The sequence below is a fragment of the Macrotis lagotis genome, chromosome 1, assembly GCF_037893015.1.
Source record: "Macrotis lagotis isolate mMagLag1 chromosome 1, bilby.v1.9.chrom.fasta, whole genome shotgun sequence".
Lineage (NCBI taxonomy): Eukaryota > Metazoa > Chordata > Mammalia > Peramelemorphia > Peramelidae > Macrotis > Macrotis lagotis.
Window position 1 is genome coordinate 200,141,070 of NC_133658.1, and position 246,039 is coordinate 200,387,108.

At 36.0% G+C, this 246,039-nt stretch overlaps 1 long non-coding RNA gene across 1 annotated transcript; it reads right to left on the minus strand.

The window, feature by feature from the left end:
- Positions 1 to 52,178: 52,178 nt before the first annotated feature.
- LOC141504504 (uncharacterized) lies at positions 52,179 to 194,918 on the minus strand. Its single transcript, XR_012473390.1, has 4 exons — positions 194,749 to 194,918; positions 154,739 to 154,866; positions 122,889 to 122,996; positions 52,179 to 52,991 (listed from the first exon to the last, which is right to left on the minus strand). It is a non-coding gene; the product is annotated as an uncharacterized LOC141504504 (long non-coding RNA).
- Between the last annotated feature and the right edge of the window lie 51,121 nt (positions 194,919 to 246,039).

Below are 246,039 nucleotides of genomic sequence, written 5' to 3' on the forward strand. Positions count from 1 at the left end.
AGCAGCACTTTTCAGAAGCAGCCTGGAGCCAAAAAAAGAAGACATATATTCCAGGTCCCAATTAACTTCCCAATAGTTGCTATATAACTCAAAAGAAGTCATTGTCATTTTTTTTGTTGGGGGGGGGGGGGTTGGTTTTCTTTAGTAAATAAAACTAATGATAGCCTGGATTAATAAAAGGTTTTGAGGCTGGCCAGAGACCAAGCCCAAAAGGCTGGAAGTCATCTAACTTTCTCCACAGAATCAACTCTTCTTAAACTGGAAATATATGATGAAGTCTAACTAATGGGCAAGGACACAGTAAAAAGGTTAGTTGCTTTATAGAGACAATATGAAGCACAGAAAAGCGTAACAAATTGAAGTTGGAAGATCTGGGACCTGTGTTTACTTGAGTAAGTCATTCAGTTTACTTTTGAAAATCATAGAATCTCAAAAGTATAAGGGACCCAAGAATTCATCTAATCTAACCTATACCTGAAAAAGAAACCCCTCTATAACATCACCAACAAGATAACAAATGGAAGAAAATTACATTTCCAATAGAAATGGCACAACGTAATGGCATTTTTCAACAGCCCTCTTTTGATGCCTTCTATCCCTAGAAAAGATGCCATCATTCATAAATTTTAAAATGTGGTTCCAAATCCAAATCCTGTTCCCAATCAACAAGCATTTATTAAATGCCTACACTGTTCCATGCACTGGAAAGACAAAGACAATGAAACAATCTAGACTCTCCTAAAATTTTCATTTTATCCAGATAGCATATCTGCATACAAGTTTAAATGTTTATAATACATATAAATATTGAATTAAGTAAATATTAGTTCTAGAAGTTGAGAGAATCAGAAAAGGCTTGATTAAAAAAAAGTGGTGCTTGAGCTGATTCTTGAAATAAAAGATTCTGGGAGGCTGAGAAGAGGGAGGGAGTACTGTGTATTAGGTAGGTCAGCTTGACTGGACTGTTGAATTAAGGAAGAGGAATAGTTAATAAAGACACTGGAATGGAGGTAGGCTGGGACTGGACTTTGAAGTCTTCATAAAGGAGTTTATCTTTTCTACTAAAGGCAATAGGGAACCACTGGAGTTTATTGTGTAGAGGGATTGACTTTAAGGAAAAATCCAAATGGAGGAACTTTTTTTTATCCAGAAGTTTATTTCCCAAATTGACCTCTCTTTTAAAGTCTTTAATGTTCTTCTCACCCTAAAGTCTGGTTTCTTGTCCATCACTTCTGTATCATTTGATTCCCTTATACATCAGCAGAAGTGAGTAGTGCTTAGCAGATTTGACAACTGTTTTCTATCTTGTTCTAGGATACAAATACTAAAGAGATGCAAACTTCCACTATTAATAACAGTTGGACAAATTGCTACTTCAGTATCCTCAGCAGGAAATCACCAACCCCTGCTTCTCTCAAGTGATCCCATTTCAATCTTGGCTTTTCCAATAAATTTTTCCCTCTTCTATCTTCATTTTTCCACTTATTTTCGATCTTTCTCTCAATTGATTCATCCCCCTCCTTATCTACATATATGCCCATCTCTCCCGTTTCTGAAAAACACCTCACTTGATCCTTCCATCCCTGTTAAATATCATCCTATAATGTTTTTTAACCTTTCGTAGATAAATTTTTCAAAAAGACTATCTACTCATTTTCTTCTATTACTCTCTTCTTAACCCCTTACAATCTGGCTTCTGACTTTGTCATTCAACTGAAACTATTCTTTCTAATGTATTAAGGATTTCTTAGTTGTCAAATCCAATGGTTAGTCCTCAACCCTCATTCTATTGGACCTCTCTATAACTTTTGACTCTACTGATCAACCTCTCCTCCTTGATACTCTCTTCTCTCTGGGTTTTTGGACAGCATTCTCTACTGGTTTTCCCTCCTTAGAAATAGCCTTGCTTCAAGGCCTGCTGCATCAGACATTTTGCTTTGAAAGGCTCCAAGTGAACTGCAAGACTAGCTGAAAAAGCTATTGTGTTTCTGTGTCTCTTTTTTTTCCTCTCCTGTTAAAAATGCAAAAAAAAAAAAAAAAAGACTTTGCTGCTGAAGAGGGACCAGCACCTTGGAAAAGCTCTTCTTCCTACTTGGCCTGATTTCTTTGGGTTAGTGAGGTCAACTATACTCAGACAATAACTTCTTTATCTATCTCCTCTACCTAAGTATACATTTTTTTTCCCAAGTACACTATTCATTTTATATAACCACTTGGGTTTTATGAATAATCCTCTTTTCTTTGTTTTACATATTGTCGCTTTGAATAATATTTAGCATCTGAATGTTGCCATAAGGATTCATATATAAAGAAGCTCTTACTCCATCTTATACTTAATATGTATCGGAGCTCATTATCTTTCATACATTTTCCCTATTACTATAGAAGGCAAAACCATTCTCCCAGTCCCTCAGACTTATAATCTACATGTTATCTGAGGATTTTGATAAATAAATAATAAATAATTTCTGTTGTTTTACCTTTTATTTCCAATCTGTGGCCAGAGTCTATAGATTTTTACCTTTGCTACATCTTTAGAATAAATCCTTTGTCTCCTCTAACACCACCACCACACTAGTCCAGATCTTCGTCACCTCATGTCTGTATTATTACAATAGTCTGCTGGCGAGTTTGCCTATCTCAACTCTCTCTCCATTCCAAGCCATTCTCATTAAGCTACTAGAGTGATTTTCCTAAAGTGCAGATCTAATCATATTACCCCTTATTCAATAAGCATCAGTGGCTTTCTATTGCCTTCAGAAAGAAAATACAAAATATTCTATTTTCCCTTTCAAAGTCTTTCATAATCTAGTCACTTACTTTTCCAGTCTTCTTACACCTTACACCCAACATGTACTCCTGGATTCAGCAACATTGTTTTCCTGGCTGTTCCACAAATAAGACTCTCTATCTCTTGGCTCTTGGGTATGTCCTCTACCTGTCCCCATGCCTGGAATGCTGCTAATGCTGCTCTCCCTCCTCCAGTCTGAATGCTGACCTCCCTGGCTTCCTTTAAATCCCAATTAAAATCCCAATTTTACTAAAAGCCTTCCTCAACTTTTCTTAATTTCCTCTGTTAATTATTTCCTATTTGTCCTGCATATATATGGGTTGGTTCTTGTCCTTTGTTATCAAAGAAGACTAAAAGGACATCCCTAAATTTGAGACAAATTACAGTGTATCTAACTGTGGCTGATTAGACCAATATGAGATTGTAATGCTCTACCACAGGTTGGGCACAAATAGTCCATGTGAACAACTGGTGTTGGAAGCCAGGGTCTCTAAGTTGTTTGACACAGTTGCAGCAAGAAGACTCAAGGCAGTCACATTGCCTGATGGAACAACATTTCCTTCTTCAATACATATAGGGATTTCATGCATACCAATATTTATAGGTTTATTATTGATTACAATATTTACTCACCCTAATACTGGAATGACTATAAAGGAAGGATTTCAGAAAAATTCGTTGAATAAAACAGATTGCAAACTCTGTCCAAATTTAACAGGACTGCCTCTCCCTTAGACATACAAGAGGCTTCAACATTATGAAATCTCTGGAAAACCCAACACTGGGAATTTCAAGGAGATGTCAGAATATATACAGGGAAAACAGATACAAGATGGGTCAGATAGAATTCCAGGGAAATTAATAGTTTTGCCCCCCTTACCATACACAGGAATATATGAAAAAGATAGTGAGAAAATAAATAGTACAGGTGACTGATACATGAACTCCAGTAGCCTTAGTTTCATGGAAAATAATAAAAAAAGTCACAGAAACTGTGGCTTCTACCAACAAGGCCTGAAAGAAAAATTGGTTATTGTAAGAGTTAATAGATGGGTGGACAAGCATAAAGACCATCACTATAGATTGTTAAGGGAGTGTATCGAACAACATTACTTACACAAAAAATATAAAAAATTTCCATTAAAAGAATTGCTTAATTAATAACTTTAAATGAATTAACAATTATACAATGTAGTAATAAATAAAGTAACAAACAGGTTAAGGTCATCATGGTCTGAGTAGGGATAAGAAATCAATTAACTATATGATTATTACTTAAACTTGTAATCACATGATTAAAACTTGTAACCATATAAACTATATGATGATGATGAAAATTGTACACTTTTGTAACCAAGGAAATGATCTTAGCTTGCTTGCTTGAAACATACATGATTCTGAGACTATAAAAATAAATCCAAGCAACTGACAGTCAGTCAACCTGCTCCTGCCTTTACCCCCTTGTTGACTCAACTCATTTCACTGACTCTATCCCTTCTTTCAGGTTCCAAGGACCCCCACGGAGGCTGGACCCCCACAACCTGGGGTGGGTCCTGTAAACTTAAGTGTCATGTTTCCTTTGAACTGCTTCAATTATGTCTTCCTCATAGAGTACAGCACCCTCACTGATGAGGGCATGTCATACTGGGTAGTCCTGTGCCCATATCTCCTACATTCTACAATCAATTCTAAAGTTCTTTTTTGTTTGTTTGTTTGTTTGTTTGTTTTAGATTTTTCAAAGCAATGGGGTTATGTGGCTTGCCTGAGGCCACACGGCTAGGTAATTATGAAGTGTCTGAGGTCGGATTTGAACCCAGGTACTCCTGACTCCAAGGCCGGTGCTCTATACAATTCTAAAGTTCTTCAAAGAGACCTTCAGTATGTCCAGGTATCACTTCTTCTGACCCCCTGTGAGCACTTGTCCTATGTGAGTTCTTCATAAAATAATCTTTTTGTCAAGCGTACTTCTGACATTCCAACAACATGTCCAGCCCATCATAGTTGCACTCTCTGTAGTAATGTTAGAATGCTAGGCAGTTTAGCTCAAGAAAGGACCTCAGTGTCTGGTATCTTCTCCTGCCAAGTGATCTTCAGAATCTTCTTAAGGCAATTTAAATGGAAGTGATCCAGTTTCCTGACATGGCACTGGTAGACTGTCTGGGTTTCACAGGCATATAGCAATGAGGTCAACACAACAGCTCTGTAGACCTTCAGTTTGGCAGTCAGTCTAATATCTCTTCTCTCCCATACTTTCTTTCGAAGCCTCCCAAATACTGAGCTAATTCTGGCAATGTGAGTGTCAACCTCATTGTCAATGGGTACCTGCTTAGAAAAGACACTGCCAAGGTAAGTGAACTTGTCCACAGTATTCAGAATTTCTCCATTTGCTGTAATGAATGGTTTCACATATGGATAGTGCAGTACTGGTTGATGGAGCACCTATGTTTCTTGCTATTTAGTGTTAGACCAAAATTAGCACAAGCAGCAAAGAATCGATCCATACTTTGTTGCGTCTCAGCTTCAGAGGCTTCATTGAGGGCATAATCATCTGCAAACCAAGATCATTCACCAACACTCCCTCCACTTTGGTCTTGGCTTATAGCCCTTTTAGTTGAAGAATTTGCCATCAGTATGGTAGCTAACCTTGATGCTGTGTTCATCCTCATTGAAGGCATTTGATAACTTGGCTGAAAACATTATGCTAAAAAGTATAAGAGCAAGAACACATCCTTGTTTTACTCCAGTGTAGACTGGGAAATCTCAAGCGCATCCTCCACTATCCAGAACCTGGGCATGCATACCATCATGAAATTGATGTACAATACTGATGAACTCCTCCAGGCAAACAAATTTTGACATAATTTTCCATAAATCCTCATGATTGATGTTATCAAAATAATGTTTGCCCTTCATTCTCTCTTTTTTTCCCTTCATTCTCAAAGAAAACCTTGACATAAGGGAGGTGATGTAAAGACAAACACATGAATTGGAGATAAATACATACATGCATACACACACACACACAAATATATGTATACACAAACACACACACACAATGAAATATGTCCTTTGTTATTTAAGAGGACTATGACATCAGGGAAATGATGCTATAGCAAGCAAGTGAATTGGATTTAAGTGAGGGGGTGTGGTACTAAATCACCAACTTTACTTTTTCTACTAAAGTATCTGAGTTCAGTGACCAGATATGAATCAGGATGACTAGAGATAGCCATGGATGTGAAGCAATCAGGGTTAAGAGGTTTCCCCGAGATAACAGCTAGTAGTGTCAAATGTCTGAGACCACATTTGAACTCAGGTCCTCCTGACTACAGGGCTGGTGCTCTATCCACTGCACTAACATACATGTAGTCTACCTCATTAGATTATAAGCTCCTTGAGTACAGGAATTTTCTTTTGCCATTCTGTGTGTTCCTAGTGCTTAGAATAGCACATGGAACATACTAGATATCTAATAAATATTGATTAATTGATTGAAGATATTTTAATAGCAGCAATAGTAACCCTTGTGTCACAGATTGTTTTGAAATGAAAGCCCTGAATACCTTGTAAACGATTTTCTTACTTCTCTTGGTCCATAACTTGCATCTAAGGAATGCAGGAAATATCTTCTTGTAGGAAAGGAATCATTGAAAACTGATAGCAATGATAAAAGAGCATCCATAAAACATTTTAAGAATGATATAGACAAGTTGAAGCACATCTAAAAGAGGTTGAACAGATTATGAGAGTACTAGAGAACAGGTCATCTAGTTATCATTTGAAGAGAATGGAAAGGTTTACGCTGGAGAAGAGGAAACTGAGGCTAGTATTCTTTAAGTATTTGAAGAACTATTGTGTAGAAGAAGATTTAGATTTATTTTCTTGGTCCCAGAGGCACACCTATGAATAATGGGTTGAAATTTCAGAGAAGCAAATTTATAGTTCATGTAAAGAAAAATAATTTTAGCTTTCAAAAAGTGGAATGGGTTGTCTCAGGGGTATGACATTCATTCTCACTTAAAGCAAAGGCTAGCCTAACACTTATTCGGTATTCTTTAGAGGGAATTCCCATCCAAGAATCAGGTAGACTATTAAATCACCTGAGAGGTTCTTTCCAATCTTGATAGCTCATAATTTGTTGTAAGATACTATGGCTGAAGTAAAAATGAGCAAATATGGTCTCCCTTCTGGAGAGAAATGTCTCCAAATTAGCTGAATTGGCTTCAGACACACCCATTCTTAAAGACTTTCTAATTTGAGAGTACCTACTGAAGTACCTACCTCTACCATTTTAGCCTTCATGATTCCAATGTCCCTCCAATCAATCAGTGAAGAAGCAATTGCTAGGCAATATATTGCAGTTAAAAATTCACTTATAAAGATAAGCTCTGCCCTCAAAGGGTTTACTAGATTCCAATGGGAAAAAAGACATTTAAAAAAGGAGCTAAAAGTGGGGATGGGGAACTAGGGAAGGAGAAATAAAGGAACAAAGCCCATGGGCAGGACAGAGAAAACCCTATGGATAACCCGAAGAATCTGTAGAGAAAGTGCTTGTGTTGGCTGAGAACAAAATCTAGAACTGAGATCATTTAGAAAGGTTAACAAATCTGGCAAAGGAGAGAGATGAAAAAGGGGGTAGCCCACTCCCCACATTGTCTGTAATTAATATATCACATGAGACTCAAACAAAGGAGACAGTAAATAGTTGATTGACCAGCATAGAGGCAGTTTCCAGATAATTCATGTGAGTTGTGCTTGAGATGTATAGCCAGAAAAACTCTTTACATTAATCTACAAATCTGACTGGATTTCTGTTTTGTGCAACTTAGGTCCCTAGTTGAGCATTAAACAAATCTGGTTTCTAGGCAACAGATCTGGTTTCTCAGCTATGCAGGTTCAAACAATGTAATAACATTTTTCTACAGTTATCCTAGACTACCTCCTTAAATTGGAAGGTGTGAGGATCCAGCTAATCAAAGAAAGGCTTCTGTTTGGAAAGGGTGCTTCTATTATGGGAAAAAGTCCAGAGAGATAATACATTAAAAGTAAAGAGATTTGCATGGTAGACAAGAGACCTGTGGAGAGTCAGGGTACTCCCTAGATAGAAATGTACATGATAAGGAAATACAGAAGGGTTGTTAGAATATGTATTCTGAAAGGTCTCACTTCCCAAAGTTTCAGAGCAAAGTTTATATTTCTTCTTTTCCCTGTTACATTTGACCCATAACTGGGATTTTGTCACCACACTATGACAGGGTGCTGATATGACTGCTTTGTCAAGATAAATGTCTTTTGTGCTTTGCTGCTCTGCTTAATACCATTGTTTACAGACCAGGCTTTGTAAAGGCACAAATAGGAAGGACTGGCAAGTCAATTTGACAAATATTTTTAAGAACCTACTATTTGCCAGGCAATGTGCTAGGGCTTAGAAGTACAAAGCTGACTTGAAAAATAATCCTTGACCTCAAACAGTTTGCCTTCCTTTGGGAGGAAAATAACTCATACACAGATAAATATAAAAACCTAAAGCAAATAAATACGAAGAATGAAGGAAGAGGATAGAAGGGTGTTAACAGTCAGAATTGGAAAGCTTTAAGCAGGAGTGGGTACTTGAACTGTCTTGAATTGACCTAGAGAATCCAAGGGGAACTGGTGAAAAAAGAGAGCATTCTAAGCATGCCGGACAGCTTGAAAAAGGCCAAAAAAAAAAAAAAGGTTTGTTTCCTAAAAGCAACTGTGGTTGAATCAGTCTAGCTGAGAAGTAGAGTACATGAGAGGAAATAAAGTGAAATATCTGGAGAGAGGTCAGAGACAGGTTGAGAAGGGCTCTAAATGCAAAATGAAGGAATTTGTGTTTCATCCTAAGGGTAATAGGCTAGTTATTTCATAGGGATTCATCTAAAACTGACATAAAAACATCCCTGCCTATACCATTATATATTCTTTTCATAAAGTTAGTATGAAACTTAATCACTAATCCTCAGTGAAATGTAAATGGGTTGATAAGTACCCCATCCCAGATCTCTTTCAACAAGGAGTTAATGAGTTTTCCCAAAAAAAAGAGCTGTAGTTAAAGTATATATGAATAATTCATAGATTCACAGAAATCAGAGCTAGAAAGGACCAAGAGGCTAAGTTCACCTCCATAATTTTACACATAAAGAAACTGAGGAACAGAGAAGTTAAATAATTTAACCAGGATCACTTCTCTGATCTTGAAGCAAAGTTGTGGGATGGAATCAAGGTGAAAAGAAATGTTTTTTCACTAAAGAATAAATACTTGGCTCAGTAATAATACCTAGGAAAGTTGAAAGAATAATTTACATGTATTATTACCCAAACACAATGTCCCCAAAACATTTAACTCTTAGGGATGCTTTCCCCTAATGAACATCCGCAATGCTATAGAAATAACACAAACTGTCTCCTGGCAGTCAAGTCTCTGGTTCTGACTGTGGTCTTTAATTGTTGTTTGGCCTTTGTTCTAGAAGAGAAATTGGCATCAGGAAGTTGAAATCATAACATACAAGTGGTTTGGATTTAAGTGCAAAGTTGCCAGTCTCATTTTTGTCTCTGGAACCATCCAGTCAGGGGGCAGCTAGGTGGCACAGTGGATAGAGCACTGGCTCTGGAGTCAGAATGACCTGAGTTCAAATCTGATCTCAGACACTTAATAATTACCTAGCTGTGTGGCCTTGGGCTAGTCACTTAAGCCCATTGCCCTGCAAAAAAAAAAAGGAGAAAAGAGGGGGGACCCATCTGGTCCAGTGGCCAGATATGGATCAGGATGACTGGAGTTGGCCCTCATCATCTAGGTGGTCCAGTGGGTAGAGTAATGGACTTAGAGACAGGAAGATCTGAGTTCAAATCTAACCTTTAGATATTCATTAGCTGTGTAATCCTGGGCAGGTCACTTAACCATGTTTTAAAGAAAAGAGTGTGTATGGTTTAGGAATCAAACATTCAAACAGTAGATAAGTATTTAAGTACCTATGTGCAAGCTCTGGAGATACAAAGAAAGGTTAAAAAAATACTCCCTATTCTCAAGTTCACGGACTAAAGAGGATCCAACAAGATAATAGCTAATTTCAAATAAGATAGGATAAATTAAGAGATAATCATCAATTATTATTAATTAGCAATAATTGATCATTATATTTAATAAATCATAAAACATTAACAATTAGCATTAAGAGGGATCAGGAAAGGGCTCCCATAAAAAGGAGGGATATTAGCTTGAACTTGAAGGAAACCAGGGAAACCAAGAGGAGAAAATTCAAGGAATGGAGGACAGTCAGTGAAAATGCCTAGAAGTCTGGAGATGGGAGTATCTTGTGTAAGAAATAGCAAGTAGGGCAATGGGGATGAATAAGATTTAAGAACTCTGTACAGGTAAAATGACATTGAGACAAAATGATGCATGATATCTCCAGGGCAAGTTTATAGTTTATTCATAGTGATACATATGGTTCTTCATGTAATGGACCACCAACCACCACAGCAAAGTCAAGGACCCTAAATGAGGGCCAACAGGGTCTTTTAAACCAAGGTGTGTCTTCTGATAGGCCTAATAGTAATCATTTGGGCTTCCCCAGACAAACTAAGTCAGTCTCAATTGGTACATATTTTAATGGGGCAGTGAGTTGAGTTACCTCAGCTCCTTCCTAGTTGGAATTTGAGTAATCTTCAAGTGATAGAATTAGTCTGCTGCTGGGGAAAGTTGATTGACTTTCAGAATGCTAATTGTTTTATGAGCTTCAGCTGTCAATCTTGGCCAGACAATCAGAACTACCCTAATCAAGATACCCTAGTTATCGTTCGCCTTGGAGACCAAATCACCTCTAATTTTGACAAGGAGCCAGAAGGACAGGAAAGCCATTCCATAGGGATGGGCCTAAACTAATTCCTTATCTGTAAACACATTATTAGGAGATGACAAAGTAGAGAATAGGATGGATTTTTACAGAGTAATACTGGTTATTAAACATTATCACAGAATATTAATTTCCTTAGGACAAAATGAAGATCTGGACCAAAAAACCAAGCAAGCAAATAGTTTCAAGGTACTCTGGGCAAATATAAGCTTTTTTGTTGGGGATGGGAATGAAGATGATGAAGATGATGTAGCTGTAGTAGTAGTAGTAGCAGCAGCAATAGTAGAAGTAGTCGTAGTATAGTAGTAGCAGTAGTATTTCCCTGAAAATAATATCTAACCAAAAATAAAACCTACCATGATTTTTCAGGATGCTCATAATATAAGCCCTGCCCCTTATAAAAATAAGCCCCAGTTAACATTATCAGTCAGACAGATGCATTTATTGCATCCATTGCAACACACAACAGACATATTAAATTATAAAATAATAATATTGATATATAATTAAATATAAATCAATAATATTGACAATAATGCTTCAAATAAATGATGATACAAAGTATAAGTGTATATGTCAAAACAGATGAACTTGAAACTTATTGTCAAATGTATAATGGTAGTACGCCACAGCACACAAACAACATCTAGATGAAAAGAAAATCCTATCTCTAATCATTACAGGCAAGAAAGATAAGATTAGGGGCGGCTAGGATAAAGCACCGGCCCTGGAGTCAGTAGTACCTGGGTTCAAATCCGGTCTCAGATATTTAATAATTAATTACCTAGCTGTGTGGCCTTGGGCAAGCCACTTAATCCCATTTGCCTTGCAAAAACCTAAAAAAAAAAAAAAAGATAAGATTAAACATGTTTCAGGCATTTATGTTCTTCAAACCAAAAAAGTCTGGTACACAAAAGCAGTTACAAGAAAGTGAGTCGATTTAATGCTGCCACTTGTTTTTCGAGTTGGCCAAAGAGGTCTACTGTTTGGGATTTGTTCAGAACTGACCACACTAAAGACATGAAAAACTTCCTTGCAGAAGGAAGAATAGATCAAACAATGATTCCCACAGAAATGACTGCTGAACTCTAAACATTCCCTGAAAATAAGCCTTCATGCATCTTTTGGAGCAAAAATTAAAATAAAACCCAATCTTATTTTCAGGGAAATGTGGTGGTTCTGGTAGTAGTATCAGTAGTAGAAGTAGTAGTGATTAGTAGTAGTAGTAGTAGTAGTAGTAGTGGTAGTAGTAGTAGTAGTAGTAGTAATTGTGGTAGTAGTAGTAGTAGTAATCAAAGCAGTAGCAGTAGTGGTAGTAGGAAGAGGAGGAAGAGGAGGAGTAGCAGTAGGGAGTAGGAGTAGTAGTTAGTAGGAGTAGTAGTAGTAGTAGTAGTTGTGGTAGTAGTTGTAGTAGTAATGGTAGTAGTTGTGGTAGTAGTTGTGGTAGTAGTAGTAGTGGTAGTAATCAAAGTAGTAGCAGTAGTGGTAGTAGGAAGAGGAGGAGGAGGAGGAGTAGCAGTAAGGAGTAGGAGTAGTAGGGTTGTAGTAGTTAGTAGTAGTAGTGGTAGTAGTAGTGGTAGTAATCAAAGTAGTAGCAGTAGTGGTAGTAGGAAGAGGAGGAGGAGGAGGAGGAGGGTTGTAGTAGTTAGTAGTAGTAGTAGTAGTAGTGGTAAGTAGTAGGATGAGTAGTAGAGTAGTAATAGTAATGAATAACCCTGGAGAGGTTTGGAAAGGGAGAAATAGGTCTGGTTATGAAATGATTTGAATGCTAGAGAATTTTATATTTGACCCTAGAACTGAATAGTCCCTATATCATAGCATTAAGGGTTGACTGTGGATCTTGATCAATCTGGGGACCTAAGTCTTTTTAGAGACACAATTCTGTGAAGATTGTGGAAATTTTATGTAGGCCATTCACACAAAATTGAGGATGAATGATTAAGTTCAGTTAGTTCAATTTATTATAGCTAGGTCCAGTTCAAAGGGGGGATCAAATCCATAATAGCTTAAGCTAAATCATTCCCAGACACTGAAACTTAATCACTAATCCTCAGTGAAATGTAAATGGGTTGATTAGTACCCAGGTCCCAGAGTCTTTTTGGCTCTCTCAACGTGGAGCTTGTAGGCATCTTCTAAAGAAAGCTCCAGTTATAGTTCATAGATTCATAGAGGGACCAAGAAGCTGAGTTCAACTCTCTAATCTTACATTTTGAGAAAGCTAAGGAACAGAGAGGTTAAATGATTTAACTGGGATCACATAATTAGTAAGGCCTGAAGTGAGATGAGCTTACAGTCCAGTCTTCACCCCTACATTGTGTTGCTTCTAATATTTCTACCAAAGAAAATATTTTCAGGCTATTAAGAGAAGTTTGAAAGATTGCTTTGAATTGCTAATAACAAAAGAAATGCACATCAAAACCATTCTGATGTTTTATCTTATACTCAGTAAATTGGCAAAGATGGCACTCATCAATCTTGGAAGGGCTTTGGGAAGACAAGCAAAATAATATGACAGTACAAGAGCTGTAAATTTGTCCAACCTTTCTCAAAAGCAATTCATAATTATGGCTATAGATGTTTGAGTCACTTTTTTTTGGCATATTCCAAATTGCTTTTAGAATAGTCGGACAAATTTATAGCTCTACCTCTGTTAGGTATATCCAAAGTAAGTCAAAGAAGGAATGAAAGGTCTCATATGCACCAAAATATTTATGGAAGCAATTTCTCCAGTAGCAAAGAAGGAAATAAGGTAAATGTCTCTTGATTGGGGAATGACTGAACAAACTGAATTCATGAATGTAATGACACATAAAATGACATAAATGAATTCAGTGAAGCATGAGGTTTATTCTAACTGTTGTAGAATAAAGCAAATAGAATCAAGACAACAATATACACAGTGACTACAACAATATCAAAGAAAAAAACAACAAAAAGAAAACAAACAACACAGTGTAATCATAATATCAAGCTTAGCCCTAGAGAAGAACTAAGAAAAAGAGCCTTCTTACTTTCCTTTGGAGAAGAGAGGGCCATGAGTGGGGAATATTGCATATATGTCAGATGCAGATGATGTATTGATCAGTTTTTTCCTGAATTCTTTTCTTTTTGAATCTTTGTCACAAAAGAAAGCTTATAACAAAGGAAGGACAGAGGAAAGATAAGCTATATTATAAACTAAAATAATGTGAAAGCTGTACTTTTTTTTAAAGATTCACTTCCCTCTAACACTGTCAAATTGGTCTATCTCTTCCATTCAACACTAAATTTGGAAAGTCTCTTGAAATATATTCAACTGTGAACAATAGTCTCAGAATAAGATCTGAGCATAATGGTATCTGGATCAGATATGTAAAATGTATGGCCCACCACAAGACCCCTAAGTGAAGTCCAAACCAAATTAAAGTGTAATTATATAGTCCTTGATATGTACCAGACACTGTGCTAAGGGTTTTATAATTATTGTCTCATTTGATCCTCAAATCTTGAGAAGTAGGTGATACTATTACCCCCCCCCATTTTACAGATGAGGAAACTGAGACAGAGTTTAAGTTATTTACCTAGGTTATTTAGTAAGAGTCTGGGGCCAGATTTGAACTCAGATCTTCCTGACTCCAAGTCCAGTGTTCTATCCACTGTACCATAACAAGATAAACAAAAGTATAATAAAAGATAGATAACATTCCATCCTAAAACTAAGTTCTTAGGTGGTCCTGGTTTAATGGCCTCCATTTCTATTTGAGTTTGATATTATTGATCTGAGTGACAGCAGTGCCTTAACAAGGAATATTGCTGGCTTATCAGGATATAAGGAGACACCAATACCCAGACCCTCCTAGTCAATCATCTACCAGCTTTGGGTTTTATAGATGAAATCAGTTAATCCAGTGTTTTCAACATGGCAGAGACTGTGACCTTTTTTGGACACAGGTATATATGTCCTTTGACAGGCTTCAAGTGACTGAGAATATCACCAAAGGAGAAGCATCTGTCCCCTGGTCAGAGGGATTTCCTTCATTTGGCAAGTAGTGGTCTTTGGGGAATTTTTAAAAAAAAAAGCCAGAATTAAGGTTATTGGGAGAAATATCAACTATTTCATACAGATGACATGACTCTGATGGCAGAAAATGAAGAATTAAGAATTATCTTAATGAGGGTAAAAGAGGAGAGTGTAAAAAGCTGTTTTGAAGCTTAACATTAAAAAAAAAATATGATCTTGGCAACTGGTCCCATCACTTACTGGCAAATAAAAGAAAAGAATGGAAGCTGTTTCATATTTTATATTCTTGGATTCAAAAAATCACTGCAGATGGCAGCTGCAGCTGTGAAATTAAAAGATGCTTACTTCTTAGAAGGAAAGCAAATCTGGACAACATACTAAAAAGCAGAGACACCACCTTGCCAACAAAGGTCCTTATAGTCAAATAACAATGTGCGGCTGTGAGAGCTGAAACGTAAGGAAAACTGAGCACTACAGAATCCTCATTTTCAAGTTGTGGTGCTCAAGAACACTTTTGGAAGTTCTTTGGACAGGAAAGAAATCAAATCAGTCAATAATTTAAAAATTAATTCAGACAAATACTGACTTAAATACTTTGGCCACATAGTGAGAATATGGAACTCACTGGAAAAAATTCTGCTGTTGGAAAAGATCCAAGGTAAAATAAGAAGGGAATGACAGAGGATGAGATGATAGATAATGTCATGGAAGCAACTAAGTTTGGTACAGACTTCAGGAGATAATGGAGGATAGAAGGTCCATGAATTCATAAAGAGTCAGATACAATTGAATGAATGAACAACTACAAACTTCTGGGGCCTGGAGGAGAAGCACATTTCTAGTGAAGGCTATGAGACTGTCTTAGGCTGCTTGGTAGGACCACAGGAACAAATCAGTTGAAAGAGATCATGTCACCAAGAGAAACCACAAATAGAAAGCCAGGCAAGTAGATGCAAATTCAAGGATTGTAGAAGAAAATTCAGTTGGAAAAGTCATCAATGGCTATATAATCTATCAATATCTGAAAAGGAATCCTCACCACAACTTATCTGACAAATGGTCGTTCATCCTCTGCTTCAAGACATTCAATGAGGGGGAAAACTCATTGACTTCCCAAGACAGTCCAGTCCACTTTAGGATAATTTTAATTATTAGGAAGTTTATCCCAATGACTTCCTTCAAACCACAGCAAAATGCCCCCTTTTGCAAGAAGCATTTCCTGATCTGTCTTTTTTTTTTTAGGTTTTTGCAAGGCAATGGGGTTAAGTGGCTTGCCCAAGGCCACACAGCTAGGTAATTATTAAGTGTCTGAGACCGGATTTGAACCCAGGTACTCCTGACTCCAGGGCCGGTGCTATATTCACTGTGCCACCTAGCCGCCCCCTGATCTATCTTATTGTTAACACATCTCCAATTTTTTATTTTATATGTGTGTGTGTGTATACATATATGTGTGTGTGTGTGTGTATGGATTTTATGTGTGTGTGTGTGTGTGTGTGTGTGTGTGTGTGTATACATATGTGTGGATTGTTTCTGCCTGGTTGTTTTTATTTTGTCTCTCCCATTAGACTGCAAGCTGATTAAAAACAAAGACTGATTTTTGTCTTTATTTATATCCCCAATGCTTAGGACAGTCTCTAGTATATAGTAGGTGCTTAATAAATGTTAGTTGAGGGGCAGCTAGGTGGCACAGTGAATATAGCACCGACCATGGAGTCAGGAGTACCTGAATTCAAATCGGCCTCAGACACTTAATAATTACTCAGCTTCGTGGCCTTGGGTAAGCCACTGAACTCCATCTGCCTTGCAAAAGCCTAAAGAAAAAAATGTTAGTTAACTGACTGATGTTAAGGATAAATTTTCCCATCTCTCCTGCTTCCAAACCCTGGAACCAAGCAGAACAAATCCCCTTTCTCTTCCATGTGACCACCCTGAAAATACTTTAAAACATCTATTTGGCACTCCCACATATAAGGGCTTACAATCCCCATATCTAAGAGGGAAAGGAGGAAACTCCTGGAGGTAGTAGGCAAATAATCTGAACACTATTCTTACTCACCAAGAGTAACTCCAAGGGATTGGTGGCAGAATGGGGAATGTCCTTCTCTAATACTATTGGTCTTAAACACCCATCAGCTAGGACTACCAATTGATCAGATATCTTAATTCGATTTTAGAAAGAAGTGTTTATTCAGAAGAACAATTGGAATTAAACATCCCCCCAAAAGTCTATGACACAGACCTGTGTCACTGCCACAGTCACAGTCTATGCTTTATAGTCTGCCACCATAAATTCAGGAAGAAGTTGGTTCATGTTTAGAAATCACATGGCAAATTCATCACTCCTAGAAGTCCTATTGCTGGAGTCTTCAAAGTGTTCCCTTTAAGTATGTAGGGTATGGCACTTTGAAGAACTCCAAATTGTATATTCCTTACATTTGATTTCCAATGCAGACACTGCTTTTAGCTGAACCTAGACATTTTTAAGATGGATATGGGGGAAAACAGTCCTCTGGACATCCAAGGTTTACAATGACCTCCTCTGGAAAAATGAGGTGGAGGGGTAGAGAGCAAGACCGAAGTCCAGATCCAAAGTTCTGATCCTCTGACCTTTGTCCCCCTTCAATTCCTTTTTAAGTTTTGGTTAGATCATTCTTTACTCTGTATTTGCTCAAATTTCTTGCATTCTAAACTAGCTATTGTATTTAAATAGATCCTATAAGGGCTTTACCAAGTTTCCTCAATCAATCTAGTGAACTTCCTGTGCACTTTTTTCACATTTATTCAAAGTCTGTGATTGTTGAATTGAGCTTCATTATTCTCTGATTAAAGTACTGGAATGTAGTGTTTTATCATTTATTTTGAAAAAAGGTTGATGATTTAATTGATTACTTAACCTGTACCCATACACACCTAATTTTCATAAACCAGTCCTTTCTTTAATGGTTTTAGGAGAAACAGGGAAGAAAAAAAAGGAAGAAGTTTCATATCTCTTTGACACAGATATGAAACATATTTCAGTGTTCCCAGGAACTAAACCTGGGTGGGGATTAAGTCACTGATCATTTAAAATTCAGAAAGTCCCCAAATCATAACCTGTTCATAGGAGCTGAGTTCTAAGATCCTGAGCCATGGGTTATATCTAAATAAATGTGCTGAGTAGCACTGAAGGGATTTATGATGGTCCCTCCTCACAGAGCATGAAAGTAAATATGAGAATGGGAAAAACACAAGTCCACTTATAAGCACAAAGATCTATGGGTCAGGTTGTTTGCCATTCTGCTTCAAAACTGAAATTATAAGAGTCATTCTGCTCCTAATGCTCATAATACTGAGAAAAGAAGAGAGGGATTACACAATTCAACTCTTCCTCTCAGGTGAACTTAGAAACTAGATTTAAGAGAAAGACAGAAATAAGGACAGAGACAAAGAAAGAGAGATAAACCTAGAGGAATGGGACATATACCAGAATCATAGGATTATAAGATGTTAGAGCTAGAAGGGGCCTTTGTATGAACCTCTCCTTCTATAGATAATAGCTAGCATTTATATGGTAATTTAAAGCTTACAGAGAGCTTTACATTTGTTATACCATTTCATAGACTCATAGATCTAGAGCTAGAGGAAACTTCAGAAGCCTCTTATCCAACATAACTCCCTTATTTCACAGATGAAGAGCCTGAAGCCCCAGTAAATCATTATTTCTCCAAGGTTCCACAGGTAGTAAGTAGCATAGAGATGGGGGGGGGGGGGGGAATGAGAAAGAATAGGAGGATCCTCTGTATCATGATGTGTTTACAGTCCTGGTGCAAGAGGAACTGGGTCTGACTGATATGTATTTGTAGGGGTATCTGGGTGTTTAAGAGGACTGGCACCTTTGGTGTGAAGGCCAGTCCTTTCCAGGGCTGCTCATCTTTTGGTGTCCACATTCACCCACCTCTCTCTTATGGTTTCAAAAAGCTGTAGCGTAGTCAGTGGCCTCATCCCAGAAAATCATCTTGGTAGATGGGTTAAAACAGATTAAAATAGGCCTCAAACCCATCCATGAGTTAGGGAAATATTTACCCTGAGAATGTAAAAACTTCCCCCAACAGAATGGGTAAATGAGAACAATTTGGTGCTATGCTACAAAAGCAGTTGAAGCAAGGTCTTTGGGTTGCTTAGAGTTTTTGTCAGACCCTAAAGTTGCCAAGGTCTTGCATCCCAGGCCATCATCAGTCATCTTGACTTATGTCCCGACACTGGATTTCCATGCCTCGAGAAGGGAGAGGGTGGCTGATGACTTTGTGAAACTTTCTCACTTAAATCCAATTCACCCTTAAGTAAAGATATCATGTCTTTGGTCCTCTTCAAAAACTGAAAGACAAAGAGCAACATATATAAGAATACACACAATGTGTATTAATAGTAAATACAAATAAAATATGGCTATTTCACAATCTAAAGTCCAATTAATGGAACTAAACCTAAAACTCTGGGAAGTAATCAACTGCCATCTGGAGACTCAACCTAGTTAGCAGAGAGCACAGAAGTCATCTAAGTTTAACTTCTACCTGAGAAGAAATCCCCTGTACAGTATTATAAAAATAAAAAGAATAGCTAATATTTATTTAGTACCTACATTGTCTTAAGAGCTTCACAAATATATTTCATTCAATTCTCATAACAATCTTAGGAAGTAGGTGTTATTAATATCTCCATTTTACATACAAGAAAATTAAGGCAAACAGTGGTGAAGTGACTTGCCCACAGTCACAAAGCTACTGAATATCTGAGTCTGCATTTGAATTCAGGTCTTCCTGATTCCTGACCTAGCACATTATTCGCTGAACCACCTAGCTGCTATGTATGTTTAATAAACTTTACCAGAAAAACTAAAGCAGAATTTTATTTTTAAATAGCTCTGATTATTGAAAAGGTTTTTTCTTTGCAATTTTCTTGCATCACTCCCAGTTCTACCCTCTAGGGTCAAGCAAAACAAGTCTAATCCTTCTGTTTGATAAGACTTCAAATATAAGAAAATAACTACTATGACACAACCTAGAGGAAGATTCTGTAGTCTCTACTACAGAATAACTTCAACAATCTTCATTTGGTCTGATTGTACTCCTTATAAACATCCTTCTTAAAATGTGGCACCCAGAATTTAACATGATATTCAAGTTGCATTCTGAGCTCTTCAGCAAAGTATGCCCTAGGTCTAAGATTACATTGACTTTTTATGGTTGTCCCATCAACCACTGCCATATTATTCACCTTGTGGTCTATGAAAGCTTCCAGATGTTTGTTCTGCCATGTCTTGTTAGTCTTATACTGGAATTTAAAAAATCAACTTCTAGTGTAAGACTTTATATTTATACCTACTAAACTTGAACTCATTTGATTTGACCCAATGTTTTTATCAAACAAGTTCTTTTTAGACTCTAAGCTGTCTATGTTAAATATTCTTCCAAGCTTTCTGCTTTATGAAAATTGGATGAGCATTCCACCTATACTTTCATCCAAGACATTGAAAAAATGTTAAGTAACATAGGGCCAAGCACACTAGAGATTTCATTCTAAGCTCTCATCAAACTATCAGATTCTTTTGGGGGGTTAAATGTATTAAATTCAAATCTATGTATTAATCACCAATCATTTATTAAATAACCACAAAATGCCAGCCACTGTATTAAACAACGGGGATAGAGAAACAAAATCAAATAGAATCTGCCCTCAAAGAGTTTAGCATCTAATATGCATATGCACATATAAGAGTACACAAAAAATATACTTAGTAAATATAATATGAACATTTCACACTTCCAAATTCAATTACTATAAATGACCCTAGAACTCCAAGGGGAAAAAGCAATCAACTGCCTTCCAGAGACCTAGCCTATCTGGGGGAGTGGGAGTTGGGAAAGTCAACCCCAAAGCATGCTACTACAATAATTTCAGAATGGGGGAGGCATTAGCAGCAGTGGGAATCAAGTAGGAGGTAAGACTTGAACTAAGCTTTAAAGGGAGCTAGTGATCCTAAGATGCAGAGATAGGGAGTACATTCTAGGCAAGGGAGAACAACCAAGGATAAAGGTATGGAGACCAGAAATAGCATGTTATGTGTGAGAAACAGAAAAAAAAAATGTTTGATTGAACTGTATAATAAGACTGGAAATGAAGTTTGGAGTCAGGTTGTGAAAGGATTTAAATGCTCCACAGAGAAGTTCCTATTTGGTCCTAGAGGCAGGAGGGACAGATCTGAACTTCCTGAGCAGATGGAGTGAAGTAGTCAGAGCTGAGTGTTAGGACTATCACTCAGGCAAGTGTGTGGAGATGGAGAGGATCATCTAACTCATGTTTATCTAGCTTTCCTACAAATATATCAAAAGATTAGTAAGACTGGAAACATACTATACTTAGAGCATCAAAAGACCTTAAAAGAAATCTATCCTCATTTTACAGGTGGGAAATCTAAAGCCCAGAGAAAAGAGATGATTAGCATGATGTAGCTGAATAGGGAATATGACTCTAAAAGCATCATTCTTTTTATCAGACCACATTTCACCTCCGTGAGGGCAGGTATCAGATCTTAAATAAACTTTATTTTTTTTTGCCTTTAGTGCCCAACACAATCCTCTGTACTACTCCTTAAGCATTTAGCTAATGCTTCTTGAATAAATTAATGCATAAATCTTTCTAAGAAGAGTTTTTCACTCTAAGTCCCTCCTATATTAGGTTGTCAACTAGTAACAATCTTTACCTCCCCCAAGATACAAAATCCTGCCCCAAGCTCTTATATTTTCAGCAAACTAACACCAGAATGCTTACTATAACACAGTCCTTTCAATGTTCAGGGATTTGCCTTTGCCTCTTTCAAAGAGGAATTAGTAATCTAGACATTCTGAATATTTAGAACCAGGAGAGAAAGAAGAGAATCAAAGGGAATGAATAAGCAAAGTAATTGAAACAAAGCATGTTAATGTGTATAGCATTAGATGAAGACTGATGTTGGATAGATTTCTAGATTTGGTATCACAAGGACCTGGATAGAAATCTCTCCTCTTATACTGTGTGATCAGAGGCAAGTCATTTAACTTTGTTTCTGCTCTGTAAAATGGGGATAATGATATTTGCAGTATTTGCCTCATTGGACTTCTGTAAGACTCAAATGAAATTGTGTGTGTGTGTGTGTGTGTGTGTGTATGTGTGTGTACACAGTATTTGGCCCACTTTAAAGTATTTCACAGGTGTTTAAAACTTATTGTAGTTTTAAGCTATTATTTTTGTATGAATTTTTGTATTATTATACATATATGCATAATTTCATATACAGAGCCCCACATGGAACTGTGATAAATGGTGTGTGTGTGTGTGTGTGTGTGTGTGTGTGTATTTCCAAGTTTTGAGAAGCAAAGGAATATTGGAAGTATATGTAATGGTCTGAGTAACCAGAACTAGCTAGGTTTAGTAAAGGAGACTTTTTATGAAGAGACTACATACACTGTTATATAGGAGAAAGAAACAGCACTAGGAATTAGGAGATCTGGGTTCTAGCTTTGTCTCTTTTATTAATTAACTAACTGCATAAGCTTAGGTCAGTCCCTTCTACTTTCTGGGCTCTTATCTCTACCACCTAGGTAGTCACTTGATAAAAGTGCTGAAGCTGGAGTCAGGAAGACCTGAGTTCAAATTTGACCTCAACCACTTACTAACTCCTGAACAAGTTACATAACCTTTTTCTATTTCAATTTCCTCATTTCTAAAAGGAGGATATTAATAACACCTACCTCCCAGGTTGTTGTGAGGACCAAATATGATACCATTTGTGATGTGCTTTGCAAACTTGAAAGTGCTGCATAAATGCAAACTATATCTGTAAAATGATCTCTCAGGTCCCTTTAGGCACTAAAGCCTTATTTAAAAGATGACTTAACAGTATTAAGATGACAATAGCATTTTGTGCAAAAATTTTAGCATGTAAAAAAGTTTGAAAAATTGAGTCTATGAAATAGATTTTTTTAAAAAAGGTTGTTAAATTTCTAGGTGAGAAAGGCTCGTGGTATTCCAATTTTCTCCTACTGCTCCAAAATAGATAGTTATTTGAGATTTCTCTGCTGGATTTCAAAGCTCCAATTTCTAGGATATTGAAAATCAACTACCAAGATTTGCCAAAAAATGAGAAAAATGAGATATGCAGATATTCCCACCAGCTCTTCATTAATTTCAGTCCTAGATCGCAAGCACTACCAGCCAGTCATTTCTCCCCCTGAGAGAGAGATATACTACCTGATTCCCAATACAGCAATTGAACTGTTCTGTGGTGTTTGCCATTAACAGTTACCCTGGGTCTTCACAATAGTGAAGAAATTGGCAACTATCCAAACCAGTGACCCTGGATTCAAAAGAACTACTTCAACCCCCCCCCAAAAAAAAAAACAGAGAAAAGGTTTCATTAGCATTATGAGGTTGAATTTTTTTTGTTGATTTGTCCTAAGTCAATGAACATGGAAGAGTGGGATGTGTTACAGTGAAGAGAATACTAGATTTTAAGTTGGAGGATCTACTTTAAAATCCAAGACCTGCCATTTACTAGCTGTGTGATCGTAGGCAGATCATTTCCTCTCTCTTAGTCTCAGTTTTTTCATCAGTAAAATGAGAAAGATATATTGGGTAACTCATATGTCTACTCTGAATATATAAACTTATACAATTTCCTTTTTCTAGGCCTTAATTTTCTCACCTTAAAAAGGAAAGTATTAGATCATATGATCTATTTAATTCCTGTTTCAGCTGTGAGATTCTAAAGGTATTTTTTTAATGTTCTCTTTTTTAATGATTTTTTTCTTTAATATCACAGGCAACTTGGTTTAGGGGAGAAAGCATGTATCTGGAGTTGGAGGACTTGAGATTCAATTCTTTCTCTGGTGCATAAATAACCCTATGACCTTGGATAAGTCACTTAAATTCCCTAGACCTCAATTTTCTTATCTTGGAGTCAGGTCTCTACCAGAAAAAGGAATATGGGTTTCATCTTTTCTGGAATTAAAATTGTTCCAGAGATATTCTTGAGAGCAATAATGTAATCTTTCACATTTGTATAGTGCTTTACAAAATTCTGTCACATGGATTGTCTATTGAACTCAGGGACTAATATTTTTTCATCTTTGTGGTTCTGGTACCTTCCTAAGGAAGGAAAGCATCATTCCTGACTTCTTAGGTTAGGTAGACAGTAAAATAAAACCATACAGGTTGGCAGGAAAGCCATTCATGTATTTCCATTTCACATATGAAAAAACTGAGGCTTGGAGAAAGAAGTCAGGTCTTCTGACACATGATCCAGTGTCTTTGTATGATAATATACTACTCCTTAAAGCATCAAGAGGCAGTAGAAAGGGCTTTGACCCTGGGAAAATCAATGAATTTGGGGACCTCAGTTTCATCATCTACAAAATGAGAGGGGTAAACTAGATGAGCCCTGGGGTCCTGTCCAGCTCAATACCCATGTTCCTAACATACAATGAATGAATATATGGTACTGTGTCCTGTTCCTTTGTCAGTTTGTCACCTGTTTTTTAACCACTTTATTTTCTATTAGAGAAAAGGAGAGGATCTTTCAGACAGTAGTCAGACTGTTTACCCAAGAATGCAAACACACCTTTGCTCATGATTATGCCTAAGAATATCAACCTCTTCAAATTAAATCACCACCAACTGTGCAAGCAGCCTGCTGGTCCTAAAATAATAGATGTCTCCTTAAGGGCCGAGGATATCTAAACAGGGATTCAGACAGTAATTGATGGCATCTGTACAAAATCAGTCATCCAAAGTAATCATCAGTGAACAAACAATAAAGAAATATGCCAGCAAAAAGTCAGCACAGGCTTTGTCTACCTAACCTAAGAAGTCAGAAATGAAGCTTTCCTTCCTTAGGAAGGAACTAGAACTACAAAGATGAAAAAATATTAGTCTCTAAACTCAGAGAGCTTCTACTGTACTTTGGGAGATGGAGAAGGTGAGATAGGTCATGGCAATGGTCAATAGATTTTCATTTATATTTATATAGGACCTATGTTGTACTCCCTTCCTTCTGGACCCCCAGTTAGATCAGATATTTTATTGATTAGGGTCCTCTTTAAACCATAGTTTATGAGCTCACACCAATATGTTTTGTTTTGTTTTGTTTTTACCAGTCATAGAATAAACATAATTTAATCAAACAAGGAAGAATTCAAGTGTTCTATCATATACTAGACCCTATCCATCTGAAGACAAAAGCAAAACAGTACCTGCCTTCAAAGAACCTGCTTTCTATAAAGGAAAGTAACATATATGCTTAAAATATAATCATCATCATAATAGTAGCTAACATTTACATAGCCCTTTCCACATGGCTTATAAGGACCTAGGCATTGTGCAAAATGTTCCACAATTATTATCTAATTTGATTTTCAAAACAGACCTGGGAGGTAGATGTTACTATTATTATCCACATTTCAGAGATGAGGAAATTGAGGCAAATGGAACCTAAGTGACTTGTCCAGGGTCACACAGCTAGTAAGTATCTGAGGTCATATTTGAACTCTATTCATCATGCCTACAGACTTGGCACTCTATATACTGGAGCATCTACTTCTATCAATATATAGATATTTATGGATCACATATAAAGTAGTACAAAGGTAACCTCAAAGAGGAAAATATCAATCTCCAACTTTAGAGATCAAGAAAAATCTCATGCAGAAGGAGGTGCCATGAGTTGAGCACTAAAGAAAACCAGGGAAGTACAGATGAGAAGGGAATGTACAAGTCTCAGGAAGAGGGGACGGGGACAATCCTTACAGAGATAGGAGATGGAGTGGCATTGTGAGGAATAACTAGTAGGCCAGTACAGCTACCCCATGGAGTTGGGGAAAGGAGGTGCTAGAGAAGCAATGTGACAGAGAAGGGTATAGATAAGGGCTTTTTGTATAGGAGGTAGGAAGAACTGAGTTCAAATACTACCTCAGATACATACAATCTGTGTGACCCTGGAGAAGTTGTAGGGCAAGAGTGCCAGGCCTGGAGTCAGGAAGATTCTGAACTTAGACACTTACTGTGTCACCCTGAGCAAATCACTTAACTTGTTTTCTTTGCCTTAGTTTCCTCATCTGTAAAATGAGCTGGAGTAGGAAATGGCAAACCACTCTAGTATCTTTGCCAAGAAAACCCCAAATGGAGTCATGAAGAGTATGTAACTGAAAAATGATTGAACAAGACAAATGATCAGTTACTAAATCTGTAAATTGAAGGATTTAGACAGCATAGCCTTTAAAGTTTCAAATAATCTATGATTCTATGTTTCTTTGATCAATCTCTTTAAAAAAAAGCAGAATGGGTCTATAGTTGTAAGAAATTTAAAATAACAAATTAGTTTACATCTATACATAGAGTCCCCCTGATTCCAAGGCCGGTGCTCTATCCACTTAGCTACCTAGCTGCCCCCAAGAACTTTCCCTTTTAAGGAAAGGATAATGAATTGCAATTTTGACACTCAAACTTGATGTCTCCAAGATAGCCAGTTTGAAATGTTCAAATAGCAATTGGTGATATGGGGTTGGAAATCAGAAGGGAGAGTCTAAGCCTAGAAATATGACTCTTGGAGTCATTTGCATAGAGATGATAATGGAACCCATGGTAGCTGATGAGGTAGCAAAGAATGCAGAGAGAAAACAGAATAGAATTCAGAAAGAGCCATGAAAAACATCCATTGCTGGGTGCCATGACATATGTGGTGATCCAAAGACTAAGACTTTAAAAAAGACTTACTAGAATCTCTAAAAAAAGACTAAGCAAACAGGAGAAGAACAAGAACAAAAAAAGACATAGAATTGGATCAAAAATTGTAAACTCTAATAATAGTTGGATTTTTTTAAGGATGAGGGAGACCTGGCATACCTGTAAATAGCAGTGGAGAATCCAGTTGATAGGGAGAGACTAAAGAATAAGAGAAATGGATAAATCATAATGGGGGCAAGCTGGCATTGGTAAGAAGGGTCATCTTCATCACAGATTGAAAGAAAAGAGGAAATAATAGGGTCCCATGTCAAGGGGCTAGAAGACTGTTAAAATATAGAATTCTAGACATACAACCAGAAGGAATCTCAGAAGCCTTGTAATGCATCTTACTCATTTCACAGGTAAGAAAACTGAGGACCAAGGAGGCAGGAACATTTCAACCAGATTTCATCAGTGTGGATGCTCCCTATACCAACCTCCTCCCCTAGTAAAAAATATTTATGAGCTGTGATGACCATTTCCTAGTTTGCAAAGGATTTGCTAAAAATTACATTTATCAGTCATTAAGATTTGAACTCAAGTACTTTGACTCAAGGGTCATTTTTTTTCTTACTTGTACTATGCTGAGAGAATAGGGAGTGCTTTAGAAAATGTGAGAGAAGATTTGAAACAGCCATTATAGTGAGTGACATAATATATTAACTAGTTCATAATGGGCATTCTAATTCAATAAAAACACAAATAAAATAATTAATGAGCATTTCCTCAAAAGAAAAGAACCTTACTATCCCATAAATGCTTATACACTGTGTGAGAAGAGTACAACTATATAAAGATGTGTAAAGCAGTGATATAAAGGGAACATAAATAGTTGTACATGGGAGATACATTTTTAAGGAATACCTCTAACTATAACCCTTTCAGCTCTGAATCAATTTATATATATATATATATATATATATATATATATATATATATGTGTGTGTGTGTGTGTGTGTGTGTGTGTGCATGTGTGTATGTGTATATATTTATATGTATACGTTTATAAATTTGATAAGTTAGTTCCTACTAGATAAGTGAATTATATTTTTTTTTACAGTGCTCTCCTTGACTGCTTATAAAAATTCTATATTTTTATGTTACAAGGCAAGGTATTATAATGTAAATGAAGAGAACAAAATATGGGATCAAGTGACCTGGGTCTGAATGCTTTCTATGACCTTGAGCAAGTTACTTTCCCTCTGGTCTGGAGTCAGCAGGAACATTTCAATGAGATTTCATCAATGTGGTTGCTCCCTACATGAACACCAATTATAATTCTTTTCTGCCCTAGTAGATGATTTATGAACTGTTAGGACCATCCCCTGTAGTCTACCCTTCAGAAGATGAGCTTTCTAAAGTTTAAATAGTCTAGTCCTTGTACAAGAGATAGAAGGTCCATCACTAAACCTTTACTACAAATCTTTCCATATTAGTAGAATCTTCCAGGAGTTTACATTCTTTTGGTATTGCCTTCAACGACTGATAGATCATGAAGAAGCATGAGGATTTGGTGGGGTGGTTAATGAAAAAATAAAAATATAAATGGTAAAAACCTTGAATTGGGACTGAGAAGACCCATTGAGATGCAAGCTCAGCCACTAACTAGTTGGGTGACCATGGGAAGTTCCTTAATATCCCATTATGATCTACAAATAATAATACTTAGACTACCTAGCTCACAGAGTTGTTAGGAGGAAACTACTTTGTAAATACCATAGAGATGTAACCTCTTATAATTGGTATAACAATGTAACAGTTTGTTGTCAAATATGTTGGCAGAAAATTGCCCACTCAACACTCATAAAGTCAAAACTAAACATTAGTGACACTGATAAAAGGGTCAAAAGTATAGACAATGAAGAAAGACCAAAACACAGGATTTTTAAGTTGTAAAGGACTGAAAAATGTCCTGAATTGTTTTATTTTTGCCACATTGCCATGGCAGTTCAGCTACAGTTGAGTGACTAAAAGAAGTTCTCTTAAATTGCTTTGAAGAAAAAAATTCATTATATATTTCTTCTTGAGATACATGTAAGCGTGAATAATCTCTGAATCTGAACCATATGGACTATATTCAAAAATCTATTTAATATCACAAATATTTTCTGAAGATTTCATTACATAAGAGGTCATTTTAATAGTTCTGTTATTTAGTTAAATGGTACTTTGGCAAGATAATAAAAGCAAAATGTATTTGTGGAATGATTTCCCATTTAGTTTGTAAAATTTGGTCCAGATTGTATTCATTCAATTGACATTTATTAAGTGCCCACAGATTACTGGGACAGTTGGGCAAAGCATAAAAAGATCCCAATCCCTATTCTTTCCAATCTTATAATTTAGCCTAGAGAAGAATAAAAATGAAAATGAAAGAATTATATATGTACATAGGAAAGCATGGCAGCACCCCATCTATCTAGTGATCATTCTTCCAGCAATCTCTAACATATGAAATCTAGCAATAAATTCAGAAGCAAATTTTAAAAGGCCAACTTAAAAAATATCACAAAGGGCATGCACTTTATAAAACAATGGTACTACCTTCAGCAATAATCTCTTAACTTGGCATTATATGTAAAATCAGAGTTCAATAACTCTGTCAATACTTGGATTGGGAAGAGATTTTAGAATTCATTTAAGCCAATTCCTGCTCAAATCCTGAACTGACTCTACATTACTCTGAGAGCTATAGCACGAGAAAATATATTATGTTAAGGTGGCTTATTTAGCAAGAAGAATAAATATGATGCAGTAGAAAGGGTATATATAAGTTATGGAACTTAAGTTCAAATTCTGATTCAAATTCTATTGAATTGTATTACCATGAACCTAGAGTTCCTCTTCTACAAAATGAGAGAGTGGGTCTAAATGATGTCAAGTTCCTTTACATTCCAAGTCTACCTATTTTTCCAGCTCAGTTCTTCTTGGGCTCTAGTAGGGTTCGTAGATTAGGAGGTACATACTTAAGATAAGTGAGACCACTAGAAGCACTCATAAGTGATAAATGAGCCAAAAGATAGCAACTAGGAAACTATGCTAGTCTAGAGCCATTTTAATAAAAGAACAAACAGCCTTATAAATTTTAATGAAAACACTGCTTCACCTAATGGAATAATCACTGGATGTGGAAGCAAGGAATCTGAATTTGAGTCCTTACTCTGACAGTTGTTAGATCTGTGACTTTGGGTAAGACTCTTTCCCTCTCTAAGCTTTAGTTTTCCCATCTGTAAAATAAGGATGGCTGCAATTATATTACTTATATCATAGAGTTGCTAGAGCTGAAATACTTGGCATCCCTTAAAGCACTATAGAAACATGAGATATTCTTATGACACTCCCTTAGCACATCTCTTGATTACAAAACAGAATGAATGGTGTTCATTATAATGGCCTTGATTCTTTACTGAAATGGGTCAAGGGGTATGAGGTTAGTCCTATGGAGGCAGATGAACATCTAAATATGATATCTCAGCTATGAATAGTAGGTATGAAATTATTATTGATAAGTATTTAGGACAATTTAATTCAATGGGTATGTTTTCTTAAAGTATGAATAATGGGGAGATATTGGAATATGACAATCTTTTTATCTATGATTTTTCTATAAAACATCTATATATATTCTACAGAATATGAATGAATATTACATTCGCTTTTTTAAAAATTCTCTTATGTATTTCTTTCCTATCTCATGGTTTTCTTTCTGGCCCTTAATCTTAATATCTCATACTGAAAATGACTAATCTGTAAACATGTTGAACACAAATGTTTATGTATAATATTTACCTGACTGCTGCTGAGAGGATTGGGGATGAGAAGGGGGCGTGGAAGGAAATTATCTAACTTAAAAATATACCAATGGGGCAGCTAGGTGGTGCAATGGATAAAGCACCGGCCCTGGAGTCAGGAGTACCTGGGTTTAAATCCAGTCTCAGACACTTAATAATTACCTAGCTGTGTGGCTATGGGCAAGCCACTTAACCCCATTTGCCTTGCAAAAACCTAAAAAAAAATATACCAATGCATGTGGATGAATATTGAAAAACTTTCATAATATGTAATTGGAAAAATAAAATATAAATTAAAAAAAGAAAAATCTCCATATATATATATATATATATATATATATATATATATATATATATATATATATATTTACTTCTACTTTTAAAAGCATTCTACTATTCCCTTAGAAGCACTGAAAGGCTTTAATGAAAGTAAGGGTTATATTTTACAATCTGTTAAGCAATGATGAGAGTGCTTAATTTGTACTAAGGAGTTTTTTATTTTTTTAATCCTTGCTCTTCTCTCCTGAAAAAAAAAAAAGCTTATCATTTGAGCCTAAATTGTTTAAAGTTCCATTTCTATAAATATTTTCTTTCTCATGCCTACAGGAAGGTCACTACCTTTCTCTTCCATCCTGGCCTGTAGTAACACCTCGTCACAGCTCCTGACCCCATCTGTTCCAACTTATTTTGAATGTTCTTCACAGAAATGGAATTAATTACTTCCTTAACACCTCCCTGGTACTCTGTGAGAACTAGCTGCTCCTAATTACTCCATGGCCAGCTGCCCAGAGATTAGCACCCCTGAGTGTTCTCTACCCCAGAGCTCCAAACAGCCTTTCTCAACATGGCAACATGAAAAGTCCCCAGAGGTAAGAGAAGCAACTGTGCAGCATCTATTTGTTCTCTGTTTCAAAATCTGTTTTTAGAAGATCTTATAGACATAGAAAGTTAAAACAAGTTCCAAAATATTCATGACAGTTCTTTCTGTAGTGGCAAAGAATTAGAAATTTTGGGGAATGGCTAAACAAGTTATGGTACGTGAATACTATGGAATATTATTCTTCTGTAAGAAGCCATAAATGATTGACTTATAGAGAAGCATGGAATGAGTTACAGGATCTGATGCTGAGAGAAGGGAGTAGAACCAAGAAAACATTGTACACATTAACAACATTGTGAGATGATCAACCTTGCTGGATGCAGCTATTCTCACCAGTTCAGAGAGCTAGGACAACCCTAGGAGACTAATTATGATCAATGCTATCCCCATCCAGAGGAAGAAAAACAAAACAAAAAGCCCTACATAATATGAATAAATACTACATTCACTATTTAAAATTTTCTCTTATGTATTTCTTTCCTAATTCATTGTTTTCTTTCTTTTCCCTTAATTCTAGTATCTTATACTGAAAATGATTATCTGTAAACATATTAAACACAAATGTTTATGTACAATATTCACCTGATTGTTCATCACTGAGTGGATTGGGGGGAAGGGAAGGTGGAAGTAAATTAAAAATATGTCTATGCATGCAGATGAATGTTAAAAAAACTTTCATAACATGTAATTGGAAAAATAAAATAAAATATCAATCAAAAAAAGAAAAATCTCCATACAAGGGTCTATGATTACAAACATCCATTGATTTAAATAAGTACCCTATAAAGTAATAACAAGAATAACATTTCCATACTTTTGCCCCCCAAGTTACTTAAAAAAGATTCTTTATTAGATATATCATTTTAACATGTTGGTAAATTGTTAAAGTCAAAGTTATGAGCTCTGGAAGTTCCTTCCAAAATAGAAAATTTTAGTATAGATTCAAAAAAAGACCACATCTGCTCTCTACAATGAAGTCTGATTAATTTACTTTTCACCAGGTTGATTGGGGACATTATTATTATTATTATTATTGCTATTGAAATCATCATTGTCATTGTAACAATTGCCATATATATTGCCTATCAACCACTGCAGATCTGTAATCTACAGCAGTGAAAGAAGTATCTGTACCTCATTCCCCAATAGATAATTGATCAAAGGATATGAGTAGACAGTCTTCAAATGAAATTAAAGTTATATATAATCAGATGAAAAAATGCTCCAAATCATTATTGATTAGAGAAATGCAAATTAAACAGCTATGAGATATCATCTCACACCTATCAGATTGCTAAAATGAGAAAAAGGGAAAATGATCAATATTGGAAACATTGTGGAAGGACTGGGATAATGATGGTGATTGGAAATAGATCCAATCATTCTGGAGAACAATATGGAATTATGCCCAGAGAGCAATAAAAATCATCATTCCCTTTGACCCAGCAATTCCAATTCTAGGTCTAAAGAAATCCTAAAAAGTGGGGAAAGTCCCACATGTTTCAAAATATTCATAGCAGCTCTTTTTGTAATGACAAAGAATTGGAAATTGAGGGGATGCCCATCAGTTGGGGAATGGCTAAACAAGTTATGGTACATGAATACTATGGAATATTGTTCTATAAGAAACTATAAATGGTCAGATTCTAGAGAATCATGGAATAACTTACAGGATCTGATGCTGAATGAAAGGAGCAGAATCAAGAAAAACATTGTGAGATGACCAACCTTATTGGAAGCAACTCCTCTCAGAAATTCAGAGAGTTGGGACAACCATATTAGACTGGCTATGGACAATGTTATCCCCATCCAGAGGAAGAGAAACAAAACAAAACAAAACAAAAATACCCTCAGAATCTGATGAACATTTTATAAAAATTATCTCTGACATATCTCTTTTCCTTAATCCTAATTCCTCATACTGAAAATGACTAATCTGTACATGTTTATCAGAAATATGTATGTACAATGTTAACCTGACTTTTTGCTGCTGAGGGTGAGGTGGGTGGGAAGGGAGGATGGAAGAAAATTTTGTAACTTAAAGATATACATATGCAAATGGAAAAACAAAAAAGGAAGGAAGGAGAGAGAGAGAGAGAGAGAGAGAGAGAGAGAGAGAGAGAGAGAGAGAGAGAAAGAAAGAAAGAAAGAAAGAAAGAAAGAAAGAAAGAAAGAAAGAAAGAAAGAAAGAAAGAAAGAAAGAAAGAAAGAGAAAGAAAGAAAGAGAAAGAAAGAAAGAATCTATACCAATAAATCCAAGATTCTTGTCATTCTGGGGACAGCTAGGTGGATTAGACACCAGTCTTAAGAGTCAGGAGGATCTGATTTAAAAATCTGGTCTCAGATGCTTAATAATTACCTGGCTATGTGACTTTGAGCAAGTCACTTAATCCCATTGCCTTGCAAAAATTAAAATAAAAAATTCTTGATGTTCTGAAGAAGTGTAGGGTTACAATATCTTTTCAAGCACTGTAATCATCTAAACTTATACTTCAGTAGTTCTTTGACCTTTATAAAGTGTCTTCATTATATAATATGTAACTCAATTCTAGAATAATATAGACCTTGAAAATTATTTAGGTTCTGCCTGGTTGATTCATCATAGTGTCATTCAGTTAGCTATAAGGCTTTCTTTATTCTTTCCTCTCATTAGGAGACTACTGAACTCCTTGGCTTCCTTTAAGTTCCAATTCAAATCTCATTGTACTATAAGTCTTCTCCAATCTTTCTTAATTATTAGATCTGCCATTTATTTCCTGCTTATCCTTTATATATCTTGCTTTGTTCATATTTGTTTGCATATGTCCTATGTTAGATCATAAGCTCCTTGAGGGCAGGGACTCTCTTATGCCTCTTTTTGTATCCCCAACATTTAGAATAGCATTTAGAATAAATAGAATTTATTTAGAATAAATAGTAGAATTTATTTTTCAGTAAATCCAGTCATTTCTGATTCTTCATGACTCTCCATGGATTTTTTTTTGCAAAGATACTGGAGATTGCCATTTACTTCTCCAATGGAATAAGCAAAGAGTTTAAATGACTTGCCCAGGGTAAATCAGCCAGTGAGTGTCTGAGAGCAGATTTGAACTCAGGACTTCTTGATACCAGGTCAAGTGTTCTAGCTATTGAGTCATCTAGCTACTACTTAATAGGTACTTAATAAATAGATAGATAGATAGATAGATAGATAGATGAGTAAATAAATAAATAAATGGGTGGATGGATGGATAAATGAATGAATGAATGAATGAATGAATGGATGAATGAATAAATAAATACTTAATAGGTGCTTAATAAATGCTGATTGATCCTTGCTCTTAGCTAATAAGAATTAAATTCCTTTCTCCTCTTTCCCACACCTGGGTCTATCCCATATATGCTCATTATCCCCTGTGGAGTCTTTCTGAGGGTGAGGAATCAGTAGTGAATCCTGTGAATCCTTTAAATTTTTATCATGTCCTCAGAAGCTAGTGACTGGTCCTAAAGATAATTTTGAAGCTTTGCTAAAGCTCCAGAAGGCATGGAAGAATATTGACAGAAAGGAGCACCGGTTGGTAAAAATGTTGGCACTTACCACATCCAATAAGGTAGATTGTCATCTCCATTTTATCAGTTGAGAAACTTGAACACAGTGAGACACTTATCCAGGATCGTATGGCTAGCAGTTATTGGGAGTTAAGAATTGAACCCAGGTCTTCTGAATTCAAGAACAGTGTTATTTCTATCATACTACTTCATTTCCTAGATATTTTTCCATGATGAACATGACCCAGTCTCTGACCTCAAGTAATTTATGGCTTATCAAGGAAGCTTAGATAATTTTACAAAATTGCAGAACTATAGAACTGCTTTGGGGTGAAACCCAACTCTTTTACTTATTCCTGACCTCATCCTGTGGGGTTGTTCTCTTCTTCCTGCCATTGCCATGTGGCTATGTGTGATAAGTCTTTCATTTATTTCATACTCTGATTATATCAGCTATGACTTTAATACTGTCCTTTTCATGATCTAATAGGCTTGTTTGGAGTTACCTTTCAAGTTCAGAAAGGAAAAACCTTCTCTGCCTCTTTATGACACAAATGGAAAGAAAACTTGAAATAATATCAAAATGATTTTTAAAAAATACTAGTAAGTTAATTAACAGATTTAATGATATACCAATTAAATGAAAGTAACTTCAATCTGAGAGTAAACATGTTAAAGACTTTGGAAGACCTTCTAGGGATAAAAAAAAATCCCTGGGTGACAGAGATGTTAGAGGACCTTCCTAAGATGATAGAGAACCCATGGGTTAGAGTATTGGCAAGCATTTAGAGAAACTCAGCTTTTTCAAGGGTACAAGTGGTTTTGAGGATAGGAGCTTCTGCCCAAGTTTTGGGAAATCAAGAGAAGTGAAAAAAAAGTGGGATGCAAATGAGAAGCAATAGGATAAGTGCACTGATTGGAGAGTTGAGAGAAGAGAATACAAACATGTAGCAAGAGTATGCTAAATATCGGTCTCTTTGAGCTCAGGTCAAAATAAGCTATTTGTTTTTGGTTGTTATGGCAGCTGGAGAAAGTGTAGGCTGGTCAACAGCTCTTTTCCTCTATTTTCTCAGTGTTTAAATCCGGGGTTTAAATCTCAATCTTTTTATTTATCAAAATTCTCTCAAACCAACTGGGAGGAAAGGAGGGAAAAAGGAGACACTAGTAATGAGTTCTTTGATACTTTGTTTAAATAGGTTTTTCCCCTGGTTTTATGTTACTTGATACTGCTGTTACATTACATGACTATTAATAATAATCATATCTAAGCCTTTAAATTAGAAATTTGAGCTCAAGAGAGGAGAAACTAGTTCATGAAGAAAAAGAGTTCCCTGATTTACTCTAGGATAAGGGCCAAGACTGTTAGAAATTTCCAAGTATTTTGGTAATCTGGAAAGAGACACATGCTTCATTTGTTGCCATTTTATTGAATTGAGGCACCATCTTGATCAAAGTTCTGAAATCTTTCAAAGCTGTTTCCTTTTTCATTACTATAATCATTGTATAGATGTAGAAGGAAATGGCAAACCATTCCAGTATCTTTGCCAAGAAAACCCCAAATGGGGGGGGGGGGATCATAAAGTAATAAAGTATTATGCACAACTAAAACAATTGAACAACAAAAAACAATGAGGAATCTCTACTGTTGGGGAAAGAATAATGGCTTTGGAATTACAAGACAAAGTTTTCACAAACAGGAGTTGGTAAACTTTCACTTGGTGACCAACATCAAAGATAAAAATGTCAAAAAACAATATTTTAATAGTTTTTCTCAATTAAAAATCATTTGTCCTCTCTCTCTCTCTCTCTCTCTCTCTCTCTCTCTCTCTCTCTCTCTCTCTCTCCCTCTCCTATTGAAAAAAAAGAAAAACAAAAATGAAATTCTTGCAATAAATATGTATGAGAAAATCAAATTATTTCATTGATCAAAAAATATATATCATATTCTGTATCTTGACTCCAACCCCTTTCTGTCAGGAGGGGAGCAGATCTTCATCAGTCCATAGAATCATGGCTGGTCATTATGATAATCAGAGAACTTAAGTCTTTTAAAGTTATTTGTTTTTACAATATTGCTCTCATATAAATTGTTCTCTGGGTTCTATTGTCTTCACTTGGGCATCAGTTTGTACAAGTCTTCCAAGTCCTTCTGGAGCTGTCTTTCATAATTTCTTGTGGCATAATAGTATTGATAACAATTCATATACCTTAACTTCTTATGCCATTATGCAACTCAATTTTCAAATTTTTATCATCATAAAAAATGCTAAAAATATTTTTTGTGTGAATAGGTCCTTTTCCCCTTTCTGCTACTTTGTTGGAATATATACCTAGTAGTGATTCTTACTGTGACCCATGGTAATCACAGTTTAGTGATCTGAAGGAACATAATTCCAAGTTCCTTTCTGTATTTCCTGAACCAATTCACAGTTCCACCAAATGTTCTGTGACTAGGGATATCATTCCAGACTTAGATGGTGTCTTCTGAATTGATTAACACCTATAAGACTGATAATCTCAAGACCCAGAGTTGAAAATTTATCTCTCAATGGCTTTTCTCCATTTCTCTTCACCAGATCAGCCTCTCTTTCCCTCAGTTCTATTCCCCTCCTCAAATCTACTCCATCCCTATCAATATTTTTGGTAGTACTTTTAGGATTTGATAAAGATATCTTTTTTTTAGCCATAGTTACAAAATGTTAGTCCTTGAGTTAGAACACCAGATTATAGTGCAAAAAACACCAAATTTGCAATCAGACAATCTGGGTTTGAATCCCCTGACTGCTGTTTGTACCTTGGCCAAGACTCTGTTTAGTATTGTGGATATCAATTTCCCTTATCTGAAAATGAAGTTGGACTAGATAATTTCTGAGACTCCTTCTAGCTCTCAATATTATGATCTTTGACTTTGTGTTTGAAGTCTCTTTCACTCAGTTGCTGTGATTTTGAGCAAGGCACTTAATTACTCTGCTTTCCCGGTTTCCTCATTTTTCAAATGGGGATAATAACTTCCTTGCAGGGTTGTTATTGTAAGACTCAGATGAGATAATAAACTGAAGTGATTTGTATAATATAAATTGTTAGATAAATATGAACAAAGATTGATAATGGTGATGGTGATGGTGATGGTGATGATGAAGATGTTAGAATTGACAAGACATGACTGGTGATGGGGGGGAAGGAGTGGTTGGGATGGTAGGAGTGTTCTTTGTATTATAAATCTAGAACTACAAGGGACCTGAGAAACCATCAAGTTCAGCCCCTTTATTTTACAAATTAGAAAATTGAGGCCAACAGTAAGTAGTTAAGTGACTTGCTCCGGATAGAACAGCTAGTATGAATCTGCCTTAAGTTTCTTCCCTCTACAATCCATTCTCCACATAATTTCAAATTTATCTTCCTAAATCTGATCATCTCTCCCAGGAACTTAATAAACTTCAGTGGCTCCCTATCACTTCCAGGATTAAATATAAAAAATACTCTGTTGGGGTTCAAAGTTCTTCAGAATCTAACCCCTTCCTATATCTTTATTCTTCTTACATTTTAGCCCCCATTCTAACCCCCATTCACTTATCCAGTGACCTTGGCCTACTCACACTGTTCCTTAAACAAAACATTCTGGGTATTTTCACTGGCTCTTCCCATGCCTGAAATTCTCTTTCTCATCTCTGTCTCCTGACTTCTTTCAAGACTCAGCTAAAATCCCACCTTCTTTAAGAAGTCTTTCCTGATCCCCTTTTTCTACTTTCTCCTCTATGTATGATCATCTCTAACTTATCCTGAACAAATTTGTTTTGTACTTAGTTGTTTGTATGTGTCTCCCCCATTAGACTATTTATGAACTCCTTCAGATCAGGTACTATTTTTTGCCTTTCTTTATATCTTCATTATTTATCAGAGTGCCTAGTACATGGCAAGTAATTAAGAAATACTTTGTTGACTGACTGACTGAGGTGGGATTTGAACACAGTGTTATAATGCTCCAAGTCCAATGCATCATTCTTTGATGGATGAGAAGGATGAATCATGCTTGACTCTAAGGATTTCAAACCTAGGTCATTAAGAAACAGATGATGACATTAAAGCGGAAAGACAGAAGATAAAAATTGTTGTTTGGGGAAATGGAGTCTAAGCAGAAGCTGTCCTACTTTTATCTTAACTTCCTTACAAAATCAAAAGCTCTCTTTATAACTAATTAGGGATTTGCTGACAGAAAATTTTTAAAGGTACTTACAAAAGTTTAGAATAATTAGGCCCTTAGGAATGTAAAAATTAAAGATTTAGTGCTTCCTTTAACTTTTAAAAGCTGGCTACAAATGACCATGAGCAACAGGAAACTGAATATACATGATGAATTTAGTGTTATAATCAATAAAAGTTATCAAATTAATCTGATCTGGATTAATGAAATGAATAACAGTCTTATGTACAATAACCATAATTAAGCAATTCTCAGAAATTAGTGTTTCAATATATCTAGTCAGTGATATCAGGGCTGAAGGCTGAAGTATAGGACTAGGTGATGCAATGGATAGAGCACTGACCTTGGAGTTAGGAGGATGGGAGTTTGAATCCAGTCTCAGATACTTGCCACCTATTAGCTGTGTGACCTTGGGCAAGTCACTTATACCTGATTGCCTCATATGCAGGGTCATCTCCAATCATCTTAATTCATATCTGGCCACTGAACCTGGATGGCTCTGGAGGAGAAAGTGAGGTTGGTGACTTAGCACAGCTCTCTCACTCAAATCCAATTCACATGCTTGTCATAACACCTCCCTGATGTCATGGTCATCTTCAAGAATGAAGGACAAAGGGCAGCTAGGTAGTGCAGTGGATAGAGCACTGGCTCAGGAATCAGGAGGACCTGACTTCAAATCCCATCTCAGACACTTAATAATTGCCTGGCTGTGTGACCTTGGGCAAGTCACTTAACTCCATTGCCTTTCAAGCAAAAAAAAAAAGAATGAAGGACAAACATCAGTATAGGGTTGAGAGGACTGAATTCATCTGATACATTCCAAATGACAAACTTTCTATCCAAACAGAGTTTCGTATAATCTATCTCATCTATCTTGCCCATTATGGTATTTGATCAAAGCTCCATATGCTTCCCCCATATTCCTTTAGTCTTTCCTTACTTTGTTCATTACCTAAGAAGTCTGAATCACAGAACAACTTAATCAAGATCTCAAAGAATTAAACTACTTGCTAAAGTCAACATAGATTGTTGATGGAAAGGCCAGGAGTTAGAATACGTCTCCTAACCAGAGACTCTACTACCTCAAAATCTTCTCAAAGGCTCCTGAATTTCATATACTTCTGGATTTCTCTAATTCCCAAACTATGTATTTAATCTATCACCTATCTTCTAACAAGTTGGCTTGCTCTATGCTCTAGGACAACAGAGCATCTATAATATGTAACCTATCACTTTTCCTGCACTCCTTTTCCCATGTCTGAAAAAGCCTTTGAATTGCTTCTTAGTTAAAATTATATCTAGTTTTATATCTCATCTCTCCTTGCTCCAATGAAGGTACTTAAGGTTTCTTTTCAGGGTCAGAATAGAACAAAGCTCTTCTGTCCTTGTTTTCTTTGAGACTCAGATAGAAAAGGAGGCCAGAAGAATGGAATCCAATGAAAGAGAATTTACTATAGCTACCCTAGCAACCATGCTCTTATAATCACTTACCTGCACAAGATTTTGGTCTCTCTTTCCTGATGAATGAATCTTTGGCATTGAATTTGGGTTGTTCACTAACCTTCGGTGCTTGAACCTTTTAGAAACTCACCAGTATCTCTGCTGAAAGTGTTTTTTAAATTAATTTATTTATTTTCATCCATATGCACATGTATATTTTTAAGTTACAAAATTTCCTTCCACCCTCCCTTCCCATCCCTCTTCCCTCAGTGGCAAATAAATCAGGTTAGCATTTTACATCCTTATTTTGATAAATGTGTTTGCAAATTAGTAATTTTTGACATGAGGAATTAGGATTAAGGGAAAGAGATAATTTTTATAGTGGTTTTTTTGTTTTATTTTGTTTTTCTTTCTCTGGATGGGTATAATATAGTCCCTAGCCAGTCAAATACAGTTGTCCTAGCTCTCTGAATTGTTGAAAGGAACTGCTCCCATCAAGATTTTTCATTTCACAATGTTGTTAGTGATGTGTACATTGTTCTCTTGGTTCTACTCCCTTCACTAAGCATCAGACCCCATAAGTGATTCCATGCTTCTCTAGACTTTGACCAATTATGGGTTTTTTAATAGAATAATAGTATTCCATAATATTCATGTACCATAACTTATTTAGCCATTTCCCAATTAATGGGCATCTGCTCAATTTCCAATTCTTTGCCACTATGAATATTTTGGAACATGTAGGACTTTTCCCTTTTCATATAATTTCTTCTGGATATAGACCTAGAATTGGAATAGCTGGGTCAAAGGGTATGAACAGTTTTATTTCTCTTTGGACATAGTTCCATATTGCTCTCCAGAAAGGTTGGATCCATTAAAAACCCCACACCAACAATGCATTAATGTCCCAATTCTCCCACAACTTCTCCAACATTTATCATTTTCCCTTTTTTCTCATCTTGACCAATCTAATAGATATGGGATGATAATCCATTGTTGCTTTAATTTGCATTTCTCTAATCATAATGATTTGGAGCTTTTTTCCATATGACTATATATAGCTTTAATTTCTTCATTCAAAAACTGTCTTTTCATATCTTGTTCATATTTATCAATTAGGGAATGATTTGTGACTTATAAATTTGATGTGATTCTCTATATATTTTAAAAATGAGACCTCTATCAGAACTCCTAGTTGTGAAGATTGTTTTCCAGCTTTCTGCTCTCCTAATTTTGGCAGCATTGATTTTATTAGTGCAAAAAATTTTTAATCTAATGTTGTCAAAATCACTCATTTTGCATGTTCTGTAATTCTTGTTTGGTCACAAATTTATACCCTTTCCATAGAGCTGATAGATAGAGTATTTTCTGGTCTATTAATTTATCTATGGTATTGCTCTTTATGTCTAAATTCTGTACCCATTTTGACCTTATTTTGGTATAGGGTGTGAGATGTAGATCTATTCCTAGTTTTTTCCAAATTATTTTTCAGTTTTCCCACAATTTTTGTCAAAAAGTGAGTTTTTAATCCAGAAGTTGATGTCTTTGGGTTTCTCAAATTGTAGATTGCTATAGTCATTTACTAGAGTTTCTTTTGAAACTGTCCTAATCCACTGATCTATCACTCTATTTCTTAACCAGTATCAGGTAGTTTTGATGACTACTGCTTTATAGTATAGTTTTAGATCTGGTAGAGCTAGGCCACCTTCCTTTACATTTTTTTTTCATCAGTTCCCTTGCTATTCTTGCCATTCTGTTGTTTCAGACAATTTTTTGTTACTATTTTTTAGCACGGTAAAGTAGTTATTTGGTAGTTTGATTGGTATGGCACTGAATAAGTAATTTAATTTGGGAAAAATTGTCATTTTTATTATATTAGTTTGACCTAACGATGAGCATTTGACATTTTTCCAATTATTTAGGTCTGACTTTATTTGGGTGAGGAGTGCTTTATAATTGTGTTCATACAGTTTCTGGGTTAGTCTTGGGAGATAGATTTCCTATAGTTGTCTATAGCTATTTTAAATGGAATTTCTCTTTCTATTTCATATATATATATATATATATATATATATATATATATATATATATATATGTCATATATAGAAATGCTGATGATTTATGTGGGTTTATTTTATATACTGCTACTTTGCTGAATTTGTTAATTTTCAAGTTTTTTAGAGATTTTCTTGGGTTCTCTAGGTACACCATCATATCATCTGCAAAGAGTCAAAGGTTTGCTTCCTCATTGCCAATTCTGATTCCTTCAATTTCTTTTTCTTCTCTTAATGCTATTGCTAGCATTTCTAACTTCTAACATTCTGAGTAGTAATGGTGATAATGGGCATCCTTGTTTCACCCCTGATTTTATTGGAAATGATCCAAGTTTATTCCCATTACATATAATATTTGTTGATGGTTTTAAATAGATACTATTTAAAGGAAATTTTAAAAAGAAAACTCCATTTATTCCTAAACTTTCTAGTTTTTTAATAGGAATGGATGTTGTATTTTTATCAAAGGTTTTTTCAGCATCTATAGAGATAATCATATGATTTCTGTTGGTTTTGCTACTGATATGTTTAATTATGTTGAGTGTTGTCCTAAAGTTGAATCATCCTTGCCTACTTGGTATAAATTCTACCTGATTATGGTATATTATCCTAGTAATAACTTCCTGTAGTCTTGTTAAAATTTCAAAGATTTTTGCATCAATATTCATTAGGGAGATTGGTCTATAATTTTCTTTGTTTTGGTTCTTCCTGGTTTAGGCATCAGCACCATGTTGGTGTCATAAAAGGAATTGGCAGAACTCCTTCCTCTCCTATTTTTTAAATAGTTTATGTAGCATAGGAATTAATTGTTCCTTAAATATTTGGTACAATTCACTTGTAAATCCATCTGGACCTGGAGACTTTTTCTTATGGAGTTTATTGATGATTTCTTCAATTTCTTTTTCTGAAATGGAGTTATTAAATAATTTATTTCCTCTTCTGTTAATCTGAGCAGTTTGAATTTTGTAAATATTCATCTACTTCATTCAAGTTATCCAATTTACTGGCATACAGTTCAGCAAAGTAGCTCTGAATTATCTCTTTCCTAATTTCCTTCTCATTGTGATTAGTTCATCCTTTTCTCTTTTGATACTGTAATTTGGTTATAGTTCTTTTTTTAATCAGATTAACTAAAAGTTTGTCTATTTTATTGGCTTTTTCATAAAATCAATTCAGTTTTATTTATGAGATCAATGGTTTTCTTGCTTTCAAATTTATTAATCTCCCCCTTGATTTTCAGAATTTCTAATTTGGTATTTAATTTGGGATCTTTAATTTATTCTTTTGCTAGCTTTTTTAGTTGCATACTCAATTCATTAATCTCCTCTTCCTCTATTTTATTCATATAAGTATTTAGAGATATAGAGTTCCCCTCAAAAATGCCTTGAATGCATCCCATATTTAGTGTGATGTCTCATTATCATTTTCTTGGATATAATCATTGATTATTTCTATTATTTGCTGTTTGATCCACCCATTATTTAAGATAAAGTTATTTGATTTCCAATTAGTTCTTGGTTTATTTTTCCATAACCCTTTATTACATGTAATTTTTATTACATCATGATCTAAGAAGTGTGTATTTATTTTTGCCTTTCTGCATTTGATTATAAGGTTTTTCTGCTTTAGTACATGGTCAGTTTTGGTGTAGGTGCCATGTACTGCTGAGGAAAAGGTATATTCTTTTCCATCCCCAGTAAGTTATCTCCAGAGATCTATCATATCTAAATTTTCTAAGATTTCATTCCCCTTCTTGACTTCCTTCTTGTTTATTTTGTGGTTAGATTTATCTAATTCTGAGAGAGGGAGATTGAGGTCTCCCATTATTAAAGTTTTACTGTCTATGTCTCCTTGTAATTCACTTGACTTTTCCTCTAGGAATTTTGATGCTATACCACTAGGTGCAAACATTTTTAGTAATGATATAGCTTCATTACTAATGGTGCCTTTTAATAAGATGTAGTTTCCTTCCTTATCCCTTTTAATGAGATTGATTTTTTGCTTTTACTTTATCTGAGACTAGGATCACTAGCCCAGATTTTTTTTTTACCTCAGTTGAGGCATAATGTATTTTGCTCCAACCTTTTACCTTTACCCTGTGTGTATTTCTCTGCTTTATGTTTCTTGCAAACAATATATTGTAGGATTCTGGTTTTTAATCCATTCTATCTGCTTCTATTTTATGGGACAATTCATCCCATTCACATTTACAGTTAAGATTAATTATTCTGTATTTCCTTCCTTGCTATCTTTCTCCATTTATATTTATCCCTTTCCTTTTCTCTTATTCTTCCTCCCCAAAATTTTCCTACCTTTCCTCTTTGACTTTTCTTTTAAAATTTTAATTTTCAGTTTATTTTCACTTATTTCCAGGTTCTGATTTAGCAGTTGTTTGTTCCCAACCCAGTCCAGTCTTTTACCCCAGAGTTCTCAAGGTTCAGACTTTGTTTGAGGTTGGGGTCCTCCCTGCTGGCTTACTATGTAGTTCCTGGGACCTCTGCTATTGTTCAGCTATTGGGACCTGGATTGCATTGTAGCTAAAAACCTCCCACTAGCTTTCTGCTCTCCCACCTCCTGGACTTTACTTCCTCTTTTCCCTCAAAGAAATAGACCTTCACTGAAGATCCTCCACAGTGTCTACTGTTGAAAACTTCTTTGAATATTCTCTTTTTCTTGGTGGAATCTGTAGTGTGAATGTCAGAGTAGAGGCTTCATTTATCTTTGGTAGGGAAATGCTCCAGGAGCATGTTAGCTTCACGCTGCCATCTTCACTCAGCCCTGGAAGTCTCATGAAACTGTTTTAGTTGCAATTTGTTTCATCAAAGACTTGCCTTCTTGAAGATTTTAAGTATATTTTGAACATAAAATGATGGTTTTTTAAGTGAGTTGTGCAGCTGTTTGGATGAAAAGATTCAGGAAAAACAGTTTTACTTTGAGGACTCCTTTAATTTGCAGGGAAATTCTCCAAAAATGAAAGGTTAGTTTGACAAAGATCAAGTAGAAATGACCCTCCTTCCATTTTCTTGGCTATTAGTCTTGAGTTTTAGAAAAGCCAGGTAAATCTGAAATGAACTTCTTTGACATGCTAAAAGAAACAGAAACATTATGCCTTAAATTTCAAAGGCTATCTCAGAAGATTTAAGAATTGCTACTACTTAGTCTACAGACATTTGTTAGCACTCAAACCTTATTGACAAGGGGTCAAAAGATATGACCTTTATTTGTAATAATAGATGGAGGATGTACTTCTTTTTCTTGTGTCCTATACTTGATACTTGAACTGCTCTCTATATCTATATATATATGCATATGCACATACATATCCTATTCCAAAATTAGGTTGTGTTTTCTATTGTATCTTGAACATATGTTGTAGGACCAAACCTTGATCAACTGATAAGTTTTGAAAAAGTTCCTCCATCACTTTCTCTGTTCTTTACTCCAAGTTTCATACACTTTATAATTTGCAAACAAGTAAGTCAGCATATAAACTAGCAATTCTCACAAATTACTCTAATTAATGTCACTTTAATATAGCCACTGAGAGGTATCTTAGTTTAGGGATGAGAGGATTCAATCCCCTCAGAATCAGCAAGTCCTGGGTTTTAGGCCTATCCCTAATATGTAAAGATTATATAATCTCAGTCAACTCATTTTACCATTTTATTGCCCTAGAGCAATTCTCTGGAAGCATAAATTGTAAAATAGTTGCTTATAACTTTTATAAGCTGAAAAATTATCTATTCTAAATCTAAAAGGGATACTCCTTGTATCCACTGGTGGCACAAGAGCTAAAGTGATGGAACTGAAGTCAAGAAGTTTCCATGGTTGTTCAGTCATTTCAGTCCTGTCTGACTTGTTGTGATCCCATTTGGGGCCTTCTTGTCAAAGATACAAGAGCAGTTTACCATTTCCTTCTTTATGCACTTTTTTTTAACAATGAGAAACAGAGGCTTACTAAGGATCATACAGGTAGTAAGCATCTGAAGCTGTATTTGAACTAATGAAGAAAATTCTTCTTGATTTCAAACCCAGCATTCTATCCACTGTTCCACCTAGTTGATCCATGTCAAGAAGACCTGAGTTCAGATTTGATCTCATACACTTCCTAGCTATGTGCCCTTGGGTAAATCATTTAATCTATGGCTGCCTCAGCTTCATCATCTCTAAATAATAATAGCACCTATCTCCCAGAGTTTTTATAAGGCTAAAATGAGATAATATTTATAAAGTTCTTTGCAAGTCTTAAATCATGTATAAATGCTAGCTATTATTAGTAGAAGAATATAATTAAGAGGTTCATTTAATGAGAGGTCCCCTGATCCAGCCTCTTAGTACACATAGTTCACTTCTATACTTCATTATGCCTCTATATATGCACATCCTACTTTTCTATTTATTTTGTTTAGTTTATTTCTTTTTTTACAGCCTAATGATCCAGTTTTAGAGAGAGGGTCTTAGCAAACCTAGATATCTCAGGATCAAATCTGCAAACCCATGGAAGTGGGGTGGGTAGAATATGAATGGTGGTAAAGAAAGAAGGCATGCTAAAAGGGTCTCCAAGGCTGGGGAGAAGGCAAAGGCCTCAAGGAATGATACTTGATAGGGGTCAATCATAGTGTGAAATACAGAAAGGATTCTACAAATGACTCCTTTGGTCTGTCAGTTCTATGTCAGTAGCCCAGCATCAGTAATGATCCAGGGTAGTTTAGTGGAAATAGCCTTAGACAACAGAATGAGACAAAAGGATTAGTTTATAGTTGAGGCTCTGATGAGTTTATCATATATTTACTCCTTTCTCTAGATGGAGTCTGTTCCATTAGAATATAAATTCTTTGAGGACAGAGGATTTTTTTTTCTTTTTCTTTGTATCCCCCCAAATTAGCATAGTACCAAGCACATACTAAATACTTCATAAATACTTGTTGACTGCTTGATTATCAGCTCTATGATCATAGTCAAATCATTTAACTTCTGATACTTCAGTTTCCTTATCTATAAAATGGACACATTATTCTTTATCCTGTTTACCTTAAAGGGCTCTGACAGGTATAAACAATAACAATTAAAAGACTACAATTCTATAGTACTTTGGGGTTTACAAAGTATTTTTGTCACAATAACTCTGTGAAGTAGGCAGTAAGACATAATAGAAATGTAAGGTATCATTATTATAATTACAAGGAAGCCAAAGCATATTGGAGTGACACCTGGTGGGTGTAAATAGACTACAGTGTGTAACCAATAATAAATGGTGCATAAGAAGTGTTGCAAGAGACATTATCAAGAATATATAAGACCCCCACAAAAGAGGTGGTCCAGGTTTACCTTGAGAGTGAGGAATAACAAACAAAAAATCAACTCAAATGTTCCATGGTACCCAGGAAATATTAGAACCTCTAAAGGCCTCCATTCCATTCTGTAGATCTTCTATGAGGGATTTCTAAGTGAACATAAGTAAGAATCACTCAGATTTGGAAGCTGCAGAATGATTGTGAGATCATGGATCTCATACATAAATTTAGAATTGGAAGGAACATTAGAGAACATCTAGATCCATCCCACTCATTTTACACATTTGGTAACTGAAACCCACAGACATTAAGAGATTTGACCAACAACAGGGAGATCCCTCCCCTCAGTATAAGAAAGGACATCTACCCTCCAAGGAAAGAAAGCAGCTAAACCCTGAAGCCCAGTGACATCCAGTAAGACCCAGTGTTTCAACTCCAAAAGCTTAGAACAGTGCAGGACTATAGCCCAGTTCTCACATAAAAACACCAAGTCATGAAAAAAAAGCAGAAAAAAATTGAGCAAAAAACAAAACAAAACAAAAAAGAGTTAGACAATAAAAAGTTACTAAGGTAATAGGGAGGATCAAGGCATAAACTTAGAAGATAGCAATAGTATCAAAATGGTTACATGTAAAGACTTAAAGAAAAATGTATTTTGGTCTCAGGCATAAAATATTCCTATAAGAGCTTAAAAATATTTTGAAAATCAAATTAGAGAAATAAAAGAACAGTTGAGAAAAGAAATGAAAATAATGCAAGAGAATCATGAAAAAAGAATTAAAGGCAAAGGAAAGGATATACAAAAATTTACCAAGGAAAATAATTCCCTAAAAAATAGAACTGATCAAATGAAAAAGGAAGTACAAAAGCTCATGGAAGAAAATAATTCCTTAAAAATTAGAATTAAAGAAGAGAAACTGATGATTCTATGAGACATCAATTTACAATAAAACAAAATCAAAAAAGTAAAAAAGAACATAGAAGAATATAGGAGATTTCTCATTGGAAAAACAACTGACTTAGAAAATAGATCCAAGAGAGATTAAGAATTATAGGAAAGTCATGATTCAAAGAAATAGCTGGGTCAACATCTTTCAAGAAATTATCAAAGAAAACTGCCCTGATACAGTAGAGTCAGAGAACAAAATAGAAATTGAAAGAATCCACCAATCATCACCTGAAAGAGATCCCAAAAATGAAACTCAGGAATATCATAGTCAAATTCCAGAGCTCACAGATCTGGGAGAAAGTATTGCAAACAACCAAAAAAAGAAATAATTCAAGTATTGTGGAGCAACAGCCAGGATTACACAGGATTTGGCAACTTTCACATTAAGGAAGCAGAAGGCAAAGGAGTTAGAATTGCAGACAAACATCACCCAACCAGTAATATAATCTTTGGGAGGGAAATGGACATTCAACAAAATAGAGGACTTTCAAGCACTTCTAATTAAAATACCAGAGTTGAATAAAAAATTTGAACTTCAAATGCAAGCTCAAGAGAAACATAAAAATGTAAAAATAAAAAAGAGAGAAAAATATAAGAAATTCAATAAGGTTAAATGGTTTATATTTCTATGTGGTGAGAAAATATTTGTAACTTAGCAATTTTATTTCTATTCGAGCAATTAGAAGGAGTATATGTAGATAGAAGGAGTAGATGTAAGGTGACTTTGATGGGATGATACCCAAAAAAAGAAAATAAAGGAGTGAGAAAAAAAATGTACTGAAAGAAGAAGGAGGGAGATTGAATTGGGTAAATTGTCCCACATAAAAGAGGTATAAAAAGTCTATTATTATGCAAGGGAAGATTGGAGGTGGAGTGTGACTGGCAAAGTTTAAATCTTACTTTCATCAAAATTGACTCAAAGAGGAAATAATATATACACTCAACTGGATATAGAAAACTCTATTACCCTATAAGGAAGTAAAAAAGGATGGGATAATAGAAGGGGGAGAGGGAACTGATAAAAAAGAGAGTATATTGGGGAAGGCAGTGATCCAAAGTAAAACACTTAAGAGAAGGGAAGGGGGGGGGGGATTTAAGAGAGAGAGAGGGAAGAATAAACAAGTAAAAAAATAGCTTGGAGAAAATACATAGTTATCATAACTATAAATGTGAATGGGATAAATACCCATAAAATGGAAACAAAAGTAGAATGGATTAAAAACCAAAATCCTACAATAAGTTGTTGATAAGAAGCACATTTGAAGCAGAGAGAGATATATATACAAGTTAAAGGTAAGGGACTGGAACAGAACCTATTATGCTTCAGCTGAAGCAAAGAAAGCAGGGGTGGCAATCATAATCTCACACAAAGTAAAAGCAAAAATAGATCTAATTAAAAGAGGTAAGAAAAGAAATCATATCTTGCTGAAAGGTAACATAGCTAATGAAGTCATATCAATATTAAATATTTACATTAAATGGTATAGCATCTAAATTTTTTAAGAAGATGATTGAGGGAAATAGATAATAAAACTATACTAATGGGAACCTCAGCTTTCCCCTTTCAGAACTAGACAAATCTAACCAAAAAAATACAGAAGTTAAGAAGATGAATAAAATTCTGGTAAAATTAGATATGATAGATCTCTAGAGAAAATTTAATGAGAATAGAAAGTAACAATCCTTTTTTCTCAGCAGTACACAAAATAAATCATGAATGAGGACATTAAAAAAAAACCCTCACATCCAAATGCAGAAGAGAGACTTGGCTAAAATCATCTAGATGGGGTAAAGCAGTCAGGAATCTCTCAAAACATTAAATATAATTGCTAATTATAATAGTACTCATGTCATTATAATATTAATCATTGTAATAATGTAGTTAATATTATTTGTATCTATGGCACACCACACACACACATACACACAGAGTTTTTTCCCAATCTCATTGATAGAGAAAATGGATAAAAGGGCTAGAAAGGTAGCAAAATATCAAATAACTAGTTTCATAATGAAGGACTTGTTAAGAATGCTCCAGAAAATATTGTTATAGAGAAATGATTCTTTTTTTAATATCACTTAAATGATGAGGTTAGATTAATTAACAAGGTCCTTTTCAGCTCCAAAATTCTATAAATGACTAAGTTTCTGCTTTTATATGTGAATCACTGTATTATTACAGTCTAATAATATAATGAAGACCTGCTATTGCCTCTAAATAAGCTTCTATTCTTTCTCACCAAAATTTTCATTAACAAATATACACATATTCTAGGGAGAAGGAAACCACCAATCAATGACGCTGACTATGTGGCTCCCATGTACTATAAGCTTCCCATGGGTGAGAAAATGAAGAGCAATTTACACCCATTACCTTTGAGTAAAAACACAACTGATAATTTCTTTCAAGATAGAGAATTCTAAATCAATGTGTAATCAAGAATAAGGATTTAAAATCCTATTTGGAATAATGGAAAATATTTTTGATTCCATGACATAATATCTGAAATAAAACAGATTATCAATTAAATTCATCATTTAAATCATGAATTAAAAATATTTATTGTCTAAGAAAAATATTTTTAAGGGAGAGAAGACACTATAAGGGAGCAGAGAAGGAGGTAGAGTTCTTCAGCTGATTAAAGAGAAATGGAAAAGGGGTGAGATAATGTAGTTTCTAGAGTTTTCTGAAAGGAATAGGGATTAAAGGAAAAGATATCTGTAGATACAGTAAGCCAGGCAGCAAGATATTTAGAAAGTGAGCAAGGTCTTGAGTCTGTAGCTCCTCCTCAAGGTTATCGTGCTGATTCTGTGGTTTCTGGCAGCTACAGACAGACATCTCCAAATTCAGCTTACATTCATTCATAAAGGATCACTGGTATGTCATGCAGCTTTGAACCTCAGAAACCTTGTAAGTGGCTGGTTTCTGTGTAACTCTATTGTCCTACTTCCCTATGAAGAAAGGAAATTTTAACAATGGTATAGTCAAATACAGAGCCCATATCCATACAGCCCATATCCTTTATGAATCCTTGTGCTAAATAAAATGTTACTTATGCTTTTTTAAATGACTGAACAATTAGAATACACAGATCTAAATCCAAGTTTAAGGAAAAGAACTAAATTTGAAATATATGCAAAATTACAAAATACCCGTTTTTATGATTTGAGGCATTACTGTAACAACCTCTTATCTCCAAATATCCCTCCCCAAAGCCTTCCAGGGTGCCTGAAACTATGCAAGAATAATTTCTATGTTTTTACATTAGATAAGACATTTTAACCCAAGAGTCATAGGATTAGAGATCTAAAATGAATGGGATCTCAAAAGTCCATGCATCCTGTCCATCTCACACCCTATACCAAGATAAGATCAAAATGGGTACAGGATTTAGACATAAAAGACAATATTATAAGCAAGATCAAGAAGATCAAGGAATAGTTTACCTGTCAGCTTTATGGAAATGGAAGCAGTTTATGACCAAGGAAGAGATGGAGAACATCATTAAAAACAAATTAGATAATTTTGATTACATTAAATTAAAAAGCTTTTACACAAATAAAACCACTGCAACCAAGATCAAAAGAAATATAGTAAATTGGGAAAAAATTGCAACTAGCATTTCTGACAAAGGGGTCATTTCTAAAATATACAGACTAATGAGTCAAATTTACAAAAAAAAAAGCCATTCCCCAATTGACAAATGGTCAAAAGATATTCAGAAGCAATTTACAGGTGAGGAAATCAAAGTGATCCATAGTCATATGAAAAATTACTCTAAATCTTTACTGATTAGAGAAATGCAAATTAAAGCATCTCTGAGGTACTGCCTCACACTTCTCAGACTAGCCAATAGGACCAGAAAAGAGAATGATCAATGCTGGAAGGGATGTGGGAAATCTGGGACACTAATGCATTGTTGGTGGAGCTGTGAACTCATCCAGCCTTTCTGGAGAGCAATCTGGAATTATGCCCAAAGGGCAATAAAATGTGCATATCCTTTGATCCAACAACACCACTACTGGGTCCATACCCTGAAGAGATCATGAAAAAGGGTAAAAATGTCACTTGAACAAAAATATTCATAGCAGCCCTATTTGTGGGGCAAAGAATTAGAAATTGAATGAATGTCCATCAATTGGGGAATGGCTGAAAAACTGTGGTTTATGTATGTTATGGAGCACTATTGTTCTATTAGAAACCAGGAGGGATGGAAATTCAGAGAAGCCTGGAAGGATTTGCATGAACAGATGCTGAACGGGATGAGCAGAATCAGAAGAACGTTGTATGCCATAATAGCAACAGGGGGTGATGATCAACCTGGATGGACTTGCTCATTCCATTAGTGCAACAATCAGGACAATTTTAGGGATCTGTGATGGAGAATGCCATCTGCAACCAAAGAAAGAATTAAAGAATTAAATAATTAAACAAAGATCAATGACTATTACCTTTAATTTTAAAAAAAGTTATCTTATTATATAATTTTGCTATCTCTTATAATTTTTTCCTTAATAATACGATTTCTCTCTCAACATATTCAATCTTGATCAATGTATAACATGGAACAATTTAAAGACAATGTCAGACTGGGACTTCTGGCCAAGATGGTGGAGAGAAGCCAGGCACTATGAGATGAGAACCACCTGAATCTTACTCTTGTCAGATTAGACCTAAAGTTAGCATACACACACTCAGTCAAGTTGAGAAACTTATCTTACCTTTCAATTATTAAAAGGGGAAAGGGAGAGGGAGAGGAAAAGAAGAATGAAAAGAAGGAAGGAGGGGCAAAGGGAAAGGGATAAGAAAGGGTAGGCAGGGTTGGACACAAGGGGCAAACACACTGAAGGTGGTGATATTCAGAAACAAAATTCTGGGGAATATGGATAAAGTAAAACAAGGGTAAAAAATACACAGAGGGAAGATAGCATGGAGGGCAATAAAGAGTTAGTAATTATAGCTTTGAATATGAATGGGATGAACTCTCCCAAACAAGGCAAACAAATAGCAGACTGGATTAAAAACCAGAATCCTACAATATGCTGCTTATAAGAAACTCATTTGTAGCAGCGATACATACAGAGTAAAGGTAAAAGATTGGAGCAAAATATATTTAGTTTTAGCTGAAGTGAAAAAAGCAGGGGCTGCAATCATTATCTCAGACAAAGCAACTGAAAAAAATAGATCTCATTAAAAGAGATAAGGAAGGAAACTATATATGAAGAAATTTCAATGCTAAATATGAATGCACCAAGTGGCATAGCATCCAAATTCTTAGAGGAGAAGTTGAATGAGTTACTGGAAGCCATAGATAGCAAAACTACTGTTGGGAGACCTCAACTTCCCACTTTCAGATTTAGATAAATCTAACTATAAAATAAACAAGAAGGAAGTTAAGGAGGTAAATAGAATGTTTCTAACACACCTCTCAGATTGGCCAGTATGACCAGGAAGGATAATGATCATTGTTGGAAGGGATGTGGGAAATCTGGGACACTATTACACTGTTGGTGGAGCTGTGAACTCATCCAACCCTTCTGGGGAACTATTTGGAACTATGCCCAAAGGGCAACAAAGATGTGCATACCCTTTGATCCAGCAATACCACTACTGGGTCTATACCCTGAAGAGATGAGGAAAAAGGGTAAAAACATTACTTGTACAAAAATATTTATAGCAGCCCTGTTTGTGGTGGCAAAGAATTGGAAATCCAGTAAATGTCCTTCAATTGGGGAATGGCTTAGCAAACTGTGGTATATGTATGTCATAGAACACTATTGTTCTATTAGAAACCAGGAGGGATGGGATTTCAGGGAAACCTGGAGGGATTTGCAAGAACTGATGCTGAGTGATATGAGCAGAACCAGAAAAACACTGTACACCCTAACAGCAACATGGAAGTGATGTTCAACCTTGAAGGACTTGCTCATTCCATCAGTGCAACATTTGGGAACAATTTTGGGCTGTCTGCAAAGAAGAGTACCATCTGTATCCAGATAAGGAGCTGTGAAATTTGAACAAAGTACAAGGACTATTCCCTTTAATTTGGGGGAAAAAAACATATCTTATTGTCTGATCTTGTTACCTCTGAGAATTCTGTTCTCTTTAAGGATATGATTTCTCTCTCATCACACCCAATTTGGATCAAGGTACAACATGGAAACAAAGTAAAGACTGATGGAGTGCTATCTGGGGGGGGGGGGGATGGAAGCAAGATTGGGGGAAAATTGTAAAACTCAAATAATACCTTTAATAAAAATAAAAAAATTTAAAAAAATGCTTACATGAAGGAGAAGGAGGAATTCAATGAATTAAACATGCAACTAAAAAAATTAGAGAAAGAACAAATTTAAAAACCCCAATTAAATAATAAATTGGGAATTCTAACAATTGAAGGAGAAATTAATAAATCAGAAGCAAGAAAACTATTGAACTAATAAATAAAACCAAGAGTTGGTTTTATGAAAAAAACAATAAATTTGATAAACCTCTGGTTAATTTGATTTAAGAAAAAGGAAGTAGAAAACCAAATTATCAGTATCATAAATGAAAAAAGGTGAACTCACCACCAATGAGAGGGAAATTTAAGTAACAATGCAACTATTTTGCCCAGTTGTATGCTAATAAATATGATAATATAAGTGAAATGGATGATACATCCTCAAAGACCTTCTATGGATAATGCCATCCACATCCAGAGTTAAAAACTATGGAGTCCAATACAGAGCAAAGCAACCTATGTTCACTATGTTTTGTCTTTCTTTCTCATGTCTTTTTCTTTCCCCTTAGTTCTAATTTCTCTTTTGCCAAAAGACTAAGTAAATATGTTAAACATCTATTTGTACTACTTTTACCAGACTATTTGCCTGTCATGAGCAGGACAGGAGGAAACCAGGGTGTTAGAAAAATGTGGAACTCATAAATTTGCAAATGGATATATGTTGAAAAACTACCATTGCATGTAATTGAAAAAATAAAACAAAATTTCAATTAAAAGAATACACATTCTTTAAAACATACTTTAAATCAGAGAAGACAGAGGAAGCATTGGGTCAGGTATCAGGGGATAACAAAATGCCCCATTCATACACATGAAACAATGGATGAGCCAAAAGACAACTTCCAACTCATCCATTAGGTCCGTTCTGGAGGAATTATGGAAGGACATAGACAAAAATCAGAGGATTAGAAGCTATGGAAAGGTGGCAATCTATATTATTAGAGGAAATATTCATATTGATGAGATCAAAGGGGATAAGGGAAATAATATAGAGATGAATATCTTCAGATGTGCATGGTAATGGAGAGCTTGGATTACAATACACTTCAGAGTCCTGCCTTAGGGTAGGGGAGAGGGCCAAGGGACACATAAAAAGGGGAATGAAATAGCACTAGGAACAAATTTAACTGGCTTCACAATTTGAATAATAGCTGCCTAGGAGCTCCCCCCCAAAAGACCATAAATTCACATTGTAAGCTTAACCCCAAAGTTCTCTTTGACTTATTAATGACCCCACTTTCTAGGATTCCTCTAAGAAACTCTCAAACAAAACCTAATTATGACTCAGGTGCACAATTTCCCCAAATATAGGTAACAGGTTCCTCCCTAAAAAGTACTCATTATAAAATATAGGTTTTGGATGCAAGATAAATTAAAATTTTGTTTATCTTCTACCAAAGAAATTTTATAAGATACAAGAGGGCACAGGAATGCATGAACATTTCATACAGAAAATAAAATCTTGAAATAGGCCATTTATACTACAATTGGCTCATTGTACTTACCTCAAAGTTAAAGGGTCTACCAAAGACATATTTTACATTTATCCTAATCTATACTGTATAAGCAGCTCACAGCTTATCATAGAAGCTGGCGAGGTTCACTTCTCCTGGCTTCTCATTATATAGCTGGGTAATTTTAGCTGTCATCCTGTGCTCTGAAAAGGAAACAGTTAAGACAGCCAATATGGAACTTGATAGCCAAGAACCTTCAGACTTTGCTGGGTAAATTTATGTCTTTCCCTGCCATGTGTTTCTGTCAGTCAGATAGTTTTTAAACACTAAGCATCTATCATGTGCCAGCCACTCTAATAAGGACTGGAAATACTAAGAAAGACAAAAGACAGTACCTGCCTTCAAGAAACTCATAATCTAATAAAAGGGAAAACAGTACATGAAAGGAACTAAAGAGGGGAGAGGGTGTTGGGAAGGAAGGTATAAGTAAAGGACAGGACATCCAGAAGAATGAATCTGAGTGGGAAATGAAGAAATGGGTGACTTGGACACTCCCCTTAAAAGGAGAACCTGGGAGAAACTTTCTACTCTACCTTCTACCCTCTCCAAACAGAGGGAAACAAAGTCCTCATGTCAGGGGATACAGGCAAATTGTGAATTTTAGGATTGATGTGGTTTATGGAGGTTCAAATGGAGCTAAGACAACATTCATTGTATTCGGGTGATAGCCTTTCCTTCCCAAAGTGTGTGACCTTCAAGTCCAAGAGAATACTTCCTTTGGTACAAGATGACTGTCACACCTGCTTAAGCTTGACCAAAGTCAGAGTGAAAGTCAAGGGGAATTCCCTGGATCAATACTTCACAGAAAGTGAAGGTTCTTCTGACAAAAATTCATTCCCAATTCTGAATTGCCACTTATCTTCAAGACAGACCAATCAGACCAAGGGAGACCAATCAGAAGAATTACCTGAGTTCTTTCAGCAGAGTTAGGGTTTAGGGGATTTGTGCATGCAAACTTGGCTAGTTTTTCCTTTAAAAATATTGATACATTCCTGGAGACTTGATTATATGGGAAGACTAAATACATTCTAAATACAAAAGCAGCCATGAGGACATAGGGAGAAAGGAGGCTCTCAAAAGATTTGTCTGATGGATAACAATGGGTAAAACAGGCAAGAGAGCTTTACTCATTTGAATCAACTAAAAGTATTCTCAATTCCTTTCCTTGTTGAATATCCTGCTGTGGCTAACTAAATCTCCTTTTATTAACTGTTGAATGACTTACAAGTATCTCATTTTGTTCCAATTTTTTTTAATGTTTTGTTCCAATATGGAAACTAAACTACTTAGGAGTTGGTCTAAGTTATGCCTTCTTAACAAGGCTGGAGTCCCTTTCTAAAAGTTGATGATGTTGAAGTCTTTAAAAGGAAAATTCTTAATAAATCCTAAAGCTTGATATAAATGTTAAAATAATTGTTTTTGCAATTATTATAAATGCACAATAATTTTATTTAAAGTTAAAAATATTGAACAGCAATGGAATAAGTGTTAGAGTAATTATTATGGGATGCGAACTAGACCTATGATTTATCTCCTTTATGTAGGGAACTTCCAAGTGAGCAAACTCTCTGTACCAATGTGGATTAGTACAATCTCTAGAGAGCTGATTAGGTCACTGATTGCTCAGGGTTTGTTTCTAAGGGAGGACTCACATCAAGGTCTTTCTGGATTCTTGGACTCAAGAAACCAACTTAGGCTCTTCTTATTTACATAATCTTTTTAAACATGAGGTTCAAAATCATAGAACTATAGACTTCAGAATCTAGAATCAGAACTGGGAGGAACCTCATAGCCCATCTATTCCAACCCCATCACTTTATTCATCAGGAAACAGAGGCCCATAAAGGTGAACTGACTTGCCCAGGAGGAAGCATGCTAAACAAACAAGACATTTTGCTGCTCACAAGAACTTATTTCTTTAATCCTTTGGAAAGTGGATGTTTAGGGACAATTAGTTTTATGTAAGATAATTATCTCTCCAAATTTAGAGCCCAGGGGCCTATATAGACCACAGATACAATTTGTAAACAAGTAGGAATGTAGGTGGGTTATCAGTAGAGTGGGAATGAAAAGAATGTAGCTTTGAGAACAAATATTAAAGTACAGTCCCAAATTATTCTGAGGGTGATAACATTTTTATCATGCTTTAAGACTGACAAGAACTTTTCTTAAAACAAGCAGGAAGTAATAGCAATAGTAAACATACATGTACTAAATAATATGGCATCTAAAATTTAGAAGAATTTTTTTTTCGGTTTTGTTTTTTTTTTTTTTTAGGCTTTTTTTTGCAAGACAATTGGGGTTAAGTGGCTTGCCCAAGGCCACACAGCTAGATAATTATTAAGTGTCTGAAGTCAGGTTTGAACTCAAGTCATTCTGACTCCAGGACTAGCGCTCTATCCACTGCTCCCTTCTAGCCACCACTTAGAAGGAGAATTTGAATGAGTTACAAGAGGAAATCAAAACAAAACTATCCTAGTGGGGAACTTCACCATTCTCCTCTTAGAACTAGATAAATTTAATCAAAACATAAAAAAGAAGTTAAGTAGGTGAATAAAACTGGAAAAGTAAGATATGATAGATCTTTGGAAAAAATTGAATGGTAATAGAAAGGAATATACCCCTTACATCACATCTATACAAAAACTGACCATGAATTGGAACATAAAACTTGACAATCAAATGCAGAAAAGCAAAAATTATAAATGCATTCTTTTCAACTATTAAGGTAATGCAATAAAAATTATATTCAATAATGGATAACAGAAAGAAAGATTAAAATTTAATTGGAAATTAAATCAGTGGATCAAAGAAAAATTCATCGAAACAATTGATAATTTCATTAAAGAAAATGACAAGAAAATATGCCAAAATTTATGGGATGCAATCAAAGTGATACTTAAAGGAAAATTTATATCTCTAATTTCTAATATCAATAAAACAGGAGAAAACAGAAAAATGAAATGGGCATACAATGAAAAAACTAGAAAAAGGACATATTAAAAAGCTCCAATGGGGGCGGCTAGGTGGCGTAGTGGATAAAGCACTGGCCTTGGAGTCAGGAGTACCTGGGTTCAAATCTGGTCTCAGACATTTAATAATCACCTAGCTGTGTGGCCTTGGGCAAGTCACTTAACCCCATTTGCCTTGAAAAAAAACTAAAAAAAAAGCTCCAATTGCAAATTCTGAAATCAAAAGAAAAGATTAATAAAATTGAAAGTAAGAAAACCTTCAAGCTAATAACTAGAAACTGTCATAAAAAATAAAATAGACAAATTATTGGTTAATTTAATTTAAAAAAAGGAAGAAAGAAAATCAAATTACTAGTATCAAAAATAAAAGGAGTGAATTCACCATCAATGAAGAGGAAATTAAGACAATTGTTAAAAGCAATTTTGCTCAATTATATACCAATAAATTTGACAATCTAAATGAATAAATATCTACAAAAATATAAAGCACCCAGATTAACAGGAAAAGAAATAAAATACTTAAATAACTCAATCTTAGAAAAAAAGAAATTGAACAAATCATCAAAGAACATTCTAAGAAAAAATCCACGGGACTAGATGGATTCACAAGCAAATCCTACCAAATAATTAAAGAATAATTAATCCCAGTACTATACAATCTATTTGGGAAAATAGGGAAAAAAGCAAGCCTACCAAATTTTTTTACAACATAAATATGATGCTGTTACACAAATTTGGAAGACCCAAAACAGAGGAAAGAAAACTAAAAACAATTTCCCAAATGAATATTTAATGCAAAATTTTAAATAAATACTATCAAAGAGATTATAGTAATACATCAAAAGGATCATATGCCAGATGGGATTTATACCAGCAATATAGGGCTGATTCAATATTACAAAAACTATCAACATAATTGACCATGTCAATAACAAAACCAATAGAAAAAATATAATTGTCTAATAAGATGCCGAAAAAGCCTTTGACAAAATGTAGCACCCATTCCTATTAAAAACACTAGAGCACATAGATTTATTTTTTATTTTTAGTTTTTGCAAGGCAATGGGGTTAAGTGATTTGCCCAAGGCCACATAGCTAGGTGATTATTAAATGTCTGAGGCCGGATTTGAACTCAGCTACTCCTGACTCCAGGGCCGGTGCTCTATCCACTGTGCCACCTATCTGCCCCTAGAGCACATAGATTTAAATGGACCTTACCTTAAAATAATAAATAATACTTAAAACCATCAGCAAGTATTATGTATAGTGGGAATAGGCTAATAATCTTTCCAATCAGGATTGAAGCAAGGATACCCACCAATACGTCTCTTATTTAATATTGTTATAGAAATGTTAATTATCACAATAAGAGAAGAAAAAAGAAATGGAAAGAATGAGAATAGGCAATGAAGAAATACTATCAGTCTTTGCAGATTATGTGATATAATTTTCTATACTTAGAAAATCCTAGAAAATAAACTAAAAACTCTTCAAAATTATTAATCGCTTTAGCAAAGTTGTAGATACAAAGTCAATCTACATAAATTATCAACATTTCTACATATTACCAACAAAGTCCAGCAGCAAGTGATAGAAAGAGAATATTCATTTATAATAACGCTAGACAATATCAAATATTTAGGGGTCTACCTGCCAAAACAAATCCAGTAACTAAAAGAATACAACTACAAAAACACTTTTCTCCTCTACCTGATCTAAAACTATACTGTAGGGGCAGCTAGGTGGCACAGTGGATAGAGCACCGGCCCTGGAGTCAGGAGAACCTGAGTTCAAATTCGACCTCAGACACTTAATAATCACCTAGCTGTTTGGCCTTGGGCAAGTCATTTAATCCCATTGCCTTGCAAAAATCTAAAAAAAAAACAAACCATACTATAAAGCAGCAGTCATCAAAACTGCCTGATACTGGTTAAGAAATAGAATAATAGATCAGTAGATTAGGATAGATTCAAGAGGGAAAAAACCAACTTCCAGCCAAAATAGCGGGGAGAAAACAGGCACAGTTCTAAAGTCTCCTGACCTTTCCCCATCTATCAAATGAAATAAGCCTCTTAACAGAAAGCTGACCCACAAAACCCAGAAAGAAAAGCCAGGAGAAAGAACATCTACCTCAGGATTTGTCTCCCCCAGCAGCACTGGACAAATTCGGGCAGGTGAGTCTGGGCTCAAAGGGAGGATCAGCCCCGGATCAGCCAGATTAGCAGCTGAATTGGAGCAGGGAGTCTGAGGGCCCGAGAGCTGGACCTGCTGGATCAGCGGTGGGGCTAAATGGCAGGGGCTTGAGTCAACTAGGGAGCAGAGGCACTGGTGTTGGTGCTGTCCCCTGGGAGCTTGTGGACAGGGCTGGGGGGAGAGTTCCAGAGCAGGATTGCTGGGGACACCATCCCGGGGCTCCCCTAGTCTGAGGAACTTAGAATCCACACCTCCATTACAGCTCAGACCTCTTCCCAGAACAAACAACTGCAGACTACTTCTGCCTGAGGCCCAGGTGTGTGAGCAGAAGAACCAGCCCAGCTGACGAATGACCTCAGGCCAGGGTGAAGCCCACCACTGATTGAAGACAAAAGAATTCATTAGCTCCAACTCCTACCTTCAAGCAAAGGGAGAAGGCCTCAATCAAGGTCACAGACACTCCAGAGAAAGCAACCAACACCTCCTACTGGCCAGCCAGAGAAATTGTACTCAGTGAGTAAAACCTTTAGTGATCCCAAGCTCCTGTGAACCAGCCCCTCCCCAACTCAAGGTCTTAGTAAAATGAAGAAGGGTCAGCAGAAAAATTCTTGGAAGGGAAAGACCCTAACTCAGAAAGACCTAGAACCTCTGAGGAGAATAAGATCTGGTCTTCAGCACAGAAAGACTTCCTTGAAGAAATAAGGAAGGAGCTTAAAAATCAACTGGAAAATTTGGGAGAGACAATACCTTACAACAAGAAAACAAATGCTTAGAAAGTACAATTGGACAAATACAAAAGGAGAATAAATCTCTCAGATCCTCAATTGGACAAATATAAAATGAGAATAAATCTCTCACATCATCAACTAGACAAATACAAAATGAGAATAAATCTCTCACATCATCAATTGGACAAATACAAAATGAGAATAATTCTCTCAGATCCTTAATTGGGCAAATGCAAAAAGAAAATAATTCTCTCAAAACCTCAATTGGTCAAATGGAAAGCTATTTCAAAAGTAGAATTGACCAAATGGAAAAGGAGTTACAAAAGGTTAATGAAGAAAACTCTTCCCTGCAAAAAAAGAATGGAGTCTGCAGAAACTAATGACTCCATGAGACAGCAAGAGTCAGTTAAACAACATCAAAAAATAGAAGAAATAGAAGAAAATAAAAATACCTCATCAACAAAACCACTGACCTTGAGAATAGATCGAGGAGGGGCAACCTGAGAATTATAGGACTTCCTGAAAACACTGAAGAGAAAAAAAGCCTGGACTTAATATTACAGGATCTAGTGATGGAAAACTGCCCTGAAATCATGGAATCAGAGGGCAAAATAGTTATTGAAAGAATATATAGATCCCCTCCAGAAAAAGATCCTAAAATGAAAACACCAAGGAATGTTGTGGCCAAATTCCAGAACTATCAGATAAAAGAGAAAATCCTGCAAGCAGCCAGAAAGATACAATTTAAATATCAAGGAGCCAAAGTAAGGATCACACAGGACCTGGCTGCATAAACATTAAGGGATGAAGGGCCTGAAACATGATATTTTGAAGAGCAAGGGAGCTTGGAATGCAGCCAAGAATCTACTATCCCTGGGCAGCTAGGTGGCACAGTGGATAAAGCACCAGCCCTGGAGTCAGGAGGACCTGGGTTCAAATTCGGTCTCAGACACTTAATAATTACCTAGCTATGTGGCCTTGGGCAAGCCACTTAACCCCATTTGCCTTGCAAAAAAACCCTAAAAAAACAAATCTACTATCCTGCAAAGCTGAGCCTTCTCTTCCAGGGAAAAAGATGGACATTTAACAAAATGGAAGAATTCCAAAAATTCCTGATGAAAAGACCAGAGCTAAATAGAAAATTTGGACATCAAACAGGAAGTTCAAGAGACACATGAAAAAAAAAAGGAGGGGGGCTGTAAAAGGAAAAAAAAACTGCTATCCGGTAAGTTGAAACTGGCTATATCCCAGCATGGGGAAAAAGATTCTCATAAATCTTGAGAATTGTAACTCTAACAGAGAGAATATACCTACCCAGAAATGATGGACATTCATGATCTATCCATGAGACTGCTATCTAAAGGGATGTAATTGGCTTTAACCCCACTTGGGAGAAAGACTAATAACTCTCAAGAATTGTAACTCTTTTAGTAGAATATACTGAACTAGAAGTGACAGACACTCAGAATTTTCTATGACTCAGATAGAATGATCTAAAAAACACTACCTCCTTAAAAAAGGGGGACAGGAAAGAGATGGGAGGAGAAAGGGTATTGAATGGGGCAAATCTCATTACACTAAGAAGTACAAAAAAATCTATGGTAATAGAGGGGAAGAAGGGAGCAGATGAGAATCTTCTTCTCATCAGACTTGGCTTAAAGTCAGTCTACACATACTCAGTTAACTTATAAAACATCTAACCTTTCAAGTATTAAAAGAGAAAAAGGGGAGGGGGGTTGGAGAAAGGGAAGGGGAGTGGGGGGAAAAGGGGGAAATAACAAAAGGAAGGGAAGGGAAAAGGGCAAAAGGAATAGGGGAAGGAAAGGGGAGGGGGTGATATAGGAGGGCAAACACAATGAAGGGGGTGGTATTCAGAAACAAAATACTAGGGAATATAGATAAAGTGGGGTAAGGGGGAAAAATACAAACAGAGGGAAGATAGCACGGAGGGCAATAAAGAATTAGTAATCATAACTTTGAATGTGAATGGGATGAACTCTCCCTTTAAACATAAGCAATAAGCAAATAGCAGAGTGGATTAAAAACCAGAATCCTACAATATGCTGCTTACAAGAAACTCATTTGAAGCAGAGAGAGATAAATATAGAGTAAAGGTAAAAGGCTGGAGCAAAATATATTTTGCTTCAGCTGAAGAGAAAAAAACCAACCCTTCAGAATCTGATGAATACTTTAAAAAATTATCTCTTATGTATCTCTTTCCCTTAATCCTAATTCTTCATAATCCTAATTCCTCATACTGAAAATAACTAATCTGTTAACATATTTATCAAAATATATATGTATAATGCTAACCTGACTATTTGCTGCTGAAGGGAGGAGGGGGGGGAAGGGAGGGTGAAAGAGAATTTTGTAACTTAAAATATATATTTGTGCACATGGATGAAAATAAATATAAAAATCATTGCACAAATAAAATCAGAGTAAAAACAATCAGAAAAATATTAATTGCTCATGGGTAGGCTGAGTATAATATCAATCAAACTATCAAAAATATTGAATAGAACTTGGAAAAAATTCATCTGGAATAGCAAAAGCTCAAGGATTTCAAGAGAATCAATGAATAAACATGGGAAGGAAAGTGATCTAGCTGTACCAGATCTCAAAATGTATTATAAAGTGATAATTATCAAAAGAATCTGGTAGTGACTAAGAAATAGAGTGATAGATCAGTGGAATACAGTAGGTACAAATTATATTATAGGAAATGGCCTAAATAATCTAGTAGATGATAAACCCAAAGATCCAAGCTTTTGGAATGAAAACTCAATTGTTTGACAAAAACTGCTGGGGAAAACTGGAAAGGTATGACAGAAATTAAGGTATAGTTCAACATTTCATACCAATATACTAAAATAAGGTCAAAATGGCTACATTATTTACACTAACAGGTAAAACCATAAGCAAGTTAAGAGAGCATTATAGTTTATCTGTCAGATTTATGGATAAGGAAAGAATTTAAGATCAAAGAAAATATGGAGAACATTATAAATATAAAACAGATAATTTTGATTATATAAAATTAAAAAGTTTTTGCACAAGCAAAACCAATGCAATCAAAATTATAAGGAAAGCAGAAAACTGGGTAAAAATATTACAAGTATCTGTGATAATGACTTCATTTCTCAGATATATAGAGAACCAAGTCAAATTTATAAAAAATACAAGTCATACCCATAAAAGGGTATGAACAGGCCGTTTTTAGACAAAGAAATCAAAGCTATCTATAGTCATATAAAAATACTTTAAATCACTATTGATCAGAGAAATGCAAATTAAAACAATTCTGAGATAACATCTTACACTTGCTAATTTGACAGAAAGGAAAATGTAGGATGTTGGAAGGGATACAGAAAAACTGGGATGGGAATACACTATTGGTGGAGTTATGAACTGATCCAACCATTATGGAGAACAATTTGGAGTTAGGCCCATAGGACTATAAAACTATGTATAGCTTTTCAATCAGCAATACCACTGCTAAGTCTGTAGCCCAAAGACATAAAATAAAGGGGAGGGGGTGTGTGGCTAGGTGGCACAGTGGAAAGAGCACCAGCCCTGGAGTCAGGAGTACCTGAGTTCAAATCTGGTCTCAGACACTTAATAATTACCTAGCTGTGTGGCCTTGGGCAAACCACTTAACCCCATTGCCTTGCAAAAATCTAAAAAAAAAGGGGGGGAGACCTATTTGTACAAAAATATTTATAATATTTTTTATTATTAAATATTTATAATATTAAGAATTGGAACTTACAGATCACTGGTCTGGTCTCAGACACTTAATAATTGGCTAGCTATGTGACCTTGGGCAAGTTAACCCCATTGCCTTAAATAAATAAAAACTAAATAAAAAAGAATTGGAACTCAAAGGAATACCCATCAATTGAAGAATAGCTAAACAAACTGTGGTATATAATTGTAAGGAAATATAATTGTGCTATAAAAATTGACAAGTAGGATGATTTTTGGAAAAAATCTGGAAAGACTTAAATGAACTGATGCATTGAGAAGTGAAAAAAAACAGAATATTGTACAAAGTAACAGCAATATTGTTCAGTGAAGAACTGTGAATAACTTAGCTATTCTCAGCAATATAATGATCCGAGACAATCACAATGATGAAGTATAATATATACTTCCAGAGAAAGTGCTGATATTGATTGAGTACAGACTGAAGCATACTATTTTTTACTTCCTTTCATTTTTTCTTTTATTCAAGTTTTATTGTACAAAATGATTAACATGGAAATGTTTTACATAAATACATGCATATATATATATATATATATATATATATATATATATATATATATATATAGTAACTTATATCTGATTGCTTACCATTTCAGAGAGATAAGAGGGAGGATTTGAGGCCTGGAGAGAGATAGAATTTGTAGCACAAAACATTTAAATAAAAATGTTTTAAAATATTTTTAAAAAAACAAGTACATAGGGTAATTCAATATGGCAGATATAATATCTATTTTACTGAAAAGGAAATTGAATCCAGTTAAATAATGCACCTCAGGTCAGATTAGGCCTAGGGGAAGGAGGAGATTTTACAGTTCATTTCTAGACTCTAAGGCCAACATTCTCTCCAGTGTATCACACAGCTAGAATAATCTTGGTAGCTATGTGAATTCTCAAGAACTAATGAATGAACATATCATACAAGACAATTTGAGCTATAAATTACATTTTTTATTGATCAAATAGTTCTATTGATAGCTTCATACTCATGAAATCCTATGGGACATGACATAATAATATCAATGACTAAGAAAATAAATTCCTTTATTCATAATTTCTTACTGTATTCCATTACATTATATTCCATTACATTTTGAGGCATAGTTTTTCTCAAGCATTCCCTAATTAATGGGGAATAAAATGAAATATGCTTTACAATGAAAATACAGTGAAATACTAGGAACATTTAAGAGAGATTTCTGGATGAAAAAGTGTAACTAGCTTAATGAACAGTCTCTTTATCATTATTCTGTAATCCTTTCTCCAGAGATATTTCCCGCAAGATACAGGAGGAACAAGAGTTAAAGGTTTGTAGGTTGCACCATTAAAGTTTCTAATTTTATATTGATCTTGAAAGCGATTTTGTTTTTCTAATACAAATCTCCCATTCTTTTTTATAATTGTTTATAAACATGAATGTTTCTATATACAAAGGCAAATGGAGAGGTTTATATATGAATCTATGAATCTCTATTGAAAACAGCATTATTTTTTTATCAGACTTCAAGGTAGAAAGAGGGAAAAAAATCACTTGGAGAGATGTTACTGAAGAAGAAAGCTAATTGAGAACCAGCAGCTGTAGTATTTGGTAAGATTACTGGAGTACAATTCATGTTTTTCTTTCCTCACCTCTCCCCAAGAACAGGATAGTCTCCATTTATTTACAAATGGCATCATTCACTTTCTATTTCTTCTTGACTAACTAGATAAAAATTGGGTTGGGAGGGAAAGAGATTCAACTCCTGACAGCTGCAGCCATTATCACCTGTTTGTGAAATCTATTCTTCTAAATGCTTATTATTTCTGTTATATGCAGCTATTATAAAATATATGACCATTGGGCTTGTGTCCAAGTCTGTCAATGTGCAGTGTGAAACTTAACAAGGCTAAGTTTTTTCTCACTTCGAACTGAGGGAAGGCGAGACAATTTTAAATAATCTTCATAAACCATGCCTTAGAATTCAGAAATCTGAAAGGAGACCGAGAAATTTAATGAGGAAATAAGTCTGTAGTCAGACCAGGTAAGGGCTGTTGCATTTGTTCATTGTGTGTATAAAACACCTGACAAACCTGATTACAATTTTAGTTATGATCATATGACTTTTTGCCAGAAGGGATCTTCATGATAATCTAATCTCACTCCTTTTACAGAAGAGAAAATTGTTACCTAGAAAAGTAAACAAATACTAAACAACTACTAAGTAGCAAAGCTAGGATTTGAACCCAAATCCCCAAGTACAAATTCCATACTTATTCCTCTATATTAAGTTCCCTCTCTTTTCCAAATCCATTTCTTATAATATGAATTTTCCTCTTTCCAATAAATTGCTTTAAATTTTTAATGCCAATAACAACTTCATAGTAGCATTACTTATTAATCTCTTTCTTTCCAAATGTATTGATTTCCCCTAATGCTGTGGTTTTCTGGATGTTCTGGATATTCTGGATGATCCCTAACCTCAACCCGTTCCCTGTATCTAACTCCCCTTTCCTCCTCTAAAACTTAGAACAGTAATCAACACCATCATTCCTGGAGAGGACTTGTCAATCCATTGCTCCACAATACCACTAACCATCTCTGACTTCTCTGACCAAAACTTATATATGTACTCCTTGAGGTCAGGAGGTCTTCCTTTAGATAGATAGATAGATAGATAGATAGATAGATAGATAGATAGATAGATAGATAGATAGATTAGATAGATTAGATAGAGATAGACATAAATACAGAGCATAGCATAAAGTTCACACACAATAATGCTTTTACATGTATTCATTTATTTTCAGTCTTTAGGCAATTTATTCAGAGAACTATTTGCAAATGGGATGGTTTCTGCATATAGGCTGAATATAGCATCATAAGAAATCATTGGAACTATAGACATTAGTCTAGTTCTCCCATTTTACATATGGAATCAACAGTACCATGTAAGACTCATCAATTCTGAAAAACACTGACATTGGGTGATGTAGTTAACCCTGTCTAAAAGAATTCTTATTTGCTGAGCAAAATTTCAAGAGCAAGAGAAATTTTTTTTTTTACTGGCTAAGGTGAATATAAAGCAGTATGCCCTTTTTTGGATTAGTTATTTGAAATGTGGATTTATGCCCCTTTGGAAAGTATAGTCTTGATATCCTTAGGGAAAATCAGGAAGAGAAAATATGAGGTTTCTACTAAATTTTTTAAATGTCAAAAGATTGTGAGATAATCCCATGTATATCAATATTCAAAGTCAAATATTTTCTGTCAGTTAAACATTTACATATTATATTTGATTTATTTAAGATCTGCTTGTTGCTTTAGGGTCTCTAGGAGCAAGAATGAAATAGAATTTGGGAAATGTAAATCTAGTAGATAAAATCTCTTGAATAGAAAAACAGCTGAGAAAATGTCAGGGCTGGAAGTAGAAACAATATAATCCCATTCACACAAGGTAGGTGAGGATCACAAGATCATGTCTGGATACTGGATTTTGAATACTGTAACTTAGATACCTAATCGTGCTCATGCTGACAAAGAGGAAGTCCCGTTTATCCTCAGGGAAGCAGGTGCTCTGTATAGGTTAGCATAGACCTGGGCATCACTTTCTAGTCCTAAGAAACTAATTGGTACAGATGGAGAACCCCAATGATCTCTCTCTTCTGAACTCAATCAATCAATAACTCCATACCCCTTCTTACCTATTCCACTCATTTGACATAACTACTTCCTGGTACTATTTTTTTTTCCTTTTGTATATATAGTTCAAGAATTTAGTCAAGAAGAATTTATTTAGCATTTATTAGGTGTCTTTCAATGTGCTGTATACTGGGGTCATAATGAAATGCAAAAACTATGGTCCCTACACTATGAAGCTCAAATTCTGATAGGAGAGACTGCAGGGGTCCAGCCTCCGTGGGGTCCTTGGAACCTGACAGGAGGGATAGTGTCAGCGAAATGAGTTGAGTCAACAAGTGGGTAAAGGCAGAAGCAGGTTGACTGTCAGCTGCTTAGATTTATTTTTATAGTTTCAGAATCATATGAAACAAGCAAACTAAAATCATTTCCTTGGTTACAAAAGTGTACAATTTTCATCATTAATCATATAGTTCATATGGTTACAAGTTTGATCATGTAGTGGTTACAAGTGTGATTATCAATCATGTAGTTAATTTTCTTGTCCCTGCTCAGACCATGATGAACTTAACCTGCCTGTTGCCTAGTTTGTTGCTGCATAGAAAAGTTATTAATTAAACAGAACTTTCCTTAGAATAATCTTTGATATAATTTGTTTAATGGAATGCTTTTACGTTTTTGTGCCGCATATGTAATGTTTTTCGATATGCTCCCTTGACAACCTATAGTGAGGGTAGTTATGTTTGTCCACCCGTCTGTTGACTCCTTCAATAACCAATTTTCCTTTCAGCCCTTGTTGGTAGACGCTATGGTTTCTATGACTTTTTATTATTTCCCAATAAACTAAGGCTGTTAGAGTTCACATATTGGTTACCTATACTAACTATTCTCTCACCATCTTTTTCATATATTCCTGTGTATGGTAAAGGGGGGGGGGGGGGCAAAACTGTTAATTTCCCTAGAATTCTATCTGACCCATCTTGTATCTGGTTTCCCTGTATATATATTCTGACATCTCCCTGGAATTCCCAGTGCTGTATCTTCCAAAAATTTCATAATGTTGAAGCCTTTTGTATGTCTCAGGGAGAGTCAATCCTGTTAAATTTAGACAGAGTTCACAATCTGTTTTATTCAAGGAATTTCTCTGAAATCCTTCCTTTGTCATCATTCCACTATTAAGATAAGTAAGTTTTGCAATCAATAATAGACCTATAAATATGAGTATACATGGAATGCCTATATATATATATATATATATATATATATATATATACATATTGAAGAAGGAAATGTTGTTCCATCAGGCAGTGTGACTGCCTTGAGTCTTCTTGCCGCGACTGTGTCAAACAGCTTAGAGACCCTGGCTCCCAACAAGAGACAACATAAAAAGCTTGTACATAGAAGATATATACAGAACAAAAGGAAGATTATCTCAGAAGGAAAGATGAGGCTGAGGGAACTACAAAAAATCTCCAACAGAAGAAAAGAATTTTAGCTGAATCTTGAAAGAATCCAGGGGAAATCAGAAGGTGGGGTGAGAAGGGAGAGAATCTCAGGCATGGAGGCAAGTGAAAAAGTATGGAATTATTTTGTCCCAAAATTATAGAATCTCAAAATCTCAGAGTTGCCAAGGACCTTGGCAGTCACCCAGTTCAACTTTTACTTGAAAAATAACATGCAATCTATAACATTCCCACTTTGTCATCCATTCTTTTCTGGATGGGAGAACCTATTATCTACTCAGACATGGGTTTCATTATTTTGAAGTCTTTCCTTACATCAAGCCCATATTTGCTCTTTGTGTCATCCCCTCATTGTTTATTTTAAGTTTCCGTCACTAGACCCAAGTATAAAAAAAGTCTAACTTTTCACAAGATAGCCCCTCAAATGAGTAAACACTGGTATCATGTCCCCTCTGACCTAATCTCTTTTTCCTTTCCTAGAATCAATAAAAAATACCACTAGAGTATAAGATCTGAGGATTAGGGTTCATGTCACATCTTTAACTAGGTATGTCCAAAATTGAATTTATCAACATTCCTCCAAATGATAGTTCCACCATTTTCCCAGTTACCCATGTCAAACAAGTTATCTTTGGTTTCTCCCTCTCCATAGTCTTCTATATCTACCCCAGTCAAGAAATCCCTTAGGCTATTTCCTCATTATCTCTTAGATTCATCCCTTCCTCTACAAATTCACAGCTATATGCCACTACCTTAGTACCATTATTACTTCTTCCTTTGTTTGCTCCAAAACCTCCTCACTGGTTTTGTATTTCCAATCTCTCCTCCCTCAAATCCATCCTACACTGTTGCCAGGATGATTTTCCTAATACACAGACCAATTTATGTTACTTTCTTTCTCAAAAGTTTTCCATGGGTCCCTGTCAAATAAAAAATGTGACATTCCTTAACCTAACATTCAAAGTCTTACATTTCAATTCACACTTACATGGAATCAACCAGATGGCCCCTGAGGCCCCTTTTGACTCTTCAATTCTATGATATCTCTCCACCTCTTAGAAACTGACCCAGAGATGTCAAATATGGGAATGTCATCCAGAAACTCTATTGAAATTGCCTGAACCATATAAAAAATGTAATTGGTAAATAGTCACTGAAATAAATAAAAAATACGATGGAAAATAGATAATATCAATAGATGGTTTTCTAAGTCAATATGTAGTATGCAGGGACATTTATGTTTAGTTTATGGGTTCCTGTTCTACATGAGTTTGATATGACTGATCTAACCCATTCTTAAAATTCCAACCAATTCAAATGCTATCTCCATCAAAAGCCTTCTATTATATGACTCTGGGGTGGCTAGGTGGCGCAATGGATAGAGCACTGGCCCTGGAGTCAGGAGTACCTGAGTTCAAATCCGGCCGCAGACACTTAATAATTACCTAGCTGTGTGGCCTTGGGCAAACCACTTAACCCCGTTTGCCTTGCAAAAAGTTTTTTAAAAAAATTAATACATATGGAGGAATATTCCATTCCAACTATTTTGCCTCTAAATGCCGTAGTTTTTCCTGCAAAATTGCATATCCTTTTGTTCCCTCTCAATCTTCATTGTTCTCAATATGCTCGTTGTTTGGGCATCATAAGGTCATTTAGAGCAAGAAAAGATCAAAACTTGTTGATAAGTTGAAAAGTTAGTCTGGCATCTTCTGAAAAAGTAATGTTTTCTAAATTATTAAATTCTTCATTAGTCACTGTAAACTGCATTCTCTGTCATATTAGGTTGAAATTCTAGTGAATCAAGTGAATTATGTAATGATTTTGAGGGAAGCATCAGGATAAGCTTGTTCAATCTCCTTTTCTATTCCTTGGGCCTGTACAACTGTTTAGACCAGACTTTGGATTTTGAGTTTTCACTGTGTATAAATTCAAAGGTTCAATAAACTTTTTTTCCATGCTAATCCTGGCCACATTCTTTTAAAACAATATTTTCCAATAGGAATAGACAGCACAATACTTGAAATCCTATCATTGGTAATAGGTTTGTTATAATTCAGTCATTTATCTGACTGAGCTTCAGCTAGTCCAATGAAGTAATCCACTGAACAATATAATAAAAGCTTAGGAAAGATGTTCCTTCTCATCTCAAAACAGGAGATGTAAGTTATAACTTGTGCCTACTAGAATTGAACCCCATTCTATCTTGCATGCCCTTTAAGTCAGACAATTATTTTCATACTTCTTTATCTCAATATACTCATGGGCATCCACTTGCCTGAGCTTAAGGCAGTATGGTACACTGGGTAAAATATTGCATTTAGAGTTGAAAGATCAAAATTTAAATCTTGCCTCTGTCATTGGCTATTTGTTTAATCTAATAATTTTAAATTTTTGGAGAGTTATCTTCTTGATCTTTAAAATAAGGTAGTTGGTTTGAATAAACATTTAGTAAGTGACTGCTATGCTCCAGGCAGTAGGTTAGATGGCCTAGATGTCTCTTTTCAACTGTAAATCCTATGATAGTTTTCTCAGGCAACTTCCTACTTTCCCTCTGACTCATCAACATTCAATTGCCATATTTATTTGATCTTAAACAATATATGTATGTCTTTTGTTTTTACATATATACTTTAACCAAATATTCTTCCACTTCTTCATTTCCAAAAAGTCATCCCTTAATAAGAGCTAGCATTTATATAATGCTTTACAGTTTGCAAAGCACTTTATGAATGTTATCTCATTTTTTTCCTCACAACAATAATATTTGTTATTATTAACCTCATCTTACAGATAAGGAAACTGAAGAAGATAGAGAAAATGATTTGCTAGCTATGGGTTAGCATGGTGATAGCACAGTGAATAGAATTCCAGATCTGGAGCCAGGAATACTCATCATTATGAGTTCAAATCTGGTCTCAGACTCTTACTAGCTGTGTAACCCTGGGCAAGTCATTTTATCCTGTTTTCCTCAGTTTCCTTGTCTGTAAAATGAAGTGGCGAAGGAAATGGCAAAATACTTTATCTTTACCAAGAAAACTCCAAATGGGGTTACAAAGAGTTGAATATGACTGAAAAAACTCAACAACATAACTGAAATCTTATTTTGAATCCAACTCCATGTCCAGAGCTCCATCCACTGGACCATCTAGTTTCCTTTAGTTTTAAAGAGTCTAAAGAATTAGTTTAAAAAAAAATTGGCAAAACTAACCAACATATATCATACAAATCTGACTTATATGAATGTGTATGTATATTTATGTTCATATGTGTGTTTCCACCATAGATGTGGGGGGAAAAATATTTGTGTGTGATGGTTGATGACATCTAAGTGTATATGCATATGCAAACATATACCATATATGCACATATATGCATAAATATGTGTACGTGTGTGTGTGTGTGTGTGTGTGTGTGTGTACAGTTAATTTCTACCCCTACAAAGACGAGAGATACATTCTTTTATCTCTTCCTTGGGATCAAATTTTATTGAATTTCCAGAATTCACTTGAATTCTTGTTTTTGCCATGTATATTGCTGTAGTCACAATTTTCCTGATCCTGCTTATTTCATTTTGCATAATGTTATGTATGACTTTCTATGATTCTTTATGTTCATTATTCCTTATAACTCAATAATATGTACCAACACCTTGTATAGCCATTACTCTGACAATGAACATTGATATTGTCTCCAGTTCTTTGCAATCACAAGAAAAAATTGTAACATAGAACTCTGGTATTATCAGTCCTCTGTTCCAAAAATCTAAAGTGGGGTTTTTTTTTGGCCTTGAGTAAAGTTCAAATTCCTGCCATGTAAAGTCAGACAAGCTATCACCAAACTACCTTTATTTCATAAGAATTCTCCTTTACACACTATGTGGTCTAGCCAAACTAGATAGCTCTCAGTTCCCAAACACTCAGCATGTTCTGATACCTCCATGCCCTTTGTTCAGACAGTTCCCTGTAATAGCTGCTCTTTAGTCCATTCCTGACTATTTTCCAAAGAATTATAGTTATCATATATAGATAGCTTATCCTTCTACTTGTTTAAGAAGTTCCTTTAGAGCAGGGATGATGATGATGTGTAGCTAAACTTTGTATCTTCTGCAATGCCTATATGGAGCAGCTGAACAGAGTAAATGATTAATAAATATTTTGATTTTGAAATTAATGCAATAGTGGGGTTTTTTAATAATTATCATTTTCAATTCAGAAATAGTCACTAGAATGAATTATTAACTATTTTTTTATTATTTATTTAAGGCAATGGGGTTAAGTGACTTTCCCAAGGCCACACAGCTAGGCAATTATTTAGTGTCTGAAGTCATTTTTGAACTCAGGTCCTCCTGACTGCAGGGCTGGTGTTCTACCCACTGCGCTACCTAGCTGCTCCTGGAATGATAAATACATTTTTGCTATACTGAGAATCAATCCTTTTATATATTCCAACTTTAACTGCACATATCCTACTCTCTAAATGCAAAGAGCATATGGCAAGAAACTGGTAAGCAAAATTGTCATAATGGGGAATTCTCAGAGAAGGATTAGAATTGTGAGAAAACTGGAGAGCAAATGGTAACTAAGTTGAGATGTTTATCCTGGAGAAGAGGTTTAGGAGGTTAGGAGGGTCTATTAACTGTCTTTAAGTATCTGAAGACAAGCATCATGTAGAAAATGGATTCAATCGTTTGGATTTTTCAGACATGTCCAACTCTTTCTGACTCCATTTGAGGTTTTCTAGACAAAGATTTTGGAGTCATTTGCTATTTCCTTCTCCAGAGAAAATGGATTAGATTTGTTCTCTTTGGCCCATAAGGACTGAACTAAGAATAATAGATAGATATTGAGAATCAGATTTTGGCTCAATGTAAAGGAAATATTTACTAACAATTATAGCCATCCCAGAAGTGTATCGTTCATTTAACAATCATTTCTTAAATACAAACAATGACCTCCAGTAATTTACATGGGGCCTGGAGGAGTAAACAAGTTGTACATAAAAATTCAATACAAATTATATAAAGAGTAACCTCAAGGGGAGAGTACCAACACCCAGGAGAAACATGATAAGTTTAGAAACAAGTTCTTCAGTTGAACTTTGAAGGACTCATAGATTCTGTGAAGTAGAGGTGAGTTAAGACCCTTGTAGATGAGGCAGTTTCAAAAAGTAGCAGTTTCTTTATTCCTTAAAGTCTTTAGACAGGAACCTTGATGACTATTTATTAGAAGTGTAGAAAAGATTCCTGTTCAGGTTGGACTGTGGCCTCAGAGGTCTCTTTTACCTTTGAGATTCTGTTTACTATATTAACTAATAACTCTATATTTTTTCCAGTCACCTGTTTCTTTTTTTCCTATTATGCTTCATTTATAAATAGGTCTCCTGTTTTCCTATAAGATTGTTTAGAAATATAAAATATTGTTTTATACACTGGTTGTATTTTAAAATTCCCTTTATGAACAGCAGGGAACAACCCAGAAACTGTGAAATGAGATATCAAACAGAGATGAATAAGCTTCAAACCAAAGGAAAAAGGAGAAAAATATCAATTGGCTAAATTTCAAAATAAAATTTTACAATTGATTTTTCTTTAATCACTAATTCCAAATGTCTAGTTCATTTGAGAGCTTGGTGTGATAGATTTATTTTTCTTCTTAAAGAAAAATGAATTAGAATAATTCAGTACAGGGACAGTTAGAGGTTGCACAGTGGATAGAGGACCAGCCCTGGAGTCAGAAGGACCTGACTTCAAATCTGGTCTCAGACACCTGACATTTGTTAACTGTGTGACCCCAGATAAATCTCTTAACCACCTTGCTTTGCAAAAAAAAAAATAGTAAACTCAACATTTTTTGAGTTTCTATTATGTCCTTAAAATGACTCAATGATAAATTAGCTAAATGGACTTAAAGGTAGAACCATGTCTTTTCTTCTTTTATTCTTAGCAGTGTTAAAAGTGTATAGTAGATATTCTAGAAATACGTTATTCAAGTTATTTCATCTCAGCCTCAATGAAAGAGTGAATAAATTATTCAAATTTTTTTTCATCTATTAGCCTCAGTGTCTTATAGGAGATACATAATTCCAGATAAGGAACTAACGGTCCTGATTTTACATCTTGACTAAGAAATCTTTCTTCTATTCATGCCACTGATCTGAAGGGGAAAAAAATCATAGTATCTTTAATAGAACTTAGGATCATCCCCCAAACCTTGTCCATGACCACAATTTCCCAATATTCAGCTGACTCCAAAACCTCAGCAGAGTATAGAAAATAGCAAGGGCACTAGACTCAGATCAAAGGACTGAGATTCAAATTTTGCTCCAGATACTTACAATCAGTGGACTCAGAGTCAAATAGAAAGGCATTCCTGTGTACACATATTAACTTAGAAAAACCACAAGTTAGCATTATCTATGTTGCATTGTATTTTTATTTATTTTGTTAAACATTTTCCAATTACACAATTTAATCCTGTGACAGCAGACAAGTCACTTCACCTGCCTTCTCAGTTTCCTCACCTGTAAAATGGGGGTGATGATATTTATAGGCATGTTGGAGAGAGAAGTACATTGTACACTTTGAGGCTCCATCTGATTCTTCCCTCACCTTCCCATCTAATCCATTGGATTCTACTTCCATATATAATACATATTTCTTTCTTTTCATTTCTTCCCAACCCCTCCCCAACACATTTTTCCTAAGCCCTTGTTCAGACTTTCAGCTCTTTTCATTAAAACTATTGTAAATGTCCTCAAAGTTCGATATGGTAGAAAGAACACTGGTTCTCAACTCAGAGGACCTGTGTCTAACACAATGTCTATGTGACTTTGAGAAAGTCACTTAAATTTCTTTGGTCTCAGCTACTTCCTTTACAAAACAAAGGGTGAGTCAAGATGGTCTTGGGAGTTCCTTTAAACTCTAGATCTATGATTCTTTGAACTTAACTTTATGTATCCAATATCTTTTTTGTTTTCAGGGCATATTCATAACACTGTCCAAGTAAAATCTTTTAGTTTATCATTTCCCATGGTTCCTGGTTTTTTTGTTGTTTGTTTTTGTTTTTGTTTTTTTTTCATTCAATGATAGTCTAGATATTCAGGCTATATAAATGAAACACAACACAGATGCCATATCAGACACTCAAAATAACCTTCCATGCTCTCCAGTACCTGTAGGGAAAGGGAAGTTCAAGACAGTATGGAAATTTCCTTCACCCTTTGTTAAAAAGAAAAGTTTTAATGTATATTGGATCAAATGGAAGTTAGATGATATGTTGGGTAGCTAACTAATTTATGAAAATATGAAATGGGGGCAAATACCACTATTTTGGGGGTATTTGCTGGGAAGAACACAGCAGCAGCAGCAGAAAGTGAGGTTGAAAATCAGTGGAAAGTTATTAGCAACATTTATTCTTCTAGAAGTCTTCTGGAACTTATCTGAGATTTACATATCATAGGATATAGATAGAGACAAATGTCAGGGAAAGGATAGGGTAGAATAGAAAGGCAGACAGCCTTGAGGAATAACTATGGGGAGGAAAGAGGCCGTGAGAATCCTTCACATAACCATGCAGTAGGGTTGAGAGCACTCAACAGCATGTACCCTGATGGAGGAGGCTTAAGAATGCTGGGGAAGGGTTGGGGGGGGGCAGGGAGAGCAGGAATTTGAGGTCTCCTTTTTATAGTTTTTTTTCAGGGAACAGATGAACTTATCCATGCCATCTTAAGGTTAGTTCACTAACATATTCATGTTATCACAAAGTTGTCAGTAAAACTTTAAAGTTAATGTGTCCTCAGCATTTCAAAGTTATCAGCATCATTTGATGTTCTATTGGTCTTCTGGAATTTATCTGAGATTTACATATCATAGTTCCAAAAGTCTCTGACAGAAAAGTTTCAATGACTTCCCTTGATTCAGCACATATATTTGCAGAATGTGAACTTGGTTAATGTTTGATGAACTTTGTAAATTATGCTTTTTTAATCTTTGGCATAATCTGTACATGATTTCCAGGTTCTTCTTTGCATTCTTACTTCCTGCTATAGCTATTCTATATTGGCTTCTTATAAACTTACTATAAAGACTAAAAGGTGGTGGTGGGGCAGTAGTTAGGGGAACCAGAACAAAATATAGTTCTAATGCTCTTGCCCAAAGTCACTCTGTTGATAAAGATTAAGAATTTGAATTTGAAGTCAAATCTTCTAGATTTCCAACTACAACACTTATAGTCTCTATAACACAATATCTTTCTAGTATTATGTATATATACACATTCACATATACTTCACAACTATAGCAACTAGATGGTGCAATGGACAGGGGACTGGAGTTGGAATCAAGAAGACCTGTGTTTGAATCCTACCTTGAATATTTCTAGCTGTGTGACCCTGGGCAAATCACTTAATCTTTCTGAGCTTCAATTTCCTCATCTGTAAAATGGATATAGTAGTACCAATATCACAGGATTGTTGTGAGAATCAAACGAGATGACTCAGATCACAAACCTTAAAATACTTTATAAATACTTAGGCAGCTGGGTGATACAGTGGATAAAGATCCAAGTCTGGAAGAAACTAGACATAGACCAACAACTCATACTGTATACCAGGACAAGATTGAAATGGATACAAGATTTAGACAAAGGATGATACCAAATGCCATTTAGGAGAACAAGGAATAGTTTGCCTGTCAGAGCTACAGAGGAGGGAGGAGTTTATGACCAAAGAAGAGAAAGAGAACATTTAAAATACAAAACAAATAATTTTGATTAAATAAAAAAGGTTTTTGCACCAATACAACCAAGATTAGAAGGAACAAAGAAACTGGGAAATAATTTTTACAGTTAGCATTTTTGATAAAGGACTCATTTCTAAAATATATAGTGAGTCAAATTTGACTGAGTCAAATTTATAAGGCTACAAGTCATTCCTCGATTGATAAATGGTCAAAGGAAAACACTATAAAAGTTTTCAGGTAAAAAAATTAAAGCTATCTAGAGATATATATATAAATGCTTCAAATCATTTTTAATTGATATTTTATTTTATTTTTCCATTTACATGCTATAGTAGTTTTTCAGCATTCATCCACTTGCAAATTTACAAGTTACATATTTTTCTACTACCCTCTCTTCCCTCCTCTCTCTCTTTGGCAGTCAACAGTAGAGCACCGGCCCTGGAGTCAGGAGTACCTGAGTTCAAATCTGGCCTCAGACACTTAATAATTACCTAGCTGTGTGGCCTTGGGCAAGCCACTTAACCCCATTGCCTTGCAAAAGAAAAAAAAAAGTTGTACATATACAAAATATTTATTATTGATTAGAGAAATGCAATTTAAAACAACTCTGAGGTACCACTTCACACCTATAAGACTGACTGATATGACAAAAAAAGTAAAATGATCAATGTTGGAGTGGATATGGGAAAACTGGGACTCTAATAGATTACTGTGGAGTTGTAAACTAATCCAACCATTCAGGAGAGAAACTTGGAACTATGCCTAAAGACATATATAAAATCTTTGATCCAACTATACTACTATTAGGTCTATTCTTAAAGAGATCATAAAAAAGGGGGGGAAAGTATGTACAGAAGGTATGCACAAAAAACATTTATAGTAGCTCTTTTTGTAGTGGTAAAGAATTAGAAATTGAGAGGCTGTCCAACAACTAGAATATGAAATGAACAAATTGTGGTACATGATGGAATACTATTGTTCTATAAGAAACCATGAGCAGGTGGATTTCAGAACTGAGAGAAGTGAACAGAACCAGGAGAATATTGTGCACATTAACAGCAACATTGTGTAATATTCAACTATGATAGACTTAGTTCTCAATTCTAAAAGACTTATGAAGAAATCTGCGTTATCCACACAGAGAAAGAACTGTGGTCTGAATGCAAACCAAAGTATACTATTTTCACTTTTTTTAGATTCTTCTTTCACAATATGACTAATATATAAATATATTAACATGATTATACAGGTATATTCTATATCAAATTACTCACTGTTATAGGGAGCTGGGAGGAAAGGGTAGGATATAGAAAAATGTAGAATTCAAAATCTTACAGAAAATAAATGTTGAAAGTTATCTTTACATATAATTGAAAAAACTAAAATGTAAATTAAAAAAAAAAGAACCAAGCCTGGAGTCAGAAGACCTGAATTCAAATCCAATCTCAGACACTTGCTAGCTGTGTGAGCCTGTGTGACTTAACTCTTTTTGCCTCAGTTTCTTGTCTTGTAAAATGAGCTGGGGGAAAAAAATGGCAAACCACTCTAGTATCTTTGCCAAGAAAACCCCAAATGGGGTCACAAAGTGTCAAACACAATTGAAATATCAAACAACATGAACATTTTTATTATTATTGATATTATTATTATTACTAACTTTTAAGGTTTGTGAAGTGCTTTTAGATTCTGATAAGAATTTTGTGAGTTAGATACTTACAGAGGCTTGAGAGGGACCCACAGTCATTAAGTGAGAGAAGATTGGAACTCAGGAATTCCTGACTCCAAGTCCTGAAAAGCAAAAACTAAATATTCTGGAGCTTCACCAGATAAACATTTTAAAAGTGCTTTTTTTTTTTTAGGAAAAATAGAAACAGGTAAAAGGAAACTTCTTAGCATGTGCTCGATTTGCATATATTATTTCTGTCAATTAGTATATTACTTTAGGGTATTGAAACACAAAAATGACAGACTATATGGAGACAACAGTAGAGAGAGAAAGAGAAAGTGGGGGGACTGGAAAATCAGCTTTTCACATGAAGGTAACCAAAGAGAAAGGTGAGTAAAGGGGAGGAAACGATCTGAAGAGAGAAAGCAAGTCAAAAAACAGATTCTAAGGGAAAACTTCAGTGACTAATAGGAAGAAATTGTACTCAAAGGGAGGAACTCAGTCTATTAGTGTTGACACAGATACAAGATCAGCAATGCCCCTGGTCAGAGGAGGAGGATTGGGAAATCTTACTGATAGAACCTCTCCTCTCTCTATGAAAAGCAAGTGCTTGGCACATAATAATGTTGTGAGAGAATTTGATGTCACTTCCCTAAAGATTGAGAGTTCTTGAAGTGAAAAACTTTTGGTATCCCTGGAGTTGGAAAAAGTTCAGGATTTTTATTTCACAAGCCTGAAAAGTTCACAGATTAAAATCTTTTTTCTGGAGAGACAGTAAATAACTTGCAAGAGGTTGCAAGTGGCTTGAGGACAGGGTTATGACAAAGGTTTAGGCAGAGTGAAAGGAAAGCTGCCAGAAGATCAGGCTGGGCTGAGACTTCATAAGTCCTATATACTATGAAGGGAGTTTGGACCAGACATTTATAGTCTTGCCCACTTCTTGTGCAGCGAATAGTCAGGGGGAAAAGGGAGTAAGTGGGGATCTTACCCCTCTACATGATTGAGATCAGGTATCCATTCTGAAAGTCAGGAAGCTGAAGGGAGGGGTAAAAGGATGAACTGAGGTTGCTCTGACTTGGCAAATTTACATTTAACAATGGAGTTACATTGAACAAAAGGAGGGAATTTACATATGATTGGGTTCCCTCAGACAGGCACAAATAACTTTTTCTTAATATTAAAATCATACAGATATCTCTCCTTCTACAATAGGAGCATGATAAATGTTGATTCATTGATTATGGAAGAACCCAATAACAGGAGCATATTTGTAATTTGTGAGTTTCCTTCCAAGCTGTATCTGTTCAACATGGTTCTGGGTTTCAGAGTTAGGGCCAGAGCCAAATAAGCAAGGAGAAAAAAAATCTCTTGAAAGTTAACAGAGCCCTTTGTGAAATAGGGAATTTGTGAAATAGGGAAAATGTTAAGAGAAACATGTTCTATAATTAATAATACTGACCTCTCCCTCCCCACCATCCCATTGTGCAAGATATGAGGAGTTGAGGTCTTTTGGTAAACCTTTGGTAAAGTACTTTGCCCCTCCCTGGCAAGGACCAGGTAAAATTCCTGCCTTCTGGGAAAAATAAATCCCTATCAATAAAATGATCCCTGTTTTAGCCAGAAGGGATTAAGTCTTGGAGCAACCACTCTCCATTTGCATATTCCTAATTACCTATTACCTAATTACCTACCTAATGCTCTTTGACCTATTGCCTCATCAACAGAGTTTCCTACACCTAGGACTTGCTAAAAGCTCTTTAAAAAACTCAGTTTACTCCTCATTTGAGTTGCTTATCCTCCTTGGGCAGAACTACTCTGAGTAAAGATCATTTCCCAAATTCCTGCTCCCATTCCCTTCCTTACTGCTTATACCCCACCTGCTCTTCTGTCTGCTAGCTGGGAGAGTGATTCCCCCCAAATAATCTCTCACATTTTCTTCCCTCTTAACTGTCCTTGATGTTCTCTCCAGTCCAGTTTGTGACTGTTTCTTCTTGCCTAACTCCTCTTCTGCTTCTCTTTAGATTTTAATTTTTGGTAGCAATCAGTGAACTTTTGGTAATAACTTTTAAACCATTTGTGTAACCTGTGAATTAAAGTCTAAGTCTTTCTTACATGATTCAGAGAGTTGATTTATTTCACTCAAAACAATTCATTAAATCTCCTATCTTCCTTTGTACCTCTCATTGCTGATCTTTCTCTCTCTCTCTCTCTCTCTCTCTCTCTCTCTCTCTCTCTCTCTCTCTCTCTCTCTCTCTCCTCTTTTTCTCACCCTTCCCAAAGCCACCACTGCCCCCACCACAAGAGAAAAACCAGAAGAGGACACAAATACAGAAAAGGATCTCTATATTTAGAATATAAAAACTTTGGGTTTAACTCCTGAATCTTCTCTGGAATTCCCAGAGTTCTCATAATCTGTAAGAAAAATTAATAACAGGGGCAGCTAGGTGGCTAAGTGGATAGAGCACCAGCCCTGGAGTCAGAAGAACCTGAGTTCAAATCCAGTCTCAGGCACTTAATTACCTGATTGTGTGACCTTGGGCAAGTCACTTAACCCCATCGCCTTCTAAAAACATAAAAGAAAAATTAATAATAGTAAATCACACTTGCATGTGACTGCTATTACTTTTCTTCACAATACAATCATGCAAATATCAAATAACTACAAGTTCTTTTCTTCACTCAGTCAGCTACAAAGACAAAGGAAAATCTGTGTGGAAGTAAGCAAGGTCACTCTTCAATTCACTCCAGCTGTAGGTCTTAAAGCTGGGTGGTGTTTTAGATAAAGCATGAGCCCTGGAGTCAAGAGAAGCTGAGTCCAGTATGTACAAAGTGTGTGACCTTGGGCAAAGCATTCTGGACCCAGAGGACTCTGAAAGAGAAAGAGAGATTTGGTGACATAGCCTAGCATCCCCTCACTTAAATCTAATTCATGTGCATGTTATGGTGTTACCTCCCAGATATCATGACCTTCTTTGAGAACAAAGTGTTGCAGAGGAAAGATGAAAAGAATTGTGAATGTAGAAAGTGGGTGGAGATGTAAATTGACTACCGCCTACTCTTGAAATGTAAATTGGCTTCCATGGAAAAGATGTAGAGAATTATGATTGTAACAGAAACAAAATTTGTAATTTTAAAGGCTGCTAATCTTGTCAAATTGGATGGAGATTCCCCATTCTTGATGTAGATCAGACTTCCATTGATTCACTTTTAATATAAAATTTGTATCCTGATCTCCTTAGGCTTCACCTTCTAAGTAAGGAAAAAGTTCACCTTTTGCCCTCTGGATGAGAGGCAAGACATAAAAACCTGACTGGCCCAAGCCAACACTGCTTGGCTGTTCTTTTATCTCTCTCTTCTCTCTCTCTCTCTCTCTCTCTCTCTCTCTCTCTCTCTCTCTCTCTCTCTCTCCCTACCTAACCTTTCCTATGTGTTGTAATTTATTTTAATAAATTTTTGTTTTATTTCCACCCTTGCTTTCCCGAGACTGAGTAATAATTCTTCATAGGCAGAACTGAACTCAAGTAGCCAGCGGCTACAAAAGGACAAACAACAAACTAAAAGAGATTTTGATTTGAAATCAAAGCATCTGAGTGGGCAAATAACTTCAATTTTGGGGTCAAAGGTTCCTTCCCTGTAAAATAACCAAGATTTGAACTGGACACCCTCCAAGGAACAACTTTGTCATTGGTTGCTTTGGGGGGGGGGGTGTTGTTTGCTTGCTCTAAATCAATGATCAGATGATCCAAAAACCTAGAATAAGTAGCAAAGAGTGGTGAGAATAAATCTAAACTGATAACCTGGTTCTACATTGGAATTTATTCCCTGGGAGACCACCTTGACAAAAATAATGGAAAGTAAGGGGAGAGTAAAGATAAAATCTAGATTAAGGTCAGTTCTTTTTTTCCTATTGTGCTAAGAAGGGCAAGTCTTTCCAAAGACCTCATTTATAACTGCTTCCCCTCTAAGGAAGGCAGTCATCAAAGCACAAACTGTTGATGACATCCTAAGTAGGAAACCCAGGTTCCAGTGTATTCCCAGGGGCAACGAGGAAGGAGTCAATATTTTTCCCTGGCTTTTTTTTAAGTCATCAGAGAGACATTTTTCAGTTTGTGTTCTTTCAACTCCATATTTCTTTTTGATCTGTAGTAAAATCATGTCCCTAGTTTATGGCATATAAATCAATTTCAAGGCAGGTGACTGAGAGACCAGTTTGTCCTTCCAAAGGCAGAACTCCCATTATTCTCAATAAGTCTGGTCTGAGTAAATAATAATGGGGATGAAGTTATAAGCACTGGATGGCAAATTTAAATGGGATCAAGCAAAGCTGGTTGAAAATAAGGCTCTCTCTGTGTGAATCTATGTTTCCATTCATAAGTATTAGACATTATTTTTTCAAAGATTACTTGTTAATGTAAATTATTTCTTCAATTCTCAGTTATATTCTATATCAATTATAGTTAATTGGAGAGGCAAGGCATCTGAGAAACTAGTAAATACTTTGTAGTGAATTGACTGATTGATAAGAAACTTCCCTCACACACCTTTCATAGGTTGTTTTGGAGGTTTTTTGTTTGCTTGGTTTTTTATTTAATTTGATTACTACTTGATTAAGCAGTTGCTGGGGCCAATAAGGAGCTACCTTTCTTCTGAGTGGATTTAGCCCAGGCTGGAACAGCTGCATTGTGGATGTATCTTGCCCCTAGCAGCCCAAAGCTTCAGCCTTTCCTCTGGATGGATCTCAGATGGATCACATGTGACAGCTTGTGCAGTTGACTGAAGTTTTAGAGACTGATAAGACTCTGGAGTATACATGGCTTATGAAAAGAATTGAGCCTAGTGAGAAAGGATATTTGTTTGAGGCTGTATGCCTGTTCACTCTGATATTGCTTTTTAATGTACTAGGGGATAGAAAGTCCTGAAAAAACTAAATTTGGTTTTGTATTTCATTAAATGTCAACTTAAGGCACATTGCAGCATCTGTGAGATTCTGAAGTTCTTTTGCCAGGAGTCTAATAGCAAGAAGAATTTGAGAAGATGTTTTTTTCTCTGGAGGATTAGTTCTGCATACATAAGGTCATTGCAGGTAAGAAAAGAAATACTCCTTTTTTAATTAGAGCTTTATAATACTGATATCTATTTTGCTCAAAGACATTCTAGCTTGTAATATTGTGATGGCAAACTTGAGAACATTGACTTCTGGTTAACTCTCATAATAGTTCATGAAAGTCTTAATTAAGCAGCTGCTAAAAAGTAAATGAGTTATGATAATTTTTTTATAATTGATATCATTTTGGAATACTCAATGCTGAACATTTGGAAGGAGCTCTTAATGTATAATTAAGTGATAAACATTTCTCCCTTAGATTTCAGGCTGCTTACAGCAGATTTGAGACAATAGGGAAATTTGGAAAATAATGAGAGTGGCAACGAGCCAATAGAGTAAGAGGCGATCAATCACAGGCCATGGCTGGCTCCCTGAATGACTAGTTTAAGAAAATATTGATCAATTAAGACTCCATGGAAACTCAAATAAACTGAAAGTTAAGCTACCTGAAAGGCAGGTAGAAACTAAGCTTAAACCTGATAGAAAGGGAATAGAGGTAATTGAGGAGCAAGTTCAGAAAGTCTCCTCAAACCAACTATCCACCTTCCAGAAAGAAAATTTTAGGGCATTGTAACAGTGAACATTGTGTAGTATAGACAAAAGCATGGAAAACAACCAAGACTTAGTCTCTCCACTGAATGTTTTTCTTCCAAGTCCATTTATGTACTTTTACAAAGAGTGAGGGTGTAGGTCAATATATTTTATAGGTGATGGAATTAGAGATTTAGAGTCCAAAGGTGCCTGGAGATTATCTAAACCAACACTTTCATTTATACACTGAAGGTCTTATGACTTATCCAATATTAAGCAGCAGGAATCTGAACAAGCTTCCATAGTTCCAAATTCAACATGCCTTTTACTGTTCCTTGTTGCCTCTACCAAAAAGTTAATGTTATTTTGGGATATCTTCCTCTTTCAGGGTGAGAATCATCAACATCAGGTCATCAATAATGAACCTAGATATTATTAGCCTCTCAAAGTATTCCATACTAATTAGCTCTTTCCCCTAGTAAGATGATGTTTTCCTCAAAATCAATTTTAGGAAGAAAAAGGAATATAAAAGAGGGTGGAAAAAATTAATATGAGCCTTTCCTTCTTGGATAAGGACTTAGGCCTAATCCTAAAATGTTCTCCCTTCTCTTTATCTATAGAATCTCTGAATTTCTTTGATCATTTTTTAACTAAAAGCTAGCTACCTCCTCTGAACCCCCAACTACCAACCTTCCTGATAAGTGATAACACTATTACAAAGGCAGCAAGGAAGAGTATGCCAAGAAAAGGCTGGGTTCAAATTCTACCTCTAAGATGTGACCTAAGCAAGTCACTCAAACCTCTTTCTACCTTGGGCAACACTCCCTCTTGGAGTTCTCTATCAAGTCAGGACCAGATTATGGTCTCACAAAAACCCAGACTCTTCTCTTGTATTCATTGGTATTTATCTTTTTCCTATACTAAAATGAACTACTCAATTCTCTGATAAATACTGATACAGTACTCTGTACAAAATAGTTAATTAACAAATGTTTGTGTACAAAGTAGTTAATTAACAAATGTTTGTTATATTCTTTAATCTGTTAGGAAGCAAGTGGCAGAATAGATAAACCTCTATAAAGGAAAACATTAGTTCAAATCTGGTCTTTGATTTACTACTTAAGTGATCCCAATTTACTACTTAAGTGATCCAGGGAGATGGGGGGAAAGAAAGGAATAGACATTAACATAGCATCTAGAATATGCCAGATACTGCACTTAGTACTCTATAAATATTGTCCCATTTGATCCTCAGATGAGAAAATGAGGCAAATAGACTAAGTGACTTGCTCAGGGTAACACACTTCTAAGTGTTTTGAGTCCAGGTTCATCATTTTTCCTGTTATCATCATCATCACCATCATCTTTGTATAAGCCTGAGATGCAATTCAGTGAAGAATTCATTTCACAGACATAAGGGAAAAAGTGTGATAGTCGTGGAAGCCAGCCAGTTAAAAAGGAGGTCTCCTGGTAACAGAAGATTCCACTTCATCTCTTCTAAAAGAAAGCAAATCATTATCTCCAGTTCTCCACCATGCTGGCAAAGGTGCAATATTTGCTAAATTATGAGAAGAGAGGAGGAGGAATTGATTTCAAATTGCATGTGTATATATGCCCATTTTTTAACTGAAATCCATCTCACCAAAACTAATATGTGGTGTAACTCAAGACCTATTTTTTTTCCTTGATAAGGAATATTATGCACATAACACATGTATATTATAAAACATTCAACTACATTATATTGCTATAATCCAGTGTGACAGGCAATAATTTGTCATCTTTTCATTCTAGGCTCAAGCATCAACCAAAGGTATAATCTGCACAACAGACACAATGATCCAACATACAGCTTTGCTCTTGGGAATGCTTGGAATCAGTTTCTCTTGCTACCGTACTCATCAGCTGACCCTAGGGAAACTGGACCTAAAAACTTAAATTTTGTGGGAACATGCCTTCTAAGTGAAACTTTACACAGGGGAAATAATTTTTTTCCTATATTTTTTCACCTTTTATGTTATTATGGCAACAGGCAAGGCAATCACAGAACTTCCAGTCAGAAAAGGCCTTAGAGGTCACAGAGTCTGTTTCACCTAAACTGTGAGCCTCTTAACATTCATTTTCAGAGTTCAACCAGAAAAAAAAGGAACCCCTGAGAGATCTGTAAGCAGACGTGTTCTAGAAGAACAGTACTTCCCAAACAGAGGGATTCAGACTACTACTTCTACCTCCACTGCAAGGTCTTGAGATATTATGAAGAGCCTAGGCAATGTAGGCAAATATTTAGTAACTGACTCTGACAATATTCATGAGTAAGTTAGTTTATATTGTTAGTAGTCTATTATTAAATGTTTATTTACTATGCATAAGTATTATGCTTTACTTAAAGACTGAGACTTGGCAAGGATCAAGGCAAAGACCATAGGGCCTCAAGAGATGAGGATGATATAGAGTTGAAATGGTTCATCAAGATAAGAAAAGGAGAAGAGTAGCTAATAAAGATGATAACTTGGGAGAGAACCATTGTTCCATATGGATTGTCCATCATTCACAGCAGAATTCCTTTTACATGGCAAGTTGAATTGCTACATGTGCTTTATAGGTCAATTCAAATACCACTACTTTCTAGAAGACTTAGAATCACAAGTTCTGGATTCACATCCAAGCTCTGTTACTACCTTTATGCCTTTGGTTATGTCTCAATTTTGTCTGGTCTCAGTTTCTTCATCCATAAAAATAAGAAATTTAGACTAGAATGGTCACTAAATGATCTCTAAAGTTTTTTTTCCTACTCTAAGTCTTATTCTTGCCTGATCCCTCTGTCTCACTCCTAGGGCAGTATTGACTTTTTCCTTATATGTATTATTTCATATTATTTGTGCATGTGCCCTTAGTTTCTACCCTTGCTCTGTCTAAACATTTTATCTTCCCTCAACTGCTAGTATACAGTACAGTTTATTGAACAGATATTCAATAAACATTTGATTTAAGTGATCAGTTTACTGATGGACACACAATAATGCCTGCCCCCATCTTACTCAGAAATGTAAAGAAAAGACTTCAAAATCTCTAAAGAATATTTTTTCTTTTTAAGTGACTAGATCAGACAACTTCAGCATGGAGATCTGACAGAGATGTTTAGTTTTGGGAGGAATGGATGATAAAAGGGTTCATTTAGAATACTTCTTCCCATGCCTACTTTTTGTTTCTCCCTCTACTCTTTGCGATATTGTGTTGGGGGCATATCTGAAGGTTTATGATAGGGGAGGAAACAGTTTGCCCAGTGAGGTGGCTCATGAGTAAGTTATCCAAACTACTTTTTCTACTCTTGTGTTCCTTCCTTAATGCTTTCTCCACCCACCCAAACCCCATACTTGACAACTGCCTACTTTACTAATCAACTCTTCCTTTGCCAATAGGAGGAAATAATGATTGGGGTACATGTTAAGTGAATTCAAATAATATAGTAGGCAGATTCCCTACCTTGTATTTTCTCTCTTTGTATGCATTCACAGTAGTTGAGAGGGAAAAATATACCATGGATGAGAGTTGAAGCTATACTACACTTACTAGGAGTGATGGAATCCAAGGACAAGCCTAGTGATAGCTTCTAGAACTTAAATCCTCCTGGTACTTGGTGTCTCAGATAAAGCAACTGCTGAAATGGATTATGGGTGCAAAGAGATCTGTGGAAAAGGCAAGGTTTAAAGCAAGTTTTTTTTCTGCTGGATTCTGAAAGATATCCATGAGATGTCCAAAACAGCATTGAGCAATATAGGAAAACAGGAGTTACATTATGTTCCTTTGGTACAGTAGAATTAGCCTTTTTTCTAGATTCAGAAGAACTGAGTTCAAATCCTTATGTTTTAGTTTTCTTATTAAATGAAAGAATGAGGGCCTTGAGATAGTTTCTAGAGTAGTTCAAGCTCTAGATCTTTGATCTCATGGTGACAAGGAGAGAGATAACTAGTTTATCCCAGAGAAGATACAAAGACCAACTGGAGCACTCTTCTAGCAGCAATAAATACTCTGATGGTTTGCAACAAAAACTCCATATCCAACCTGGACCTCTACTATTTCTTCAGATTTCTCTGAAAGCTAAAACATTTCCCACATGAGAGCATTAGTTTTGAAGGATATTGTTAACCAATACCAAGCAGGGTAGAAAGAAAGAAGATTGCACAACTCAATCATGAATTGGTGATGAAACAAGTTTTCTAGTGATTGGTATTGAAACTTTTTCCATGGGGCAACTAGGTGGCACAGTAGATAGATTACTACCCCATAGAATCGGGAGAATCTGAGTTTAAATGTGACCTCAGACAAATAATAGCTTTGTGACCCTGGGTGAGTCATTTTATCCTGTCACCTTCAAAGGAAAAAAACAAATACTTTGTCCTGAGCAGCTATTTTATTACTTCGATCTTTGATTCTTAATTGGTCTGTTAGTACAATGGCAAATGAATATCTAATTTTAACTATAGAATTTAACTTCAAGCTGGATGGTCTCTTGAGCTAGAGGAGAGAATTATAATTGTATAAAAAAAATTCACACCAAACTTAGGTCCATGTAAATCTAGAGTTGAGCTGAATGTGAGTTACAAAAGATTTAAATTAATATTGAAGGTATCATAGATATAATCTTGTGCAACTCATTTAAGTACTTTGATTTCCTCCTCTAAAAAAATCAATGACCTCTAAGGCCTCTTTCAGCTTTAAATCTATAATACCATGATAAACATAATCAAACTAAGATATCCTTTTCAGAGACATCTCAGATTCATTTGTACTTCCCCTTGAATAGAATCTGAGCAAAAACATAGTTCCCCCAAGGACCACTATGTTGCTTATAGTGTTATAAATTTAACAATGTGGTAATTTCTAGTATCTGACAACATTTTTTTCAGTGCTCTCTGGTTAGTTTCATGGAAATGTTTAGATGTTACATCCTATAAAGATGTGCTAGAAAAAAAAAGAATACATGAAAATAAAGTCAGGTGTGCTTGTATAAGGTTCTGACAAGATTTTGCTTACGCTTTCTCCTCCCAAGATTTTTAATAGCAAGTGAATTAGGCTGTAGGCTTTTCCTACATCACAGCTTTAGTTGTTATCATATCCTCCTGCCTAAACTTGGTGACCACAATCTCTTTTGAAAGAAGGTTAAAATATTCATTCCCTTCTCCCAAGATACTCAGTTGAAAATATTTCAGGGGTAGGAATTGGAAAAATGTAAAAAAAACAAACAAAACCAAGAATCTAGGACTGTTCAGGCTGAGAGACGTCTAAAAGACCTGGAAGCCCAGGTCCCTTATTTTAGGGAAGAGGAAATTGAGGGAAATGACTTTTTTTAGGGTCACCAACTCTCTAGATTTACAACCTAAGACTCTTCTCTTAAGTGCATCTGAGAGTTCCTTCCATAGCATTGTACCTGAAATAGAAATCACTTTAAAAATAGGATCATAGACTCAATTGTTTTTTTTTTAATTTAGGTATTTTGCAAGTCAGTGGGGTTAAGTGGCTTGCCCAAGACCACACAGCTAGGTAACTATTAAGTGTCTGAGGTCAGATTTGAACTCAGATACTCCTGACTCCAGGGCCAGTGCTCTATCCATTGCACCACCTAGCCACACCTTATAGACTCAATTGTTTAAAACATTTCAGAGACTTCATGTTTGTCCAGGTTAGAAACTTTTCTCTACATCCTCAGAGGAACTGATGGCAAGTTAACAATTTGAAACCAGGATTATCATTGCATATAAATGAGACTTTTTAAGACAATAGATTGTAATAGAAATTCCTGCTTATAGATTTTTTTTTTCTTGGCTAATCTTGTGATTTCTTTGGTTTAGGGAATTGTTTGTGAAAACACAGCTTCTCCCAATGCAGATGGGCACCTACTCAGCAACTTTTAGCTCAAAGATTGCCTGAAATATGAGAAGTTAAGTAACTTGCTGAGTGACATTTTCAGTAGGTATCCGAAAGGACCTTAAACCCAGGACTCTTCTTCTCTGACTCTGTCTCTCAAGTAAATTATATATTTTCTAAAAGTCTTAGAAGAAAATTGTATGTTTTCTATTTTTCCTTCCTTTTCTTTTAGAAAAGCATAGCACTTAGTATTGGTCTTGTGAGTACAGAAGAATTGGGATCAAGTCTTACCTGTGGTACATATTGGCTGTGTGACCTGGACAAGTTACTTAACCTCCCAATGCTCTAGAATTGAGACTATAAGTTATGGCAGAGTTAGTGATTTATTTTGGCAGAGGGAATCTATACATTGAGCATTCATATAATGAAGAAATTCCAGGTCTGGACCTTAAGCCCTAATATTTTTTTAAAATTTTGAAAAGTATTTTTATGTCAACACTATTTATATCTAGCCGCTAAGGGGCATCTGAAACAGAAGAATTTGTGCTCACTGGGGCATTATTAATCAAAAACAGATTTAGGCTTACACCATGCTGAGGATTTTTTTTTCCCTTCAGAAGAATTAAACTGAAGGAAATTAGAAAAGGAACTCTTGGTTGGTCAGTTTCCAAGAAATTAACCGTCATCTTTCACTAGCCTGTCTATTAAAATACAAAATTATATAGTGGAGTGAAATTTTTAGGCATCTGCCTTCCCTTGTCATGGGGAAATGAGAAAACTTCAACCATGTCCGTCAATATTGAGCTGAGAAGGTGCTCCGGGTAATACTTAATTGTGTTAGTTCTCAGAAGGACAAAGAATCAGAGTCAGCCTCAAAGTAGACTGAAAAGTTAATTTGACCAGTATGGAGGTCTGCTTGGGTTTCTTGCCTTCCCTCAAACTCTTATTGACCCTAAGTAGTTATTTTGAAGTCAAGGTGGAACCAAAAGTGAGATTAAAAAGAAAATAACTTTCTGCTAGCTCTTTTTTTTAAATATGAACTGATTTGAACTTTTTTTGGCTTGACTCACAATCATACTGGAACAAGTTCAGTTGCCTTTGCACCCACACTTAAAAATAAGTGCAGGTTCTTTTCCCTAGAAAATTATATGAGTGCCATGGAATTCAAGAATTTCTTAAAACCCTACCCACCACTCACTAGCTGGATGCTACTTGCCAAGATGCCTGTGGTGCTATGGAGCAAATACAGGACATGCAATATAGAAATTTAGATTTGAGCTTTGATTTTTGTTACCGACTAGTGTGGACAAGTCTAATACTTCTTCCTAAAACTGTTTCTTCATCTGTAAGTAACGAATGCGTTCACAGGGTCCCAAGAGACTCAGGGCAGGGCTGTCCAAAATTCAACCCACAGGCAGCATTTGGCCCACGCAGTGAGATTTTATACTACCCATTTGTGGGTTTACTAATACTTTAATAAATGAAGCCAAGATACTCAGAGCTCTCACTAAGATGGCAAATAAAAATCGATAGTCTGTTGTTTCAATAAAAACTTTTAAAAGTAAAATTAGATCAGTCCTGTGCTAAGGTATGGAAAGCATTTTGGAACTATGAAGTGGGATAAAAAATTTGAGGCTGAGTAAATAATGATTCAATGAAACCAGGTGACACAGTGGATAGAGCACCAGACCTGAGAAAGGAAGATCCATTTTCAAGTGTTCTGGCCTCAGATACTTACTGGTATTGGTTATCAAAGAAGACCAAAATGATATCACTATGTTTGAGACAAATTACGGTGTGTCATCATATTGTGACTGAGACCAACATGAGCTCAGAATGCTCCACCACAGGTCAGGCACAAATCTGAACACCTGGGATGAGTAATCTATACTAACGTATGTCATATTTCCTTTGAGCTGCTTCAATTCTGCCTTCCTCATAGTGTGCAGCACCTTCTCTGATGAGGGCATGCCAGGCTAGGTGCTCCTGCGCCAGTATCTCCCATGCCATACAATCAACTTTAAAGTTCTTAAGAGAAACTTTCAGGGGCTCCTGGTATTGCTTCTTCTGATCTTGTGAGCACTTGCCCTGTGTGAGTTCTCCATAAAATAGTCTTTTGGGCAAATATATATCTGGCATTCTAACAACATGACTAGCCCATCACAGTGGCACTCTCTGTAGAAATGTTTGAATGCTTGGCACTCTTAAGTTCAAGAAAGGACCTCAGGGTCTGTTATCTTCTGCCAAGTGGTCATCAGATTCTTCCCAAGATTATTTAAATGAAGGGATTCAGTTTCCTGACATGGTGCTGGTAGACTATCCAGGTTTCAGGCATATAGCAATGAGGTCAGTACAATGGCTTTGTAGACCTTCAAATGTGGTAGTCAGTCTATTACCTTTTCTCTCCTACACTTTCTTTTGGAGCCTCCCAAATACTGAGTTAGCTCTGGCAATGTTTGTGTCAACCTCTTTGTCAATGTATATTTCCCAAGAAAGGATACTGTTAAGTTAAATTATCCACAGTTCTCAAAATTTCTCCATTTGTTGTAACCAATGTGGATGGTGTGGTGCTGGCTGATGGAGACCTGTGTTTTCTTGGTGTTAATTGTTAGGCCAAAATTAACACAAGCAGCTGAGACTTGATCCATACTTTGTTGCATCTCAGCTTCAAAGGCTGCATTGAGTGTACAATCATCTGCAAACAGAAGACCATGCACCAACATTCCCTCCACTTTGATCTTGGCTTGTAACCTTTTCAAATTGAAGAATTTACCATCAGTGGGTAGCTGACCTAGATGTTATATTCATCCTCAGTGAAGATATTTGATAACATGGCTCAAAATATCAAGCTAAAAGGCATGGAAGCAAGGACACTTGACTCATTCCATTGATGACCAGGAAATCCCCAGAGCATCATCCAATATCCAGAACCTGGATAAGCATGCAGTCATGAAACTGACATGCAATACTAATGAATTTCTCTGGGTAACTAAATTTTGACATAATTTTCCATAAGCCCTCACAATAGTATCAGAGGCCTTGGCCAGATCTACAAATGTTGTCTAACCACCTCTGTTCTTCTCCTGCATTTTTCCTTGAGCTGTCCAGTTGAAAATACCATATCAACTGTTCCTCTACACTTTCTGAAGCTACACTGGCTCTCAGGGAGGTGATCATTTTCCAGATAAAGGATCAGCCTATTGAAAAGGATCATAACAAAAATCTTACCAGCAATGACTAAAAGAGAAATATTCCTTTCCTGGGAGATACATATTGACAAAGAGGTTGACACAAACATTGCCAGACAATCTATTTCCTTTACCTTTTTAGAGATGGATGATGGAGGTATCCTTGAATTCTTGGAGGATAACCTCATCATGCCATTTAATCTGGAAAATTTCAATCAATTTTTGGATAAGCAATGGACTCTCTCAGCTGGAATAGAATCAGTACCATGTACTTTGTTACTTGAAAAGAGCCCAATGGCATTCAAAACCTCTTCAGTTGGAACTCCACCTTAGGAACAGATTGATTTCAAATTGAGGTAAATGCATCATCTGCATTGATTGGTGATATTAAAAATACTGTGGAAGTGTTCAGCCCATCTTTCTAGGATCATATCCATATCTTTAATCAATGTGGTTCCATCAGTTTTGAGGAGTTGAGATGCATCATAGACCTTTGGCCCATAAATAGCCTTCAGGGAATCATAAAAGTTACTTCAGATTGTTACTATTTGCATAAAATTGAATGTCATCTGCCTTCTTATTGAGCCAAGAGTTCTGCAACTCTAGATTTCACTTGTACTTTACTTTTGATGGAATTAAATGCTGTCTTCTTAGAAATGGATGAACTATCCTACTGATAAACCCTATGGAGTTCTCATTTTTCATTTAACAGCTTCTGTATTTCCCCATCATTTTCATCAAAACAGCCTTGATATTTGTGAATGTTCTGACCCAGATGAGCAAATGCAGTGCATTACACCAAATCTCTGAAAGGTGCCCATTCTTTTTCTGCTCCACTGTTGTCTACTGTATGTTGTTTCAGTTTTCCCTACAAATTAGCAACAAACTACTACTAGGGTAGGTTCAGAGAGACAGTCTAATCTTTTGACATTAATTCTTCTGGTAGCTATATTGCCTTGGAGCCACTGCTTAGAGAGGATGAGTCTGTGATCAGTCCAGTACTCTGCACCATACATTGCCTTCCTCACTGTTATATCCTTGCCTTCCTCACTGTTATATCCTATCTGTCTCTTCTCCTTACAATCATAGAGTCTGTTAGATGTCAATATTTACTGCAAGGTGTCTCCAGGAAGTTTTATTGAAGGTCATGAAATGTATATGTCTTCAGGAGTAAGTGTCCATTGCTGTTGCTGTTTCCACCTCCATTCCTCCCAAGGACTCCCTGCCATGTGTGGTAATATGAGCCTACCCTTACATTAAAGTCACCCAAAATTATAAGTTTGTCCTCTTTTGGTACATTGATGATAAGGGCCTCCGACTCTTCATAAAATTTTTCTTTTACTTCTTCAGTGTTAGTCATGTTGGAGACGTAGGCACTGATGATGGTAGCTAGCATTTTCCCTTGAAGTGGCAATCTCATTGTCATGAGCCTGTCATACATTCCTTTTGGTAAGTATACAAGCTTGTTGACTAGATTAGATCTTGTGTTGTCTGTGAGTGTGCACACATTCCATGCTCTGATGGTGAATAGAATCTTTTTTTTATTTAAATTTATTTTTATTAAAGATATTATTTTGAGTTTTACATTTTCCCCCAATCTTGCTTCCCTCCCCCCTCCCCCCCACTGGTGAATAGAATCTTTGAAGAAGTTTTTGTAGATTTTTTGTGTGTGTTTTGAATGTAAGAAGGGATCCCCTCAAGCCACAATTATAAGACCAGAGTTAGGTAAGCAGACAATTTTTAGGGAACATTTACCTAGCCCTGCTTCATAATCCTTACAAGCACAATCCTTAAAAAGGCTGCCAAATCCCACTGCTGCTTTTAGTGGGGAAATAACCATTTGGCCTGGGCCACCTATCTTCACCTGCTGTTTCATCACTTGCCTATCACCACAGGACTTAGAGATGGGAATGGTAAAGTGGTATGGGTGATGTCTTTTGATTCAGGTATAAATTGGATTTAAGTGAGGCAGAGTTGCATGAAATCATTGAATTCACTCTCTCTTCCAAAGTGGATGTTTAACCAAGCTCTTAAGTGCTCCACAGCACCTGCTTTAGATACCTTCATGGCCATTGGAATGAAGTGCTCTCATCTGATCATTCCATCAGTGGAAGACTTCACATGCTTGGGGTAGACACACAAGTCAACTCACTGAGTCTGAGACTCCCTTAGTTACCCTCAACCTCCTTGGCCAGCCTGTCAAAGAGGGTTTAGTGGGGTATGGTCACTATGCATGCTACAGCTTCTTAGAGCTGAGAGTTCAGTGGTTCAGATGGAAACCAAAGGTAGAAAGCATCCAGAAGGACTTGACAGTCTAGGAAAGTCTCTTAATCTTTGCCTCAGTTTATCATCTAAAAATGGGCACTGAAGAAAATAATGGTAAAACCTTCTAGTATCTTTGCCAAGAAAACCCCATGGACAAAATTTACTGGGTCACGTAAAAATCAGATAAAACCAAACTATTAAGCAATAAGAGAATGGCTCAAACCAGAGGAAGCCCCATGTAATTTAAGAGTACAAAAATTCCTAAGACCTGATTCCTAGTTCTACCATTTACTAGCTGTTTGATCTTGGGTAAATCATTGCTCTTTGTACACCTCAGTATTTTTACCTGCAAAATGATCTTTCCTGATCTAAGTTACATGATTTTAATTTTGTCTCTTTTGGGGAAGGCAGAAAGAAGGAGTAGATAGAGTGTTAGGCTAAGAGTTAGGAAGATTTGGGTTCAAATATTTTTTTCTGCTACTAGCTGTGAAGGTTGAGTGCATACACCTGGCCTACATGGGCCAATCAGAGTTGAGGCTCAACTCTGTTTCATCTGCCACCCCCAAAAGGCATTCCCTGAACTTCAAATAAGAATCAACTACTTTAAGTCTATTTATCTGTAAAATGATGATAGTATTACCTATGGTATCTCTATCATAGTGTTATTATGAAGTTCACATGGAGACAATTTATGTAAAGACCTTTGAAATTGTTAAAAGTGCTATAGAAATGGCACTTATTATTATTATTATTATTATTATTATTACTACTACCTCTTTCCAGTTTCCTAATGCATTATTTCTCTTGGCACTTTTTGGTTCAGCAGAATTGGCTTTCTGTTCTTTCCACTTGGCACTGTTTCCCCTCTTTTATACCTTTGCATTGGCAGTTTTCCACACCTGCAATGTACCTCCACTTTCTTTATACCTGATTCAAAATTCTCACTACTTCCCCCCTCCTCACAACTGCTAATGCCTCTCTAACAAACCATTTTAGATTGATTTTATACTTATTCTTCATATACTTATATAAGTAATCAAGGGTTCAAGCCTAGACATCAACATAAAGCTCTCCTTATTGATGGAGAAAAAATAATAATTAATATTTATATAGCACTTAGTACCTATAGGTACTCTACAACAATCCTAGGAAATGAGTGTTATTATCATCCTCATTTTATACAGGTGGAGAAACTGAAACAAATGAACTTAAGTGACTTGTCAAGATCTTAGAGTAGTTAGTATGTCTTTAAGATTTGATTTGAATTCAGGTCTTCCTGGCTTTTGATGCTCTGGGAAGAGCAAAATTATCAAGAATTTGACTGAAAAAAATTCTCTTTTTTCTGACTTTCAGCTTTGAAAGGACAGAAGATTCCAGAATCTCTTCAAAAAGAGATTCTGGGAAAAAAGGTGAAAAACTTTGGGAAGAAACAGTTCCTATTTCCTACTTGCTGCAGTAAAAGCTTCCTGATATGTCTGTTTGGGTAAGCACTTTCTTAGTTGAGCAGAGATATCTTACTACCTCACTCTCAGTAAGAGAACTCACTCACTCTGTGTATTGTGTAGTATATTCTAACATGTCTAATTTCCCTGATTTCCATGTACCATCAGCTAGGATAAGTGGGTTTATTTGTGATGGTGTTTGTGTAACAAGCATTTGGTGAAAAGGAAGAGAAGCCTTTAGATAAAGCTTGAGGTATTTCTTCCTTGATAAGGCAAAATGATGATAATAGTGACTTGAACCTAAGCATAATTTCCCTTAGAGTAATAATATTCAGCCAGGGAGATATAATTTTAGTACTATATACGCTCTATGCAGAATGCAGAGCAGGCCAGACTCCCAGTCTCAATCTCTTGCTCCCTTTCTGACAATAATCAAAGTCTCCCTTGGAGAGGAATGGATGAAATTGAAGATAAATCTATTCATCTTAGACAAAACCTTGTGGATGTACACATAATATAGGTAAAACACAGGCAATTTACATTCAGTTTGTGTTTAAATATACGCTTTCATCCAATAGAACAGAAGGAAGCTCCATGAGGACAGAGGCTGTTTCTTTTTTTTCTTTGCCTTCCCAGTGCCCGCATAATATTTCTGATACCTAGAAATAATTTAAAAGATTCTTGTTGGTTGATGGATTTTCACATGGATATAAGCTATTATTCCTATTCAGAACAATCTTTACTTCTTAGAAAGGTAATTTGCATAGAGTCAGCAGACCTGGACCTGATTCCCTTATACCAAGTCACTTTATCTCCATGATTCTAACTCTTTATTTGTCAAATGTGTAGATAATCTTGCTTATACTACCTAAGCTAGATGCTTCATTGGATAACATACTGGGTCTTGAGTCAAGAAGCCACGAGTTCAAATGTAGCCTTGCACACTTAGCCAGCTGGCTGACCTTGGGACAAGTCACTTAATTTGTTTGCTTCAGTTTCCTCAGCCATAAAATGGGCATAATATTAGCACCTATTCCCTAGGCTTGTGAAGATAAAATAACATATGCATAGTGTCTAGCATGTATTTAAGTACTAAATGTTACCAAATATTATATTCCAGAACTACTGTAAGGAAAATGCATTATGAAGTACTTTTGAAATATGAGTCTTTCTTAATATTGTCATTTGCTAGATTGTTGTATGCTAATGTAATCTGCTCTGCTAATTCAGAGTAGCTACCTGTTTATATGATGTAAAATGTATCCCATTAACTTTCCACTTTAAATCAAATGAAAATGAGGAACCCATTTTAGAACTTGCATTTGAATTAATGATTTTGACACTGAATTTTACTGACCTGAGAAATGATAAGTTGAAAATAAATCTCATCTTTAACAGCAAAACCTCATTAAGGCATTTTTCAAGAGAGCCTTGGTTTTCCATGTACTAAGCAGGAAACATAATAGATGACTAAGTGCTACAGCTGTGTAGTTACAGTATTTGGCTACAGTACTTCAAAGAAAACTGAAAGGAAGGGGAGTGGGGTGTGACCAAAAGAAACAGGAATCTGCGACTAGACCTAAGAGTCTATTTCTAACCTTTAAGATTGATGTCAGGATTCCTCAAGGTTTTGCCAACATAGTATGCTCTTTTCCTGATCTTATCAATTTAGAATGCCAACAAGTTTGGATTAGTCCTTAGAGGACTGACCATTAAATGCTAACAGGGTGGTGCTATGGAGGGAGAGTGTGACCTAGCGACTCAAAAAACTATCTACTAAGAGGTGTAGTGAATTGTAATCTATTTAGGAGAAGAGCTAGGCAAGTCATTTGTATTTTTCTGTCTTATTTAAAATGAGTATAATGGGTATTAACTAATTGAATTTTCACTAGAACAAGCTTAGATACAATAAATGAAATGCTTTGTAAACCACCATATAAATATATGATGTTTCTTTTGTCCTTTGTTTTAGAAGAAACCAAGATATTAGGGAGGCGATGCCTTGACATACTTATGAATTGGATTTGAGTGAGGGACTTATGCTAAGTCACCAGCCTCACTTTCTCCCCCAGAGTTATCTGGATTCAGTGGTCAGATATGGACCAGGACAACTGGAGATAGCCCTGGATACAAGGTAATCAGAATTAAGAGACTTGTCCAAGGTCACAGAGCTAGTCAGTATTGTGTCTAAGGCCAGATTTGAAATCAGGATCTCCTGAATCCAGGGCTGGCACTCTATCCACTGCACCACCTAACTGTCCTATAGAAATATAAATATAAGCTTTTGTTATAAGTATAGGTCTGTTAGATGTTATAGTGGAAGATCTGAATTGAAATCTCCCTTCAAACATTTATTTACCATAATTCTTTTACCCTTAACCTTTCTCAATTTTAACTTCCTCAACTCTAAAATGAGGATAATAATTTTGTTGTTGTTTTTGAGTTGTTTTTAACCTTGTCCAATTCCTTGTGAACTCATTTAGCTTTTTCTTGGCAAAGATATAGGAATGGTTTACCATTTCCTTTTCTAGCTCACTTAACAAATATAGGAATTAAGGCAAACAGTGCTAAGTGACCTACCCAGAGTCAAAGAACTAATTAGTCCTGATTGATCTGGATATCTTCCTTAAAACAGAAGTCCATCAGAGGAAGGAACCCCAGGGGCACAGAGTATTGTCTAGGGTGAGAAGTTCCAGGGTGAAGAGGTTTCTGTAGCTGTAACATAGTTGAAAAGAACCAGAGACTTAGAAATGGAATCTAGAGCAGAAATTTCAATCTTGTTCCACGAAGCATAGTTACTTGTAAGTAAAATTATCGAATATATTGGTGTTGCTTCTGGTTGCTTGGGTTTTTCTGCCAGTGAGAAATCACTTTCAGACCCGGAAATGCAGGTTTTGGAAAGAAGATAGAGATTTATTAAAAGAAGTTACAACACATTAAGAAAGTGATAGAAAAGTTATGAAGGGTTTGAAGAGTTTAAAGAGTAGACCTGGTGGGTTGCTGATTGAACTGGTCAGGCCAGCTGACCAGGGTTTCAACAAGAGTCTGGGAGCCCCTTCCTAGATCTCCTTAAATTCTCCCTCAAAGTCCATGGGAGGGGTGGTGACTTGGGAGTGACCTAAGTCCCAAATTGGAGATTTTGCCTTTTAGGGAGGGGTCTCTTTTGGGTGGTCTTGGACATGCTTCCAGTACCTGAGCTCCCAGGCCACCCAACGAGAAGACAATGCAATCCAAATCGGGTTGAAGGTCAGTCCTCCAATTAGATGATAAAGGAAGAAGGAAAATTCCCTTAAGGATGCAAACAAAAGATTTACAAAGTTTGTCTCCAACTGAACTCAACACTTCCCTAGCCCACATTTCTCTGCATCATTGGCATCTGTTAATACATCATTATAAATAATACTCAGTGGCACAATGGATAGAGTGCCAGACCTAGAGTCAGGAAGACCTGAGTTCAAATTCAACCACACAATAGCTATGTGACCCTGGGCAAGTCACTTAACCCTGTTTGCCTCAGTTTCCTTTTGAGTTGGAGAAGGAAATGGCAAACCATTCCAGTATCTTTGCCAAGAAAGGCCTAAATGGGGTCATGGAAAGTCAGACAGGATTGAACAACAAAAAAAATTCATTTAATTCCATTAAACACCTTTAATGGACTAGTTCCACAAAGTTCCAAAGATAAAAAACAAGTCAGGAAATTTGTATTCTGTCTTGGGAAAAGGACATCTGCAGTTAAGAACAGTAACAATTAGGATATGATGGGAGAAAAGAAGAGATCCAAAGTGCTTCAGGAAACCTTGAAGAGTAAGAGATCATTTTCATCTTGGACAAATCAAAGACAACTTTGTGAAGTGGGTAATATTGGACTTCGGTGTGGAGGTCCAGCCTCTGTGGGATTCTGACAGGAGGGATAGAGTCGGCCAAATGGGTTGAGTCAAGGCAGAAGCTGGTTGACTGTCAGCTGCTTGGATTCATTTTTATAGTCTCAGAATCATATATGTTTCAAGCAAGCTGAGATCATTTCCTTGGTTACAAAAGTGTACAATTTTCATCATCAGTCATATAGTTCATATGGTTACAAGTTTTAATCATGTGATTACAAGTTTAAGTAATAATCATATAGTTAATTGATTTCTTATCCCTACTCAGACCATGATGACCTTAACCCGTCTGTTACCTTATTTATTACTACATTGTATAATTGTTAATTCATTTAAAGGTATTAATTAAGCAATTCTTTTAATGGAAAGTTTTTTATATTTTTTGTGTAAGTAATGTTTTTTGGTACACTTCTTAACAATCTATAGTGAGGGTCTTTATGCTTGACTACCCATCTGTTAACTCTTACAATATCCAATTTTTCTTTCAGGCCTTGTTGGTAGAAACCACAGTTTCTGTGACTTTTTTATTCTTTCTCATGAAACTAAGGCTGCTGGAGTTCACATATCAGTCACCTGTACTAACTATTTTCTCACCATCTTTTTCATATATTCCTGTGTATGGTAAGGGGGGGAAAAACTATTAATTTCCCTGGAATTCTATCTGACCCATCTTGTATCTGTTTTCCCTGTATATATATTCTGACATCTCCTTGGAATTCCCAGTGTTGGGTTTTCCAGAGATTTCATAATGCTGTATGCCTCAGGGAGAGGCGATCCTGTTAAACTTGGACAGAGTTTACAATGTTTTATTCAAGGAATTTTTCTGAAATCCTTTCTTTATAGTCATTCCAGTATTAGGGTGAGTAAATATTGCAATCAATAATAAACCTATATGCATGCAATCCATATATATATATATATATATATATATATTTATTTATTGAAGAAGGAAATGTTGTTCCATCAGGAAGTGTGACTGCCTTGAGTCTTCTTGCTGCGACTGTGTCAAACAGCTTAGAGACCCTGGCTCCCAACACTTTGGATGAAGAGAAAAATTCTAGTAAATAGACATGGAGGAGGAATTCATTTCTAGGCTTGTAGATGGTAAACAATGCTTCAGGGTTAGAGAGGATGTGATATTCTTAAGGATCTAGTATTTCAATTTGCCTGAAATATAGGATACATGAAGAGGAATAAGGTGATATAAGTCTGTAAAGGTAGATTAGAGACTGTGGAAGCCCTTAAATGCCAGACTGAGGAATATATATTTTCATCTGGAAGGCTACTATCCATTTTAATAGAAAAACAATGAAATTCTATTTTCTAAATGCTAAGTATTATTGACATAGGACCCAATCATAGCTGGAACCAAAGGAAAGGAAAAAAAATGTTCTTCTGTGAAAAGGGCGGATAAGGGGGGGAATGCATTTTTCAAGGGGGCAAATTATAATTAAGTGCAGACAAACACATTCAGACAGATAACCAGACAGATAGATAGATGGATAGGACTTACTCTCTCAGAGCAAGGTCAGATACATCTTCCCTATAACATTCTTAAGGTTTCCCTGGGGGATTGGGGTATCTATTGATATCCACTTGAATCCCCATTCTGATATGTAGCATCAATTGTTATCTACCAATAATTAGCATCCCTATTTCATTTAACTAATTAACATTAATTATGTTTTACTAAGTGATCTTTATTTAGAAGATATAGCAAGAATAGAACTGCAAACATTTCCTTTAAGTATAGAAGCAAGATTGGCTAAACTCAAAATTTGGTAAGAATTCTGATTCATAAATATTCTGGATGGCATTCTGATCCTTTTGAAGCTGTCTCCCAAACTTCTTCACCCAAGAGCAAATCAGAATAAAGGCAAAAAGGCAAAGAATGGAGCCCAATATTTGTGGGCCACATAATTGTTTCTCTCACTTGAGAGCAATTTAGGCACGAAATAGCCAGAGCAAAGCCTGAGATTTTTGCTGGCTAGTGCCTTTTGAATGCATCCTACTTCTTCAGGCAATAGTCCATGTCTTCCACATATATGTTTAGCAGAGTAGAATTCCATGCTTTTCAAACTCAGGATCAAGGAACTTGTATAACATAATAGTATGCTGGTTTCTTTAAATCCGAACTAAAATCCCACCTTTGCCAGGAGTTCTTCCCCAATCCCTCTTAGTTCTAGTGCCTTCTATTAATTTTTCTTATTTATCCTATTTTTAGGCAGGATCCATTTTTGTCTCTTTATATCCCCAATGCTGAACTAGCTGCATCTCTATATAACCCCATTTGCCTTGCAAAAACCTAAAAAAAAAAAAAGACTATAATAATATTTTTTTAATTGTTGACATCATGATCTGATATCAGCATTATCTAGAGAGGGAGGAGTTGTTGGCCTTAGAGTCAGGAAGACTTGAGTTTTCAAGTCTTGTCTCTGACACATTCTGGATGTAGGGCTCTGGAAAGTCACAATTTTTCAGTGCCTCAGATGATTCTCTAAACATTCTAAATTACTGATGCTACAAATTAGCAATTATATGACACTTAAAGGTTTGCAAAGCACATTACATGTTATCTCATTTATATCCTTCCAACATCCATATGAAGTTTGTGTGAATATTATTATCTCCATTTTACAAATAAGGAAACTGAACATTTCTTTATGTTTACCACAATCTTAGGCATTGGGACATTTCAAGCCTGTATCTGAAATTATTATCTTAAAATATATGAACCTGGAAGAGAACATCTGGATATAGCTTCTTATCCATATGGGGGGGTCTTTTGAGTGGTGGTTTTAAATCAGTTAAAATGTGCTACTCCCAAACAAAACTGGGATTTCCTTTTGCACTCCCTGATGTCCCATTTGAAATGATAATTTTCCACAGAAAACATCTTTCTCACTATCATGAATTCCAGAAAGAACAGATTGCTATTTGAATTCTTTTCATTATTGTAACCTTCTTGCCAATTCCTATCCTTTTCCCTGTGATTCTACATAAAAAATAATGAAAAATTTGTTATATTTAAAATATTTTCAGGCCTGGGGTATAATGGAAAGAACAATAGGTTTGGGATTAGAGGACCTGGTCTATTAAAAGCATAGATTCAGAACTAGAGGGCAAGTCAATAAGCATTTATAATTTGACAGTTATGGTCAAGTGACTGATTAATCCTGTAAAAAAAAAAAACAGGGGGAAAAAAAGGTAGAAAGCAGCCTATGCTCTAAAGGAACACATTCTAATGGCGGGGGGGGGGGGGGGGGGGGGCATGCAAACAACTATGTACAAACAAAATCTATATAACATAAATTGGAGATGATCTCAAGGGAAGGCACTAAGATTAAGGAAGACTAGCAAAGATTCTCTCCTGGAAGCCAGGAGGCTAAACTGAGGAGGGAAAATGTTCCTTGCATAGGGGTTAGCCAGTGAAAATGCCTGGAATTGGGAAATGGAGTGTTATGTTTGAGGGAAGGCAAGGAGATTGGTGTCTCTGGAACCTAGACTATGTGGAGGGAAGTAAGGTGGAAAACAACTGGAGAGGCAGGAAAGAGGTTATCTAGACCTACTTCATTTGTAGATGAGATGATGATTAAATGAGATGACTTAAATGACCTACTCAAACTTGTTTGCACATATGTTTGGGAACTGAATCCATGTCCTCTGACAGCAACTTTGCTTTTTTTTTTCCATTATTGTAATATTGCCTCAAACTTAAATAATAACATTGCTGTTAACTGTGTGGCCTTGGACAAGTGACTTGAACTTATTGGGCATTAATATTTTTGTCTATAAGATAAAGGGGTTGGTTCACTCCTTTAGTAAGAGTTTATAGTTTAATTTATTTAATCTTTAAAAATATTATTAATAACAGTTTGATCCTAAGAGAAAGTCAATCTTGGTTTTTTGTTTGTTTGTTTTTTTAGGTTTTTGCAAGGCAAATGGGGTTAAGTGGCTTGCCCAAGGCCACAGAGCTAGGTAATTATTAAGTGTCTGAGATCGGATTTGAACCCAGGTACTCCTGACTCCAGGGTCGGTGCTATATTCACTTTGCCACCTAGCTACCCCTAAGAAAGTCAATCTTAAGAACCAAGTTCCAGTGGTTTAAGATCAATAAAAAATAGCTAATAGTTTAGAACTTACTTTATACAATAAAACTTTGAAAAAAGAAACCTCATATTTAATTGAGTATATTGAGAAGTTGTGCAGTATAGTGGATAGAAGACTTGTCCTGGAATTAGGAGGAACTAGGTTCAGGTCCATACATATTAGCTGAGGGATCACTGTGAAGTCATGATTCCTTAGTATTCCTTGGGCAATTCTATAAGACCATAGCATCAAATAAATTCTAATTGATTGATCTATCTACAATGGTGAAAGATTATTTCCATATTGGGAGTTCCCTACTAATAAAGTCACATTTCTGCATCATAAAATTAAAATGCTACTTTAGTCTTCGAAAAAACAATCAGCCTAATAGGAATTACCTTTTATCTCTTGTCTCTCTCTCTCTCAACAGTACACAAGTTAAACCACAGGGTTTTTAAAGTATAAGCATATAGCATTTAGGAACATGTTTTATGATTTGCCAAATCTATAAAAAAGCTACTTTATATGTTTAATATCTTGATCTCCCCATATTAGGATTGCTCCTATAAGAGCTTTCTTGTTCATCACCTTTAATGGAAATAATCCACTTTGGTTAGTAAAACTTCTCAGAGATGATGTTTTCAACCAATTATTTTATCCAACAAACCCATTCAAACAGTTTCCTGTTTGTGTAGATTTGGGGAACAGAATTTATATTAAGTAGCATCCCAGCTAAGCCCAGCACCCTAATATTTTTAGTAGTGCATGAGAAAGAAGGAACAATATTGAGCCTGATGTTACAATATGCTCCTGAACACTTAGCACACTTGTCTAATTTAACTAATTAAGGAAAATTAACATGATAATAAGATGAAAACTCTGGGTTTGAAGCCCCCTACCCCCACCCCTGGTTCTGTGCTTCAATCCCAACTCTATTGTTTTTTTAGCTATGGATTGTTGCCCAAATTAAAAACCTGTCTGGGTTACAATGTCCTCATCTAGAAAATGTTCCTAGCAAAAAAACCTATGGTCAGGCAGGGACAACTGAAACTTCATGACTATGACCCTTTAGTGTAGCAACATATCCCTTGCCTTATTCTAAATAGATATTGTCTGTGTTATTTCTGGATGTGTAAGCTCTGAAGTACAGGCCAGAGGAGAGAATAGACACTTGACCTTGAAAGTGAGAACTTTAAATTCTTTGGGATTATAGGACTTGGTCTATTAAAAGCATAGATTCAGAACTAGAGGTCAAGTCAATAAGCATTTATCATTTGATTACTATAGCCAAGCAACTGTGAGAAGCCCTGTAAATACAAAGAAAGGAAGGAAAAATCTCTGCTCCAAAGGACCTCAGTCTAAATTGGAAATAATCTTAGGGGAAGGCATAAGATTAAGGAATTCCAGGTTTTTATTCCCCTCTGTCAGGGCTGTCTTTCCAGATTTCAATGCCATATCTCTCTGGACCAGGTATCTTCATCATTCTCTTCCAATGCTCACCCTCTACCTCTTTTGTTTGCCATCTTCCCCCCATTAGAATATAAACTCCTTGAAGGCAGGAACTGTCTTGTTGCTTGGATCTGTAAACACAGGCCTTAGCATAGTATCTGAAGAACACATCAACCCCTCAGTTTCATTAGGTGCTAATCTGCACTGGTAGGGGAAGTATCTTCCCTTGAAAGTTCACTATAACATTGAAATCTCTGGTATAGAAGAAATATTGTCAAACTATAGGATTGGATTATAAAAGAGAAAATGTGCTTTCTCTGTCTCTGTAAAGTGAAGAGGTGGACTATGGGTGGTTTAGAATTGTATTACTGTCACATTTGGATGGTATATTGATTAGTTTTGCTTAACTGATTCATTATTCTCCCACAGAATTCTAATACCTTTCCCAATTTCACTGTTAATCCAAAAAAAGACACTCATTTGTAGACTAAAACAATTTATTGAAATGAAGCAGAAGTAAAAGATATAATTTTAAAAACCTGATATGGTTTGAGTCAGTCAAAAGCGAGAGAGAAAGTTAAAGCAGGCTCTTACTTAGAGCTTGGTCAAAACTCAAAGATTCCAAGATTTATCCCCTGCATCCTGAGCCATCACCAGTCATTTTTTGTCTTGCCATTAGACTTTGATGACTCAGGAAAAGAGTGAGGCTAATGATTTTGTGCAGCTCTGCCTCACAATGTTATTGGTCCTCTTCAAAAATGAAGGACAAACAATTGCATCAATAATAATCTCAGTTGGTTTTACAGATGAAAGTAAAAGACTTAAGATGCAGTTAAAACTACTCCAGTAGATATGATTGTCAGTTAATACAGACATAAATGGTTCTGTTCATGAAGTTCTGCTCTCCAATGGCTTGACCACTGCCAGAAATATTGCTGGTCTTAGGTTGTTTTCTCAAGTAAAGATCAAAGACTATCCAAAAGACGTGCCAGTAACTTTTTCTTTCTTGAGACTTCACATAAGAATGCTAATTCATGGGGCCATGGGAGTAAACTTCTAATGTACAAAGATATTAACATGGGAGGAAAGTCTCAAATTATTAATCTATTTTATATAAAATTGTATATATTCTCTAATAAACATGCATATATTTATATGTCAATTCATTTGCTTTCTCCAGTTTAAGAGGCACTTGAAGCTGCAAAATTCTGAAAAACAAGAATATCTTCATACAAAATCACAAGAAGGGTTAGAGGAATCACAAACCAAACTGAAATCAATCACAACAATGCTAGGTTAAGGGACCCTACAATACCACTCAGAGGTCCACTGAGCTGAGACACTTTCTCTAGGTCTCTAAAGATTACTTAGCAACCAATGTAGCATAAGGGATGCCCATTTGAGGTCTCTCATTCACCTATTTTCTTTTCTAGTCACATATTTATTTGGATATTTTTTTATGATATACCTTATGGAATTTTGTGTTTGGTAACATGCTAGATAGAGCCTATTTATGGTTCTATGTTAGTTGCTATTGACTTTTTTCTTTTCTTTTTTTTTTGCAAGGCAATAGGGATAAGTGACTTGCCCGAGGTCACTCAGGCAATTATTAAGTGTCTGAGGCAGGATTTGAACTTGAATCCTCCTGACTCCAAGGCCAGTGATCTATCCACTGTGCCACCTAGCTGCCCCTGCTATTGCCTTTTGAATGAACCATAGTTCTGAATCAGCAGACATTATCCTACTCCATGATCTATCCCCTGCTTTACAACTGTTAGAATTTTATAATTTTTTTGGTTAAAAAATATTTACAACTTTTGCCAGAAGACTATTGATATTAGAAAAGATATATTTTGATTTTAAGGAGATGCTTGGAGTCATTGAAAGCACTGTAGAGATTTCTATATGGAAACCTTACTCATTTCTTCCTATTAAGACCTAGGTCCATTCAGTGCCTGCTCAAGATAGATTTCTGTTGGGCCTGCTCTATGGACTATCCAGCCAACTATACAATCTGGACAATAATCATTCTTCATCCGCTTATTTCTTCCCCTTTGTGGTTTATTGTCAGACTCTTTTGATTGATTAATATCTAGCATTTATAGAACACTTTATTTATGAAACTTTTTATATATTTTCTATCATTTGATCCTCACAATAATCCCATAAGGATTTCCATTTTATAGACAAGAAAACTAAGTGGGATCTCAATATGGAGTCAACTCTTGTCAGTTTTCTAGAGGCCAGCGCTAAATTTTCAGTGTAAGCAGAAATCAGAAAATAATACAAATTAAAGCTTTATAAGTTGTTTTGTTGACTGTTTATACTTAAGAAAATGATGGAGAAAATGATGATATTGCATGTTAAATGTGTGTGGGGTGTGTGTGTGCATGTTTCCAGAAAGGGAGTTGTTCTACACTCACCGGCAGATTAGAGCAGAGGAAGGTTAAATGACTTGTTTGGGTCATATCCTCTATCTGTTGTACCACCTGATTGCCAGAATATGGTCTCTTTCTATGTTATTCTATTAACTTTAAAGGCAGGATGGTTCAGTGGAAAAAAACAAACTAAATAACAACCCACCAGAGGCGGCTAGGTGGTGCAGTGGATAGAGCATGGGCCCTGGAGTCAGGAGTACCTGAATTCAAATCCAGCCTGGGACACTTAATTACCTAGCTGTGCGGCCTTGGGCAAGCCACTTAACCCCATTGCCTTGCAAAAATCTAAAAGAAAAAAACCCACTGAATTTGGAATTAGAGGACCTACATTCAAACTTTGTTTTTTCTTAATTGTATGATCTCAGATAAGTTACTTATCTTTTCTGAGCCTTTTTTTCCTCATCTATAAAATGTTTGAACTGGATTAGATGGCCTTCAAAGTGTTTCCAGCTTTAAATCTAAGCTCCTATAATTTTTTTTAATCCTGACTTTGTCTCAATTGAAATAAGGTAAGGAGAATTTTCAGCTTTGCTAGTTATTACCTTGGTCCAGTTACTTTCTTATATGTCTTGATTTCTTTATCTATAAAATAAACTCCACTAGATGACCTTTAAAGATTCCAACTAAACTATGACACACCAATCAAAAGATCAGAAGGATCATCTCAGCCTTCTTGAAGGGTCAGTTTTAGCCAGTGGCAACAAGATAACAAGAAGTGAGAAGCACTTTAGGAAAGGGGCTTTGGGACTTAATTGTAGATTGTTTTGGACTCCTGCTCTTGGGTCACCTTCACAAAAGTATGCACATCAATAAGGTTTTGGTTGAGTCATCCAAGGAGTCAGGAATTCTGTACTGGCTGTATAATAGTGTAATCTTTGGGTTAGAGGCTCTCATATGACAGGAGGGACATCACATAGGATGGATTTCTGAGTTTTCTAGCTCATTTCTCTAACCTAGACGTCTATCTGCCACCATTTGGTGTGTTGTCAACAGCTTCTCATGAAATAAAAATGATATCCAAGGTCTGAAGAAAGAGAAGCATTTTATATAAAGGTCAAAGAAAATACATAAGGTTGTTACAGAACTCACAGAAAATAGATAAAGTAGAAAGAAAACTGACCTTCAAACCAAGAAGACCCAAGTTTGAATCCTACATATTGGCTGAATGACTCTTGTTACCCTTGTTTGTTTACAATTTTAGCCCATTGTCCAGAGCAGCTAGATGAGGCAATGGATAGAGCACTGGCCTTGAATTCATGAAGACAGGAGTTCAAATCTAGCCTCAGACACTTTTTACTTACTAACTGTGTGATCTGTGTTACTTAACCTTGATTGCCTCACATCCAGGGTCATCTCTAGTAGTCCTGACTCATATCTGGCCATTGGTCCCAAATGGCTCTGAAAGAGAAAATGAGGCTGGTGACTCAGCACCCCCCTCACTCAAAATCCAATCCATGTGCTTATCATGGCATCACCTCCCCTGATGTTATGTTCTTTGAGGATGAAGGACATCATCATTTGTCTATCTAGCAATCCCTCTCTATCTCCTACAATTCACAATTCCCTTCTGGTGCCACACATCATTCACATGCAATTATAGGGATCTTCTACAGGTTCTTAGCAGGCCAACTCCAAGGAGGGTGACTTTCCCCTCAGAGACCTATTCTGTAGCTGTAGATGGGGAGTCCATACAAGAAATCCCTTGTCTGGGCAAGAGATAAGTCAATTCACCAATTCAATAAGTATTTACTAAATTCTTGCTATCTTCCCATCATGGTACTGGGCACTAAAAATGTAGACAAAGAATGCATTATTTATTTATTTATTTTGCAAGGCAGATGGGGTTAAGTGACTTGCCCAAGGCCACACAGCTAGGTAATTATTAAGTGTCTGAGACCGGATTTGAACCCAGGTACTCCTGACTCCAAGGCCGGTGCTTTATCCACTATGCCACCTAGCCGCCCCTTTTTTAGGTTTTTTTTTTAGAATGCATAATTCTTCTGTTACATGTTATACATAAGTAATAAGCAAATCATTTGAACAAAAAGAGAGGACTAACAGCTCAGAGAATCAAAAAAAAAGATTTCTTATGCTGCTGCTAAGTGCTTTGGATCAGAAGAATATTGCAGGTAGGAGAGTTGAATGAGACTGAGGCACAGGAAAGGGAGATGGGCCTCTGAATTTAAAGAACAACTCATAGGATAGGTAGTGTGGAAGAGTCTATGAAGGAAAGCGATATGAAACATCCTGGAAAGGTGGATGTGAGCTGCCTTGTAAAGGATTTTAAATGGAAAAGCAGGAATTTGTATTTTATTTTAAAGGTAATAAGAGTCAAAGATGACTCTCCATAGGGGAAATGACCTGGTCAGATTTTTACTTTAGGAAGATTATTTCAGTATTGTATTGAAGAGGAGAGAGATTAAAAGTAGGAAGACTAACCAGGAATCTACTGCAGTAGTAGATGTAACAGGTGATGACCTAAGGTGGTAACTGTTTGAGTGGTATCAAAGAGAATGGATGTAAGAGATGTTGTGGGGTTAGAATCCATAAGATTTAGAAATGATTAGAAATGAAGTCTAATGAAGGGGGGGGGAAGTCAAGGATAATCCCTAGGCTGTATATCTAGATGTCTAGAAGGATAGGGAAATCCTTGGCAGATATAAACAAGATTAAAGAATAGTTTTATTTTGGGGGGGGGGGGGAAGATAAATTAGTTTTGTATATGTTGAGTTTAATTTATTTGTAGAGGTATCAATATGAAATAATTAAGTGACAATGGAGGTCAGGAGAGAGATGAGAACTGGTTATGTGATTTGGAAATAACTTCTATATAAATGATATTTGAATTCAGAGGAGCATTTGATGGTACCAAAAGAGACTATAGCAAGAAAAGAGAGAAAGTACCATGATGAAATCTTGAAAGACAGCCCATTTTAGTGGTTTGAAGATAAATGCCATCTCTCCATCAAAGGAATGGAAGAAAAGAGGAAACTCAAAGTAGCTGGCCTCCATTTCATCAGTAAAAAAGTAAGTAAAACTGTTGGTGGAGTTGGGAATTGATCCAACCGTTTTGTAGAGCAACTTGGAACAATTCCCAAAGAACTACAAAATAGGGTATACCCTTTAGTTCAACATTACCACTACTAGGTCTGCATCCTAAAAGAGATAATAAAAAAGGGAAAAGGACCTACATATATAAAAATATTAATAGCAGGGTTTTTTTTTTGGTAATGGCAAAGTATTGGAAACTGAGGGAATGCCCATCAATTGAGGAATGGCTGAACAAGTTGTGGCATATGAATGTAATAGAGTACCGTTGTTCTGGAAGAAATCATGAGCTGACATATTTCAGAAAAACATGGAAAGATTTACATGAATTGATGCTGAAAGGAAGTAACACTGCAACAACATTGTGTGATTATCAACTATTATAGACAGACTTGGCTCTTCTCATCAATAGAGTGACTAAAGACAATTTCAAAAAATTTATGAGGGAAAATGCCATCCACATCTAGAGAAAAATTGTGGAGTCTGATTGTAGCCCAAAGTGTACTATTTTCACCTTTTTATATTTTTTATTTTTCATGGTTTTCCTTCTTTGTGTTCTGATTTTTTTTCATAACTTATTACTAAAAAATGTTCAACATGACTGTACATGTATAACCTATATCAGATCACTTGCTAACTCGAGGAGGGAGGAAAGAGAGGGTAAGGAGAAAATGCAATACTCAAAATCTTAGCAAAATATGAATGTTGATGGGGTGGCTAGGTGGTGTAGTGGATAAAGCACCTGCCCTGGAGTCAGGAGTACCTGGGTTCAAATCCTATCTTAGACACTTGATAATTACCTAGCTGTGTGGCCTTGGGCAAGCCACTTAACCCCGTTTGCCTTGCAAAAACCTAAAAAAAAAAATGTTGAAAATTATATATAAATAGAAAAAAAGTAAAATTTCAAAAAGAAGCAAAGTTCTCTGGTGAAAGGCATGAAAGAATTGCCATTGGAAGGATTAACTGAAAGGAAAAACTAATGGAGTGGATTTCAAGCATTGTGACAGATTAGTGAGGGATATGACTGGAGAAATGAGGAATTTTCACAGAAGCTCAAATCATTCCAGCTATGTGGAAGGAAAGCTCTTCCACCTTCTAGAGCAGAAAGTGAACCAAGTCAGAAACACCAGTCAAGTGCCACCAAATAAATTAAAATGAACCACTGCAAGGAAAAGGATGGATGAAAAGTTTTGAGGGTTTTGAAGCCCCAAAATTGTATAGCAGGGAATCACTGTGGACTGCTGAGAAATCAAAGCATAGGCAAAACCAGCCTGCCATAAAGCAATAGGTCAGGAAGGATCAATGTGGGGCTGGCAGCATGTAAGTGCAATGAATCAAGGCAGTGACAGACTTTGCAAACAGCAACTAATGCTGTCAATCAAAGAACAATATTCAGACATGAGCAATCTGTTGCATTTTTGGTCTTTTCAATCACACCTGCATTTGAAGAGATTAATCACTGAGGCATCACCTCTGAACTTACAAGGGCAGACCTACAACAGGTGTGCATATCAAGTGCAATCATAATCTGTTAGGGCTAGAAAGAGTCTTTTACTTCCCAAATGAGAAAGCTAAGGCCCAGAGAAGAAAGATATTGGCCCATAGCTAATTAGGGAGCAAAACCAAAATTAGGTTCAAAAGTTTAAAGGCGGAAGAAACCTAGATATCATTTATCAATTCATTTCTACAGCTAAGAAACCTGAAACCCTGTGAGGATTTTGACTTGCCCAAGAGCATACAAATAGTATTAGAACTTATATTTGAATCTAGTCCTTCTGTTTTCAAATCCAGAACTATTTTCACAATCCTATGCTATCTCCATTAAATTATAAGATGATTTTAAACTATACCAGAACTTACCATTGCAAATAAGATTTGTCCCCAAGGAACTAGGTTCAAGTTTTTTCAAAAGGGGCTAGCTATCTTTTCTTGGTAGTATTAACCAAAATTTACTGAGCTGTTTCTGATTTGGTTATGACAAAACAGGTCAGAGACAGTGCAAATATATCATATAGCAGCTTATCAATTACTTTGGTTGAAAAGAATCTGTTTGCAAATCATGGGATTACTCCATTCCTTGATGTTGTGGAGCCAGATATTTTATATAGGATCATAAGTGGGCAGGTGACTCACAGAACAATAAGATTTGGGATTTAAGTGATCTTTCCAGGACAAGTCCATCATGCATAATAGTACAATTATATCACTTGTGACCATCCAAGTAGGAATAGCTGGGTTGATTGCATAATTTTGGGCTCACACAGTACAGTACAGGTTATACTGATACATTTCATTTAATACAGACAAACAAAATTTAGGGCAGGATCTATCATGATTGACAGATAACTTCTGTTCACTGATTTCCCAGGTCCAGAGCCTACCTGTGAAATATGAATATTAGCTTCATTATATATATCATACTAATAATATAAAATAAATATATACTAACAAAAATCATAATTTTTCACACTAGCGCTCTCTACCTTATTTGCCATTTTCCTCCCACAGATCCATCAAAATGTGTAGGAGAGGAAATATTGAATAGAAATATATTCTACAACTAATCTGTTCCCTCTGCACTGATTATGTACCTTACATTAACACTGGTCCACATTCCATTGTCCAAGCTTTGAGGTCAATGAATTTTAATCCTTTGATATCAAAGAGAACCACACTGATCAACCAAGTGATTAGTGGTAGGAATTGCACAATAATGTTTATTGTAGTGAGGGATATACTGTGCAAGGCATCCTCACTTACCTTTACCAGAATCATTCTACTCCATGGCCTGATTGACAGGAAACAAGACTAGTGGTGATGGTCTGACTGCTGCCAGGAGTCTCTTGGCCTTGAGCTGGTTTTCATCACAACCAGCATGTGATATCTGGCAATAGAAGGTGACAACCCAATATATCCTAACTTGACACAGTGTAGGCTGTGTTAAGGGGGAGAGTGATTCAGTTGTATCATATGATGTGGCCTGTTATACATACAACTCAACACCCCAACTGGACTATGGCTGAACAGAGTCCATCCTGGGAACAGGGTCTGTTCTCCCCTGTCTAGGGCAGGAAATGCTACTCCCCCAATCCAGGAACAGGCACAAGGGACATCATGGGACCAGGGTCACCATGTCAATTGGAGGAAGTTTGATGAACTTTTTAGTAAAAGATCTTGCCCCTCCCTGGAAAGGACTCCCTATCCCTAGGCACAAGATAAACCCTTATCAACAAAACAATGAATATCTGCCCTATCCTGAAAGGATTAAGTCTTTGAGCTACTATCTCTCATCTACAGGTCCTTAATTGCCTCCTCTTTGTTCTTTAAACTATAGCTTCCACCTAAATATCCCTTATAACCTTACCTCTGCTATCACACTCCCCACATATACCTAATTAGCTCATCTTTCAGCAACTCTCTCTCAGTTGAGTTGTTTGTCTTCCTTTGGGAGACTATTCTACTCTTGGAGAGCATGATCCCCCAGATAACCTCTCCTGCTTCTATACCCTACTTCACTGTTTATCTTCTGAAGGCAGTGTTTGTTATTGCTGCTGCTAATCTCTCTCATTCCCTAAACTTCTGCCAATCTCAACAATATGTAAATAAACTGTTTTGTCCCTAAATTCATCTGGGTCAGAGTCTGGCTTTTAAGTAAATTTTTTCACATTCTCTGCATGTTTTTTTAAGGTTTTTGCAAGGCAATGGGGTTAAGTGGCTTGCCCAAGGCCACACAGTTTGGTAATTATTAAGTGTCTGAGGTTGGATTTGAACTCCAGGCCTGTTGCTCTATCCACTTCACCACCTAGCTGCCCCATAATTCTTTCACATTCGCTCCCCTGAAGTCTTTAGTCAAACCCATTTTCCAGCAATAATGTGACTGTACAATGTAATGTAGAAGGAAGAATAATTAGACTTGGAGGGAGAGAATCTGAGTTTACATATAAGCTATTCTATCACCTGAACCTTTTGGTCAAAGTCTCTTCCCTCAGTAAGAGGAACAATGACTTTAAGGAGGATGATGTCTTGACTTGCAAGTGAGTTGAATTTAAGTGAGACAGCGGGAAAAGTCATCAGCCCCATTCTCTCCTGCAAAATCATAGGAGTGTAGAGTTAATACTTAGATTTAGAGACTGACAGTGGAGACCTTGGCCTTTTTCAGCTAGGTCTCAGGTTGTCTGAGGCAATACACATTGGCTAGTTAAAGACTCCCTAAGAATTAAGATTAAAAGATGTTCTACTTTGCCTTCACAAAAGGCAAGGGAAGCTAAGACCCTTAAGAGGTTCTGGCCAAAACAAAAACTTTTTACTCTCTCTGAGCCATCACTCAAGTAGTGAGTAAGTGAGGTTAGGGCTGGAGCTTATTGTGATTTGAATTTAAAAGTTAAGAAGCATCATTTGAATCCCAATGTGTTTTTATCAAATCTTGGTTTTTCCTAGCTAAATTTCAAGCAATGAAATTGAAAACTGCAAAAGAAAAAAGTTAATTGTCCCAATTTAAAAAAAAAAGAATAAATGAGAATGGAAGAGAACAATCTAGTCACCATTCCCAGAATATTTTGCAAAGTATAAGCGATCAAATTTATATTACTTCAGAAGGAATATGCACATATAAGGGTATGACTCCCCTTATGGACAGAGGACGAAGGAGGAGGATGAAGAAGGTACATGTAAGAGATATGGAAGTATACCAATAAGGTCTCCTTTCCTTGAAGAAAATATTAAGAGATATTATTTCAAATTGAAAACTTTTCAGAATCACCTGAATTTAAAAAAAAAAAAACTTTATCAGGGCTTAATCAGATTATAACACCCTATTTGGAAACTCTCTTGTTCATCCTTATTGAAGGTCAAATCATTTTCTAAAATGTAAGTTCTAGGAGGAACTCTGATCTCCAGACTAATTAATTCAATCAAGAGAAATTCTTTCCCCACCTTTAACCATATTGATTGGTTTTAAGGATGATTTTCTAGGGAGCATCAAGATTAAATTAATTATTGTTCCATTCCAACAAATCAAAATTCCCTAAGTTTTGAAATATTCTAGTTTATCTCTGTAGAATTTTGCCTTTGTATCATGATCACTATGAAAATGCAAGTAAAAATGGCTTAGATTGAGATTTTTTTTTAGGTTTTTTTCAAGGGAATCCAGTTAAGTGGCTTGCCCAAGGCCACACAGCTAGGTAATTATTAAGTGTCTGAGGCCAGATTTGAACTCAAGTACTCCTGACTCTAGGGCAGGTGCTCTGTCCACTGTGCCACCTAGCTGCCCCCTGAGATATTCTTAATCTGGGATTCAGTGAAATGCATTCTAAAAGTCTGTGTCAGTTTCTCTGGCTCTCTCCTATTCAGATGATCATAGACTCTCATTATTTATGAAGTAGCATCCAATTAGAAGAAGTTTTTAATTTGTGTTTCATTCAAATGCCCAATTAAAAACTGTATTTGAATATAATTAAAATAGGCTTCCTAGATATTGGTTAACAAATATGCTTGAATACAACATAATTAAAAGGAATGTAGACACAACTTTGACAATTCTGCTTATGGGGATTTTTTTGTTTGTTTCTGCTCTCCTGGGACTCTGCAATAGAACTCTTATGTTCAAACCTTCAGGTCTCTATTTCTCATTCCCTTTCCTCTCACTATCTCTGATTGTGTGGATCCCTGCTGCTTGGGCACAAAGCTAGCAGTTCCAGAATCAAGTTTCTTCCTTTCATCTCAGACAGAAATGTGAATGTGTTTTTTTTTTCTGTTAGTTTGGCACTCTCAATATGAGAAGTCACAGTGAAATGTTTTGAGAGGAAAAAGAGAGAAAAGAAAAAGGACAAAAAGAGAACACTCCTAATGAAATTCTTCTTTTGAGCTAAAATGTGTTTTAGCAATCACAGATGCCAGCTTTCATACAAGGGGTCTCCAAGGTTGCAGCCATGCTGAGGGCCTTCAGTACAAGGAAAGCTTTGAAGTAATGAAAGGGGACCAAGGCTTGCCAGAGAGAACTCAAAATACTGTCTGAGCCCCTGTGAAAAATACCAAAGCCTAAGACTGTACCCCAGATGTTGTTTCAGAGGGCCTTGGGAGGCACTTGACATGATTATCTTATTTTAGAGAGTTAAGAAGACCACAGAATGGGTTGCTAGAGAACCAGGAAAAGAAGGAACAAAACTGAGGAGACTAAGAACTGCAAAAATAGTCTAACAGAAAGAGCATTGGATTGAATTTAAGGAAATCACTCAATCAACAAGAATTTATTAAATGTCTTCTGTGTGCCGGGTCCTATGCTGACCACTGGGAATACAAAGACAATAATGAAATAGTTCCTGAGACAAAGAGTATTTTTCTATTCGTATATTTATTCATATAATATAATATACTGCATTATATATGTTGTGTTATATTATGCTATGTTAATATTTATATATTACATTATATTTTATCTGAGACAAGATGCTTGAATAAATTATTATTTATCTTATATTAATAATCAATTATTGAAGTAGGTGCAGGATTTTTTTTTGAAACCTATAGGTTTTTCAGTTAATTGCCCAAATCTCCTATATACTTTTTCAAAGCCCAGTGCTAACTAAAGAACCTTACAAAGAAAATCAACTAAGGTGAATTCTGACCCATTATGTTCCACTGGGGCAGATTCATTGTTTGTGGGGGGTAGACTATGAGATGGGGTGGGGTGGGGAGATTCTTCCTCTAGATTGTGCTGGCTAGGGGGTAGTCTAGTTTGAGATAAACCTATCTTTTTGTTCTGGAGCTACATAATCAAATTCAGATTCCTCCCACCATCCCTCTCACCTTCCCTGGGTCCTGTATTAGAATAAGCCCACTTCTCATTAGGATATTCACTTTTCTTATTAATTGTTAACCAATCAGAGTGGTTTACCACCTCTTTGGAACACCCACTCTTACTAGGGCAGATAGGCATCAAGAAATTATCATGATCGGTCTTTGACATTCAAGAGTGACACTGATCCCTTTTATTATGTACTAGTATAATTAATAAAATGATCAATTACTCAGACATTATGAGTCCTGAACATTTTTATGTATCAGTTCTATGGAAATTGAGGTACTTTTCTCAACTTTTACTTTCACTGATTAGCAAGAAAAGCTAAACCTTCCCTTTCCCTAGTGCTCTAGGGGTATCTCTTAAGGGATTAAAGGTGACTATCTAATGTTATCAGCTCAAGTCTGCATTCTGAAGTATCAATCATCAGTGACATCCACTTCAGTTTCATTTAATCAATTCCCATCAATGACCTTTTACAGTAGCAAGAAATATAAACATTTCCTACTAATACCTGGGGGCATCCTCTCCCATATAACACCTTAGTCCAGGGAAAATGTGAGCTCACACTGAAAGCAGTTTCTGTAAAGCATTTGCACAAGTTTAATTCTACATTTGTCAGAGCCAATGAGTAGAATTGTTCCTTTACTTTAATGTTTCAGGAGAGCATATTTCAGAAGTCAAATGATCAGAGGTGATCATTCAAGAATGTAACAACCTTAATAAAAAAAAAAGTCAATGTAGTTCATATTGCATAAACCTTTGTCAGAGGAGGAATAAAGACTTTTATATAAACAAGCATTACTCTAGTTTTTCTGAGATCGGTAGATTGCAAAGAGGACTGGAATCTAGTTTTGCCCAAAATTCAATTAAAATAGTTAAAAGAATCATAGTACACCTTAGATTTGGGAAAGATCTTATAGAAGAGTGATATTCATAGTACTTTTTCCTTTAAGGGATATTAAGCACTTTCCTTTCAATAAGTCTGCTAGGTAGGTTTTTCTTATCCATAATGTACAGAGAAAGAAACTGAATCCATGAAAGATTAAAAGCATGATTATGCAAACAATAAATATCTGAGGTAAGTTTCAAACCCAGATCTTCTCATTCCAAGTCAATCAACAAGTATTTATTTCCCTCTGAAATAATTCTACTTTTAGACCCCAGAAATTTAGCAGTGAGTGAATATTAGAGACTATCTAATTCAACCCCTTCATTTTATAAAGTGAGAAAGTGAGACTCAGAGAATAACTTACCCAAAGTCACATAGGGAATTATAGAAGAATCAGGATCAGAAACCAAGGATCTTGACTTTTGGTCCAGCCTTATTTCTCCTACATCACACTCAATTTCCTTCTACAGACCTAGGGATAAAAGTAGAAATGGAATTATAATAAGGAATATAACTCTAATCTCTATATTAATTTATATAAAGGCATGAAGAACTAGAATCATCTTTTCAACTCTGAGAGAATTTTTTTTAACAAAGTGCTTTTCTCATAAAAATCCTGTAGTCAAGTAATGCAAGGTTTCTTATCACCATTTCACAGATATGGAAGATGAGGTGCAGAGTGGTCAAATGATTTGTTGTAGTCCCATAAATCATAAGCATCAGAGCAAAAATTTGAACCTATATCTCCCAACTCAAAAACTAGTGCTTTCCCCCAGCACCATATATTATATAATTCTACATTATAAATAGAAATAAGTGTTCTTGATGCTTAATTCTTAAGAGAACTGCAATCAGACACATTCATCTCTGTCACCCTCAAATTAAAAATCAAGTTAGAAACTTGCTCTTTGCTGAGGAATGATTTTCAACAGCTAATGTTTCACTCTCAGATAGTCAGGGAGATAAATCTTGGTCCTTGATGTTTTTATACTTACAACATGCTGTTCAAAAATGAATCTAAGGGTTGTGAAGTATAGGGTTGATATTTAGGATGGCTATTGGCTTACAATTGGATCCCAAGACTCTGTCAAACCATAAGTACAGGACACAGTTACTTTGCTCCAGATTTGGAAAGTAGCTTCAATTTCTAATTCTCATCAACATGTCATAGCATCCTGGGTTGGTGACCTAAAGTTGACTTCATGCTAAGAAAAGTGAAGTCAAAAGTGAAAATACCAGGAACAGGACAAGTTTCAATATGAACATTTCAGTTGAGGAGAAGGATTAAGGCTGATTTGAAGTAAAGACAATTAACTAAAGGGGAAAGGGTGCTCAAAGATAAGAATATTTGATTTTTTAAAAATCTCAATATGAGCAAGGGCATATAAAGGAAGGGCAAATATCAGACATTCGATTCAATTCAACAAGTATTTGTAATAAGTGTTTGCTATATAGTAGGCATTGTGTTGGGCAGTGGGCATACAAAGACCAAATGAAATAATATCTACACTCAAGGAAATTATCTGCTATGGGGAATGTCATGGGGAAAAGATTGGAAATCACCTTTGTGATCATAATCCTCACTTCAATAACCTTGAGGAAAGAAAAAACCTAGGAATATAGATTACATATTGCTTCTAAATCTTCAGTAGCTGGTTATAATGGCTACATGATGTAAAGACTAGAGGATTGATCCAAGACTGGATTTGAAACACAGCTCTGAAACTTATTAACTGTATGACAATAGACAAGTCACTGAAAATCAAAGAAACTGTTAGAAGGATTAGCTTTAATGAGAAATAACTTTTTTCCTATAGAGGCAAGAATAATGGGTGATGATGCTAAGTAAATTGAAAAAGGGAAGCTGAGAAAGCTAAGATCAATCAGATGATCTTAATTGTCTCAATGAAGTAGAAGATTAAGTCATTGGTTTTAAATGTAAGACCTCTTATAGCCTCTCCTCAACTAAAGATTAGCACTTATTGAATCTTTTTAATTGAAATTTGTTGAATGCATTACCATTTTAGAGACATGGAAAGAACATAAACTTTGGATTCTGAGGATCAGATTTTAAATCCTGGCCTTGATGTTTATTTATAGCAATCAGTTAAGCTCCCTAGACCTCATCTAGAGTATTGAGTTCAGATCAGAGTGCCAGAGTTTAGGAAAATTATTCTAAATTGGAGAATAGACAGAAGGCAATTAGAATGGTCATGGGTCTTGAATCAATCCCTATTATTTAAGGATTGGTTGAAGGAACAAATGTTTCACTTGCAGAAAAGAAAACAAGTGTGGGGATAGTGGAATGATAGCTGTATTCAAGGGATATGGAAGAGATATTTTCTTGGTTGACCCCAGAAAGAGACCTAAGAGAAAATTGTAAAGAGGCAAATTTAAATTTTATGTCAGGGAAAACTTCTTTATAATTAGAGCTTTACAATGGAGAAATGGGTTAACCAAGCTGGGAGTAGCTTGTCACCAGAAGTCTTCAAAAAAAGATTGAATGTTCATATGCTTATTATGATAGAAAGTGGATTCTTATTCAAGTATAAGTTGTACTTGATGGTCTCTGAGGTTTCTTCAGATTCTGAGATTTATGTGGTTCTAAGTTTGACCTTGGGGCAGCTAGTAAATCTGGTGAAACTAGGTTCCTTTCCTGGAATGAGGAAGACTCATCTTCCAGAGTTCCAATCTGGTCTCAGACACTTAATTAGCTTGGTAAGGCTAGGTAAGGCATTTAATACTGTTTGTTCCCATTTCCTCATTTGTAAAATGAACTGGAGAAAGAAATGATAAACCACTCCAATACCTTTGTCAAGAAAGCCCCAAATGGGTTCACAAAGAGTTGGACATGACTGAAATGATGAGCAATACCATGTTTGACTTTAGACAAATCATGCTATTTTTCATTTCCCCATTTACAAAGTGTAGGTAACAATATTTATTCAAAGGAATATTTTTAGAATCAAATGAAATCATAAATATGAAAGAACAGGCAATATTAAAAGAGAAAACTGCCAGATGGAAGTCTACTTCCTTCTATTTCCTTTCTTTGAAGTCATATCCCAGATAAGCTTATTTCTGATATGACTCTACACTACTTCATCCATTAAAGTGCATTATCCTGTCATCTTTTTCACCAGAGGGCTTTGTCCTAAGAGTTGAGTGACTTTCATTACCACCATGCCTCCTACTGAATGTACCTTTAAAAATTTATCATTAGCTTAGGAATACTTTCTGTAAGTTGCTCCCAATGACAGAATTAATAGTTATATTTTTGTCCTCATCAAATATATGAGTGAAAGGAAGTGATAATGAAAATTGACATCAGATTTGGTCTAGTACAGTTTGAATTGTGACCACAAGGACTCTGATAATGTATAATGATTTTTTATTGCAAGGCAATAGGGTTAAGTAGCTTGCCCAAGGCCACACAGCTAGGTAATTATTAAGTGTCTGAGACCAGATTTGAACCCAGGTACTCCTAAGTCCAGGGCCGGTGCTTTATCCACTGTACCACCTAGCTGCCCCTATGTATAATGAGTTTAATAATTGAAGAAATAGGTAGCTTTGAGGAAAAAAAACTAGGAAACCTTAACAAAGCAGCAGATTTTATTAAGGTATAAAGTAATCAGAAGTCAACAATTCAACAATCACCATGAAATAGCAGAGCAAAGTCAAAATATAGTAAAACTTGAAATACATGCTAAATAGAGAGACTATCAAATTTAAATGACCTGGAAGATAGGGCACTAATAACCAAAGTACCATATTTCAAGAAACATTAAAAAAATTTCCCAGAAGTATAAAGGGCAGAGGACAAAGTACAAATTTTATACAAATTTACACAAAAATTACATAGATAACAGATTATTACCAGAGAGAAATCCAATACATTCAGAAATGTAAATAACAAGGTCCAGAGTTCCTAGATCAAAGAAAAATATTTTATTGGAGTAGGAAGAAACATATTTTACACAATGAAACACTGGTCAGACTCATATATACCATGTTAAAGAAATTCTGTAAAATTTGCCTAGATATTACCAAAGCATTTGGCAGTCTCATTCTTTTTCTGTGCATGAAATAAAGAAATGTACACTAAACTATGTTAAAGAAAACTATTAATACTATACTTGGGCAACAGTCTGCCACAAAGTAATTTAATTTAATATTAATGTATATCCAAGCCTTTTCTAGCTTGGAATGATATATGTTCAAAATAGAAATTAGATGGCATGCTAAATAGATGGAGCAATGGGTCTGAAGTCAAGAAGACCTGAACTCAAATTCCCTCTCAAATACTTATTAGCTGTGTAATCCTGGACAAGTTATTTAACTGTCTGCTTCAGTTTCCTCAATCAAAAATGGGAATAATAATAGGACTTACTTCTTAGGGTTATTATGAGGGTAATATGAGATAATATTTTATTGATATTTTATTTTTCCAATTACATGTTATGAAAGCGTTTCAACATTCATCCACATGCTTATTTATGTTACACAATTTTCTTCCACCCTCTTTTTCCACCCTTCTACCCTCAGCAGTGAATAGTCTAATGAATATTGTACATGTACATTTGTGTTTAACGTTTACATATTAGTCATTTTCTGTATAAGGAATTAGGACTAAAGAAAAAGGAAGAAAACCATGGGATAGTGAATATGGTGTTCATTCAGATTCTGTAGTTTGTTTTTTGTTTTCCTTTGTTTTTTCTTCATCTGGATATGAATGGCCTAGTCCATAACAGATCTCCCAGGGTTGACCCAGCTCTCTCAAATGTTGAGAGGAACTGTATCCATCAAAGTTGATCAATTTACAATGTTGTTGCCATGTGAACAGTGTTCTCATAGTTCTGCTCCCTTCACTCAGCATCAATTCCTGTAATTCTTTTCTTGATTCTCTATAGTACAACCATTCATCATTTCTTATAGAATAATAGTATTCTATAATATCCATATACCATAACTTGTTCAGTCATTCCCCAATTGTTAGGCATCCCTTCAATTTCCTATTCTTTGCCACTACAAAAGGAGATGCTAAACATGTGGCATTTTTCCCCTTTTTTAAAGAATTTTTTTCTAGGTATAGACCTAGAATTGGAATTGCTGGATCAAAGGGTATGATCAGTTTTATTTATATGCCCAAAGGGGCATAGTTCTATATTGCTCTCTAGAATGGTTGGATCAGTTCACAACTCCATCAGCAATTTATTAGTGTCCCAATCTTCCCACAACCTCTCCAACATTAATCGTTTTCTCTTTTTGTCATCTTAACCAATTTGATAGGTGTGAGGTGGTACCACATTATTGTTTTAATTTGCATTTCTCCAATCAGTAATGATTTGGAGAATTTTTTTTATATGATTATGTATAACTTTAATTTCTTTGTTTGAATAAGATAATATTTGTAAAGCTCTTACCACAGTGTCTGGCACATATTTGTTGTTTGCCCTTCATTTTCAAAGAGAATCAATGACATCATGGTGACATTTTTTGATGTGTGCATGAATTAGAATTAAAGTGAGGCAGAGTTGCTTTGTTATTTGAACTCAGTTCAGAATTCTATCCACTGGGCCAAAATGAGACACAGTTGCACAAAGTCACCAGTCTTGCTCTCTCTTCCTGAGTCATTGAAGTCTAGTGGCAGGACAATCAAAATGACTGGCAATGCCCCAGGATGCCGTGGGTGACCTTGGCGTCTTCAGTTCCACAGTTCCAGTTTCAGCTGTCTTCACTACCAATGGAACAAATCGTTCTCAACCACCCATTCCACTGGGATATGTCTTCATATGTTTGGGTTTAGCATGCCCTCAACTCACCAAGAGGTTTAAGGTCTATCAGTTACTCTCAATCGGGTTTGGACCATCTGTCTACATGATTTACCAGGGTGTGGTTGCTACACATGCAAGGACTTTTGGGAGCCACAGATGAGATTTGGGTGAATCAAGTAAATATCAAAAGTGAATGAGCAGTCCTTAAAAGGACTCAGCAAGTTCTCACTTTAGAGTTCTAGTCCTCCTGAACACCCCACCTACCTTATGGCAGCAAAGTGGCACAGTGGACATTGTGCCAGACCTGAAGTCAAAAAGACTCATCTCATTGAGTTCAAATCTGTTTTTCAGATGCTGACTAGCTATCTGAACATGGGCAAGTCCCTTAACCCTGTTTGCCTCAGTTTCCTCATCTGCAAAATGAGTTGGAGAAGGAAATGACAAACTCCTCTAGTATCTTTACCAAGAATGACCCCATCTAGGGTCAAAGAGTCATTCATGATTGAACAACTCAAAAACAAAGTAGATTATCTGGTACATAGGAGATTCTTAAGAGAGGCTTGCTTCCTTCCTATCTTATGTCCTCCAGCATAAGACTAATCCAAGAAGACAAGAAGACTTGAGGTAACATTTAAAGGAATGAAGAAAAGATACATTCTACTTTAATGAGGAAAAGTTATAATCTATCCCATTTCTATATCATTAGCCTTTTTTTCTTTCCTCTTCTGCTTCATGCCCCCCATAAATCAACAGATATCTTCTGAAAGGCCATAGTGAGAATATATAATTAAATTGAAGGCAGACAGAGTGCTTCCTTTTCCATGGGAGAGAATACACCCAATTTTTTTAGGCCCTAGGGTACTTTAGGAATTGGAAAGGCATCTTATCAAAATAAGATATAGGGATACATTTATTACCCTTAACCCTCTTCCCTGAGAATATTCCCTTTCTTTCCGTTCCCAACCTATGACCAACACCCTTGCCCGTTTTTCTAAGAATTTTTGGAAAAAGATTTTGAGAGCCAAAAATACTATTAATATTTCTGGAGAAATTTTTAAAAGTTTTAAAAATATGCTTCCATAGCTCTTAGGTGAATTTGGAACTATTTGAACAACTAAAATGTGACTTAATATAGAAGACAACCAGAATTCAGAATAATTTTAACATTGAGACAAATTTAACAAGAAAATTTAATAGAGAAAAATTTGAAGTCTTACAATCCTAAATAGCATGCAGTTCATCTGAAAAGATTTGAGGGTTTAGTGGACTTCAAACAATATATATCTTCAGGATCATTTATTAGACAAAAGCTATGGTGGTATTAGACTGAATTTGAAGAGACACAATATATAAGACTAAGGAGATTGATTACCCTGTTAAGCTTTAAGCCAGTAAGACCATATCTGTTCAATATGGGGAGCCTGGAACATAATCCATATTTATTTGTTGATTGATTGAGTATCACACATTAGGACAGAATATTGCTGAAGTAAAGAGAAGAAAAAATAGGGCAACCAAGATAGTAATGGGTCTGAAGAGTATGCCAAAAGAGGATCAGTTAAGGGAAGGGAAGAAGAAAGCTTGGGGGCAGAGCCAAGATGGCAGTGTGAAGGCAGCAGTTCCCAGGAACTTCTTCTCCCCCAAACTCCAAAAGCCAACAAATAATGACTCTGGTCAAAATTTAGAGGGGTAGAACACACAGAAAGACTGAGTGATACATTTTCCCAGTCCAAGATAACTTAGAAGTTCCATGGGAAAGGTGTATTTCACCAGGACCAGGGGTTGGAAAAAAAAGCCAAGTGCAGCGCAGCCCAGCCCAGCCCAGCCAAGAGATACTGGCAACAGCTTGAAGGGGCGGTTAGAGAACTCTGCTACACCAGAATGAGTGTAGAGTGAGGAACACTGGCCACAGAATCTGCAGCAAGAATCTGGAGAAAGCAGCCTGCACCCCCCAGAGATGGTAAGGGAAGTCTGCAGAGGTTTCTCTACTCTCCCTCAGGGTTGGACTGTGCTACTAGCCTACACTCAGATCCAGGTTGTAATTTGGGCTTCCATACTAAATAGACAAGCTGAATCCCTCCTTATAGCTCCAAGGCAGAGGGAAGTACTGGGGGGGCCATCTACATATCAAAGCACAGGCAAGAGAGCATAAGACCTTGGAGGAATAAAGGTCCCAGTGGGGTGTCCCAAAAAAATAAAACCCAAAGCCTCAGAAGTGCTGTCTTGGGCTGAGGAAATGAGTAAACAACAGAAAAAGAAGAATCTTTCCATATAGAATTACTTTAGTTCCATGGAAGATCAAAACACATACTCAGATGATGACAAAATCAAAGCTTCCATATCCAAAAACCTCCAAGAGAAATAGAAAATGGGCTCAGACTATGTATGAACTCAAAAAAGACTCTGAAAAGCAATTAAGGGAGATGGAAGAAAAATGGGGAGGAGAAATGAGAGCAATGCAGAAAAATCATGAAAACCAAATCAAGAGCTTGATGAAATATATACAAAAAAAATACTGAAGAAAATAATATGTTAAAAACCAGCTTAGGCCTAATGGAAAAACAAAAACAAAAAGCAAATGAGGAGAAGAATGCCTTAAAAATCAGAAATGGCTAGCTGGAAAAGGAGATAAAAATATCTCTGAAGAAAATAACTCCTTCAAATGCAGAATGGAACTAAAGGAAGCTGATGACTTTCAAGAAAGCAGGAAGAAATAAACTCTTCCAAAAAAAGCCAAAAATTAGAAGACAGTGTGAAATATCTCACTGGAAAAACAACAGACCTCGAAAACAGATCCAGAAGAAATAATTTAAAAATTATTGGCCTATCTGAAAGCCACGATCAGGAGAAGAGCCTAGACTTCATTTTTTAAGAAATAATACAGCAAAATTGCCCTGAGATCCTAGAAGCAGAGGGTAAAATAGACATCAAGAGAACTCACCAGTCACCTCCCGAAAGAGATCCCAAAAGAAAATCTTCCAGGAATATTATAGCCAAGTTCCAAAATTCTCAAATCAAAGAGAAAATTCTAAAAACTGCCAGAAACAAACAATTCAACTACCAAGATTCCATATTCAGGATTACACAGGATCTGGCAGCATCTACATTAAGGGCTTGTAGGGATTGGAATACAATATTCTGGAAGGCAAAAGATCTTGGTTTACAACCGAGGATCAACTACCCAGCAAAACTGAACATCTTCTTTCAGGGGAAAAGATGGACTTTCAACGAAACAGGGGACTTTCAGACTTTCCTGCTGAAACAACCAGAGCTCAACAGAAGTTTGATCTCTAAGTATAGGACTCTGGTGAACCATAGAGGGGGTGGAAGAGAAGGATTAACTATGAGGAACTTAATGATATTGAACTGTTTGTATTCCTGCATGGGAAGAAGATATTGATAACTCATATGAACTTTTTCATTTATAAGAGCTGTTAGAAGGAGCATATATAGACAGGGCATAGGAAGGAGCGGAATATAATGGCATAATATAGTAAAAATATGGAGTCAATGGGTGATAAAGGAAAGTACTGGGAGGAAGGGAAAGGAGATGAAGAAGAAGCTAAGAAATTTCACATATGAGTCAAGGAAAAACTTTTTCCAATGGAGTGGAAAGGGGGGAATGAGTGAGACTTCATTCTCATCAGATATGGCTCAGAGAGGAAATAACATACACACTTAATAGGGTGAGGAAATCTTTCTTACCCTAGAGAAAAAATGAGAAGAAAGGGATGGGATAAGGGGGAATGGGGGGGGGAAGAGGGGACAATAGGTGATAGAAGAGAGGAAAGATCGAGGGAGAGGTACTCAGATTCAACACACTTCTGGACAGGGCCAGGATGAAAGGAGAGAGAGAGAGAGAGAATAAATATAGAATAAATGAGAGTGGGGAGGAATAGAGTGGAGGTGTAGCTAGTAATAGCAACTGTGGGAAAAATATTGAAGCGATTTCTCTGGTGGACTTATGATAAAGAAAGCAAGTCACTCCAGAGACAGAATCATTGGAATCTGAACACAGACTGAAGTACATTTTCCCCCCTCTCTTTCTATTCTTGAGGTTTCTCATCTTCTTGGGGGTGGGTTATGTTTACTCTTATGTTAACTCTTATAGCACATTCAATTTACATCAATGTGTGGCATGGAAACAATGTAAAGACTATTCAGACAGCCTTCTGGGGGAGGGAGGGAAGGGAGGGTGGAGGAAAAATTGTAAAATTCAAAACTACAAAAAATGATAGGTTGATACTAATATTGTATATAATTGGAAAACAAATAAAATGTTAACAAATAAAAAAAAGAAGAAACCTCTTAGTGTAAATTTAATAGTTTCCTTCAAGAATTCAAGGAGTTCCTATACACAAGAGGGCTCAGATTTGTCCTTCTTGGATTTAGGCAAAAATTGCAAAGGTTGGGCTTGAAGTCAGAAAAAGCTTCCTTACAATTAGAGCAGTCTAAAAGTGTTTTTCCCCCTCCTGGAGAGGTATAGAATCCTTTTAAATAAACACTATATGATTTCTTGTCAAGTATGCTGTCCAGGGGTAGGTAGGTGACTTCCTAGAGTCAAAAAGGCTCATCTTCCTGAATTTAAATGTGTCCTATGTGACCCTGGGCAAATCACTTATCCCTGTTTGCTCAATTTCCTCATCTGTAAAATGAGCTGGAAAAGGCAATAGCAAACTGCTCCAGTCTCTTTGCCAAGAAACCAAAATGGGGTCATGAAGAGTCAGACGTGACTGAAAGAACTGAAGATCAATAGCATACTGTCCAAAGGACTCTTGTTCATGTTTTTTTATACTTGATCACTTCTGAGATCCATGGCGGACTCGACCTTTTCCAGCTTTAATAGTCTATGACTAAAATCTATTTCACTATTTGAATGTGAGCAGTAAAGATTGAGGCAGTGCTAAGTATTCCACTCTATTAGTGTAGTGGGAATTATTCTGGATTTCTAATGAGAAAACATTGTTTCAAATCCTGTCTTTGCTACCTGCTGTATTGCCTTGGCAAAGTAACTTCCCTACTCAAAATTGTCATCTAAAAAATAATCAAGTCATGCTATATGTTTTCTAATATACCTTCCAGCTTGAGGAGCAACTAGGTTGGGAAAGTCATGCCATTGTTATTTCAGGATGTTGAATTAGGGTTGAGGTAATAACTTTCCATGGTTGTATCCAGGTTAATCCCCAATAGTCCTGATTCATATCTGGCCACTGAACCCACATGGCTCCAAAGGAGAAAGGAAAATTGTTGACTTTGCACAGCACCCCATTAAATCCAACTCATTTGCATGGCTTGGCATCACCTCCTTCATGTCATGGTCTTTTTCAAAAATGGACTAACAACTTCTCCATAGTAGTCCTCCTACTGTAGTAGGGCAAGATTATCATTGACCCAGTGTCTCCTCCTCCTCCTCCTCCTGAGAGTCCCTTGGCCATAGCATCCCTTTCTAGGGAATCATTTTCCTTTTTAAGTGCTAAACTTTATTGATGGTTTGCTTTTACATTGAATACATTTTCGGATTACCTCCACTCCATGAAAGGTTAAAACAATTAAGTAAAAATAATAAGACAGTGACTTCTCCCTGGAAGGATCTGCATGAACTGATGCTGAACAAAATGAGCAGAACCAGAAGAACATTGTACACCATAACAGCAACATGGGGGTGATGATCAATCTTAATGGACTTGCTCAGTCCATCAGTGCAATAATCAGAGACAGTTTTGGGGTATCTGTGATTGAGAATGCCATCTATATCTAGAAAAAAGGATTGTGGAGTTTGAACAAAGACCAAAGACTATTACCTTTAATTTTTAAAAAAATTATCTATTATGTAATTTTGCTCTCTCTTATATTTTATTTTTTTCCCCTTGAGGATATGATTTCTCTCTCAACACATTAAATTTAGAGCAATGTATAGCATGCAAACAATGTAAAAACTAACAAGACTGCCTTCTGTGGGGGGTGGGGGAGGGAAGTGAGATTAGGGGAAAAATTGTGAAATTCAAAAATAAATAAATAAATTTTTAAAAGATAATAAAAAATAAATATCAATGCCAAAAACAGACAGTGACTTCTGAAAGTACATTCATCTGTAGTCTCCTCTCATGTCTATTTTTAGGACATGATTTTTTTAAGGTTTTTGCAAGGCAAATGGGGTTAAGTGGCTTGCCCAAGGCCACACAGCTAGGTAATTATTAAGTGTCTGAGGCTGGATTTGAACCCAGGTCCTCCTGACTCCAGGGCCGGTGCTTTATCCACTAGGCCACCTAGCCGCCCCCAAAATAAATAAAATCTTAAAGAAAAAAGAAAATGACATAAGCAAGCTGTATATTAAAAAGGGAAAAAAAAAAACAAGTGGACAGCCTAAATGTTAAAATATTGCTCCCTGAGATAATAAAAAAACTTGAGGAAGTCTTTCATTCATTTATTAATCAAAATCCTCCTCCACTCCCTCCTTTACATCCCTAGATACCATACTTTTCATACTCTATTGTCTTTTATGCTTTCAATGAACTATCTACCTTTGCCTCATAAAATTCCCTCTTTAGTTATGTCATTTTCTAAGTGAGGTCTTCCAGATATTCCCAGTTGCTAAAGCCTCGCCACTCCAGATTAACTTGTATTTACTGTGAATATATTTCTTTCTTTTTGTTTCTTTGTTTTTGTTTTTTCAAGGCAATGGGTTTAAGTGGCTTGCCCAAGGTTACCCAGCTGCCCCCTGTGAATATATTTCAATATTATATATCTGTGTTTGTGATGTCTCTATCTTTTGGCTGTTAGTTCCTTGGAGATAGGGACTATTTCAGTATTGTTTCTTTATTCCCCAAAAAGTTATTATTGCTCAGGCATTTTTCGGTCATTATGACCTCAGTTGAGATTTTCCTGACAAAGATTGCATAGTTCGCCATATCCTTTTCTAGCTCATTTTACAGATGAGCAAACTGAGGTAAACAAAGGTAAGTGACTTGACCAGGGTCACACAGCTATTTGAACTCAGGTCTTCCTGACTCCAGACCCTGGACTCTATTCATGGAGCATCTAACTACCCTTTATTGATTCATAGAAATCAATTAATTGGGTTGTGGGGAGTGATGACCAGAATTTAGGAAGCAACCCATTGTGTACTGTGCTAAGTAGTTCAAGAATATTACCTCTCTCCAATTGATAAATGGTCAAAGGATATGAACAGACAGTTTTCAAATGAAGAAATTAAAGCTATATATATATATATAATCATATGAAAAATGTTCCAAATCATTATTGATTAGAGAAATACAAATTAAAATAATGAGGTATCACCTCATACCTATCAGATTGGCCAAGATGAGAAAAAGGGAAGATGATCAATGTGGGAGGGGTTGTGGGAGGATTGGGACATTGATCCATTGTTGGTGGAATTGTGAACAGAATCATTTTGGAGAGCAATAAGGAACTATGCCCAAAGAGCAATAAGACTGTTCATACCCTTTGACCTAGAAATTTCATTTCTAGGTCTATATTCAGAAGAAATTATAAAAATTGGGGAAAGTCTGACATGTTCCAAAATATTTGTAGCAGCTCTTTTTGTAGTGCCAATGAGGGGATGCCTATCAATTGGGGAATAGCTAAACAAGTTATGGTACACAAATAGTATGGAATATTATTGTTCTAAAAGAAATTATAAATAGTTGGACTCTAGAGAAGCATGGAATGACTTACAGGATCTGATGCTGAGTGAAGGGAGCAGAACCAAAAGAGCAATGTACACATTAACAACAACATTATGAGATAATCAACCTTAGAGGAAGCAGCTCCTCCTAGCAGTTCAGAGAGCTAGGACAACTGTATTAGACAAGTTATGGACAATGTTATCCCCATCTAGAGGAAGAGAAACTAAACAAAACAAAAAAGAAAAACCAACCCTTCAGAATCTGATGAACACTTTATAAAAAGTTATCTCTTATATATATCTCTTTCTTTTAATCCTAATTCCTCATACCAAAAATGACCAATATGTAAACATGTTTATCCAAAATATGTACCTACAATGCCAAATTGTCTATTTGTCACTGAAAGGAGTGGGGTGGGAAGGAAGGGTGGAAGGAAATTTTGTAACTTAAAAATATGCACGTGCATATAGATGAAAATTAACTAATTAATTTAAAATGAAAAAATATATAAATTTTTCAATAGTTGCCTTTGATAGATAGACAGATAGATAAGATAAATAGAAAGAAACAGGGATGATATTAAAGCTATCTCACAGGATTGTTGTGAGGACCAAATGAGATATTTCATATAAAAAATATTGCAGATTATAAAGTGTTATAAAAACTCCACCTATCAGAGAAATAGGAAAGCTTTATTTTTAAGCTAGCATAAGTATCAAGGGTATCCAGAGTCCAAGTTAAAGATGGGTATGATATCATTTGCAACGATGAATCCATGGTGGCAGATTTCCAAGGGAAAGTCATTTACCACATTTTCTATATTAAGGTGCTTTTTGACAAGATCATCTATAATGAAATTATTCCACAGTAAAATTTTGCTCCACAGTGGAAAACCTTGCTTTGTTCTATAACATCTCTTACTTCTTCCTCAGTTCTTGATCTCTTGATTAGCTTTTGTGATCTTACTCATTATATTGCCTTATTTTGGCTTGTTAGCAGGTTTTCAAACTACAGTCTTTTTTATTTGTGCCTTAGAACTAAGCCCATGGGTATGTCTTTATTTGAAGTTATGGAATCTAAATTCTGTGATGGTACTTGGAAAGGACTGCTCTTGTCAAAATTTGGCCTGGTTGGCTGCAAAGCCTAACGCTGTCATGAAAGAATGAGAGAAAAAGGCTTTGCATAAAAGAACAGTGTATCAATTCTGGTTGGTTTTTTTTTAGATTTTTCAAGGCAAAGGGGTTAAGTGGCTTGCCCAAGGTCACACAGCTAGGTAATTATTAAGTGTCTTTGGTCGGATTTGATCCCAGGTACTCCTGACTCCAAGGCCAGCATTCTATCCACTGCCCCACGCCACGTAGCAGCCCCTTTGTTTTTGTTTTTAATGAGTGTGTGTGTGTGTGTGTGTGTGTGTGTGTGTGTGTGTGTGTGTGTGTGTGTGTGTGTGTTTGGGGCTTCAGGCTATGGAACCCTCAGACTAGATTCCACAGCCAGAACTCCAGGCTATGGAAATTTACTGAAGCAAGAGACATCCAGAGCCAGAGATGGAAAACAAAAATCTCTGTAGGAAGAGCAGAGGGGAAAAAGGGGGGTAAAAGGGGGAAAGGAGAGGACAAGTGTTTAGGCTAATCATAAAGCTCAGTTCTACTCCCCTCTTATCTGCCCAGAGATTCAGACTAAAGAAATCAAACCTGTAACTATTGAGCAGCTCTATGGTCTGCAGGAGCCAGGCCAGAGAACTGAGAAACAGTGGCAGCAGAACAGACCCTGGGAAAGGACCTCGGGTATGGGGAGGGCTCCATTAAGCTTTGGAGAAATAATTCAGCATTTAGCTGGGAATAGTTCTCTTCCCCCCAAAAGGCACTGGGGGCAGAGATCTAGATTGGATTACTTCTAATTATCTAGTATGGGAGGAACCTGATTTAAGGTACAGCTTCCCAAGGAAATCGCAATTACAGGTTTAAAAAAAAATTGAAATTAGGGGGGCTAGGTGGTGCAGTGGATACAGCTCCAGCCCAGGAGATCAGGAGTGCCTGAGTTCAAATTCCACCTTAGACACTTAATAATCACCTAGCTGTGTGGCCTTGGGCAAGCCACTTAACCCTATTGCCTTGCAAGAAAAAAAAAAAACAACCTAAAAAAATAGAAATTCCCGAATTTTTCTCAGGAAGAAGAAAACTTAAAAACCTTGACATAAGTAAATAAATCAATTGGGAAAACATTAACAGTAGAAATAAATGCAATCCCTTGATATAGTAAACTAATTCAAACATCTATAGATAAATATTGGGAAACTAATGCTAGATGAACAGAGGATCCTGTGGAATGTGAGGAAAGCACAGAAGCACAAATATATTGTTTCTGAGGAGTTTAAAAGAGAAATGAGAATAATGAGAACAGAATTTCTGACCTGTACATCAAAAATAATGGACAGAATAGAAAAATTTGATTGGCAAGTTTCATTAAAGATCCAGAAGAGAGAAAATAAATTGAGAATGAAAAATATCAAAAGAAAGTCAAAGTAATAATGTTAAAAAAGAAAATGAGCTCATTAACTAAGTAAAATATACTTATCTTGAAGACAGGGTGTATAAACACCTAAGGATCATAAATGTCTCTTAAGAACACTACACGACCAAAAAATCTGAATAACTTAATGCAAAAATAAATACAAGAAATGCCTAGGACTTCTGAACATAGAAATTGAAAGACATTCAAAAATAAAGGAGAAGAAATTAAAATAACATAACACTATTCTGCACCCACCAGAATATTCAGGAGAGAATGAAATAATGTATTCTGAGTGTCTATTATTTACCAGATAATTTTAACTGCTTTTGAAATTATTCAATTGTCTCTTACTTTGTGACCCTATTTAGGATTTTCTTGGCAAAAATCTTGGAGCTATTTTACAATTTCTTCTCCAGCTCATTTTATAGATGAAGAAGCTGAGGCAAACAGGGTTAGGTTAAATGACCTATCCAGGGTCTAAAGCACAGCTAATAAGTACTTGAGGTCAAATTTGAATTTAGATCCTCCTGATTACAGGGTGAGTTCTCTATCTACTACACTACCTAGCTGCCCTGAACTCTCACAACTTTAATTGTGAATGAATTAAACAATCCAATAAATGAAAAAGAGCGAGAGATTGCAAATAAATGTAAAAAAAAGCAGAAAATATTAATACATCTTGTAGGAGATAATAGAATAAAAATATCATTGGTTCAGGATACAAGCAAAATATATAGATTCAAATGGATAATTAATAATGAAATTCTAAATAATAAATGAGTCAAAGTGTAAATCACAGAAACAATAATTATGTGAAAGAAAATTACATTGACTAACATGTCAAAATTTCTGGGCTGCAGCTAAAGCAATCCTGAGGGGGGAAATTATATTCTTACAAATATATATGTTAACAAAATAGAAAAGGAGAAGATAAATGAACTGAAATCCATAAAAAAATTAGAAAAATCAACAGATAAATCTACAATGAATAAAGAAGAGGAAATATTAGAAATTAGAGAACAAATAGGTAAATTGGAAAAACTTATTGATTAATAAAATTAAAGATTAGTTTTATGAAAAGATTAATTAATTGATAAACCTTTAGGGATTCTAATTAAGAAGAAGAGGGAAGGGAATGGCTAGGTGGTGCAGTGGATAGAGCACCGGCCCTGGAGTCAGGAATACCTGAGTTCAAATCCAGCCTCAGACATTTAATAATTACCTAGCTGTGTGGCCTTGGGCAAGCCACTTAGCCCCATTTGCCTTGCAACCCCCCCCCCCCCAAAAAAGAGGGAATGATAAAATACAAAATTCTCTGTCTGGCATTTAAAGCTTTTTATAATCTGGTTCTATCCTACCTTTCCAGGCTCATTATACATTATTATCCTCATTTATTTGATGAATTTCTCCATACTTGGAAGGTCTTCCTTTATGCCCTATTTCTCTTGGAACTCATAGCATTCTTCAAAAAGTATCACAAAACCTACATTTTTTCAAATATCTATCTTGATATTCCACCCACTGGAAAGCTAGGTGTCGCCTGAAGTCAGGAAAACTCATCTAGCCTCAGAAATTTTCTAGCTATGTAACCCTTGGCAAATCACTTAATACTATTTGCCTCAGTTTCCTCATCTATATAATGAGCTGAAGAAGGAAATCACAAACCACTTCAGTATCTTTGGGAAGAAAACCCCAAAAGGGAGTCAGAAAGACTCAGGAGTGAATGAATAACAATAAATGTTTTCTACTTTATCACTACATATTTTTTTGCATATATCCTAAATCAACTCACCTATAAAGTGTTGTGTCATTCCAGCAGATTATAATCTTTATGGGCAAAGACGCTTTTGTGCATATTTCACTGATCAAACTTTTTATTTCTTATCCACTACCAAACAGTTTTAACACAGCTTTGTATTCAGGTTTGAGATTAGATTCAACTAGCCCTCCTTCCTTTCTATTTTTTCATTGATTCCCTTTGTATTCCTGACCTTTTAAAATTATTTTTCCCCTAGCCCTGTAGTCCTTTGAACATGTCTTTAACATGACACTGAGTAAGTAAATTAATTTAGGTAGTATTTTCATTTTTAATGATGTCAACCCAGAATACCCAGCAACATTAATATGTTGTTTCATCACATTAGTTAATATTTCTCCATTTATTTAGATCTGCCTTTATTTAAATACTTCTTGTGGGTGTGTTGGCAAGTAGATGCCCAAATATTTTATACTGGATTGGAAATTCTTTTTCTTTCTCTTCCTACTAGATTTTAGAAATGAAAGTGATTTGCATTGATTTATTATCAATCCTGCAACTTATCTGCAATTGTTAATTGTTTCAATTAGTTTTTTAGTTAACTTTCTTAGATTCTCTAAGTAAACTATAACATCTGTAAAAAGTTGCAGTATTATTTCCTCTTTGCCTATGCATATACCTTAGATTTTCTTTTCCTTACTTATTCTTTAGCTATCAAAGTACAATACTGAATAGTAATGGTGATGAGACTTTCTTCCTTTATCCCTGATCTTACAAAAAAGGCTTCTAGCTTATCCTCATTATAGATAATGTGATTTTTTCTTTTAGGTTTTTGCAAGGCAAATGGGGTTAAGTGGCTTGCCCAAGGTCACACAGCTAGGTAATTATTAAGTGTCTGAGACTGGATTTGAAGCCAGGTACTCCTGACTCCAGGGCCAGTGCTTTATCGACTGCGCTACCTAGCCACCCCAATAATGTGATTTTTTTTTTAAAGAAAGATATTATTTATCATTTTAAGGAAAAATTCCAAATTGGAAGTTAGTATGGCAGAAACTTGGATTGGATCAATATCTCACACTCTATACCAAGATAAGCTCAGAATGGGGACAAGATTTAGACATAAAAGACAATATTATAAGCAAACCAGGAGATCAAGGAATAGTTTCTCTGTCAGATCTATGGGAAGGGAAGCAGATGACCAAGGAAGAGATGGAGAACATCATTAAAAACAAATTAGGTCTTTTTGTGGGAGGGCAGAGCCAGGATGGCAACAAGAGAGGATCCTCTATTAAGCACTCTCTCATAAAACTTCAAAACTAAGGACTCTAACTAAACTTTTGAGAGACAGAACCCACAGAGGGACCCAGTGAGGCAGTTCTCCAACTCAAGGTAACCTGGAAAAGAGCAGAAAAGCTCTGCTCCTCAGGGTTGGAGGGGCGGCCTGCCAGAGGGGTGCCCCACCAGAGCCAAAGAACTTCAGCCTTCCGGAGGCAGCCCCAGGGCACTGGAAGCCGCAGCTCACAGCAGCAGGGCGTTTCCTGACCTATGCCCCAGGGAGCACCTGGCACAACTTGGGGGACAAGTGGGGGACCTCTGCCAGAGCGAGCACGTGGAGCCCAGCCCTCAGGACACACAACAAGCAGAGTGGTCACAAGGCAGCCCAGATCCAAGAACAGGAAGCAGAAGCCCTAAGCAGGAGCCCCCAGGGCATGAGCATGCTGAGCCTAGGGAGGGAGCAGAGAGTGCCTGCCCAGCTCTGTCCTCTATCCCTGGAACAGGACACTGGGCTTCTGACTGCATTTAGAACCTGATCGCAGTCTAGGCCCCCCCACAGAACAGCAGGACCCCCCCCACCTCAGCCCTGTGGCAGAGGGGGGCACGTATGGTCATTCACAGACCAGGAGGGAGGACAGAGCCTCACATACTGAGACCCTCGTGGGGGTGTCCCAAAAGCTTAGGAAGCACCCCCAAACCAGGCTCAGTCTGGGAAAATGAGCAAGCAGAGAAAAAAAGAGCAACACCATTGAGAAATATTTTGCCTGTGAGCCCAAGAAGGATCAAAACACTCAGTCTGAAGACGAGGAAGCACAAGCTCCTGCATCTAAAGACTCCAAGAAAAACAGAAATTGGGCTCAGGCTAAAAAAGCAAATGAGGGAGATAGAAGAAAAACTGGGAAAAGAAATGAGAGAGATGCAGGAAAAACATGAAAATAAAGTAAGAAGCTTAGTCAAGGAGATCCAAAAAAATGCTGAGGAAAATAGCATGCTAAAAACCAGCTTAGGTCAGATGGATAAAACAGTTCAAAAAGTTATTGAGGGGGCAGCTAGGTGGTGCAGTGGATAGAGCACTGGCCCTGGAGTCAGGAGTACCTGAGTTCAAATCCAGTCTCAGACATTTAGTAATTACCTAGCTGTGTGGCTTTGGGCAAGCCACTTAACCCCATTGCCTTGCAAAAAAAAAAATTATTGAGGAGAAGAATGCTTTAAAAAACAGAATAGACCAGATGGAAAAAGAGATAAGAAAACTCTCTGAGGAGAATGAATCCTTCAGACAAAGAATAGAATTCAGGGAGATTGATGAATTTACCAGAAATAAGGAATCAATACTCCAAAACCAAAAAAATTAAAAATTAGAAGAAAATGTGAAATATCTCATTGAAAAAACAACTGGGGCAGCTAGGTGGCGCAGTGGATAAAGCACTGGCCCTGGAGTCAGGAGTACCTGCGTCCAAATCCAGTCTCAGACACTTAATAATTACCTAGCCGTTGTGGCCTTGGACAAGCCACTTAACCCCATTGCCTTGAAAAAAAAATCTAAAAAAAACTGATATAGAAAAACAGATTTAGGAAAGATAATTTAAAAATTATTGGAATACCTGAAAGTCATGATCAGGAAAAGAGACTTGACATCATTTTCAAAGAATTACTACAGGAAAATTGCCCTGATAATCTAGAAGCAGAGGGCAAAATAGAAATGGAGAGAATCCACCAATCCCACCGAGAAAGAGATCCCAAAAACCAACCCCTAGGAATATTATAGCCAAGTTCCAGAACTCTCATGTCAAAGAGAAAATATTACAAGCAGCCAGAAAGACACAGTTCAAATATCATGGAGCTGCAGTCAGGATCACACAGGACTTAGCAGCAACTACATTGGAAGCTCGTAGGGCTTGGAATATAATATACCCGAAGGCAAAAGAGCTTAGAATGCAGCCAAGAATCAACTACCCAGCAAGGCTGAATGTCCTTTTCCAGGGAAAAAGATGGACTTTCAATGAACCAGGGGAATTTCAAATGTTCCTTTTGGAATGGCCAGAGCTGAACAGAAGGTTTGATCTTCAGATACAGGACTCAGGTGAAACATGGAGATTGGAGGAGAGGGGGTAAATATGAGGGACTTAATGAGGATGAACTGCATGTATAGAAAAATGATACTGATAATATTCATATGAACCTTCTCAGTTAATAGAGCAGGTAGAGGGAGCTTTTATAGTTGAAGCACAGGAGAAAGCTTAATTCGAAAATAAAATATGGTGTAAAAATGGAGTCAATAGAAAAAAAGGGAAATGTAATGGGAGAAAGAAAAAGGAGAGGAGGAATAGGCCAAGATATTTCATATAATAAGATTTTTCTTTATTACAATGAGCTATTGCAATGATATGGAAGGGGGAAGGCAAGGGGAAATGAGGGAACCTTTGCTCTCATCAGAGGTGGCTAGTTGAGGAAACAGCATATATATTCAATGGGGTATAGACATATGGAGTAAGAAGGAGAGAGGGAGGACAGGGGGAAGGGGTGGAGATGTAAATGAAGGAGAGGATGGACCATGGGGGGAGAGTGGTCAGATATAACTCATTTTCTTTTTTACTTCTAGCAAGGGACTGGGATTGGAAGGCCTGCCCAGGACCATAGGGCCAGGTGGATGCTGGACCTAAGGGGTGGTATGGGGCTTGGGGCCTCTTGGCCCCAGGACCAGGGATCTGTCTGCTGTGCCACTCAGCAACCCTACAGCAGAGTCAGAGTGAAAGGAGAGTGAAAATATAGTACATGGTAGTGGAGAAATAAGAAAGGAGGGAGTTGCGATCAACAATGGCAACAGTGGAAAAATACAGAAGTAACTTTTGTGATGGACTTATCATAAAGAATGTGATCCACCCGCAACAGTGTTCTTAGTGTTGGAACACAGACTGAAGCACATTTTTTATTATTATTATTTTTGGGGAAGGGGGTTCAGGGCAAATATGGCTGGGTGGCCTGCCTGGGGCTGCATAGCAGGGTGATCGTTGGGTGTCTGAGGCCGGATTTGAACCCAGGTGCTCCTGCCTCAAGAGCCAGTACTCTGTCTGGCACCTAGCCGCCCACCCCTACTATTATTACTATTTTATTTTATTTTGGGTCTTTTTTTTCCTTTTTTTTGTTTTTTGCAGGGCAGTGGGGTTGGGATGGTTTGCATGTCACACAGCTGGAGGATTGCTGGGGGCTGGATATGGGCTTAAGTGCTCCTGGCTCCAGGGCTGGTGCTCTGTCCAATGCGCCATCTGGCCGTACCTACAATTATTACTATTATTTTTTTTAATTTTAATTTTAATTTTTTTCTCTCCCCTTTACTTTATCACTCAAGCGAGTCTATATTTTTTCTGGGAAGGGGGTATTTTGTTTACTCTTAAACAAGAATATTTTATTAATGTATAAAAATATTATTTGTACAAAATGAGAATAAATAAATATTAAATAAAAATTAAAAAAACAAATTAGATAATTTTGATTACATTAAATTAAAAACTTTTGCACAAATAAAACCCACTGTAACCAAGATCAAAAGAAATGTAGTAAATTGGGAAACAATTTTTACAACTAGTATTTCTGACAAAGGACTCATTTCTAAAGTTTAGAGTACTGAGTCAAATTTATAAAAAAAAAGCCATTCCCCAATTGATAAATGGTCAAAGGATATGCAGAGGCAATTTACAGGTGAGGAAATTAAAGCGATTCATAGTCACATGAAAAATTACTCTAAAATCATTACTGAGTAGAAAAATGCAAATTAAAGCATCTCTGAGGTACCACCTTACACCTATCAGACTGTCCAATATGACCAGAAAAGGCAATGATTAATGCTGGAAGGGATGTGGGAAATCTAGGATACTAATGCATTGTTGGTGGAGCTGTGAATTCATCCAACCTTTCTAGGGAGCAATCTGGAATTATGCCCAAAGGGCAATAAAAATGTGCATACCCTTTGATCCAGAAATACCACTACTGGGTCTAGACCCTGAAGAGATCATGAAAAAGGGTAAAAACATCACTTATACGAAAATATTCATAGCAACCCTGTTTGTGGTGGCAAAGGATTGAAAATTGAGTGAATGTCCATCAATTGGGGAATGGCTGAACAAATTGTGGCATATGTATGTTATGGAACACTATTATTCTATTAGAAACCAGGAGGGATGGCCTTTCAGAGAAGCCTGGAAAGACTCGCATGAAATGATGCAGAACAAGATGAACAGAACAAGAACATTGTACACCCTAACATGGGGGGTAATGATCAACGTTAATTGCCAGGGGCCAAGAAGCCCCCATAAAAAGAGCAAATAAATTCCAGACATACCAGGAGCCAAGAAGCCCCCTGTCAGATAAGATAAAAGGAGCAAACAAAATTCCAGGCATACCAAGGGCCAAGATAAAGGAAGGTCACCCTCCATTATCAAGAACAAACTGACCACAGACTATCCCTTCTCTCAGGCCAAGGCATACCAACTCCACCCCTAAGCTAATCCCCTTGTTCCTTCTCTACAAAATATAAGCAGGTATTTTTCTCAAATAAACTCAGACCTTATCCACCATCCTTGGGTCTCACTCTCCTTATTCTCACCCATTCCTTTTCAGGCTGGGTCCTCCTCGACACCCCACTTTTCTGCCCCGCGGGTCGGGGCACGTGGCGCCCATCGTGCGGCTCGAGGCACGGACTCTTGCCAGGCAGACCCCATAAAGAAGAATCGTCGCGACCCCCTCTGATCGCGACCCCCTCTGATCGCTCCGGAGAGCCCCACGAACAGGTAAGTGACGTCTGCCTCATTCTTTTCTCATGGGTTCCAAGCTGTCTAAATAACAGGTCTTTATACGGGACCTTAAACTGGCACTTAAAGACAGGAGAGTTAAAGTAAAGAAAAAGGATCTTGTTAGATTCTTCCTTTTTATAGATGAAGTATGCCCGTGGTTTCTGGTAACAGGACCTGAGATCCACCCAGGCAAATGGCAGAAAGTAGAAAGAGATCTTAATCAGAAATTGAAAATAGAAGGACCCGATGCCGTCCCTGTTTCAGCCCTTTCTTACTGGGGTCTTATAAGAGACATAGTGGAAAGTGCAACCAGGGACCCCACAAAAAAACAGCTTCTTTCAGTTGCAGAGTCCTGCCTTCACCCTCTTTCGCGTACAGCCTCTATAAAGTCTTTGAAAGAAGAGGAAGCGAAGCCCCCTAAAACTCCAGCTAGATCTCCCTCAGCAGCTATTGAAATCCCCCCAAGCAAATCCCTCTATCCTCCTCTCCCTTCTGAGATAACACCAGCAGAGGAGCCCATAACCTGCCCAGTGTTTACAAGAAATAAGAATCTCCAGCCCAGTCCAGAGATGGACCCAGATTCAGAGCCTCTAGACCCAGGCGATGAGGCAGAACTTGAGGAAGAAGCTGCTAGATATAATAACCCAGACTGGCCCCTAGCCTCCGCTCCCCCTCCATACCTAACTGCCCCTGCCTTCCTGCCCCTGGGGCCTAATGCCCCCTTTAATCTCTCCGCACTAGAAGCCATCTCCTGTGGGGGATATCTTCTCCCCTCAGAGTGGCTCAGGGTCGTCCAGGCAGTACTTACACGAGGACAGTTCCTCACCTGGAAGGCTGATTTTTTTGATCATTGTCAAACCATTGCTTCAACTACCTATAAAACTTCTAAGGGAGCTTATGAAAAACCCTCAAGGACAGGGCATTGTAGAAAGAGCCCACCAAACGCTCAAAAACATGATTACTAAATTACAGAAAGGGTCAGAGACACTCTACCCCAAGATTTAACAATGCTAAAACTATTCTTAACCATGCCCTCTTTGTCCTCAATTTCCTCTCCCTTGATGCTAATGCCAAATCTGCAGCAGATCTCCTTTGGCATCCCACTACTGAACACAATTATGCACAGGCTATGTGGAGAGATCCCATCTCCAACAAATGGCAAGGACCTGACCCAGTCCTTATCTGGGGTAAAGGACATGCCTGTATTTATGATTCATCAGCTCAAAATGCTAGATGGCTACCCGAGCGTCTAGTAAAATCACATAATCCACCCAGGGAACCCCCTGAGGAATCCCCCTCTGTGCTCTCTTGTAGATAAAAGATCCAGCATGAAGGCACTCGTCCTGTGCCTGCTCCTTCCCCTGTCCTGCTCATACCAACTACTTAACTACACTTGGGTCAGTCGAAGATGCTCAAGGATTCTGCATCTGGAGTACCTCGAAAGTTGACTCCACGACACCCTGGCTTCCCCTGTACCCAGATCTTTGTCGATTATCCGAATGGAACAGTGGATGGGACGCAGTATGGGGGTCCGATGATCGCATGACAGGCTGTGGCTCTCAAGATAGAAAAGAGAGGCTTGGGACCCTCTCTTTTTATGTTTGCCCGGGATACCATCGCTCATCAGCCCCACAATGTGGTAGAACGGGGGACTTCTATTGTAAAAATGGGATTGTGAGATGACAGGAACTGGGTACTGGATCACCTCATTAATGCCTCTGTACAAGCTTTGACCCAGATACAGAATTCTTCATTGGAAGAATGCTGGATCTGCTATTCCTCTTCCCCTCCCTTCTATGAAGGTATTGCTCAATTCGGGAACATCACACACTCCAACAGAACAGATGATCTCAGATGGGGCACTGGGGAATCCCAAGGCCTCACTCTTGCAAAAATCTCTGGTCAGGGAAATTGTCTCCTTGGCCCACAAATGCTCCCCCCTCTTCAGCTAGACACAGTATGTAACCAAAGTACCCTTATTAACACTTCCTATAGATATGCTGTAGCCCCTCCTAATACCTATCTTGCCTGCTCCTCAGGACTAACCACCTTTGTGGACACCAAACAATTCCTTGAGAAAAAGGACTATTGTGTCCTTGTCTCCCTTTTTCCTCACCTAACTGTCCACTACCCGGAGGAATTCCTCCAATTTTGGGAACATGGAAGGGGTACCCTTATCAGAGACAAAAGAGAACCCCTGACAGCAGTTACACTCGCAGTCCTGATTGGACTTGGGTTTGTTGGCTCTGGTACAGGTATTGCTTCCTTAGTCTCCTCCAATGCACAGTACACCCAGCTTAGCTCCGCTATTGATAAGGATCTCTCAGAACTTCAAGCAGGGCTAGAACACCTAAAAGATTCTGTTCCCTCTCTAGCTGAAGTAGCATTACAAAATAGATGCGGTCTTGATTTGTTATTTTTACAACAGGGGGGCTCTGCGCGGCACTAAAGGAAGAATGCTGTTTTTTTAAGGATAAACTTGGCCTGGTAGAAGACAGTCTGCAAAGGGTTAAGGATAGCCTGGAAAAAAGAAAAAGGGAGAGAGAGAAAGGTGAGGGATGGTATAAAAATTGGTTTTCCACATCCCCCTGGCTCTCTACTCTGCTCCCAAGCCTTCTAGGCCCATTAATTGGCTTCCTAATTCTAATTTCTTTTGGACCATGGGCCTTCAGGAGACTGACCAACTTTATCAAATCCCAAATTGACTCAGCCCTTGGAAAACCAGTTTCGGTTTTATATCACCAATTGAAAAGCCAAGGGTCCTGTGAGGACCCCCAAATGGAACCCTTGAGGTTCGCTGCTCTTACACCTCGCCCACCTTGGTATGCGCGCCTCTGCTCAAGGAAAGGCACCCCCTAAGGGCTGCAGTGATACCCAATGACGGGATTTAGTGCAACTCCATGACTTGGGAACATCAGATCCTACAGGAGATAACAAGGACCTTGCTAAGGTCCCCTCCTGGTCACGGATACCAAGCATGAAAACCAAGTTGCACAGCCTAAGACAGGGATCCTGCCCATAAATTTAAAATAAAAAAGGGGGACATGCCAGGGGCCAAGAAGCCCCCATAAAAAGAGCAAATAAATTCCAGACATACCAGGAGCCAAGAAGCCCCCTGTCAGATAAGATAAAAGGAGCAAACAAAATTCCAGGCATACCAAGGGCCAAGATAAAGGAAGGTCACCCTCCATTATCAAGAACAAACTGACCACAGACTATCCCTTCTCTCAGGCCAAGGCATACCAACTCCACCCCTAAGCTAATCCCCTTGTTCCTTCTCTACAAAATATAAGCAGGTATTTTTCTCAAATAAACTCAGACCTTATCCACCATCCTTGGGTCTCACTCTCCTTATTCTCACCCATTCCTTTTCAGGCTGGGTCCTCCTCGACACCCCACTTTTCTGCCCCGTGGGTCGGGGCAGTTAATGGATTTGCTCATTTCATCAATACAATAATAAGGGACAATTTTAGAGTACCTGTGAAGGAAAATGCCATCTGTATCTAGAGAAAAAACGTAGAGTTTAAATAAAGACCAAAGTCTATTACCTTCAATTTTTTTTAATGTCTTGTGTACAACATAATTTTGCTATCTCTAATATTTTATTTTTTCCACAAGAATATGATTTCTCAACACATTCAATTTTGATCAATGTATAGCATGGAAACAATGTAAAGATTATCAAACTGCCTTTTGGTGGGGGAGGGGGGAAGGGGGAAATTGAAAAATTCAAAACCTTACAAAAAAATGATAGGTAGAAACTACTATTGTATATAATTGGCAAAGTAATAAAGTATTTTTTAAAAAAAGAAAAATTCCATTTCTTCCTATGCTTTTTATGGGTATTGCATTTTGTAATAAAACATTTTTCCATCATACTAAAATAATCATATGGTTATTTTTGTCATTAATATGCTCAATTATGATTCTAGTTTTCCTAAAATTGAACCATCTCTGTATTCCTGGTATAAATCTAGCCTGATTGTAATATAATGATCTTTGTGATATATTATTAGTCTCCTTAACTAATAATTGTTTTTAGGGTTTTTTTTTTTTTGCAAGGCAAACGGGGTTAAGTGGCTTGCCCAAGGCCACACAGCTAGGTGTGTCTGAAGTCAGATTTGAACCCAGGTACTCCTGACTCCAGGGCCGGTGCTTTATCCACTGTGCCACCTAGCTGCCCCTAATAATTTATTTTAAAGAATTCTTTAGGAAAACTCTTTTCTGCCCTCCATTTCTACTTGGATCTTTCTTAGTTTTTGTGTCTGAGTTCTGGTGATTATTTTTTTTTATCTTGTGTATATCTTGCTGGTACTGATTTATTTGTATATTGTCTCCTTCATTGGACTATGAGCTCTTTGACCATAGGGACTTTCTTTTCAACCAGCTGATAAACATTTTAACATTTACAGTGTGCCAAGCTCTGTGCTTCCCTAGGGGGATACAAAAAAGAAATAAGTAAATATATTCAAAAGACTGAAAAAAAAGAGAAGAAAAGATGAAATATATGAAGAACAATTCAGATTCTTCTTGGTTAAAGATTTAAGGCTATATTTGTGACATAGAAGGAATTTCAAAGGACTCCTCTACCTTTTTTTTTTTTAAACAGTTCATGTTGTACTGGAATTAATTGTTCTTTTAAAATGTTTAATAGAATTCACTTGTAAATCCATTTGATACTGGGTATTTACTATCAAAAAAAGTACTGTTATAAATATCTCATTTGACTTTTAAAGCAATTTTTTGCTTTTTACTTTAAACTATTTAGCTTTTTCTTGGAATTCTTGTTTCGTTTGTATACAATCTACATGGGGGGGGCTGTTTTGCTTTTAGATATTTTCAAGTCATTCTCCTTTGTATTTGTGTCTTGAACTTCTCTGTCACCACAATAGCTCTTAATTGTTGGTTCTTTTTCATTTGCTCATTCTTCCAATCTATTTCTTGATTTTGGACTTTAGGTTAGTGATGGATTCTGTACCATGCTAAGAGGTAACCTTTGGCCTGAGTTTCTATCCTTTTATATTTTACTTTCTTTTTTAGTTTTTAGTTTTATTTTGTTTTGTTTTGTTTTTTGCAATGCAAATGGGGTTAAGTGGCTTGCCCAAGGCCACACAGCTAGGTAATTATTAAGTGTCTGAGGTCACATTTGAACTCAGGTACTCCTGACTCCAAGGCCAGTGATCTATCCACTGCACCACCTAGCCACCCCACATGTTTAGTTTTAAGTTACAAAATTTCCTTCCATCCTCCCTTCCTACCCCCTCAGGGACGAGTCAGTCAGTATAGCATTGTACATACATATTTTTGATAAATATGTTTACAGATTAGTCATTTTCGATATGAGGAATTAGGATTAAGGAAGAGATACATAAGAGATAATTTTTATAAAGTATTCATCAGATTCTGAAGGTTGTTTTTGTTTTGTTTTGTTTTGCTTTTCTTCCTCTGGATGGGGATAACATAGTCCATGGCTGGTCTAATACAGTTGTCATAGCTCTCTGAACTGCTGAGAGGAACTGTTTACATCAAGTTTGTTCATCTCACAATGTTGATATTAATGTGGACATTGTTCTCTTAGTTCTGCTCCCTTCGCTCAGCATCAGAACTTGCAAGTCATTCCATGCTTTTCTTTAGTCCAACCATTTATGTTTTCTTATAGAACAATAGTATTCTATAGTATTTATGTACCTTAACTTGTTTAGCCATTCCCCAATTGATGGGCATCCCCTCAATTTCCAATTCTTTGCCACTACAAAAAGAGCTGCTATGAATATTTTGGAATATGGGACCTTTCCTTTAGTGTTTTTTTTTTTTAACATTTGACAATTTTGGACCCACAATTAAAGATTAAAAGCTAAAGGTTAGAATTGCTTCAATGCTTTGTTCTTGAGATGAAATTCACATAGCTACATTTCCAGAACTTCGTTTTTGCTCAGTACCCAGCTAGTGCCCTCACTGACTAGTTACTGCTCTTTTCCACCCTGACTCAGATCAGGGGAAGAGGCAATAGAGCTACCAGATGGTACCTACTCCTGCACCCAGAACTAGTTTAAAGATCTCCTGGTAGCTCTTTTTATCTACATGCTTCCTGCCCTAGTGGTCTGTCTCAGCTTTCTTTTCATCCCTGCCATTGCTGCTATTGCCAATGCTCCTGACCAGTTCCCAGATGCAATGTCCACAAACCTCTCTGTCCTTCTAAGTTGGCCTAAGCCAGAAAAATGTCTCATTGTGACTTTTTCTGTGGCTTTATTGATCAAAATTTAGTTTATTACATTTTATAGGCCATTGTAGATGTCTACTGGGCAAGGTAAGGTAAAAATTTTTCCTCTTATTGTGCCATCTTGATTCTACCCCCAGTTTTATTATAGATGACTTCCTATCAGCCCAAACTGGTTATTTAGTCATTCCTGGCATTTGAAATGTCATCTCCTACCTCCAAGCATTCCTAGAACATGATCAATCTTCACCTTTGCCTTTAGATCCCTTATCTGTCTTCAAGGTTCAGCTGACATATCACCTTCTCTATGAAGTCTTCTCTTACTCTTTAAAATTTTTTTGCTATACCAAACTGTTATATCTTACTATATGTAACTAATTGGTCAATAGGGAGATTCAAATGACAACCATTAGCACTATATTATTCTGAAGTCATTGAATCATAGATCTACAGCAAAAACAGACCTTACATGTTATTTAGTCTAATCTCATTTTATAGAAAAGAAGACTGAGACTTAGAGAAGTAAGTGATTTATCTAAGTTCACACATGTACTAAGGGACAAAACCAGAATTTTAACTCAGGTAAACTGATTCTAAATTCAAATCTTTCCACTGCACCAAAGAACCTACAACTGAGCTAATTAGCCAAAATTGAAGAAAAGGCAATATATGAATACTAGTTGCCATATGATCTCCTAATGAGGGCAAAAAGAAAAGTAGAGATTTAGAGCAAATCTCTACCATGGTGCAGTGTGGTTTAAGTCATGGCCAGCTAGATTAAGCAGTGGATAAAGCAAGAGATCTGGAATCAGGAAGACTCATCTCCCTAAGTTTAAATCTCCTGGCTCAGGCATTTACTAGCTATATGAACCTCAGCAAGTCACTTAACCCTGTTTACTTCAATTGTCTCATCTATAAAATAAATTGGAGAAGGAAATGGCAAGCCACTTCAGTATATTTGCCAAGAAAATCCTAAATGGGTTCACAAAGAGATGGACACAATTGAAAAACCACACAATCCACTGTGAGTGAAAGATATTGATGCTGGTTCATCAGGTTATGAAGGATTTCTAATTTGCATCATTATGTCTGATATATAGAAGTTTCAAAATATAATCATACCAAGAAGATAGTTTATCCAGAAATATCTCTAGCTTTTTAATTGTTTTTCTTTCATTGTACATTCCCAGACAGAATGGAGTATCAACAGAGTAAACTACTTGTCTTGGACTGAGTTATGTATCTTCTTGCAATTTCCTAACCTTTATGTCTTCAATAAAACAAGATTTTAAGTCATCTTCAAAGTCTTTGCTCAGTAATTAAAAAGGACAATTTCCTTAGCCAATTTATTTGATGAGAGGGCAGCCTAATCCTAAAAGAGCAAAAATAAATATTGAAAACAATTGAGGGTTGGTAATTTGCAGAGGCATCCTAGCAGGAATTAGAAAATAGTGCTTTGTCTTCCACAAACTATTTCCAAACAGAACAAATGTTGTCTTATCTGCTATTCCACCTCACTCTCAGAAGAGTAAACCAGAAAGACCTGTGATAATAGATTTCAAACTGAAAATAAATTTAGCATCTTATAATACCTGAGGTCACCCACACTTGCACCTGCATTCCCCAGAAAATCTGTCTAAAGTTCAAGGTTTGGGGAGGGGGCATGTCATCTACATTCACCCAAAACTAGCCAGTCACTCAAGAAACAATTCTTAAGTACTCTTTATGTACTAGATACTGTGCTTAATGTTGGAGATACAAAGAAAGGCAAAAAATTGTTTCCTACTCTCAAAGAGCTCACCCACTAAAAGGATCCTGAACATGAAAATAACTAGGTACAAAGAAGATAAATAGATACAGGATAGTTGGAGGAACTGCAGAGGTGAAGGCTCTTGGCTCTGCTTCTGATTTTCCTACCTTTATTTTCATGCCTTAGACTTTCCTCAGTATCTAAGATGTCCTCATCCTCTAATCATGTTGGCCCCTTTCTCCCACTAATGTGATCTTCCCAGGGTCTCCATTTTAGCGAAGGGTCCAGTCTGGCCAAACTTAGTCCACTTCTGGGTCTACTTTCAATGTTCCAGACTTCAACTACATGCTCTCTTGAGGATATATTCCCTCTTATTTATCCCTCCTACCTCCCACACTTTTCAGCTTCTTTTTATGCATCCATTTTTCATTAGAACATAAGCTTCTTAAGGATAGGGTCAACCTTTTTTTTTTTTTTGCTTTTATTTGTACTTACCACTGTGTCTGGTCCAAAAAATGAGCTTGGTGAATACTAGTGGCCTTGCCTTTGCAGTAGGTGGGATCGGAAACTTCTATCTCATCCAGAAGGGGAGATAGATGAATTTTGACGGAAACCAGGGATGTCTAGGAGACAAGGAGGGAGAGCATTCTAGCTTTATGTGATGATCAATGCAAAGGCATGAAGATGGAGAAATGGAGTATACTGTGTATGGAACAGTAATTTCCACCAACTTGTTTCTTCTTACTAATCAGTCAGAGGATATGAGTTAGTTCAAAGCCAAGAAATGAAGTAACATAGTTACGCTGTGTTGATATTTTTAAAATAGTAACAAGATATTTTTCCCCTTTATTTTTAAAATTTCTTTCCAAAGATAGTTTTCAGCATTCATCCTTTTGCAAGCTTTTTATTTAGACATTTTTCCTACTACTCTCCCTTCTCTTCTTCCCCATGGCAGTGAACAATCTGGCATAGATTATACATGTACAATTGTGTTTAACATATTTCCATATTAGGCACAATAAGATATTTTTGTCATAAATGAAATATAATCTCCTACAAATATGCACACTAGCTATGGGAAAAAGGGATCAAAAAGAAGCACCACATATACAGAACATATATATCTAATGTGTACATAAAGAGAGCAGATCATGTCATTAGTACTTCAAGGTTATCAGTGTTGATCCTGCAGTCATTTCTAGTCATTTCTAGGTATATATTTTCTTCAAGACTTGTTCTGATAATTTTCTGGTTGTGATTAGATGTCATTATGTATGATAGTATGATAGTCAGTATGATAGTAGAAATTCTCTCTACTATGAGTTTCAGGAAAGAGTTCTCATCCAAGATACTACCTTTTCCTCCATAAGAAAAAGAGAACATTCTACATCTTTTTTCAGTTGAGAGTTCATGTTTAAGTTTTATATCTTTTGGCTAAAAAAATGCAAAGCTTTTATATACCCAATCATCAAACTATGAAAAAAACTGTCAGATGTCTTTTCTCCAGAAAGAGAGAAAGAGATCTGTGAAATACCAGAATTTCAGCCTCCAAGGACCGTACTCTGGGAATATATCTGCTGGTTAAGCTAAGGTAAAGCCAGCAGGCATGTAAGTCAATCTTTGAACTTACTTGCTCCTGCTTCCTAGGATCAATGTCTTTTTTTACTAAATCTCAAACTGATTTAAGCTTATAAAGTACTTATAACTCTTGTTTTATTACTAGTTGCCAATATGCATTGCCTCAAATGATTTTAAAAACCACAAAAGATTGTTTGAATCTGGGACCCTATGATTTTGGATCTCTCATGTAAATGCAGATAGGGAGAGGAGAGAGAAAGGGAAAAAAAAGCAGGTATATCTCAATCATTTCTTCCAAAGTCTTGCCTTTATTATGTGTGTGTAACCAAAAGAGGCTTTCCAGGTATGATTCTACCTTAAAGAAATCATCTGATCTAAATTCTTCATTGTACAGGTTAAAAAACTGACAAGTCATGGCTGCATGGATAACAAATATCCATGCCGGTATTCAAACTCAGAGCCTTTAAATATAAATTCCCACATTCCACATTGCCACTTACAAATCACAAACTAAAAATATTTGATTTTATTTTTCCCCAAACAAATCATGATATGAAGTCACTATGATATACTGTAAAGAGCCCTGGAATAAGAAGATATGAGTTCAAGTCCTTGCTTCTGCACTTGCTAGCTCTTTCTGAGTCCATTTTTTCATATGTAAAATGGAAGTTGTATAATATATCTTAAAAGACTGACACGATACACTTCACAAGGCTATCATGAGAAACATGCTTGTTAGCTTTTAAAGCTCTGTAGAAATTCCTAAGCCTTCTACAATTTGGCTTCTCATTTTTTATTATTCCCCCCCTACATTCCAGGTAAACTAATCTAGTAGCTGATCCTTGAAGTCAACCTGTTTTCTTCTAGAAAATGCTTTTGGAAAATTCTAGAAAATTCTTCTATATAAATTCATTTTTGCCTTTCAAGGTCCTTCTGTTCTTTATGCTGCCTCTGCCCTCAAGTTTCTCTTGATCCTACAAGCAAGAAGTGATCTCTCCCTTCTCAATTTTTTTTTTTTACAGCATTTTGTCTGGATATTTTCTTTGCCCACAATTAAAACAATTGTCTTATATTTTATTCTCTCTCTGTTCTCCATAACAGAATGTAAATCTCTTGAAGGCAGATAGATATTGGGAAAAAATTTTTTTGTATCTTCAGTGTTTAACATTGTTGTTTTACCTTTGTTCTCTAAGAAAACGATGACATTAAGAAGGACATGCCATGACATAGACGTGAATTGGGTTTCAGTAAGGGGGTGCTTACTAAGTCACCAGCTTCACTTCTCTCTCTCTCTCTCTCTCTCTCTCTCTCTCTCTCTCTCTTTTAGGTTTTTTTCAAGGCAAATGGGATTAAGTGGCTTGCCCAAGGCCACACAGCTAGGTAATTATTAAGTGTCTGAGACTGGATTTGAACCCAAGTACTCCTGACTCCAGGGCCGATGCTTTATCCACTATGCCACCTAGCCGCCCCATCACTTTTCTTTTTTGGAATCCTCTAGATCCAGTGGCCAGATATGACTCAGGATGACTGGAGACAGTCCTGGGTATGAGGCATTTGGGGTTATAGGACTTGCCTAAGGTCACACATTTATTAAGTAGCAAGCATCTGGTCCTTTATCCATTGTACCACTGACAAATTGCTGACTTGATTTGCCCTTAGTAGAGCATGATTCAGAGGAAGAAGATCAAGATGATGAGGGGATTGGAAATCATTCCTTAATGAAGATGTAGAGGAAGACATGATAATGGTTTTCAAAAAAATTGAAAGATGGTCATGTGAAAGGGAATGCTTAGATGATTTATTGTATTTGGCAAATTAGCCCAAGGTTCAGAAAAGCTTCAAAACAATTAAGGATTAGAGAAAGTGTCACTGGTTGCCTTTAGGGATGGATAATCATTTATCATGAATATCGTAGAAGGAATTTTTGGTTAAGCATGGATTGTACTGATAACCTTTCAAGTCTATGATTCTGGGGACATTTCCCTTTTCTGAATGTAGACAGAGCTTCCATGAAGTTTACTAGCCTAACCCAGTGAAAAGAAAGCAAATATTCAATGTAGAATTGACCCATAGCATTTGACTTCAATATCACTAGGTCATAATTGACTTTGGTTTGACCCACATAGAATATTTACAGATAATGTCTAACCCAATTAGAAATGATCAAGGCAGCTAAGACTTTATAAATGCATTTACTTCTGTGGTGTGAATTGGATTTTTAGAATAGCAGGAGTCAATATTTTAGTTGAGGTTTTGCTGAAATCCACATTATTCATTCAGTCCTAAACTGATATCAATGACAACATTGATCTAATTGTCCTGACTACTTAACTTAAAACTCTCAGGTCTCATATTATGCAGCCCAAATCCCACATTTTACAGATTTTCTTTCTTTCACTGACTAAATTCAGTCATCAAATAGCATGTTTCTGGGTACCATCCCTTTCAAATTACAGCTGAAGATTCAGTTATTGAATTCAGAACATTTCCAGAATGGCTTCCCTCATTTAAAAAAGGAAAAAAAAAATTCCCCAAGCCACCACACAAAACAATTCAAAAAAAAAAAACCCAACAAAGTCACATTTCCCCTAATCTAATAATATTTATTTTTCCTTCCCCCACAAGCTCCAGATAAGATGAGTAGGCAGGCTGCTTTCCTTCCACTGGGTGGGAAGTTCAAACTCCAGTTATATATGAGTAAGAGGCCAATTTTTGTGCCACAGTCTTGGGGCAAATAACATGTTGATATGTGAAACCCAGGGTCAAAAACTTTCCAAAGATCAGGGAGAACAGGGAAAACAAAAAATTCTTCCAGTGGACCAGCAAAATATTTTCATAAAGAACAAAGCAAATAAACTGTCAAAGTGAAAAAAAGACTTGGATTTAGAATCAGAGGATCTGAAACTAACCAAGTCAAGTTACTCTTCTTTTTTGCTAATTTCCCCTTCAGTAAAGTGAGTGAGCTAAACTAATGATTTGTAAGGTCCCGTGTGCTTTCAGGGACTATGAATTCCCGGGGAGTAGGTAGCCTTATCACAATTAGGATAAGACTCAAATCTTGGGCACTAAGATCATTAGTGGTTTTCAATGGGAAGTAGATCAAACAAGGTCATAGTTAAGATGTATAGACTTAATTGTATGAAAACAGTCTATCTGCAGGGAAGGTTAATTTCTTCCCTAGATAGGTTGTTTTCTCTGATTAGCAGAAAACCCACTTTGGAAAAGTAGTTGAACCTTAAGATTGCAGTAAGGAAAAACAGGATGGATCAGACTGGATGTTACTTGAGGCAAGGAGAATTAACAGGAGACAGCTGCAGGAGATGTTTTTTTGTGCTTCTGATCAAAAAAATTTTTACACCCCAAAGGGAGTCAGTGTTTTAGTGATAAAAGGCATATGTTAGAAAAAAGTATCACAAGAGGAAATGGAGACCAGGAAGTATAAAAGGATCCTTCTTTTGACTGAGGAAATATTTAATTACATAGGTTGTTTTTTTTAATAGTGATCAATCAAAAAATGGAATTTACAGACACTCCCTCTATGAATTACATGCCCAGTGAATAATGAAGCTGCTCTATAATCTCAGAGTTATTCTATTGACCCACTTCCTAGCTAAAAGAAAGGCCCATGAATTTATGATCTCCTATTTTACAGTGGAGGAAGTTAGGGCTCATAAAAGTGAATCAAGTTAACCACAATTAGTATCAAGACCAGGATTCAAACTCAAAGGTTCTGACTTTAAATCTATTGCTATTTAAACTATTCAACATCACCTTTCTCGGGATACAACAGGTTACAATTGTGTGTTAGATATTGTCTTTGCCCTTAAAAGTTCATAATCTTGTTGGAGACAAGATGTAAAGGAAACAATTTGTGAACAAAACAAAATAATTTGTGTATCACAGGTAGCATGACACTATATAGGATAGAGGACTGTACTTGGAGCCAACAACCTGGGTTTGAGCTGTTAAGATCAAAATTACGGTAAACTGAGGCACAAAGTTCAGCACCCATTCAATTTTCTGGTAATGCTAGCAATTACCAATAAAAGATTCTCTCACCTCCTCAGTAAGCCACAAGACTTCTAATGAGGGGGACAGCTCTATTTTATAGACAAAAGAAAGGGCATTCAGAATATGACAGCAACATAGATGGGGCAACAGAATGATTGGTTACAAAGCTAGTAGTATCATAGTATGAGGAACAACATGACTCACTGGAATATGACTGTGAATGAGAGTCTAGCAATAAGTCCTTCCATCCTATCATTAAGAAGTGTTTATTGTTTTAAGTCCACTGCAAGGATGGTTTAGCAATAGAGGACCAGACTACCTTAGCTAACAGACCAGACTCCATGCTATCTTCCTGCATCCTTCAAGGATAACAGATTTCCTTGAAACAAGAGTAGAAAAATGATTAGCAAGAGAGCTGAAGTGTTATACATAACTCAGATGAGTAATTTACAAGAAAACTGAATTTCCAAACTCAACTCTGAGCCAAATAAGTATGACTTGGGCAGTTTCAAAAACATTGGCAAAATGAGTAGAACCATACACACACACACACACACACACACACACACACACATATGTTTCTATTGTACTATATTATGGAAATGTTTTATTCTATAAAATGTTGGCAGTAATATGAATGAAATCTATAACAAAGTAGAATCAATTTTATTTTTCCAATTTTCAGAATACTTCCTCAGACAGTTACTATCTGGGTGACTGGGCAAGTGCCCTGAATTCTCTCAGCCTCAGTTTCTCCCTCTATAAAATAAGGATAACAATACTTCCTACTTCACAGGATTGTTGTGAAAATCAAATAAGATATATAAAAAGTTCTTCATAAAACTTAAAGTGTTGGGTAAATATTTGTTTTTATTATCTTATTAATAAGACAAAGTAGCCCAAGAACCAATCTCAAAGTATGATCTGGGTTGAAGAAACTGATAATTAATGCATACTAGCTATGTGAGGGTGGAACTCATTTGATCTCTTTTTTCCTCAAGCAACTCTCCAACTATAATTTGTAAAAAGTGAAAGGAATTTTCTCACTAGAATCTTTCCCTGACAGTTGAAAACAAAAAGTATATACATTTAATATTTAAGAGAGATGATTCATAGAAGGTAAAGTCCTTCAAATCATCTTATTTGCAGATGGCTTTGTGCTGATCATCTCAAGTTCAAGACCAGTATTGGAAGAGATGCTGCCCCTCAAAAGAAATAGGAAATGGAAATACAACTTACAGTGTAGGAGGTGGCATCTGAAATGTGCCCCATTCTAGTTTATCCATTTCATTTTGGAATACTGATTGTCCAAGCATTTTTCATTACTAGCAATTAAATTTTTTTTTGCAATTGATTGTTCCTCTTCTACTTTCAAACTTATTTTGGGTCAGTAGTTAAACTTTTTTATGTAACTAGACAGTATTTTCTTTTTTTTCTTGTAAGAATTTCTATGACTGTCTTTTAAAAAAAATATATCATATTCGTTATATTGAATAAGTGAAACAGTCAGATAAAAGCTTTAGAAGATCATCTGGTAGCTGAGTGAAAAATTGAGGCAAGATGGTCAACCATCAGGCTAATGCAATAATTTAGAGCTATACCAGCTTGATGTTATCATCATAAGATAACAGGGACCATACAGGGGAGATGTTAGGAAGATAGGATTAAAAGAACTGGCAACATATTGAATATGATGGGTGAAAGTGAAGTTGATACACTAAGGTTTTGAACCTCATAGGCATGTTATACAGAATCCTACTTCAATACTTCAGAAACCCTTAATTTCATCTGCAGATTAATTAACAGATTGATGCTAATTGCTCCGCCTTCATCTTTGTATATGATCTTACAGATGGCACAGAGCTGAGTTAACCCACTGGATAAAAAAGATCGAATTAAGTTGTATGTAATAAGATGAAATATAATAGGGATAAATTAAGATTTTATACTTGGACACCAAAAATTGGTTTCACAAATACAAAATGTGGAAGTGTGAGTTAAATGGAAGTTTATCTGTGCCAATGATATGGTTTATTGTTGTTTTTTACTCCAGACCTATGATCTCATCTTTGTGGAGAGATTCCAGTGAGAAACTTCTACCAATGAAGATCAAGAAGCATTTCTGAATTTTAGTGTTAGTAAGAAAAGATGATGTGATCTTGGGCTTCTAAGCTCCTGGTTCCCACAATCTAGAAAGGAAATGGATGATTGGTTAGTGTACAGAGGCAATAAAGTTTAACAAACAACACTAATCAAGGACATAGGAGTACTGTTTGATGGAACTGTGGGTGAAAACATTCTACGGGGACCATGACAACAACCATAAAGTACACTGTCATTTGAGAGAGGAATTGGTCCTAGAGGATCAGAGAGAATTAGAAGCAAAAGATGGGGGGGGGGGGGGGGGAGAATGGTATAAATTGAACCTCCAGGAAATTTTTCCTAACAATTGAGCCATCCATAAGTGGTATGGGCTGCCTTAGCATTTGGCATATTCCATTTCATCAAAGGAGTTCAAATAATTACTTTTCAGTTATGCTGTGGTAGAGATTCTTTTTAATTTATGATTGGACTGTGTGACATCCAATTCTGAAATTCTGTGATTCACATATTTCTTTACCAGAAACTACCATCTTGTGACCAATCTGGTGGTGAAAACGTTTCTCTTAACTTTCTAGGCAGGTCTTTCAGACACCAGACAAAAGGATGCTTGTTAGTTTGGTGAAACTTGCCAGAGCTTGCCCATGACTGACTTCAAGAACCTAAGATCACTTCCATATTTTCTTTTTATGCTTTTCTTTTCTTTTTTTTTTAAACAAGGTGAATGGTGTTAAGTGGCTTGCCCAAGTCCACACAATTAGGTAATTATTAAGTGTCTGAGGCCAGATTTGAACTCAGGTACTCCTGAATCCAGGGTCAGTGCTTTATCCACTGTGCCACCTAACCGCCCCGAGCAAGTATTATTAAGAGATAATATAAGAACAGAAAATTGGTTCTTCATAGAAAACACTTCTCTGAATATAGCCAAGAGATTTTTGTGTCTTTCTGGATTATTTTCTTAGTATGCTAATTGATATATCTGAGCTTCCATCTAAGCACTTTAGAACTCCATCATTTAGATCTGCATCCTGATGGCAATCATGGATTGTTTTTTCTGGCTTGCTAATTTTAACTGGGGTTTTTATCATGTTCCTTCATCTCTAGAAATCAAAAGACTTTGGGGTGGCTAGGTGATACAGTGTATAGAGCACTGACCCTAGGGTCAAGAGTGCCTGAGTTCAAATCTGATCTCAGACACTTAATAATTACCAGCTGTGTGGCTCTGGGCAAGCCACTAAACCCCATTTATCCTGCAAAAAAAAAACCCTAAAAAAAAATCAAAAGCCCTTAATTTCTGTAGATGAAAAATACTTCACAATTTTCTCTTTAACTGTAAACATTGTGTATTTTGTCTTCACAAATCTGTATTTTGGGTTTCAGTGCAATAAGATAGTGTGATATTATGGGGAAAAACAAAACCCAAAACTTAACAGGATTCAGAATACCTGGCTTTAAATACTGGCTCTTCCACTAACTGTCTAACTTATGTAAATTATTTCCTCATTTTCCTTATCTGTAAAAAGATAGGGCCAGATCATATTAAAAGTTCTCAAAAGGTAAGTTTCAAGTTTTGGCTAGGTGTACCACGAATTGTCTGAAATTTGTAATTGCACTCCCAAAGGCAAGTCTCCAGACTCTTCAGTAACATGCCCTAATTCCTCACACTGAATAATCTTGTACTAGAGTCAAACAAGTTTGAGGAGTATTGGACCAGATCATCCCTAAGATTCCTTCCATTTCTAAATCCTGTAATCTCATGAAATTCTCCCATTTTAGGGAGCTATAATACTAATAGCTATCATTAATATAGTGATTACTATGTACTTTAAGAACTTTATAATTATTATCTCATTGTTCTTCACAACAACCCTTTTACTATCCCCATTTTGTGGATGAGGAACCTGAGGCAAACAGAAGTGAACTGATATGTACAGTTACACAGCTAGTAAGTGTCTGATATTGGATAGGAACTGTTCTTCCTGATGTCAGACCTAGCACTCTGTCCATTGTTTCACCTAGTTGCTATGGATATTATATAATGCATTATTGATCTAATACAGGACTTTGAACTGACTGGCATGTATTGTTAAACTTGCTCTCTTATATACTGAGTCACATTAGAAGAAACTTAAATCTGAACACTTCTGGCCCTTCTTAAACTTATCCAAGTGAAGTAACTTGGAATAAAGTTAAAACTCTGTGGTGTCCATTCTTTTGTAAGATAGACAGACAAGATTGAACCAGTTAGAAAAAAATCAATGACTTTAACAGCATAGGACTTAGGTTTAAATCTAGGTCACCATTTCCTTATCTGTAAAATGAGGTATTTAGTTTAGGGGACCTCCAAGTCCATAGCAGCCTCTAAACCTAGAATTCTACTATTGACTTATCTCACTTTTCATACAAACATGTCTTTAATGGTGTCCTTTACACAGGAGATATCAAATAGTCAGTTCAAAATGCACCCAGTGCATTTAACTGTAAACATTGTGCTACTGGAACCAGATTAAAATGTATTTGGGAAATATTTAACAAAATAAAACAAAACAAAAAAGAGCACATAGATATGTGGTTTTCTAAATCTATATGTGATTCAGAGAGATTCTTCTGTATCATTTAGTACTAATTTTTTTAAGAAACAAAACTCCTTTCCCCATTGGAAAAAAAAGAAAGGAAAATAGAAAAACAGAAAAACAGAACCCTTAGCATAAATATGCATTCAAGCAAAATAAATTCCTGCATTAACCATGTCCAAAAAATAATTTTTAATCTTCACCTCTCATTCAGGGGGCAGAAAGCTTGCCATGGGGTATTAAGGAAGGGTTAGCACCTCTACTACGAGAGCCAGTTGGGTCCTTTTCAGGGTTACTTATCCACTTCTAGTGTGTACCTCTTACCTAACTCTCACTAGTATTCCAAGAAGCTACAGCTCAAGCAAGCAGTGGTCCCTTATTTCTTCCCCACTTTGTGAATCAGTTCCTCAGTTCCCTCTTGATTGTTTTATCTCTATCATGTTCAGTTAGTCAGACCTGCTAACCTCTCTTTTTAGTCTCTTTATGGCCATTTCAACTATATATCTATAAGTATTTGCTATCCAGCACTACTAAAGTCAAAAGATTCTTCCTGATAGTAAAAACAAATTGGCTTTTTGTAATCTTGCCAAATTTTTCTTTTTTTCTTATTTTTTTCCTTCCTTTCATTTTTGTACTTAAATGACTGAGGTAATTCTTTAGCTGATTGTTTCAATAATTTTTTTTCCAAACTATATTTTCTATCCACTTGTACCCTCCTTTGCTTTCTGAAATGATATTGCTCATAATCTATAATTTTGGGGATAGGAGCCACATTTATTTTGCAGATTGTTCTAAAAAAATGATGGTTTTGGGTTTTTTTTAAAAAAAGGTCAATGAAACCTTTAAGACTTAATGAATTGGGGCATCTAGGTGTCAAAGTGGGTAGAGCACTGGCCCTGGAATCAGGAGTACCTGAGTTCAAATCCTACCTCAGACACTTAATAATTACCTAGCTGTGAGGTGGCATAGTGGATAGAGCACCAGCCCTGGAGTCAGGAGGATCTGAACTCAAATCCAGACACTTAATAATTACCTAGCTGTGTGATCTTGGGCAAGTCACTTAACCCCATTGCCTTGCTAATCCACCGCACCACCCAGCTGACCAAAAGGTGGATTTTTAGCTGAGACTTGAAAGAATCCATGGAGGCCAAAAGATGTTGCTGAGGAGGAAGAAAATTCTAGGCTTGGGGAACAGTCAGAGAAAGTATAGGAAGTTAGGAGATGATGGAGGGATCTTATTCAAGCCATAGTAAGGAGGCAATACTCTGAGAACAGAAGGCTCATCTGACACCATATCTAATATCTTTTAAAGGTAATTGCTTTCAGATTACTTCTGAGATCCACTGCAACTCTGATATTCTGATATTCCATTGTAATAGTTTAGGCAGTTGGTAATAAGGGCCTGCATCCAATTTACAGCTGAGGAAATCAAAGCTATACATAGTCATATGAAAAAATGCTCCAAACTATTACTTATTAGAGAAATGCAAATTAAAGCATCTCTGAGATACCACCTCACACCTCTCAAACTGGCCAATATGACCAGAAAAGACAATGATCAGTATTGGAAGGAATGTGGGAAATCTGGGACACTAATGCATTGTTGGTGGAGCTGTGAACTCATCCAACCTATCTGGAGAGCAATTTGGGATTATGCCCAAAGGGCAACAAAAATGTGCATACCCTTTGACCCAGCAGTACCACTACTGGGTCCATACCTTGAAAAGATTATGAAAAATTGTAAAAACATCACTTGTACAAAAATATTTATAGCAGCCCTGTTTGTGGTGGCAAAAGATATTGGAAATTAAGTAAATGTCCTTCAGTTGGGGAATGGCTTAGCAAACTGTGGTACATGTATGTCATGTAACACTATTGTTCTATTAGAAACCAGGAAGGATGGGAATTCAAGGAAGCCTGGACGGATGCTGGAGCGAGATGAACAGAACCAGAAGAACACTTTATACCCTAACAACAACAACAGGGAGGTGGTGATCAACCTTGATGGACTTTCTCATCCCTTCAGTGCAACAACCAGGGACAATTTTGGGCTATCTGCAATGGAGAATACCATCTGCATCCAGAGAAAGAATTATGGACTTTAAACAAAGCCCAAAGACTATTACCATCAAATTAGAAAAAAAAAACAACATTATATTATTATGTAATTTTACTATCTTATACTTTATTTTTCTTCCTAAAGGATATGATTTCTCTGTCATTACATTCAACTGAGATCAATGTATACCATGGAAACAATGTAAAGACTAACAGAATGCCTTCGGGGGGGAGGGGGAGAAAGAATGGGGGGAAAATTGTAAAACACAAATAAATAAAATCTTTTTTTTTAGATTTTTCAAAAAAAATAAAATAAAATAATTACCTAGCTGTGTCGCCTTGGACAAGCCACTTAACCCCAATGCCCTGCAAAAAACTAAAAAAAAAAAAAAAGACTTAATGAATTACCAGCAACAAGAGGTCAAAAGAGAAATGCCATGAGAAACAAAAGGTCAAGATATCAAGGGAATCAATGAAAAAAATGAAGAAAGGTGGTCTAGCTCTATCAGATGTCTAACTTTTTATGAAATAATAATTATTAAAATAATCTGGTACCAATATGAAATGAGTGGTAGAATAGATTAGGTATACAATATATTATTGTAAATGACCATAACAATCTAAACTCAAAGATCTAAGCTTTGGGGACAAAAATATCAATATCAATATCAATATCAATATCAATATCAATATATATATATATATATATATATATATTTAGAGAGAGAGAGAGGGAGAGAGTACTAAATCAAATTATAAGAATACAAATCTTCCCCAATTGATAGTCAAAGGATAGAAACAGGCAGTTTTGAGACAAAGAAATCAAACCTATCTATACTCATATGAAAAATGATCTAAATCACTATTCTTTAGAGAAATACAAATTAAGACAGCTCTGAGGTACCAACTCATTCCTAGCTGATTGGCTAATATGGTAGAAAAGGAAAACGATAATTGTTGGAGGGGATGTGGGAAAGCTGGTAATTAGAACCAGGAATTTTTTCAGAAACCTGTAACTTGTTCAGAACATTATTGATAGAAGAGAGATTACCAAAATCCCCAGGATATATGTTTTGGGATCCTGGGTGGCAGACTCCATCCAACTAGAAAACATAATAAAGAATTTAATCTGAAGTGAATTCTGGCGCATTATGTTCTATTTAAGTTTAGATGGGTGTGGGTCTTTTGTCTAGACTGCCAGGCTGGGGATGGTCTAGGAGCAAAAGTGACTTTCCCTAACCCCACCTTAAAATGGGTCCACCTTTCATTATAGTATTCATTCCTCTCATTGTTAATCAATCAGAGTTGAGTGTCATATTCAGGAACATTCACTCTTCCAAAGTCTTTTAATTGATTCATGAGGGGTCTTTGGTGATTGATTGACCCCTTTTATTAATTATCTGCCAGAAATGGTTAATAAAATAATTAATTACCCAAAAATTATGTTTCTTAAACTTTTTAATATGTCACAGAAGGATAATTTCAGAAAAATCTGAAAAGACTTATGTGAACAGATACAAAGTAAAAAATGAACTGGACCAGGAGGACATTGTTCTCAGTGACAGCGATATTATATGATGAAGAACTGTGAATGCTTAAACTATTCTCAGCAATACAATACTAATTTTTACTTTCTTCCTTTCTTCCTTCTTCCTTTCTTTTCATTCTTTTTATTTGTTCAAGTCTTCCTGTCCAAACTGATAATGATCATGATTTTTGTCCTTTGTTTAAAAAAAAAAAACTGACATGGCCTCCAGTCATCCTGATTCATACCTGGACACTAGACTCAGATGTACAAAATGCCTAAACCACAGAAATATTTTATATAATTACGTATGTATAACCTATATCAGACTGATTGCCATATCAATGAGGAGGAAAAGCAGGGAGGGAAGAATACAATTTGGAACTCAAAACTTTTTTTTTAAAACTGTAAAAAATTATTTTAGTATGTAATTGAGGAAAATAAAATATTATTTTAAAAGACAGTGTATTGTTCAGAAAATACTAGATTGAGTTTAATTTGACTTTACTGATCTATGGAGCTAATAATGTTTAAACTATAATTTCCTAGTTGCCTAAGACATAATAATGCCAAAGCCTTTCTCAGTAGTTAGTTCCTCAGTCTTGATGATTTCACTAGTTCTATGCAAAAGCATCTCTTTGACCTGATGCATCCCTGTATGGAGACTGAGCATTTAACCCAACCAAACCAGTACTGAATCATTGCTGAATAGCCTTCCCATGCTATTTTTAAAAATTATTTAAATATTTTATTTGTTTTCCAATTACATATAATGGTAGTTTTTACCCATATTTTTTTTGCAAGGTTTTGAATTTTATAATTTTTTTTCTCTTTCCCTCCCTTCCCTCCCTCCTCTCCCCACCAACAGAAGGCAATCTGATATAGTCTTTACATTTCTTTCTATGATATGCATAGATCAAAATTGAATGTGTTGAGAGAAGAAACAGATCCAAAAGGAAGAAAGAAAGCAATAGAGATAGCAAAATTATGTAATGTATATGACTACTTTTAAAAATTGAAGATAATAATATTTGGTCTTTGTTTAAACTCTACAGTTTCTTCTCTGATATAGATGGTATTCTCTATCACAGATCCCCTAAAATTGTCCTTGATCATTGCATTGATGGAGTGAGCAAGTCCATCAAGGTTGATCATCACCCCATGTTGTTGTTAAGGTGTACAATGTTCATCTGGTTCTGCTCATCTCACTCAGTATCAATTCATGCAAGTCTTTCTAGGTTTTTCTGAAATTCCTCCCTTCTGATTTCTTATAGAATAAAAGTGTTCCATCACATTCATATAACACAACTTGTTTAGTCATTCCCCAATTGATGGACATCCCCTCAATTTCTAATTCTTTGCCACTACTAAAAGCTGCTATGAATATTTTTGTGCATGTGGGGTTTTTACCTTTTTTATGATCTCTTCAGGACACAGACTCTGTAATGGCATTGTTGGATCAAAGGGTATGCACATTTTTATTACCCTTGCTTCCCATGCTATTATTGAGTAAAGTTACTTTTGTAAATTATTTTATGGTCTACTCATATCATTCCAATGTCAAACCTATACTACCAAATTAACTTGAATCAGATGTGGCCAAGAGAGTCCTTCGCTGTAATATATTTGTAAATGCTTTTCTATTTTAAAATACTGTTGAATTTGATTGTTATTTCTCTCACTCAGCAGATAAAGAAAGTGTTTGCTGATGGTGATTGCTCTGTTGCTCTCCTTGTTATAGCAAATGATTCATATTAGTTAAAACTTCTGTATATGCACATACAAATTCACATCCAGAATACAGTCTAGTTAAACTGAGAGAGGTTTATCAGTAAGTTGACCAAATATTGATAAATTTTTTATAGCAACTCTGAAAAACCATACATTAAGCATAGGGTCTGCACTTTTCATCAATGAAAGATGTACTCACAAGTGAAATTATGGTTCCTTGAACTAGCAAACTTCAAATATTTGTCCTGCTTAGAAAAAAAAATGAAAATACTTAACTATCTTTTAGGTAGCAATGTCTAGGAAAACTGTTTCCATAACCCTGCTGGAACAATTTTGCTATGTTCCAGACAAGATAGTAATTCTCTTATGTCATTATGTGCTAAACTTTTTTGGAAAAATCACCCCAAATTTGCATTTAAGTAGTTCTTTATTGTTACAAGTAAGCAAATCAAATGTAGTAGAAAAAATAATCTTCAAATCAGGAACAGTTAATATCTGTGACCTTACATTTTTGAATACTGCAAAGCAAAGACTTTCTAAGTTTTCTTAAATGCATAGCATAATGGAAGTCTAAATCTTAATTAAATTAGCATATTAATTCCTTTCATATTTTTATTAGCCTAAATGTAAAATAGTGAGATTGCTTTACATAACTGCTAATCATAACCAATTAACCTAAATTTGTATTGTTAACATGAATAATTAATTTATATAATCACATATATTTAATTATGAAACATTTTAAAATAGGAAATAGTAAGTATAATTAGTACTTTGTCTAATGGGAAAAAAGGTCTTTTAATATCCTGTTAACTGCCTGTATTTAATAGTAGATTTACCATAATTTTCAATGTTTTCTCAACAGAAGTTCTATATAATACCAGGATGATCCATTGAAAAGTGACAAATTTGGTCAAAGGTAATAACTTACAAATTCAAAGAACTTAATGATGTATGAAGTGTTTTCTTCTCAACAGCACTGGGAAGCAAGTAGTACAAGTCTTATTACTCTTTTTTTTTCACATAGGAGGAAACTAGTCCCCCAAAATGGTTATCTGGTTTACCCATTCTGTCACAACAAGTGAATTTTGAGTTGGAACTCAAAAGATTTCAATCTTTCAGTAAGTGGGAAAGGAGAGGAGGAAGAAAAAGGAAGGGAAGGGAGAGGCATAATCATTATATGGTACACTCTGCCAAACACTGTACTGAACTCTTTTTGTGAATATTATGATATTTATTTTTTACAATAGCCCTGTGAGATATTGATAGTATTCCCAATATTATCCCCATGTCCTAGGTCACATCTGGTAAGTGTCTGAGGTCAAATCTGAAATCAAGTGTTCTTGACTCCTGACCCAGCACTCTATTCACTAGCTGTCTCAAGTTGGCACTATATTTATGATACCATGTCCTGAAGATACAAAGACAGATATAAAACAATCCCTGCCTTCAAGGAACTCACATTCCACTTTAGGGGAAGGAGGAGGTGGTAAAGTAATAAACACAAAGAATATATAAAACAATATGGGAAAAGTTCAATGTTAATCGTTTAAGTTGAACAATCTCAGTTTTTTCGATTGTTAACTGAACGTAATAAAATTTGTTCAGCATATTTCTTTTTTTCTAGATAATTGGGATTAAGTGACTTGCTCAGGGTCACAATTATTGTGTCTGAGATTAGATTTGAACTCAGGTCTACCTGATTCAAAGATCAATATTCTTTCTACTGTGCCACCTAATTTCAAAGGATTATTGGGAGGATGAAGTGTGATTTTGGATGTGTTATGCACCAGACTTGTAGAGCATAGCAATGAAGGTTATGGTGCAGAGGTAAGAGGTTTAAAAGCAAGGGACTAAGAGATATATAAAGGCATCCAAGATCTACTGCTACTGAGGATGCTAGATTTATCATCATCAGATTGTACCATCTGGGAGTAGTGTCTGGATCATTTTATCTGGACCTTATTTCAGGGCTGGTACTACAGAAATAGACTGAATATCAGTGAAGTTTCAGATGAAGGGAAGAATAATAATAGTCAGACCCAAACCAACCCACTCATCCCCTTTGAGGCAATTGCCTTTGGATAGAATCTGATAGCAGGCAATGCCATCTGTCTATGGAAAAACCCAACAGATTTCATCCTAGTCCTAAAAAGGACAGAGGTAAAGATATATAAACTTGTTCTCCAGCAAAGCAGATATCTGAGACATGTTTGGGGAAAAGCGAAATGGCCAACTACGTTGGAGAAAGCCAAATCAACTGGAATTGTCCCCCACTCACATTTGTATATACAAACTTTCTATATTTATTTACAAAATCTTAATAGATCAGTTCAGGTTCTGAGTCAGAATCTTTTGGTTCTTGAGACGAGTTTTTTACTCTCTGATACCTTGGGGAGGTTGGAGCAGGACTGAGTTGTGGCGGTGGAGTTATTGTTTGGGATGCATCTGTCAGATTGGATTTTATATAGGCACACTCATGCCCCAGAAGGAGGGGAAGAAAGGAAATTTGTTTGTTATTAGGGACAAATAATTCAAGTGAATTGATTGAAGGAAACAAAAACATTCCTAGACCCATTAGATTATAAACTACTTGAGGATAGGGACTATCTCTTGCTTCTTTTGTTTTTATATATGCAGTATTTAGCACAGGGCTCTACACATAGTAAGTACTTAATAAATGCTTATTGATTGTTTATTGACATCCAGCTATTCTCAGGTTCTGACAAAAAGGAATAGGTATTAGTTGATATCCTCAGCATTGTGTGGTGTTAGATGGTATTCACAACAAAATTTAAGAATTTTGTAATGATGAAATAATACATAGATCTTTTCCAGATGGATTTCAACTAGATTTGCAATATATATTACACACATACACACACATATCTATTTGACTTAAAGTAGTTTGAGTGAGGAATTCAAAATACTGTACTATGAAGGACCGAACAGCACAAGACTTAATATAGTCTATATAAAGCCTGTTTATTCATAAATATTTGCCTATTATGCATTAGATTGTGAAAGTCTAAATATAAGGACTATCTTTTACTTTTCTTTGTATCCCTAGAGATTAACACAGTGCCCAGCACTTAATAAAAGTTTATTGACCATTGACAACTGACAACACTGGATAAGATGGGAGTTACAAAGTAAAGCACATCACCTTTACTGACTTAAAATAAGGAGGGGTAATTGGAGAAGTTAGCAACAGATCAGGTGCTACTGGAAGATGGGGTGGCTTGGAGTTGGGGGAACACTGAAAAGTGGCAAAAACAGGCTTGTTTGCTTTTTTTCCCTCTAGGATTCTAGGGTAAGGATGGGGGGGGGGGGTGCAGTACATGTGACATATGACTTTGCTTATAAGCCATTTTCCTCACTTTGAAATTAAACTTCTGTTTGTGTCCTGATTCTCCTGTCTCTAGCCTTCTCTGTTTGGCTCTGGCCACCCACAGGTTAGAGGTTAGTTCCAGTCCACCTGACAATGTGTAATATATACACTCACGCACATGCATGCATGTGTATGTGTGTGAAAAAGAGAATTGATGTCATTTTGTCACAGGATGTTATTGTTGAAGGATTTTGTTGGGTTCAGGCCTATGTTTCTGATGGTGTTAGAAATCTTAGTGAGTAAACACCCTCTACAAATGTTGAGGTGAAACCACTGTTTCGCACCTCCTATATAGTCTTAGAGAATTGCCCTGGGACACTGAGATGATAAGTGACCTGCCTAGGATCTTCTTGTCTGAATCCATTCTCTGCTCATTTTTACCAAGTTATCTCTCAGGGTTTTGTTTATTGAAGCTAATAGAGATGAGATTTTCCTGAGCTATACAATTAAAATCTAGACAAAAAAAATTTCATTCAGAATAAATATGTTACTAATCTGCTGTCCATGTAGTTGTCAACTTGTTTATTTAAGTACAATAATGTGTTTTCACGTTTCAGCTGTAATTGAATTTGTATTCTGGAAACTCAGCAGAGTGCAGAGAAGAGAAGATAAATTGAATAAATTGAGGAGGAAAGCAGAATGTTACACTAGAAGGGAGCTTCCCTCTCACAAGTGGAAAGTGAAGTCTGGTACAAAGACTTTATTTAAAAGTAATTCAATTAACTAAGGCAGTGCCAGTCAATTGGGAAATGACTGAACAGATTAGGGTATATGGATGTAAAGGAATACTATCAAGCTGTTAGAAAAGCATGGTTTTGGAAAAATTTGGGAAAAGTTATATGAATTGTTGAAGAATGAAGTGAACAGAACCAAGAGAACAATTTGTATGATAACAATCACCTTATAAAGACAAAAAACTTTATTTTTAACACTTAGCACAGTATCTTATATATAGTAGGTGCTTAATAATGTTAATGGGCAGACTGAAGTGAGAGACTTAAGAACTCTGAATGAATAACCACCACCATTTCAGAGGTCTAATGATGAAGTAAGCTATCCATGTGTTGAGAAAGAGATGATTTCTCAGGGTGGCAGCATAAGACATCATCAATGAGGTAATTTATTTTGCTTATCTCTGAATATTTGATAAAAAGTGTTTTGTTTCCTCTTTCCAATAAAGAGTTGGTAAGAGAGAGAGAAAGAAGATTTTTGTTGATTAAAAAAATAAAAGTAATCTATTTAAAGTAATCCATTTTGATGGCCTCTTTTGAGTTCATTAAAATGGGATTTTATAAGTACCATCTCAAATTCTCAAATCTTCAGACTCATGGGCAAAAGATCAGAAATCTCAAATGATAAATAATGTGATATTTTTCTACATTTGGAATTACAGTGCAAGCTATAATTCTTTTTCCCCAGTATATTTTCTTTCAATTTTTCTTAAGTCTTGGTTGACTAGATCTGGGATCAAAAACACCTGAGTTCTTTCATTCCAGCTTGCCATTTTTCTGCATGACTATAGGTTAATCTACCATTTTGGTTCCTCATCTACAAAATGGGAATGATAATCCTTGCATTCTTAATTCATAAAATTGATAGGAGTATAGATAGCACTTTGAAAATCTTGAAGTGCTATGGAAATATGTGCTATTATTTTTATTTTTACTTTAGTTTTCTTTCCCTGAGTACACTAATTTCTACTGCAAAGAGAGGCAAGCCTTAAAGTAAACTAAAGAGAAGGGAATCTGGCAAGAAATTCAAAATTTGAAACCATCGGACCATATTTAATAAGCTATATCAGAACAGAAATTAGAAGGTTTGTAAATCAGAAATAAAGACGGTTACACATTTTTTAAGGGAGGGAAGGAATATAATAAAAGTTCACCTATATAGAATTTTATAAGGGAAGGATCTGTGGTTTCCTTAGCAAGGGGAATTTTGGCAGTAGGAAAATTTAATTGCTCACTCTTAGGGAATTCCTCAAGATCCAGATTTGTCTTAGTTGACACAGCTATGGAATACTGTAAATGGGATTTACAATCATGTCTTCCTGATTCCAATGTTAACACTATCTACTGCACCAGAGTACCTCTGCTGCTAGTATTATTTTATAGATGAGGAAACTGATATCCAAGGGGACCTGGAATGATGTAGATATTCTGATTTCAAAATCTAGTGCTCTCTCCACCAAAATTGAGTAATTTTTCCCCTTGCATTTTATTTTAAAAACATGCTTGTTTATTAGTGAACATGGTTATCCACACCTAAAAGGTTTAAATTAAAATGAAGACAAGAGCAAGGTTCACTTACAAATCATCAATGGTTATTTTTACCTAACTTAAGGAAATATGAGCTACATCATGATACTGGAGAAAGAACTGAAGCCAGGGGACTGCGTTTTAATTTTAATGATATAAAGTAGATAATATATGTAAAACATTTTGCAACATTAGCATGTTATATAAGGGTCATCTGTTATTATTATTTTTTAATTCTTTTTCTTTCTTTTTTTTAAGTTTTTGCAAGGCAAATAGGGTTAAGTGACTTGCCCAAGGCCACACAGCTAGGTAATTATTAAGTGTCTGAGGTCAGATTTGAACTCAAGTACTCCTGAATCCAGGGCTGGTGTTCTATCCACTGCGCCACCTAGCCCCGATTATTATTTTATTTTTATTTTTATTATTATTATTATCTGTGTATCATTGGGCAATTGTCTTAACCTGTATGAGTGAGTCTCAGTTTCTTCATCTGCAAAAAGAGGTTTTCTTAAATCTGGGGTCTGTCACCTTTTAAAAATATTTTGATAACTATTTTTATAACTATATTTCAATATGATTGATTTTCTTTGTAACTCTAATAGGTTTATTTTATGTACTTAAAAACATTTTTCTGAGAAGAGACTTCATCAGAGAGGGATCCATGACACAAAAATTTCAAGAAACCTTGGTCTCAATGACCTCTTAGTTTCCTTCAAGTTATAAATCCTGTGAATAGCAGGACGAGAGGGGAGAAGGGAAGAAAAGGCTTAAAACTGTTGCAAGTGTATCAGTATGAATCAGACACCGAAGTTCAGCTCTGTGATGGGGACAATTCATCTCCAGAATAAAATTGGACCAAATATTATTATATTTATTAAGAGAGTGAGGCTGATTGACTACATAATTCAGGGAGTCCTTTTCTACCTTTAATTCTATGATTTTCTTTTCAAGTAAAGAGAAATGTTACCATCCCACACACTTTCTCATTCTCAACTAATCAGCATGATGAATTGTTGGATTTTTTTTAACATCATGTACTTTGATATTTTTTCCTGAGTAACTGTTAACTCTTCTTGCAGAAGTCTTGACATTAGTCACAAGTGCAGAAAAAGACTGTGCTGTTCTGAGATGCTGGGAACTGTGTGCTTTCCTTGGAGGCTCTGGCAGAAAACTGAGTGATAAGTGATAAATGGAAAGCTCTTTGTCTTCTGGAAATTTTGAACACAATGATTTTAAGGTGTAAATAAGCATAGGCAGACAATGGTAGGAAAATACATTTAAGGCAGTAAAAATAATACTTGAGATGGGAGGCAAGGAGAAGGAAGGTTGTCATCCTAGCTCTTTGAGGACATTCTAAAGCCTAAATTCAGGGATCCTCAGATTGAGAATAGCCATCTATGGCATAATGGAGAAAATTCTGAAAAGAAAGTCAAATCATCTGGATTATTATATTGAACTTTTAGCTTCCTTCAAAGCTCAAATCAGATGTCACCTTCTCCATAAACACTTTCCTAAAATCCCTAATTAGATCTTTCTCCCTTCTCAAAATATTTTGTATTTATTTATCTATTGAAACATTGTATCTCTCTCACCCCCATTTCATGTAAGGTCCTTGAAAACATGGTCTATTTTTCATTTTATCTTTGTACCCATCTTTTCTAACCTAGTGACTTAGACATGGATGTGGAAGGTGTTTGTCCTAATAAATCTTTTTTGATTTAAACTGAATTGAATTTTGATAAAGATCAATAGAATTCAATTTGAATAAATATTTACTAAGTACCTATTACATGCAAAGATGAAAATGAAATAATTGCTGAATTAGTTGTCAAAGTTAGGACAGTTGGATTACTATGCTGAGCTGTTGACCCAGTCATATAATTTCACCTTTGGAAGAAATCATCTTTGTTAGAATTAGAGCATTTGTCATATATCTGACAATAATGTTTGTGAATTAGCCTAGTGATTTATTAATTGGAAGCCAAGTAAGAAATAATCTAGTCTAAGTGTTCTTAATTTAGAGACTATGAACTTAATTTTTAAATTGTTCAGTGGATATAGTGCTGGCCCTGAAGTTAGGACCTGAGTTCAAATACGGCCTCAAACACTTACTTGGTGTGTGACCCTAAGGAACTCATTTAACCCTTGTTTGACTTGGTTTCCTCATGTGTAAAATGAGCTGGAGAAGGAAATGATTAAAAAAAAAAACTCCAGTATCATTGCCAAGAAAATACCAAGTAGGATCTAGAACAGTAGGATACAACTCGTCAATGAAACAAATAAACAAAACTATATTTCAACATAATTGATTTCTTCTGTCAAAAGTTGGCTAGTTAATTTCCTGAGTGCTTAACTATGAGCTAGAATTATGCAAAAAACTGGGGATATAAAGAAAGACAAAAGCCCTTGAGGAGTTCAATATGGAGCCAATATGCAAACTACTCTGTGTAAACAAGCTATATACAGGATAAACTGGAAGCAAAGTGAAAGGATTAGGATTAAGATGAATTGAAGAAACCTTGTAGAAGGTGAGATTTTAGCTGGTAATTGAAGGAATTCAGGGAAGTCAGGAGGTGAATGAAGATGAAGAGCATTCCATGTATGATGGTCCAGTGGTGAAGATGCCCAGAGTTAGAAAATGGAACTTCTTGTTCCTAGTACCAGAAGGAGGCCAGTGTCACTGGATTAAAGAATATGAGATAAGGAAGGAGAGGCAAGAAGAGAGATAAGGTTTAAGAAATTTTAAAGTTTACATTTGTGAAAGACCTTGAAAGATGATTTTATATTTGAATCTAGAAGTTATAAAGAGACTCTGGTATATAATGAGTGGGTAAGGGGTGTATGTGATGTGGTCAGACCTGTATTCTAGAAAAATCACTTGACAGATGAGTGGAAAATGGACTGGAACTTGCCCAAGACAAACCCACCACCATGCCATTGCAATTGTCCAGGTGTGATATGGTGAGAGTCCACAGCAGGATGGTGGTGCTATCAGAGGAAGGAGAGATATTACAAAAGATCAATTCAGCAGACTTGGGCATCAGATTAGATAGAAGGGACCTTAGAGAGTATGAAATGTCCTCATTTTATAGATGAAGAAACCAAAGCATGGGAGATTAAGTGGCTTGTCCAGGGTCATAGAGCTAGTAAATATTCCATTTCTTTAGTGAGTCACTCAACTTCCGCCCAATAAACTGAATGACCATGAATATCACTTCAAGTCATTGACCTCAAATTTTTCCTCTTTTTAATGAAGAGGTTTAATGTCCCTTGAAATTCAGACTAAACTCTTAGAGTATCTATTTATTATTCTATCTGTACTGGAGGACAATTCTTACACAAGGCCATGTAATTTGAGTTTTCGGTCTGGGATAAAGGTCCCCAACACAGGATTTGGAAAAGTGGAAAACATTCTCAAAATCCAAGGTATTGTTAATTATTAGCCTGACTTCATCAAAGCTAAACAAGGCAAGGAACTCTTTCCTTTAAGGATTATATCTAGTATTCTAGCTTCTGGATTGAAAGACAGAATGAATAGGATTTTAAAGAGTACTCACAGGAAAGGAATCAATCTGTAAAGAAAGATCATCCTACATAAAAAGGCAAAAGGATGATAGTTCCAGTTCTTTATATGTGTGTATGTATGTATGTATGTATTTCCATGTGGTATTGTAAAAAGAATAGTGGAATAGCAGTCATGAGGCCTGGGTCCCAGCTCTGTCACCACTAATTTCCTATGTAACCTTGAGAGAAGCATATACAGTCTCTGGGATTTGTATTCTTCCTCTGGAAAAAAGAAAGAGGTTGGAATAAATGATCTCAAGTCCATTTTAGTTCTAACAATCTTTAGTTGGTTGTGAAAGATCTTCTTACTAAAGGAGAAAATGTTCCAATCTTCCCTCATAAAATTATATATATATATATATATATATATATATATAAAATATACATGCATATGTATACATGCATATGGTGTGTAAATTTATTTATAATAAAAAGAAAATAAAACTCTAGCTGATCAGACAATGCTGCCTAATGTTACCACATTCTTTATTTTAATCAGTCAAGCTGATTAACCCAAAGTTATGTTCATTCACGGATCACTAATTTTCAAAGGAATTAAAATATAATCAAGTATGACTGACGATGAATCAAGTATTACTGACAATGAAACTGTTCTGCCCAAAGTATGATCTTTCTTGGGTCCAACAATGCACCCAGGACTTCCATGTGCTTCAGGTCATCATTATAAATTGAAATAATACTTGTTTACCTCCCACAAAGCAAGTAGTTACTTGAGCTTTCTGGTTGTTTGGTTTCTGTATAAATGGGAACATCCTGTCCCTCCCTGTGGAGAGGCGGTCAGATTAGCTACTGTTTCACTTTTATTAATGAAATAAGCTAATGAATACTTCAATTCTACTTAATTTTTTTCACTGAATCCAAAAAAAACATTTTGTATTAACCTTAATGTAGCATAACTTCAGTGAAACCCTCCTTTCACAATTAAGTATAAGGGAGCTCTCATTTAGCCATGGGAGGTGGGGAGAAGTTAGTTATCTGACAGCTATCTTAAAATAAAATAATAACAACAATTCTCATTTCCATAGTGCTTTAAGGTTTATAAAGTACTACCCTTAAAACAGGACAGCTAGGTGGCTCAGAGAATAGAACACTGGGTTTGGAATCAGGAATTATCTTCATGAATTCAAATCTGGTTTTAGGTTCTTACTAGCTAGGTGACACTGGGCACATCACTTAATCCACCTTTGGCTTAGTTCCTTATCTGTTAGATGGGCCAGAGTAGGAAATGGCAAACTATTCCAATATCCTTGCCAAGAAAACCCCAAATAGGGTCACAAAAAGTACAACACAACTGAAATGACTGAAAAACCAAAAAAAAAAATATACCAGATTTCACCATGAAGAGTCAGATGACTTAACATTCTTAAAACAACCCCATGAGGTGAATATAAGGGAGGGAACTCTGCTTTTCCTCCCTGACCCAAGCTCAAGTAAAACAGCTACTGAAGACCCAGAAAATAATCACAAGTTGCTCAACAAAATGTGAAACTTACTCTAAAGGCTATGTCTCCCCTGATCCTTTTATGAGGTGCAAACACCTCTCTGAATTAAGAAGGCAAGAGTGCCAAGCCTCTGGGGGCTGAAAATAGTTAAACCCTAGAGGAATTTCAAAGTTTGAGAGTAGGAGAGATTTTTAACTCCAGGACACCACTTCATGGAAAGAAGGAAATTTCTCTCTTCTCTCCATCTCCATCAGAGGCCATTTAGTTGTGAAGGAGAACCATTGAACCAGCAGGGATATTGTATACAGTGGTAAAGAACAACACATATCCTAGAGGGTTAGGTAGATAGAGATACAGAGAAGCAGTTAACTGAAGGAAGAAGTATCTTCAAGGTCCATGAAGCCTGAGAGCAAAAAAAAGGGTTAGATTATAGCAAACATCCAGCTCTGGGAATTAGCTGAGCTTCTTTCCTAGCAGAGATTCTGAATTCAAGGGTAAAGCGTGTGAGGACTCTTCAAATGTGAAAAGACATCTAATGCCTATAGTGCTAGGAGTATGATGTTTCCTTTGCCATATATGTATTCTATACACAGAAATGTACTGGTCAATGTTTATTCAACATCTAGCTCTCTAGGGGAAAAAAGTATGCATGACGTTTAAGTTTAATTTGCATCATAAACATTTTCTCCAATACTTTCTTAAAACCAGATAATCAGTGAAGCTATGATTTGTGGCATTTGCCTATTTCCCAGGTATGAATGTTCTGACTGAAAGTTTAATAATCAGCTCTCTGGAGCAAATGTGAGCTAGATCCAATATTCTACTGCCTATATACAATTTCTCCATACCACTGTACTTTAAGTTTGAGCCCACTATTTCAAAAGATATTGTGTTTTTTGGGAAAGTGAAACTCAGGGTTATTGAGGGAGGAGAAGCAGAACAGAAGGGAGAAAATTCCTCATAATTAATGGTTTACCATGCCATCTAAATGAATGTCTTTTTTTTAAAGAAAGTTTATTTTGAGTTTTATAATCCCCCCCCATTCTTGCTTCCCTCTCCCCACCCCCCCACAGAAGGCATTCTGTTAGTGTTTACATTGGTTCCATGTTATACATTGATCCCAGTTGAATGTGATGACAGAGAATTCATATCCTTAAGGAAGAAAAATAAAGTATGAGATAGTAAAATTACATAATAGTATAATACTTTTTTTTTCTAATTTGATGGTAATAGTCTTTGGTCTTTGTTCAAAGTCTGTATTTCTTTCTCTGGATACAGATGATATTCTCCATTGCAGATAGTTAAAAAATGCTCCAGGTTGTTGCACTGAAGGAATGAGCAAGTCCATCAGGGTTGATCATCACCCCCATGTTGCTGTTAGAGTGTACAATGTTTTTCTGGTTCTGCTCATCTCACTCAGCATTAGTTCATGTAAATCTTTCCAGGCTTCCCTGAATTCCCATCCCTCCTGGTTTCTAATAGAACAATAGTCTTCCATGACATATTTATCCCACAGTTTGTTAGGCCATTCCCCAGTTGACAGACATTCACTTAATTTCCAGTTTTTTGCTACCACAAACAGGGCTGCTATAAATATTTTTGTACAAGTGATGTTTTTACCCTTTTTTTAATCATCTCTTAAAGGCATAGACCCAGTAGTGGTATTGCTGGGTCAAAGGGTATGATAAATGTGTTGTTAAGAGATAATTAGGTCTACTAATTGATTGTTAAAGGGCAGCCCAGTGATAGAAGCTGATGAGCTTTAGTGTTAGAAGAGTGACCCAAGAGGATAGCCTAGTTTAAGTGACTTGTCCAACATAATGTGTATGTTAATTAGTAAAAGTAGCTGAAGCACTATCTAGTAGCTCATGGAAGAGGAATTAGATTTATGGTATATTACTTCACAGGGAAGAACTAGAACTGATTAGATGGAAATTATTTTTCTGTAACGGGGGATACCTTATAGAGTCAGTGAATCTACTATTACTAGATATACCCAAGTAAAGGTTGAATTATCTCTATCACAGATGGAACAATTTGCATTAGATGGGCAAATTCTTATATATAAATCTGTGATATCATGCATTTGTATATTCCAGTCAACCATACAGGTAGTAACTCTCGCATGACTACTCATCCTATGTGACTCTTGTTCATATTCTCCCATAAATCTGACATGGAGTCATCCTAACATCCCAGAAAACTTATGACCTCTAAATTTCCTTCTAGGGCTCAGATTATATGTTCTAATAATTCTGGAATCCTGGACCTTATTCAAGATCTACACTATTACTTTGTCCAAAGTGGCAGTCAGTAAATGTTTGTTTGAATTTAATTAAAATGGAAATATTTGAGGGCTTAAAATATTGAATTAAAGGTCAACAAATATTTATTAAATAGTTATTATCATCAAAATGTTATAGTTAAGAGCTAAGGAAATGAAGATTAAAAAAATCAGTTGCTAATCTCAAGGCACTTCTGCTCTACTAAGTAAAGAAGGTATGTTTGGGTTAGGAATTGAAAGAAGTATGAGAGTGATCTCTTTATGATATTTATATCCTCTTCTAATTTCTCTTTGTTGCATAGAGTTGATGAAGAGGTCTCAAAAGGTATGATAAATGGAAAAAAACAGACACTGGTAAGACTGAGCAAACTGGAAGGGCTTCAAATACATGCCCAGAAAAAGACATATAACATAATGTGTATGTTTCTTTTGAAGACCAATATAGCTAGGTTCGGAACCACTAATCAGGAAAAAAAACCTTGGTCAGAAAATGGTATAATTTTAACCTAGAGGTCTTATGACTTTTAAGTTCTCTTCTAAAGCTAAGATTTTTATGTTCCAGTAATTCTGGAATCTTGTGCTCAGAATTGGCAGTGGGGAATACCTATGTCAACAATATAAGGGAATCATAGAATCATTGAATGCCAGAGACAATAGAGATTCCCTTGGTCATCTAGGCCTACTTGTACCTGAAATAATAATTAAAATAATAATAATCATCATCATCATCCTCTCTATAGCACATCTGAAAAATATATAAATTCTTGAAGAATTGAATATACTGTGGTAAAGGGTATCTGGCTATTTAAACTCTGTCCTCAGAGTATATACTGCATAATCTGCCTGCTACCAGTCCATGTGGAAGAATTGGAGTACTCTACTTCCCAAAAGACAAAATTATATGTAAGAGAAAGGCCATGCTAACTAATTCAGAACATTAGCAGACATCCTGTAACTAGTTCCTACCTGCTAACCATTTGATGGAAAAGACAGTTTTGGTTTTTTTTTTTTTTAGGTTTTTGCAAGGCAATGGGGTTAAGTGGCTTGCCCAAGGCCACACGGCTAGATAATTATTAAATTCTGAGGCTGGATTTGAACTCAGGTACTCCTGACTCCAGGGCCAGTGCTTTATAAACTGCGCCACCTAGCCACCTTGAAAAGACAGTTTTGGGGGGCAGCAGTGGATAGAGAACTGGCCTTGGAGTCAGGAGTACCTGAGTTCAAATCCGACCTCAGACACTTAATAATTACCTAGCCGTGTGGCCTTGGGCAAGCCATTTAACCCCACTGCCTTGCAAAATCAAGAAAAAGAAAAAAAAGGATAGTTTTTTCCAAGTTTTTTCCTGCTAAATAAGAAATAGAATTTATTTAAAAGGTCTTAACAAACCAAAGTGAATCTCCTTCTCTTTCCTGACTGACTATATTCAGATCATAGAGATATACTATAAGTCAATGAATAGAGAAGGCATAGGCATTTAGAAGGAAACTTAGCTCCAGGAAATCAACTCCTTAGCCCAAGACCACATAGGCAGACATTAAGCAGCCAAGTTCCATTCCAGACCCAGGTATCTGTTTCCAGAACCAATGTTCTTTCATTAGGACAGCACCATAGTCAAGCTATTGGGGGTGTGTGTGTGTGTGTGTGTGTGTGTGTGTGTGTTTGTGTATTGAATCTGGAGTCAAAATTCCTCCTTTTGGATTCTAATTCTGCTGCTTCTTCACCCTTTTTCCTTCACTTCCATTTACCACTGCTTCTCATCTTTCTTTTATATGTTTCCTTCTTCCATTAGAATGTAAGCTACCAGGAAAGCAGGGATGGGTTAACATAAGGAAAACTATAAACATAATTGATTATAGCTATAATAAAAGGTTTTAAAATCATGATTATATTAATAGATACAGGAAAAGCTTTTCACAAAATACAACACATATTCCTCTTAAAAACACTTGAAAATATAGACAAAAATGGATTTTTCCTTAAATTGATAAAAAAGAAATTTCTCTAAAATCATCTGCAAGTAGTATTTGTAAGGAAGATAAGCTAGAATTCTTTCCAGTAAGGTCAAGTGTGAAGCAAAGATGCCCACTGACACAAATATTATTTAATATTGTACTGGTAACCCTAGAAATAGAATAAAAGAAGAAAAATAAAAGGAATAAAAATAGGTAATGAGGTAATAAAATTATTTCTTTTGGCAGATAATGTACTTAGAAACTACAAAGTTAGTTGAAAGTTAATAATTCTGGCAAACTAGCAGGATATCAAGTAAATTCACAAAAATAATTAGCATTCCTATATATCACAAACAAAACCCTGCAAAAAATGAGAGTTAAGATGTCCCATTATTTAAAAAAACTTTTTTACACAAATAAAATCATATTTAAATAATTGGAAAAAATTTAATTGTCCCATGGTTAAGTAGGGCCAATATAATAAAAATGAAAATTTTAACTAAATTAATTCAATATCATCCTAATTAAATTATCAAAAAATATTTATTTTTAATTTTAGAGAAAAGTAATAACAAAATTTATTTGGAAAAAGAAAAAAGTCAAGAACATCAATGGAATTAATAACCTGAAAAATAAAAAAAAAGATTTAGCAGTACCACATCTTAAACTGTATTACACAGTAGTAATTTTCAAAACTTATCTGGTCCTGCTAAGAGATAGAAAGGTAGATCAATGGAACAGAATTAACAGACAATTCACAACTGCAAATAAATCAAGTACCCTTGTGTTTGACAAGAATAAAGAATTAAGATTTTGGGATAAGAAGTCATTATTTGGTAAAAATTGTGGGGAAACTGGAAAGCAGTATAATAGAAATTGGATATAGATAATTATCTTATTCCATTTACCAAGATAAAGTCAAATAGAATGCATGACCTAACTAGAGAGAGATTACAAAAAAATATGAATATGGAACATATTACTTTTCAGACTTAGAGATAGGTGAATAATTTATGAAAAATGAGATAGCAGAGTAAGGTGTAAAAATGAAAACTTCAATTACATTAAATTAAAAGACTTTTCTACAAATAAAACAAATGTAGCCAAAATCACAAGGACAGCAGAAAATTCAAGGACAAAAATTTCATAGACAGTTTTTCAGATAAAGGTCTTATATTTCAAATATAAAAAGAAATTTGTAAAATCCAAAAGAATACAAGTCATTCCCCAGTTCATAAATGGTCAAAAGATATGGGGAGTTTACCAATGAAGAAATCAAAACAAATAATAGTCATATGGAAAAATTCTCTAAATCATTATTGATTAGAGAAATTCAAATTATGCTCAGTACCAGAGGAAGATATTAAGACAAATAAGAGGCAGTTTCCTCAATTAGTCAATCAAAAAAGCATTTTTGGTGCTCAAGAAGGATTAGCATCTATGGAGTGAGGGCTTGTTGAGTCCTCTCAGGGCTACTCATCCATCCACCTTTGGAATCTACCTATTAATCCAATTCTCACCTATGGCTACAAGAAGCTGTAGTATACTCAGTGGTTTCATCTCAGTAAACCATCTAAGCAGACAGACTAAACCAGATTGAGGATAACCAAACCTGTCAGTAAGTTAGGAGATGTCTACCCTAAGTATGGGTGGATGAGAACAAATTGTTCTGTAAGCTATAGAGCTTAGCACTTGGTCAGATATCAAAGACACCAAGGGCTTCCACTGTATGCTGGATCATTGTCAGTCATCTTGACTTTTGTCTTCACAATGGACTTTGATGACTCTGGAAGAGAGAGTGAGGCTGATGACTTTATGCAGCTCTGCCTCATTTATGTATAATTCATGTTCCAATCAAGACATCATCCATGATGTCATTGATCTTCAAATGAACAATGAATAGCAATATAAAGTATCTATGATATGTCATGCTCTGTGTTTGATGCCAAGGAGAAAACGGAAACTTCTATCAGAGGAAATAAAATGCATATCTATAATTTTATTTTAAATATGCAAAAGAAATAAAAGATAATTTTGGTAGTTGGACATTGGGAAAGGTCTCATGTAGTATGTGGCATTTGAATTGAACTTTTAAGGAAACAAATTCTAAGAGGTTGAGATAAGCAGGAAGAACAAGGGAAAACATTCTATAAAAAGACAAGGAAATGAGAGATGGAATGTCCTATTTAAAGAAGGTAATCGTCAATATTATCATTGTTAACATCACCACCACTATAATCATAGCTAGAATTACATAGCAGTTTAAGATTTGCAAAAGTTCTTTAATATCTCATTTTATCTCACAAAAACTCTTGGAGGTTGGTATCATTATTTTATGAATGAGAAAAATTGAGGCACAAGTTGTTGCTCAAGGTTATATAGCTTATATGTCTGAGGCAGAATTTGAACTCTGGTTATCCTGACTTCAGATCTCTGCCTCCATATCCAGAAGACCGATTTTGAGAGACCATTAAAATGTGTGAGGGGCAAAACTAAGTCCTAGTTTCTTTAGCAGTAAAATAAGAAACTCAGGTCTTTAATGTCTTTTCTCACTCTAAATACCTTCAGTTGATTGTTGTTCTCACTGTGATACTTAGCCTCTCTTGTTGCTAATTATTGTGACTATGATTTTGGAACTACACTTTTGTTTAGTTTGTCCTGAGGTATTTCCCTCTCTTGGTGCAAGCCTGGCCTACAAGCCCTCACTCCTGACTCTATAAAGTCTTTTTTTTAGTTTGTTTTTTTTTTTGCAAGGCAATGGGGTTAAGTGGCTTGCCCAAGGCCACACGGCTAGGTAATTATTAAGTGTCTGAGGTCAGATTTGAACTCAAGTACTCCTGACTCCAGGGCCGGTGCTTTATCCACTGCACCACCTAGCTGCCCCTCTATAAAGTCTTAATAAAACCCTGTCACTAGTTCAGAGACCAGGGACCAGGCACAAGACAACATTTTTTGCAGAAAGTATTCAGTTAATCCCACTTTAGAGTTTTTGTTTTTGCTTTTTTTTTTTATTCTCATTCACAATTAAATGAAAGAAGCATTTGGACAAATATGCTTAACCCACTAATCTTGAAATAACTCATTTAGGAATTCATGAGCTTTTCAATATAGTATTTCATTATAGCATTTCCATTACCTTTTGTACTTTTTTCATGCTGAGCATTAGGAAATGTGCTAGGATTTGCATTCAACAGACTCTTGAGGGTTATGGAGAAGTCATAGAATGATTATTCAGACAAGACAGCTCAAAATGTGTAAATACCTGGATAGCACTCATATCAGGAACCTGGAGGGTACTAGTTAGTGAAGACCTAGATTGTATCTTTCTGGTCACATACTGAGCATATAGTCTATGTCTGGTTCCAATCTAATATATAAAATTTTGGAAACCTGGTTCTAATCCTGTGTAACTAGGGATTTAGAGCTTTGTGGTGGTAGTGATAATAGTAGCAATAAAACTCTTTAAATTTTATAAAGAGTTTTATATAATTTATCTTATTTGATCTTCCCAACAACTCAGGGGGAAAGGAGGTGTTATTAACCCTATTTTAAAGCTAAGAAAATTAGAACTGAGAGAAGTTGTATACTTGTTCAGGATCACATGGTCAGCAAGTATCTGAGGCAGGATTTGAACTTAGAACTTCCTGACTCCAAATCTAATACTTTATTCATTGCCTTGGCAAATGTCTTCTAATTGGTTGCAGATACAGAAGGGTTAATGACTTTGGGTGGTGATTGGAAGGAGCTGAATTAATTTTTTAAAATTTATTTTGTTAAAAATTTTCAGTTATATAAAAAAATTTTTAACACTTTTTTTAGAATTTCAAGATCCAAATTCCCTCCCTCTATTAGAAGGCAGGAAATTGGTTGTATACATGTGAAGTCATGCAAGATATAGTTTCAGATTTGCCACATTGTGAAAGAAAACAAAATAAAATAACAAAAATAGAGTAAAAAAAATGGGCTTTGGGGCGACTAGGTGGTGCAGTAGATAGAGCACTGGCCCTGGAGTCAGGAGTACCTGAGTTCAAATTTGGCCTCAAACACTTAATAATTACCTAGCTGTGTGGCCTTAGCCAAGCCACTTAACCCCATCGCCTTGCAAAAACAACAACAACAAAAAAGCAGGCTTCAATATAAATTCATAGTTCACCTGTTCTCTCTTTGGAAGTGGACAGCATTTTTCATCATGAATTCTTCAGCATACCTTGGATCATTGTGCTGATCAGAGAAATTAGGTCTATCACAGTTAATCATCCTTTCAATATCACTGTTACTCTGTATAATTTTCTCCTCCTCTGCTCACTTCACTTTGTAGTGATTCATAAAAATCTTCCCAGAATTTTCTGAAACCATCTTTTTTATTTCTTTTAACATAATAGAATTCCATCAAAATCATATACCACTGCTTATTTATCCATTCTGAAATTGATGAATACTCCCTCAATTTCCAATTCCTTGTCACCACAAAAAGAGCTGCTATAAATATTTTTGTACAAATTGCTACTTTTCCCCTTTTCTTTGATCTCTTGGGATACAGACCTAGTAATGATATTGCTGAGTCTGCGGGAATGAACAGTTTTCTAGACCTTTGAACATAGTTCCAAATCTAAATAGATCCATTCAGAATGGTTGGAGCACTTCATAAGATCTCTAACCTGACATTAGCATCCCAGTTTTTCCACATCCTCACCACTACTCGTCATTTTTTTCTGTTATTTTTTATTTATGAAATTAGTAATGACTTTGAGGATTTTTTTCATGTGTTTTGATGCTTTGATTTTTTTTTCTGAAAACTTCTTGTTCATATCCTTTGACCATTTATCAACCAGGAAATGGCTCTTATTTTTATAAATTTTATATAATTCAAGGTGCTGAATTTATATGCAAAAGGAGCAACCCATTTATTATGCAATAGCTTTTCCTTCCTGGGATCAATTGAGGTATGAACTGTTGTGAGTTATATATATATGGCGGTGGAATGACCAGTAGATGGAAAAGGGAGTTGTGGTTCCTCTGTAGCTGATGTTATTCGATCATTCAGTCATTTCTGACTCTTTGTGACCTCATGGAATACACACTCCATGGGGTTTCCTTGGCAAGGATGCTGGAGTGGTTTTCCCATTTTCTTCTCCAGTGGTTTAAAACAGAGGTTAAGTAATTTGCCCAGGGTTGTATGGCAATTAATATAAATTCAGATCTTATTGACTCCAAGCTGAGTACTATATCCACTGAGCTACCTCCTGAATATCTATAGCCCTCCTAAATCCTAAGTATTCTTGAGTACCTTTGTTTCATTTGTGTTTATTCTCTCCTAATATTAGGTGAATGAGTATTCTGAGATAGATATTTCCAGGTGAACATATGAGGTAAGGAAATTCAGACATCTATAATTCATAGCATTGGCTACCAGAATAGGAGTGTCCAATGACAGAGGAATAACCTGCATTCAGATATGGAAAGATGGTTATTTGATACTGGTAACAGCTGCAGGGACACTGACTATTTGTAATAGAGAAATTCTAACTATAAATTCTAAAAAGTCATTATCTTCAGAGCTTAGCAGAAAACTACACCAAGTGGGATTTCATGAGGATTCCAAAAGGCAGAAAATGGCTTTCAGGTCCAGATTCTGGATGTTAACACATTTGCCTCGTTAAAATTGTGCATTAAGTTTGAGCCTACTCTCTTCAGGGACCTTATATGAACAAGGGTGTGAGTGTCACTTCGATATGAAGGAATTAAAACACTTTGCTCTGTTTTTAGTTTTTCCTAAGAGTTAACAGAGTTCAACTGATTGATGATAATGGAGAAGACACTGATGGGGGCTCAGGAACTAGAAACCTCTAACTCTTCAGGATGATTCCTTACAACTTGTAGTCCTTGTCTTCCAGGAACCCAAACAGCTAGAGCAAATGCAAGTTGGGTCCAGAGTACAACAAATGTAAATCCAAAAGGGAGAAGATGGAAGAAGATTATTTAACTTGATTCAACATGCATTTATTATGCATGTTTATGGCTTTGATGCCCAATTCAATTGGAACTATTAATTACAGAACAAATACCACTCTTTGTTGGGAAAAAGCACATAGCAACAACTTATATGTTTATAAACTCAGTAATATATTATTGCTGCAAATAACATGTCCATACTATATAGAAGGGGAAAAAAAGGAGGTATTAAGATGGCATCTAGAAAGATGTATATATTAATTACCATGAAACATGCTAATGGCAAAGGTAAGCTAGATGTTGATAGCAACTTTCATGTTTATAGTCTCAACATGAGTTTGACTTGAGCAAAATATGTTGAGGGAATTGTCTATTTTTAGAGATGCAACAACATTATAAAACATAAGAGAACACCTACTAAGATAAAGAACCAATTTTTTTGTAATCTTACTTTCTTTCTTCCAGCTTCTAGAAATTACCCTTCCCTGAAAAGAAGGTAAAGCATTTTAGGTAGGAGAAATTAATTTTTTTTTCCATTTTAAAGTTACCTATCTAATATTTTTGCCATGCGTAAGAAAAGTCAGTAAAAATGGTGGTGGAATATCTTTCAAACTCAAATTAGTATATTATAAAACTCAATTATCCTTGACTTCTAGGTTTTCCCTGCAATTTGATGCTAAGCTAAGAGTATAAGAAACTAGGGAAGAGATAATGATACGTAGGCAAGATACCACAGAGAGTAACAAATGCAAAGGATTGAAATGAAAATGAAAAGGAAGTTTTATGGACTCTTTAGGGCTCTATGGAATGTCTTTGTAATGTATTTATGCCTACAGGCAAGGGAGGTGACTTCCTACAGTCAGTCTCAGGAAAGCAATATCATATAAATAATAGCCTTAGCTGCAACGCTGATATCTAGTTATAGCACTGGGGGGCCCTCAGCATTTAGAACAAACTGTTCAATTTGGAGTTGAGAGATTTTAGTACAAATCTCATTCCATCATTCTTTGATTCTGTGATCATGGAAAAGTAATTTAAATTCCCTGAGCCTCAGTTTCCTCTTCTGTAAAATGAGGATGATGATATTTGCAGTATCTAACTCACAGTGCTGTTATAAAGAAAGTGGTTTATAAACCTTAAGCCATTCAAGAAATGTGAACTTTTTTTTTTATTAAGAATAACTTCTACTCCCTGAAGTCTGCTGTTTGATTCTGAAGTCAGGAGTCTCAATTACATTTTCATCTTGCGTTGTCCCATGAAACTCAAAGCCCCTCTGAAACCTTAAATCCACATCTCTTGAACACATGGATGACAAAAACTGTGATCCATATTATCTGTTGTTAAAATATTATAATTACTATAAGTTTTTATAGTTATTTTCCTGATCAAAGGTTGATATTTTCTTCTCTAATTGTGAGAAAAGGAATGTATCCTCCTTAGAGGAGAAAGGAAAACTTGTCAGGTCCTCCTTAATTCAGAGAAGAAGAAGGTGTCCCCTTACACTTTGAAAGGAAGACTTGTCCTGTCTGTCCTCTTTAATTTCTTTATAATTTGAAAGGAAAATCTTGTCTTGCCCTCCGAAAGAAAGAAAGAAAGAAAGAAAGAAAGAAAGAAAGAAAGAAAGAAAGAAAGAAAGAAAGAAAGAAAGAAAAGGAAGAAAGAAAGAAAGAAAAAAAGAAAAAAAGAAAGAAAGAATTCACTCCACCTTACCCTCCTGGTACCTAAACTCAGAAAAAAATTGTGACCTCCCTCTAGGGAAAATAACATTGTAGAAGGATGGTTCTGAGATCAAATAAGAGAATGTTCTCCAGGTAAGTTGAAGTTTAACCTTAAAGCTGTTATGAATATTGTTTCCCCTTCCCTTGTTGCTGTATAAATTTTCTGTTATCCTCAAATGAAAGGAATCATTCTGAGATGATCTCTGCTACCTAATGGTTGGTGAGTAAATCCCAGAGAAATAAAACTTTATGTCTAATCTATTTTTTCTTTATTGTTTGTTATGTCATTTGACTCTACTTTAAGATTCATAATTTTAGGTAGACATTATACTATTCACTCTTCCTTACCCCATGCTCAATTAATTGTCAAATCCTGAGTACTCTCTCTCTCTCCACAACATCTTTTCAATCCCTCCTTTCTTCCAACCCTTTGCAGGCCCTCATCACCTCTGGCTTAAACATTTGCAGTGAGTTCTTAATTTGGTCCCTCTATGCTATTTCACTTAATGATATTATTAGTTCTTATTACTCTATTTATGGTGATGATTTTTCTTTTCTTTTTTTTTTGGAAGCAGTTGGGGGATAAGTGACTTATCCAGGGTAACATAGCTAGTAAGCAGCAAGTGTCTGAAGCTGGATTTGAATTCAGGTCATTCTGACTTTAGATCCAGTGCTTTCCACTTGCAACACCTAGCAGCTCTGAGTTTAAATCTAAATATCCTCCCTTAAAGCTTTCTGCTCATCTCCAATGTCATGTCTTTCAGATATCTTGAACTGGATGTTTAGCATAGGTCTTAAACCCAGTATGTCCTAAACCAGGGCTGTCCAACCTTACTTTTATAAGTTTTATTGAAACAATAGACAATATATTTTGATTTGCCATTTTAGTGAGAGCTCTGCAGTAGCTTGGCTTCGTTTACTAAAACATTTAGTAAACCCAGAGGTGCCTGGCATAAAATAGCCCCACATGCTGCATTTTGTATGGTCCTGTCCTAAACTAAATTCATTCCCTTTCCCTGCCTCTTAATTTTTCTATTACTATTCAAGGCAATAACATCCTCCTATTCCCTCAATTCCTTACCATCTCTTATTCCCCCATCACCAATCTTTGCCAAGGCCTCTTGACTTCATTTTTGCACCATTTCTCCAGTATGCCACCCACTTCTCTTTGACACTGCTATTACTCTGGTTGGTGATAGCCCTCATCACATCATATCTGGACTGTTAAAATAACTTGCTGTTTCTTTTCTCCCAACCCTCATCATCCTCCATATAGCCTCCCAAGTGATTTTCCTAAATTGCAAGACCAATCATGGCCCTCTGCTCTGCCACTCAGCCTACCCCAATTAATTCAGAGGTTCCATATGGTCTCTAGAATCAAATATAAAATGCTCTTTTTGATATTCAAAGATCTTCACAACCTAAACCCTCCTGCCTTTCCAGTCTTATACATTACTCTCCACCACTTTAATCCATTTATACTGTCTTCCTTGCTGTTTCACAAACAAGACTCTCCATTTCTCAGTTCCAGGGATTTTTCTCAGGTTGTTCCCCCATGCCTGGATGCTTTTCTTGCTTACCTCCACCTTTAGGCTTCCCCAGTTTCCTTTAAGTTCCAACTAAAATCCAGTCTTCTTCAGAAAAGTTATCAAACTCTTCACAACCAAAACATCCCTGAGTGCTGCTTGAACCAGATTAAAATGTAATTGGGAAATATTTAGCAAAATAAATAAAAATATAATAAAACATAATGTTATTATGTGATTTTCTAAGTCAATATCTACTCACATAAGGATAAGGACCCTTATACAAGGTTTAGTGGCCCCCATTTCTATTCAAGTTTGATACCACTCTTCTACAAGAAGCCTTTCCCAACCCCTCTTAGCTCTAGGAACTTCCCTCTCTTATTTATTTATCCTATATTTTACTTATTTGTAAATCAGTTTGTTTGCTTATTGTAATCAGATTGTAAACTCCCCGAGGGCAGACATTGTGCTTTGCCTCTTTTTGTATCCTCAAGAAAAACAACTTAGCACAGTGCTGGCACATACTAATTGACTATCTACAACCTGTCCTTCACATGGTATTAATATGAAATGGTAACAATCTTCATTGATCAATATCTGACCAGGTAACTCTTCCTCTTTTATAAAATTTGAAGCAGCCACCTATTGTCTGTAGGATGCTATACAATCTGATTCCAGTCTATCCTTCTAGATTAGTTTCATGTTATTCACTTCACATATCCCATGCCTCTCTGTTGCTCTTCATATATAGGGCTTTATTGCTCCCTTCTCTGTCTCTACACACTTTCTATTCCAAGTCTGGGATGATCTGTCTCCTCACCTGAGTATCCTGGAGTCTCTTCTTTCCTTCCAGATTCAGATGACATTTCCAACACAAAGTCTTTGCTGACTGCCAGCCTCCTCTTTTCCCCTAACTTATTAATTTGTTAAGAAGACAATCCCAAGGAACAGATTCCTGCCTATATAAAACTTCCAAACCAGCCTCATGAATGTGTAATGCAAAGCAAAAGAAGTGACTTGGATGAGTTCCATTTTTCTCCCTGGATGGACCTGGTTGGATCTCACAGTGAAGGAGGTTAACCAGGAAGTTTTTGTACATTCCAAAGATGCATTTTAAATGAGTTAAAGAATTGTGTTCTTTGGAAGACTTTTGTGACCTTCAGACTTCCAAGCTTCTTAAAGACTAACTGGAAAAAAAATATTTGTTGAAGGAAATTTCCATAGACAGAGCAAATTCATGATTATGCTTCAGCAAAAGCAGCAAGCTCAGGCCTCCTTAGGGGAGCTCCAGGCTACCACCAGGACACAGGGAAGAGGGTCAGGAACACAGAACAGTGAGAGACTTAGGACAGAGGCAGCAGAAGGGGGAGGAGAGAGAGGGAGATGTGTGATGGCAGGAGGGGAAAAGGAAAGGAAGAAGAGAAAGGAACAGAAAGAGTCAAAGTGCAAGAGAAAAGGAAAGAGGGGAGAAGTGGGAAAAGAGCTTAATTTGAGCAACTGCCAAAAGAGAGCAAACAATGGAATTTGTTCAGGGATAAATATATAAATAAAAAAGAAGTCTGCATTTCTTTCTAATCCTATATCCCCACAACACCTTACCTTCTTTTCCTTGTACTACAGTAGAAAAATCACTAGTTCTAGAGTCAGAGGATCTGAATTATCTAAATCTGTACCTAGTGTTCTTTTAGCTCTGGAGCCCCCACCAGAGCTGCTGGTGATTTGACCTCGGAGAATCCAAGGTCATTTCTAGACCAGGGTGATGCATCAGAGTGGGGCAGGATGATTGAGGTTGAGTTTTTTGAATAGTGAATGAATTCACATGCAACCCTGGGATTTAAAACTGCTTGGGATTTATTATAGATGGCTGCAGAGAGAGTGAGAGAGAGAGAGAGAGAGAGAGAGAGAGAGAGAGAGAGAGAGAGAGAGAGTGTGTCAGAGACAAACAAAGAGACAGAGACAGAGACAGAGAGAGGGAGGGAGGAAAGGAGCAAGGGAGAGAAGGAGGAAGAGGAGGGAGGGAGAGGGAGGGAGAGAGGCTTAGTCCAGCCACATGGCTGGCCCATGGTTCTCCAGTGGCCCTAGGCCAGGAGCATGCCATCTAAGAAAGAGAGATAGCCATCCTTGCAAGGGAAAGTGAAGAAGAGTGGAAAACAGGGCAGACTGGCTTTCTCTTCAGGACTTAAATGGATTGGACAGGGGTGGCCCTAGGGGAGTGGTCTAGCACCTGACTCAAAGTGTTCTCCAACAGGTAAGCTATATACTGGTTCCAAGGACACAGCCTCTAAGTCCATCATGTCATTTCCTGCCATGCCAGTGTAAGCTTGACCTATCAGTGAGTAAGGTCAGATAGCTGGAAACTGGAAGCTGGAGGTTAGGAATGAGGAGACAGTAAAATTTTATATTTAACAATGGAACCAAAGGAGTCAATTTATGACTCAGGAACAGATAATATTTTATATTTTTTTTACAAAATTTAACAGTAATAAAAGATTATAAAATTTGTTTCCAAGTTACAAATCTCCTATATCCATAATTCCCTGCATCAGGGTGCTTCTACTATGTGACCTTCCAAAAAACATAACTTACTTGAAATGATGCGTAGTAAGCAGAGTCAAGAAAAACAACATATAGGAACAACAACAATGTAAACAGAACAACAGCAATAAAACAATTTTAAAAAATGAAAATTACAAAATTCCCAAGCTTGGTGCAAAGAACAGCCTTCCACATGACGTTGCAGAAGTTGGAGGTCCAATGATACAGAACTTCACATAAGTTGTCAGATTGCTTTGATGTACTAACTGGTTTGGCTGATTTTTTTTCTTCCTCTTTTTCTTAAAAAAAAGTTCTTTGTTATATACTAGGATGGCTCTCTAGGAAAGGGAAGGGAAGGATTCAGGGGGAAATTCAGATGCTAAAACAAAAGGAAATGAATAAAAATTTAAAAGTAAAAGAATATAAGTATATTCCAGAGACCTGCTGCCAAATTGTTACAGCATATTCCACAAAAGCGTCTGGTCTAGGGGAAAATTTAGGAGGAGTCTTTACTTTTTTGAGTTCAAGGCACTCATGACAGAGTCCAACCTAATTCTCTGAAAGGTAGTTCAGAGTCAGATTTACCTAGTCTTTGTGTTCAGTAGTGGTTCACAGCCAGAGCAGATCACATGGGAATGATCTAGACTCATGAATGCTACCATTATAAAAGGTCAGCATTGTCTTTAAGGATGATAAGAGAAGGAAAAAGAAATAGAATCACATGTGCATACATACACACACACACACACACACACACACACACACACACACACACACACAAACATACTCTTATCTCACACACACACCTCCATCAGTTTTAATCCTAGCTTGTTCTCAGAGAACCCCAATAGATAACTGCAACATTTTAATAAAATCATCACCATCAGGTGATTGACAAATACCAAGTGGAAATTAAAAACCTTGTTTTCAATACACTCCATTAATTATTCAGAACACCATCTGGTTAGTGAGACCGGAGTAGTCACTTGGACTGTAAGGCAATCACACTGTTAATGGAGCAGTATGAATTTCTTTCTCTTAAAAAAAAGTTTTATTGATTCCTTTGGCAATTTAACTTCCTGTCCAGCACTCTCCCCTCACACTGCCCACCATAATAGAAATAACAGAACCCGTCATTATGACAAAGAAAAATAGTCACATAAACCCAATAATGACCATGTGTGAAACAGCAATTAGGTTTGAAACAATGACCATGTCTATTAGTGAATTACTAATTTATTTATGGAATTATTACTGAATAAGGGAACGGGACCACGAAGGAAAATCTCTGTGTTATATGTGAGCAAGTATGCCTGGTACTTTGGATACTATCAGGAAAAGACCAAGGTAGCAGTGAGGAGTTATACTTGAATAAGGCAGAGAAGGTACAGGGGCAAATGGTACAGAAAATACAGGAATGAGCTGTGAGGAAGGGGAAGAAGGTGGGGGATGAGTGGGAGGGAATTCTGATACATGGGAAAGAGAATGGGGAGGGGAAGAATCATTTATGTAACCAGAGGTTGGAGTTGGGTGCCCTTGAGCAGAATGAACCCTTAGGAGATGGAAGAGTGTTTTAGGCAAGAATTTGGGGTCTCATTTTTATTGGATTTTGACAGGGAACACAGTAGTTCTTATGTGCTTTCTTGGTTGTCAGAACATTAACATATCCACATCATCTCAAAGTTATTAGCAATATTTAGTGTTCTGCTGTTAGTCTTAATGAGGCTGTCTGGAGTTTAAATGAGGCTTACAGATCATGACGGCTAGCAAGTTAGCCCTTACATGGTACATGAATACTATGGAATGCTATTGTTCTATAAGAAACCCTAAATGGTCGAACTCTAGAGAAGCATGGAATGATTTACAGGATCTGATGCTGAGCAAAGGAGTAGAACCAAGAAAACAATGTACACATTAACAACAACACTATGAGATGAACAACCTTGATGGAAGCAGCTCCTCTTGGCAGTCCAGAGAGCTAGGACAACCATATTTGACTGGCTACAAACTATATTGTCTCCATCCAGAGAAAGAAAGACAAAAGAAAATAAAACACACAGAAAAAAACAACTCTTCTAAATCTTATGAACACTTTATAAAAATTAATCTCTTATGTATCTCTTTCCCTTAATCCTAATTCTTTGTGTCAAAAATTACTAATTTGTTTTGGTTTTTTAGGTTTTTGCAAGGCAAATCGGGTTAAGTGGCATGCCCAAGGCTACACAGCTATTAAGTATCTGAGCCCAGATTTGAACCCAAGTACTCCTGACTCCAGGGCTGGTGCTTTATCCACTGTACTACCTAGCTGCCCCCAAAATTGCTAATCTGTAAACTAATTTGTAAACATATTCAATAAAATATGTATGTAAAAATGCTAACCTGACTGTTCCCTGCTGAGAGGATGGAGGTAGATGGAGGGTGAAGGGAAATTTTGTAACTTGAAATTTGCATGTGCATATGAATGAAAATAAATAAATTACTTAAAAAAAGTTAGCCCTTACAATAAGGCCTAGGTGGCTTCCCCTAATTTAGCATACAATATCAGGAGGTAACTTTTAATTAATTCATGATATAGTTTGCAAGTAACATTTTTATATTCCTTGATCTCTGAGACAGATTGTAAATGACTTCTAGTTTCTCCTTTTCAATCTAACTTTCTATTATTGTTTATTTCAGTTGTTAATCGGTTTTTCAGTTATGTCCAACTCTTTGGCCAAATTTGGAGTTTTCTTGGAAAAGATACTGAAGCTGTTTGCCATTTCCTTCTCCAACTCATTTTACAGATGAGGAACTGAGGCAAACAGGGATAAGTCACTTTCCCAGGGTCACACAGTGTCTGAGGGAGAATTTGACTATCCACCATACTACCTATGTGGGAAAAGATAATACTAATCTGATTTTAAAGCTCCATAATGGATGAGAGTAACATTTTATCTAAATTTTGCACATCCTCTAGGATCTAGCAAGGTGCTCTGCCCACAATATGCACTTTAAAAACGTTATCTACATATTTTCTTTTTACATCACCTTCATTTTCAAATATCACCCCTCTCCTGTTCTCTTTCAGCCAGGGAACCATTCCCTATAACAAGGTTTTAAAAAGGTGTGGTGGTGGTGGGGGGGAGTCATTCAGTAAAACCAACCAACCTGACAATTTTTGCAATATTTAATATTCCTAGTCCTCCATTTTCATATTTCCTGAATTGAATTCAGTTAAACTGAGAAGAATCTACTACATTTATTAAAGGCTTTATACTTGTTATCATGTTCTTATACTCAATATACTACTATTACTACTACTACTACTACTACTAATAATAATAATAATAATAGCTAATATTTACATAGTTATGTGCCAACATGATTTATAATCACTATCTCATTTGATCCTTACAGTAGCCTTGAAAGTTAGAGATTTATTATTGTCCCCATTTTATAGATGAGAAATAGGCAGATAGGATAAGTGATTTGCCAAGGGTCACATTATTATGGTCTGAGGTTGAATTTGAATTCAGTTCTTTCTGATTTTAAGCCCAGGACTCTCTCCACTGTGTTAACTAACTGCTCCAAAATACCAGTACTACAGGATAAAGGAAAGAGCAATAGGTTTGGAGTAAGGAGATTTGGACATGAATCCCAGTTCTCATACTTGAGTAAATCATCTCTCCTCTATGGGAGATGGGTTCCTCATCAAAAATGGACAGACTATTTCTAAGGTGCCCTCTTAGTCTGTGACACTATAGTCTCATATAATCATCTTCACTTAAAAGGTTAAACTAACAGATATCAACTGTTGTACCTATGTGACACAGGAAAGAAGCTTCTTGACTTGGAATCAGGAAGACCTGAATTCAAATTCTACCTTTGACACATACTTGTGAGATAGTGGGTAATTTAGAAGGTGTAGAAGGAGAAATATATGTCTAGTTTTTAATATTAAGAAAATGTTAGTTGTGCCTGTCTGATGCTTTCTGAGGGTCCCTCGGCAGCATTCACCCTACTCAGATGGAATTGCCCTCCTATTGTTCAATGGAACTCTATTGTTAATGTAAATTTGCCAAACCACAGAAGCCTCAGCTCATCCCTTTACCCCTCCTCCAGGTTCCAATCTCTCAATTGTCCCTAACCTCAGTCACCTAGAGGGAGTGGGATCCCCTTTTCCCTGACTTTTCTGCACAGAAAGTGGACAAGACTATAAAAATCTGACCTCAGGTACTCCCACCTAGACCTTTGTTATTAACCCTGTCCTCAAGCAGCTTATTTTCCCTCCAGGAAAAAAATTTAATCTGTGAACTTTGCAGACTTGTAAAATAAAAAATTCTGAGCTTTCCCATCTCCAACAGTAGTTTGTGATTTTTTTCCTCACCAACAAAGATCTCTCATTTTTATGCTGGCACCATCAATTTCTCCCAATCAAAGGAACCTTAGAGGTCATTTAGTCCATTTAATGTCTTCATTTTACAAACATGGAAATGAAGAACAAGGCAAGATAACTAATTTGTCACCTACTCAGATAGAAAATAACTAAGGCAGGATTTGAACCCTCATCCTTTCACTCTAAAGTCAGTGTGTTGTCCCAGGCAGCAGTTATCCTTCAGCACAGATAGAAAATTTCCATACCAGGAGTTCCCCAAACTAAAATAACAAGTCTGTAGACCTCTTTCCAACTTCAAATGGCAGGTGAGTCTAAGATTAGAGAAGTAGGGGCGGCTAGGTGGCATAGTGGATAAAGCACCGGCCTTGGAGTCAGGAGTACCTGGGTTCAAATCCAGTCTCAGACACTTAATAATTACCTAGCTGTGTGGCCTTGGGCAAGCCACTTAATCCCATTTGCCTTGCAAAAACCTAAAAAAAAAATAAGATTAGAGAAGTGGAGGACAAGATGCTATATGTTATAGTAATAATCACACCAGGTTAGTCATCTAGAAACTAATTCTAACCTTCAGTCTGCCACTAGCTCCATATGTGACCTTGAGTAAGGGCTTTAGTATTTCTGTAAAATAAAGATGTTTTGATTGATATCTCTGAGATTCCTTCCTTTGCTCTAAGGGTACAAAAGCTTTCAAATCAATCAATTAACTAGCCTTTATGAAGTACCTATCATAATATTCCATATTTTCTAGGTGATGGGAAAGCAAAGTCAGAAGGAATAAAAGAGCCCCTGTCTTCAGGACTTTCCATAAATCAAAGGAAGATGGGGATTCCAAGACAGGTGTATGAAGGAGAGCATTCTGTGTATGGAGGACAGCCAGTGAAGAGGAGTAGGGACAAGGGTTATGTCTCTAGGAAGAGGAACTACCAGCCTTGGTTCCTCAAGTGGAAGTTTGACTGGCAGAGAGCCCCTAGCATGGTCTATATGATCTGTCCACCTAGTCCTTCCCAAATTCATTTTCTTACTCAAGCTTGCCTTGTGTCAGTCTGTCCTTTTTTCTATCTGTCCTTGTGTTGTGGGAGATGCAGTATCTCCAATAGAGATTGAGAGTTAGTGAAAAGTAAATAAATTAAAGTAATCCCTGGGATTTAAAACTTCTCAGGATTTATTATAGGAGGTTTACAAAGTACAGAGATTAAAAACTTTTCTCCTCCTAGAAAAACAGCAAGCACTTTGAGGGCAGGTTAGGTGAGGTTGAAGAGAGAGAGAGAGAGAGAGAGAGAGAGAGAGAGAGAGAGAGAGAGAAAGTGGGAGGGAGAGACAGAGACAGAAAGGGACAGAAAGGGACAGAAACAAAGACAGAGACAGAGACGGAGACAACAGACAGTCATTAGGGCTAGCTTAGTCTGGCCACATGGCAAAGGGCCCATGGTGCTCCAGAGGGCCTACACTGGAAGCATGTGGCCTAAGAAAAAGAGAGTAAGTTATCCTTGAATGGCTGAAGTAGAGTGCAAAAGAGAGCAAAAGCCCAAGAAGTGTTGGCTTTCTCTTAAATGCACTTCTGTAGTGGGTTAGACAGGGGTGGCAGGGGAGTGGTCTGGCACCTGGCTCAGGTGTTCTCCAATGGGCAAGCTATGAGCTGGTCCTTCCTGTCCCAAGGTGCATGACTTAGGAGTCCAATGTGTCATTTACTGTCATGCCAGTGTAAGGTTGAATTAATCATCAATGGGCCAAGGCAGGTAGCTGGGGGGAGGGGAAAGCTGTAGGAAAGGTGAACAATCCAAGGTCACTTCCATCCTGGAATGGAGTCACTTTGAACAACAGAATTCCCCAGATAAGTCACAACATCTTCCCTGCATCATTTGGTTTTCTTTTCATGACTATTTAGGGAGAACTTTTCAGGAAGACCAAAAGGACAAAGGGGAGCATTTTCTCTACTACCCCCTCACACTTTCTCACTGATCTTCCTAATGCTGAGGTCAGATTGGGAAGGAGTCAAGTAGTATGGTATAATGGAAAGATTTGGGTTCAGAAAACCTAGTTTGGAACATCTCTGCTACTACTATTACCTGGATGACCTTGAGCAAGTCACTTCCCCTCAATAAACCTAGGTTCTTTTCCTGTAAAATGAGAGGGTGGAGGAGTTATCCTTCCAATAGAATTCTCTCCAGTCTCTAAATCTGTTCATTCATTTAATTTGATTATCAGTTCAGTTAGGGATTTGTTTGGTTTTTTTAACTATGCCTTGTAATACAACAACTCTTAAATCCTTGGTACAGGTTTCTCTTTTCTTTCTTGAATTCTCTCAGGAAAAAGACTAAAGGATTTAAAAAGGGACAATAAAACTAAAAACCTAGCCAGGCTTTCAGATGTGTCGCCCATCTCCTACATATAAAGGACTGGGCAAGAAATTACTATGATGTAATCCTTACAAAGATCAACTTTGCTAATAATATTTCATAGCTTTCAACTTTGCTTTTAGTCTAGCATATTAATCAAGAGAAGCAAGATAGATGAGATGTCACTTATTCCCAAGCAACTTTCTTTATTTTTTTCATTAAAACAAAAAGACTGGTGTGGTTGTTAGAAGGATGGAAGAGGGTGCCTATATCCTAAGACATACATTCCTTGGGCTAGATGGAGAAGCTAGGATAAATAGCATCATGAATGTCATCCTCATGTTGCTTACAATCTAGTAGGAAAAAGCAAACTGCAATAATGTAAATAGTATTGGATTTGGAGACAAAAGACTCAGGTTTCCTTTCTCCTAGTTACTCCCTAAATGACCTTGGGCAAATCACTTCCCCTCTCTGTGCCTCTGTTTATTCTCCTGTCAAGAGTGTGAGGTAATTTCTAAGGTCTTTGCCAGTTTTAAAGTTTTTAATCAAAGACAGTTATGCCAGTCATTGAGTTACAAAATTATAAAGAAGAGAACTCTCTAAGACAAGTTATGATGGAATACTACTGTGCTACAAGAAATGATGAATGGGATAATCTTAGAAAAACATGGATAGACTTTTGTGAAATAATGTTTTAGCCTTCATTTTCAAAGACCAGAACATCAGGGAGTAGATGCCATGACAAGCACATGAATTGCGTTTAAGTGAGGGGGAGCTGTGGTAAGTCACCAGTCTCACTTTCTCCTCCAGAGCCATCCAGGTCCAGTGACCAGATGAATCAGGATGACTGGAGATGGTTCTGGATGCAAGGCAACCAGGGTTAAAGTGATTGGCCCAAGGTCAAACAGCTAGTCAGTGTCAAATGTCTGAGATCAGATTCAAACTTGGGTTCCCCTGACTCCAAGGTCAGAGCTGTGTCCACTGAACTACCAAGCTGCTCTGCCTTGCCTGAAATAATGAAGAGTGCAATGAGCAAAATCAAGAGAATATTGTGAATAGTAACAACAATATTATTTTAAGAATAATTTTGAGCAAATAAATCATTTTGACTATTATAAATATCCAAATTCACTACAAAGGACATATGAAGGAAGATACTATCTGTATCGAGAGAAAAAACTGACATAATAGATGTATAGAATGTACAAACATACACAAACACATATTTATTTGTGCTTAATGGTAGTCATCAGGCAGGGGAGGGAAGAGAGAGGAAGAAGAGGAAAAAATATTTTTAAAATTACATCATAATTTTATTATATATATTTAAATTTGTCCATAATAGATTTGGAGTTCCATGTGCAATCATCTTTATTATTATTATTATTATTATTATTATTATTATTAATATTATTGATATTATTGATATTATTGAAATGATTATTTTACTCCATAAATTAAAAATAAAATAAATGCATTTTTAAAAGAAGAGCTCTGAAATCAGTTGAAAAAAATTCATTCTGGCAAGTATTAGGCACAAGGTAAGGGGAGAAAAGGGAACAACATATCAAAGAAAATTTCATGGAAGAAGTAACATTTGTGGAGGACCTGAAGGGCCCATGAAATTTCAACAGGAGATTGAGATGGTGGTGGGTTGGGTAGGAAACAATCTGGCTCAGAGTTTGTAAGTCTCAAAGAGTGTCTAATTTAGTTGTAGCACAATGTCCATACAAGAGCAGTAAGAGAAAAGGCTGGAAGGATGATCTTGGATGTTGAACTAAGAACTTTGGGCTTTGAGCACCAGGCAGTGGGGATTACAGGACTTAGAATGAAAAGAAACTTTCTAGATCTTTTCATCCAACTCTCTTGTTTCATAAGTGAGGATGGTGAAGTCCAGAAAGTGTACTTCTCCAAGTTCACACAGCTAGTAAATGGTGGATCCAGTCATTACAGATTATTGGTCATTGCATTGCATTGGTTAATGCATTGATCATGGATTTAATATTAGATTAATTTGGTAGTGGTGTCTAGAATTGGTTGGAGTGGAATGAGGCAGGAGGTGAGGAGTCTATTAGAAGAGAAGTTAATTATAATGCTCAGCAGTATAATGAGGACCTGAATTGGTATCATGGCAATAGGAATGCTCTTCTTAATTCATTCTGCTTTACTTAGTAGTTTTTTTCCTCTATCACCAAACAGTATTAAGTTACTTTCAAGTTTCTCCAGCTGGAAAAGGAAGGTGTTTAGATCTTTATATCTTTTCATTTATTTGCTGACCCACTTTGAACTCAGGAGGCCAACTAACCTTTTTTTCCCCAAGTAGGGGGTATATTGCTAAGTTCATATCTCTAGCCTTTAGAGACCCCTTGATCTTTCTTGTTTCAGCTCCATGTTCTTCTACTCTATCTCTTGGTAATTCCCAAATTATGTCCCAATGCTATGAAGCTTGCAGTAAAATAAAAGTGATTCCCTAAAGTCATATAAAATTAGCTAATTTCACAAGTCCATAAAACACAGCTGTCTAAAGTTCTAACTAGCTACTGTAAATTTCTACTCTCTGTGCCTACCAAAAACAAATAAATGATATTTAAGTCAAAATGACCTGTTTTGTTTTTAGGGAAGATTCAAGGTTAAATAAATAAGCTTGCCAACTGGGTATTAACCTTGGGCTACCATGTATTTATTTTAAAGACTTTGAGAGAACCATATGATTACCTGGGTTGATTCTAGGAGTTGTCATCATTGATTTTGTATCAATTCAACTACAACTGTAATGAAGGAGAATGTGGCTAAAAGGAAATTTAGCTAGAAAGGAAGATTTGCATAGGGCAAATAAGGTTAGAATGTTGTTAGTCATATTTAGCTCAGTTAATATTCATTAAGTTTTTCTATGTGCAAAGCACTGTGCTAAATGCTGGATGATAGAAATATTCAAACAAATAAACAAACCAAAAAACAGTACTTGCCCTAAAAGAACCTATGTTCTATTGAGAAAATATACTATTACATAACTAGGCAAATATGAATAACATATAAAAAAGCAATAGGCAAGAACTTCTGAGTGTAAGAGTATGCTGCAAACTGGTGGGATCAGAAAACTCTCTTGTATAAACTAGTTCCTGAGTCATATTTGAAGTCTAGAGATTCTGAAAAAAATGAAACTGAATAAGGAGGGTATTCCAAATTTTAAAATCCACATTTATAAAGTCACAGAGCACAGACATGTTATGTTCTGTATGAGGAAGAATCAGTAGGCCAGTTGGACTGACAGAGGGAACAAATAGGAAATTATACCCCCCCAAAAAAATGTTGGAAAGGTAGGAAGGAGATGGAAAGAGGTCTGTATAATTTAGACTGAAGGATTTGCATTTTATTCTAGAGGTAATATGGATTCATGAGATATTTCTAAAGGAAGGATAGGGTGTTTTGGGAAATATTCCTCTGGTAATTTTATAGAAATGGGATCAGAGAGGGAAAAGGTTTAAGAATAGATAAAGAGACCAAGTAGGAAGCTATTATTATAGTCTAGGTCAGGGATTCTTAATCTGAGACCCACCTTCTAGGGGTCCCATATACTCAGATGGAGGGGGAAATATATATATATATATATATATATATATATATTTCAATATAATTAAGGTTTAGGATAATCCTATCTATTTTATATTATTTGTTCAAAAATATTGTTCTGAGAAAGAATCTTCACTAGACTGCCAAAGGGGTCCGTGACACATGAAAAATTAAGAATCTTGTTGGACTAAAGTCTATACAATAGAGAAAAAGAATTAAGTAAAAGAGATTATTGTGAAAGTAAAGTGAGTGAGACTTAAGAATTGATTGGTGGTGAATTTGAAGGAGAAATGAGTCCAGGAAAAGTATGAAGATAGGTGAATAGAAGTATAGGGATATCATCAACAGACTAACAAAGTAGAGATAGGAATGAGGGAAAATATGACTTCTGTTTGTATCAAATTGAGTTTGATCATACCTGTTGATATATCTACCCTGTAGGAAGTTGATAATAAGAACTGAATTTCAGGAGACAAATTAGGATATATCTATTGTTGAGTAATTTGTGTAAAGGAATCTCCTTGCTGGACACATGTACATAAGAAAGTCACAAGAGTGTAAGAGGACTTAATAAATATTCTTATGCCTTTACCTTTCCCATTCATTTGCATGGAAAATCAAGAGTTTATGGATAAGGGGCGGCTAGGTGGCACAGTGGATAAAGTACCGGCCCTGGAGTCAGGAGTACCTGGGTTCAAATCTAGTCTCAGATACTTAATAATTACCTAGCTGTGTGGCCTTGGGCAAGCCACTTAACCCTACTTGCCTTGCAAAAATAAAAAAAAGAGTTTATGGATCTAAAAAAACTGTATGGTCCTTGTGGCAAATATGATCTCTTCTAGATATGTTATGTTGTTTCTGTGGTTTGCTGTAAGTATAAAAACTAAATGGATATTGTCCTATAACAATTTAAACAAGGAATTACCTGGACTTTCTGACTCCTAAGTTAAAGACACCCTTCTTGGTGAACAAGAAATGCAATTTCTTTTTCTTTTGTTTTTGTTTTTTGCAAGGCAATGAGGTTAAGTGACTTGCCCAAGGTTACACAGCTAAATAATAAGTGTCTGAGCCTGGACTTGAACTCAGATCTTCCTGACTCCAGGACCAGTGCCACTGAGCTGCCCCCAAGAAATAGTTTCAAAAAAAAAATAGAATTAAGCCTAAACTAGTGTGGCTGGTTCTGTAATCCAAAGACCTTAGGATAAGAAACTTACATCTGGGAAAAATATTTTCATTCCAGGAAGTTTTACTATAGTCCAATGATGAGGTATGATAGAACTTATACCTTTCTGAAAGACCTGTAGAAAAACCTCCAAGTTGTAAATAAGTTAAGAAAATAAACTTTAACTTGATTAAAGGCTAGGGTTTCATTTTTTTTAAACAAAACATTCATTAGATGGAAGATGATTTATAGAGGGGATTCCCCCCTCCCCACTTGGATTTAATAACCACAATTCAATATATTGATATTTATAATTACACGGCATACCTGCTGAAACTTTAGCTTCTTTGTGGCAGTGAAGCTGGAAAGATACCTTGAAAAGTTTCCTTATGAACCTCAACAAAGCAGCATTGTTGGGCAGAGGAAACAGGGAAAGGTCATTGGGGGGAAAAACTATGCCTTTCATGGCACAGATGCTCTCCAGTATCTCCTGCTCAGCCTTTTCCAGGAGGTTATTAGGAGGCTGCGACTGATTAAGGGGAGTGTTTTCATTAGGTTCTCTGCCTCATTTTCTTTAAACAAGCTAAAAGCAATCATCAGCTGGCAAGAAGATTTCAAGTCATCTAGTAACAACATAATGTAACATTAGATGATACTTTTTTCCAATTTCAAGTTTGCCCTTGGATTTTCAGGATGATGAAGGAACAGCAAGCTATTTGTATCTCAAGTGACTAGCAAGAGTCCTCCTAAAAATTCTCTTCCTGATCAGTCCTAAGAGCCTGTTGTTTACGTTTGATAGTCTACTTGGTGCCCATGCCCTTCCTAGATAACCAGTAATATAGCTGACTTTTTTTCCACTAAGGCTGAACTAATACATTAAATGCTGCCTGTTGGGTTTAAACAAGGACCTGGGGAGAAATATACTGGCAATTTTAGCCACAGACTCATCTATAACAAGGATGAGCTGCTTGGTTTTCAAACAGTGCTTTGGAATACTAAATACAAGTAATTAGCAGGAAATGTAGCCTTTTACTTGGGTAAAACCAGAAGCCCTGGCTTGTGAATGAATTATTTTCCATTTAAGTCATGCTAACATTTACTGTTTATACATTCTGCGAAAGAATCTATGACCCATTATACTGAGTGTTTTTGGAAATATAAAGTGCCAAGCTTCCAACTGAAAATATGTTATCATTAGAAGTGTGGTCCATCTGCAGTTCACTCAATCATAGTGTGAAAAAAAAAAGCATTTATGTAGGGGTTCCTATATACCAAGCATTGTTTTGAAGGTAAGGTAGACAGAAACAAAAGTAAAGATAGTCTCTGACCTCGAGGAGTTTGCATTTTCAATATATAACAACATAGATAGCAGAATGGTAACCAGGGAGGGAAATCTGTGGAAAGTTACTGGAATGGTAAGTAGGTCCACTAGGGAATATTGACTGGCATACTTCTTCCAAGAACAATAGTAGAGTTGATTTGATCATGGTTCTAGAACTTGGATGGGGGCTGGTTGTGCTGAGGGGAGGATAGCCACTTGGTATCAAGACAATTCTTAAAAAGTTGACTTCAGGCTATAGGGAAAGAAATGAAACTTAGTTGGGCTCTGGGATGTGGGAGGATGTGGAGGGAAGCAGGGAGAGAGAAGTAGGGAATATTCCTAGAGACAAAAGAATTCAAAACCTTCTGGGGTGAGTCTCTAGGCTAGTTAGCAAAGAGTCTGCTAAGAAGATGTTAGAGAGTAAGGAGTACTAAGTAATAAGACTCAGAACATAAGCTATATTGTAATAAAATTAATAATGAAAACCACAACAACAGGAAGGTGATGCCATGACAAGCACATGAATTGGATTTGAGTGAGGGGGGTTCTGTGCTAAGTCACCAGCCTCACTTTCTCCACCAGAGACATGAATCAGGATGACACTAGGTGGCCCTGCATGGTTGACAATCATGATTAAGTGACTTGCTCAAGATCATACAGCTAGAGTCAAGATTCAAACTCCCATCCTCCTGAATCCTATCCACTGCACTAACTGTGCTATATTGTAATGAAGTTCTGTCAAAGAACCTGTTTCTTTATATTACCAGAAAAATGACTTTTTCACATAGAATAGATTCTAGAACTGAAAGAAATCTCTGGAATATTAGTCCTATTCTGGCATTTTACAGAGGAGAAAATTTAGAGCGAGAAGTGACTTGTCTATCATCAAACAAATCCTCTAAAGCAAAATTTAGTGGGTTCTCTGACCCCATTTTATTCCTTGGTGAAATCTTCTCATAGCTCCTAAAGTTCTCTGCCATAATTTTCATTAGCAGTAACAGCCAACAGAAATCAGAGAAGCATATCCAATCAACCACAAGTGAGCTTGCTGCCTAGAAAGTTTTTAAGAGAGCAAAAACAGTAGTTGGCATATTGGAGCCAAGGAAAACTTTCTTAATGGTGAATGGAGTGTGGACTGGCTCACCCACCAGAAAAAAAATTAAAAAGTGCTAAAAGCTTAAGGAAAGCATGTTGGCAGCCCAGTATTATCCTACCAGAAGCACAGGACTTTTTGTCTGGAAACTAAATTGTGATTAAAGTTTTATTAGACATGGGCAGACCTTTGGGGTTTTTTTTGTTGTTGTTGTTGTTTTTAGGTTTTTGCAAGGCAAATGGGATTAAGTGGCTTGCCCAAGGCCACACAGCTAGGTAATTATTAAGTGTCTGAGACCAGATTTGAACCCAGGTACTCCTGACTCCAGGGCCCGGGCTTTATCCACTGCACCACCTAGCCACCCAGGGCAGACCTTTGTACAGAATACATGAAAGATAGGTCCCTTCATGTTTCTAGTACTGAACTGGGACATATCCACAGAAATTTCATTATTTTTCCAAATCTGACAAGGGCCATGAGAAAAATTACTTGGGAAAATAAGAGAATAGGATTCAGAATTGGAAGTGACCTTGATGATCAGCAAGTTCAGTCCCAGCTTCACTTTACAAATCCATTCAATGGATTTGACCAAGCTTACACAATTAGTGTGCACCACATTCAACTACAAGTCTATCTCTCTCCACTGCTGTCTCCCTCCCAAGCTAATATGGTAGATGATGCCTACACTGTTGTTCCTAACTAGCAGAATACTGTGTAACTATTAACAGGTTGGTTGACCGCTGGGTCTCAGTTTTCCCCTCTGTAAAATGAGGTGATTATATGATTTCTAAAGTACCCTTTAGCTCTGACATACTAGGATTCTCAGCTGTTGTCAAATAAGCTAGGCCCATTGCAGTCCCTAATAAAACCGCTACTTGATTACTCTTACTGGGTAAATGGATCTGCCCTAAAGAAATCAGAAGTAATCTGAGGTCACTTTATTGGCAGGGTAACCTTGAGCTCTGATTGCATGTTCCTTTTAGGATAAATGCTCTAATTCATTCCCTTTTCCAGTTGTTCTGGGTAGTACACTTAGGGGAAAAACAATAATCAATAATGTGATGAAAACGAATTGCAAGGGATGTGAAGGATTTAGAAACCATGCCAGACATGGACAATCGTTTCCAAGATTTAGCAGGGGTTTTGAACTGACTCTGATGTGCATTTTATTTCATTTTATTTCTTGATTTCTGATTTTATACTTACCACTCACCAAGTTTTAAAGGCACTTGAAACTTCACTGTGCTTTTGACACTTGTTGTTACTCTGTATTAGGTTCCTGGATGGAAGATGAGCAAAGGGCCAAAGGTTTTTGTTGAGAATTTCCCTGACAAAATTCAGTGTTGTAGAGTGGGAGAGCCAGTGAACTGGGAACAGGAAGACTTGAGTTCTAGTCGGGCTCTGTGGTCAACTTACTGTGATCTCATGAAGGAACCGGAGATGACTATCTGGAAAAGAAGAGGCTTAGAGTAAGATGTAATTTCTCTCTTCAAACATTTGAAGGCTCGTCATGGGGAAGACATATTAACATGCTTTGTTTTACCTCAAAGTGAAGATTAGGAACAAAAGGAACATATAACAAAGAAAAAATTTTAAGCTTGGTATGAAGAAAAAACTTAATAATTGTGTTCAGTTATTTCTGTTGTATCACATTCTTTGTGCTCCCAATTGGGTTTGGTTTTTTTTTTTTGGCAAAGTGATTCATCTTTTCCTTCTCCAGCTAATTTTTATAGATAGAGAATATGAGGCAGAGTAAAATGACTTGGCCAGGGTCACACAGTTGAAGTCAGATTTGAAGACTCCAAGCTCAGTGCTCTATCCACTGTGATACTTAGCTGCCCAAATAAATTTTGTTATTGTTGTTTAGTCTATGTGAGATTTCCTTGACAAAGATATTAGTATACTTTGCCATTTACTTCTCCAGGACCTTTTGCAGATGAGGAAACTGAAATAGAACTTTCCCAGCTACTAAGTGTCTGAGGTCAGATTTGAATTCAGATCCTCCTGACTCCAGAATTGGCACTATTCACTTCTCCACCTAATTGCCACAATACTAATAATTAGAGAAATTCAAAAATTGAATGGGTTACCATGGAATGTACTAGAGTTTTCTTTAATAGAGGTTTTGAAGTAGAAGCCAGATGACTATTTGTTGGACATGTAGAAAAAAATCTTTTTCAGATAGTTGTTGTATTGAAGGACTTTCTAAATATGAAAATGTTATTCTATGATTTTTGAATAATCCATTTTTTCCTTGCCTCTTTCATTGTACCTCTGCCTATAAAATGAAGGACTTGGACTACATTATCTCTAAGATCAGAAAACAAGATTTAGAGATGGCAGAGACCTTACAGGACATTGTAATATCTCTTTAAAGGTGAGAAAATTCAGCCTCAAGACTCTTAATAATTACCTAGCCATATGACTTGGCCTAGTCACTTAACCCCACTGCCTTGCCAAAAACCAAAATTAAATAAAAGAAATTTAAATAAAAATGAGAAAATTGAGACTAAGAAAGTCTAAGTAAATTATGCCCAAGGGTCACACAACTTATAAATGACAGAGACAGGATTTGAACCCAGGTTTTCCTAAGTCCAAAGCAGAGACTCTCTATTCACTATGACACACTGTCTTCTCCGTAGTCCTTTTAATATCTAAGATTCCATGAATTGTCTTATGCTCTTCAGTATGGCCAGCTTGAATTTAGTCATCAGATACCAATTAGATGACTTTGATTTTCATTGATATTTCCCTCAGTAATATCAGTGAAGCAGGTTTTTCTTAATTAATAAAAAACATGTGATTCTGCCAACTCTTTTGTAAGGCAAAGTATATTGTCCTATTGATTTTCATTTTTAATTTAAGAGATACTTTGGAATACACGGAAGATACTTTGCCCACAGGTTAAAAACTTTTCTTAGAATCAGGATGATTGGTTAGTTGTTGTCCTTCGTTATCAAAGAAGACCAAAATGACATCACGATGTTTGAGACAAATTATAGTGTGTCTGAATGTGGTTGATCAGCTCTAAATGAGCTTGAAATGTTCTACCACAGGTCAGCCACAAATAGTCCACGTGAATACCTGGAGTGACTACTCTAAATTTATGTATGTATGTCACATTCCCTTTGTGCTGCTTCAATTCTGCCCTTGTCCTAGAGTGCAGCACTCTTTTTGAGGAGGACATACCATGCTGGAGGTCCTGTGCCAGTGTCTCCCACTCTGCACAATCAATGTCAAAATTCTTAAGTGAGCTCTTCAGGTTGTCCCAGTATTGCTTCCTAAAAAATTAGTAATTCTTGAACTTGGGACAATCACTAAAGCTTTAGAAAACGACATGAAACCCATCTTCAGTTCAGGAAAGTTGCAAGAATATAGTACTATATGAGAGTGACAGAGACCCCAAGACTCTAGTGTAAGATCATTTTTCAGGATGCCATAGTTGATGCAATTTTGGTTAGGAGAGAAGCTCATTCTAACAAAGCATCTGGTAGCTTCCTATTGTAATTAATAATTACTAGGTGTCAAATTTTCATTTCTTTACTTCTGAAGCATTGCAACTATTGTCAGTATCTCATAAATTTGGTGTCCTCTAAATTTGGCACTCTGACTCAAGAATATTTTCTCAAAGAAATTCCTGAACAGATCATTTTAATAGTTACTTTATGATAAAATATGAGATCCAGTCATTTGAGTTCACCTTCAGTCCTACTTTGTTAATTATTTCTATTGAGATTCTCAATGAAAAGAAATGTCTTATTTTATCAAGCTCTAGAAAGTAATGCTTTGGACTTTCTTTGCTTTCTTTTGATGTCACAAGCCCATAGTAGAAGCTTCTCATGATTGCTATATAACATAACCTTCCTGATTTCTTCTTGGAGCATGTATTTTTTTCTATGATATCTTATACTCTGATTTTTCTTTTTTCTTTTTGTTATGTGTCATGCCATGCTCATGAATCAATATGTCTCTAATGTCTTCTGGATGATATTTTTAAAATGTATTTTATTGATTTTTTGTCCTTACATTTCAGTTATTTCAACTACGCCTCCAGAATGAGTCTGTTATAACAAAAAAATAACAATTAAGTATTGACTCCACTGACAATATGAATCCCCAATGTTCTTTCCTTAGGTGCTGCACTTCTGCTTAGTTGGTCATTCAGCTTGTTCTTCTCTACTGCCCAGTTCTCAACTGGCCAGGCTGCCTCTACTCACAGAGCTTAGATATCTTTCAAAACTATAAGGAGGTGGAATATAAAAGATTTTTTTAAAATAAACTATTTTGATCATGTAAAATAAAAAAAATTTGCAATAAATAAAATCAATAAAAATAGAGTTAGAAGAGAAAACGTAATGTTGGAAAACATTTATATCAGGTATCATCAGTAGGAATCTTATGTGTAAATATATGGGAAAATACAAATTCATATCAAAAACCATTTCTAATAAGGAAAGAAATGAAGTTTTTCAAAGGTGAATTATAAAAATAATTAAATGAAAAACATACTCCAAATAACAAATAGTAAGAGAAATACAATTTAGATTGTTTTGACCACGAAAATTAGCAATAGTGACCAAAAAATGGAAACAATTCATGTTGGAGTTGCTGTGGGGAAAAAGAAAAAGAATACCCTCTTTGTGGAGCTGTCAATTGATTCAACCCTTCTGGGTATGTTTGAAAATATGCAAGAAAGTTACTAAACTATTCATATCCTTTGACCCAGAAATCTCATGATTAGGTACACACAAATATACATACACAAACACACAAACATCAGGAAGTGAAGGCATGGTTAGCAAAATATTCATAGTTGCACTCTTCGTGATAGCAAAGATATGGAAACAAAAAAAAATGCCCATTAATTGGTAGAATGAATGAAAAGCCTATGTCACATGAATGTTATAAATATTATTGAAGACAGAGAGTCATTGAATTTGAAGTCAGGAAAACTTAAGTTCAAATCCTGCCTCATTTACATTTTGGCTATCTGAACTTGTAAAATAGAAAAAAATAATAATAGCACCTACTACTCAGGGTTGTTGTGAGGATGAAATGAGGTAAGCTATTAAAGTGTTTTACAAACACTTAAGAATTTTATAAATGGTAGCAGTTATAATTATCATTGCATAGGAGAAGTTATTAAAAATAAAGACTTTAGAAAAACATGAGAAGATATGTAAGAACTGTTGGAAGGTGATATAAATAGAATAAAAAGAACAGCAGGAACAATGAATAAAGCAATGTAAATGAAAAGTTAATTGAAAGGAAGAGAAATGACTAACTGAGAAAACTATGAAGATATAGAACAGATATTGAAACATAACTTCTTTCTTAAGGAAATTAGGGAGAAGACTTCTAGGCTAAAGGATTATATATATTATCAAATTGGTCACTCTAAGTGCCATGCATTCCCTGCATGTACTTCTTTACTAGTGTACCCTGGGCAGGGGTGGGGAGATAGGAGGGAATTCTTCTTGTTGATTCTGCATATAGTTAAAGAAAAGTGTGCCCTGAGGTTTTTTTGGAGGGGGGAGGAGAAGAGGGTGCAGTTTTATTATTATTGCTCTTATAATGCCATCTAAGAAATAGCTTTGCTTTCAATTAGTTGTTTTGACTAGTTAAATATTAAAGGTAAGCACACTGAAAAGGGCTCATAAGCTATACTTTAGGAGGGAGGATCACAGAGTACTTTCAGTCAAAAGTAGCCATTTGCTTAGGGATGAATACAAGCAGGGGAAGATATATCCTAAAGAATCTAGGGGAAGATATATCCTAGATATCACATGTATATTAGTTGGTCTATAAATATATTAATTTGTATACATATGTGTATACATATACTATATATATGCTTGATTGTGGTGATGTTCTTTCTCTCAATAGAATACAACTCCTTGAAGGCAGGTACTTAATAATTTTTTTGTCTTTGTAGCTCCATCTCCCAGCACAGTGTTTGTTTGCCTCTTTGGGATAGGGCATAGAGATTGAACTATTCCCTTCCTGGGATAGGTCTTCAACAGTATTTGGAACTCCCAAATATAGAAACTCTCATGACAATTCCGTTCAATACCTTCTCTTTAATTTATAGTCTTAGAGAGTTTCCTGGAATACTGATGGGTTAATTGAACCACCCAGAATCTTATAACCAAAACCAAGACAATACAGGACTTGCATCTTGGTCTTTCTGCTTAGGGAATACATATGTATACAATAATATAATATATATACTTAAATATATATATATATGTATATTTGGATAGCATTTTATAATTCATTATACAAGTTTTTTGATCTTTGGAATAACTTTAGGGATGACTAGGTGGCGTAGTAGATAAAGCACTGGCCTTGGAGTCAGGAGTACCTGGGTTCAAATCCGGTCTCAGACACTTAATAATTACCTAGCTGTGTGGCCTTGGGCAAGCCACTTAACCCCACTGCCTTGCAAAAAAACCTAAAAAAAAAAAAAAGAATAACTTTAAGATTGGAAAGTCTAATTTCATTAGAGCCTTATTTTATAGATGAGGTCTTGAGCAAAGGTACTCAGCTAGTAATTGACTGAGCAAAGACTCTGCCATTAACTCATTGCCCAGTCTATTAGATTTATCAATCTAGGTGCCATTAGTATATATCTCTTTCCACCATGCATCCCCCTCTGAGGTTTACTGAGATTTAAAAAATTAAGGACAGAGTCAATAATAGCACTGTTCTCTCCCCAGTGTACTCAGAAAATGTTCTTTAACATGATTACCCCATATCTCTTCTCTAGGCATTCACTGTCCTGATCCAGGACTCCACCCAGGTTTAAAGGAAAGTGAAAGATAGGTATTACTCCTCATGAGAAAGTTGGAATCCCTTGTTATAGATCAGTGAAACATATATTAAAGGCTTATTAAAACCCTGATGCTTAAGGTAGCATTTGTTCTGTCTATCTCATTCTCCAGATCTGGCCCTAACCTTTAGACTAGGTTCTTAACTTTAAAAAATGACTGTTATTTCCATATAAATGTTTTCATTTATAATCCTATATATTTTCCCATTTTCCTTTAAATTCACATTAAAGTTCTACCTTCTACAAGAAGTTCTCCTCAGCCCCTCTTAATTCCATTGCTTCCCCCTGACATCCCCCCCCCATATCTTCTGCATATATTTTGCTTATTATTGCCTATAAATAGCTTTTTTTTTTGCATGTTTTAGAAGCTCCTTAAGGGTAGGGACTGTCTTTTGCCTCTTTTTGAATCCCTAAAAGTTAGTACAAAATAAGCAGGTACTTAATAAATGTTTATTGATTGATTGATTGATTTGGTTTTTTTTCTTTTCTTCCTTATTTTATTATTTTTTTATTTTTTATCCATATGCACATGTATATTTTTAAGTTACAAAATTTCCTTCCACTCTCCTTTCCCACCTCCTTCCCCTCAGTAGCAAACAGTCACATTAGTATTGTATATACATATACATAATACATATACATTGTATATACATATACATATTGTATATACATATACATAATCTGTAACAAACATGTTTACAGATTAGTCATTTTCAGTATGAGGAATGATTAAGGGAAAGAGATGCATAAGTGATAATTCTTACAAAGTGTTCATCAGATTCTGAAGGGTTGATTGATTGATTTATAAACTTAAATAGATAGCATAGTGGATAGAGCACTGGCCTTGGAGTCAGGAGGATGGGAATTTGAATCTAGTCTTAGACATTTGATACTCACTAACTGTGTGACCTTGGGCAAGTCATTTGACCCTGATTGATTGCCTTGCAAGCAAGGCCACCTCCAGTCATGCTGATCCATATTTGGCCACTGGATCCAGATGGCTCTGGAGTAGAAAGTGAGGTTGGTGACTCAGCACAGCATCCCCTCACTCAAATCCAATTCATGTGCTTGTCATGGCATCACCTCCCTGATGTCATGGTCTTCTTCGAGAATGAAGGACAAACATCACTATTTTGAAAAGCCTGGAAAGACTTACCCACAAGCTGATACAAAATAAAGTGAGCAGAACCAGAACATTGTATAGAGTAGCAACAATATTGTACAATCATCAATTGTAAATGACTTAGCAGTGCTATCTAAGACAATTCCAAAGGACTCATGATAAAAAGTGCTGCCTTCAGAGAAAGAATTGGTGTTGCCTAAATACAGACTGGAGAATACTATTTTTTTTACTTCCTTCCTTTCTTTTTTTAATTTTGTTGAGTCTTCTTCCATGGAGGATCACAATATTTTTCATTCCTCACTTGAATGCTATAACAGAAAAGAGCGTAATTTGGGTAGTTGGTACTTTTTGAATTCTCATTCTGAATCAGCAGTCAAAAAATGTTTTCTTTACCACATAGGAAGTAAAGAGGAAACAGTTACAGACAATCTTTGCAAATTCTGAGTCAAGAAAAGGAGTCACATATCAGAGGATTACTTTGAGAAATTTACCCATATAAAATTTCAGGTTTATACTTTAAACATTAACAAATATCTACAACCTCACATTTTCATTTTTAAACTGTAATCATGAACCTCTGGGAGTAGCCTCAGAATTCACCATCATTTAGAGAACTCTTTGTTAAAAGGTTCTATATTATGCAGTAGTCCATCTGAGGTTTTCCCAAGACCTAGTTGCTATTTGTCTAAAGGAAAAGGGAAGAGTAGAGGAAAAAGAGCCCTATCCTGGCTCTGGGGAAAAGAACTCTATCCCAGCTCTTTGGTTGGACGGTCCATCCTATGCTTGGAGTAACTACCTTGTTTGGCAAACATAAGGAAAACCAATAAAGTGATAAATAATTTAAGTCAGCATGAAAGGAAAGAAGAAAACATATTTTTTAAGTGCCTTCTTTGTGCCGCGTGCTTTACAAATATTATTTCATTTTATTTTCACAACCACCCTAGGTGATTATTACCTCCATTTTAAATTTGATGCAGGGGGTTGGAAGTATGTGAAACTGAATTTGAACTAGGGTCTCCTGGCTCTACCCACTTTGCCAGTTAACTTTCTCTCTGGGAAAATAAACTAATTTGAATTCAGAAAACAATTGTTAATGCTTACTGGGTGCTTAGAACTATGCTTGCCAGGAGGGGATATTTAATTTAGGTAAAACATGTTCCCTACCCCTATGGGGTTTATAATCTAAAAAATCATTTGATCTTGATTCAGTTGTCTTCTTTCTTTGCCCTCTGGAGTCACAAGGACACTCCAAAGACTCCCAATTTCCTTGATGCTATCACTGAAGTTTCAAATTATTCAGTGCTATATTGTCAACAACCCAAGCAGAAAAGCTCCACTTAAAGACTCATCCTCTTTCCTCTATCTCCAAGTCCCAACTGAAGGGATTAGCACATGGTCTTGGGAGAAATTTATACCTGGGAACTTCAATTGTGTATGATTGTACTCTGAGATTAGATATGCTGGAAAACTGTCCTACACCCACTTGCCTTTATATCAATATCTCCCTCTTCCCATTGTAATGGAAAACATCTGATTGAATTGTCATCCTTTATTTGAGTTTATCTAAAATTCCAGCCATAGCAATAGGATTTGTTTAGAAAATTCCTAAAGAAAAAATTTCTAGAGGAATGTGAAACTCCTAGGGGGGAAGCAAATTTTGAGCACCTAAAATATATATATTTACTTCTAAATGTATAAATATTGGTTTATGATGGCATTTAAGCAGAACCAAAGTCGGACTTTGTGAAGAAAATAATAAATTTATGGTTTTGGAATCTGTGATCCAGGTTTCCCATTCCCATAAAGGGTTCTCTGAACTCATATTGGCTATGTTCATGGGGAGTGAAGGGAGATGTTCATTCTGTCCTCAAGAAGGAGGATCAATTTTCTTTTTTGCACTCACTGACTCATTGTCTCCACCCTGGACTAACACTGGGTGAGATCTTTAAAATATTATTCTTAAGATATTCTTAGAAATCACTTATATCTTGGTCTTTCCAAAAAGTATATAGTAACGTCCTTTCAAGAAAGGTATTCAGTTGATATGAGGTATAAGATAGATATTTATTTCTTCCACCACAGAAAAAAAATTAAAACTCCAAAGACTCAGAGATGAGTATTATCACATTATACAGAAAATATGAACCAATAATTAGTCTTAATTCTTATTTTCTCCCAGGAAAGAAAGACAACTTTATGAGACTTCAGCATAGAAATTTCAATTTTACTTAAGATGTTTATTTCCTCAACAACTTGTGATTCTCCTGGTCTGCTTGGAATGGGTTTAGTTTTCATCTTTCAGCTAATAGGATTGCCCTGGTGAAGTAGTATTAATGTAGAAGTCTCAATAGAACTTAGAGTTTGCAGCTAGCACTTAAGTTAGAAACTCTTCAACTCACTAGGGTTCTTCAGGACTGCTAACATTTGATCTACATTCAGAAAACAGGAAAACTACTTGAAACTAAGGCTCACCTAGCATGTATGTGTTCCTATTGCTATATACTTGTAGCTACCATTGCTTCTGAATACAGTAAGGAGACAGGTATTATGAAATAAGGGAATGAGGTAGTATAGTAAGGTAGTATGAAATAAGGGAATAGGTAGTATGGTAACTAGAGCAATGAATTTGAATCTGGTAGAGCTGGGTTCAAGTCCAGCATCAGACTTTTTTTAAACTTTCTTTTTATTCTTTTAATTTTATTTTTTCTAATTACATGAAAGTTTATGAGTTCCACATTTTTCTTCCCTCTCTGCCCTCCTACCTACCCATGGCAGTGAACAATCTGGTAAAAGTTGTACACATACAATTGTATTTAACTTTTTCTAAATTAGTCATGATATGATAGTGAAATTATAACTAAGGGTATCAGCATCAGACTTTTAACAGCTGTGTGGACAAAGTATTTAACTAATTTCTGCCTCTTTTCTCATCTGTAAAATGGGGATTATACTGTACTTATTTCCCAAAGTTTTTGTGAAGATAAAATGAGATATTTCAAAACACTTTGCAAGTCTTAAAGCACTATATTAATGTTAATTATTCTAATCATCATCATCATCATCATCATTATATACTCATTGACTAATTCAAACCAATTAATAGACTAATTCAAACCAATTAATCAGATTGAATTATTGAGGTTTTACTATTGTCCAAATTATTCTCCAAAATCACTTATTAAAATCTTTCAATGTTAGAAAAAGTTGGTATATGATACTGAGTTACCCATTCAGGGACCCACATAGTCCCTATTGTACCATTCAAGTACATGCCAAATTTAGGAGTTTTCCTATTTTTTAATGTAGAGTTTGCCTTCCAGAGGCACTGGCCCATATAGTTCCAAAACGAGTCCTTTGTAAATTGAGTAATCCTGATCTGATGTATTCAAAAGTTAAAGACAGAGTAAAATTTTGTATTCAGTTTGTTATCCCTAAATCTATCACTCAAACCACTATGCTATAACTATTGTCAAATATATTTAGATTTCCAGGGAGACCTTCAATCTGATTTTTTAGGCACCTTCCAGACAAGGGCTTGATCAGAAGTAGATCTAGTAGGGTTGTTCTGAACTGGATTTTGTTAGAGACTTGCTCACAGCTTCTATTCTGGTCTCTGTTTTAGCTTGTTTCTTCCTTCTAACTTCTAAATTGAGAGAATACCTACTCAGGAACCAGAAAATATCTATTTAGATAAATGGTAGGAAACCAAATCTGTTTATTGGAGGCTTATCAACAGTGTCCCAATCATTCATCATGGTATATATAAGAGGAGGGCCTTTTGAGCACACCTGACTTAGACCTCTCAGTGTACCCATTTCCTTCCAACCACAGTCACCATCTCCTCCACATAACTAGGAGCTAATTTCAAGGGCCTTCACAACTCTGACATACCCCTGTAGATATTTAGCAAGATTCTGGGCAACTGTAAGTGATCTCTCTGCCCATGCTCAGGCTGCTTTGGTCTCTCATTCTATATTCATTTGAGAGTCACTGAATGTTGACTAGATATTCAATTGACCAGAACTTTAGAAATCAAATAGCAATATATAGATGAGGAAACAGGTCAGGAGTAAAATGATTTGCTTCTTTGAGAATGACCTATATGGGAGTCTGAAGAGCATATTCTCCAGAAAGCTCATTTTGCTAATTAGAAATGGATTTCAGGGTCTGCTAGGTGGCGTAGTGAATAGAGCACCAGCCTTGGAGTCAGGAGTGCCTAGGTTCAAATCCGACCTCAAACACTTAGTGATTACCTGGCCATGTGGCCTTGGGCAAGCCACTTAACCCCACTGCCTTGAAAAAAAAATCTAAAAAAAAAAAAAGAAATGGATTTCAGAATTTCAATTTGTTACATACCTTTTAACCTTCTTACCAAGATCCATGCCTCTTTCAAAGCCATACATTACTAATTTCCAGGGTTTAATTTACTTTTAAATTAATTTTCCCATCCTCTTGTCACCAATCAAGTGAGACACTGAGATTTCTTATTTTCTAGTTGGTACTTTTAATATAGTCTATTTGAAAACATTAAATTAAACCTAAGTTTAACCTTTGATTCCCTTAGGTCTTTATCCAATTGTTAATCCTTCCTCATCAAACCCCAAATGGATTACTCCCAACCATCTGCTTCCTTTGTTCTTATTCACCTACTGCTAGATGGAAATAGAGTAAATCATGAAATTGTGCTGTCTTGGTCCACTACAAATTTGTTATCTCATCTTAGCTGGGCCCTTGTTGAATTAAGACCCTGTATTTCTCTTTAATAAATTTGCTTTTCCATGGTGACTATTCCAAATTTTCTTGACTCTCCTCAATGTTAGCCCTTCCCCCTTTCTCTCAGCACAGGACCTTCCCTCATACTTCAAAAACACTTGAAACCACTCAACAAAACTTCCTCCTTCTTTCTTAGCTTGACCTTTCAGACATCTTCCTCTACTAGCTCCTCCTTCATTCTGATCTCAGATAAAGATGTAGCTATTCTCTTTATCAAGGCTCTTTATGTACACCTTTAACTCTATTCCTTTCCAATTGCTCCAGGGCAGTAGCCCATTCTATCATTCTCACAATATTCAATCTTTCCCCTAATTTGTTCTTTCTCTACTTCCTATAAATATACTCATGATTTCTCCATTCTTAATAAAACACTCATTTGGACTGAGTTTCTGCTGCCTGTTTAAACTTCATGGTTAAACTTACTGAGAAAACTCATTATACATATATCTCTATTTTCTTTCCTCTTTTTTTGGTAAGCACTGCAATGTTACTTATTTTTTTTATTTTAATATCTAGTTTCCCTAAATTGCAAGTAAAATGATCTTTAACATTAATTTTAAAAAATTTGTTGAACTCCAAATTTTCTCCCTCCCTCCCCTAGCTCAAAAATATCCCCTTTCTGAGACATTAAACATAAATGCTATACATGTTCAGTCAGGCAAAGCATATTTACCATAAGTCATATTGTGAAAAAAGACATAGATGAAAAGGGAAAAAAAATCCACAAAGGAAGTGAAAAATAGTATTCTTTAATCTATATTCAGACTCTATTAGTTCTGTCTCTGAAGATGGATAGCATTTTTAATCATGAGTCCTTTGGAATTGTTTTGGATCATTGTTTTCATTGAGAACAGCCAAGTCATTCACCACTCATTGTACAATATTTCTATTACTATGTAGAATGGATTTGCTCACTTTACTTTGCATCAGTTCTTCCAGGTTTTTCCCGAAATCAGGCTACTTCTCATAATTTCTTATAGTAGTATTCCATTAGACTCAAATACCACAACCATACCCAATTGATGGATATCATTTCAATATCCAATTCTTTGCTATTAAAAAAAAGAGCTGGTATATTTTCCTACAAACAGGTTCTTCCCCACCCCCATTTTAAAAGTTCTTTGGGATACAGACCAAGTAGTAGTGTTTACTGAATCAAAGAGTTTTCATAGTTTTATAGCCCTTTGGCCATGGGTCCAAATTGTTTTTCAGAATAAATGGATAAGTTGACAACTCCCATCAACAATGCATTAGTATACTTTTTCTTTTCTGATAGTCAATCTGATATTGAGAATTGCTTTAATTTGCATTTCTCTAATCAATGGTAATTTAGAACATTTTTATGTGACTATAGATTACTGATTTCTTCATCTGAAAACTGCCTGTTCATATTCTTTGAATGACTTGTATTCTTATGAATTTGAATCATTCATATATATATATATATGTGTGTGTGTGTGTGTGTGTGTGTGTGTGTGTGTGTGTGTGTGTGTGTGTGTGTGTGTATGTGTGTGTGTGTATTTGAGAAACAAGGCCTTTATTAGAGTCACTTACCATAAAAATTTTTCCCTAGCATTCTAATCTTGATTGGACTGATTTTGTTTGTATAAAACTTTTAAAATGTAATATAATCACAATTGTTCATATCTAGTAATATCTATCTCTTATTTGGTCATAAATTTTTCTATTCTTTATAGATCTGGCAGGTAAACTACTCCTTAACTTGTCTATGGTATCACCTTTTATGATAAAATCATGTACGCATTTATCTTGATAGTCAGTATAAGATGTTGGACCATACCTAATTTCTACCACTCTACTTTCACATTTTCCCAGCATTTTTTATCAAATAGGAAGTTCTTGTCCCATATGTTGGGGTCTTTGGGTTTATCAGTTTATCAATAAATTAAATTACTCTGATCATTAACTACTATGTATTCTCTATGTAATCTATTCCACTGATCTGCCATTCTGCTTCTTAGTTAATAGATTGCTTTTGAAGACTACCACTTTGTAATTTAATTTGAATTCTGCTACAACTAGGTCACTTCACTTTTTTTTCTTATTCCCTTGATATTCTTGACCTTTTCTTCTTTCAGATGAATTGTTATGATTTTTTCTCATTCTATAAAATAATTCTTTGGTGGTTTGATTGTTACAGCAATGAATAAGTAAATTAATTTAGGTGGAATTGCCATTTTTATTATATTAGCTTGGTTGACTCATGAGCAATCAATATTTCTCCAGTTGTTTAGATCTGTCTGTGTAAAAAGTGTTTCCTGTTTGTGTTCATCTAGTTCCTGGTCTCTTGGTCAACACTGAAGCTGGGTCACTGAGCCTTTGGCCTGTTGTACCAGGGCCTAGAGTCTCATTTACTGATCTGTCCTGGAGCTGGGGGCCTCCTGCTGGCTTGGTTGGACCCCACTTGTATTGGACTACACTGCCCTTTTACCTGAGTAAGACAAACCTATACTGCACTCCTCGTAAGTTGTCTTTGGCTACAAAATTGTTTCGTTCCATCCTTTTGTGGATTGTGTGCTCCAAAATTTGTTTTGAGTAGCTATTTAAAATTATTTGGAGTAAAATTTGGGAGAGTTTAGAGTAATTCAGGTCTTTCCTCCACCATCTTGACTTTATCCCCTGCAATATTAATTTTGACCTTTGTAGTCTTTGACATTGTCAATTCCCCCTCCTTTTTGACACTGTCCTCTCCAGGTTTTCATGACACTACTACTACTTCTGATTCTTTTCCTGTCTGATCATGCTCCAGTCTCATTTTCCAGTTTTTTCCCATGTCACACCCATCAACTATAGTTGTCTTTTAGTAGTCTCTTCTGGGACCCTCTTCTCTTCACTACTATCATTCTTTATTCTGAATCATAGCATTCATATTCATGTACCTCCAACAGTTTCTTAGACATCTTGAATTAGATATCCTATGGGCAATTGAGCTGAACTTCTCCAAAACAGAATTCTTTATCATAACCTCTCTCCTTCTGCATTTCCCTATTAGTTTTTTCCTTTATTTTTTATTTGTTTTTGTTTTTAGCAAAGCAATGGGGTTGTGACTTGCCCAAGGTCACACAGCTAAATTAGTATTAAGTGTCTGAGGTCACATTTGAACTCAAGTCCTGACTCCAGGGTCAGTGCTATGCCACCTTGCTGCCCCCTTTTCCTTTATTTTTAAAGAAGACCATTGACATTCCAGATGATGTCTTAACCCATGGGTGAAGTGGATTTAAGTGAGGCAGAGTTACACAAAGTAGTTAGCCTTATGCTCTCTTCCAGAGTTATAAAGTTCAGTGGCAAGACAAAAGGCAGGCCTGGTGATGGCCTGGGGTATAGTAGATGGCCTTGGTATTTTCAATATCTATCCAAGCACTCAATCACACCTATTTCAGCAGTCTTTGTGGTCATTGGATCAAATCATTTTCTTTCACTTATTTGGTTGGGGGAAATCTTCACATGTGTGTGGTAGACACCCTCAAATTCACTGACAGATTTGAGACCTGTTACCTCAACCTGGTTTACCCTCTCTGCCAAGATGATTTACCAGGGTGTGTAGTCATTGTGCATGCTACACCTGAGTTTTCTTCTTACTGCCAAGAACTCTAGTCTCCCAACTCACTTTCATTAACCCATAAATTCCAGTGATTTTTACTTTCACAGAATCTCTTATATGTATTTCCATCTCTCCATTCTCAAAGCCATGACTCTAGCCCAGGTCTCCTCTTGCCTACTATAGAATAGAAAATGTCATTCCCTTTTTAAGTGAGCTCCCTATTATCTCCAAGATCAAATATTAACTTTCTCTTTAACTTTTAAACTTAACTTAGACCAGGGGAAAGTCTGGTCAATGAAATCATTTGATCTGGCCCTACCACAGCAACTGCAGGTAGGACTTGAAATTCAATAATTCTAGAAGCTTTGTAGGAATGAATTAATTAAGTGTTTGACCAAATATAACAGTTGCAGTTGATATCAAATAAGTTGACAATTGTATATGAGCTACAAATAATACTATAAATATCCAAATGACCCTTGGCAGATAAAAGGTTGCCCACCACTGACCTAGACCTTAAGTTTCCAGTTTTCTTATACCTTACTGTCATCCACATGGTCCATGAACAATGGCCTTCTTGTAATCCTGCAAACAAGACATTTTATCTCCCATTTCAATGCTTTATCACTACTTTTCTCCCACATCTGGAAAACTCTGTATCTTCTTCTCTACCTCTTAGTCTCCTTGTCTTTAATGAAGACTCAGCTAAAATTGTACTTTCTACAGGAGAACTTTGCTATTTCCCCAGTTACAGATTCTCTCCCCCTCTACTTTGCAGTTATTATCAATTGTCTTGACCTTGTCCTGCCCCTGGACTTCAATGACTCTGGAAGAGGTTAATGACTTTGTGCAACTTAAATCTTTGTGCCTCACTCAAATCCAGTTCATGGGAAAGTCAATATATCATCTTAAGATGACATTAGTCCTCTTTGAAAACAAAGGACAAACAACATATTCTGTACTTAACTAGTTATTTACATGTGATCTCCCCTATAAGAATGGACAATTCTTAAGTTAAGGTACTGTTTTTGCCTTTATTTGAATCTTCAGCTTTGAGTCTAGTGCCTAGCCCTTAAAACTTGTTGAATGACTGGCTGACTGGAATATACAACTTTCTTATCTTTACTTTTTTATAATTCTTTCTTTCAAGAATCAACTCATGGCCTACCCTATTTGAAGACTTTTCTAATACACTAAGCCCTAATCATGTTTAATATTTACTTTTATGAAACTATTTCATATTTACTTGTCTGTGTTCATGTTTTATCCCATGCCTCTCAGAAGAATATAACTTCCTGAAGTACTAGAAGACTTTATAAATACACTAAGTTAGAAGACCTTGTAAATACACTAAGTACTTAAATATTTAGTTGATTTAAATGTATGACAACTATTTTTATGGCTGTTTCTATGGAGTTCATAAATAGTATTGTTGTTTTATATCTAAGATTGTGCTAGACTTTTGAAGTCATCAAATTCAATTCTTTAGTTTTTTTAAAATAATTTTTATTGATGTCTTTTCCTTAAACCCCTACAGGTTTAACCTTCTCATATGACAAAGAAAAATAACCTCTAACTGTGACCACATCTGACAATGTATTCAATATTCTGCTTAGTAGCTCCTGTCTCTCCTGTGAGGAAGAAGTTATGTTTTATTATGTGCTCTCTGGGAACATTTTTGGATTTTTCCATTATTCAAAGATAGGCTTCCTTTTCGTGATATTTTCATTTGCATAGTTATGGTTGTTTTATATATATATATATATACATATATATATATATTCTTAGTTTGTTCTACACATTTTACTTGGTATCAGTTTATGTAAATTTTCCCATATTCTCTGAATTTAAAATAGGCATCATTTTCATTACATTCATGTACCACCTATTTTTCAGTCATTCCTCAAATGATAAATACCTATGATATTTCTAGTTCTTAGCTAGCACAAAGAGTACATATCATTCTCTCTCTCTCTCTCTCTCTCTCTCTCTCTCTCTCACACACACACACACACACACACACACACACACAGATATCAGACCTTTGTTTCTGTCTTCTACTTTCTTGACAGTAATATTCACAGTAGGATCTCTGAGCCAAAGAATATTAACATTTTTGTTCATAATTCCAGAATCATATTTAGGATGGTTGAATATATACTACACCTGTCTTATCAAAATTGCTCCATTGCTGATTGTTCATTTTTTTTATCACTTTCATCAATGTGTATGGTGCCAGTTGGTGTCCTTAGGGATATTTTAATTTACCTTGCTCTACTCCTTTTCATTTTACAGTCAGAGAAATTATTTTTTTTTAAAAAGTAACAATTTTTCCTTGATTTGTAAAGCTGAACTTGGATTAGATTAGCTCAAGTGTACTTTCAATAAACAACTAAATAAATAAATAAATAGATAAACAAACAAATAACTTTTGTGTGTGTGTGTGTGTAGAGACAGAGAGACCCAGTAACTTATTCAATATTTTATGCATATATATCATATATAATATATACTTAAGCATATGTTATGTCTCATATGTCTTTAAGTATATTCACAATATATTTGTATACTTATTTATTATATATTCTATATACTTAAATATATCTATACATGAGTCTGCACATATATACATACATATATGTAAATGTGTGTATGCGTATTTATTGTTAATGATTTGCACTACAGTCAGAATAGACAAACTTTGTAAACTAAGTCCATATTTAGGGTGATGTGACTCACTAAAGAGAACCTCAGCAGCTGAGGAGATAGCTTCCTGATACTGTAATTGTTTTGGACTTTTACAATAAGTAAATTAGATGATAATTTCCAATAAATTTTTTAAGTATTTTGTATATTTGTACAAAGTTTTACATTTTACCCTGTAATTTTTCTATTCATTAATGAATTTGACCCTTCAATGTAGGTTTTTAATAATTTGCCATTTTTTTCATGTGTGCAAATAAAATTTAGTCAACTGTTTATTTAGATGACATTTATTAATTACCTATTATGTCCCAGGAACTAAGTACTTGGGGATAAAAATATGCAAAAGAAGAAAGACTGTCCCTTCCCTCAAGAAGCTAGTGGAGGAAGTCAACTTAAAAAAGAAAACTGAAATGACAAGGGGAGATACCTGACCTGGACTCATAGTGAAGAAATCACAGAAGTATCAAAATAGTTTAATAAATGGTAAATGAGAAGATGTTTGCCTTGAGCCCCTTCCTTAAATAGAAGGTTTTTTTATTTTGTTTTTTTGCAAGGCAAAGGAGTTAAATGACTTGCTCAAGGTCATACTGGTAGTTAATTATTGTCTGAGGTTGTAGTTGAACTCAAGTCCTCCTGACTCCAGAGCTGGTGCTCTATTCACTGTGCCACCTAGCTGCCCCCAAGTGACAGTTTTAAAGTTCATCACTCCACCTTTCAATCAGAAGGGTAAAGGTTAGTGATGAAGCATGAGTATCAAGGCTGGCTTCAGGATGAAGAGGGTTCCCAATGATGGAATTCCTGCAGCATAGTTGAGAAGTCCTAAAGTAATGGGTTCATAGTTTTTAAACTAGTTTTTAAAATAGAGGTTTTATGATAAATAAAAATTATCCTATATTCATTATTCTTAGATCATGCAGAACAAAAAGAGTAGCATGGGGATAATGGAAAGTGTGGTGACTTTGGAGTCAAAAGAGAACTGGGTTCAAATCTCCTCTGATTCTTATAAGGCATGTTACTATCAGAGTATGGTGAAAAGATTAATTAACTTTATTTACTTTTAATTACTTTGAGGTTCTTCTGATATCAGTCCCTATACATAAGGTATTTCTTTTCATACTCAATTCTATCTTCATAGGCTTGGATTCAAAGTTTCTCTAAAGATGGGTGCTGAGGTAAGGATATTACTCATTTAGATAAGGAGTTCTTTCCCTTAGCCCAGAAGGAATCTATTTTGGCCCACTCTGAAGGTTTGCATTTCCACAAGGAATTTTTTTTATCTATAAAGACTATTAGTGAATCTCTGAGTTGGAAAGGAGGATGACATCACCTAAGCCAGTAACCCAAACTACAGGTGATACTCCTAAATCTGACTTCAGATGCACCTGCTCAGAAAATTCTAGAATTAACAAAAAGTGTGGGGATGTAAAGCTCCCTGTGATCTTGTACCTTTCTAGATGTATTACATATTTCTCCTCTTCATACACTCTGATTCAACTAATCTGACCAATTTGCTGTTTCTTACTCATGAAATCACATTTCCTCCTTCCATACCTTTATAGGAAGAGACTTCCTCTTCACATCTGCCTCTCTAACTCCCTGGCTTTCTTCAGCTCATATCACCTACAACTTAGGCTTTTTTCTAACCTTTCAGCAACCTTCATTACTTTGAATTTGTTTTGTATTTGGCATGAGTCCATTAGTTTTCCCTCAGTAAGTGTAAGCTCCGTTGGAGAAAGGACTGGTTTCCTGGTGTCCATCCCAGAGACAGGCACAAAATACATTTCAAACAAATGTTTAATATTGATTGATTGGACTAGAGCCTTCTATTGTTATCCTTGAAAGGTGGTTATTAAACTTTTGCCAAAATAACTCTAGAGGATTTCCATTTCATTCTCAGATAGTCTAAATGCCAGGCAGTTTTCCCTAACATGTTTAAATTTTCAACTTGAATATTCCTTCTATTTCTGGACAGGGGACAACAGTTTAAATCTATCTCTTTTCCACTAGCATTTTTAGTACTTAAAAATGAGCTATTTTATTTAAAGTCTTTTCTTCACCTCCAGGCTAAACATCCATAGTTTCTTTTACTGATTCCTGTAGGATTGTAGATTTTTAAAGCCAGAAAAGATCTTAGATACCATATAGTCTAAACTCATACTACAGATGAGAGAATTGTAGATCAAAATGATTAAATAACTTTGTATTTGTTAAATAGGTAGCAAATAACCAGGACAGTATATAACCATTTGTCTGAAGACTTCAAGTCAAGCACTATTTCCATTATTCTACATTGTCTCATATGGAAGGATCTTAAGTATCGTCACCATCTTGTTTTACTGTTTAAGGACCAATCCATTTAATTTTTTTAAGTTGGTGATTCTTCTGTTTCTTATATCATCATAATTATTCTCATTATTCTACCTCCTTCCCTTCCTAAAAAGACATTCCATGAAACAAATATTTTTTTTGAGAGAAAAAAAATCAGCACAATTTATCTATACATTGAAAAAGTCTAGAAGCATGTGAAATTGATAATACTTGTGGATTTAAAACCTCCATGAAGGGGGGGAAATCTCTCACATCTCTTCATGGAAGTCATGCTTGCTCTTTATGATTTTGTTATATACATTTCTGATTTTTTTTTGGAGTATAGTTTCCATTTATATTGTTGTAGTCATTGTGTATATTGCTTTCTTAGCTCTGCTTATTTCCTTCTCTATCAGTTCATGTAAATCTTTCCATGCTTCTTGGAAACATACATCATTTCTTACAGAACAATAATATCCCATTGCATTCATGGACCATAATTTATTTGGTCATTTCTCAGTTGATAGGCATATATTTTGTTTGCTATATTTACATGCACTTCTTTACTACACAAAAAGTGCTTCTTTAAATATTTTGGTTTAGATGTTATTGCCTTCATTTTACAGATAGGAAACTGAGGCAGAATTAAGTATCAAGTCTAAAATCTAAGTATACATATATGAGCCCCAGCTTTGTATTCTTTCCATTGTGCTATTTAGTGCCTCCGAAAAGAATAGTTCTCTGAAGAAGAGTTAGTCTTTTTCTAATGATGATGATGATGATAACTGGCATTTATATAGCACTTTAAGGTTTGCAAAGTTTTTATATTTTAACTCATTTATCATCACAGAAACACTTGGAAGTAGTTGTTTTTTTAACTAACTATCCCCATTTTACAGATGAAGAAACTGAGGCAGACATGTTAAGAGACTTGCCCAGGGTCACATAACTAGTATCTGAGTCTGGATTAGAACTCAGCTCTATTTCATTCCAGGTCCAGAGCTTTACCTAATTGCCTTTGTTAGATAAAAACATTTTCTTAAGAATTATATTTGTGTGTGTTAATGTATACGTATACATATATTTATTTTCTATTAATCTTTCTATCCCAATATAATACAAGTTCCTTGAAGACAGAGGCTGTTTTCTTTTTGTCTTTTTTATCCCTAGCTCCTAATATGGTGCTGTGCACAATGAAGTCATTTAATAAATATGTATATGTATATGTATGAATTAAATACATATATTTCTCTCATATGAATAATTCTGTCTGGATTTAAATAAGACCAGACTCATTTTAAATAAGAGCAGATCATAGTTGTCATTGATACTCATTTGGAATAGAAATATTGATCTGGAAGTAGGTAAGCCAATATAAAATATTAAAATGATAATTTGCTAAGAATAAAAGTAAATTAACAGAAGGAATTCAGTAATTCATAACATTCAATAAAAATGACATTCCACAGTATTCAATAAAAATATAATATCATTAGATTACAAAAATAGTGGTTTTTATAAAATTAAGGTTCTGAAATCTGGGCAACATGCACAAAATGTGACATCCAGTTGGATAGGCAAACCATTAAGTCCATCAAGTTGCATATCTGGGATAGACACTATTTTACTCTGGACAATAAATTGCTCCCTCAGTTGAGTAGGAAGAAAAGATCAGCATTTGGGAAACCAAACCATGCTTTCCATGATCCAAAGCTAACTCATTACAAAAACCTAGTTTTTAACAGCAATTTTTAACCATAAAGCATAGAACACAAATTCAGAAAACTTAAAACTATAGGTGACCTAAAGTTCTTTAAGAGGGAATAACTTGAATTTTTAAAAAATAAACAAGAGGGCCAAGTATTTGATCTACTGCTGTATTTGTTTTTTTTTTCTTAATAAATGTACATGGGGATTTTTATATTCACCATGGGAATATTTAGAGTAATGGCAGTAAACTGTAAATAGACTTGATTTTACACTTTTCTTTAAGTACTGTAATTATGTTAGAACATAGCCACTTTTGTGATTTCACATCAAAGAGAGCAAAGGAAGGGTCTCTCTCTCTCTGGGAGCCTGATTCACAGCTCATCCTTCCTACCACAAGGCCAGCTGCAGCTTCCACACATTGGCAAATTCACACCATTATAATTAGGGTTATATTAGCATTTCCCTGGGAGGAAAAAGCCTTTCATTTCAGGTGTTTGTTAGCATACTTTAAACATTTCCACATTGTGGAGATTTGTCACAAAACCTTTGCAAGAGGCCCTTATCCCATATAGACAGTTCTCATTATAGGATGTAATGAACAAATAAACCCATGGTCCATGCAGCCACTATCACTTTAGAAGTTCAATCCCACTTTGCAGTTGAGGAAACTGAGGTCCAGAGAGGAAATAAGAACTTGTCTATCACAAAAACCAGGATTCAGACTGGGGTCTATAGATTCCATTGTTTTCACCTATATTGAACTTCCTGTTTCCTTTAAATAGTTTACTTGATTGGCTGAGACTAACAGTCTTGCTGTTTACAGATAAGTAACATTTTTTCCCCCACATTATTCTTCCCTGGTTCAATCCAAATCATCCTCTACTCAGCTGCCAAAGTGATTTTTCTAAAGTAGGTCTGATGATGTAACCTGTTCCATTCTACTCCTCCCTCTTCCCTCTCCATCTCAATAAATTTCATTGGATCACCATACCTTCAGGATGAAATATAAAATCTTCTATTTGGCATTTAAAGTCTCTCACAACCTGGCCTTTCTTATTTTCTAGTCTTCTTGCATTTTACTCTCTTCCACACTTCTCCTCATACATATAAATAGCAAATCAACACCCCATTCTCACCAATTGACCCTAATGCTTGAATTGCCCCCCCCTCCTCACCTCTGTCCCTGACTCTCCTGGCTTCCTTCAAGATTCATATTTCAACCTTTGCAGACAATTTTTTTTGTGGTCCCCACCATCTTTTCCCCCCAAGCTCTTGGTCTCTTCTCTCTAAGATTGTCTTCCATTTATAATGTATTCATTTTGTGTGTCCATAGTTATTTGTACATTGTCTATAATTAAAATGTGAGCTCTCCTTGAAAGCTCAGGACCTGATGCATAGAAAGTTCTTAATAAACTGTTTATTGACATTCTGATCCTCTATAGTATTTTTAGGTATTCAATGAACATTAATGAACATTTTTGATCTAATGATAGAAACACACCAATCTTAAAATGTTTTTTTATAAGCTTGCAAAGTGAATCTGTGAAGTAGGAGGTTCAAATTCAACAAATATTTGTTAAAGACCTTCTATATGTGAGGCACTATGCCAGGGGAGGGAAGCACAAAGATTAAACTGAGACACTCAAGAAGTTTTCATTTTATTGGAGGGTAAACATGGCAAAGAGAGTAGAACATGGCAAAGAAGAATTCAGAGATCTAGGGACATTTAGGAAAGCAGGGAAAACTCACTGGGAAGATCAAGATAGGCTCCATGAGGAGGTCAAAACTGAGTTGAGTTTTGAAAGAGAATTAACTCCATTTTATTGCCTGGGAAACAAGGATCACAAAATGGATTTAGGGACATTAATTCCAACTCAGAGATCTTCCGATTATACTAATACATGATCTCAGCATCTCTACTCTACCCCATGCCGCTAGATGCTGATGTGACCAGTACTTTAGAAGTTGTTATATAACATGGAAAACTTTATTTTTGGCTGAATGTGTGTTTCTTATTGTTATAGTTATCCATAACACTTTATTAAGCACTATGTGCTACTTTCAAGATAAATTCCAAAAGTCAGTCAGCCCATAAAAATCTTTACTAGTCTGTAAAAAAATTTTTAAAGCTTAGCCTACATTTTCAAATATGGTGATAACATGGCAGGCATCTTATGGCTGTGGAATTAATGATTCTAACTTAAATTTTAACTATTTGTTTTTGCTTTGGTTGTTCATTTTATTTAAAGGATGAATAATTTCTTTCTGTTTCAGTGCCCATCTCTGTAACAATAAATTATGCTATACATCCTAAATATATCAAGTCTTTGAAGATATGCTTTGTATGCAAATGTTCTTAAATATACTTATTTTGTTGATGTTTTTAATTTTAATATTTACTCTCACTTTCCCCATGACTTTTGCCTTCACAGAACTCTTCCTTATGTTACAAAAAAAATCAATAAATACATTTTTTCATATCTGACAACATATGGTTTATTTTGCACCCATAGTCTACCATCTCTCTACCAAGAAGAGAAATATGATTCACCCTCAGTTTCTGCAGACTTTTGAATTAGTAAAGCTGCAATCTTTCCATCAGTGACAGCCAGGAAGAAAAAACACCAAAGTTATCTTTTGGATAGGACAAAGCTAATTTGAGACCTGAGCAGACAAAACTTTTCTATATATCTTCCTTTTCTATTGTACTTTATAGTTTACAAGTGCTTTCCTTAAGATAACCTTATGAGGTCAGTAGGGCAAGAATTTTTATCCTTTTACAGATGAGACAACTGAGGCTTAGAGCACACCCAAGTAACTCAAGGTCACAAAGTAAAGCTAAATCTTATTCTTTTTGACTTCTGGGGTAGAGACTTTCACTATACTACAATGCCTACTTTAGATGGGTTTGAGGTTCCAGATTTCCTAATTTGACCAAGATATTTCCATTTTTCTCTAGTAGGGCAAATGACCTTGAAAGAGTCTCAGGGAACCTTTGCTCTGGAGCCTAGAAGATAAAATATCTTGGAATTGCTAAAAAATGTTAACTGAAAATTCTATTGCTTTGCAAATGACCACATCTAGAGGAAGCTGTTAAAGATGCTTTGGGAATGACAATATTTAAATGAAGTAATCCTGTGAATATTCACTAAAGATATGCTGTGCTTGACTATCTAAAACTTTGAATCTGCTGGGTATGAGCTCTATGCCTGTAATCCAAGCTATCAGGAAGGTTGTTGCTGGTGTATATCTCTTAAGTTTGGGAGTTTGGTGGTACCTTGGGCTATGATGATTAGGTATCCACATGTCCACCATCACTTTTCACCCATCCATTGCCATTTCTCCCATCCAGGATCAAGGACTATCAAGTTGCTAAATGCTAGGCAGAAATAGAGCAAATTACAATTCTTATGTTGATTTTTAATGGGAATTTCCTGGGAGACCCAGTCTTTAAAAACAAACTAACAAAGAAACCAATTCAGAACCTAGGAACCTTGGTCCTGGGAAAAATTATTTTCATTGAGGTTGCAAATTCAGGTTAAAGGAAATCACTGGGACAGCAATTGTCTTTTAATCATAAAGCTCGATTTTACAGTTATAGGGAAGAAGGAGGAGTTAGATATCTTATTCAATCTACTGTTCTGGAATTGGGAGTTTTCCCTGACAAAATAAAATACAATCCAATATCATATTGTTCAGTGGTGTCCAGCTCTTGGGACACCATTTGAGGTTTTCTTGGCAATAATACTAAAGTAGTTTTCCATTTCCTTCTCCAGCTCACTTTATAGATAAGGAATGTATGTTTTTTATTGCTAAAGTTATCCATAACATAACATAACATAACATAACATAACATAACATTATCATCACAGCAACACTGGGAAGTAGTTGGGATTTTTTAACTATCCCCATTTTACAGATGAAGAAACTGAGGCTAAATGACTTACTAGATAGCTAGTAATGTCTGAGACCAGATTTGAACTCAGCCTTGCCTGGTACTCTATTTACTGAGCCACTTAGCTGTCTACACTCCAACATCCCTAACAATTATATAGCACTATGAGGTTTGCAAAGCTTTACAGATATTATTTCATTTGACCCTGTCAGGTGGGTGTTATTATATCTCCAATTTACAAGTGAGGATACTGAGGTTAAGAGAATTTAAGTGAGTTCCTAAGGGTCATATATCAGTACAATGTGGTGGGCAGGGATGACTCCCAGGCAAAAGCTGAATTCTTATCCCAGCTCTACTGTCCCTCCCATCATACTATGACCTCACACTGTCAATAGAGGAGTTGATGTCCAAACTACTCTTTGCTTCTACCACCCAAAGGTAAAAATAGGGGAGATTTCTACATTAGCACCTGGGCTTCCATGTCCTAATGGTTCCCTGCTCTCTCCATTCCATATCACCTCCTCCTTCTACTTGCTCTGGTTGAGTTCAGAACTAAATAGTAGTTCAGTTGTGTAGATTAGGTTTTTTTCTGATAAACCTCAATAGATTTAACAGCCTAGACTCTAGGGAAGACCTATCCCCCCTTAAGTGAGATAAATTGAAAAGAACTAGTCCTTCAAGGGCTGAGAGTCACCTTAGCTATCATTAGGCCCAACCCTTCATTTTTCAGGGAAGTTAAGTAAATTGCCTAAGGTCACAGAGCTCTGGTTGCTTCTCCAATCTAGTTCATTTTGTTCCTGAATGTCCATCTAAGGTTTTATTCTGGATTCAGCCTTTATTGTTGATAAGAACTTTATTAATAAACTGGAATTCATCAATATATTAACCAGTTTACCTCTTTAGTAAAAGACTGACAATACCTCACAATCTCCTATTCTAAAAGCAGCTTCTATTACCTTCAAGATAAAAATCATCTTACCCTCTTAGGGAGGAGGGAAGAGGGAGGAGGAAGAAGGAAAGAGAGAATTGGGAACAGAAATTTTTAAACAATGAATGTTAAAAATCGATTCTATTTAAAAGGGGGGAAATATCATTTTATAAAAAGAAAAAAAAAAACGATTTTCTACCTTAGCTTTAGAAGTGTTCTCTAAGCTTACTTCCCTTCATGATTTTTATCTTTTAGTCAAATTGGTCTACTCCCTGCCACTGTATCCCCTCAACATTCCCACCTCTGTGCCTTTGTTCACTCTATTCTCTAACCCTAAAATACTCTCCCTTTCCCTCTTTCCTTATTGAATTCCCAACCATTCATTCAAATCCAACACAAATACAAACTTTTCCATGAAGTGTTCCATAATCCCCCTGGGTAAGAAATGGCCTTTCTGATCAAAGCATTTTATTTTATAACTTGATAATGTACTTACTTTTGCTATATTGTGTATTTCAATTATCCCCATGTTTGCATTTCATCCTCAAACTAAGCCAAGAGGCATTTATTAAAGGCTTAATATGTGGCAGACACTATGCTAAAGAGCAAAAATAGCTTCTGCCCTCGAGTATGAACTCTAATGGAGGAGCAAAATATCAGTACCCAGGCTTCTGAAACATATATACAAAGTAGATAAAGGTAATCTGAGATGGGCTGGAACCAGCAGCTGTGGGAGTGGAAAAGGGTACTTGCAAAACAGATTTTGAGCTGATTCTTAATGGAAGGCACAGGTGATGTCACAGAGCCTTCTAGACCTGGGTGACAGCCAGGGAAAAGTAAAGAGTTGGGAGTTGGGAAATCCTGTCTGAAGAACTGCAAATAGACTAGTGTATAGCTGAATAATAGTGTGTGAAGCACAGTAGTGTATAAGAAACCTGGAAAGATAAGAAATGTTCAAGTTATAGAGAGTTTTGAATGCCAAATAAAGGCATTTGCATTTTATCCTGAAGGTAATTGAGAGCCACTGGAGCTCAGTAAAGAGCAAAGTGACATGGTTGAATTTACTTTTTTAGAAAATATTACATTGGCAGCCAAGTAAAGGATAGATTGGGGTGAGGAGGGACTTGAGGCAGGAAACCAGGTAGACTACTACTGTAGAAGTGCATGTAAGAGGTGATCTGGATAGGGGTCATAGCTGTTGAGCTTAAAGATGGGATACATATACATATATAATATATTTACATATATAAGATTTCATGAAGGTAGAAATAATTAAATATGTAGGGTAAGTATGAATGAGGAATCATACATAAGTGACTGGAAGGATAATGGTGCCCTTGATAGTAACAAAACAGTTCAGTAAAGGGGAAGGTTTGATAAACAGTTTGTTTTAAACATATTGAATTTAATCATCTATGAATTTTCCAATTCAAGATGTTCAAGAAACAACTGGAGATGAATGAATATGAATACTATAATTCATAACGGAGACAAGATTTGAGAATCTTCTGCTTAGACATGATAAATGAAACTGTTGGAACTGATGAAATCACCAAGTGAGTTAGTATTAAAGAGAGAAAAGAAGTCCAAGACAGATTTTTAGGGGATACCCATCATTTAATGGGTATGACATGTGAGAAGAACAAAAAGGGAGTCTAGAGAATGATCATATAGGTAGGGGAACTAGGACAAAGTAATGTCATGAAAAATCCAGAGAGAGGGGAGAATCCTGAAAGAGTAGATGATCAACAGTGTCAAATGTTGCAGAGTTGTTAAGGAGGATGAAGACAGGGCAAAAAAAATCCTTTTGACTTGGCGATAGATTATTGGTTTTAAAAAAAAAGAAGTTTCAATTGAAAGATGAAGTAAAAAATCATTTGCAGAGAATGTGGAGAGTGACAGGAATGAAAATCATATATATATATATAAAGTTAACTTTCTCAGGAAGTTTAGTCACAAAATAAAACCAGATATAGGTTGACAGCTAGTGGGATGACCAGATCAAGTGAAGTTTTTTGCTTTTGTTTGTGGCATATTTGTAGACAATGGAGAAGGAGCAAACAAGGAAATGCTGAATATTAGTGAGAGAGTGGAGATGATAGAGGAGAGAATATGCTGAAGAAGTTGGGAAGGAATAGGGTCAGAGGTGTATGTAGAAGAATTGCCTTTGATAAAGAGAAAGGTTTTTATCTTTATCTGAGAGCAAGATAAAGGAGGAGGTATTAGGGCAAGATGTATGAATGATGTAAGATGAGAAGGGGGGTAGGGAAAACTTTTTGGTGCTTTCAACTTTTTGGTGAAGTATGAGGGAAAGTTCTTAGCTGATAGGGTAAGGAATATCGCCAAGGAGGTTTGTGGAGTGACAAGAAGGTTTGGAACAACCAGTGTAGGATAGAAAATCAATTAGAGAGGAATAAAATGTTTGCCTTGCTGAAGTAAGGGCACAGTTAAGATAACATAAATTTGTATTAGATCGAGTCAGCACAGTTTCATGACTTACTTCAGGTCTGCTTAGCTATAAGTGAATAAAAGTGAAAGAGAAAGATGATGGCAATAATCCAATTTGGGCATTTTGCAAGGCATCATTGTGATAGAACATGGAAATGAGTTAGTTTACTAAGGGGTTAAGAAAGAGAAAGTGGGAGATTGTAATGTTAAGGATAATGTGCTAGGAAAGAACTGAGGGGTAGAGGGGCACAATAGAGATAGAGATGGGGTTAAAAGTCATAAGGTATTTTTTGTTGTTTTTCAGTCATATCTGATTCTGTGTGACCCCATTTTTTTTCAGATATTGAAGTTGCTTGCCATTTCCTTCTCTAGTTCATTTTACAGATAAGGAAACGAAGGCAGAGTTAAGTGACTTACCTTGGGTCACAGAATTAGTATGTGTCTGAGGATGGATTTATATTAAGCTTTTCCTGACCAGGTCCAGTGCATTATCCCCTGGAATCCCATCATAGGATTCAGACTTGAGAAGAGACCAGAGATTTCAATTCAACAAGCATTTGTTAACTACCTATTCACTATATGTCTAAACTCTATGATGAAGACATAAAGACAAAAAATGAAACTTATCTATCTTCAATGAATGTACATTTTTCAGTGGGGAAACAGCATGTACACAGATTACTAATTACAAAAAAATATGTATATGTGTGTGTGTATGTGTGTACATGTATGTATAGATACATAAATAGTGCTGGTTTTTTTCCCTACTTTCCCAACCCCTACTCAAATTTGCAGGTTAAATCTTCAGACTGTGACTGGCTACTGAGACCCTCAAGTGGTTACAAGGTATCCCTGAGAATTACAGCTTCTAATACTATTAGAAATCCTCATTTGATGTTTCCTTCTCAATATCATTTGAACAGTTTAAACCTCCCTAATATCCATTAATTAATAGCATTCTTAATTTTTACAAGACAATATTAACTGAGAAGTTTTACCAATGACCTAGTACAATAATATTCCCATTTGGACCCTGAGGCGTGTAGATTCAAATTTGAAGTGGTTGCCAACAAAATGTCCTTCCCTACCCCCACCCCCCAGAACACACACATTCGTAAGGGGGAAGGTCCTGGCCCTGAGAGAATTTTTCTCCCTTTCAAGGAGTCCCTAACTTTGCTTCTGGGTATAAGAAAATCAATGGAAAAATTGCTTCTTTGCCTAATTGGGATGACTCCTTGCTGCACTATCTCAAGAAGGTCACTCCTCAGGCGACAGTGTAGTCTCCTAATAGGACTTTACTGCTGCTGTCTCTGTTTCCAGGAATCTGGTTGGTGGCAACTTGGATTGTTCCAATGGATCTCCTGGTTACATTGGTCATCTATATTTTCCAAGATAGGCCTGGAAGGGTTTATCAATCCTTTTGTATGCATGGTAAATTCTGACTCTTCAGATTCTGAAGTCAATTAGAAAACTCCTCAATATCACCAATAATAGTCCCTCATGGCCAGAAGATGACTCTCCAAAGTTCCACCCATTGGATTGAAATTTCATATGCTCTGAGGGACACACACATACACACACACACACACACACACAACACAGGCATACAGTTATATCTCAGAGATATAACTCTATATAGTAACTAGATTTTCAGGGAGGAAGCTCTGACAATTGGGTAAATCAGGACAGGTCTCATTAGAGGAGAAGCTTGAATTGATCCTTGAATGGGGTTAGAAATTCCAAGAGGGAGGGTAATCCAAGCATGGAAGACATTTATGCAAAGGCATCAAAGTGGGAGATAAAAAAGTCATGAATGAAGTACAAGGAGGCTAGGTTAGCTAAATTGTAAAGTGTATAAGGAGGTTTAATATAAGATCCTTCCAACAGAGTTGAAAGGAATACTAGGAATTAATTTACCCAATTCAAATATGAAAAAGAAATCCTATTTGAATATTCCTAAAAAATTATCATATAATCTTTATCTAATGATTCCCCTCCTCCCCAGAGAGGGGAAACTCAATAACTATAGAGCCAGTCTATACCGTTCACTTGTAACTCTAATTTTAGGAAGATTTTCCTGACTTCATGGCTAAATTTGCCTCTTTGAGGTTTCTATCCATTACTCTGAAAATGAACAGAGTAAGTCAAATTCCATTTACACATGAATCTAGAAATATGAGTTGGAACCAGATTATGAAGTAGAGATTTTAACATTGAAGCAACTGGTAGTTATAAAAATTTCTTGAATAGCAGAGTGATGTGGTTAGATTTATACTTCCAAAACATTGATTTGGCAATCATAGGGAAGATGGATAGGAGAGAGAAAATGAAAGTAGGAAAAGTAACTAGGTGGTTAATGGAATGATCTAGGAAAAGGGAGTAAAAGCCTGCTTGGTGATTTTGTAATTATAATGATTATGAGAGGAAAGAAGTACAGCTAAGAGATTTGTTATATTTCATAAGAAAGTCAACTTCCCAGATTGTCATTTAAATGCATTATTTTAGAGTCATATCAGCAGAAGATACCTTCATTATTTTATTAAGTGAAAAAGGTTAGCAAATAGATTAGCAAATCTTATAAGAAAATTCCTTTAACAGCATGAGTAAAAAATGTTCTGACAAGTCTACCAAAGGCAGGAAATTCATTATTAAAGCTGCCACAGTCTTCAAAAGAGAACGGAAAAACAAAAACAAAAAAAAAATACTATGAATGACCAGTACCATTGTTGGCAGAATACCTAAATTTCCTCAAATTGTTTAACTCAAAGCCTTTCCATGTCAGACTCTGAAAAAGTTGCTAAAGCATCTGACTTCCTGCTATAGCTCAAATGTCCAGGCATGCAATATTGTTGACATTTCTATTTTGTAAAGAGAAATTTGTCACTGAGAAAAAAGGAAGGTCACAGACTTCCTACTAAAGGAAATTTTATCTTCTGTCCTCATATTTTTCCTAATTAAAAATATTCTTGGCAACTTAAGAAGATAATATATTCCATGTCTATGTGGATTTTTATAATGAAAAACTGAATCTTTCCCCTTTGCAAACTCCTCATCTTGGTATTCAAGAACCTCCCCAGTTTGGTAGAAATCTCTTTCCAATTTTATTCCATATTACTTTTTTTCACATACTGTACTCTGAGTTTTGGCCAAACCAAATTGCAAACTATTCCATAAATTCAGCACTCTAGGTCTCATATGTTTTTCTTCAGATAGGATATTCTCCCTCATGTCTTCTGAAAATCCTTATCTTCTTAGAGACTTAGCTCAAGTACTATCTCCTCTATGAAGTCTTTCTTCACTGTATTATCCCTGATGCTTCTAGTGCTTTCTTTTCAAGTTAAATATTGGATGAACTGGAATACATGCTATATTTCACTGATAAAATGTAAGTTCCTGCTGGGTGGGTAGATACTGTTCAGCTTTTGTTGATCCTCATGGGAAGGCCCTACTATAAAAATATCTTGCTTGATCAGTGTTTGGTAATTTTTTTTTTTTTTTTTAGGTTTTTGCAAGGCAATGAGGTTAAGTGGCTTGCCCAAGGCCACACAGCTAGGTAATTATTAAGTGTCTGAGGTCAAATTTGAACTCAGGTACTCCTGACTCCAGGTCCAGTACTCTATCCACTGTGCTACCTAGCTGCCCCCAGTGTTTGGCAAATTGAATTGAATTGCTTAATTCTTAACTCTTCAAATTCTTCTGCTGACTAAGTAGGTTAACATGGTTAGACAATGTTTTAGGGAAATAGGGAATCTTAAAAATAGTAATACTAGTTTACAACTCAGTTTCTTCACTCATAAAAGAATGAGAGGACAGATTTGATAATCTTTCAAGGGTTTTTCCAGTTTTCTCTTCCATACTCCTATAGATAATGCTTTAAGATCTCAAAGTGATCTTATTTGATTCTTTCCTTATACTTGTGAGATTAATGACAGACAGAATTATTCCATTTTATCAAATAACAAGAATAACACATTTTTATAGTAAATTAGGTTTTATAAAGGTTTTCCTCAGAACAATCCTATGAATTAGATAGTACAAGTACTTTTATCCCCATTTTGCAGATAAGGAAAATGAATCTCAGAGAAGTGGCTAGTCCAAGATTATCTGATTATTACTTATATTACAATAGTCCTGAAGATCATTTAGTTTCCACCCAGTTAAATGAGGGTAAACAAATAAATTAGATTTATTGTACTGAAAATAGTGTTATCCAAGGCAACTTCTCTACTTTCTCTCTCTGTCTCTATCTGTAAATTGAGTTGGTCTGTGTTTAGAACCAGATGTTCATGAAAATCCTGGATGAATAAAATGCTGCAAAATATTAAGACAGACAAAATGGTCCATAAGGGACCTTCTGGATCTAAATCTTGTGTTCCCATGATAGATGGATGCAGTTCACATTTTCAAAAATGACTTTTATTTTATTACTGAAACAATTTAATCTTGACAAATTAAAACAAGTTCCTAATAATAGAAAATGGGGGTATAGATGGAATAAGGGTCATAGATGAAAACCACTGTAATTTTATAGATCAATTGACATAAATCAGTTTCCATAAAACAGAAACCAAAATGCCTTAAATGCCTTAAAAATAAATCTTTGAGTTGTCAAATTGATAGCAATAACATCTAATGGCAACATTTATTAGATAATATAAATTCATTTTTTAAATCCAACAGTTTGGCATAATAGAAGATTAGGGGTATTATCAGCTCACAAGTTCTACAAGTGGAGAGATGGTAATTCTACCATATGACTTTTGGAGTACTGAGGTCAGTTCTGGGTCCCAGATAAAGAAGGACATTGATAAATTGGAGAATTTACAAAAGAAGGCAACCAAAATGGTGACAGGTCTTGAAGTCATACCATATGAAGATCAGTTGAACTATGCATGTTTAAGCTAGAAAAGAAAAGACTGGGGCAGGGAAGAGAGAATGGCATGATAACTGTATTTGAAGCTGTCACATAGAAGAGGGATCAGGCTTCTTTTCAGTCCCCAGAAATAAAAACCTGAGGACATTTTAGGACAAAAATGAAAGGAAAATAAAAAGAAGAAAAATGGAAAAGGTCTGAAAAATCATTTTATAATAAATAGTTTTCACCATCAGTAGAGCTATCACATTTTGATCCTAATAGTACAGTTCTATACAATTCTAGAGAATGTAGAATGGCACTTTGTAAAAAATACAAAGATGATGAATGTAGCTGGATTAGATTGAATGTACTGGGGCATGGAATGCACAATTTATGCTGAGGGTGACACTGAGGGACCAATGCACAAGAGAGCTGAAAGAGAAGAAGATACTAAGGTGTGTGGGGGGAAATAGACCTTATTATGATCCCAAAAAGGCAAGTGAGAAAATATCAACACTGTCATCCTTTATTTTATGAGAATAATCTACACATATATTAAACATATTCTTGATAAGAATAT